The 270,993-nt window shown below is 47.6% G+C and overlaps 3 protein-coding genes and 2 long non-coding RNA genes across 11 annotated transcripts; 2 read left to right on the forward strand and 3 right to left on the reverse strand.

Annotated features, from left to right (window-relative positions):
* Nucleotides 1–5,561: 5,561 nt before the first annotated feature.
* On the reverse strand, nt 5,562–9,469 carry ZBTB43 (zinc finger and BTB domain containing 43). Its single transcript, XM_064727809.1, has 2 exons — nt 9,344–9,469; nt 5,562–7,109 (listed from the first exon to the last, which is right to left on the reverse strand). Exon 2 carries the CDS (start codon nt 7,084–7,086, stop codon nt 5,692–5,694), a length of 1,395 nt encoding a protein of 464 aa, XP_064583879.1. The 5' UTR covers nt 7,087–7,109; nt 9,344–9,469; the 3' UTR covers nt 5,562–5,691.
* Nucleotides 9,470–27,024: 17,555 nt separating this feature from the next.
* LOC135454887 (uncharacterized) lies at nt 27,025–38,435 on the forward strand. Of its 2 annotated transcripts, XR_010442216.1 has the most exons (6): nt 27,025–27,173; nt 28,752–28,863; nt 30,337–30,485; nt 30,584–31,596; nt 37,595–37,744; nt 37,897–38,435. It is a non-coding gene; the product is annotated as an uncharacterized LOC135454887 (long non-coding RNA). The 2 variants fall into 2 exon arrangements; XR_010442215.1 differs by having other exon boundaries at nt 37,595–38,435.
* Nucleotides 38,436–80,975: 42,540 nt separating this feature from the next.
* Nucleotides 80,976–204,120, reverse strand: LMX1B (LIM homeobox transcription factor 1 beta). Of its 2 annotated transcripts, XM_064727481.1 has the most exons (9): nt 204,056–204,120; nt 167,506–167,752; nt 166,991–167,177; nt 93,355–93,587; nt 90,118–90,296; nt 89,682–89,759; nt 89,220–89,286; nt 88,241–88,402; nt 80,976–86,545 (listed from the first exon to the last, which is right to left on the reverse strand). In XM_064727481.1, the coding sequence occupies exons 2-9, from the start codon at nt 167,642–167,644 to the stop codon at nt 86,388–86,390; spliced, it is 1,203 nt and encodes a 400-aa protein (XP_064583551.1). In that variant the 5' UTR covers nt 167,645–167,752; nt 204,056–204,120; the 3' UTR covers nt 80,976–86,387. The 2 variants fall into 2 exon arrangements, with proteins under 2 accessions (XP_064583551.1, XP_064583552.1); XM_064727482.1 differs by lacking the exons at nt 88,241–88,402; nt 204,056–204,120 and having other exon boundaries at nt 167,506–167,970.
* Nucleotides 169,491–171,363, forward strand: LOC135455145 (uncharacterized). Its single transcript, XR_010442267.1, has 2 exons — nt 169,491–169,719; nt 170,845–171,363. It is a non-coding gene; the product is annotated as an uncharacterized LOC135455145 (long non-coding RNA).
* Nucleotides 204,121–210,473: 6,353 nt separating the features above from the next.
* MVB12B (multivesicular body subunit 12B) lies at nt 210,474–265,249 on the reverse strand. 5 transcript variants are annotated; one of them, XM_064727413.1, is made up of 11 exons: nt 265,108–265,126; nt 260,356–260,440; nt 259,183–259,305; nt 254,061–254,168; nt 250,986–251,082; nt 248,095–248,224; nt 247,688–247,810; nt 237,886–237,983; nt 220,163–220,218; nt 218,447–218,506; nt 210,474–214,901 (listed from the first exon to the last, which is right to left on the reverse strand). In XM_064727413.1, the coding sequence occupies exons 3-11, from the start codon at nt 259,294–259,296 to the stop codon at nt 214,815–214,817; spliced, it is 873 nt and encodes a 290-aa protein (XP_064583483.1). In that variant the 5' UTR covers nt 259,297–259,305; nt 260,356–260,440; nt 265,108–265,126; the 3' UTR covers nt 210,474–214,814. The 5 variants fall into 5 exon arrangements, with proteins under 5 accessions (XP_064583483.1, XP_064583481.1, XP_064583482.1 ...); XM_064727411.1 differs by lacking the exon at nt 265,108–265,126 and adding an exon at nt 264,757–264,893; XM_064727412.1 differs by lacking the exon at nt 265,108–265,126 and adding an exon at nt 264,757–264,886 and having other exon boundaries at nt 260,356–260,472.
* Between the last annotated feature and the right edge of the window lie 5,744 nt (nt 265,250–270,993).

A 270,993-nucleotide genomic window follows, 5' to 3' on the forward strand; every position in this document is an offset into this window, starting at 1 on the left:
TGCAAAAAAACAGTTACAGCAAAACCTGTTTCACAAATTTGAACTAGCATGGAAGCCAATTACATAAAGCAGCAAAAAAATGGGTTTAATTCCACAAATTCATCAAACTTACTGTGTCATAAAAATCAGGTTTCAGTTTAATGTTTTCTTAGACTAGGCTGACGTTATCATTATTTCAAGAAGACACATTACTAGATACACTTTTTAATATATTTAATAAAGTTATGTATCAACAACTTTTGGAATTTGTACTTTTGAGCACTTATTTTGGCAAAGTGAAATATTAAATACTAGTACTAGACATGCATTCCTTTCATTCAAGCTTAAGAAAACATTTACAAAGTTGACAGATAACATTTATTAAAACATGTTATAGAAAAAAAGGGGCATGGGACTCTTCTATAAGAAGAAAATATTGAACAGTAAAATTAAATTAAAATCATGCTGTACAATTAGGACAGCAATATTTATAGACAAAACTATCCAACCTCTGCAATACAGGCATAACATCTCACAAAATATCAAGATATGCAAAGTTACTATTATAAATGACTTGTTTAGAATAAAAACTTATAACTCATTAAGGAAGATTCACTTGACTTGCATAAACAGTTACATTTCTGAAAGAAATATGGAATCCCATGAATCAAAAAAAGGAGCAGCAATCGACAGACACAGGCTTCAAGCAAAAATCAGAACTTGCAATTTAAACACATTAAAAATACACCATCTTTTCCAGCATCTTCCCCTAGGCCACTGACAGTTTACAGCTAATAGCTAAATAAGCCAAGCTACCCAATGAAGCATTTAAAAGACAAAAAAAACCTAGCTTTCCTTTGTTGCTTTGAGAAAGGTCCTAATTCTGTTATAGCAAAACACACAACGTACTGCTGTGCGCCCTCATAGTTCAGAGACAGTCATCTTGCTGGCACCCAGGCAAAAGTATTGAGATTACAAACCCTGATATGCTTACATTCTTTCACGATCAATCAATTATACTGGAACACTCAACACATCAGCCTTTGATCATCTGCCTTGCTTATGACACAGGACAGTTTCTCAAGCTTAGACACACCTCAGATGAAAAAAGCTGACCAAAAACTGTACTGACAATATCTCCTAGGGTCTATCTCCTCACCCATAAAACTAACAAGGAAAGTTTAAAAAATGAAACAACAAAAAAGCACTCTGCAAACCAACACTGGTGTGTGAAATAGGAACTTTCTCTCTCAAAAGGGTCCGGTATACACCTAAGGAGATTTTAACCCTGCCAACAGTTGAATTTTTCAGAATGGCAGTTACACAGATTCCATGGTAATTAACATCATAGTTACAAAATGGAATGAAAAGGAGCTTAGCTGTAGTATCATTAAGTCTTCTTACCACTACTAGGACAATGGCTTTGAAGCAGCAGGAAAGTCTGAAAGCCACCTGGGTATACAAAATTTCTGGTTTTCAGAAGCACTCATTTTACTACAGCCAACAGCCACATCATCAAAGGTAATGAAGCATATGGGAAGATTAATGAAATTCATCATATACATATGCAGTCATATTATATATATACATATATATATATATATATATATGGATTGCTTCCCTCCTCCCCACAAATAAGAAATAATTTTCCATACCTTGAACAAGACCACTCCATTAGCAAAGATCAGAAGCTTGACAGAAGCTGTATCTGTATATCTTGGCTTGCTATGTTCAACTGCACTGGCCACCAGCGGCAGGGACTGCAGGGGTGACACATGGCTAGCGTTTGCAGGCTGCCCTGCACTAGTCAAAAAAGTTCATCGTGCACAAAAAATGGATGCAAGCAAAAATCTCAACCAGAGGTGCACATAATGATTCTGCTTAAATATATTTAAGGAAGAGTGGCAGCTGCTAGCAAGAGGTGCAGGGAGACACATGGAGAAGATACTCCTGGGTACAGGTGGAGAAACTGAAGAGCTGCTCTTGGGAAAACACCTGAAGAAGTCACTGAGAACATGTATAGACACACTCACAGAAGGGCACGCTCCCTGCCTCAGGAGATTCACTTCTAAGATGACTTTGGCCTACAGCTGAGCCCTGCCAGAGCAGGTACACCTCTGAAATAACTGAGTTCCACAGAAGAACCAAGCTGGAACAGACACATCCCTCAAGGGACTGTGGCCCAGTGTCACCATGCATAGTGACACTGACCAGGCCAAAGCACCAGAGGGACCCCCACTGAGAAATGCAAAACATCAGACAAGGAAGTGTGCATATGACCCCAACCTCCTCTGTGACCTGCCACCTTACTAAAGGAAATGGCAGGAACTGAATACAACTCTTGGTGAAAGCAAGGGAAACTGAGAATACAAAGGCAGGGAGAAGAGGTGTTAGACTTAAGCTGAGCCTGAGAAAGATGGTTTAAGTGACTTTTTATCTCCCCCCCCCCTCCCCCCGCCCAATACCTGAATTGGTGATTAGAAGTTGGACAAAGGGCAATAAACTGAGTTCAAGAAAAACACCACAAGACAACTGTTTCACCTGTGACATGCAAAAGTAAGGATTTTAGACATGTGTCTCAAGCTGTCTTTGAATCATCAATCCTCTCAACCTGATCTCAGGACAGTCAGATCACTATTTTCCTGCAATCAACTGGTTTCATGTAAATTAACAGCAGAAAGCCAAGTGCTACAAAAATCAGTGGAGCAACATTTGCTGGATTTTCAAGACAATGCCATAATATGGGGTAAAACAGCAAGAGGCAAATACTAAAAAGTTACTATTCATGCTAAGTCATTAAAAAAGGACATGGTTCTATAATATGATCTACCGAACCTATTATAAAATCTTTAAAGTGTCTCTCGCAGTACATTTAATTTTAAAGCTTTATTTCAAAGTAATCTAACTGCAAATAGAAGTAACATTAAACCTTGAAATATCCCATATAAAAGTCATTCCAAGCTGGTAAAAGAAACAGTTTTGCTGGCAGCTCTGTAGTATGGTCTGCGTTCAACATTTTTGGTTTTTTCTGACCACAGTTTTCAGACTGGTGTTTCTGTCCAGCCTTTTTTATGGTTAAATGGGAAGAGGCACCCTTAACCTTTTATGCAAAACTAAAGTGACAATTGGAAAGGGGCTGAGAACCAATGTAATATACAAGATCATTCTTGAAATGAGTACGAGAATAAACACACTGGACATGTTCAAGGCCAGGTTGGATGGGGCTCTGAGCAACCTGGCCTAGCTGAAGGTGTCCATGCCTATGGCAGGAGGGTTGGAAGTAGGTGACCTTCAAAGTCTCCTTCCAACCCAAACCATTCTATGATTCTAATGCCTTCCTTCAAATGTGATGATGGTACTTGCAGAAATGACACCATGTATGTGGTAAGGCCTTGGAGAATGGAAAAATAGGGCCACCGAGTGCAAGAACCCTTTCCTCTACCCTCATGTAAACAGGCAAGCATTATAGTATTTTTTAGTATTAAAAAGGACAGTGTTAACAGTGTGTAAACAAACCATAGAGGGAATATAATTTCTAAGTTTAAAAAAAATACTTATTAAGTATTATGGTTTGGTTTTTTAGTTGTTTTTGTTTTTGGGGGGTTTTTTGTTTTTTTTTGGGGGGGGTTTTTTGTGGTTTTCTTTTTTTTTTTGGTTTTGTTTTGTTTAAATACAAAGTGCTATACATTAAGCAGGTTACAGTGTTAGTGAGCAAAATCCCTGTTTCAGTACCTTGATCACAAAGGTTAAACATGGCCACCATGGTATTTGTAGAGTTCAATTAAGTGCTAAGAACAGGAACTCTGTGGTGCTGATTATTAATGCCCATTGCCAGCAATGGGTTCATTGTACTTGGGAACATCTGTTTTAACAAAATTCCATATGAAAAAATATTTGAATCACTAGAAGATTAATAATTAAGAGCCTCTTAAAAAAAAGTTTTTAAGTAGAATGCCAGTAAAGAAATTACAGTAATTACAGCTCACTGAGTAGAAAACCCTCAGCTTGCAGCAGACATTCAGGATACAGTTCAGTTGTATCTTAAGACAATTTGTAACTGGGAGTTCAAAAAAGAATCTGAAGTGTAATAATCTTGGTGTGGTTTTGCTTCACCATACAGGGTCATCTGTTCAGTACATTATCCTGCACACAGCAGTGCTTAATACAGAAATTGGGGTCAGACAGGCTTAGGCTTTTAACGCTGGTTAACTTTTTCCCCATGTGGACAGCACTGTACTTGGTTATCACCTCTTCCTATTGTATTCTATGTATGTTCTTTCCTTGTCATATTTCAGTAAGCTACAAAGAAGCTTTTGCTTACCAAGAAGCAATTGCTTTTGCATTGGACTGCATTAAGCTTTCAACCCCAAAATCCTGTTGTCACCTTTTCAACTGATGCCTTTACTCAATCTGCAGAGCTGGCAGCATCCCTTAGAACTATACACATTCCTCCATCTATCTCCATGAAAGAGAGCCCCGCACACAGATCCTCATCTTAACATAGAACAAGTGTCACTCCCAGCAAAAATACCAGCTTCAGACATAAGCATGGTACCATGTTCTGCAGTACTATTAGAAGATCCAAATCACACACTTCCTACTTTTTTCCACAAGCAACTTTAAGGAAGCAAACAACTCTGCTTGTGATCATTAGTCACAGTAGTTCAGTACCAAGAATCAGTATTATATACTATTCAAATAGTAAAGAATTAAAAGTATAAATACCTATCAATGACTACGTAATTTTCCTAAAGCAAGTTTCTAAAACTAGATAAAAGTTCTCACAGAAGTTTTTGTACCAATAACAAGTCAGTTTATGAATCCAGAGTTTGGTACTTGCTACTGTAGTAAGCCACAAATTTTGAACAGAAATTTACACTTTAAATATTTGATTATTTTGACTAAGTTCCAAATGTTACATTTTACTTTAGTTGGTGTCTTATTTTTTAATAAGACATACTTATTACACACACTTCTAGAAGCTCTCACAACATAGTAATTAAAATCTAATGAAGTCAAGTACAGCATTAGACCCTAGAAGAGCAAATAGAAAGTATACTTCAGTATACATTAAGTTTATGTAGTGAAATCTCTAAGTGCATTACATACTCTAAACAGAAATCAGCACAAAATTAGACACTTATTTTACTGAAGATAAATTTAAAAAAAGAAGATGTATAACTGAAATCTAAACCACCTTTACCACTGCCTTTCATAAAGCAATACAACAAAGGCTACTGAATGATGCACACTACCTAATGATGCTTCAGCTTGAGGTGGAATTCTCTTCATTTTTTCTTCATTTAAATGTGAATCATGTTAGCCAGTTTGGTCATCTTAGTTTTCTTTTCCATTAAGGAGTACTACCTGAATTTCTCGTTCATCTAAGTATTTCCAGGATTTTTGTCAATTTAGAGCTGAGTTTTACTGTGAATTTAGAGGTCTTGGAAATACAAGATGGCTTCTAAATACTGCTGTGATCACAATCCATCTCAGACCTCATTCTGCAGGCACATTTCAGATTAACCACATACACTTCGCACAATAAACACCTGAAGTAATATTGCAGGAAGCAAAATACATTTCATGTGTTTATACCAGCATACTTATTAAAACTTTTGTTTTGAGAACATACAATAGCAAGTACCAGACATTATTTGCATAATTAGTTTATTTTTCTTACTCTACTAAACAAACGCAAGCACTAATGTCTTAGTTCATCTCAGTAGTACTCTGCTCAGCTTTAGAAGCCTGATAGGACTTGGTACAAGAGGTCACATGCCGATGAAAACTGTCCCGCCACATAAATCTTTTCCCACAGATGTTACACTCATACGGTTTTATGCCTGTATGAATTTTCATATGGCCTACAAGATGGTGTTTCATTTTGAATTTCTTACCACAGACACCACAGCCATAAGGTCGAAGACCAAGGTGCATACTCATATGCCGATCTCTCTGACTTTTGTGTGTAAAGCTTTTTCCACACTGACAAGGATAGAGCTTATCAGCGTGGGAGAATCCAGTGAGAGACGTTTCTTCTTTAATCCCAGCAGCCATATCAATGCTTTCACCATAGCCTGCTGCCATCATAAGATCCTGTCTGTGAGCACTTAAATTTCCATCTGCCCTTTCACCGGAAAATTCTTCCATAGATGAGCCATAGAAGTCAACTTGTTCATCATAATTACTTTCATCTGCCTGTTCATCAAATTCTGCTTCCATCTTTTTGTCAGCTATGTGAAAATCTTCAACACCTGAAGACTGGATGGAGTGATCTGCCTGGATGGTATTCATGGATTCAGAAACTTGGTGTTCATCATAAGGGTTATCAACGCCTTCACAGTCTTGTTCAAACCTTTCTGGTTTCACATGGATCCACCGCTTGTGAGACATGATACTGGGTTTGCTATACATTGGTCTGCTATACTGGTACTCTGCACTGTCACTAGTTCCCTCTTCCCCATCCTGACTGGTCATTCCAGTGCTAAGTCTATCATGTTCTGTTGAAGAATTACTGGGAAGGTACTCATGTTCTGTCAGCTGACATGACAGTTCATCTTTAGAGCTCTCTTCTTCGTTTTCACCGTCTCTTAGTTCCTGCACTTTGTGGAATTCTGTCTGTCCTCCAGAGCCAAGTTCAAAGGTTTCAACAAGGCCATTGTAGCTACTACTGCTTGGGGACTGATGGTCACTGCCATGATTCATCTTCTGACACAGAACTGTTGGGTTTCCCTCAAGCACTTCTGTGCACTTATCCACTACGTGCCACATCTGAAGGAAACTTGCTGCTGTCAGATAACTAACAATTTCTGGTGCAGGCATTACCAGCCGGCCTGTATAGGTAGACAGAAGAATGTTTTCAAATACTCTGGGATTCATCACATCAGGCAGGACTATTCGCCTGCTGTTTTTCAGGAGAACCTGATCACAGAAATAAGGTGAGCTAGCTGCAAGAACAGCTTTATGGGCTCTGAACAGATGGCCCTGAACCACAATGGACACATCACATAACTGTCCTTGCTGGCGCTGTTGGTTTAACTTCTGCAAAATGGTGCTAGAAAAATCTGGAAATTCCACTCGAAAGGAGCTTGACCCAGACTCCATTTCATTACAAATTTAGTGTTGTGCTGTAAGAAGAAAATATAAAATAAAAATAAGAAATAAAATTAGAAATTCTCCTTGGTCAAGTATTGACCTTTCCATTTTCTTCTACATTTTTATTCTTTTTTCTTAACAGACTCACATGGAACTCAACCTTTCGCCACTGATTTATTCTCTCAAGTCATCTCACTTCTCTCTTCTGAAAGCTGTACTAAGGCCATAAATTGCTATGCTAGAATATTTTGCTCTGTTTCTCCTCTTCAAGAGGACTCACCAACTACACCAGGAGCTACAAACAGCAAACTATCCAGCTGGGATAGACTAAGCATTTCAAACATGAGTTTAGGCTAATGAAACCGTTATATACAGCAGAGTTCTAACTCCAGGATGTCTCACAGCATATGAAAGGTTTTATATTTCAAATGCCAACAAAATCATCTCATTTGTCACCCAACAAACACTGATTTTACACATGAAATATTTCATTTAATTTTTCAAAAGCAACCGTATCAACTCACAGGATGACACTGGAAGCACAGGCAGAACCTCACTAAGAGTAAGGTTTATGACCCTTCTCATGTATTTCCCCATTGTTTCACTAACTGAAAGGTGGAACAGCAACAGCTTGTACAGTTTTTAATTCCAAGCTTATTGAGATATTTGGGTTAGGGGTAGGATTATAATGTTCCTTTTAGAGAAATCATACAGAATTTAAAAGGTCAATCAAGAAATTGATACCTTTGCCACACAGAACTTTTCCTGCTTGTTCCTTGTGTATTTGTAACAACATAGTAATTACATGACAGAATCTCAGCTAAGAGCTCCCAGATTTTCACATGTGTATTCTCACATAACCCAGATATCTTACAAAAAGATTAACAGCCCTTTTAGCAGTAATACAACTTTTTCAAATGCATGCTTGAAATTTTAAATTGAACTTGAGATAAATTTGCACATTATTGTAATTTGAAATGGCAGAAGTTTAAATGCCACTATGAAAAACCAATGCTAACTGCTTGAGTAAGTTAAACTTGTGCAATTTTTCTATTTGATAATGTGTAAATTGAGTGCTATGGGATTGAAGAGCCATGGAGCAGCAAGTGGTTTCAGCGGTCAAGGTCCATGAAGTTGCCACCTACATAATTTCAGAAGACCACCTTTTAATTTACAGTCTTCAGTACTCCTCAAGCTCTTTTCCTCAAACCACCAATCCTCTTCAGAACTGAATCAGCTACCAATACTTTTCCAGTGAGCAATGGAATACTGCACCTGCCAGTTCAATTGTTAATTTTTCTTACCACTTTGTTTTAAAATAATTTGACATAATTATTTAAATATTTCAAATTATGTTATACCTTGTGTATATTAAATCCATTTTTTGAAACAATCCAATTTTCTTATACAGATGCAGTTCCTTACCCCCCTTCAGAATATTCTCAGATTTAAGATTCTATTTTTCAATATTTGCCTGTAAAAAAATAAGCCTTCAGAAAATGTTCAACTTAAGTTTAAAAACAGATGCCTGCAGAATTCATATACCACTACTGATAATCTAAACTGCCATCATTCAGCAGGGAGTCAGCATGTGACCACAAAAACATTTCCAGATGACAGCAGACTTTTTTGTATTTTAAGTTGTCATGCAGACAAAATGTAAGCGAAATATTTTCAATTAGAAAAGCCATACAAGTCAAGCAAACTGGTTTTCAAAAGGAGTTTCACTCCCTCCTTCTACAATCTGTTTTGTTTTGCAGTTTTACTCCAAACTCATACAGAACAAAGTCTTTCTACTTCAATTAATAACAATTTAAAAAACAATCTCCATGTTGGAGCATTGAGTAGAACATACAAGTCATATTTAATTTGCTTTAGGATCCCATTAGTCCTAACAAGTGCCAGCAGCGAGCTCCTTGCCCTCTCCACGCGCAGGCCCGCAGACCTTGATCTCTCACCCTCCCAGCGGCCCCGCGATGCTGCCGCGGCCGCGCCGCAGGGGCCCGGGGGGAGCCGCTCCGGCCGCGGGACCAGACAGGCCGCAGCGCCTCCCGCGGCCGCGCGGACCCGCCAGTAGGCTCCGGCAGGAGCGGATCCCGGTCCCGGTCGCACCGGGGACACCGACCCGGCCCGAGAGAGCGCGGGACCTGCGGCCGCGGGGCGCGGGAAGGCCTCGCGCGCCGCGCCGCCCCGCCCCAGCGCAGACCCGCGGACCGGGGCCAGCGGCAGCACGGCCACCCGGGGTCCACGAGCAGCAGCGTCTCACCTGCGGGTCGCGGCGTCTCTCTCATAGCGGGGCGCCGTCGGTGTGGCCCCGGCCCGGCCCTACCCGCGCCCACCCCGGCCCGCACCGGAAGCAGCTGCCCCCCTTCCTGCAGGCACTTCCGCGTCCCGGTCACGTGATGCTAGCCCAGCCCTTCCGCTCCCCACCCGCAGGGGCTCTTACCCGGGGCGGTGGGGGCGCCCCCTGCTGGCTCCGTTTGGGAGCGGATGGATTTGACCGGAGCGCTCAGTAGGAATGGTTCGCACCCCAAAACTCCCTGGGCTGAGCTGTGCTGTCCCGTCCTGTCCCTTTGTGGCGCAGCTGCTCCCCAGGGCAATACTCTCAGCGCTGCTGTGAGCACTGCCAGGAGGGGACCACAGACAGTACAAGTGAAGCCCGCCGTCCTCGCCGGGCGCTGGCGCGGCCCGCGTGTTCCGCACAGATCCCTGGTGTGCTGGGGCGCGGGATTTGTCCCAGCGCCAAGCCGTTCCAATGGGCACGCAGCCAACCCACCCGTGTCGGAACCCTTGCACCGCTCGGGCTCGGTCCTGCCCCGCTGCGGCCCACAGAGGGCGCCGCTCCCCACAGAGGCCGGCCCTGCCTGCCGGGCCCGAAATCCGCCCCTTTCTGCGGGAAAATGTCCCAAATAAACTGATTAAAAATTAGTATTAATTAGGCTTCATCCTTAATATTTTTTAAAAAAACGGACGACAATATCTCAGTTTTTAAATGCATCACAAAGACTTCAGCTGGATCGTCCTTCCCGGTTGGTTGGCAGCCGTCGATGCAGCCTGGGCTGGCTCCGTGCGCGCCGGCTCCGCGCACACCTGGGCAGAGCCCCGCGCACACCTGGACAGCGGCCCCTCGCACACCTGGGCAGCGGCCCCGCGCACACCTGGACAGCAGCCCCTCGCACACCTGGGCAGAGCCCCGCGCACACCTGGGCAGCAGCCCCGCGCACACCTGGGCAGAGCCCCGCGCACACCTGGGCAGCGCCCCCCACACCTGGGCAGCGGCTCCGCCACACCTGGGCAGGCTCCCGCACACCTGGGCAGAGCCCCGCGCACACCTGGGCAGAGCTCCGCCACACCTGGGCAGAGCTCCGCGCACACCTGGGCACGCAGCAGTCTCGACAAAGCCTCAACGAGCAGAGTCTGTGGGCAGAGCCGTCCCAGCTCTCAGCTCGTGCCCCTGAAATCTCACTTGAGTGAAAGCATAGAGCTCTTGTGCTGAACTGGAGCAGGACCCTGCTAAACCTGGGTAGAAGGCAGCAAGCCGTTCAGGGCTTAAGGAGTTCTCCTTGACAGAAGCCATCCCCACTTTAGCAAGTACTATATCTGAACAGAATTTGGTGTATTTTCAACTCTGGTAGTGCGCATTCACATATTAAGTACATATCCTTCCTACATTAATAGGACTGGAATTCTAATAAAAATTGTAATACAGAAGAAAGAAAAGAGAGGGAAGATGTTTAACATAACACAATTATGTAGTTGTCTCTTACAGGCATTATGAGAGTACATGACCAAATAAACCACTACATAAGAATGATAAGCAGTAGGGCAAGGAAGTTTTGAGAGATGAAATAGCACACAGCAAACCAAAGCATTAAACATGAGTGTGGCATGAAAAACACTTTGGATTTCCTTCATGTGATCAGTTCTGGAGTCTTCATGTGATAACACTGACTGCAGGAGCAGGGCTGCAGGGTCAAGGCTAGTTTGTTAAATCAAAATTTATGTTTTACAAAGGAAGCAAATGGAAACAGCATTAACTGATGTTTGTATGCTTTACTTTTTCCTGAGGTTATGGAAGTTTGGATCAAATTCATGAATGATCATTCAGCTAAGCTTAGAGACTATATTTTTTCTCCCTTGAATGCTTTTCTTATTATAACATGTTTTTTAACTCCTCTGTTAATTCCCTGCTGTGATTAATTTAAATAATTTATTTTTTTAAGGCAGTGGGTTTTATACCTTTTCTGTTATAGCAAGAAATACAGTGTTCTAATAAGTGAACTGAAAGGGAATTTTTTTCTTGAGATTTGATAGGCTGACACGGGTGTATCTCCAAAGCATACTTGTTTGGATTTTGAGATGGAGATAGTCTGCATCACCTTGTCTTTGTTAACAAAAGGTCTCTATAATTCTTGCATGATAAAATTCTACAATTTTGAGGATAACAGCTCTGTAGCTTCACTCTGATGGTGAAAAAAATGTCTTTAGGTCTGTCCTATAATGTTCATGTATTCTGAAAGTTTGTATTCTTGGTATGTCTAGTAAGATGACACTGGTTATACTTTGCTGTACGAGTCAGATTTTAACTACCAGACTACTCAGAAGGGCAAACCAGTACTTGTGGATTCTGTGTAGTTATACAGAAAAGTTTCCTTCTCCAGAAGACTTGAGTCTCAATGCCACAGACCCTGCTCAGATGAACCTTTTGCTGATTTTCAGTGCTGGAGAACTTGTCTCAGAGACAAATAGGAAGGGTATTTTTTCTTTAATGGGCTTCTTCAGAGTTTTAAAATTTCTTTATCTAAGTGAGAAGAAAAAATTGATACAGCTGTAATTATGTAGGATGGGTCATTTGCATGTTGTTAGTTTTGGTTTTATATTTGTATAAAATTTTATATTTCAACAGACACTGTCTCTAAATGCATTGTAGCACTACTGCTCAGAAATACAACAATATATTGATCTCCCCATTATATTATTGAAGAATTAAAAAACCAGTGAGCATTAATGGAAGCCTAGGAAATAATGATGTGTGTATCAAATATTTATTGTTTGCTCATAAAAAAGGCAATGCCACAATGATAAGACAGATACACTTTAAAATGTAAGAAAAAGAATTGTAAAATTTTATAGCACTCATCAAGAACAGGAAAGTATTCAGTTCCACAACACCTTTAAATTTTAAACAGACACACATTGCAAAGTCCCTTGAGCAAAGCTTAAATAAAACATTATAAAAATATAAATTTCATTCTGCTTCTCCCCAAAAAGGGACGGCTGTGTGCTGAGAAGACCATCCTGTGTTGAAAATAGACCCCAACATTGATGCGTGCAGAAAACAAACCAACCAAACAAACCTCCATTTATGATCCAGCTATAGGCTTGTTTTTATTGTACTTATAAAATATACATAGCCTTTTATTGAATTGCCTGCTGTCGAAATCTGCAAGAATTTTATTGCTTTTTACTGTCCGGGAGAGGAATAAAGCAGCAGCCTCTGTGTAATTTCATAAGAAGCAAGGACACTAAATCTAATTTTGCTGGATATTGGCTCGATCATAAAAAAACAAGCAATGATCAAAATTTAGAATTTTGGAATACAGAGTATCTGTATATTTCTCCTCATTTTTATTTTTAAAAAAATCTATTATATTTATATCTGAACATAGACCACATTACAGTGCACTGTGTGCACTATTGTAAGCTTTGCATTTATATATCTCTCATGATAGGTGCATGAGTTTGTTCCAGTATTAAATCAGAGTCTGCGCACTTTTAAGCAGCATCTCCTTTCTTCCACTTTGAAATGGAGTTGAGTAGACTCTGAAATACAATGGGAATAAGGTAGACTTGGCTGTTGAATAAAATGCTTTCTTTGCCTTTTATCGCCTTTCCTCTGAACTTACTGAGGGATCAAAGCATGACATGCCCAGACTATCTCCAGAGAAGCCACTGTCCTTGAACCTGAAAATTGGGATGTAATTTTCAAGTAAAATGTGTATCTTAGGAACTTCTCAACAAGATTGACAGTATGCTTCTGTGGGCTGTGTTTCCAGTCTTGGGATCCACTGTGTCTTTCCCAAATTTCCCAGGTATCTGAGAGAATATTGGATCAATATATGCCTAGTTTTTTGTCACATCTTTTCAGGGGTGAAATGAAACGCCTGAAAAATTATTTGACCTCCTATTTGCCAAACACTGATGTTGAGCAACAAGGTCAGTTTAACAGTTCAAGAAAAAAGTAGGAAGAAAAAGTACTTTTCTATTATAAGTTTAGTAGTTTTACATGAGGCAAGGACATGCAGGATCTGATACTACCAGGCATGGTCCATCTGCTCTTATTCTGGACGGTCCCAAAGCACTTCACAGTTAAAAGTTCTGATGCAGCTTTGACCCAACTCTTTGAAACTTTGATCACTGGAAACTGAAGATGTTCAGAATCAAACTGTTAAATTAATAACATTCCAGGACAGACAGTCAAGAAGAAATAATAATCTTACTGAAAGTTTTGAATGCAAGGGGATATGAAAGGAGAAAATTTAAAGAAGCAGTATTGCACACAGATGGCTGAGAAAAAAAAAATCATCTTCTCATCACAGGATATATGAGTAAGGGACTGTTTCTGTTGCTACCAGAAGACTACAGCATCTCAGTCACAATAAAGTATGGAACAGCCTGGAAGCAGGATTTTCTTTTACCAGAACATGAAAAGCCCCTCAGTCATAATAAGACCTGCCTGTAAGTCTTAAACTTGTTCCTATCTTGAGTGTTGAAAATCTTTATTGATCTTTTAATCCAAATTTTGATTGTAAAGGCCATTGAACTTTAAATTAATTATGTTTTCATGTAAAAATAGTTAATTTCATCCCAGGGAGAAACCTGCAGAAAGCTCCCAGGGGAAACAGTCAGGCTTCATTTGAGCAAACAGAATAAACACTCCTTAGGATGAATTTGAGTATCATCACAAAATTCTGTAAAAAGAAGTTAGTGCCTGTATGGGAAAATTCATTGAGAAAAATCTATAAAGTAGAAATACATTTTAGCTCAGCTTTAATAGAGCAGCTAGGGGGAAGATGCATCTCTGATGCTGAGGTGGGTGCTTTGGCCAGTGCAAGGTTGGCCTGCCCATCACTGGTGATGGACAGAGCCTGTTTAAGGCAGGTAGCAGAGCCAGCACTGAGCAGGCCCGTGGGACAGGCACGTTCAGTGCCTGTCCTATCCCACCCTGTTCGAGGCACTGCATGTAAAGGGCAGATGTAGCTGGAAGCGCTACTTCAAAATTTACTACTAAATTGTGGTGGTTGTTATAGAGGTTTTCTGAGAGGTAAAAAGAAAATTCTGTGTCATGTGTCTCAGAAAAAATGCCTTATTCTCACATATTTCTTTACACAATGTGTTTGCATTCCATCTGAATTTCTTTTGGTCCTGGTTTTTTTTTTTTTTGTTTTGTTTTGTTTTAACTGCACAGGCACTTATGAGGAGATATCTCTCTGGAAGCACCTTGGACAAAAAAAAGGTAAAAAATTATTTGGCGTCATAGGCTAGATCCTGGTATTTTCAAGAAGCAGCTTGATGCCAATGACTGCAAGTAGACACCTATTTTGGAATAAACTGAAACCAGACTCCTGCAGGAATCATTTGTTATCAGAAGCTGGCTCTTTAAAGCTCTTAGATACTGGATACCTGCAAAAATTCAATTCATTCTTTCTTGTGAAGCAATCTGATTTGAAGTGTCTTACTGTCAAAAATCTGTCACAAGGCCAGGAACAAGACATAGGGCTCTGTGTATGTACTGGTCCTATCTATTATTTCAGCAACCTCAATGAAAAGGAACTCAAATGGAGCTTGAATGTGTGGTTACTGAGGAAAAGAAGCCATGCTAACCTTTCCTCACATGTACAGGTATGAGAGTTATCCAAAAATGAAGGGCTACAACTTTGATCATGTCACTGGTATAAGGTCAAAAAGGGCCAGAAAGGGTCAGCCCTGCAAAAACTGACTCTGTGAATGGATCCTCTTAAACATCTGCTCTATTCCTAAAAGCATATCTCTGGAGAACTGCTCACACTGGGGGTATGCTGTGACCTGCTCATGCAGGGCAGGTTCTGTATGGCTGTGTGAATGAACTAATGGGCAGGGCAAGGAGCCAGCTGGGCACCCTAGCAAAGGGCGTGTGGGTCCAAAACCTGCAGCAACCCCAGGACTGGTGCTGGGGAAAACAGATCATCCCCCAAGGCTAAATACTTTCAGAGGCCAAAGTGAGTGTTGCCAGCCAGTTTGACACTGAAATTGCATATTTTTAGTTTTTTGTTTTTGTTTTTTTTTTTCTGGAATGTGAACTACTGCCTTTAAAATCAGTCTGTTTGGGGATTGGTGGTGGTGTCAGTCTTGCTTTTGTGAGGCCACAACTCTACTGCACATAAAGAGTTTTTGTTGACATGTGGCCGAGTCTCAGGCAGGACAGCACACAGCCAGGGCTTTCTGCTGTGACTCAGCTGATTAACTCCATAGATCACCCTTGCTGTGATGGAATCAATGGTTGTGGTTAAAGGTCTCTTAAAAGGTTTTTCCAGTAATGAGTTTGTAATAAAGCTCCCACCAAATAGTTTAGTGCCATGTGATTTCTCCTTTATTGATTTCAATGAAAAGGCTAATTTGGAGATATGCTGGATTGTCATTTCTGGGTGGAGGATGGTTAATATAACCAATGGCATTGCTATGGCACAATGGAGACATTGACCCTGACACACAGAGAACAGAGAGAATTTAGCAGGCAAAGAAAGATGTTCCAAGTGCATATCCTGGTCTTGACAAGATGTGGCAGCTACCCAGCTGCATGCTGGTGGAAGTGCATGTGAAAAGCACAGCCAGATTGGCCAGGTTCTCGCTTGTTCTTGCGAACCAGAACCTGTGTCCAGGCCTCGTTGGTGTCCGGCCAGCCCATGGCCATGGCGTGGCTGCCGGCCCACTGAGGCTCTCAAGGGACAAGGCCATCCTGGACAGAGCCAGCTCGGCCCACCAGGGTCTCAGCCCATGGTGGAGCAGAGTGGAGGCCAGTGCCCCATGGTGGGAGCCAGCTCTGCCAAAAGGGGGACCACAGGTGCTGTGGACGTGGTGCTGGCCTGGCCCAGGCCCTGGCTGTGACCAGGCTGAACCTCCAGAACCACAGTGACATTCGGACCAAAGCTGCTCCCCTCTGTGCTCCCAGACCACGTTCATGTTTGCAGGGTCAGGCAATCTCTGTGCAAGGAGTTGCCTAATCCTCTGAGCCAGGAGATCATGGAGGGCCCCTGAGCACAGCCAGGGAGGTTCCTTCACCTCTGCATGCTGCTAGAATTCACAGAGATTTTTTCTTCTGGGCTAGTATTTCCTTGGGTTTAGATCCTAATCTGTTCACTGCATTCTCTCATAAGTGTTGGGATTATAAATTCTAATGCTTTTCAGAGTGCCAGGACTATGCACAGAAGAAGGCTGCTGTGAGGGAAAGTGATGCAAGATTTGCCACAATTGTTTAAGAACTTGCCTAGAAAAAAAAAACACTTCAGTGTCAGACTCTGAAGTACATGGCTCTGAGCCATTTGAGAGTGTGCCCATAGCTTTTTAAAGAATTCTGGCTTTGGAAATATTAGCTTAAGTAGTTCTGAGCATTTCTTCAGGAAAGTATTATATTGGCTTTAGCTACTGTAAGTCCAGCATTAGTAACAAAACTCTGGTTAAATACTTGATGAAAAAAAACATTCTCAAAAAACTGGATCTGTTTAAAAGCAGTATCCACTTTGGATATATTAAAAGTTCCCTTATTTCAAAAGAAAAGGATTAAACAGATTTTTAAAAACCCACCAAAGTAAACATAGTTTGACAATGAAGAAAGATGCTTAGCTGTGATCTCTTCTAAATACTAACCTCCATTCAATGCAATAATGGGAGCCTGCAGCTGCCTGCTGACTCTGTGGTTTGCATCTTCTCTAAATGTCTTGATGGAAGGTGAGTTAGTCCCAGTACCAGCTGCTCGAGCACCAGTTCCTTACAGCCCCAGACCTAGCACAATGCAGGCAGTGGAAGGACTCACACCCATTTCCAGAGTGATGGAGCTAAGCCTGTGGTGACAAGGGCCTGTTCTCATTTCCTTTCCAGACTTAAAGCAGAGAATGCAAGTGAGGGAGAGGTCAGTGAAACATCATATCCACTATCTGCTCTGTCTTGCTAGTCCTCTCATCAACCTTGGATCTTCATCTTCCTTCTCCCATACCTCCCAGTCCCTCCTCTTTTAGGGAAGTGCTGGTAACTCCTGAGACTATGTGGTACTAAAAGTAACTTGGTAGTCTTATTTCCAAGCAAGAGTGTATCCAGTTGCTCTAGTCTGTAGTTTCTGCCTGTGTTTTAGCTTGCTGTGACCATAAAATGATGTTATGATGTATTTTCTGCATATTTAGCTTTTGCATGTTTTTTACTCAAGGAAAAGTTAACTGCTTGGAAGCCGGTATGCGTATGACGTGTGCATGTGCAAATCTGTGCACGCACGAGGCTGCACCACGCGAGTGTAAAGACGAATAGCATGTGGAGACCTGCTTTCCCGTTTTGCCTCCTTTTACTTTCACATGAGTGCACACATCACCCAAGTGTGCATCTCTAGCTTCTGTGATCTGATAGGGGAGTTCTTCAGTTTTCATCTCTGCTTATAAGTTAAATTGGTCAAATCGCTGTGGTTTAAGATAGAAAAACACAACAGAAGCTGCTCAGCTGGATGATTTTTAGCACAATATGAAGAAAAAAAATGGGTTCTGGCTTCTCTTTCAAATAAGTGCTGTGCTCTGCAGAGCAAAGATCAAGCCAAAGTTCACCTTATCAGCTCCTGTACCTCACCTGGGGCTCTGTTATTGATAGGTCTGTCATCCTCCCTAATATTGGAGGGGTAATAGCAGCCGATGATTAGGCCACTCTCAAGCTATTAACTACATTTCTTATCCCTTTTATAAGAGCTTCTTAGTCAGCTGGGAAACAAAGGCTGCCTTCAATGAACAAGAGCCCAAATTGTGGGTCTGCATCCTGCAACCTGAAAGACACAACTGTTGCACTTAGAGGAGCCTCTGATGACAGCGAGGGGGTGGATGTCAAAGGTTACCCCGTGGTGTTATCTGAAATGAGCAGGCTCTGGCTGCCTCTTGTGCTGACAGAAGCTTGCAGAGAAATTACAGAAAATTGCCTGTTTTGTCAACATTTTCTGGTGAGGTTTAGAAAAAAAAAAGGACTCTAGTTTCAGCAAGTCAAAGGGGCTCAGTCAGCCTAGAAGTGACTGACAAACACTCTATTATTCATCTATGTAAAAAAGTGATATTTTATATCATTTCTTTGAGTGATTGTTAAGTGACTGGATAGTGACACTGACATGCAAGCTAATCCCAGTAATATTTCCAGTTATTGTTTGAAGGCAGACTTACGTATTTGTCAGCACTGACAGTAGGTATATTCAGAAAGAAGTGGTGATGAAGAACCTGTGCCTAGTACAATCCCAAAGCACTGGGAGGACGTGTACCCTCAGATCTCAGTTCAGAATGCACAGGCAATGGACAGGACTGTGGTAGAAAAGGCGGTCATATAGTCCCTTTAACAAGCCTTCCACCTAGGATAAAACTACAGAGATAGGACTCTATAGTCCTACCTAGTAGTACAATAGGACTTCTGCCACAGTGTAGCTAGAAAAATGTTTTACTGTCTGGCCTTTGTTTTAGCCATACAGCAGAACTTTTTTTCTGTACAGACTGTTACTGAATTGGAAATGTTTTTACAGGAATGAATCATCCAGTAAGCTTGAAAAAAAGTGTCCTTATTAAATCTTGCTTAAGGATGGTGGATGGAGACAGTGAAAGGATCGGATCTGTACCTCTCCTTGCTTTCTCACAGAACATGGAGTCTGGTCACTGCTGCCTGTTGTGAGGCGACTGCCCTGTGTAATTTCCCTTTGGAGGCTCATTGCTGGTGTCACAGGGAAGAAAGGCATGTTTAGCAGAATACAATTCTAGCTAGCCTGCCTTATCATAAGCCTGAAGAGTGGTCATGTTACAGTTTATTGCTGATCCCTAGCATTCTACTGAAATGGCCCTGTTGTGTCCTCCAGCATTTGTTCAGCACTCAGGGTAGCTGTTGTCATAGGTACATGCTAGCTGTCACATTGCAGTCATCACCAGCTGGTACCCCAGCCCTGTGCTGTGACAGTGGATTGGAACTGTGATGTTTCCCTCAGCTGTCTGCACTGGGCAGAGCAGATGCTAGAGGTGACTTTATGAGGCTGGTAAAGGCTATTTACATCTTAGATGAACTGATGGCTCTTAGCTACAATTCATAAAACCGTTAATGACTTATTGCTGTGTTCCTGCTGGTCAGTGGGTGTTGCCAGATTGCCAGAGAAAACACGACAGAGCAACTGATCTAAAAAGACAATTTGGAACAAACACACGTGAATATACTATGAGACATTATCTAGGATCAAGTATGAATTTTAAAATAAACGTAGCTTAGTAGTATATCTGGGATCAAGCATGACTTTTACAGTAAGTGTAGCTTTGAAGTACTCTACTGACATGTTTTGAGAAAAGATTACTTTGGTGATAAGGTGCCTTTGGCATTGGTGCTGCTGGTGACAGAAGGCTTACAGTGAAGGAAAGAGATGTAAAAGCACAGCAAAGTCTAGTGGTGTTCAAACTGGGATTGCATTCTTGGAATGCTCACCAGGAGTTGCTGGCATTCACATGCGGAGTCACTGCAAAGTAAAATCTATGGAAGGGCAGACATTGTGAATGTAGGATGTTTGGGTGCCCTCTGTCTTAGAGAGGAGTGAAAACATATTTTAGCAAGGAGAAAAAACGGTTTGGGAGAGCAAATTCTGCAGACAAACTGCAACCTTTAGTCAAAGAAAAGTAGTTCATAAAAACTGGACAAACTTACTACAAATTGTTAGAATTGCATTACTGAAATCTAAGCTCTAGGGCTACTCTCATTCTTAAAATGATGCAATGAAAATATCAGTGAGTCCATAGGCAGGCAACAAAAAGTGTTCAATTTTACTGTAAATAACTTGGTTTTGTTGAGAGAAGAGATGAATAAGAGAGAATGTAATAATGAGAAATAAAAAAAAGTCCACAGAAAATCACACTCACATTTTTTCCTTGCTCATAATGCAAGAACAAATGCAGCTGAGGACAGGAAAGGCTCTTCTGCCTTGGCTTTAGAACTCTTTGTAGCCTTACTATATACAACACCAATGTCCCAATTGTACAAAGGTGTGACAAATTTTGTGCAACAAGAAACACCAAACTCTTATCTTATGAAACCATAGAAGCCCAGGATTCAGCATGCTTCTTGTCAGCAATATTCTGTGATGTGTTGATATAATTATCTTTTCTCCCTTAGCTTATACTTTCCAATTGGAATATTCATAACTGTAAATGAATCTGTATTCTACCTTCTTCTTAGTGAATTGAATCGGGGAGTGCTGCCTTAGAACTTTTCATGCACAAGAAGAATTGATATGTAGAAATAGTGTAAACATGACTGTTGACACTGTTCATTCGCAATGGTATTTTATTCTTTAATGCTACTTTGGAGAGCCTAGTAGTATTTCCAGCAGCCATAAAGTTGAATCTCTTGAAATCTTGGTGTCCCTTCTTTTACTTCTCAGCAGTGACAGTTCTGATCTACCTGCTACAGTGCACTGGGGTGTTTCTTGCAAGTAATTTTTTTAAATAGACCCTTTAATATGCTCTAAAAATGCCTTTCCAACCTGAGTTTTCTCTCAGTGTTATTAATTTTTTTATTACAGATCTTGTTATTTTCAAGGTTCCCAAAGGACCTATTTACAGCAGACATTTATGGAAAAGAAGCATGGTTAAACTGGTGAAAATAACTGCAGAAGTCATAAGTAAGTAATATAAGCTGTAGCAAGGACAGCGGGTGTGTTGCTTTAACTTCCAAAATAGCAACAGTTCAGACATTTAATTGCATTTTTATGACTTTTTTTTTTTCATAGATGTCTGGTGTAAAATAAGTTGCCAGCAATATGTAACTACTAATAACTTTAAGTTTCCTAAGCTGGCATTAGATTTCTTATCCTATTGGAGAGGAAGGTCACTTAATATACTCTTCCTCCTTATGAGGAAAAAGATGTGGATGGTGGATATATATCTGCGTTTTTACACTTGCATTACTTGAAATCTTTTCTTCAGTAAGAAAGATACAGGACAATTAATTATTTATGTCCTCTCATAGTCTTAGGTGTGTAAAGGGAGCTTTTCTACCCAAGGGATGTTTTGAGAAGCTGGCTTAGCTTAATTTTGCAATAACTGACTCCTAGGGTCTATCCTACTGTGCCTACCAGCTCTTATTGTGTAGGGACACAGGCTGTTGCAGTGCTCAGCTTGGGCCTTAATATTGAACTAAACAAATATTAATACCAATAGTAACTTATGAGGGTGGGAAAACGTAGCAGACAAAGACACAATCCTGCTCTGTCTATAGGTCATTTCTATGTTGTTCATGGTTACTGTCCTTTGGGAAAGAGCATATCTATCCATACCTGCAGAAGCTGGTCATGTTTTCCTTGCATTGCCATGTACTCCCAAAACACTGAATTGCAATTTCTGTAGTAATTGAAGGTGTGGGGGGGCTAGATTATTTTTAAAACATTGCATAGAGGATGAATGTTCTGTGCTTTGTGGCATGGCACAAAGGTGTATTGAATGCTTTTGAGGTAGTACTCAGGGCCTGTCCTGGACAGAGGCAGAGTAATTTGTCTCTCATGCAAATTATGCATTTCTCATGCAAAATTTCTTCCTGGAGTATCTCTTATGTGAATTAGTCAGCTAGGTCTAGCTTTGCTTAGGTTACTTTAAGGATGGAATTAACTGCAACTAGGAAGGGACTCAAGTATTGTAACTGAAGTTTGGGTTATGCAGACACCACGGTCTACATTAAATAAGGAGCAAGTTAGATTGGTAGGTTAGCCACAGGGAGGACTAAATCACATGTCAAGAACGAATATGACCATTTATGTAACTTCTTTCCTTCTCTGCTTCATATCTTTAATCTTGATGCCAAAAAAGAGATACACAAATTCTCTAAACTCATAACAAGGCATTATTCGCATCATGCTCTCTCTCTTGACCTCTTCTTCCTCCATCCACTGACTTCCTTCTAAATCCCTGACAGTATGCTGAGGAGTCACTGTATTTATTAGGATCCAGTAATGCATTACATACAATGCATTCTTCCAAGTGATGCACTTCTAATTATTCCCTTGGGGATTATTCAAGCAAAACTGATGTTGGGAATATACATTGTGACTGTTCAGGTTAATGGCCCAGCGATTCATTAGACATTCTTAGGAAGTAATTGATTGTATTAACTGTTCACTGAGTAGTGGGAACCCCAGCTGCTGCACTGCCCTCCCAGCACTGGCCCGGAGCTTCTGCCACGGCAGCATCAATGGGGCGAATTGCCGCCAGCTGTTGTGCTATGGCTTTTGGATCTCCGTGTTTTACTTTGCCCAAAGCTGGGATCTGCTGCCATTGTCACTCTGACTCTAAATGCTTCAGGAGAGCTGTGATAGCATCTCAGAGTGGAGTTGGTGCTGAGTCAGGGAGAGTGATGTTGAGCTGGCAGTGAGGAAGGTTACCTGCTCTTTGGCACTGGCCAACATTAGGTTACTCAGTAGTCTCATCCAGTGCAGTTGAAAACAGGGCATTTTGCAAACCTCTATTACAGTCAAAACAGCAAATGCCTTGGTGAAAGTCATATTGCTCAGAGAGAATGCAGCTGTGATTTGAAGACTCTTACAAGACTAAATAGCCTGCAATAGTGAGAGATAAAGCTGAACTACAGGGCATAACATGACCAGTTCTTACGTCATGTACTCTATTTTTCATCTGGTAGCGTTCCCCTTGCCTTTGCTCCAATGACCTAAGGAAGACAAATAGTTAACAATGCAGCTCCTATTACATCATTAACATAGGATCAGCGTGAGCTCATGTCTCTGCTGAAGTCGCTGTTGGTTCAGTGCACGGCCATGTGAGAGGAATGGCCAGAAAAGCCACATTTGGTCTGCCTGAGAGGCCTCTCCTGAGGTCGTGACAAGGACCTTCGCAGAGAGCAGCGCTGTGTGGGCATCAGTCCCTTGGTGTTTCCAAACCACTGCTGGATCTGAATTTTCCAACATCTGCCCAGCCAAAAAAGTTTCCCTCTGAAAAATCCATTCTTGCCTACATCATGTCATTTTCCCAGCAGCTTCTGAGACCCTCCACAGATGTGTTGAGATTTCTGAGGAAACGTGGGTCACAGAAGGCTGCAGGAGGAGTGAGCCTCTGGAGCCAGTGCCCAGCAAGTGGAGCTGAGGAATTTACAGCCCTCCTAGTGCTCACACTTTATTTCTCCCCACAGGCATGTGAGCCTTCCCTCTGTGTTGTGTCAGCAGAGATCTCAAACACGGCGCAGGGCGCGTTCCCGTGCCTTGCTCGCTGCTGTTTTTCCAGGTTTCCCATCTCTGAGCGCTTCCCTCCTGTCAGGGTGTGCGGATGCTGTGGGCTGCAGTGGGGCAGGGACGTCCCTGCGGAGCCCTGGCCTGAAGGGAAGGACAAACCCACTCCCACCCCGGTTACCACTGACCCCGCAACAGGGGACTGATGGCCTCCAGACCCTCCCAGGACAATCTGCACTTCTGCATTGCTCATAAACAAATGTATCTAAACCACCACACTTTACATCCACTTAAAATTCTGAATACCTTTTCATTTATCTAAAGCTTGCTGAGGTGAGTTCCTATAAGGGAAGACTTATTTCATTTCCATGAAATGTTTATATTTTCTGGGAAGTTTCTCTCTCACCTCTTTAAATTTTACTGCAGTTGGCGTGCAGCCTGTAGTAGGGTCCTCCCAAGGAAGCTGGTGAGGCAGAAAGGTTCAAGAGGGACTATAAATTTCCAACTTTCTGGGTTAGAATAATTTAAGTGCACTGAGTTCTTAACCTTAAAGGATCAATAGTGAGGGTTTTTTTCCTTGTAGTGCTGTAAAATTCAAGTTAAAAAAAAACAAACCCAAAAACCAAAAAAATACCAAAAAAACCCAAATCAAAACCGATTCCCCCCAAACCCAGCTTTAAAATAAATAAAGGATGTATATGAACAAGGGATTGATCCTGAACTGTTTCTGGAGTTTCAAATTCCATTGTCTGAAGGATGTCTGCTTTGGCTGTTCAGGAGAATAACCATCACAAGAAAGTTTTTTACAAAAAGCTATAAATACCCATAGCCTAGTACTCATCTTTGCAAAATGGATGTAGTTTTCTTTCTGCAATTAATTTCTTTGTTCTAAGTCTAGAAGGGACCTGGCCATTTCAGCACTGATTTTTGGAGTGGAATAAGGCTGGCTGATCTGATATGTGCCCATGGATGAGTCTGCAGCGGTACAGACCTCTTCTCTGAATTACATCCTGCTGTAATTACATTTTCTTGCCTACATCTTGCTTGCTGACCAGCTTGCTGAGGTTCTGCCTTAATATCAAGCATATATATGCCATTTTTAAGTTTTATATCCTCTCATATGGCATTTGTATTAAAGGCATTGACCAACCTGTTACCTTCTCAGAATATTAATGCATGGCCACAGTGAATATCTTGCAGTATATTCAGGCATCCATGTTTGATTTGGGAAAAACCCCAATACCTTCAAATGAGGTTCACAAACTTTTACCAAAAAACACACAACTAATTCCAGTGCAATACAAAAATCTCAGCTGTTGTTTCTCCAGCAGGAATGTAAGGTAAATGTTACTCAAAAGAAATATGAATATGCCATATCTAGCAGAATAGATACCACATTTAGCAGAATATATGAGATCATCAATCTAATGTGGGAAACATAGGACCCTGAGGTCAGCATTTGACAAGTAGTGCGGGAGAAACTGTTTTATAAAAAACAAATTCCCATTTAGCCTCTAACCCTTCACACAGTCTCTAACAATAATTTTCAGTCTGAAATCTCTGTCCTCAGTGGGAGGATGATGCTGAGTGCCCCTTCTACAGAGGCAGACTGACAGGGGATGAAAAGGGTCAGTACAGGCCACATTCAAGATGTTTAAAACACTTGTTCCTAACAGCCTGGCCCAAAATAAAAATGGGAGACCTAAACAATCAGAGCAAACTGGGGTCTCTGGGTCTGTTTTGGAGCTCTCCAAGAGCAGCCCTAGAGAGAAAATTCCTAGATTAATCTTCTGGATGCCCTTCCTTGATCCAGGATTAAGAGATGAAGTTCATTTTGACATCTTATGGAGAAACTCCATCTGTAGATGCTAAGAACTGCTCAGAAGAAATAAAAAACACCTTGTGCGTCAGTGGCAAGGCTTTCTACAATGAAAGTATCATCTTTGCAAGCCAGATGTGTAGCACAGAAGCACCCCATGTGCACGGTCTGGGCATTGCACACAGCCTGCGGATCCACCTGCCTGTCTGCGGCTGCTCCTGGCAGCCCTGGTGCCTGGAGAGGGTGATGGCCACACCCTGTGCCCACCTGCGGGCAGGAGTGCAGGTGTGCAGTGATGGCAGCAGGTGACAGCGCTGCCGCTGCTGCCCAATCTGCAGGCTCAGTCCCTCCAGAGACACCATCCTGGTCAGGCACCTTTTTCTGCAGTGACCCTAGCTTTGCTAGGGTTTAGGAAACATAACTGAATGCAACTGAATCTATATAAAAGTTTGAGAAGAAATTGTACTAACACCTTAGAAGACCTTCTAAGGACTTGTGATACATGGTACGAGTGGCAGGGTTTCTCCTGATGGAAACATTTAAATTGCGAACATTCCGCCAGTGATTGAAAAAGGACTAAAGAAAGCAGTGTCTTAGATTTAGCTACTATCTAGTAATCCTATTCTGTATGTTTCCTGACGGCTTTTTTCTGGCATAGTTTGTAACTCCCAAAATCATCTCTGGGCAGTGGCACAAACTGTGAATTCATACTCAGAAATCCTACCTTGACCCATCAGTGGACCTTCTGAGAAGCCAAAAAATAGCAGAGGTTGAGCAAAGCTCATGGTGCTTTTAGTGATATCAGCTTCAGGTGAGACTGGTCTTATCAGTCATCAGCCAACTGGAACCCACAGGGACCACTTACCAGCAAAAAGGTCCACCCTTGGCTCTACAGTGTGCATGCAGCCATTGTCTGCATTTTATCCAGAAAAAAATACCCAAACATATTCTAGATGAGCATCTTCAAGCCAGCCACAGCCTTTCCAACAGGTGACAGCACTGCAGGGCAGAGGTTTATGAAGCTGCACTGTGGCAGGAGCCGAGGCAGAGTCCCATGCTAACATACTCTGTCCTCCCATAGGATAACAAGATAAGGGAAACGTGGTATTGATTTACCTAGTGAAAGTGACAGCTCCCAACATGTGGAACACATCCCTGCTTGTCACTCAGCCATGCTTGGTCTTTTTGGACAAGGCTACTTGAATCTATGAAGTTATTAAGGAGGAACAGCCTATCAGAGCAGGCAGGTACTGCAGCAGTTCCAAGAGCCTGGGAACTACCAAATAGCATTCAGAAATCTGCACATCCAGCTGTAGGAATGTGTACAGATACCTGATTCTAAAGAGACACATTTCTCTTCCTGGACTTAAATGACTCATGAGCCTAGTTCAATTAATAATTAACTCAAGCAACTTTTAATTAATATTTTTTTAATCCAGCAAAGCTAAGGAGTGATACACTTATGAGTTACACTGTTGAGAATAACATACAGAAGGAAAAGGCTAGAAAATGTATCCACATTTAGTCACTGGCTTTTGCTTTATAAATGTCCCAGTAGCCAGGTGCATCTAGTAAATAATTAAGTCTGAGAGTGGCCAGCTGGTAAGAAGCTCCTCCCAGGGCCTGGGGACTTCTGTTAATTAAGGTCTGAGCAAAGCAGAACAGATATTTGCCCTTTGTTCATATCAAAAAGTGCTGAGAGCTGGAACTGTGTCTGAGAGTAATGTTAACTGAGGTTGTCTGTTTTGGAAGATCAATCATGGTCCTGCTCATCCTTCTTCTCTCTTCATCCTGATTGTCTTCATCAAGCTGGTAAGGTGCAATACCTGTCTCTGACCTTCTTAGGAAGTAAAGGAGTCTTGCTATTCCTAGACTTAGTGTTTTTAGTACTTAGATGAACAGTAGCTTTAAAGTTCTTGCACACAACTTATTCTAATAAGAAAAAATTCCTTTGTCATGGCAAATAACATGAGCTCTAGTACAAGCTGCAGAGCACTCTGCAGTTCTCCCTGCCATGTGATCCAGCATCACAGAAAATGAGCAATGGCAACAATAAATAATGACAGAATCAAAAACCATGGAACCCCTTTTCCTGTAACAATATATGTCTTTCAGTGAAACACTGATCTCACAGCAGTAATGCACCATTATGCCCCTGAGGCCACTCCTCTGATTCCACATTTTATAGACCAGCTCTTTATTCCTAAATTCAGCAGATGCATGGCTTATAGCTGGTCCCAGCATGGAATGCATCACAAGCAGCTTGTCTATTATAAGTGACCTGCTAAAGAGAAGAAATAGTGTTTGTATCCTCTGCAGCATTTTTAAAGCTGAAAAAGGATATGTAAAAGATTTCTTTTTTCTGGATCCCATGTATTGCTCAATATTAAGTATTTGGAATACAAAAAACCCCGAAGACCAATCATTCATACATTTTTCTTTTGGAAACAGAGGATGAGTAGTAGAAATTCTTGGGGAAAACTCTGCTTGAACAGTAAGACAACTAGAAATTATCTACAAGTGATCTCTGGGATTTTGACTGAATAATCCTTCTCATATGGACTTTTAAAGGCTTTACTAATACTGTTATTTTTTGAAAGAATCTTTTTAAACTGTTGTGGAAAGTTTTATAGGGTTTTTAAACTTATTTTGAAGATTTCTGTTCAAAGGATCCTTATGCTTTTCCTTTAATGTTGTATTTGCTATTATAGCACAGTGTATAATAAGAAGTCACAGAAGTCTTCTTATGCCCTTAAAAATGGTGTATTGTACAGCTGTCCTTCCAGACCACAGACTCCTCTCTCTAGCGCCTGCTTTTGGGGTGCAGAGGTGGGCTGTGTGCCAGGTTTGAAGTGGTACACAGCCTATTATTCTGGTAAACATCCATCCAAATTCCTGAGATAACGCCAGACAAATCTATGTGTGTGTCTGTTCACCTGTACTCATACACACACGCGTATGTGCATCAAATCAATGGAAAAATATATTTTGGGGACACAGTGCGCAGGAGCCTTGGAAGCACAGGCATTCTGGAGCAGTGATGAGTGGAGGCTCCAGCTTCCACTGCCTGACAGCTGGGGCTGTTCCTGCCCTGACTGATGGGTGCCTGTCTCCTGTGGAGGTGATTGCAGTTTGGGGTGTGCTTCTGGTTGTGACCATGAGCGACAAGGCCCGGCTCCTCGGTGCCAGGTCATGATTCTTTTTGGCTAGTATTGCTGGACTGGCCATTGTCAGGAGCATAAAGAGGAATTACTTCAGGATCTGTTTATTTCCAATATTTTTCATGTTGTTCCAATACTGGGATTCTGCAAATAAGTCATTGCAATATAGGTTGCTTTAGTTGCCTTCTGCAGATTTTCTCCCTCACGCCCTTGTCCATTCCATTCCCAGAGCTTATTTATGGGTCAGCTTTCTCTGTGGTTTTGGCAAAGTGCTTCAAACAGATATTCTAGAGCAGCTCACAGCAGACACTGACCTGTGAAGGGGATGCAGAATGAAAGAGGTCAGTATATGCATATGCCCTGGTTAAACACCACCTGCACACTGTGTCAGGTCTCAGTTGTGGCATTGTATGGGGAATCAAATTGTCACTGTAGACTGACTATTCTGTAACCAGACACCAAAGCATACGGCACAAAGCAGAGGAAATATTTTCTTTCTCTCTTGTTTTCCTTCTACTAGCTTCAGCAGTTCTCCCTACCCTGCCTGCAAAAACCAGCTTTGTGTGTGAAGACACACCAGGCCTGTGCTTTACCTCTACAACTCCAGCATGGAAATAAAATGAAGGGAAAAACAACTGGGAGCTGTGAATTAAGGAAAATATTACACTGTTGTATATTGACTGAATGAACATGCACACCCTGAAAAGTGTAGAGAACTGATAGTTTAGATTCCTCCATGGAAAAGGTTGGAGTGGTGTTCTGCAGCAAAGAGGTGCTGATGATACAGGGCATATTTAAAGAATGGGCTTGTATTTTCTCAAGCTAAGATCTTCAACTCGTAATGAGGAAATCTTCATTTCCTCATTACAAGCCAATCTAAAAACCTTTGTGTTACCTGATCACCCAACTTGCTCAGCATACCGCTTGTGTCAGAGGTTGAAATTGCCTCTTTACCAATGGTTTATTTTTCAGAATGCGTACTGCCATTTACAAAGCAAAAAAGATAACATACTGGGGAAAGGTGAAGGCAGTGGAAGAATTAGCTCCCATGTTATGGAAAAATCTAATCTTACCTGAAACCATTTGGGCATCCAAACACAACATGACTGCAGCAGGAAAAGAGAGGGAGTGGTCATTTCTTCCCTGGAATGGAATGAAATGTCTCAAACTAATATTTGGCCAAGAAGCTTTATTATTGTTGCTTTGATTTCAGAATTATAAGGAAAAAGATCTGAGTACTGATGGGGAGAACTTGCGCTCTTCCTTCATGCTTAAAATTTTAAAATAATCCCTTGAAAGATGAGCACAATTGAAATCATAGTTGAATGTGTTGATTCTTTTCCCTGCAAAGTCCACAGAGAGCCCTAAAAAAAAGGGGTAAAAATCATCGGTGTGGCCTTGAAACCTTATATAATGTTTCAGTGTTGGGCCAATAAAAAATATCCTAACTGTTATTTTGTCTGAGCTCAAGTCCTGAAGGAAATGTCAGACCGAGTAGGAAAAAAGTTCTACAGTTACAGGTCTTATAATTCTCAGAGCTTTCCCCCAAATACCCCCTATTTCCAAGCCCTGTCTCCAAACACTCCAGCTATGGAAGTGATAACCTGCAGACTTGGCAGTGTACATGACATTTTACTAAGGGAGCTAATACAAATATTATCTCAAGTGAAATGAGGGTTTAATTCTATTATCTGTGGCTTTTCTTTCCCGGGGGTCAAAAGTACAGAAAGTGGTCATGTTGTCTTTATAGTCCAAGAAACAAAAGACCTGTTTTTAAACCAAATAATTAGTCATCCAGAACTAATGTCCCACAGCACTAACCACCAAGGGGGCTTTGGAGTGATCTGAACCAGCATGCAGCTCTCCAGACACATCATTTCAGAGGTGCTAGTATGGAGCACAGCAGAGGATTCTCTTGGGTGGCTGACACCATGGCCAGGGAACGGGAACAGGGACGCTGCAGGTACTGTACAGCAACCCTGCAATTGCCTATTTCTCCAAGAGTCCTGCTTCTTGTTTTACACTGAGAATTCCATTTGCTGTTGCTTTGTCTTTGTGCAGGTTTCAGGTGTGTGGCTGTGCATGACAAAGCCTTGTGACAGCCAGCAGTGCCCTGCAGAGAGCAGAAGGCAGATCAAGGAGGGTGCTGGTAGAGTTCAAATGTGAATAGTGTGGTATGGCATCCTAAAAGGCATGTTAAATTCTGCAGCTGTGATCAGAGCTACTCAGAAGGAGGAATCAGCATCAGCACAGATCTGCTCTCTGGTTTTGACTAATCACTCACTTCTAGCAGCTCTTGTGCAAAACTAAAGGGGTCTAGCTTCAGTTTTCTGCCTTTTAAACTGTTTGTGTCCCAGATTTGGGAATTCTGAAATTTACAAGGGACTGAAAAGCACCAAAGCAATTTTTTTTAGAACTAATGGAACTAAAATCTGAGTAACTCCAATGTCTGAGTCTAGTCTCCTCTGCTTCTACTGAGGGTATAGGCTCCAAGGAGCTCACAGTCTAGACAAAAGACTCATGGAAAAGGCCCAAAGTGCTGGAGCAATGTCTGCTATACATGCTGGGTGAGCTACTCCTGCAGAGTTGTCTCTGTAGGTGATGAGTACTGTAAGGAAAAACAAAACAAGCTCCTCTGACCAGGATTTTGGCAGTGGATCAGGTCAGAGGTTGTGCAATGGACTTGTGGAAGTGGCTTGACCTGAAAGAGTGCATTGGGCAGGATACCTGTGCCAGTGATGCACACATCCATGAGCTCTGCCTTCTCTGGCAAGTGGCGCTGCAAATAGAGCTGGATGAGCCTGACTCCTAACAGAATGGAAACCCTCAAGTGCTCATAGTAGTCATGACATTGGCTCAGGGGCTTACAGAATTAATAAGTGGCTGCAGTTCATGTTCCAAGCCAAATCCTCTCGCTGGTCATTAATTTACAACCAGTGCCCACAGCACTGATTATAGTTCCCTGGAAGAAATCTTCAAATCCAGCCAAAGATTTTTTAATGCTTCCCTCTCAGATGCCCATTGTAAGGCTGAAAGCTGGATCTTCTTGTTCACTGCAGGTTCTCAAAAAGGAGGTTAGTTAATTTCAGAATGCTTTTTCTTTTCTCTTACAAATCCTTTTTTTCTCCTAGAATTCACTATGACTACGTATGGTTGGCCAACAAATTTCATAGGTGGTACTTCATTTTACTGGTTTTGACTGGGATAACCTTGCTTTTCTTCCAAGTATCTGGTGTGGTGCAGTGATCCGAGTGTGTGGCCAAAGCAGTGTGCAGTTGTTGGTGAGCACGGTTAGCTCCAACCCAGCCACAAGGGGCTGGGGTCCCCAGAGGTGGGCAGAGGACACAGCCAGGACAGCTGGCCCGTGATGGGTGTCCCTCATCATGGCACATCATGCACAGCAACAGAAGCTTGGGGAAGAGAGAGGAAGGAGAGGATGTGGGGGTGGTGGTGCTTGTCTTCCCGAGCCACTGTGGCACGTGCCCTCCCGTCCTGGCCGTGGCTGAACGCGGCCTCCCCGCAGGAGTCCTGAATTAACTTCTTGTTTTGCTTTGCTTGCACACAAAGCTTTTGCTTTACTGTTAAAGTGTCTCCATCTCAACTCACAAGTCTTCTTACTTTTGCCCTCTCAATTCTCTTATGTTCCCCATCCCACTGGGGGAGAGGTGTGAGTGAATGTCTGAGTTGCTGCCAGGGTGAACCTACAACATGACACAGCAGCTGACACTTCCAGCTCACCCTAGGGATCCTCTCAGGTAAAAAATTCAGCACTTTCTCAGGATTCAAGAGATACTCTCCACTTTCTCTGCTCCCTGAGTTATCTCAGACTGTTCTCTCATGGTTTTTTTTTCCTCAGAGTGCATTGTGATAACAGAATAAATGCAAAAATGGTTGTTTTAATCAAGAAGGAACTAAAAAATATGTTTTGTTGACAGCGTGTGCTAGAGTAATAAGATCCAATGCTGCTGCTGTAGTAATTACAAGTTAAATAGTCCTTCACTCTAAAAGATACTCTGCAGGCTCTGTTTGTTCAGATGGCATAGTGTCCTTTTGGTTTAAAGCAATTACTTACATTTTCTACATAACAACTTCCCAAAGATGCCTTTGAAAATTTCTAAAGACAACATGTATTTAATACTTTAATATAAGCAGGTTTGATTCAATACAGATTGTTCAGAAGCACCAAATATCTGTGGATGTATCTTAGGTTGTATCTAAATCTGTACTTCCGTGCATAGTTTTGTGTCTGAAAGCAATCCCAAGCCACATGGTCTGTGAAACAGCACAGGGAGCTTAGTAGAAATATAAACCATGTGAACTGTGATGCCACTAAATCACAGATCTTCCTTTTGTCTGTTTTGATAGCCCTTGATCCTCCAAGGACGTGGAAGTATTTTGCAGTCCAGCAACTGAAAAATAAGGCCACTTTGGATTCTGGAAAGAAAAACATTCTATTTAAATCCATCCCTCTTTAATTTTGTTTTCAGACACTGTCTGTCAGTCTAGCCTTTGAAATTAGCACAAATACCCATGAGAAATTTAATCCTGCTCAAGGCTCTGAATTAAATACATTGCAGCCGATAAATAGTTGCCCTTTGACTTCTAAATGATGTTTAATCTTTGAAGCAGGTACAGTAACCTTGGGTAATCTGCTCATCAGTTTTCTAGGTTAAATAAATGAATATATTAGTTTCCTCTAGATTTCAATGTTTTATAATAGCAATGGGAACATAAAATCAGCGCCACAAAAAAGAACCCATAACTGTCTGCTATGCTTTGTGGAGTCCATTAACAAGCCTCAGAAGTAAGGACCATTATTGCCCACGAATTGACTTTGTGCTGCCCAGGGAGACAGTCAGTGTTTCTGGGCTGGGGAAACTCTACCTCAGGCGTGTTAGGTCGCCTTACCCAGGTGCAAGTGCCCAGCAGAGCTGTTGGCTCTGGGACTGAAAGGACCTGTCCTTTGTTCTGGGCCACTGGGGACACTGAGGCTGGCACCCTCATTCTGCTTTAGGTGGAAATCATGTCACTAAGCTTTTCTTTTCATGCTTTGCCCATTCCTTGTCTATACGTCAATATCCCTGGCCTTGCAGTTACTTGTTGGAGAGAAATTTACTTGGAATAAAGCACAGAAAAAGAACATGACCACTTTAAAAGGTTAAAGGACCAATATAAGGAAGATTAGTTAAAAGATACTGTTACATATTATTAGGTATGCTGGGGAAAATCTTCATAGGAAGTCAAAATAAGGTTCGTATATTTAGATGTAAATACTTTTAAAATTGAGGTTCAGTTCTCTTAAGTAGCAGGCATAACCCATTGTATAGTCCATAGAAGTCAGGCAGTTCATGATTTTAAGATTCTCCTTTTATTTCAAAGCAAATTGGGAAATAAAAATGAAGCTTATGTAGAACAAAGTGTCACAAATTAACCTGGCCACAGCAATCTCAAAGTCTGGGAGCCTCTGTGTTCATGAGATGGTGTCCTACCATCTGTATTATCTTTGGGTAGGATATTGTTACACATTTTCCTCAATGTGAGTGAATGTACTCAGCTTGGCTTCCTTATTACGCAAATCATCAAAATTATTGGAGCATATACAATTACCTGCCTCAAATTCATACTCATGCGGGACTGACAGGCAATGAAGAAACTGTAAAATTCATTGTTTAATGGAAGTTATTGATTATTTGCAGAGATGATTTATGGAATTACAAGGGTCTGACATTCATTGACCACCAAATTACCCTTTGAATTATTCAGCGCATTACAGATTATTTACTGACCTGCTGTGACCTAACCTGAGCTGATTCCTGCAGCAGTGCAGAGCATTGCCTGCTGCTGCTGTGGTGCATGTAGGACACATGAAGATTTTACATCCTGTTGGCAGTGAAAACAATTAATTATGTCCAAACTGAATTTGTGATATAAAGCTATAAAAAAAGCACTACAGTGAAGGTCATATCAGTCAGGACTCCTCATATCCTTTTACAAAAAGAGAGGAAGTTGCCCACATCGTTACTTTCCTAAGGCTAAAATCAGGTTAGGTCCCTGTTTGCCAAATCTGACAAACAAAGCCAGGCAATTTTCAAAAGGTAGAAGAGATACACTGTACTTTCATCAGCTTGGGTGGTAATCATCTTCATCTGGCTACTAAGGAGGTTTTGTGACAAAGCAAGCAGCTCGGACACGCTTAGTGGCAGTATTTCTGGCACTAGCTCCATAATCCAGAAGCCCTTGCTTGCTGGAATAATTGTGGCTTTTTTATTCTTTTGGTTGACAAGTAGATCTCTGAAAACAAAGAAGAAAGGCACAGAAACTTCCCACCTTTTTATGTAATACTCAGAAGTTAAATAGTATTAGTCATATTTATAAGAAAAATGAAATGAAAAGTTTTGTTATGAATTTCAGACTATGTTAAAATGAAAGTGCTTCCTTAGCATATCATGCTAAATAAGTGAGATTGATGGGGGGGATTGCTTTTTAGAAAGCCACTGAAATTTTTAGAAAATGACCAAACTTTCAGAGAGACTCATGCAGGAGTTAGTGATCCTGACAGAAGCTGTCCACAACTCAAGTTAATTGGAGAATGATGACTATGCAAAGATGATAAGCTGAAGCATGTCTAGGCACGTGGATGGCAAAAGACTGTTGTGTAAGAAGCATTTTGGTACAGGTGAAGAATTCCCCCCAGCTTAACAGGTGGCATTTACACAAGTTCAAAGTTTGCCTGGAGTTAGACTTGCCCTATTAGCATAAGGAGAAGGGGTGTTACTTTTTAAAAGGTTTTATGACTTATTGTGAGAAATTATTCAGAGAGCATGTTCCTTCCCAAGTCCCAAAGTGTGTCCCAAAGTCTTTCATGGTGCCCTTTTTGTCATGTAATTTTACTGATGTGATTGTTAGGTTAGTTGCATAAGTTTCCCCGTAGTTCCTAAAAGGCACTTTAAATTGGGACAAACTTTCCTGTATAGGTGTGTATAGCAAGCTGGCAAACCTGCAAGAATTGAATTGTGCCTTGCCAATGTCCATAGAAAATGAGTAATCTCTGAATTTCCCATGAGCATGCTGTAAACCAGCGGTTTATCTAAAGCTGAAGGGAAGAGCGCGTGCCGCTGAAGGGTGTTTCAGGTGCCCAACCACAAAAGCAAAAGGGCTGAAAGCGTTCAGGATGGAGAGCTATCGGACCTGGGGAATGCTGCTCTGGAGCTGCTGTGCCAGCCCAGCCCTCAGAGCCAGAGCTGTCCCTGCTTTGTGCCAGGTGCCACCAGGGCCTCGCCACCAGGGAGGCTTTATTTTCTTTCTGAAGATCAGCTGTGCGTGCAGGCTGAGAGCTGTGGGTGTGCGCGTATGTGGAACGTAAGGGGCCCTGATCAGTCCTGCCGGTTTTCAGGACTGGTAATTGGTAACTCGGCTGAACAGTTGGATTTCCTCTCTGCTAGCTGCAGTTTCAGTGGGGAGGCCTTGCCAGCTGCAGGGAAGCCAAGCCGGGATCCAATGGCCGTTAGGTGGTGCCCCTGTCTTGAGTAAAAAAATAACCCACAAAAGACTGTCCTGTCCTCGTTGTAGTTATGCAAATAGGAACAGCTCTAAGAAGGAAACTGTAGTGGAAGATTAAGTTCTAATGTGGGAATACATTAAGTGTATATATGTGTGTATACACACACACAGACACACACAAATGCTCTTTGAATCTCAAGAGATTTTGGCAACTGAAACACTTGGTAGAGGAGAGCAGTTTCTTCCAGTTCGGTTGGGTCTGTTATCTACCTTCACTGCAGCCTTTGTCCCGTGGGTGCCATCTCACCCCTAACCATTCTCCCTGCAGTTTGTGCCAGTTGTAGGGGCCCAGAGGTACCTCTGATACGCAGAGAGACACTTTACACACCACAGCATGCTTCTTTCTGCATCACTGCCTACACTTATCTATTTCTCTCTGCATTATTTTGGGTTTGTTATTTTTTCTGATCTGTTTTAAATTCTGAAGTGCCTTGCCTTGTAACCTGCTGATAGAAATGCAACACTATAAAATTACTTATTTGCCTGTATTTTTTATTGATTACTTTTAATTATCTTGTTGTCTGCCCCTTGCCCAGTGGTGAAATGACATGGCTATTATTCAGTAGAGCGAATCCAGCTCATGACATAATCTGTCTAGCTGTGACTCACAGAATTCAATGTGATGTCTTTTTGCATGCCATGTACAGTCCCCTGTCACTGTTTGCTGTGTCCTGAGCTATGGCACAAGGCAAGGGAGCCACATCCTGAACCTTTCCTAGTGACCATCAGCGAAGGAGGTTCGGAGCTGCTGACTACCTGCCTGAGTGCTCATTTATTCCTGGCTCCACAACAGCATGTGAACATCTTGTTCCACTGAAAGAATTTTGCCCGCAAACAGGAAGATTTTAGGAAAACAAATGTTCCCTGACTTGGATATTTTCATTTCAGCTATTTCCGAGATAAGCTCCACAGTATAGCTTAGAAGAACAGCAGGTGAGGTGGGGGTCCTGCTTAGGTTGATTGTAGTTGCCTTGCTTTAGAACATATTTTACTTTTTTAAAAAAAAACCAAGCATCCGTATTTCCTGTCCATGGGTCCAGGACATTCTGATCTGCTGAACAAAACCAGCTGGTAAGAGCAAGGACCTGGGGAGGTACCTAGTGCTGCTGGGTTCCAGCAATTGGGGGAAAATCAACAGGCTCATTTCTCTACACCTGCTTTTCCATTAGCATAATTGAGAATAATGAACTGAACCAACAACCTTAAGGCTGACTAATAACTACAGCTTCTCTGGTGATGAAAAGCATTCCATATCCTATTATTAGCAGATCAATGCAAATAGTTTGCAGACAGTCCACAAAAGCTACCCATTGCAGCAATTTCATTATAGTGTTTAAAGTAAAATTTAAGCAACTCCATTTTCATTATTTAAATTTTATGGCTTTGATTTCATTTCTCGAAACATTCAAAATTGCTACTATTTTTATAAGTTGCTTACTTACAATTACAGAAACCAGAACCTCGTCCTAACCCCCTTGTTTCTTACCTTACATCACTCTCTCTACCCCTAAGATTGCTCCTGTAAAATGTGCATCAGCAGTGTGAGTCTCAGCTTGGGACAAGCAGAAGCAGCAGCTGCTGCTGCCGCTGCCATGCACGCCCCCTCTCAGCGAATTACCCGCCGTGCTGGCTCCCCTCTTCTGAAGCTGGTCAGTCTTAACGGTGAGCTGCTTGGGAGGAGAGAGTTTCTGTAGTTCTTCTGGTTTGCTGTCATGGAAAATTATCTTCCCTTCTGCACATCTGCTGAGCATAAAGCTGCAATATTCAGCAAGAGTGAAGGATGAAAACAGCTGTAATTTCTTTTTGAAATACAGATCAAATCACCTGCCAACTCCAATGAGCTGGCATTGGACCTGGGTGCTTTCTCCACTGAGCAGGTTATTGGAGAAGGTATCTGGCTGGATGGGCAGCTCCTGTGCTTGACCTCACCCCTCCTCAGTCAGCAGACGCAGGAGCTTTGCCTGGGCTCTGTCAGGGGGCTGCACAGGGGCTGCTCCTGTTTTTGCACAAGTGATGCTGCAGATGCTCTGTGTCGGGGTAGCCCAGAGACTGAGAGGGTTTGTCCGGGGCTGGTCAGCCATGTGCCCAGCAGGCTCAGCACTGCACTCAGCTACAGCACTGTGTGAGGTCCTTGTGCTGCAAGAGAGACATTTTATCTCCCTCCAGCTCTGGAAAAGGTGGTGCCTACAGGGCACAGGTGAGGAGAAGTGGGAAGAAGGATTCTCTCTGCGATGCCATCATTATACTCATCCCTCCAAGATTTGCAAGATCTGACCACCCCCTCAGCATTTTACACACAGTTTATGCCAGCCATTCTCCTGGCCTCCACCCTGACTGGGGAGGGGGATGAAGATTGAGTGCAGGATGGTCACCATATGTTTTGTTTATTCTTTATTATTTATTTATTTACGCTGCATTTAATTTTTTTAAATAAACCTGTTCATTTTGGGGGTGATTTTCCTGCCCTTTTTAGTTTCTTAAAATTAATGTAACTAACATGGAAAGTATCTTGTACTAGGAAATTTGCAGAGGCAGATGAAAGCATGTCTCTGGCGCTAGTTACCTGCACTGGACCTGACCCTGACCTGTGGATTGACTTTGTGTCTTGGCCCGGAACCTCCCTCACTGCCCCAGACTTGCTGGATGACCTGGGCTCTTTGCTGATGTCGGCTGCCCTCCCTGGGCTTGTCCTGCTGTGCCCACCCTGTCCAGACACTCCAGGACAGGCTATAGCTAAAGAGGCCCCTTTACTGCCAGTCATGCTGTCACATTGTCCCCACCCCTTGCAGGCAGTTGGCCTTTGCTACTTCTCGCCACTTGCCACATTTCTAACTTAAATCACGTTTTCTCAAAAATACATTCACTGCTGATGCTATATGACTTCTAAGTCTACAGGGATATTTTAATAAGCCACTATGAACTTACAAAAACTAAATGTCATGTTCCTGTGTGCCACTTGTTCCATCTATTTCAGGGTTTCCTGGAATTCCTAATACACCTTTTCTTGCAGTAAGTTCACTGTGAATCCACCCTGATGCTAGGTGAGAGAAGAAGTGTTCTGGGGACATTAGGGCTCTGAATTTGCTGTCAGTATTACTCTCAGCTGTTCAGCTTCAGATCTAACTGGAGCCACAGTTCCTCACTGTGGATGGGGAGAAATTCAACTCAACAGATATTTTCCTTGCCTAGAATACCAGGTTTCTACTAACTGAGGGCACAGGGGACAACTGAAAGGAAAATTGAAAATAAGCATGGTGCAATTAACAGCCAGTTTGTGTTCTCTTAAGTTCATTGTTTTCCTATGCTAAAACCAATTCTAATCCAAGATAAGTTCTGAATTTGTAAGCTGAAGTTGCTCTTGGCTTCTGTTAAGATGAGCATTTGTTTCTCTTGTCCCTCTTGACCTTGTTTTCAAACTTCCTTTCTCATTAACATTTTTTTGACCTGAATGAAAAGCTGTCCATGTACAGATTGTCTTTCCATCTTAATTTCATCTGGCATTGCAGGCTTCTTGTGGAGCTATTCTTACAGGAGCCAGTGTGCACCACAGGCTCCTACCAGCTGTGTGCTCTGGGCAGCAGGGAGAGGGAAGCACTGCAGAAGGCTGACACACTGCCCACAGATTCACCTGCGAGTTGGTTTAACACCTGTGTGTCAGTGTAACTCTGTCTTACCTAGACTTGGTGTCTGGCGCTTCCTGTGGAGCAGCACCCAGGTATTAGGTTATTAAAATCTAACATGAAGCTGTCAGACCAAATGCATCTACTGGTGTGTGGAATCTGCTTCTAAAGCCACATCGGCAATCAGTTTGCACCTGTAAATCAGCCAAGCCAGGTGTTTCCTCAGTGTTTTCAACTTTTTCACAATTCAAAAAGCCTCCATAAGCTGCTGTCTTTGACTTATGAGCAACTCCATCCTGGTGGGTTGGAGGTGGACCCCAGCCCAGGACACGGCCCAGGGGATCTCAGCAGCATCACTGAAGGGCTCTGTCCCTGTGGCAGACAAGTCCCATGTCTGTGGCCACTCAACCCTCTGGCTGGGATTCTGCCTTCTCAGCTAGGCAGCATAAAGCCTTGACTTTCTGTAGGCTGACTGCACTGCAGGTGATGAAACAGGAAAAGTCCACCTCTTGTGGACATTTTTAAGGTTCAGACATAATATATCGAAATGTAAAATGCATTCAAATTAGAGACTAGGTGTAACAGCGTTAGTGGCTTGCCGCAGCTGGAATTCAGTGCTGAGCTAAGAACCCAGTGCAGACCAGCTTTAATTTGGATCAGATGGCATGCCAGAACGTGTGCTCTGAATCTGGAAGGATTTCTGTGGGTATGGCAGGGGGTAGCCAGCACCACAACAGCGGCACAGATCTGAGCAGTCAGCCCAGCTCTGCTCCACGAAACCAAGCACTGAACAGACACCCCATCCCAGTAAAGGAGAGATTGATCTCAGCAGGACGGCCCAGTCAAATAATTGTGTCAATAAGAAGTGAGAGTAAAATATCTTCTCACTTTTCTGAAAACCCCTGGGTTCTCCCAAAGCAGGACCAGCACAGGGTAGTGGGGCTGTGCAGGAAACGAGGACTTGAGCAGCTCCTGGGGAAGGGCCTGCACTCTCCAGCCTCAGAAAGGTGCAGGGAGGCACGTGCTGCCCCTCGGTGTAGAGAGCAACTACTCATAAAAAGCATTGAGTGAAAAATTATTTTGAACCCCCTAACAGTGCTTTGACCCAATTACTGAGCTTGGTTGGACAATACGGCTTTATTGCTCTCTGTAGATTTTCTCAAGAGGCTGAGAACTACCCTGATACCGTGGCAGTAAAAAGACTCATCTGACTAAATTTCATATAGTGCTCCACAAACTGGCCAAGTGCAGAAATATCAAGCCAAGAGCTACAAGTATGTGTGAAATGGGAAAACTCTGCCTACTGTTGCTACCCACAATGCAATAAAGCTCTCCCACTAACAGAGCATAAGACTCTCATGCTTTATTAGCTAATTACAGACAGGAGATTCATTCAGCGCTATTGATAACAGAGAGCTGCCTCCACTTGATACTTGTCAAGAAAATATTGAATCTCCAAAATATTGGAAAGGAATTTCACCACCTCTGCTTGGAATGGGAGAGTTGTGAAGTATCCCAATAGTAAATCAACATCAGAACCTGAACTAAACATTTTCATTTACCTTTTGCATCCTATGCTTGGTGTCTTTAGCTAGTTATAAGGACTTTAGAGAATAATGTCCAGCAAATATTCTCATTTTCTGCCTGTGAAATACCAGAAATATGTTGTGATTTTATTTAATAACTCAAATACTTTTTTATCTTTTGGACTAATGATTATAAGGAAAGTATTGATAAAACAGTAAGCAAACAGTATGTCTGTCAGTCTAGTATGTGGCTACATGTTGGAGAAGAAAGAATAAAAATCACTGAGCTTTCAGCAGAATGGCTTTCTTTCACTTTAACATCTCCTTTCCTTGGTTTGGGATTCCTCCTAGTACAACCAGAGCTGATGCTTGTGGTAGACTCACTGACACTGCCTTCTTGGTCTCAAGCATCCCCTGTATCACCTTTACTCTGCTAAATAATACAGCCCATTGTCTGCAGTTTCCCTTAAGACATTTCAAGGAGTTCTTAGTGTCAGCTGTAATTCTTTCAGTTACTCAATCCAGGATGGGTTCTCACTGTTTTGTAATGCTCTTGAACTCTGTTGCTCCTTGGAAGCAGTTGATAAATTAATGTAAACAATGCCCTTGGGATAATAGATGATACCTCTTTTTTATTTTTTATCTGTAAACAAAATGAGAGCCATTTCCACTGGGAATGCAACTAGCCTGGTAATGGGATCCCAGGCTGTGCTAGCTTCAAAGTCCACATATCTTTATCAAAAGAGGAAATTGTCCTGAATATTAACATAATCTGGGTCTCACACTTGGAAAGAACAGCAGACGGGATAAAACATGGAAATAAAAATATGAGACAAGATGTCTTCTTTTCTTGAGAGCCCAAGTGCTACCAATAGATGGTTGCAAGAAAATAAAGCATGTGCAAAGATACCAGCACTTCTGTGTCAGCTGCTGAGCATTACTCCTCCTCCTCACCTAATTGCTGACAGATTAAAATAGCTTGGATCAGCAGCTGTAGAAGAACTCTCTTGGCAGCTCCTGCTCCAGAGATGAGTTGCTTTTTCCTTGCTAGCCTTTGTCAGGCTGGGAAAGAAAGGGATGCATCTGAAGCGAGATTGGAGAGCTGTAGACCACTGGAAAATGGCATGAGCCTGGTGCTGCTCTGGGTCGTCACTGAGCTCTAGCAGTTCAGGAGAGGCTGGGATTGACAGGTAAGCATGGGAAGGAGAGATACAGTCCTGCCCTTACCTCATCTTCCCAATATTTAGCCTCTTCCCAAACTTTGGGTGACATATGCCCCTTAACAGCAGATATGTAGCTATAGACAAACTGCAGTTGCCTGGGCCACTGTGTTACGTAGCACAGCAATAATTCAATGCCAAGATGAAGGTAGCAGTCCTTTGGATATATCTACATGCCCAGATATTTCTATATTCCTTCAGGATATGTCTGTGCTGCTGCTGAAATCATACCTGTAGTCATAGCTCTGCCTGAAGACAACATATAATCCCTATGGAAAAGATACATCTTCCTTTAACCTAAGCAAAACTATATTAATGCTATTTGCTTTAGTGAATTACTCTGGAGCAGCACAGTTTTGTGTAAGAGCAATTATTTGGGCTGGTAGGCATAAAACATGGGTGGGAGGGTACTGGCTTCCACCAGCATGTCTTAAAGTGCTTTGCAATACTGAGAACAAGACGAGGTACATTTCTCCAGTCTTGTACCATCTGAATAATACATACGAATTTATTTTTTTAATTTTTTTTAGAGTGGAATATGTGTGCTTTTGCAGAGTCTCACACCCAGGATGCTTTGGTATGTGCGGGCATTCTTTCTGTCGTCCTGACAAGAGTCTCACCAATTTGGCTCAGTCTAATCCCTCTCTTCACTCTCACTGCAAAAGAAAATGAGGGGGGCTATACCTGTCACACAAATGTTTATCTAAAATATCTTCTTTCTCTTTTAAGTTTATTCTGCAGCTCAACAATGGGACACCTGGAACTATCATCTGAAATGGATAGGCAGGTTCTTCAAAATAATTCTTCTGTTTTTAGGGTACAGAAATCTCTTCCATGGCAAGGAGGGGAGAATTTGGAGGGATATAGCTGTCAGGATGTTTTTATAGGATGTTTTATCTTTGGCAAAAGTACTTGTGTTATGGTGAATAATGCCATGAAACCTCTCCCCTGCATCCTGTTTCTCAAATGCTGGAGAACCTGATATCTCAGCATGCTCAGTACGGTTTGTACACACCTACTGAAAGCAGATTAGAAAGATTTTTTTATATCTTCCTGAAATATTGCTCTCTCTTTCAGTAAGTTTTTACATGTGTCTTGGATGGAATTTTTAGAGGTTTTCAAGGTTCTTGAGACTGTTAATAATGCTGCTTAGGGCCTCAGGGAATGAACAAGATGGTCTAACAGGTTGTTTCCATCTCTTATTTCTGTGTCTCTTTGATTTAAGGATTTTCTGCATTTATTGGCTGTTGCTTCTCTTGGCCACTTTATACACTGTGTAGTGATTTTAACAATCATAGGGAATGGCAGAGGCTACTTGAAACCCCCCCGTTGCCATAGAAACACAATAGCATCTAGCTGGCTCTGCCCTCGCTCTCCCATACCAGCCCCCATGGGAAGCAGAAATTCAGGCCTTAAAATTGAATCAATTTGATGTTAAGTTTTAGACGCGATTTTCTTTTTGTTGCTTGGTCTCCTGATGGACGTTTTCATGCAGATTTAATTATTTACACTACTTATATTTTATTTAAATTACAGCAACTAATTATTAGCACCAGTAGCACTGTAGATTCCAGAGCCATCATAACTCCTATTGTTTGGGTGCTCTAAAGACTCACAGCGTTTGTGTTTCAGTCAGCTACTGATGCAGCCACAGGGGAAAACTTCCAGCATGACATGAGGGATGTAAAGGCAGAGAGACTGGGAGAGATGTCTGGGGGTGTGTGGGGCTGGTGTGTCCCGTGCTGGGCTGTGTCCCCAGGCAGGCCCTGCCGCAGCACTGCTGCTCCCCTTGCTCTGGATGAGGTTTCTCTGTCTGCAGCCGTGGGCACTTCCCACTCCCCTGCAAACCCTGCCGAGTGCGGGGTGCTGCGGCCTCATACTTGGAGGCATCTCGCTCAAAACTGATTTTCCTCTTTTACTGATGATTTTCAGATTTCTGTACCTTTTATGGGAAAGTGCTGGCTATCCCATGGGCTGCAGCTTGACACGGGCCCCGTATAAGTCCCCTGACACAATTCCATGATCACTTTAGCCTTTAGAACTCTGTTGCCTTCTCCTCTTACTCCTATTTAAGCATGACAATATCTTCAGGTCTCAAGATAGGAAAGCCCCTTTGTAGCACAAGTTCTGGGGTGGGATGTTCCTGTGCTGCTTTCCTCGAGTAGGATGACTTTATCTTTGGGTGCATAGAGAACAATAATTTCAGGTAATCTTTAATAATTTGCAGCTTCCAGGAGTCCCTGTGAACCAGAACTTTTTGCTGTGTTCAGTCAATGTGAGTTGTGAGCTTGGGTTGCTTTACTGTCATTGCACATCCTAATGAGCATGTACTCTGGCACCAAAGGGTAAGGCTGGAGCTGGGATACTTGAAACAGGGTGGAGAGAAACCATACAACTACTGTTTTAAATTGCCATTACTGATTAAAAAGTGATAGCAAAGGTTTTTGCTGAGTGAGCCCTGCATCATGAAGACTGAGCAGAGTCAGGCCCATGGCAGATAGTGTGCTGGAAAAGGCAAGTTACTGGAATCACCTACTTCTCCCATTTGCTTTTCTCCAGCGACTGATGTAACAGAAATTTACATGTTTTTCTTTTGTAAAACAGCAAAAACATTGATGTCCTTGGTGTTGTTAAACTGAGTTTGCCCCTGTAAAATCCTATGCCATTTTGGGGCTTGCAGTTCATTTTCCCACTTGATATTTTAATGTTTCTTGGAGAGCTCCCATAACTTTACTCTTCCCTTCCCTCTCCTGGCTGACACGCTTCTGATCTGTACCAGCCCAAAGGAAAGCCTAGAGAGGAGAAATAGTTTCTGCTCTCTTTCCATAAACTGGTAAACCTCTTCCTAAGCCTTCACAACCCTTTGGAAGCACACAAAGTACATTTCATAATTTCCAGGTACAGTGCATGAAAATTCTGTTAAGTAAACACTATAAAGTAGGTTTTGAGAAAATATTAGTCACCATAATGCAATTCCAAAACCAAAACCACAAAGAGAGTGCCAGTATATTTTGTTTTATTGGTTGTGACTGCAAATACTATGCACACAAAGGAAACCTTTGAAAACCAACCAGCCTATGTTTGTATGCATATTACTCTTACAAGGTAATTTGTCTAGTAATCTCAGTGTTAATATTTTTCATCTGGTACCCACTGCTGATACACCAGACAATTTTCTGTAACACATCTGAAAATTCCCACGTAGAGTGGGAATTTTTCTATTTTGCTTATCTTATTTGTAATTTTTCTAAAAATAAATTTACCTGCTCTTCTTTTCTGCCTTGCTAGTAAATGTAGCGAAGATAATATTTTCATACAGTTTCTTTTAACTTCAAAGTTTTCAAAGTAAATAGAAGCAATGTGCACTCTATTAGAAAAAAAATGCACAAAGTACCTAAATCCTAATTTTTCAGGCCTGCCAGAGCTGCATCTGTTTAAACATGTTACTTATATGCATGTGTACAGTACAGGAAGCTGGACTGCTTTCCAGAATTGCCTGGAGTTGTATCTTTTTTTATTCTTCTCTTTCTCAAAACAATTTTAAATCTACAAAAAAGGTCAGGGGAGGTCATGATTCCTGACCCAAGGCTGAACCGCGCCTGCCTGTACCGCCTGTTTGATGATCCGACCAGGGTCACTGAACTGGGGGTTATTGCTGGCTCCCTGCGTCTATGAGGCACAGCCTATCCCAAACAATTTTTAAATTACCACTGGCATGAGACTGTCAGGAAGGATAGTAGCTGGGAATGTCTAGACGCTGCCGCCAAGACGAGCTCCCCCATAGGGGAGCCACTGTGTGCCGAGGGTCAGCAAGAGGGGCCCGGAGCTGCCCCGGAGCCCCGGGCTGAAAGACAAAACTCCATCACGTGCCCTGCAATTTGCTCCAGGGGCTTAGCCAAAGAATTTCAGATAAGGAAATCTATAGGCATTGCAACTGGGAGAATTTTTAACTGCTTTATTGCTTTCCATAGATTCTAAAGCCAGTTGTCTGCTTTTATGAGCTCTTTAAATCACACATCAGTTTCTCTTGGCTTCAGTCACACTAAAGTGCCTCTGAATTTATACTGGTTCTTCTTGACTTTATTCTTCAGAAATTAGCATTGAGCTATGACTTTAAGGTTGTATCAATGAATTCTCATCCTTCTGAAAAGCTGCAGCACCTTCCAGTGCTGGCCAACGGTCCTTTACGGCGTGTAAGGCACAGACAAGGCCATGAGGGTCTTTAAATTGTGACTTTTTCTGATTCATCTCTCTGCTTAAGCAGAACTGTGAGGGAAAAGAGAGATTCAATACACCTTCTGCTCTTTCCATCTCAGTTCATTGCATTTTTTAGGAAATATCGTTTAGAATGTGCTGGCAAATTATTTAATGATTATATATATCAAAATTTATTAGTATCATCATTCACTCATTAATAAACACCCTGTTATTTACAATAACAACACAGTTATTTTGAACTTTCAGTTCAGGATATTTTTAATGGAGAAGTGCCCTGGTCAGTTAGGTTAGATTGGTGGTGGGCACAGCAGAGCTGGAGGCCAGCTGCACGCTGGGCACCATGTGGGCACCACGGCTGCTGCCCCTGAGCAGGGCCAGGGAGCCAGGGGTGCCTGGGCTGTGGGAGGGGGCACCCCCTGCTTTGCATCCTGACGGCTGAACATTAAAGCACCTCACCAAATCCCACGTATTTCTCTAAAAGCAGCTGAATGGTGATTATTTCCCTAAGAAATAATGTCGTGCTTTTCCTTACATCCCTTGTTAAGGTCCACCATTCTCCAAAGGGGCAGCTTTCCTGCTTTTCCCCTTGGCCACACTATCATGCTCTTTCACAGTATTTTTGGGCTAATCTGAATGTCAGTGGGAAAAGCTTTGCCTAAGCCCACGGTTCTGTTTGTGCAGTGAAAGCTGTGCTGTGTCACAGAGCAGAGCTCCATCTCCCCAGGGCAGGGACAGCACAGGCTGGCACACAGCAGGGACGCTGCCTGGGTCCCTCGGTGTGCACACCTGACCTGTCAGAGAGTGCACTGAGTGAAACATCACTGCTTTCCCTCTCTCTGAGCAGAAAACAGGCTCCTACAGTTCCCTGTCATGCTGGTACTCCAAAGCCAAATTTGCAGCATAAATTAATTTATATTTCAGTTGTTAGCTCATGCGCAATTGAATAACAAAACAAAAAAACTCCAAAGAGATGATGCTATGCTTGCTATATATAAACTCTTCTAAAAGGCAGTGGCATTTGGGAAATGACAGTCCTTACCTTGCTCCCAGAAATCTTTCAATGAAGCTGTTATCACACCTGTGTCTCAGCCTCAGACTGAGGGTTGCAGATGGACTTAGGGAAAGAAAGGAGAGATTCCTTTGCTCATGCACTGCAGCCTGTTAGCCCGTCCAGAGTGGCACTGGGGCACGCTGCTGGGAGGCAGAGCACAGGTGCTGAGCTTGTCATAACCCTCAGAGGTCACAGGCAAACCTCTGCTTTTGAGGCTGCATCTCTGCAGGCAGGGCTGGGATGGGAGTACTCCCGCTGCTCTCTGGCTCTTCCTGCTGCTGCCTGCGCTTGGGGCAGCACCAGCCCAAGGGATCCAGCCTACTCAGCCTGCTGATGGCCTGGCAGAGTTGCCACACTAAGTTTGAGGACAATTTTTACCTCTTCCTTTTGCTAAATTACATTGGAAAATTAATGCACAAAAAGTAATGCACTTCACATTCCCCACATAAGAGGAGCTCCTTCTAAGGACACTTTTCCCCCACCATGTTTCTCCATTAGCTTAGTCCATTTTTTTTTTTTTTTTACTGCCTGCTAGTTGAGTAGGAAAAGGATGCCTTTGTGCCTTCAAATGGGAGTTAATCAAGAACAGTTGAGGCAAGTTATTTTACACTAGCTGCTTTGAGGAGCTGGCCTTCATCTGCTGAGATCTTCAACCCAAGTACGACTACAGGTCAGTGCACTTTGCATTACTTTTTCTTACATCCTGTAGTAATTGTGTAAACCAACAATTTTTCTAAAGTTGGATCTGCCTGTTAATAATCCCATTTTAAACTAAGCCTCTTCCTCCCAAGCTCAAATACAGTTTTGTGGAGCAATAGATCCTGTTTCTGAGGATGCAAGAAAAATCAGTCTCTTCTCCTTAAGGCAAACCTTTGCAAAGAAATTTATTGCTCATCTATAACCTGTCTATTACTGCTTCAGTCTGTTAAGCTTGGGGTGTAAGTGCAAACGGGAACTCTTGCATGGCTGCCTTCCCTGCCCATCCTGGCAGCCCCTCTCTGGTGCCCTCACCTGTGCGGGCCCAGGTGCGTTGGCAGCTCGCTCTGCTCGCCCAGCGCCGTCCCAGCACCCTGAGCTGCACGGGCAAACAAGCGACACCCTGCAGCTGGACAAACTGCCCCAAAGGCTTTAGAGACTGAGGGTGAGCCGCTGGGCATGGGCAGGGCAGGACTGAACCTGGCTGAGGTAGAGGAGAATTCAGTGAGCAGAGAATGAAGTGGGACAAGAACCCAGCCAAGAACAAGGACTCAGCTGTGAGTGATATGAGTTTTGTAATCTGGGGCAGTACTAGTTTTGCTGAACGTGATATCTGCACATGGCATAAAAATGCATTTCTACAGAAGACATCAACATTTGTGAGCAGAAAAGAGGGTCTCTGATTTAAGGCATGTGATAGAGTTTTGGTGCCTGTTTTTTAAGAATGTTTCTATGAATACTCCAACTTGAAAAATGCTGTTGAATGTTAAAATGCAGAAGCTGAATGTCTAATTCCAAAGAGAAAATTTAGAATGAGAAAAAAGGAACCCTATTAGTCACCATGAAACACAAAAGGAAAACACACACAAATAGAGTGCTGTCCAGAAATCAGTCAGTGAAATATCCCAGTATCACTGTATCATTGTGGGTCTCCTTCCTCCTTGCGCTATCTACTAACTGATACACACCTTTCTAGCTCTTACATATTTAAAAATATGTTTTAAAGAAAAATTGGTAGCACTTATCAACTAAAAAAATTGAAACAAATAGTTCAAACCATTTATCTCCCAGTGTACATAGGAGTTAAGAAGCCCAAGAAATAAAATTATTGCTGCTACACTCATGATTTCATGTAATTGATGAAAAGAGGAGGGGGCACAGCCCCCCTCCAGGACCCCCCTGAGCTGTTCTCTGGGCTGGGGAGGCAGCCCAGGAACAGGAGCCACCGTGGTCCTGCTTGACCTGGCCATTTTTATTTACCTACGGCAAACAGCTCAAAACTCCGGAGTAAGGCAAATTATTTGTGGAGCTAATTTAAGATTCACGTTAGCTGTCTTCTTCATTTGCAAAGCACCCTATCCCTGTGCAGTAGGTGATCTATAATGACACTTGTGATGGCCCATCCCAGAGCCCTGCCCTGCCTGGGAAGCAGTGGCATTGCCTTTCTGCCTTTCCTGCTGGCTCTTGCACTCTCTTTTGGTTTTTTTATTTTTTATCTCCTTGGTTCTCCACGCTCTTGTTTATACAGAGGCTTCCTGTGTCTGTGGATGCATGCATAATACACTTGATGGGATGTATGTGTGCATGTTCTCTCTCCTCAGAGGTACTGTCTTGCCCTGATTTGTGTCATCTCCTGGGCAAATATTTCAGGGTTATGTACAGTTTAGAAATTCATTTTGGAAGCTTCAAAATTATTGTAGCAAGTAGGGAAAATATAGCAAGTAGAAAAAAAGAGAATTTCCCTATAGGTTTCTCAGTCACAGGAGCACCATAGTTTTAGTGATGAAATAATAGTCCAGAAGAAGCAGGAAGTTGCAGGTTTAGTCTTAACAGAATTTTTAAGATAAAAGAAAGTCCTTACAAGGAGCCCACAGAATAAAATTATAATATTCAATTGGATAAGAACAATTTTCTTTTAAAATATAAATTTGAAAGGATTTTTACAATTATGTCTTATATTTTGTACATAAAGTCACTTGTGTGCATAACTACAGGGCAAGCCTTTAAATAAAAAAAATATTGGTTTATGTAGTCTGAAAATGTTTACTGAAAAGGATTAAAAAATAAACACACTATGTTTGTGCCAAATTGTTCCAGTCTAAGCCAACTGATTGCACACTGCAGCATTTTATCTATTGTTGTCATGTTTTTCTTCTAATTTTCCAATGTGTTGATTACTCTAAGCTCACAGCAAACCCAAGCTGGATGTGAGCATGTTTATAACATCTCTCTCTACATGTGCTACAAAATAAATAATTTTTTTGACTAATCATATCAACTGCAAACCATTTTCAGAGCAGTGATCATTCAAAAATAAGGTATTTTCATGTAAGCAAGGCACTGTACCTTACAGCACTGACATAGTGTCATTTCACACATTTTTGTGTGAACTTCTGTATTCTGTTTTTGACCTTTTAAAGTATTGCAGTGTATAATTATAGTTATCTTTTATGAAAAAAAACCCTTCAATTAACCAGTTTTCATTCTTGAAATCATTAGAGCAATTTCTGTTTTATACAGATCATTAAGAAAGGCTGACAGTTACGAATCTGCTGCAAATACTCTGTATTGAGCCTGATTTAAGGAACACAAGTTTATTAATCATATGTTTAATGAAAAGAGCCTCTTGGTTCTTCCTGTGCATGGCTCTCAAATCTGTTGGTACTTAGGATGATGAGACGTGGTTCCAAGTATCACACCCATTTCAAAAGAATTTGTGATTACCAACCTCCATAGCAAGCTGCACTAGTTTTTAAGTGTAAATTGTGTGACACACTTTAAAACAAGAAGGTGAAAAGAATCTTGTTAGATCACATGCAGGCTAAATGCTTTGAAATTAGAAAATTCCCCTAAATTCTGAGGGATGGTAAGCATCAGACTCTTGCCCTGTTAACTTCCTCCAAACTTTGATGACAGAGACTGATTTCAGCATCTAACAGGAAAGTAACTCAGTCAAAAAGTCCACAAAACTGGATGTGCAATTTTGATACTGAGTTGTTCAAGGCCAAGAATTCTTTATATAACATGAGGGCAGTAAATCAAGGAATTTTGTCACAGTTCCTTGTCATGCTGATACTCCAAACAGGATCACCCACACTGCCCACTACAGAAAAATGTTTTTTAAAAGACTTATTTCTTTTAATTTTCCATCATTAATAAGCTGTGATTATGGAGTTCTACCTGTAAAACTCATCCTAAATTACACTACATTTATCAGACAACATTTTAATCTAATTTGTGTTTTCTTAATTATGATACAATCCAAACACTTTGAGAAGATCCATGACATTTACAACAAGAAATGATGGAACAAAGTGGGATATTCTTCCCTTTAAAACAGTATTTTTCTCTTTTTACTCATCTGTTTAGGATACATCAAAATGTAATTTGAATTACAGCAGTTTCTGTGGAGGATTACTTCCCATTAGCTAATAAAGAGTAAAACTGCAGCAAATAATATTTTTTAAACCTCTGTCTCTCATCAGTGCTGTAGTTTAGCAGATAAATTGGCATACTGATTGAAGAGTTTTCAGAGCATTCAGCTCCTAAATCTCAGCCCACTAACACATCTAAATAGCATATTTAATTTTAAAAAATAAAATTAATCTCATATATTAATTTTTTGGGGTGGTGAAGCAGCAATAATAATACAGACACAGTTTCAGACCTAAAGAGTATTATAGCTTTGTTTTACATTAGATTTTTGAATCCAAACAAGCATCTATTTTATTTCAGTGTTCAATAAGAATTTAATATTTATTCTTATTGAATCAGATTCTTCAAAGTCTGTAATAAGCCAATTCTTTGTTGGTAATTTTAACATGAGTGAACCCAATTTTTCTGTGTGTAAAGGAGCTTAGGATGAGTAGTTTTGAAGTTAAATAGAAAACCCAGGGAGCAATATTTAGGAAGCAATGTGGCCAAATGCATTTAAAATGCAGAATCTTTGTGACTTTGGTAACCAGCAAATCCTTTTCTACTCTCTGCTTAGCTACAGCAGCTGGTGATTTTTCAGTTTCCAGGTACATATCAGCAGCATAGCCGTTCTTTTGTGACAAAGGAATATAAGTTGCCTTGGAGATTTTTAATTAACTCTTCTCCTGTAGCTCTGCCTGCTTATCATTTCAGCAGTTATTTAGGCTTCATATCAGATTTTGGATATTGTTCTTCAGAAATGTCTTCTTAATCTACACAAATTAGCATTTCAGCAAAACAATGTTTCCATAATGGACCATTCACTACACTTTTTTTAAAGGTGTAGTTAGTATTTACACCCATTAATTCAGCCTTGAGAAACAGATGAATCCTAAAGAGAGGAACATGTGTGGAATCTGCAACTAAAAGAAACTACTCTGCACAAAAGAAGTGATGGTGGTACCTTAATCAGACTAAGATACTCCTTAATTACTTTTTATGATTTGTTCTTACCAATAAATAAAGGTGAATAGACTATTTTTGGATAAATTGGGATTCTTCTGACTAATTTGTTATTTAATTCACTTTTATTCATTTAACAAATAAATTTACCTAGCAAAATGTCCCTAGCTTTCTCACTGCCATTTTAAAATGGCTAGTTGTCTCACCCAAGCGGATGAAGATATATATGTATATTTCTATGTGTGAAAATAAAAGAGAATAAAGTTGGAAGAGGCAGAAAGGTGCTTATGACAATCGCATCCCCCCACATCACAAATTTTTTCTCCATACTGCTTTTTTAAAAACTCTGGAATTTACAGTCATCATTGTTGTTAATGCCATTCAGCTAGCAGCTCAGCTTTAGGGGCTTTTTTGTTTTTTTCAGACGAATTATAAATGTCATAAATGCTTCCAAGAATACAGAATCAGAAGCCTTTTCTACCCTGAAAATGGAGGTAGGAGTTTGAGCAAATATGATTTACAGACACGGGGTTAATGCTATAAGCTAGAGGGAGCTCCTCCACAACGAAATGCAGAGGTTCCGTTTCATTTATCAATGTGCTTCCCCGGCTTTGTCTGCTCGTGAACATAAAAGACACGGTTTTATTGCAGATATTATCTACACCATTCTATGATATGAATGTTATTGTCTAAACTGTTGCTGAGACATAAAACAGCTGAAACCCTCTACCAACACCATATTTATGCCAAACCTTTTGATAAATATACAGGTCTTTTTGTTCACCTTCACTGTCTTTGTCTCCATCTTACCACTCAGCCATTTTTAATGAAAACGCGTCTTCTATAAATCCTGAGCACAGAAATGCACCAAGAGCCAATCTTGTGTCCATAATTGTGCAAGATAATGTCCAGCAGTTGGAATTCTGGGCCAGCCCCAGGCCCGCGGTGTGCAGATAAAAATATCTCCCCAGTTATTTCACAGTGCTCTTTCCAAGGTAATCTACACCACAAATTCATCCCAGTAATAACCTGCTTTATTCCACAACTAGGCCTAAAGAGATATCAGTGAAGGGAAGTTGGAGTGACCTGCTTGGAAAGGACGTAGTCATTATAACTGGAACATTAATAATCTTTAATAATTGCTTCTATGGAGCATCTAAGAGACACAGTGATCTATCCACAGTTCCAATAATTCTCTAGGAATCCTGTTACACCTTCTGGAGCATTGTCTAAAGGACACTATTTGTCCACTATTATTTTTAGATGCCTTTTCAGTGTAAGAATAATTTTTACTTAATTTGCATCCCTGCCTCGCCTTTGTGCACTGAAATTCTGGAGCCTACATTTGGGGTTCTTCTTTCTTACCTCTTGGTCCTCTATCTCAGCAGATTATATTGCACTGGTCATAGAGATAATAAGAAAGCAACTAATATCTTCTTATTGATTTTTGTTAATAAAATGCCACTTCAAAGAGAAAGCAACAGCTGAAACCATGAAGGCTGAGTCATGACTGTGTTAATGAACTTTATTTTTGTCTATATTTGGTGTCTAATTCATGGTGAATCTTTTATTAAGTAAATGTGTCCTCTTTCCTGTTTGTAGAATACCCACAAGCAAAATTATGACCTTATTCCACTTTCTAGAAACAATATTATTGTTTTCTTCTATCAACTTTAAAAACTTTCAAACATAATTGACAACCCAAAAACTTTAAATGTAATTGATCAAGTCTCCTTCAGCACAATTGGCTGCATCTGTAGGGCACGGTGTTCTCAGAGCAGAGAATGGGTACCAGCTTTCCAAGCAACCTTACTGCTAATGTTCTCCCAGCATAAATTTAAAATGGGATTTCCAAATATGCTGCGAAGAATACTTCAACATTTGTTGTGTAACAGCATTGCTGAGCATGAAACCTCGTAGGCTGGACCTCACTTGCAGGAAAAGGCCAGAACAGGGCTTAGAACTGGGTCTGGGGTTGGTCATCCGAGACTCAAGAGGAGGATTTGACCCTTTGTTTCCACCCAGACTGAGAGCCTTGCATTCCCACAGCTCATGAGCTAGCTAGAAACAAAGCACCCACATCCTTAAACCACCTGCAGAGATTAATCTTACATATGATGCATTTTGTACATTTAATGCTTCTTTTCTAACTTCTGAAGAGTTATTTTTTGAATGAGACAAACAGAATGTCTTTTTCTCCCATATTTATGGGAGACATGGACTTATTTCTGCTACTTTTATAAGTTATGGCACATTTACTGAGTTATTCATCTATTTGTGCAGTATTTTTAAGTCCCCGTGCTTTAAAAGAGAAGTCTGAATGTTCTGGGCTTTCCAGGATGCTGAGAGGGGCAGTTTTGCTTCTGGTCCAGGGGAGGGAATAGAAGTTTTAGTGGATATGTTTGCAATTTAGGACTCATTTTTAGGGCTGTCTGCACACAGGACAGACCTCACCTCATGGGGCTTTAGGGGAAGGCTGCTGTCTGCTTCATCAGTCTCTGGAGTGGACCCTGGGCGAACGGCAGATCAGCCTCAGTAAGTGCCAGAAATGTTTATCACTGAGAACTCTACCTGCAGAACTGGCATTCACTTACAGGTCAGGATGTTTTTTTCCAGCAAAATGCCTGAATTTACTTCTTGAAGGATTTTAATTTCTGTAACACAAAACATAAAATACTTCATAATCTCAAAACTTAATAATCTGTAAATATCCTCAGACATCACAAAAGAAAAAGGATCTCTTTTGAAAAAGACCTTTTCTCTTTCCCTTTCTCAACCTGGAATAAACTTTTCAATGCAGATGTTCTAAGAAAAATATGCTTTGGTCAGAAGTGGTGAAACAAAACTGGTGCTTTCCTGACAAGTCTGGGCTGCCAGCAGAAATGTTTACCAACATCTGTCTTTAGACCATGCAATCATTCTGTATTTCCTTAAAAATAGAATAAAAAGGCAGAATGTGATTTCTCATTTCCGAGCCTCTGGTACCACTAAAGCTTTTTATCTGAGAAGTTCTCTCTTGAAAAGTTTTTAGGTTTTTTTTTTGCTTAATTTGCTATTTTATATTAAATAATGCAACATTAACAAGTTCTTAGTAGTCTTACAAATATGCAAGCAGCAATTCTTGGACTTGCTCCAAAGCCCAGCTGCCAGCCATCACCCCTGTGTCACAGCAGCGAGGGGCTGGGGGAGTGACATGGTCAGAAAGGATTTCCAAATGGTAATTTTACAGGCAGCTGTTTGTCAACCCTCAGTTTGCTGAGAAGTCCTGCTCAACATCTTTCTGAAGAAGTTAAGCAGTGTTTGCTTCTTTGCCATATGGGATCGCCCTCAGCCACGAGCAGGGGATGCAGCCCCAGCGCAGGTTCTGCTGCACCACACTGCACAGGTTGCCATAGTGACAGACAGGACAGACTTCACTTCAGAAATGTTGCTTTATTGAGCTAAAGTGTATTTTGAAGCAGGATCACATTTCAAGTCACTCCCTCTGTTTCATATAGGAACAAGCAGAATTATTGGCTTCTAGAAATAAGAATTAGTTTGAACCTGCCCATTCCCCAGCAGACCCTCAGAGGTCCATCGTGATGTGCTGCAGGTGCTTTCCATTCCTTCTGGGAAAAAGAAGCCTGAACACCCTTCCTCTCTCTCTCACTGTATGCACAAACACACTTTGCCTCTCTGCTGCCTTCAGAACGGCCCCTGCTTCCAAACGGGCCCACAAATACCATGCCACTCTGATGTGGCATGCCTTTTATTAACAAAGAGTATCTTACTTTGGATTCCATAAATTTTGTTCACATTAATGCAGAAGAGACATCAGGTGATATTTCTGAAGGATTCCTGATTGTGTTATGTCCTGACAAATGAACCAAATAAAGGGCATTGTGCAAGAACAGCACTGCCTGGCCAGCCTGAGCTGAGATGTCTCAGATCTGAGATGGGCTTCCCCATGGGACCACCAGCCCATGGAGATTCAAGGTGCAAAAATCATCAGCCATCCTCCCCCAGCAGTGCCAGCTCCATCCCACAGCTGGGGCAGGCCCAGGGCTACCAGCATCCCACTTCACCATGGATTAAACCATCCTCACCATTTTCCATAACAAATAGGATGAGGGGCGCTGGTGAGGAGAGGAGCTTGGGCCCAGCTTCAAAAGAGGTGAGTTGGTGGTTTGCAGGAGGAATGTTCAGCCCTGAGAGCCACAGGCTCTCCTTCCCACAAACAGGGGTCACTGGAACCTTTATAGGTGCACGGCTGGCACCAGGGCAGTGCCAACTGCATTCTTAACATAGGCGCAATGCAGGACACAAAGATATTGCTGCTTTTTGGAATGGAGTTTTGATCTATGCCTTGGATTTTATAGCTTGTTCTTTTACATCCTTTCCATTTCTGTAACTTATACACAGGAATTATATATTTTCTGCAGTAGATAGCTACAAAAGACAGAGATTTGATTCAAATCCTGTGCTCTTGTGCATCTACTTATAGTTGTGCTCACACCATATACTAACAGTATAGTCACAAAGTAAAATGTTGATTTCAAACCTGTCCAGCACACTCCTTCCAAAACACACAGCCCGAGTCAGATTTCTTCATAAGAGAATAAGCAACCTACTGTTCCACCAGCTCCCTCCTTCCTGGCCCTTTGTTTTCTGGGCTGAGAACAATTAGGAAGATTACACTTATTTTACTTCTTGCTCATTCTTTGTCTTTCTGCCTAAGCAGACATGACTGTATTTCCAATTATTTTGCACAGATTTCAACTACCAAGACAAGTAACAAGCACTGGCATTGGATGAATTCTTGTCTTGAATAATTTTATTTTATTGTCCATCTGTCAACAGCTGAACAAAGAAATGGATTAAAGTCTAATGCTCCAGGTTTGTTATGATGCTAAAAACCAGCAGGAATAATTAATATGGGGAAAACATCCCTATTTTCTCATCTGGAAAAAACTGAATCTCTCTTCTATTGAAACTTCAAAAATAAGAGTCGACCCCTGGCACGGAGAACTGAAGACATCAGCTTCAGTTTGCCACAGGAATAGTGGTCGCAATGGGATGTGCCTACAGGTGGAAAACTTGGGGTCCTGTGAAGGGGATCCATGATGTGAACCATTCTGTGGATGAGGAGGACACAGAACCAATGGCAGAGTCTGCCGCAGCTCACAGCAAAGCCTGTGGAGGAAAATCCGTGTCAGGAGCTACAGCACTGGCCTGCCACAGAGCGCAAGGGCTCGGCATCAGGAGAGGTGAGCCCAGCTGAGGCTCTGGCTACTGAGCTGGATTCAAACTGTGTTCTGCCTTCTCCCAGGTGCAGGAAACGGGCTAAGAGGAGGCAAAATGTGACAGACTTTACGTCTGGCTCTTTTGTACACCCTCATGCAAACACTGTCTTTTTCTTTCTTATATTGCTGCATGAAACCACACACTTGTGGTTTGCTTTGTAATTAGCTTTGGCGCTGAGAGAAGACAAGAGAAGTTCTTGTTAGATGGATTAAAGGGATCTGTGCTCGACACCACTTGAGTGACAAGAACCATGTCAGACCAGTCTGCTGTCAAGTGAGTAACAGTGACAGTGCAGTCTGAGCGAGACGAGCTCTCCCGCTCCCCGAGTGGCGAGAGGCAGGCACCAACTCGCCCTGCCAGAGAGCAGCCACAGGTGACTGGGTCAGGACAGCCGGGACACAGATGGAAACACCGCCACAGCGATTCCTCCCTGACTTAGCCCAGGCTCTCCTGCCGAGACTTGTGTCTCCCCACCAGGGGAACCAGAAAATGCCTCCAGGTCAAGGAGTGGGAAGGGGAGGAGCCTGGAGCCGGCTCTGCACAAGTATTTCCTAGGTTGCAGCCAGCATTTTTTAATGGTGTTTGCTTGCAATGTGCAGTAACAATGACTCTTGTTGAGTAAAAGAGGATGGAAAGTAAAACAGAACTCTCTGTGCCTGTGTCAGTGTGGCTGAAATCCAGCCTTCAAGTCAGGAGAGGGAGGGAGAGATTCCCGTTTTGTTCCCGTGCCCAGGAGCTCTGCTGGCATCAAACATCAGTGCAGTGGGCCCAGGGTGCTGTGCAGGGACTTGTGCTGCCCAGTCTCTCCCCTGGCTGGACTGCTCAGTGCTGCTCTGCTGCTCATTGCATCAGGATCATTCTCAGCTTCACAGGCTCCAACATCATGCCAGAAATATCATAAATATTCAAGATTCAAACGCTTCAGGAGCTGTAGAAGTAAGCTAGTATGGAGTGAATTCTCCAAATGTGAATTTGTAGAATAAGTCCATGCTGGAAAAAGAACCGTTCCTCCCCTCTGAAACTCTGCCTTAGTTCTGATTTCTGACATTCTGAAACCCACAAACAAATCAAATGTGCCTTTTCTGCCTCTAACCTGTATAAACACATAGTTTAATGCAAATTTTGCCAAGCATGACTATCAGTACCTTGAAATTTTATGACAGAAAACAGCCCATGAGACCATGAGCTTTGTTTAACTGTTTCCAAGGGATTGGAAAAGGGACACTGCAGGTCTCATCTAGCCACCTGAACTTGCTCGTGAAAAGCAGATGCTCAGAGCAGAGTGTCCTTTCCCTTGTGGGAACGGTGCCCGGCCTTCTCTGTGGCTCAGGAAGGGTGCTCAGCTCTGCAGGGCGGTCCCTTGCCCTCTCCTCGGGCACCCTGTCCTTGCAGGCAGGTCCCTTGCCCTCTCTGTGCACCCTGTCCTTGCAGGCAGGTCCCTTGCCCTCTCCTTGTGCACCCTGTCCTTGCAGGCAGGTCCCTTGCCCTCTCTGTGCACCCTGTCCTTGCAGGCAGGTCCCTTGCCCTCTCCTCAGGCACCCTGTCATTGCAGGCAGGTCCCTTTTCCTCTCTGTGCACCCTGTCATTGCAGGCAGGTCCCTTGCCCTCTCCTCGGGCACCCTGTCATTGCAGGCAGGTCCCTTTTCCTCTCTGTGCACCCTGTCATTGCAGGCAGGTCCCTTGCCCTCTCCTCGGGCACCCTGTCCTTGCAGGCAGGTCCCTTTTCCTCTCTGTGCACCCTGTCCTTGCAGGCAGGTCCCTTGCCCTCTCCTCGGCACCCTGTCATGGCAAACACGCACCTGTAGCTGTCAGAGCATCAGCAGTGCTTCAGCTGTAGATGTGTTGGGACTGCTCTGACTATGTGGACCAACATCACCTGATTGATACCTGATGTTCTGCAGATCTTTGTGATCTTTACCTATCGTGAATCATCTTATATCAGGACTGCCAGCATACCAGGCAGATATAATAATGCTGGCATCAGTATAACTGCAGCTTAGAGGGCTTCATGTGTGGCTGAGAGATGTGTGGCCAGCTGTGGTGGAACTGCCATGAAATGTGTGAAGAGTAACAGGGCAGGAAGGACAAAATGATCCAAATGCTTTAAAGAAGAATGAACAATTCTGTAATAATGATGCAGGAGATGAGGAAATAAATAATTTTGTGATGATCAGAAAAATAATGGCATGAAAATAACTAGTGAGGTGACAACAAAACCGGTAATGAGCAGAGTGCAAGGCTCAGCATTGCAGCTATTGGATCAATGGCAAGTGTTGAATTTGAGAATTGTATGCAATGCTGTCAGGGCACATATAAACCATAAAATCTACTGATTTTAATCTAAGTGTTTGATTACAAAATGACAACTGTTTTAGTTTGTTGTTGTTTTTTGGGGTTTTTTTTGTTTTATTCCTTAGTCTATGACTCCCAAATGTGGACAAGTTAGGACAAGAACATCAGAGGAAACAGAAATCATTAATCAACAATACCTCCAAGCTATTATGCTTATAATTGCCAAGACAAAGATTATGAGTAATGATTTTCTGCAATACATTTTCACAAATTGTTTGTAAAAAAGTGCTTTGAAAATATCAGCTTTTCTGGACAGCATCTTTTTACCTGGCTAAAAGGAATTAATACCAAATTATATTTTAATGGAGAGATAAAAATACATAAAAAGGGCAGAAGATCTAGGAAGAGCTTTTCTATCATCACTAGGAGCTCAACAGCAGCAAGAAGGCCTTATGGCGCATTGAGAATTACTGTGATAATTTGGTTAGCAAGCAGAAAAGTGCTTCTGCAGAGACTTGCTGTCTTCTAAAGTAGCGTAAAAATAAAAATCAGACTTTTCTATCTGTCCTGCCTCTCACAGAAGCCTTGGAAAAACTGAAATTCATGATGGACAACAGTGACTAGAACTAGTTATTTTCCTCAAATTTCTGGTGCAATGAGTTGTCTCCAATTAAAGAACATCTCTCAGCTTTTTGGACCAGGAACTTTAACTGACCGCATGCAGGCATCTGATATTTCCCTGTAGCCTAGGGTATCTGCAATATGATGGTTGAACATTCAATGCTTTGCATACATCCTGCTCTGTTACCTCCTTTTTATAGTCTGAAAATACAACTTCTTATTAAAAGTTTTCACACCAGGAATTTTTTCATTGCATTTGAGATGAACAAACACCTCAAGAGAAATAGTATCAGCAGGAAAGGTCACAGTGGTTGCTCTGTAAAACATTTTAAAAAGGTCTTAAAAACAATATTGGGGTAGGTCTGACAAAGTTTTCAAAAGTCAAATAACTGGGAAATTGTCAGTCCACTTCAATTAAATGATCTTACATTTGTACTGTCAGGTGCAATAACGCTCAGTTATTAGTCTCTGTGAATTTTAAAGCCTGCATTTTAACTCCCAAAGCAAAGCACTAGGAAGGGAAGATGAGAGCCAAGGCGCTGCGTGTGGGTGCAGCCTTTCCTCCTGACTGCCCAGGAGCAGGGTGGGCAGCACCGACCCCTGGCTGAGCCCCAGCCCCAAGGGGCTGCCGTGGCTGGGGGCCAGCAAGGGGATCCTGCTGCTCTCCTCAGCCTGCTGAGGCACACCTGGAGTGCTGTGCCCAGTTCTGGGCTCCTCGGTACGAGGGAAACAGGGAGCTCCCAGAGCAGAGACAGCGCAGGGCCACAGGTTTGGTTAGGGACAGAAGTGTCTCTCTTATTGAGGAATGGCTGAGGGAGTTGGCCTGTTCAGCCTTGAGAAGAAATGACTGAGAGGGAACTCATCAATGTCTGAAAGGAGGATGCCAAAAAGATGGATTCAGGCTCTTCTTGGTGGTGCTGAGCAGTGACAGGAGGCAATGGACAGAAACTGATGCACAGGAAGTTCCACCTGAACACGAGAAAGAACTTCTCTCCTACAGGGGTGACTGAACACTGGAACAGAGCTCAGAGGGGTTATGGGGTCTCCTTCTCTGGAGATATTCCAGAACCATCTGGACACGATCCTGTACCAAGCGCTCCAGGATGGCACGGGCTGAGCAGGGAGGCTGGAGCAGGTGACCTGATGTGGTCCCTTGTGCGACTCTGTGATTCTCAGGCAGTGTGCAGCACCCAGGGCTGTGCCCTTGGGGAGCAGCTGGGGTCCCTCCCCAGGAAAGCCCCTTGCCAGTCACACCCAACGTCTCCTTTTCACATGTTCCCCTCTAGGAGATTCCACTTCCTCATTCTGTACTGCAGTCACAGACCCCATGTTCTTATCTTGACATTAAAGAAATAGATTTAATTGTCAGTCCTCTTAAACAAGCGTTTAATTCCATTCTGTGGGGACTAAAGACAGTCTTAAATAATTGAGCGGCCAAGAGATTGGTTATTTCTGTTTTCATTGCCCATATTGATTTAAGCGCAGTTAATCCTTTCAAATACCCATGTCACACTGGGCCTGATGGCTCTCTTTAGGGCAATATTGTTCCTCTGGCTAGATTATTTGACATCAAGCATTGTAATGTCACAATAAATCCTTCATGTAGGCTCCTCTTTTCAGAGAAGTAGCAGATGGGGACTTCAGCTCTTACATTAAGCTCTTGGTTTTACTAGTCAGAAGTTGGGCTTGTGAATAATTTTCATTAAATTTTCTTTTGTGCTTCATAAAAACTACCTCTTCAGCAGTGACATTAAATAATCAGAAGCCCAATTAAACAGGCATGTTGACATAAAACAAACCAAGGTGTCCCCCTCACTGCAAATTAAACATAGCTGTGTGTAAAATAATCTCATTTGGAGTATTCTCCAATACAGAACTTGTGGAATAGATTTTACAAACAAAAGTGGGGATGGCTGAAGCCAAGATCCAGCAGACATGTTTTACAAGTCATTGCAGGGTTTCTTACTTCTGGTTAAGTCCTAAATTTGTCTGTCTACCTTGAGCTTCATCCAATTAGTTGAATGGTTCTCCACTTGCTGTTCATCAATGCATCCAAGTGAACACAATAAATATGTATTCTCCTTACCTGTGGTCACACAGGTTGCTGGTGCACTCTGAAAGGTGTTCTTGGACTATCAACCTTCCGAATAAAAGTATTATCTGCTTCTGCAGCAGGAGCAATCTTCGTGGCGTGTGAATTAAATGATGTTAAAATCTGTTCCTTGTGGACTCCCTGTCTGTCAGGGCTGCCCTTCCTCCTAAGCAGAAAGATGATGTCCAAGAACAAGAGGGTACTAGAAAACCAGGCAGATAAGTGAGTTCTGCAAACCCAAAGAGGTGTGTGTTTTAGGCTCTGGTTTTCTGGACAAGGATACAGATACTCCTTGTGCTTGTGGGTTGTTCCAAAGCAGCTTCACTTCCATTCACTCAGCAGATTCTATAAAGAGCTTATGGCTGTTACCTGTCTGCTTGGGGTATTTACAGCATAGCAGCACACTTGTTTTTACTATTGATTGCCATTCTTCTGTTCTCTTGCCACAGACCTGCCCTAAACTCATTCTGGGTGGCCTCAACTGCTTTGGGATCAGCAGCAAGGCACAGATAAGTGCATGGATCACTTCTGCTGTCCATTTGGTCACTTTTTCCAGTTAATTTTAGGTACATGTTACTGTCAAATCTCATCCTGATTGAGTAAGAGTTTACATATTTGATGCATTTTTAAATGACATTTTAAAGAAGTTTTCTTAAGATCATAATGGAGACAGTCTGTCAAGAATGCAGCTCAGAGCAGCGTGAGAGCATTCCAACGGCATTACCGGCTCAAGAGCCACACACCCAACGTGGCTCTGCCTCGTTATGCCCAGAGGTGTAAGAATAGCTGTGAACAGCTAATAAGAATCAATGCTATTGGAGACATCTGGTTCAGTTTTCATTTTTCAGTGTTATTAGTGCTTATTGGTACAAGGCTCAGGAATGCAGCCAATCCCTTTGAAGTGGAGTGTATTGTAAGGCTGGAGGCATTGTGAGCCTTGTTGATGACCCTGTGTGTAACCTTTCATTTAAACATCCGTAATGCACGGAATGAGAAAGGCCTCCTTAAAAAAGACTGGTATACTGGAAATCTTGTTGCTGACATTTTAGTATTCATTTTGAATTTTATAATCTCCAACAAAAACCAAATTCTTTAATCTTTCGAGATTCTTTAATTTTTTTTAAATCTTTTACTTTGGTCATGTGAAGATATCACTGTTCTTTTAGTTATTAATCGGTAATAAAGGTCCTTAATCTGTGCGCAATACAAGCAACCAGGGAAGTTACAGCTCTTTGACCTCAACCTAGAAAATAGCACAGAGACCAAGCAGAGCTGAAGTCAGCTGCTACCTGTGTCTTGTTCCCTTCAAAATCTCACCACGTGCATCTACAGCAGCCTGGAACAGGAGCACAATTTGACTTGTGAATAAATTGATCTGCATAAACCCTGAAGTCTAGAGTGAGGTTTTCAGAGGCGTTTTGTGGAGCACAGGGAGGTCAGCACAGCCTTAGGAAGCTCCTGTCACAGGTCAGGCTCAGAACAGCAGCGTGGTGAGGTTGGAGGGTTCTGTGTGTGCCACGCTCTCCGGAGAGTACAGAGACTGCCACAAATGCAGCAGTGGCCTGCAGAAAGCTGGGGGATCGTTTGTGTGACAACCATCGCTACTCTGAAGACAGTGCTAGTGTACTTTGATCTGTACACAGGAAAACTCTTTTGAGCTCCCTTGGACAGTCTGATTAAATCAGCTCCTGCCACCTGTGAAAGGCACTTTTGTCAAGACACAGAGAAGCTCCCCCAGCTGCTGAGTACTGAATGGTAGCTGGCTGCTGCTCGTTCATGGAGGACAGCACAAAGCTTTGCAAATCCTCTGCACAGATGTGGCAAATCTATCCGTGTTTGCCTTACCATGGATGATGCAAGTGCTCCCCCCCGGTTGCCTTGAGGGGAAGCAAGCTGCAGCGTCTGCTCTCTTTTTCCAACTGGTGTATTGGTATGAAGCTGGTGCTCAAGCAGCAAGACGTAACTCCAGTACTTAGCATGTGTTAGTAAAAGACACCTGGTGCTCTCTGACTTCAGCACGGACAAGAAGAGGCAGATGAACAGAAGTGGAACCAACCATACAGCATGGAACAAAGCAGTACGGTGGGTGAGTGGTGGCAGAGGAACACCCCCCAGTGTTCTCTGCTTCTCATGAGCAGTGGGGAGTTTTCAGCTTGGATTTTTCAACTATTAGTTTGAAGACTGCACTCATTAACTTGTGGGTTTTTTATCGAGTCATTTAATACCATTACTTACTTGTACTTAAATGGAAATAGTCACAAATATTAGCAAGAATCAAAATATTTTTAAAAATAGGCCAATAGAGAGATGAAAAAACCGGCAGAAATTGATTGGCTCAAAAGGTAAGATGTTATAGCAGACTTATAAGTGGGAGAGGAGTTACTCAGGATCATAAATGGAATGATTCTATCATTCTATCATTCTATCAAGAATGAGTAATGGCAGTGAGATCTGCAGGGCTGTGAGAAAGTTTCATGAGCGAAGAGTCAAGTATATGACTAAGGACATTTAAATCTACTAGAACAAGGTAGAGCAGAAAATGTCTTCTGAATAAAGTACTTTAGTCCTTTGGGGTGAGATACAGGATGCTACAGAGCCAGCAAGCTCTGTCTATTTGGAGTGGCCACCAACATTGCTGCTGGGACATAGCTTGGCATCGTGCGAAGAGGACAGAAAGTGTGGCAGTGATCATTCTGAATGGTGTGGACACAACAGGATGTAGATTTAGTTACAGATGTACACCAGCACAGAAAGTATATCTTTTCTGCAGCAGAAATATACACTTGGTCAAAGATTGTCCCTTTCAATTCCTGTTTGCAGGAACCCTGAGTAGCAACTGAAGCAAGAAATCAAGTAAAGCTACCAAGAGAATTTTTGTTTCCCATGGAAAGAGTGATCAATGATGTTTTTAAAAAATTCTAGACACTTCAGAATTGTTGTTTCCCAGTACAGGTAGCAAGGATATGTTTTAAACCAGGAAAACTCCTTAACTGTTAATCTATGTAAGAATGAACTAATATGTTCTTCACCTGATGAGAAAGAAACAAGGTGGCACATTGGGGCAGTGTGCAAAAATATAGAACAAAGAAAACTAGCCCACCATGACAGTGGAAATAAGAAAACTGCACATTCCTCTGCCTGGGGCTTCTTCGCACCTCAGTATCCTTAATTATGTTCCAGGGTATTTTGGCATTCCTTCTATTTGCATTTAGATCTTTCATCAGGAAGTTAATGTTCTCAGAGCAAGTAAAATCTCAAACCCCATAAATCCTAATGTTTAATACGTTAACGATATAGAGATAAGTATTTAATTTTGCTTTATGCATGACAGAGAAGCCAATGACAAATAGCACTGAGTAATATTTATGAGTTCCATGCCTGAAGGAATAATAAGCACCTTAAATTATTGTAAATTCCAACAAGGCACATACATTGAAGGCTTTATAAAACTTTATACTTTATGCATGTTAACTACCACATTGTTCTGCCTACCATAGTTCAGCTTTTGGTGTTTCCAGCTGCTGTTATTACAAAGCAGCATCTTCCCATGCTGAAAACATCTTTCTAATGAATGTATCTAACTATCCTTATTGATACTGGCCTCCAGGTTCCAGCTGTGTCCTGAGAAGTGCCATGAAAAGGGCAATAACAAAATTTAATGCAGTGCTCAGCAAGTAGCATATACTAAATGTCTATCATGGCTAGAACAAAATAGGGTTCATCTTTCCTTCTTCTCTTTCATTATTTGAATAGTACCTTTACATGCCAGCTTTGCTGACCAGCATTTCCTGGGCTTACTGAAGGGAAACTGGAGAAAGGAACCTCACACACCCAGGGGCACAGCAGCAATTTCTACATTAATCTTACACCAGCTCAACAATGAAGAATGGAAAGCTGTGGGAACAGAAGATGGACTTTAGCAAAGGAAACCTACAGGAAGCCACTTCATTTCTTGGATTTTCAAGTGCACCTTACAACTGGACTCGGAAGAAGTCACAAGTGTACATGGAGGTATCAATTCCTCTGGCTGAGTTTGGGTCTGATAATGGTGGCAAAAATGAAGATGCCTTGGTAGGTAAGGGAATATTTACAGACATTTGTGCGAGAAGACATTTGTGGCAGCCTGGTGTAAAATGATGCAGTTGCCAATTCTCATCATCACCCCTAACTATACGCTGCAAGACTTCAAAGATAGCAGGCATGCGGGCAGATGCCCACAGCAGCTCAGCGCCAGAGGAGCGTGCTGAGAACAATCCACAGCAGTGGCTCAGTCAAGCCGACAATTTGCTCTACCTTCAGACGTGTAACTCACCAGGTGTGGGTCACTGGGGCGCTTGCAAGGGGCCCAGGCCGCTCAGATTCCCTGCCCTTGGGGAGAGTCGCTGAAACACGTCCTTCTCCTTTGAAGAGCCACGGGTGGGAGCTGCGGGCTGCGCTGCTCAGGGTCCAGAGACACCTCAGAGAATGCCAAGTCTCCTGGTGTTTTCTGAGGCTGAGCACGGGACTCCCTGGCAGGGTCTGGGAACACAGGGGTTGATATCAGGGCAATAAAAGGGCAATAAATCCACTTTTAGGGCCCTTCTCTACCACAGTGGAAGATCAGCTTCATGGCTTGGACAGTTTTTGCTAGCATTCATATAGGAAAAATTAATAACAAAACATAAACCATTTGGTTTGCTGAAAGTGTTGCAATGAGATTTTTGAAAATGTATTTCAGAACTTTGCTTCACATGGATATGGGGCACTCTTGACTTTCTGCACTGTTTTACCAGGATGTTGTGAGGACCCTACCCCCTCCAGCCTCTGCTAGAATGACCGAGTCTCCTGAACGAGGAGGAGGGGCAGGCTGGTGACCAAGCAAGGCTCAAATCCTCTGAGTACTTCTCTACTCCTCAAATTAGCAAAGGCATTTCTCTGCAAGGAGAATTTTCCTGCACTTCCAAACAAGTATTGCAAGAGATTATTTAAAACATAGCTATCAATGCCCTCTAGCACTAAGCCTGATAAAGTTTCTCTTGTGTCTTGGAGGACCACTTGCTTTCAGAATGTGCTTGCTTTCAGGAAGATGGCAAAGCACAGGCCCTGCCAGGAGATCCATGTCAATGTGTGAGGTACCTCTGCAGTAAAAATGACAGCCAGAAATTGGTAGCCGGTGCTTATAATTTAGACCCCAGAAGCTAAGATTGACATTTGCTGGCAGCAGGTTTGTTGTGGTTAAATATCTTTTTTCTTTAGCCCATGAAAAATACTCACACAAGAATTACTTGATCCACAGCAGAAGAATAGGATTAGCATCAGGAAGAGGTGTCTGGTGGCAGCCTCAATAGTCCGAGCTTCCCTCCCTGAATGGGATTCATTCTTCCCCAGCCGAGCCGGTGGGAAGTCCTTGCTCCTACAGGAAAGTGCACGGAGGGCTGCTGCAGTGTTGTTTTTTGCTCTCATGTTATGCCCTTTTCCAGGGGTCAAGAGTTCTTCCATAACACTCACTCCAAGCTAGAGGTCTCAGCATAAGGAGCCTACTTGGCATGTCCTCTCAGAAAGGATTTTATACATGGGGTGATGGAGCCCTCATGAAATGCTTGTCAGCCCGGCACTGTTTGCTTATTCCAGGTTCACTGGAAGGAGACCTCACTTCACTCTTCAGCCTGGCCTGGCAGTGTTTTTCATACATTTTCTCCAGCACAGCCGTATCTCAGCGAGATCTCTGTGCCACAGCCTCCTCCAGGCTGACAGTCTGGCACAGGCACACAAAGCTGACTGAGCCATTCACAAAACCAAGGTGCTGCCCATTATTTGGGCATGCTGGAGTGGACAACTGCTGGGAGATCTCGAGTGCCAGACAATGAACGAATCCTCTGCGGTTAATTGTCATCCCTGCCAATGAGAGGAGCTTCGTCGCTCTCGCAATCAAGGACAAAAGTCTTTTCTTCAGCCCTTTATTGCCTGTCACAAAGCTGGTTGGTGCAGCTGGGATCAGGCCCACAGCTGATCCTTCTCTCCCCCGCCCTGGGCCATTCCTGCCAGCTCAGCTGGGGTCACCCGGACAATGGGGACGCTGCGTCTGCTGTGTCACACCACGTTGGGTGTAGAGCCCCGACAGCCCGAGAATATGTGTGTAGTCTCCCCCTTGATAGCTCTTTGTTTGCTTTGCTTTATTGTAAGGTAAAATGGAAGAAGGGAAAATGCTCCTGCCCAGAAATACAGATGCATTGTGACATAAAAGGGATGAGAAAGGCACATTTCAGCTGTGAGCCTCACATCCCACCTCAGCACAGGGGTGTGTAGCAGGAGGCTGTCACAGCAGTCGTGCTGCCTCACTGCAAGGTTCTGCAGATGGGACCCTCCCCACAAAGCAAAGCCTGTTTCATGTGCAGGTAACAGGCTGCCTACTGTAAGGTGTCAGGATAATTTGGCAGTTCCTCTGGCAGATCACTCTCCATGCAGGAGTGAACAGGCAAGTCTGACTAACCTGCAAGCAGACAAGCCATCAGAAAATAGTGATTAGAAAGTAGTGCTGCTCTCTGTTTTCCCGTGCTGGAACTTTACTTCCCCAATGTGTTTGATGTAGGTGCCCTAAAAGCATAGGATAATTTTTTCCACTCTCTGTGTTTTTGTGGTTACCTTTCTCCCAGCTTGGGAGCCAGCAAGCAGATCCCAGCATGTCCATTTGCTACTACCCACTTGTGCCTCAGCAAGACGTAGCACAACCTGCACGATCTATGCTTGTCTCATTAGGACCTAACCTGGTTACCTGTTTCCCAGAATTTACCTAGTGGGCCTTACAGAAAATCACTGCCTTGTGTCCCCCTTTCCGTAAAGCTACTGCTACCAAGAGTGCCACAGCGGCTGGCTGCTTTTCCCACAGTTTATCGTACGTGATGACTAAACTGCATTTATTCTGCATATCCATCTAACCAGCTGCCTGTGCTCACATCTGAACTAAACACCAAAGGAACAATGAAGAGTGGTGTGGGTTAAATAAAAATATGTCCTTGCCAGATCACCGCCGAGGAGCTGGAGAAAGGTCAAAACTGCAGTGGTGTCCATGCCCTTGCCCCTGCTGTTATGACTGTTATTACACCTTTAGTGCAAAGAGCAGCAGAGGTTGATAAGCATCCTGAAAGAGATTATTTAACTTGTATTTGCCTATGCATATGAACCAGGCTTGAGACAACATAGGCATCTAATATTAAAGAAATGAACGGCTCTTAGTTCATCTGCTGTTATGGAATAATGTATTCCCTGATTTTTCAGGTGTCATTGGATTACTGATAGTTATTGTGCTCTATCTGCATATCAGTGCTTGTACTCTCTCTGCAAAAGACGCTCACCTGGAAGCCTGTGGAAATCGAATACATATTCAGGACTCAAAACAATTCCTGCCTGATGTATTCAAACACAGCAGCAGAATTTCATCACCTACCTCACCACCAAATTCTTTTCAGATCTTATCTTTTCCAGTCATAAGCTAAAAAAGATGCATGATACAATATCCTAGCAGTGCTGCAGGGGATGTGACTCCACCAGTAATTTGTGAGATAGATGTTGGGAGTGCCCCTAACTAAAATTGTTTGAGGATAAAATTACTGAGCGCAGTGCTGAAATGGTGCATCACCCACTGGCCTGGTCCAGGATTTCCAGAGGGCTTCTAGGACATACCTGCCAAAATGCTACTGAATATCAATGGGAATTTTGTTTCTAATTCAGTTGTCTGAAACCAAACTAATCCTTCCCATAATGTTTCTTTCAGGTTTTGGATAGTGATTACATTAGAAATCCTATGGACTTTGATCATAACAGACAATATTTGCTTTGATGTGGTAGAGCTTTGATAGCCGCATCAACATGAAATCAAAATAAAAGAAAAATTTAGAGATCTGTATCAGTTTACGATGGCAGCTATTCATAAAATTCTCTGATAGAACTGGTGCAAATGTGATATTTATGTACAGTCTGAGAAGTGCAAGCTGGGAGACCAAGGTCTGGTGCAAAATCAAAGTGTTGTTAATGACAAAAAACTTAAACACTCCCACAGTAGAAATTATGACACCTGTGAACCCCTGTTCCAGATCAGACTGGGGGTCTAGGAGTTGCTATGTCCTTCACTTGACACCACAGGTGACAACATGAGTATTTTTAACAGAGACAAGAAGCATCAGTTGCTTTCTGACAGAGCATCACCAACATGGGTTGTGAACTGGGACTTGAGCTCTGGCTGCTGGCTCCTTAGAGAAGGACAAGATCTCTGGCACAGGTTTTCTTCCTGAGAGTATGAGTAGGGACAAAGTGCTGAGAGACCCTGGCGCTGAGGAACATAGTCCTGCTTTCCATCAGCACCCATGGGACTGCCACAGGAGCACTGAAGGCATTTTGAATGATTCGAGGGCAGGATTTTCCCTTTGCTGGCCACAGTGTTTGTACAAGAAAGACCTGCATGATTGATTGGAAGAAAAGAATATTTGTACCTTATATATTGGAGAAATTGTTCAGGAACAGCTAATCCTTGTGAAAGTCCTGCTCTGAAGTGCTGCCAAGAGCAGTGGCTGTGTTGGTATTTGCCATGTCAAAGCCAGTCTGTGAGGAGCAGCTCCTCGCCATGCAGCGTGTGGCTCTGGCAAATAGAATGGGACATTCTTCTCCCAGCAGGACGCAGGTTCTGTCCTTAGTTCTGCCTGGGCTCCAGGAGTGCCAGCTTTTCCTCCCCCGTGGGCATTTCCTGGTCCTGGCTGGTGGCAGTGGCCAGGCCATTGTGCTACAGGTGGAGCACGTGGGGCCCCTTGTCCAGGCCAGGCCATTGTGCTACAGGTGGAGCACGTGGGGCCCCTTGTCCAGGCCAGGCCATTGTGCTACAGGTGGAGCACGTGGGGCCCCTTGTCCAGGCGTGCCTCACCTGGAGAGCCTCTTCGCACACATGGACACAAGTGTGAAAATGCTGAGCAGCTATTTCATCTCGCTGGTTTTTGTTGACAGTAGCAGGTATCCTCGACTCACGATGCTCTGCACTCTGTGCCATTCAAAATCAGGTTCTCCTCAGCCTGCTGCTGTCACACAGGATATATCTGTGAAATCTGCCCACCTCAGGGATGGTGCTCATCATTTAACATAATCTTGTGCTTTCCTTCATGCTTCATTTTTCATGCTCTTAGCAGCTATAACAAGTCTGAAAGGTAAATGATGGGAAGCCTGAAGTATGCAAGGAATGACTATTTGATTCTCATGCAACACTGGGAAAGAAAAGCCACAAACACCTTTGAATTTTCACATATAAGATCTTGTTCATGCCACACCCATTCTGGGATCAGAAACATAAAACATGCCAACCTATATTTATAGGAAAATCAGAACAGGTACCTGGAACATAATGAAGTTTTGCAAGAGCACTTTGGAGAAAAAAGAGGTCTTATTCAGATATTCTTAATTCTAATTCACAAATACAAATAATATTTGCATAGAAATGCCATGTCAAGTAAACTTTTTATTTACTTTTCAGTTGTATTGAAACAGTAATGTTACCATTGTATTTTCATTTATAAAAGCTTCAATCACTTATATATGCATTTGGTTCAAAACCAATAATTTCAGACTTTTTTTTCCCAGTGGTCAGAAAGTTAGCTTTCTATTCCAGTCTGTTAGATTTTTCACTACAATAAAAAAGTCCTTTTTTCTCCAATTTTATCAATTTTGACAAAGCAAAATGATGATGATTAATAAAATACTACCTTTGCTTTGACTAAACCTGATGATTGCCTTATACTGCAGAGGTTTGTTTTTCTTGTTGTGGTATAATTGTTACTTTTGGTACAGAAACACAAATATTCCAGGCTTGCAGACACCACCTCCAGTTCTTCAAGACTCACTCTCCTCTGACAGCTGATTGAGGCATTGCTTCATCGGCAGTGTGAGCAGGAGCTGCGCTGCCCTCCTTGCCCCGTGGCCTGGCTCCTTTGCGAGTGGGTGAGGAGAATAATGCAGGGAGAGGCAGCACTGGGACAAAGCAAGGACTAGCAAGGCTGGCTGGGTTTGTCATGGGGCAGGACAGCTCTGAGCTGTGAAGCCCTGGCCATCTGGAGCAAGGTTGCGGTGTCTTGGCTCTTCAGGGTACTCCTTCTAACAGCTGAATGCTGCTACGTGTTTTTAGAGGATTAGAAAGGAATGGTACAGTGTTCTTTATTAGAAGCTGAAAATTGCTAAGTGCAGTAATAGATCTGGTGTGGAAGTTTGAATAACAGTTTGAACATGTGAATTAAGGTTCAGAAATTTACTGTGATGCCCTCAGGGGCATGTCTTTGCAGTACCTCTATGTAGAGATAAGCGAGGTACCATGAGAATCAATTCCTGCTTTTTGTAGCTATGGTAATTTGGGCTAATTAGGGCAGGCTGAGCACCACCCTGGTGCTGAACAGAGAGCTGTATATAAACTCAAAATAACTAAGCTGTCAGCTTCAGTGAGTTCCTCATCCAAAAGACCGCACTTGCAATCACCTGTGGAGAAAAGCTACTTGCACAGACAGGCCATCCTGAGAGCATCCCAAGCCACGAAAAACCGTTTCAGTTCTGAAGAAGATGCAATGCTTAGAGCTCCCTGCCAAGGCTCCCTGGCGCTGTCTGCAGGGTGCCAGGCTGCCAAGCCTTTGGGAGACTCAGTGCCCGGGCACAGCTGTGTGCTTTGCCAGCTCCCGTGCCTGACCTGGCTCAGAGGGGCAGAGAGAAACCGAGTGCGCTTCCCATCTGCTCTGCCCAGCACCAAGGCCGGGGCAGCCTGGCCACGCTCCCAGCAGCACCCACAAGGTGGAAGGCTGAGGTCTGCCAGTGGTGCCACCTTCCTCCTCCAGCCCAAGCTCGGAGTGCCCGCGGCTGCCGAATCACCGCGGCACCGGCAGTTTGCTGTGCCAGCATCAGCTCCTGAGCGCCTGCCTCTGCCCCAGCTCCCCCTTGGCTGAAATGATGAAACCTGCACTATATCAGTCTGACACAGCTGCTTTCTCCTGGGGAGGATTCCTTTGCTGCATTGACAAAGCTGCCAGGTATGTGGAAGGGGAAGGGCTAGGCTCACATGTTCCAAAAGCAGTTAAGAAACCTGAAAACACAGCACAATCTGATGTAAACAAACAAGTTCTGCATATTCTCCCTTCCCAAATATTCAGAAGTCTTAAAAGAATTGGGTGTGTAATTGAAAGTAGCCGAAGGCAGCTCTATCCTGTGCTACCAGCGCTTACGCAGCCGATCACCCCAAGTTTCACTTGGCAGCTTGACAGGGTTACGTGTTTTCACATGGATGAACACTTCTCTGACAAAGCACTGCAGCTTGAACAACACTGAAAACCACATTGTCTTGTTACATGGACTCTGATTTCAACAGGCTGGAAGAGAAATTTTCCTTTCTTTGCTCCAGCCTTGCCACTGAGTCCCTTGCCTGAAGAAGCAGCCTTCCAGCACCAGGAATATATTTCCTTTGACCTCTCAAATCTCACTTGCATTTTCACTAAGAGATAGCATCCCTTGTGCTCTGCCCCATGTCCTCACCAAGCTCCTCTGGAGACACAGTTCCTAATGTCAAGGGATCCTGCTGTCTGGAAAAGATCTGAACCTGCTGCATTTTGGATTTTGGAAGACCATTGATCAGAAAATTTGACACTTGCAAGGGATGCAACTGTTCTGAGAAATGAGAAGCATTTAGCTGCAAACCCAAGCAGGCCAGAGGAAGGAGCTACAGGGAACAGCGCTGGCTCCAGAATGCCAGGTTGGCTTCCTTGCGTGCCATGACCTGCACTTTTTTCTCTTATGGACCAGGGAGGAAAATCATTACAGGGAGAGAAAATTCAGTATGTAAACAAGTTGATGAACAAACCATGAAGTGTGGGCCAAGATGAGCCTCTTACAGTTCTGCATTAAAAAACAACGAAGCTTGTCCTTTCTACCATGGGAGCTCAATAGGACTCTTAAAAATATTGGATTTCCCATCTTCTGAGAAGAAGTCCCACTTTTGATGACTTTGTTCTATGCTAAAAATAACTTTTTAATTTCCTATTGAAATATGACAAGATAAACAGAAGACTCCACAACATGGGTAGACTCTACACAATACTAAAATCTATGTTTTTCTAGTATCACTGTTTTCATTCATGTATATGCTATTTCCTTCCTACACGCATAACTTGAAAACATGTGAAAGCCTTAGAGTGCTTCTGAGAGCTCCATCCTAGGGAAAAAGTTTGAGGTGCTGAGCTGAGCCAGCAAGAGCGATTCTCTTGACTAAATCAATAAGGAGCCATCATAAAAAAAAAAAAAAAAAAAAAAAAAAAGAGTAGCAGTCCCTTCACATAGATTTCTGTCGTTCTAGGGGATAAAAGTTGCTTTTTTCACTCACCGCTCTTGTGAGGGACATAAAAGTCCATCTACAATACAAATTGTGTTGTTTATCAAAAACACAACCAAGAGCATTTCTGGTTCCTTCTGCAGCAAGCTTTGATGCCAAAAAGCTTTTGACATCATCTCCATGCGTTCCCAGCATGGAGACAAATTTATTTATTCATTAATTTAATATATTCAATAAGCCAACCAGCACACAGACTTATTCTTTACAAGTAATTAGAATGTATTACAAGCATACAAATGTGCCTAAGATTGAGAACTTGGGTTATAATCTAATGAAAATATTGTCACTGAATTAATTTCCTATGTGGTGCCAGACTCACAGAATAAAACCTATATTGAAAGTCTTCAGAGACCTACTGTCAACAGCCCAGCACTACCTCTATTTTAAGCAGGAGAAGATTAGATTTCAAAAGCCTGTTCTTTTTCATGCATGTTCTAGTTGTCTTACAGGAATCTTCTGTATTTGAAAGGCCTCATGAAAGTTTCAGAAATAAAGTGAAGAAACTGGCATTTTTTGCTACAACTATAATTAAAATTAGTACTTAATTATTCATAACTTATGTCTTAATTGAAAACTAATTATTTATCAGTTTTTTTAGGGCGCTATTGATTTATTATCAGCCATTAAAAGTGCGTTAGTCTGGCAGAGGTGGGGTTCGGCTGTCCGCTTACCGGGCTCGAGGCAGTTGTTCCTCGCTGCGAGGAGCGGCCGTCCCGGCGCTGCGGGCGAGGAGCGGCCGCGATCGGCGCTCGGGGCGGGTCTGGCTCCTGCGGGCCGGCTGCGCACGGACCCGCACGGCACTCGGTCCTTGTCAGAACCACCCATTCCACACTCGCCTAAGACCTGAATGGATCAGAGTTTTGCGAGCTGGCTGTTAGTGTGGCAGTGAGGAGAGCAATCGCGTTAAGAACGGAGTGTGATCTCAGTAACGCTCAGAGCCCTGCGCGGCAAGCCGGGACAGACGCGGGCGCTTGGCTGGCGCTGCCGGAGCCGCTGCAAGGCGGGCAGGTGAACCAAACCGGGATATCGCTGCCAACTTTTGTGCTGATCAGCTGATACAGAAACCAGGCAGAAGCAGCCGCGTCTGGGTGCAGAGCTTCAGACACAGGCTGCAGCCCCATGTGAAGCTGCACCCCTGCAGCATCCCAGGAGCTGCCGGCCTGATAGCAATCTGCCTTCCAACACACTTTTGTTTCTTTCTGCCTAGTGCACAGCCTGGGGGCTTCTCCCTCTTTATACAAGTGAAAAAAAGAATTTAAGTTATCCAGGACCACGTAATTAATTGTTTTTAGTCAGATGTATTTTGCCTGCCTCGGTATGCAGCAGGCTTCCACTGCTGTGTCCTGCACGAAAGATGGTTGCCGCTGGGAGTATAATTACATGTTTTCTCTTCTCAGTCCTAAAACAAAAGGTTTCCGCATAGTGCTGAAGTGTAAAGAAAGATCAAGGAATGCTGAGGGTTCCCGGAGAGCCCTTCAGTGCAAGGCTTATCAGAGGCTCCTTATCGCCACTAATCTGACAACACAGGTGTGAGGGGATGCCCCAGATGGGACGGATCTCTGGTAATCTGATCAGGAGTAACTCATTGTGTGCTGCTGGGCACCGGTTTACTCGTTACCCGTTGAACAAAGGAACAAGTTAAGCCTACCTGAGAGGCGCTGGTACCTTGGCTGTGTGCGCGTGTGCAGCTCCCGACCATTGACCACCACCCCTGACGGCTCCCCGGGGATGGGGAGAGGAGCAGGAAATTACAGAAGGGGTCTTCAGAAGGAAAAGGCATTTCACATCCCATATTCCTCATTTCAGTAATACAGATGACTCACTGTGAAGCATCTTCCCAAAAAAAAAAAAAAAAAAACCCAACCCAAAACTCTGTGACCCACATGGCTGCAGAAGGGGCAGAGCCAGAGCAGCAGCCTGTATCCTCCCACTGCTCTGGGGAAAGAGGGACAGGACTTGTCCCCACAGCTGGGTCAGAGGAGTTCATGGCTGAAAGGGTCGGTGTCTGGTTACAGCCAGGGTCACAAAGCAGGGAGATGCTCTCCCCAGCCTCAGCCCAAAATGTCGTGAGCAGGGGTGGCCATCAGTGCATGATCAGTTCTGCTCCTCTGTGGACCAGGTCTCCCTCACCTTCATTTCCAACTCCCTGCTTGTGTTCCCTGGGCCCCATCACCTGAGGGGAGGAGGCAGTAAGCCAAAGCATTGTCTTGAACACTGAACTGAAGGAGCAAAAGAGCTACAAATAATTTGGAGAAGAACTGTGTTGAGCTCCAAATGAGATTGATTTTTTATTCAGGAAGTAGTATTTCAGGTAGAAAGCTATAAGGAACCCTTCAGTGCTCTACTCTTTTCCACAGTAATTTGAATGGGAAAATGGCTCAACTCTGACAAAACCAGATGAATTCTGCCTAAGCTTGTTTAAAAGTAAAATATCACAGCATATGGAAAGATTTGTTTGGAAGGGAAGGAACACACAAGCACATGACAATGACAAAAATTTCTGTCACAGATGGATGACAAGAGAGATTTCAGCCAGGCTCCTGTGCTTTATGTATAGCTCCAGCCTGTCCCTCCTGTCAGCTGCTAAAGGTTTGCCACAAAACATTGCTCCTATCTGCCTGTCTTACAGACTCTTTTTTGCTTTGGACATCATCTGACTCTGCCAGGGTCTGATCAAACCCTCATTACCTGCTGCTTCTAGGAACTGGATCTGCCCTCTCTGCCAGTCAGTCAGTACCAGGGATGGCAAGAAGATTTTGGGGTGAGCAGATGTTGTGTTAGACCCCTGCACGATTCCCTGTGGATGCACCATCCCAAAGGCACACAAAAATATCACTTCACTTCCACATTTTGGCTAAAGATGAGAGAATGTGATGCCCTCTTGCTTACTAAAGGTCAAGACAGTGTAAGTCCACATGGCAGAGCAAAGACTCTATCATCATTCAGTGCAGTGAAATGTGCATTGCTCTAGTTCATATCGTGCTTTATGTAATTCTCCACTTTTATTTTCTTTGTAGTTTGGGGTGCAGCTTTGGCCATGTCCGATACTGAGCCTGGCTCACCAGGTGATGCTGCAAAAGCCGTGCTGAGCTTTCTGTGATAAAAGCATCCAGCCCTGGCCATGGCTGGTGGGAGCCATCAGACCTGTGCAAGGAGCTGCAGGCCAAGGAGATGGATGTGCAGATCAGTTCTGAATTTAAGGTCTTCACACACACAACTGATGCCATGCCATCAGTTTATCCAAGCAATTCATATTTAGTTCCTGAAGTATGAGAAAAACCAGCTGAAGACTGCAAATGGTGGCTGTGGCTTTGGCAAATACTGCAGGCCAAATTCATTAGCAAGCTTTCAGAGAGAATTGTTTCATTTTCCCATCAAAAGTAAACAAAGAAATAGCATTTCTATCACCTCATTTCAGAATGTACCTGCTAGTTCTCGGGCTAATTATCATGTTCCTTCTGTGATGGAAAATAGCCCTACAGCATCTTAACTGCAAAATTTGGTTTTCAGGAAAGAACGGTTTTCTGAGGACATAAAAATGTGTTTCATTCTTACTGAATAATTGGTTTATGTTTGAATATATATAAATGAGAAGCAAGTATGCCATCTATTTCATAGCATTTGATGTACAATCATTTATACAGTGGGGCCATATTCATAATAGTTCTTTTATGTTATTAAAATTACTAATAAAACACTAGACATTCATTTGTTACACCACTTCCAAGTGCACGGGAGGATGAACAAATGTGTTTTCATTATAAGAGGTAATAATAATTAAGAGTGACAGAACCTTATCCTCAGGATCTGCCTCCCAGCAGCATTTTGGCTGATAAAAAACCAGAAGTTAAGATAAGGCAGCAATTATTAAGACAAATCTTTTGAAGGGCTGTTTGAACTCCTGTGTCCAGCAGATAATCTGATTTTACAAGGTGCTGCGAGGCGGGGGAGGCTGCACGGGGAGCAGTACCCAGGTGCAGGCCTTTAGCCCCTTGCACCGGCATTTTTACCTCTAGCCATTTCCCTGGTCTCTTCTTCTTTTGTTTGCTACAGCTGTGGCACATAAATCAGTCTCCATTCTGTCTCACTGACACCAAAGAGAAACAGAACACAAACAATGCACAACACCAAGCCCCAAATGTATTAATCTTTTTTTTTCCTCCCTTTTTTTTGTGATCCCTTTCACCTATTTTTGGGGGAAGATTCAAAAATGGCTACAGGCAACTCTAATTCTTCCTTCATGAATATTAGATACGCACAGAGCATGAATATTTGAGTAGCTAATTCTGGCTTAGGTGAATCCAATTGCTAATGGCAATTCATTTTTCCTCAGTGACATTCCACCAATAACCAGCATGAGTGGGACAGGATGAGCTGGAAAGCAAGAGGCAATGACACTAGGAGCAGAAATGCTTTATTGATCCAGTCCTCGTGTGGGACTCGGGGCTTGCCTCCTCCCTTCCCCTGGGGAGAGCTCGAGCAGGGAGATCTGTGCTCAGCACTTACATTGTGGTGCTTTAAGACCAGAACAGGGGGAAAAGCCTTTAAACTGATTTTTATTATGTCGCTGAGATAGCACCTCCTGACGCGTTGCGCCCTGTGTGATGTCACCTGTGTGATGTGCAAACTGCAGAGGGACAGACCCGGCGCCAGCAGCCTGGCCCTGGGATGCACCGCTGGGCAGGGCCTGCTGGGGCTGGGGAACAGCCTGTTCCTCCAGGGCAACCCACCTGGCTGCACCAGGGCTACAGGGATGTGCTGAAGGGGCGTGGGAGACTGGAAATGGGGCTGTCCCATTTAGTGATACTAGCTTATCTGTAAAACTGCATGCTTTGATTTTTTATTAAACAATAGAAATTGTGATTTGATGTCCAAGACATAGAAAGGAAATGGCATGTTTCTGGACCTAAGGAATAGCAGTGAGTAACCAGACATGACCAGATCAAACCTCAGCTGAGGTTCCATGTTTTTGTTTACATGGTCCAAGAGACACCAGCAAGTATCTATAATTTTGAAAAATTTGTCATTACTAGATGGATTCTTTATAACCCATAGCTAATGCTTACACACTTTGTCTGCTTTGGCATGAGGCTGCCCTTGCATGTGCTGGGTCTCTGAAATCACCACGGAGCAGCTCCTCTGCCGGGGCTCGGCTGGGCTGGCTCCCCAGAGCCGGAGGAGCCAGGATGTGTGAAATTCTGTCACCATCCCTGCAGAATGGCTCTCAACCTTCAGAGGCCAAAAACCAGTGCAAAAGGGGCTCTGCCATCACCCTTGCGTGCCCCTCCACCAGGCAGCCTGGGCTCCAGCTGCACCACACTAAAGCCACCGAGGAGTGCCCAGCCACCCTGGGTTCCCCAGAGCACTGGGGCCAGCCCCAGGACACAGAGAGCACACTCTCAGTCTGCAAAAGCAAAGAAAGAACTGCACGCTGAGAGAAAGTCCTGCTTAGTTTACAGGTTGCTTTTATTTACAAATATACTGAAGTGTAATCTCTCTCTTATTTTTCTTTTTTTGTTTTTGTTTATACTCTGTGTGTGTGTGTGTGTGTGTGTGCGTGTACGTGCACATGCACGTGGGAAGGAACGTGATGCATGAGAAACATGGATCTTGGCTGCCAGCAATGGTGGCAGGAAAAAAATTGAAGTGAAATGAAAATTAAAAACACTAATAAATAATTTAATAATGACAAATAATTAAATAAAGAAAAAATTCCAATCTACATACATTATGGTGGTTTGTTTCCGACACGGAGGGAAAGGAGCAGCGAATCTACAGTGAAAGGAGCTGGTTAAGTATGAGAGAGCACAGTCATATTTTTTACAAGTTAAACAAATTGTAACAGACAGCTACAAAATACTACATTTCGATAACATAAATACAGAATATATAAATATACAAGTAATACAGCCATACACAGCTAAAAAATAGGGTGTTCACCTAAAAACAGAGTTCCCAATGCAAAGTATCTGGCAGCCCCTTCACAGCTGCTGCTGAACAGAGCCAGAGTGCACCAAGCCAAGGTGATGCAGGTGCAGCCAGCAGGAGGGAAGCAGCCGTCAGCGCAGTCGGATCGGCCTCAGAGAGGCAAGACTGTGTTGAAAGCCCACCAAAGCCAAAAGGCTTCGGGCGAGCAAATGCCCAAGCACGTCCCTAAGCAAGGAGCGCCGGTGCCTGGAGCGCTGGCCCTGGGGCTGCCCTGCGCCCCAGGCCGTGGCAGCGGCTCGGGAGGGACCTGCATGCTGGGGAGCAGCACTGGTCACACATTGGTGGGGTGGGCCGGGCGTGGGGCTGTGTGAAGCAGATCCGAAGCACTGAGACTCTGGGCACTGTGGCTCCAGCTCCCACGGCCGTGTTGGGCTTCAGCTGCCTCTGTCCTTTCACTGCTGTGACCCAGCTCCAGCCTGTGAGAATCCTTCCCTTCCTCGTGATTCTGCTGCTCATTTCTAGTGACTTTCAGAGAGAACCAGAGTTCTTATGACACGGTTCATAGACGTGCTCTTGTAAAGCCCAGCCTGCAGCATCCCAGCAGTGTCCCAGAGCTGGGTTCACTGGAGTGCCTGGGGCAGTGGCTTGGGATATACCTCTGGCCCTTAAGGAAAATGGAAGGGAGTCCTGAGCACAGTAGGAAGAGGGAAGTGGGTTCACATCATCTCTGGAAGGTTTGCTGGCAATGACCCTTCAAAGGACCTGGCAATGATCATCCGAGTTCTGCAGGGTGGATTAGAAAAATCCACTCAGCAGCAACTCTACGACTAACATGAGCCACATCTCAGGCATGCTTAGCTGCGACTGAGCCAAGTGATTGGATGGTTTTGATGACAGAGTTTAAAGAAGAAAAGGAGATCAAAATACCCAGGATGATGTTTCAATATAAGTGAGTGTAACCACCACCATTTATTTACAGCAACACAATTATCTTCAGTGCTGTGAGTGTGAAATGTCTCCGGCAGCCCCAGGGCTGCTGCTCAGGGCAGTGAAGAGCAGGGTCTGGAACAGCAGCACAGCCCGAGCCGTGCCCTGGCAGCCAGCCCCCCAAGGGAAGGTGCACCCAGCGCCCAGCTGGCACCCACACCAAAGGTGCTGCTGCACCCAGCGCCCAGCTGGCACCCACACCAGCAGCTCAGTCACTGCTCAGGGCGCTGGAACCCTCTGCCACCCTCACAGACCTGCAGCTGCACGAGAAGGACCTCTGAGCTCATAGCCAGCATATTCATTCTGATCTCACAATCATCTTTTTTATACATTATTAAGCACACTGAAACCTAATCAATCATCTTTTACTTAATTGCATCTTGTCACCACTTTAGCTGCACACTTATTCCTTGATTAGCCAAAACAATACGATGGAAATACTGTGAAGAGCTCACTTGATGCGTTTCTGTTAGAGAGGGGTTAATTTCCTAGGGAAAATGATCACTGTAAGGTGCATGTAATAAACTGCTGTCATGACCTCTGGCCTTTGAGCTCCCATATGTGCAATCATTGTTTGTGGTTTCCGTGGAAGTGCCAGATGCTAAGAATTTTTGGCAAGAGTTTATCAATTTGACTCAATGAAAGGTATTACTGTGATATGGCCCATTACACATTTTACTTTCACCTGATCAGGGACATTCCCTTGACAACAGAAGAGTAAAGCAGAAATCAAAGAGGTCAGAGGTTGCTGTATAATCTTTTACTGCAAGGTCCCAGGTTAAAACCACAATGATCACACTCCAGTAGGATAATTTATTCCACAAAAAGAAAGTGACATTTATTTTGCTTTAATGAACTTTGGCCTTTGCCAGCTATTGCAGGCCCACTGGAAATCCTTGCCTATGCATTCCTTCCCTGGACCAGCAGTGGCCCACCATGGCATGGAAAATGTTACACGTGCCAAGGGCCTGGATGTGTGCGTGTGTGTGGCTCCAAGGGTGGCAGAACGTGGGGCAACAAACAGCTAAGGCATCATCATACGACACACCAAGGGAGAGGAGAGAGTATGTACAAGCACGAAAAAAAAAAAGGTGGCAAACAGTCATCCAAAAAATCAGCAAAGAATTATATATACTTCAGCTATAAAATGGGATGTCTGATTTTTTCCTTGGAGATGGATTATTTTTCAACATCCATCCCAGATGCAGAGGTAGAGTTGGGACAAGGCAGTTCTCCAAACTGTAGGTTATATTATAGTTCTCATTTAAGTCCCTGTAAACACCAAAAATGCCATTTTGATCCTGCCAGTAATGAGATGTGAAGCAAGGCTGTGCTTGTGTGAGGAGTCTACAAACTGGTGCATCTGAGAGGCTTTTCTATGACTGTAAAGTAGCACAGCAGAGGGGAGAAGAGGGAAACGATGACTCCATTGAGGTTGGTGGTGACAAATGACATGTTTACATGTGCCATATGAAACCCGCTTGCTTCTGCCCTGCAAGCAGCGAGGATCACCTGAGTTCTTTATAGATGTTTGCTATCATGCAGAGAGAAAGGAAATTGTTATTTTGATACACAAAGAAGGGTAAAATACTTGAACAGGATGGGTAAGAAAAGAAAATCCTTTCCATTTCAAAATATATCCAGGGGCTCACAATGCTCAGTTGAAACCACATCCTTGCCAGAAAGCAGGGAACGGTCACTAGGCAAAGCATCTGGACACAACAAACCCACCTTCCTGGGGATGGCAGCAGTCAGGGACAGGGACAGGGACAGGGACAGGGACAGGGACAGGGACAGGGACAGGGACAGGAAGGACCCCTGGAACCCTTGCAGAGCCACCAGTCCCTTTCCCGACCGAGGCTGTGTGCGGGACACAGGGGCTCCGCACCTCAAGCAGTGGGAGGACGGTCCTTGGTCTGAGCTCTGCCCCCCTGCATGACATGCACACACTCAGGGGCACACACACAGACACACAGACACACAGACACAGACATACACATGGACACAGACACATGGACACACACAGACATACACATATACACACACGGGCACACGCGCACAGACACACACACACACACACACACAGAGCCTCATCCACGGTGCTCTCATCCTCTCCAGAGTGAGAACCTATGCACTTACACTGCAGATAACACCTGGCTTTCTCAAGAAACGTCCAACGTGCTCAGGGCACACTTCCATGCTGGGGGAATGGTATTTGTTCCCTTGCCCCATCCTGCTGCCCTTCCCAGGCGTGCCCCGAGCACCAGGAGGGTCTGTCTGCACCAGCTGCGCCCAGTGGGGCTCCCGCAGCCCTCCCCGAGGCTGCCGGGCCCGCAGCAGTGGGGCTGCTCCCTCCCTGCCTGCTGAGGCTGCGGGGGTCCTGCTCTGGCCCCCCTCCATGGCAGACCCACGCTCCCACAGAAGATGCCAAGCCCCACAGGGACACTGCCACGCTGGCCTGGTACCAGTCCTCAGCCTGGAGGAGTTAGATTAACGAAAGCTTTGGACTTGTTTTTCAGCTATTACGGTCAATATATTAAAGGTATTTATTTAAGAAAGTGCCTATCCTGCCAATCTTTCCCCATGAGCTCTATTTTGAACACACCCTATAATTACTGATATTACCCTGGCAAATATTCCCCATGAAGTTTTCTCTACTGAGAGCCATGACTGTACTTGTCTGCTTCTCCACATTATAATTATCACCAGGCAATATTTATAGCTATACTATTATTATTTATGATATTTTATGCCCTACAAAAATTTATATGACAAATGCTCAAACTTCAGCATCAGAGACAGACGCCAGCTGGGCCACCCCTTTGTCCTTGCGGAGCTCGCACTGCTCACTCAGCTGGCACCGCAGCCAGGGGTCCTGGCAGGCCCTGCCAAAATTTCAGCTCAACCTACCTGAACTTTCCATTGTCATTTCTTTCACAGTTTGCTGTTCCTGGCTGGTGCACATTTCAGGACTTCTGGTGTTTCAGGCTAGAACTGTGTATCCTTGATTCTTGCTGAGGCAAGGTAACTAAAGCAGTGCTTAATTATTCCAGATGAACAATAAAGAACAGCACATTTATGCCTCATGCAAAAGAAATAAACAGAACAGAATGAAAAACACTTCTTTGCCAGTCATGGTCTAGTCTTGAAATTTGGCACTGCAATACTTACAAACAAATGTAAATATTTTAATCTCACACTTCAGAAAAAAATTAAATAGATCTGTCTTGTAAGCACCTTTAGTTTTAATTATTTAAGATCAATACTAACCTAAATGCCTCTGCCCCTAACATGCATCTCCTCTCCAGGGTCATAGACCTTTCTTACTCTGAAATCACCGGCTTTTTCCACAAATACTGCTAACCAGTTTCCTCAGTATCATACGCATAAGGGCTATAAACTAATGAGCAGATCTAGGTTATGTAGAAAAAGTGTAGAAAGGAAACAAATGTTGAACGTCACATTTACATTAACTTCTCACAGTTCAAATGGAAATTTATCCACAACATAGTATGAATCATGCAGTAAGAAAAGGAGGAATCTCCAGTTTCTTTGATTTATTTGTCATATGGTTGACTGATGTCAGTATCAGTGGCTAAAAAAAAAGTTTAGACATCCAAAAGAAAGGAGAAGAGAGAGGAGGAAAAGGTCTAGCTTTCCACAAAATCCATTTCTTTTAAGATGATGAGCTCAAACCAAACCAGATCAAAGGCTGAGGACGAGCAGGTTCTTCTGTTCCTTCCGTGCTTGTCTCGTGGTCTGGCGCCAGCTGGGAATCAAGGGTATGGGACGGGTGGATGTGTTTTGTCTCTCTATATATGTATGTATGTAGGTATTAAAATATATGTACATACATACACATATATGCAAACAGAGACAGTCTTCCTAAAAAAATGCTCTTTGCAGTCCAGAGGCAGCAGAGTCACTGTGAAGGAAGAGCTGGGCAACATATGGCTGTAGAGTCTGCACTGGAAAAGTCACTGGCTACACGCACGCCGGCTGTTAGTTCTCGTTACTTTCATGAGGCGAAATAGGAGCTCTGCATAGAGTACAGCCTGTCAATGGGGTTTCCTACTCTAGCCTGCATGGAGTTAACTTCGGAAGAGGCAAGAAAACAGTCGCTCAAGCTAGTTAAAGAGGTATCACTGTCGATATCATGAAAAATGGAGTCGTTTCCTGCAAATGAAACGCACACGTTAGGCGGGACGCTGCGCAGCCGGGAGGACACAGCACGCACGGATGCTCGCGTGCTGCAGCGAGCGGAACACTCCTGCTCCCGTGCTCACATGCTAACACGCTCTGGCCACGAGGCTCTGACCCACAAGGAGGAGGGCTTGAAATCAACCCGCAGGGGTCGGCCGGCAGCAGTGCGCCCAAACCTGCCAGGGTTTAATTTCAATCTCAGTCAGCAGCACAAAACAGAGCCTTGGCTGACAGCAGGAGCAGACGGTGCTGGGGAGGAGCAGGTCCCCAGCTTCTCCACGGGCTCCAGCACTCATGGGAGCACCAGGACTGTCAAGAAAGGTGGAACCAGGGTGCCCATGACAGGGAGGCATGGTCTAAGAGCCATAATCATACTGGTCTTCATATACACACAAGGCAAAAGTTCTACCAGTGTGACAGGACCCAGGAAGAGACCTAGTTTCCCTGGCCTCAAGTGAGCTACAGCTGTAAAAATGCTCTCCTTCAGAAAATTCCACTCTTTTAGGGCTGGTCTGGAACAGCACCTTGTATTTCCCTTAGCAACTAAGTTTGGAGCTTACTTCAACACTGAAGGTACCAGAAAAAGCTCTAGCTCAAGTCCTAGGGGCTCTGCAAAAGTGTTAGTCTGGTTCTTTTTCCTCACACACTCATTTGAAAGGGCTTTGTGCAATCCCCTGCACCCCTTTTGGAGCACAGAACCTACTTCCCAAGGAGTTTCACTCAGAAAGCCAAGCAAATCAACAAAATCACAAGCCATCTAATGCTCGAGGGCACTTCGTATCTCCTCAGCTCCTTACAGGACCTCCCCAACTTCCTGGTGTGCACCATGGACTTGTCTCAGTGGCCAAAGTAATGACACAGACCCCAAGCAGATTCCTGTTGGCCTGTGCACGCTGTGCTGGGGCAGTGATGCGCATTGAGCCTCTACAGTGAAGTGCTCCTGGTCAGCAGAAGGGAGTCTGAAACAGGCCCCTGTGGGCTACCGCAAGGCCGAGGATCACAGTCTGAAAAATCCTCTGGCATTCTCTTTAAATGCCACACTGCAATTGTCCAGAGCCAATAATTGAGCTTTTAGTGCTTGTAATGCGTTTGATGTGGGGTCAAGCAATCGTGAAAGCAAACCGTCATCTTGATTTGGGACAGAGAATAAAACTATGCAGGAGAAATGTCCTGTGGTAACCCATCTCTTAGTAGCTCAAGAACTGTTCTTTAACAAATCCACGCATCCAATCTGAGTGGTCTTACAGGGCTGCTTATTCATTTTGTAATGAATAGATTACTTCTCTTTATTGAAGGCACTTTTTCCTCAAAGCTTCTAAGAAAAAAGGAAAAATTTGTGAGGGAGCTAGAATTTGGTACTGTTTATTTTTCAGTGTCTTGGACAGTGGTTTGAAAAAGTGGAACTTGGAGAGCTGATGTTACTTGCTTATTGTTTATCAAAATTATACTATGAAATAGTTCTGAAAGGCATTCAGAGCTTGAGATGAGCTCTGTTCTACCCCCTTATGTGTACAAGAAAATACACTCATAAAACTGACTGGTACAAATTCCCTGGTACAAATCCCAGAAAAAATATTCTAAAAGCGAGTAAAGCTGCTGCCCCTATGCAGTGTGATCCAGCACACGGACCCAGCTACTTGGGATGTGGCAGAATGAGGCATGCCTTACCATAGGGGTTCATGTGGTCGCCTGGCATTTGTGGAGGGGTAAGACCCTGCTGAAATGGGTCTGTGCCATAACTGCTTTGCTCCATTGCTACAATCTGCTGCTGTGGTGGTGCAAGTGGTGTGTAAGATGTCATCATCCCTTCCATTCGGTTGGACATTACTTCTGCAAAGCAAAGAGGAGGAACAGTTACTGCTGGGGAACAGGGCAGAATCAGTGGCAGCAATGAACCCTAGCAAATGCAGTCAGGGGTATCCTGTCAGTCAGAGAAACTTTCCAGATTTTGTCTGAGCGTAGAGCCCTGAGCAATGAGCTGAAAGACTTGCAATTTCTACATAATTTCTGGAGCTCCTAGGTCCTGGTCCTTATCCTCCCAAAGCCCACATACTCTGTCTGACAGAGCCCAGTTATTCTCTAACTCCTGCTGGTCCCAGTTTTTCTGCTCTGGGTAAAGTCGAGGATTGGAAGCTGCAGGGTCTCCACAGGAGCTGGAGACACTCAAGGGTACCCCGAGAGCAGCAGAGCAAGTTCCAGTTCCTGGGTGCAGCGCCTGCCCCAGGAAGGCACTCTGTGGATGGGCTCTCTGTGCCTTGGCTGGGGCAGTAACGCTGATGCCTGTGCAGATTGCCAGCTGAGCACTGTGCCCCTTTCTGCAGAAGAAAACAAACTGAGGGATCTGTCTGGAGCAAGCCTCCTGGAGATTTCCTCCAGTGCAGACACCTGCACGCGGCACATTCCTACTAGAAACGAGGTTACAGCTCCTGCATGAGCACCTCTGGGGTCTGATCCCACCAGGAGAACTCGGAGTAACCTGTCATGGGCACTCGGGCACACCTTTGTGTCCTTCCCCTGCTGATGGCACAGCTCGCCCACAGCCCTGCGTGCGCCCTGCGTGGCTGCACTGAAGCGTCATGTGGGAATGGCACTGACAGACAGCTGCAGATTCCTTCTCTCTCACTTTGCTTTCCCACAAATCCCCTACCTTGCCCTAGTCGCTGCGAGTTCTGCTGCTCCTGCTGCTGTTGGTGCCTTCGTGCTAGCTTTTTCATCTGAAAACGAGCAGAAGAACAGAACATTCTTGTAGCTCCAAATGCAACAATTTTGTTTCCTTACAAAACCCTCTGCAAACATCTTATCAGTTAACACAGACCATTTATGCTTATGCACACACTGTTGTGGGTTCAGTTTCAATTCTAAGCTTAAACACTTCAGTTTCCAGTTCAGATTTGCATGCAAAATTTACTCCCAACCCTGAATTGCTTTGAGCATATTAATTTAATGTCTGTGTTTGGAAGTTGCCTTTCCAGTGGATGTAGAGAGCAGAGCAGGCAGAACATGCAGAGCTCAGCTGTGGGATTTGTGCAGTGTGAGCAGCAGCCAGGGCAAGAGCCCATGTTGAGGCACAGCCTGCATTTGACTTTTGAGGATGGGACAAACAGCCTACCTTTGCTCTTTGGTTTTGAAACCAGACTTGGACGACTCGCACACTGAGCCCTGTTTCAGCTGCCAATGTTTCTCTGACCTGCAGGAGGAAATGTTTAATGATGCAATTTTTCATAAGTTAAAAAAAAAAAGCAACCTAAAAACCACTAATCAGTTTTGTTAAGAGGAATGTTTGTACTTAGAACAAAAATTGCATGTATGGAATTACTTTTAAAAATTCGTCATATTTTTGCATGGTGTTGTCAAGTTCTGCCCCAATGGCGCTACCAGTTCTGTAACTACTGAGCAGAGAGTGTGAGCTGAGGAAAATGACACCAAATTTACCCATAAAAGACTTGTGTGCAGAAAGAGTGCCCTGCTTTCCCCCGGGAAGGGGCAGGGCTGTCTGTGGCTGTGGCCTGGTGTCAGGGCTGGCCGGGCCCTGCTGGAGCTCCTACCTTTCTGCAGGGCTTAGAAGACACTTCAAAGGATGCCTTGAATGCTCGTCTCTGCTGTGTGGTAAGTATTGTCCTTGGTCGTTTAGGTCTTCTTGGGTCCTTCCCATCATCGCTTCCTTTTCCTTGGGTTACTTGGCCTTTGGTGGGCTTAACATCTCCGTCTTCATCATCACTTTTGACTGGTGAAAAAAGGATATATAATTGCACTTGTTCCACCAAGAAAACAGGATGTTTGAGAACTGCTCTTCAGTCAACAGGTTCAACTATTGTCCCATGGTTATTTGAATGCCTAAAGCAGCTGTGGGCAGGAAGAGACTCTCTCAGATCTGTGTGCTCTGCCTAAATCACATGCCACAAAAGCAAAAAAAGGTTTTCAATTTTTAATTGAGGTCCTGATCAGGGGATGGAAACTCGGAAAATGCTTCAGTATTTCCAGGAATTGGGCACAGGGACACTTTGTGCCTTTCCAGCACCTCTTGGTCCCATGTGTTCACCTGTCCCAATCTCAGCACCAGATAAACACCTTCACCTTCACAGCTGAACTTCAGCTTCTCCTGAAGCATTATCTGCCCGCACAGCTACAGCAGCAAAACAGCATAAAGCAAGTATCACACAAGTATCTCAAAGCCCATCTAACTCAATATAGCACAGATTCCAGTTATTGAATACTGTTTTGAATGTTTTGAAGCTCCAGCAATAATATTAAATATAATCTTTCCCATCTCATTTCTACTTTCCACAGAAAACATCAGTAATCTTCCTCTGTGCATTAAAATGTGTCTGTATGTACAAGCACAAACTTCTCTTTTTCAGTAAATGCATACAAGTATCTATGTGCTTGTGTAGACCAAAGAGATTATTTGTATTTTCTATAATTAAATTCTGAATACTCATACAATCTGGTGATATTACATGTGTTAGTATATTGTCCTGGGAAATCTCAAGCACAGTGGCAAAGGTTGATGGGTAAATACACATTTTGTTGAGAAAATCAACCTTTCAAGTGAGCATATTTTATTTGACCAGACTACTGATTTTTCTTCCAGAAAACACTATCACATTATTATAGGGACTTCAATATGAAGAAACACATGGAATTTTTTATATACTGAAAGACTGCATTTGGGGAATCAACAAATTAGACTTTAATTCATTTTAGGGTCTGATTATTATGCACCTAGCAGTCTAATTACCTTTTACTTTAATAAGCATCTTTGGCCTAATGATTAAAGGGAAGTTCAGTCATTTTAATAACCATGACATTATTAACTTTCCAGCATGCCATTTCTAAGGAAAGGTTTGTGAGGATTAATACTGCTCATTGGAGAGTTACTCTTGTGTCCAGTGGATAAATATTTGATTGAAGCAGGACACATTCTCAGCCAGGGCTTTGCAGATTGTGTGCTCTCACGCAGACCCCTGGGAGATCAGTGTTTTCACTGTGTTAGACAATGGGAGACAAACAACTTGTTTAATTTGTCAGCTTGTTTTTCAGGTTTGGGTTGGACTAACAGAGAATAATGAGGGAGAAAAAGCATCTCCAGGACTAAGAAACTCCCCTTTGTGCCGAAGGGAAATGAAATTGAAACCAAGACTGGTTTGTGCTACCGCGGTGGCAGATCACGAGTCAGCCTGGTCCCGAAGAGGAGCCCACCCTGCTCCAGGCTGGTGCCAAATGCAGCTGCCAGGAGCAGCTGTGTGAGTGAGGACAGCAGTGGGGACAGGAGCTGCTCAGGGGGCGAGGTGGGCACAGGCAGGGGCACAGGGGTGAGGTGGGCACAGGCAGGGGCACAGGGGCGAGGTGGGCACAGGCAGGGGCACAGGGGCGAGGTGGGCACAGGCAGGGGCACAGGGGGTGAGCTGGGCACAGGCAGGGGCACAGGGGGTCACTGCAGCTCAGGGGCGGTAGCTGATGGTCAAGGAGCTGTAGCACAGGCCCACATGCCTCAGGCCCTCTGAGGTGATTACAGCAGGCACTCAGGTCCTGCAAATGCAGATGCAAAAGCAGCCAAGGGGCCCTGGTCCAGCAGACCGCGGGTAGGTGGGAACAGCATGGGGAACCAGGAGACAGGATTTGTCAGTTGAGACAATTTGCAAAACAAGGCAAAACATGTCAGGTGGTAACTGGCTGGCAACAGGGTATGTGGCACAGGCCAGGGCGTGTGCAGTGGGCACAGGCATGGTTTGGCAGGGTGGTGGGCACAGGCGAGGTGGGCACAGCAGGCACAGGGTGAGGTGGGCACAGGCAGGGGCACAGGGGCGAGGTGGGCACAGGCAGGGGCACAGGGGGCGAGGTGGGCACAGGCAGGGGCACAGGGGGTCACTGCAGCTGCTGGGGCGCGGTATGCTGATGGTCAAGGAGCTGTCAGCACAGGCCCCACATGCCTCAGGCCCTCTGAGTTGTGATTTACTGAGCAGAGCACTCAAGGTCCTGCAAATGCAGCATGACAATAACCAAAGCACTGCTCCAAGAGTGGCCCTGGTCCCATGCAGACACCTTTGTCTTGGGGTATTCCTGGTGTGGAAATACAAATTTTAGCAATGTGGAGAATATGACTTTCAAATTAGAGATCAAGGATAATTTCTGATACCAGTTAAAATAGAGTAACACATTTTCCCATAAACCAGAGGCGAATATATCATTTGTACATGTAATGGAATGGTAACTGTTGATTTTCTTGGAAAACAACAGTGTGATTATAATGGCACAAACCCACATCTCAGTTACTTTCAGATTCTCTTCAGTAAGTCTGTGTTGCACTTGCAATCTTTTTTAAAGGTACTATTTGTAATTGGCAGAGAGATTCCTCTTGAAAATCATATTACTGCTCTGCCCATTTTCCTAGTTTAGTGCTGAAATTGTATGTGAAGAAGATCCTGTGAAAATTTTGTTAAGTGGATGGAAGAATGCCTACAGAGAACAGCATACTGATATCTTACTTGAGTGAGACCTTGGGTAGCTAGAGTCAGTCTGATTCATGCTTTATGATCTTACAGAAAAACACATTGATGAAAGCAAAAAAGATTTTGTCTTTTAGTAAGCAGGAGGTTAAGGAAGAGAGTCAGGTTAGGGAAAGCAGACTGCCAGTAGGAATGTTTTCAGCTGTGCCTGCAAATTTGCATAGGTGGCACATGCATACAGATGAAGTGGATGTGAAAATGGATGCACTTTTCTATACAAAAGCTCTACAGACCCATGCAGCTTTTCCAGTCAGAGCAGGTGTGGGAAAAGCTCACCTGAGTCTGAGTCGTCTGGGCTGACCGAGCTCAACAAGTCTTTCTCTTTCTCATAGTCACTTTTGCAGAGCAGCTGCCCTTCCTTGAGGACAAACTCGTCCCCCTTCCTCAGCTGGCGCTCGCAGACGCAGCAGCAGAAGCAGCTCAGGTGGTACACGCACTCCAGCGCGCGCATCACGAACTCCGTCGGCGCGATCTTCTCCATGCAGCCGCTGCACTTGGCAGCAAACAGCCTGCAAGGAGAGCAGCACGGTCAGGGGCAGCAGCAGATCACACCCTGCGCGGGTCTAAACCCAGCAATGTCCGCACGCATCGGCCTGGCTCACCCTTCTGCACACGGCAAGACCCGCGTCCTTAGGCTTGGAAATAGCATAGACATGCAATTTTTCCAAATCTCAATTCCTTTGGTCTTGAGATTCCCTAAATCACCTTTCCTGGACAAAGCCCACCAAGATCTGTCCTTATCTCAGTGGGTTTTTCCTTTTCAAAATGAGAAACAAAAGGGAGCTCCCAAAGTCAGATAATTGCTTAAACACAAGTGTATTTCAATTCACCTTTTAGAGGAAGGACCAGCTCATGCTTTGTTTTATGCAGGGTCTCTTGTTTCAGCACTTAAGCCCTGTTCTGAACAGACTTTCCATTTTTGGTATTCCCTGTCTCTAAGGAGGCTGATAAACACAGAAATGAGCATGAAAACTTTGTGCTTTTGCTGAGGCAAAGTCAGCACGTGTGCATACACACATGATTGTACACATGCAATCAATAAAGAGAGGAGTGAAATAACACAGCTTTCCTTTGGATGTTGAGTTATTCCAGAACAACCTGTCTCTGAAGGAAGTACTGTGCATTTTAAATGGTGTGAAACATCCTTTGGCAGAGATAGGCAGTGATACAATCTGTCAAATTACCAGTATAATCACAGACCCTAGAACACACACCGCATCCAGACTAGTTCTTATTAATGCTCTGTAAACCCTGTCTTTCATCCATCATTAATTTTCTAGGTTTAAGTTAGAATTATTTAGATTAATTTTATTTTGCTTTCCTAATGGCAACTGGGAATCTCCCTAAGTGAGATTTCAGAAACGGGCTGCCTCAAATAAAGACGGATTGCTGTTACATCCCTGTGTCACATGGTGCGCTGGTGATTTGAAATTCAGTGTCTTTTATGGCAATACATCACAGTGCAAGGTGCATGAACATTTACATTTCAGCAAGGAAATGAACACCACTGCACCAGTGTGCTCACAGAAAAAAAAAAAAATTAGATTCTGCCTTTTAGCGTGGGCTATGCTGACTTTTTTCTGTCATCAAAATTATAATTTTTCCCAAAAAAGGCAATTCTCTCTGATTTTAGAAGGCTAAGGCTGTGGTAGTTATTCATTCCTGCAGAGCCTCCATTTTGTCTGAGCTGGGAAGTGCAGGAAAATGGCAGTACAAGCCCTCGGCAAAGGGCTGGAGCCAGAGTGGGCAGGAGGGAAAAGCAAATGTCAGTATGGCTGCACACAGCATCCAGAAAATGGCCCAGAGACGGCAACTGGGGTGCTCCTGGCTGTCCCTGGAGTGACCCAGCGGGAGCCTGGCCAGCTCAGTGCACACCTTTGCACCACCAGAGCCGCCAGGGAACAGCCGTGCAAGGTGGACTGAGCCGCTCTTCTTCAGGCGTGTAATGAATTGAATTGATCCAAAGGAAACTGATGCCACCCAGGACCCTGGGCACTGCCATCAACAGGATGGCTTATTCCATACCCTCCGGTTGCTTTGCCTCCAAGGTTTTCCTTACAATGCTTTAGCCAGCAAATTCCTAACCAGAAAATATTTTTATCTCTGCACAATTTTACATCTGAAAGGATTAACACACAAAGAGGGGAGAAAAAAAAAAAAAAAAGGTGCACTACAATAGTTGTTTCTGTTCGACTGCTTAAACCCATTTGACTCATTTAACCAAGCCTGGCCTCTGTGTCCGAGGGGATGCCCTCAGGACGGGCACGCCTGGGAGAGACCTCAGCTGGTGCGAAGGCTCTGTCCCTGCATGTACCTGCACTCTGCAGGCACCGTCCCCGTTCCCTCCGGCCGCGGGGAGGGACGGGCTGGCCCCGGGGCGCCGCTCCCCGCAGCACCGGGAGGGACGGGCTGGTGCCGCTCCCCGCAGCACCGGGAGGGACGGGCTGTGCCGCTCCCCGCAGCACCGGGAAGGACGGCTGGTGCCGCTCCCCGGCCGCGGAGAGGGACGGGCTGGCCCCGGGGCGCCGCTCCCCGCAGCACCGGGGAGGGACGGGCTGGTGCCGCTCCCCGCAGCACCGGGGAAGGACGGGCTGGCCCCGGGGTGCCGCTCCCCGGCCCCGGGGAGGGACGGGCTGGTGCCGCTCCCCGCAGCACCGGAGCCCGGCCGGCCCGGGGAGCGCTCGCACACGGCCCCGGGGAGCCCGGCTGTCCTGGGCAGGTGCCCGCTCCCCTCTCCGGCCGGGCCGAACGCGGAGCCTCCCCCGGGGCTCTGGGGCAGGGCTGGCCCCGCTCGGGACGGGCTGCCGCTGCCTCCGGCTGTCCCCCAGCAAACCGCACAATGCGCCGCGTCCAGCCGCAGGGAAAACACAAATGCAACGCAGCTTACAGACAATTTCAAGAAGAAAAGCTGAGGAAAGCATAAATCCTCGGCGCCTCCCCTCGAACAGGGACACAGAGATAACCTCCTCGTGCCGTGGAGCCCGTTGTTTCCCTGACCCGCACCTTTGCTGTCACACTGCCTTAGTGTTTGTGTTTTTTCGTTCTCTTCAAAATAAATATATCTAATGGGAACAGAAAATACTTCGTGCTATTTACTGGCAACCGACTATTCCCGTAAAGATGGTGCTTTTGCAACAGCGCTTCCCAAGGCAGCCTTTTAGCTATAACGAATTACACTGTCATCAGTGTAGATTAACTCATTCAAATGAACATTAAATTGCCCTGACAATACTGCACGGACTTCATATCCTGAATTTAACTCTTGTCAAGAAAATTCCCTCCCCTGTACACTGGTACTCTGTATTATAACATGTATTCACACAAATACACTCACACACACACACACAGAGCAGCGTGTTGGGTTGAATTCTGAGATTATAAAATTTTCATTAAACCTATCTTATAGGGTGTTTATAGGTATTTTTTCAGCTTCCCAAGAGGAACACAAGGTTATGCACTCTTTTTGCACAAGGCAATCTCACAACAGGAAACTAATCTTGACAAATGACCAGACTTTGATAGCTGTGATCTAAACCACTGCTCGTTAGACTGTTCATTTTATAAACGAATGGTAATAAACCTGTTGGGAAGTGTAGGATAGCAGGAATACTTTACAGATCACCCCTTTACAGGTTTCAATCACAGCCATAAATTTCAAGGGGAGCACACAGATATTCTGTGCTGAGACAAAGACTCTGTCCCATACCAACCACATTTAAGGGAATTTTTATTTTTTGCTTTCTATACCTTTTAGAAATAATTTGTGTAACTCTGGCTTTTTACTCCCATGGCTGATTATCTCCAGCTCTCTTAAGCTAATGTCAAACCTCAAAATCCTTGGATGTGTTAAAGTATGTGGAGAGTGGAAATCAAATGCCTTTATTAGAAGCCGCAGGAAATCTCCGACTCCTAAGCACAACGAAAACATTCCAGAGAAAATCGTTCAAAGAGGACAAAGAAGAAAAGCAGAACAAGAAAACCTTGTTTTGAATCAATGATTGTGGAGTTTTATAAATAAATTCTGTTGCCTGGACAATTTTGAAAGACAACTCAATAGGTTTAGGAGTTTTTAAGTGTGTTTGCCTGTATGCCTGGAACACTTGGGGGACTCAGCCAAGCTAAAGCTCAGAACAATGGCCTGTCTGTCCATCAGAGTATTTACAATAAATGCTCTGAAGCAACTTTACAGTACTAGATAATCAAAAAGTCTTTACCAGCCAAAACTGTGTGAACTTACATTAATTTTGCATATGTATCGGGGCAATGCAAATGCTAAGACATGTCCTGACTTTAACCAGTAGATGAAAATGTTCACCAGCGGAAGAGGCCGTAAAGATTTTATTTGTTAGGATATCCCTGTGAAGGCAGGCCGAATCAGTAATCCTTAGAAACAACCACAGTTACATGATCCACTGTGCCTTCCTGCATGGCACAGCCATCTGGAGTGCAATACGGAGCCTGATTTATTATATCCCACACGGTTATCTCACAGTAAGTTTGACCCTGCTTTGCTCCTGAGAATCTCAGCTCTGCTGTTTACTCTCCTGGTGCCCTGACAACCCACCCTTTACCTTTCTGTGCCTCAGCCAGGTCCTTCATTTCCTCCTCTCTGTGGGCAAATAGATTTTAATTGTTTTATTATAACTAATTTAATCTGTGCTGAGAGATGTCCGTGTGCAGTGTGAAATTTGCCGTTCACATTAAGCGTGGTTCAAGAGGTTTGTTATACAGGACAAAGGTAGAAAAATCGACTAATTCAGTCAGGTTGTTTATTTACTGGGCCTCTGCCATGAAGCAGTAAATAGGAAGTTATTAAGCTGTGTTTGATGTATGCAAGAGGACAGATGCTGCTTCCTACCTATCAGAGACCTTCAGTCATTTCCCTTTCCATGTTATTCTGACTTTGTGTGTTGCAGCAACCGCAGCAGATACCTGGCTTTTCTTTATTTAATAAATATGCAAAGGTAGGGGTCACGGCTTTTGTAACTACTCTTGATGCAGTCTCTGTGTGTGACATTTTTCCTCTGCTGGGACATCCCTGCTGGCCTGCTCTGATGCTGGAAGTTTGCTCCACACTCCTGTGCTATGAAACAGGGTACAGCCAGAGTAAAATACAGCATGTTTTTCGCACAAGTGAGTCTTATTAAGAGAAGAAATTAAATTACTAATGAAAGATAGCTGTTCCTTGCTCTTTGGGATAAATTTTGATATTCTTTCTTTAGACGACGTAGGATTGGAAAAACAGTATGCATAGGGTTTTTCTAGCAGAGGACTTGAATATTTTTTGTAGTGTCTTACAGTTCACGGGTGCTTATAAAGTGGAAAAACGGTTGTTTGGTTGCACTCAGTTCAGAATACACAAAACATCCTGAGTGCAGTAAAGCAGAACAGGAATATTATAAATTTATTATTTTAAACCCCTCACCCCCTGAAAAATGAAATAATCCATTTAACATATTTTCCCTGCAGATGAAATAATTACATAGTTTATTAAAGCCAATTTCATAGCTGAAACTTCAGTATAAGAAAGATAATTCCCTTTCATCAAGTAGTAATAAAATGTGCAAAATTTTTAAATTTCTAGAAAAAAATCTGTAATATCTAGAGAGAAACTAAAACAAAGAAACCTTTTTATTCTTCAGTGAGAACTGAAGAAAATATTTATTAACCCTCTATCCACAGGTGCTGTAGTGTGAACACCAGCCACTGGCGAAAGCTTGTGTTAAATCTGCATTTCACAATGTGGATTTAGACTCACAAAGTACATATTGCCTATCTTGGTAATGAATGACTTTTTCTTCATGTAAATATTTTACCTGCATTTCTGTGAGGAGTGCTGTACTCCCCTGCCAAGACAAGCTGACGGCTAAAACAGCTATAAGGGACCACATATTGTGCCATGCCAAACCTTGCTGTGAAGATTTGGGGCTTTGACCACGGACAAGGTGAGAGCCACCAGCACCCACTGTCACTGTGCCCACCAGCAGCTCTGGGGTGGAACTGGGATGCTTAGACAAAAGCACAAAGACACACAGAATTTAAAGCTCACAGCCTAATGCAACTTGCTCAAGTGGGACCAGAATGACCTAAATAGTTACATCTCCCCTAACTATAAAGTACAACATAAAATGCAAAGTGCAGAGCAGTTCCTCGCTTTGAGCAGAATGTGACACAATGAATTCTTCTCTTTGCTTAATTTTCATCCCCTAATTGACCACTTTGTTCAACTGTCTTCCATCACTGCCATGCTGTTCTATTTTATAGCATTCTTCCATACAACACTTTGATGGAAAAATTTATGAAGAATAGAATTATTGCTGTTAGAAGGGAATTAAAACAATTTTTCATTTACAAAGTCACTGATATTGCTCTACTGTGCTCCACCTTTGGGAATCCAATTGCTCTTCTCAGCTACTCCCATTCCTCTTTATAGCACAGCAATTGCACTGTACAGATTATGGCTGCAATTTTCTCCTAATCTTTTCTGTAGAACAGAAACTGTTATAAAAGTTAAGGGCACCAATTGAGTTGATAAAGCTAGGGCTGCAATTAAGAAGACTTAATGAATTAACAAAATATGTGATTTTGTTAGAGTTATATTTCTAGGCAGTGCAAACATTTGTGAGATAACATTATTTTTGTCCATAAGTTTCAAAGAGGCTAAATGGGCTTCTGCTGCTGTGCTTTTTGCATTCTCCAAATCACACTGATGGGCTGTAAAACCATCGTATTTCTCAGGGCATTTGTGCTTCTGCCACAGCTCTACCTAGCTGGGGGGCGGTGGTCGCCAAAACAAAATGGGCAGTCCTTTTTTTCCCCTTTGGATTCTTACTCAGATATTTACACAAATTAAATTAAATCCAGCTCGATCTCCCTTTGTGCCCTCGCCAGGATCCAGTGGGTGAAGTGGCCTCTGGAGGGGCCCTGAGGAACAGGCTGGGATGCTGCTCCAGTCTCTGCTCTGCTTGTTCACTAAATGGCACACTGAATTTACATCACCAACAACACAGGGAAAATCTTCTAATGCAATTTTTATATGAGATTTCACCCTAAAGGCCCCATAAGCAGGGAAATTGTGCTGTTGTGATTCACTGGCCTGGTCTTCACTTTTACAGAAAAAAATAATCATGTCAAAGCAATTCAAATGTAATTTCTAAGTTATTTCTTGGCTGGCAAGAATGACTTAGAGAAAGAATTTACTCAAGGCTTTCCTCACAACTAAGAGCTTTGAAAGGAAGAAACGTTATTTGCCTGCATAAAACAAAATCACTTCCTGTGCCTGCTGCAGTGACGCTGGTGGAGAGCTTGTGCCCAAACTCATCAGCACAGCCAATTTAGCAACTGATTTGCAAGGGAAAGATACCTTAGTCCTGTGGTGTTAATGTCTTTGCAGTGGGGGGTCTATTGCCAGCTTCTCCAAACTCATCAACACAATCTATTATTAATACCCAGAAAGGCTTTATAGTATCTTTATAGCACAAGGCAATGAAAGCTCTGTGGTGTAATCTGTTATCTATATTGCAAAAACATGTGAAATAAAACAAAACATAGACACTTCATAAACAAAATGTTTCATCTATTATATCTCTCTGCCTCCCCTGTATATAAAGCAGTGGGGTGCAGGAAAGGCATTCAGAGAGATTTGCTGTTAGATGTAGCACAGGCTCCTTTTAAAATTCTATTTGTATTGTGACAAATTTTACACTGAATGAAGATTTCTGCTTCCTGCACTGAGACAGAAATGTTCGGCCATTTGCAAAATGGCTGTGCTCTGTCAGTGGAGCAAAGGGGGTGAGGTGTAAAATCCAGCTTCCACATGGTACAGGAAAACTCTTTGGCAGAGGGGTGGGCTGGCGGAGCCGCAGTGAGGGTCCAGGGCCAGGTGGAGCTGTGGGGGCATTGCCATGGCACCAGATAAGGAATTGGTCTCCAGTAAGCAGCACCAAAACCAAGTGCCCGCTGGAGGCAGTTATTTCTCTGGAAAGTGCTCAAGAACAGAATTTGAGCAAAGTTGGGTCTTTTCTTCTACTATTGATATGCATGACAAGATTTCACATGAAAAGCCCAGAATTACCCTACCTTTAGTCCCTAGGAACAGACACAGTTAGAGAGACCATTTAGCAGCAAATAAATAAACACAGTTTAAAACTCAAGAAGGTTTTGTTTCAAATAAACAGATTGTGGCAAAGGTGGAACTGAGAGGGAAGCATGAAGCAGTTTTGTATACTTGGTGCCTGTATGTTTACAATACAGTAAGAACAAAAAATGTCCTCAACATAGGGCTGTGTCTTATTTCCCAGATGCCTTTTTATGTTCTTTGCCGGTTGAAAATAAATTGTTCTTTTGTAGCGTTTGTCTTTTCAGTCCAACTGTCAGCTATTATTTTTCTATTTCCTCTTTTTGTCACTTTGCATTATTTTTGGTGCTGTAATTCCCATTTGTTCCCACTCCTATCTTCCTGTCTCCCATTGTTCCATTTTTTAATCCCCAGTTTTACTCTTCTCTGGCTCTTTTTTGGCCCATTCTCAGTAGGGTTTGAGAGAATACCCAGGCGTGACTCCCTGCTATAGCAACCACACCTCCCCAGGAAAGCCACAACAATCTCTTCGGGAGGAGGAAAGTCTTTCACAAGCTGGCAGCAAAAGTAAATCCTTCTTCAAGGAACAAGAAGGATTAGCAGGGAGCAGTGGGCTGCAGACTTAACCCTACCCTTCATTTCTTTAAAGCACCAGTCACTCAGAACCCTGCTGTGATGTACAATTAAACAGAACCCAAAAAAATCCTGAATGACACAAGAGCAGGATTGTGTAAAGGTTTAATTCCACTTTAATACCTTTCCAAGTTCAGAACTCAAAGATAGCAATTTAACCCAAGAATCCCCATCCGAGCATGAAAAGTTGCTGCTTGTCTTACAAAAGTTCCAGCTATATTCTGCTCTAAATCGTGCTCTTTTAGGCTGACCCTTAATGGATGAAATTTTTCTCCCCCAATCATCTCACATGAATCTCTTTATAGTCCTCCTTTCACAAACTTTGCCCTTCTGATAAAAACAAGAGACTCTTACTAGAAGCTCTAAAAAGGACCACTGAAAAAGGAAAAGGAACACTATAAAACCACAACACAAACCCCCAAAACTCAGGTAACTAAAGGTGTCTGCTGCCATGCCTAAGAATGGTAAGTTATTCTTGTAACATGAAGTGACTCTTATTTAGCTTATGTCAACTACTTACTATTAATATTAGCATGGAAAATAAATACTCCTCTTAATACAGTGTTTTTTGAAGACTTGAAGCATCTGAATCATCTTTTTTAAATTAAAGAACAGACGAGCCTGGTTGTTCTAGTATGGATGACTACTAAAGTTGCTCTATAAACTGAATTTTTAAGATTAGACATAGAACTATGAAGACCTCCTGGCTTCTGTAAGGCCAAATATGGTTGACAGACTAAGTCAGACTGAGTCCTAAGACTCAGCTATCAGCATCTGTGTTTGTATTTAGGCTTTAGTAAACTAGATGCTCTAAAGCCATACAAAGAGATTTATCAGCAAGCAGGGCCCTACAGCACGCCCAGGTCCTCCTCCTGCCTCGAACGTCTGCACAGGTTTTAAGTTATTCCAGCAGTCAAACATTTATAACACAGGACACTTCCACATGTGTGAAAATGAAATCCCATTAGACACCAACAACATTATTAGGCATGCAAAGAGGATTATTCCTTTAAGCTCACAAGACTGAAAGGTTTGTCTAAACATTTTATTAACTTTTTCAGATTTTTTTTAATTAAATGAAAAGTTGTAAGTAGGTCAAAGCTGAAATACTTAAATACTACTTAACTTTTGGTTAAGTATATGTATATATGCTATACACACACACACAGAGAAAAAATAAAGATGCCTGCTAGAGAAAAAGTGTACAAAATCCTCTCATATCTTATCAGCACATTCCTTTCTTTCAGCAAGAAAATTTGTATGGCTTAGAATTGTTCTAGAAAAGCACCAAAATGTTACATGGTGTTGCTTGGGGTTCCACATACGTTTTCAAAGATGAGATGCCTTGTTGAATATCTGGTTGAAAAGAAATTCTGCTCTGATTGTACTGTCCTTTTTACAGATCTGACAAAGCCCTTTTTCTCAAAACACAGTATTTGCCGAAATGCATTGAAATTTGCTCATCAAGAGCTCTGATGTTCTTAAGATCATCTGTTAAAGAAGAACAAGGGAGTAGAAGCTGTGTCAGCTTTTTCTTCAAGTAGGTGAGATGCAAAACTCCTTGGGGAGCATCAGGAACAGGACTGGGTCCCCATTCACGGGGAAGATGACTTTAGAACCGACCAGCTCCATCGGCAGCTTGGTCCTGCGTTTCGGCAGGTGAGGGCAGTTCCCAGTATCTCAGTTTGTCACTGCGAGGAAGGCAATTCTCTCTTTGGATCTCACACTCGTGCCAAGGCCAGAGCAGAGGGCAGCGCACGCCTGTCCGCGCTGGGCACAGCCCGGTGTGGCGCTCACAGCCAGGGCTGACCCGCGCACTGCTCTTGTCACCTCACTGACAATAGGCGTTAAAATATTTCAGATTTGCTTCTAGCACTGCGTGGAGCAGGCAGGAAATGTAGAAGCTTGGGTGTACAAGTTAATGAAATATGGTTGGGTGAACATAAGCTCTTAATTTAGACAATAACAGTTACCGCCACAGTGTCTTTGTGTCCGCTTTATGAAAGTCATAAACTCTGCAAAGAAAAGCAGGAGCTATTTCACCCTGATGGTCTTTGACTCCCTCTCACTACCTGCTGGCACAGTTAGAAAGTATCAACTGTCTTTGAACAGATTAGGACCAAGTTAAAGTGTGACAACATCTTAAGCTTTCTCCGCATGTTGCCAATGATTTCCAACTAAAGATGTTACCCTCATCACTTCTGCCACAATGATAAGAATCTATAGCCGGCTCGCTTGAGGAGATAAAGGCAGTTTAGCAGGAAGTATAAAGTACTCCAACTTGCTACGCTAAGTGGCTGGCTGTCCCAAGCTAGCTGAATTTTTCCTCTACAAAGCACAAAATCCTTATCATTAGGGACTTAAGCTGCTTTTTATTTTGAGACAAAAAGAATACTGTTTATTGGCATCCAACTCAAACCAGCTGTAAACAGTTGCTTTGATGAAGAAGCAGCTACAACTTCGGCGTGCCCGAAGGCACAAACCCACCGAATGCCAATCATTAAAGGAAGAATGTAAGGTGTATATAGGGTCAAAAGAAGGCCAAGGGACATTTGCAACCTCAGGGGTCTCGGATAGCTGGCTTTGCCTTTAGAACCAGTGGAGGAATTGAAGCTGTTGTGCTGTGTGACCTCTATCTCCAGAGGCAGCTCTGGGCTCTCGGAGCAGCAGCACACCTGCAGTTAACCCTAACCCTAACCCTTTTCTCCCCAGCACGACCGGGGGAGCCACGCCGTGAGCTTTGGTTTGGCAGAGCTGAGCGGCTCCAGGATGCTGCTCCTCATGGCACCCATGCAGGAGGCTCTGGTAGCAGCAGTCCTGCCAGGGTCCATAGACATTTGAATCACTGATGTACAGGTAATTTTAATTCTTCTTGTGACTTCTTTCATCTAGAAACACTTTACTGGTTGCAACATCTATTTAAATTAATATGCCCCACCAACAATTTTGGTCACAGCCAAACCAATGTGGACCCTTACAAAGTTAAGTGCCAGCTGCTCCAGGCAGCCCAGGGGATGGGCTGGCATCTGCTGCTGGCCCTCCTGCCATTCTTCTTCCTCCTCGCCCCTCTGCCTCGTAGACACTGATGCCTCTCAGTTGTTCCAGGCTCCCTCCCACTCCCCACCCCTAGCACAGCATCAAATCTTCCCCAGAAAGAGCAGCAGCACAGAGGGTTCCAGCATGGAAGGGCGGTGCTGGCTGGTGGGCATGGGGTTCCTGGTCCTTTATAAGATCAGAGTGGCTTTCCAGTGGGAATTCAAATGAGTGAACTCAGCTACCAGGCTGCACATGCAAACCAGCTCTCACTTGTGCCACATGAGCTGGGATGTTTTATAGGAGCATGTTGCTCCTGTACAAGGCTCTGGTGCCACCAGAGATGGGGCTCCTCCAGGCACAGGCTCAGCAGCTCCTCCTCCTCCCAGTGCGGAGAGGATTCACACCAGCATTACCAGTTCCTCTGGCAGAAACAGGGTGCATCTCCCTGCCCTCATCCTCACCCACACCACAGACAGATACCTTGGGATCCTGACGACTTGGATACCAGGCTCCTGACGGCTTGGCAGCCTCTCCCTGGCCAAATCTGTGCCCAGCACCCCGCACACCTGCTGCCCCCTGGCACAGCCAGGCTGTCCCTGCTGCCCCCTGGCACAGCCAGGCTGTCCCTGCTGCCCCCTGGCACAGCCAGGCTGTCCCTGCTGCCCCCTGGGTGTGCCAGGCTGTCCCTGCTGCCCCCTGGCACAGCCAGGCTGTCCCTGCTGCCCCCTGGGTGTGCCAGGCTGTCCCTGCTGCCCCTGGCACAGCCAGGCTGTCCCTGCTCACCCACCACATCTGGGTGACATCTCCAGCCCGTGCTGGTCCCTGCCTGGCATCAGCTCCCACCATCCATGCAATGCAGCAGCTCCTCCCAAGTACTCCAACGTAACTGGAATTGCAGGTATTATTTTGGGCTCACATGACAGGAAAAAGGCAGTAGAAGGTTTGCAGTGCTGTTAGATTATACAACATTACAAACGTAATACGAAAAGAATAACTCTTTCTAATTTATTCTGTTAAGAAATTTTCCTATATAAAACCCCGGATTTTTTTTTTTTTTTTTTTAAGAGACAGTGGTTCATCTTTATTGTCACATTGATATCTTTATAAACTTACTCTAGTGATCTACAGGAAAAGCAAACCAGACAGTTCTGTATTTATGGGCATATTTTAAAAGCCTCTTATATTTAACAACTGCATTTAGCTGTGTTAACTGTGAGTTGCAGTAATAAAGGCTCTGCACACTTCGATGCTAAATTAAAAAAAGTTCTGCTGTTCAATAATACATAGATGCTGTTTTTTTTCATTACTCTTTAATATCATTTCCATTTAGTTTATAAATAATTGTAGCTAGCTAATGAAACGAAATAAAACCTGCCTCCAACCCATTCCCTAGAGCAAACTAAACTCCTCTTTTTAAAGCTTCTTAATCACCGCCCAGTTCTTACAAAATTAGCATAGTAATGGGCTTTAAATTGAGCCTCTTTGTTTTTTAATTAAGCTCCCAGCAGGTAAAAATAAAACAGATTATTGAAGAATATGCCAACCCTAATAGCCTGCAACTCTTTTGACAATTAAAAAGATCCCATGTTAACCCTTTTGAGGAACCCTGCATGCTAATTAGTCACTCTGAGGCCCAAATCCATCAACATTCCATCCAGACACCTTGTAAAGTTGAGATGGCTGGTCCGTGTCCATCCCTGCCCCATTGCCACAGAGGTGAGGAGCCCTCGGCGGTGCCAGAGCCCACGGGCAGCCCTGTGCCAGGGCAGGCTGGCATTTGAGCTGCTGTCCCTGGGGCTGGAGCTTTTGAGATGCCACATCCCGCGGGCAGCAGTGTGCCAGGACAGGATGGCATCTGAGCTGCCACCCCTTGATGCTGGAGCCCTTTGAGATGCCACCCTCACAGGCAGCCGTGTGCCAGGACAGGATGGCATCTGAGCTGCCACCCCTCGATGCTGGGCAGTGCCACTGAGCTCCCAGCCCCGGGCAGGGCTCCCGGCTGCCCACAGCTCACCCTGTGCCCACAGTGCCCTTCCCTCTGCCAGCCCCAGCAGGGTTGGCAGTGCCCCCTTGGAGCCTCTGCCCCATTTTGCGCAGCACAAGGAATGGGGGGCCAGCAGAGCAGCCCCCAGCCCAGCCCCAGGGCTGGTTTGGAGTGTGCTCAGCAGCACCAGGGCCCCAAACATGCCAGACACACAACGACAGAGTTTTGCCTAGCAACGTGGAGCTGCCTCAGAGGCAAAGGTAAATCCTGAGCAGAACAAGGGGGTTAAGAAAGTGCAGTGTTGGAGCCATGTCATGGACAGCAGAGAGTCTCTGGGAAAATTTACTAGACACTGCTGGCAGCCTAGAAATAGGAATAGCACTGCTCTTGCCTGGCAGTTCTGTGTCAAATATTTGGAAAGCTCTGTCAGAGTCCCACGTTTTATCTTCAATGTCTGCTCTGAGCATCAGTGCAAAGTGCTGGCTGCCCTCCACTTGCATCCAGCCAGGATGATGAATCACCACGGTTGGAAGTGTTGTGTCCATCCAGAAATGAAATCATCAGCATGAAAAGCCCATTCATTTCCACAGACACTGATCACTCTGCATCCTTCAGAGACTCCCAGCAAATGGGGCTGAATGCCCTTGTGTACCCAGTAAGGCCCTGCCTCGTCCCAGCAGCTGCAGGAACTACTGTCAGCTCCTGCTTTATATTCTACCTTACAGCGCAAGGGTCACCGTGATGGAGTTAGGGGCCCACAGAGAACCAGATTTAAGGGCAGACTCCAGCCATGAATATATGCTGCCTTCCTTCACTGAAGCATTTGGGAGCCTCTACATTGTGTTTTCAAATATAAATGACATTTCTTGTGTCTCTCAACTGATATCAGAAAATTCAGAGAAAGAAGGATGCGCCTCGCTCACAATGAATACAAATTCATTAGGCAAAGACTTTCGTTTACCCTCTGCACAAGGACAGGACTTACGTACTTTAGAGGGCACCTCTGGACCATGCCCTGATACAAATAAAAATTGCCAGCAGAGTCATTCAACCAATGTAGATCCATCACAAAGAATTCCCTTTCCCTGAGCTGTGCTGGAGGAGATCACAGACAATGTACATCAGAACTGCAGAGGCCACTGTGAGATGGTGGTGATAACCTGAATTTCCAGGTGGGATCCTCAGTCCCCCCCACTCACTGCTCCCCCTGGGCCCGGCAGACAGACAGCTGATATGTACAAAAACGCTAATTCCTCCTGAGACCATTTCAATTACGAGAACCTCTCCAGGAATATATTTAGTTCAAAGCAAAAAGCTACAAATGTTCAGAATAACCTTGCTATATTCCCATCACAACTTGCTGAGAGCAGCTGGAGAGGCAGTATTGGGTACAAGCTTCTCCATCCCTGAGGTTTGTCAGCTGTTGGTGGGGCTGCAAAGTGGCTGCAGAGGAGCAGCAACTTGGGAGGGATGCATTTCCTGAATTCTGGAAAGCTGACTTTAGAGAATGCAGCATCCCCTGCACCAAACAATTGCACTCCCACCATTTCGTGCTGAAAGCTTCCCAGCCAGCTGAGGACAAAAATTCCTTATGCATACAAGATTTATAAGACAGATTTCAAGCTGAAAAGTGTGTTTTTACATTGCACATTATACACCTAGTACCATGTCACATGAAACAATATTCTATGAAACTCTGCTGCCAAAACCACTTTGGAAACATGCATTCACCCCAATGCACCTTGAGAATACAGAATGGTGCATTTAAAAATCCTTAAATCCCTCTGCCAGTTTTTAGGATTTTTACCAAGCCCAAAGACATCCTTTACTGCATGAGGAACTCCTTCTCTACCACAGCATCAGTCAAAACAGAAGAAATTTTTTCCATGTCTGATCCTGACTGGTTTTCAGCTGTGACTGTAGATGGAGCTAAAATGAGCCCAGCACCTTCTGCTCTGTGTGCACAGGCTGTTATCTCCACCGGCTCTGACCTTTTGCAAATGTGATCCAAAGTGACCTTTTAGTATTATTGCAGCACTAAATGCAGTTTTTCAAGTAATCCTCGCTGGAGCAGGTTCTACGTCAGTAGCTGTTGTGCATTGGAGAATCCAGCCTTTCTGCTGTCTCGGGTTTATTGTCATGGCCATGTCTATGGGGCTGCACAATTTTATATGAACCTTATATGAACCTGGCATTCCTACTGCCAAGCCATTGGCCAGCAACACCTTTAAATGGGCAGTGCAGCTGTCCAAACAGTGCCTGGTGTACCTGGACAGCATAGAGGTGCTTGTTTACTCTCCTCCAGAATACACAGAGGTAATTATTCTGGATTTCATCACTGTCCATTGTTTAATGCTTTATATTCAACCTCTCAGGAAATCAGAGGAAGATATTATTTCCTAACAAAAATATCTGTCATCTGATTCCAGCTGGCAGCCTCAGCCTCCCTCTGCACCCCAAATGTGGGCTTTGGTTTAATGTCTCCTTGTCAGGAGTGTGTTTTATACTGGCACCGTGCGATATGATTTCTTTTGCATAAAGCAAGCGCCAGTGACAAAACTGCTCTCAGCCACCCTTGTGGGTGAGGACAATCACACTTCCAGGGGCCTGGGGGCTTTGAGAAGCAGTTTCCAGTTATGTGCCTGCTGCAGCCATTAGCACTATTCAGATGAGAGCAATTCTGCACCATTAGCAGCTCCACTTCATGTTTTGTTACCAAAAAATAAATGTAACTTGACAGCAGCAAGGAAAGTTACAGGTCAGGAGTCAATTCTTTTGGTCAGGAAGGCACCATCTCACAGCTGTATACTATGAAAACCTGTGTTTGCTAATGTTAATGTGATTAAATTTTACCATTGACTAAATTTATAAGCCTAATTGAAATCTGATGCTTTCACGTGAGTAAATCAATACAAACAAAATCATTTGGCACAAAAATGCTAAGAACAAATGCAATCAGGTCCCCTTGCACACTCTTTAAGACACACATCTAAGCGTGATGACCGGTGGGTTGAACCACTGGAGTTGCAATCTCATTTGGAAAATATATACTAATATATATTAGTATATATACTAATATATATTAATAATATAATATTAATATTATAATAATAATATATTATTAATATTATAATAATATTAATAATATATATATACTAAGGGGGAGCTCTGGCTCTGGTCATTTCAACTGAACCCAACTCTGAGAAAACCAACTACCTCTCAAGCTGTCATTTCTCATGGTGTGACCACTTCTGCCAGCCCATGGAGCACACACGCCACATCCTCCATCTTCCACCTGACCCTGGAATCCCAGCAGTTTTTGGGATTCCCATTAAAAAGATCAAACTCAGCACAGTTCTGTGCATAAGGCAGAATTCTATCTGGTAATAACTCTGCAAACAATTCTGTAACTCTGAAAAATACCATTAAATTAAAAGCAGGAAAATATTTGAAGACACTGTCTTCAAATTTTTTCTCCTATTTTTAAGCAGTATTTTCCAACTTAATTTTTGCTATCTTAAATTGCCTGAAAGTGAGAGAAGCTACCATTAATATTTTATTAGGCTTGGTATTACGCAAATTAGAGAATTTTGGACTTAACCGTAAATTACCTCTCAGCCCCTAGAGGACTGTTTCCATGATTTCCCACCTATTAAACACTGACCCTCCGCATTCTTCTGCTCTGGAGAAGCTCAGTGCAATTCCTGATTTGACCCTGTATGGATAGAGAGAGTGAGGTATGTTGGGGCTTTAGGAGCCCGCCTGGAGAGCAGAGCTCCTGTGGCTGCTAATAGAAGTGCAATTGTTTTTAAAAACCTTCCAAAGTAAGTGACAAACAGCAAAGAGGTAGAAACACTCTTTGTACAAATCCCTCACTCTGAAGCAGTGCTTTTAATTGGGTTCATAGCACTGCAGTGGTTACTTCAGCAATTCTCACCACTCATCTCACAAATAGCAGGGAAACCCATAATCAACTGAAACTGAAATGCTGAATTCCAAGTTTTCTGACTTGCCTGTTCCTCCCTGCAATGTAGGAACATGAATGCAGCAGCACCTATGTGCAAGCACAGCCCCAGAGTAATCATCAGCCTCCTGATGCAAAAAGGGGAAGGAAACAGAGAGGAATTTCTTAGGAAAATGATCATTACCTATAATACACAATTTATCTGCAACTACCAAACACTGTAGGCTGGATGAATCTCCAAGCTCTTCTTTTTGTAATCCCCCCCAGAACCAGAAGTATGATATGCTTAATTTAAACCATATTTCTGCAACCTCTAAGTGCTTTAACAGAGCTAGAAAGTTCATCTTCCTGTAGAAAATAATTTTATGTTGTTTTTCCATCAAAAATTCACAAGCACTAATAAGTAAACTGAAAAACTAGGTTACAAATACATTTGTACCAATGCATATATTCTTCCTTTCACCCACATTTTCCTGAGCTCATAGCAGACTTTCTAACAGCACATTGCAGCATAGCAAGATGCATTTGCTACAGGTATGTAACTTAAAACTGTTTGTAAGAAACATCCTAAACATGTCCCTTGCTGTAAATGTGACATCTTTACAGCATATGCTTAGTAAATGAAAGCCCTGGGAAAAGGAGGAAAGTCAGGATACCTCCCATATAACTGATTGTAAATTCTTGGGCACCAGGTTTATATTCTTAATAACCTACTAGTTAGACTTAGTGTGTCTGTTCCATCTAAGTCAATTTAAATGAGGTGTACCAGATACAGTACATAAAGTGTTTCATACTTGTGGAGATATGTTTAAGTATTGTTTCTTTAGGAAAATCTAATAGCTAGCTCCAGTTAATCACTGTCAGATGTTCTACATGCTGCAAGTGGTAACTTCCTTGACACAAACTGCTTTTAATCAGGAATCTCCAGCATATCTTGCACACATCTCAGACTGACTTTTGCGATACATTAAAAAGTCTTTAGAGTGTTTAGTTTTTGTTCGTGTTACCCTCGTCTACTCTTTGCTTTACTGTGTAGGAAAAGCCCTACATATAACTCCTTCTTTCCCTGGAAAAGGAGAATTCCACAGGGTTTCATAAAAACGGGGCCACAGAGGCAGCCCCCGTGCCTCCCCCGGCAGTGGCCCGTCAGGGCTGTGCAGCCAGCTCAGGGAAAGCAGTGCCAAGCCCAGCCATGGCCAGGGCAGCGCTCCTGCTCCCACCCCTTCCCAAGCCTTGTTTGTAAACACGTCCTGGCTGAGAGCACGCGGGTGCAGCGCCCATAACAGCAGCCCCCAAACTCTGTTCTTTAACTTCTCTGACTCTGAAAAGGCAATCAAAGCCACCCCATAATGTGTGATTAAATATACGCAGGGGATAATCTCTCCTCCGAAAAGCTGGAGAAAAGGTGGTGTTGAGACTGGTTTGAAGTGGTCTCCTTAATAGAAAAGGACGGTCCCTTTCTGTGTACATCATGATTTGCTTTGGGATTTCTGTTGTGCCCCGTAAGCCTACAGGATATTACAGCAGCTTTTGTGTCGCTGGTGACCCAGCTGTTCATTATTGAAAAATTCCACTGCTTGATGCTAAGGGCAGGAAGGCTGACCCCTCATCTTATGGACGTTACTATCTTTCAAAAGATACAGGATTAAAGGGCCGAGCAAAATCTGGAGGAAAGCTATGTCTGGTTTTCTGTGTTTTCATTGTCTTTTGCTATATTGGCCCGGAGAGGGATGTTTGTACAGGATTTAATTAGTTGGAATCAGGCTGAGATTATTGTTGAGACTATTTACTCAGCAAATCTCCAGTCTGAGCTGGAGCTTGAAATGAGTCTGAATAAGAAAATCGAGGAGTGCTCAGCCTTACTGCTCATATTCTGTAAGGAGCAGCAAGACAGACGTGAAGGGTCTGCTTATGTGAGGTGCTGAATGCCCTTCATTCCCACTGGGATCAATAAACTGTGGGGGGAGCTATCATTATATCACATGATTGAGCCCTAATCAGCTATAAATAGCAAGTGAGAAGATCACAGAAGCCACCAGGGTTGAAGAACTTTTCCTACATTCTCTTGGGGAGCTACAGCATCAGTGCATGATGCAGCACAGGAAGCAAAAGAAGGCACGTTGCTATCACTACTGCAGTTGTGGGGTTCCATAATTTCATACAGATCAAATTTTGTAATTAGTTTTAGAAATCGATTTATTTTTTATAACATACTTTTTTTTTTGAATTAAATCATCAAGATTTGGACATAAGACTTGACCCATCACCTTCAGTGGAAAAGAAGACATCACATCTGATAGATACAAGTAAGGTAGCTAGAAGAGCCATCAATAAGGGACAAAGCAAGGAACGCTGTTCTGTGGCAGGATGTGACATCTCTAGGAACGCAACACATTCCCTGCCTCGCCTAGATCAGGGGAAAGAAAATCTGGCAGGAGCTTCCCTGGGATTCCTATCCCAAGCTCCTCAGCAATTCCAAGCCCTTTACTCTCTGCATTTCAGGGGGTAGGTGCTAATTCTTAGGGAAGATTTGTACAGGTGAGTAAGCTGCTGTTCATACTTGGCACAATTAAGGCTGGTGCTTCAGGCCCTTGTGCAAAAGCAGCAGTACTGACCAGGCTGCTCCTGGAGCTCTAGAGGGAGCAGAGCTGGCTTGTCCATCTACTCTTCCAGTAGTGCTCTTCTGTGCAGTGCTCAGGTGGGAGCCACGGTGACACAAAGCCTCCTGTCTCCCTTCCCTTTGGAAGACCTCCACCAAAATCAAGAATAGCTGCATGCAGACACAAGTAGTCACTGTGCAGTGATTAGAGGAGGCATTGAGGTTGCTGAGAGAAGAAAAATGTGTGGGGTCAGCTCCCCTTAGGCACAATACTCATCAAAAACCTGCCCCCTCTGGTTTGTTATGCTCGGAAATTTCATGAAGAAATTTTCACCCAGAGCTGGTCACCAGGAGCTGGCCCTAAAAGCTAAAGCAGCCCAAGAGTATTGCTGCAGCAGCATGCCAAGGCTAGCTGGGAGGGCGCAGGCAGCAGAGGGCTCAGGCTGGGCAGGTTTCAGGTGGGGTGGTGGCTGGGCTGCTCTGGTTGCTGTGGCTCGGGGCTGGTGCTCTGCAGGCAGGGCTGGGGCTCTGCAGCCTGTTGGCTGCAGATGTTGCCGTTCACAAAGCTGCCCTCTGCAGAGGGGAGAAGCCCTTCCTGCAGCCTGCAGGTCCCTTGTTGCCTGGCTGCACGATTTCAGCCCAAATAATCTTGCTTTAAACTTTCTAAATTGAAGAGTAAGGGATACAGAGAGAGCAAACATAGAACCATGGTGGATTCTCACCACATCAGACACCAGTGATCGCCTGCTCCAAGGGGCAAAAGCAGGTTCTTACTCAGCCCCAGAGCAGGAGGCATACTGAACACCTCCTCAGCCCCAGAAAATTAAGATCAAACAAGGAAGTAGAATTCAGTGCTGCTCTTAGGTCCCAGCTGTGACTTTTTACCAGGTTTGAGCAAATTCTTGGCACTGGCTCAAAAGGCTTTTTGTGAGCAAGCATGTTGTCAGCATTTTTCCTTTAAAGACATATAACCTAAGGTAAAAGAATAAAGCTAGACTGAGATTTATGCTTCAGCTTTCTTCCCCCCTGCCCCCCACTTTGGTAAATTACTGATGTTGCTGCATCAGTCAGCTCTGGAGCTGTGGGCATATGGCTTCAAAGGCAGAGGTTTTCCCTTCCAGGAAAGAGGATGGGATGAACCTTTCCAGCGCCAGGGCTGTGGATCCTGCAGCTGACCAAGGCAGAAAGGCATCCTATCCATAGCTGCTGTGCAGCAGTGGGAACCTCCCAGACCCTTGCCAACTGCTCTTAACATGCCTGATGGATCACAGGGCCTAAGGAAATCATTGCCGTGTTTATATTACATGGTTATATTATCTGCTTGCAGAAACCACAGCCCCTTTGTGCACTCAGACTCTTCCCCCTAAAGAAAGGAAGAAAATTTGAATAGAATAGAGCCTGAATAGCAGGGAGATGCAGCAGACAATGAACACGAAACCCTCTTTCAAATATTTTGCTGTACAAAACAGCAAGTTTGCATTCCTCCTTGAAATACACTGTGAGCTTTCATAAACAAGGATTTTTCTGAAAGTTCAGATTTTATAAAATTCAGAGTAAGGAAGAAGAGCTCCCAACCAGCGCTTGGGGAAACTGATGCAGCTCTGCAGATGTGGGCATCAGGCTGCAGGAAAGAGATGGCGGGGCTGAGCTTTGCAAGTGTTAAACAGGGAACCCATCTTGTACAAGTGGGAAAACTTAATCTTCTCCAAGAGGCAAATCATATCCACTCACAGAATTATCGAGAAATTAACTAGGAAGGTCTCTTTGGTTTTTTAAGTAGTGGAAAAAAAGATAATTTTAAACAAGCAGAGGCCCTGCCTTTAAAGCAGCCATGCCCCAGAGGCTTGCCTAGGTGTGAGCTGCAGGGAAACTCAAACCCTTTTGTTTCAAACCTCTGAAGCACAGAGGGTGCAGGAACTGCATGGCCTGTGAGCTTGCCTGCAGTCTGTGGCATGCACTGCCAGCACAGGCCCTGGCTGGACACAGCACCACTGGACAATTACCCAGAGGAGGTGTGGGGATGGAATACCTGGGGCACCTGGGGGTTTAACGTGCTTGGCGACACACAGGTGGATCATGGGCTCACAGCAGTACCTCAAGGGCAAACCATTTGAATCCTTTACTGGTGATGCGAACAGAGACACCACCAAGCACTCTCGGAGCAGCACAGCTCCAGCACAGCAGCTGGAGCAGCACAGCACAGCTCTATCTGCAGCCCAGGCTAAGGGGCATCAGACCTTCGGAGTCCTTTGGACAGCCACAGCGCCCCACAGCACCAGCAGCATCAGGATACCTGGCAGCTTTGGGACCCCCTTCCCCGGACAGCCGGGGGCTCTGTGCACATTCCAGGGCTGGGGGGCATGGAGGAGCCACAGTGTGGGCAGCTGAAGGACGAGGGGTCCCAGCATGGCAGCAGGCCCTGGTTCAGCAGAGCTCCCACAGCACTTCAGCAACGAGGCTGCAGCAGCTCGGCTGCAGAGGGAATCCCGTGCAGGAGGCGGGTTCAGCACTGCTGTGTCTGCCCAGCAGAGCACAAGAAAAGCACTGCGGCTGATGTTTGCTTGCTGGGCTCTACAGCCACACTCCTTTGTTGAGCCCCTGGCACAGGAACAGCTCTGGCCGACCCCGGGGCAGTGCCTGGCACAGTGGCTGATGCCAGGGGCAGTGCCTGGCACAGGAACAGCTCTGGCTGACCCAGGGGCAGTGCCTGGCACAGTGGGTGAGCAGGCAGTGCCTGCACAGGACACTCTGGCTGACCCCGGGGCAGTGCCTGGCACAGTGGCTGATGCCAGGGGCAGTGCCTGGCACAGGAACAGCTCTGGCTGACCCCGGGGCAGTGCCTGGCACAGTGGCTGACCCCGGGGCAGTGCTGCACAGAACAGCTCTGGCTGACCGGGCAGTGCTGCACAGTGGCTGACCCGGGCATGCCTGGCACAGGAACAGCAGTGCCTGATTCCCGGGCAGCCTGCACAGAACAGCTTGGCGACCCGGGCAGTGCCACGCTCTGTCCCTCGCAGGCTGGTGCCCTGCACAGCCAGACAGAGCACACAGAGCGCCACCAAGCAGATCTGGGAAAGCCCTTCCCCCTCTCCCCCCTGCGCCCTTCTCTTCACAAAGGGCGAGTGCATGGTTAAAAAGCCCTGATCTGATAGCTCTGTCCAGGCTGCATCTTGAGAGAATGGGCATCCAAGCTGCTGACAGCCCTATCAACTCATCCTCCCATGGACAGCAATCAGGGCCAGCACTTTTGGTGATTTATAAAGAAAACTGTTTTCACAGACACAACGTGAAAGACACAAGCTCTAGATTACCACCAAGATTAGCATGCAAAAATGTATTTGAATTTCTGATCAGCAGGAGGCTTCAAAGGGCCCAGGCTCAGATTAGCAGGTGTTACGTGAAAAAGGAGAGAGAGCTTTTGTGCTACAAAGTTGCGCCAGCAAAACAAATATGTCTTTCACTTTGAAGAGCTGGGGAGGAATTTGTGGCCATTGCCATGGAAACTCAACAGGCCTTACACTGCAAAGCCAGATTTTGGAGACAGAACTGCTCTTATGTCTGTATGCTGCTGAATACAACACGTCTTTATCAGAAGCTGCTGAGGAAAATGAAATGACAATGTGACACCATTATAACACCTTTGTTTGCTTCAGCTGAATTTCCATTGTTTGGAAAAGGGAAGAGCACAGCAGGCACTTACTTTCAACAGTGGATCCCGTGAAACTACATTATTTAAAGAAAAAAAATAGAATTCAGAGGACCTTGATTATCACTAACATCTAAGTAAATTTTCTGGGCCAATATAGTCCCACCTAAAACCAGTGTGGGGAAATCTTTAGCTGTATGTTTTAAAATTCTTTTTCCACTTCTTTTTTCATTCATCCTGTCTCTGTATCCTAACTGAATGGCCTTCCCGTGAAGCACAAGACCCTGACTAGGTACCAGTGACTTTCCACCAAGCCAAAACAGGCTGGGAGGATGCTGCTGCTGCTGTCAGCAGCCCCAGCGCCCTCACTGGAGCTGCGACAAGGCCAGCTCCTCCCCAGCCCTCCAAACGGGGCTGTGCTCCACAGCTGGCTCTGTGCTCCACAGCTGGCTCTGTGCTCCACAGCTGGCTCTGTGCACAGGGGAGCTCACAGGGCCCTGGGGGCCGCGAGCAGCTGAAATGTCCCCAAAAGGACATTTGGGGAGACAGGTCCTCCTCAGGGAGCATAAGGAGTGTAACAAAGAAACTGGGAGTACTTGAAACCCAGTATACTTGCTAGAACATGTATTCATCTGTCTTAGATCTCATTTTTAGCTTCCACAACTCCTTGCATAAGAATACCAACTTCCTCTCCAGCCTGCCCCACCTTCTCAGGCTTCATTCACATTTGCAAGAATGCATTTTGCCTCGAGAAATCTGGCAGAAAATGGAACTCCTGTCCTTCTCTCCTTGCTGGCTACTTATGAAAAGACTTACAGTATTAAAAGCTAAAGAACTGGTTCCACAGAATTCCACAGAGATAAACACGCAATTTGGTGCAGATACTGCCTGAGTTTCAGAGCCATTTGCATTCAGCTAAGAGGGAGCGAAGACTTCTGCTTTTCATCACTAACCGGTCGCATCCCTGGATGCACAAAGTAAAAGGCAAATAACACTTGCATGCAAAAAAAGAAGAATGCTTTAAAATATTCATCCTTGGAGCATACTTCATGCAGGCCAAGCACTTCCAAACTAATTAGGTACATCCAGGTATTTTTTTAAAGCTGGTAAAGCAATATTTAGATCTTCCTCCATACCATGGTTTTAGGAAAAAGTATTCCTTCAAGTGAAGCATACAAGAAATATGCAAACAGATATTTTATCTAAATGAAATAAAAAAAATGCAGTCCTTACATTTATAGCCTATTTACATTTCTAGTTAAAAATATTTAAATTAATATTTAAGTCCAAGAAATATATGACACAACGAATATAATCAAACCAAACCAAATTAAAATAATTTCAATGTATGAGTTGGAAATACTCAAAGATTATTCTGAATGAAGGAAGAAAGAAATTTTATGATAGAGATCTAGAAGTTGAGGGAATAACTTCCAGTCAAATGCCAAGGTTTTACACTGTCAGTTATGTAAAACAGCATAAGACAAGGCAGCTGAATTTGTAACTCACAAAACCCTGACAAGTGTGGTCAACCTCCTGAAAGCAGTAATTTATTATCAGAAATGTCACGCCTACACAATAGCCTTATTGTTGATTCATTAGGTAATTTCCCTTGAAGACCAGCTGTTTCTAGTGTGGTGGGATGAATAATGAGAAAGATATTTAATGTTCAGGGTACAAATGACAGACATAAGGAGGTTCCAACACCACCAGCGTCTCAGTGCCTAGGGCACCAGCTCTGTTCCAGGGGGTAAAGGTCCTACACCTCCCACTCGCACAGAAAACCTCCCAGGTGTCAGAAATGCTCAGAGGCAGGTTGCTGTGCAATACCTTCAATAGAATCAGGAGACCCATGTGATATGGCCAAGCAGGCCTTGGGCTCATTGTCACCTTCTATTTCCATTGACATGCCCCAGGGGTAGATACTTTCCCCTCCCTGCAGAGTCAATTTATTCCCAGGTGCATCCCCGAATGTCTGCCACCAGTGCAGCTTGCAAAAGACGGTCCCCGCGGCTGTGCTCCAGGCAAGCTTTCATCCTGTTTTCCAGAAGTGCCTCTTTTTTAACCTTAAGCCAAGTACTATCTGGATAATAATTATTAAACTATAATTTACTACAGCTAGTAGTACTATCTTCTAGTTGTTTGGTTTATTTTTTTTAATTTTACACAAATACATTATTTGTCCCTCAAATGATCCCTCTGAGGGCTACTTCTCCATCATGTTAAGTAACACTGCAATTAAAGTGAGTTAAATTCACCAATAAGCAGACAAGCACCATGTGCTGTATGGCTGGTGTTCATTATGCTCAGTACATTAATGCCAACAGTTTGTCACTGCTTCTCCTGTTACAGCCACCTCAACTGCAAGAACCAGAAACAAAAAAGGGGATTTTGTCTAAAGGCTGTGACTGATCAGCTCTCTGATGTGCTCCTGGGGTACAAAGATCAGGTGGAACCATTTCTTTGCCTTCCAGGATGCATTTGTTTGTAACTCCAGCTGCCTGCGGAGCCGCTGCGGCTGTGCTGGATGGAGCCCGGACACTGACACGCTGGCAGCCGCCTCGCAGCCCAGCCAGGAGCACAACACAGTGCTGACACACGGCCCAAAACCGCCGCCGACAGTTCCATAGAAATGAGGAAAATAGTCGCTCCCTACCTGGTCTAGTGATAGCTTACGCTTTGACATGACGGAAGGACAATTCAAGTTCTAAGGGCCTGTCACTTGCAAGTGTCCCTATTCCTCCTACATTTTGCCTAAGTTGCAATTATATCAACACTTTCAATTAGATGAGGCTTTAGGAAAATGAACAGAAGCCCCAAAGAGCAAGCACACCTTCAGTATTTCTTTCTGAGGGCAGCTGCACCGACATGGCACTTCAAACATGATTGTTTTTTCAGTGACAGCGCTATATGAGGTAAATAATTTAGTAAATATCTTCCTCTCAGATCTTACTTGGCTGCAGCTGAGATCAAAATCAAGTTATTGTCCTTCTCTACCTGTGGGGGGAGTGTAATAAAAACCAGGATTTACAGTTAATCAGATCTGCTGACTTTGTGACTTCTGTCTGCATTTTAGTGCTGCACCACTTCTGAGTAGCTCCATATCCTCTGACACCAGAGGAGGTGTTCTCTGTCATCTCAGCCACACTGTAGTAATTCTGTTGCTTTTAGAAGTGTTCCCCTAAATCATATTCTATATTCTTATTATCAGAAGAAAAGATCTCTGAAGACCTTTTTCCCCTCACACATGGGAACCCTCACCCTAGGTACAAGCTCCCCACACTGAAGCTCCATGTCTTATCCCTCTTATCCCTCAGAAAGGTGACAATGATTTGGGTTTTGGGGCCTCCATTGGCACGCTTTAAACCTTCCTCCATGTTTGAAATCTAATTTTCAGAGGGGTTCCTGCGACCCACCCCAGGGAGGATGGGAGTGTGGTGCTCCAGAAGCACCGTGCGGTCAGTGCTGTGCTCACTGGCCATGCTCATATCAACATAATCTTATTGCAATTAGCATTTAATCATGTACTTCTCTCCATCAAACATTTGTGATCGCCACAAACCCAACCCGAGGAACCTGTCTGCCCTCCTGAGAAGCCTCCCACGGCAGAAGCATCCCTTCTGCCCACGGACGGTGGGGCACACTGCGTTGGCATCTGCACTCATCAGGAACCAGCAGGAGCTGAAGAACCTCTCCCTTGGCTCAGCAGTCCTACAGAGACACGAGCCACAACATCAACTGCTGAGACCTCACCGTGTTTGAGGGAGGGGACAAGACCCCTTTTGCTATTTTTTGGCCTATTAGACTTCCAAGCCCAAACATGGAGATGTGCTCAGTGCAATTTCTCCATAAGGAAATTTATAAATTGCGCCCCATGACAGAGTTCTGCCAGCAGAAGAGGTTTCACAATTAGCAAAACCTTGTTCTCTGCTCTGTTTTAGAATCTGATTATTGTTCTACATTTATCTTAAGCAAAGTGGCTGACAAATAACTGCAAAATAATGTGATAAAAACCATTTATAATGCCAGGTTATTCCAGGTCTTTCTCCCTAACTATTTATGACAAGGTAATAATGCTGGTTATGCATTTGTCTGACTTTAAATTGGTTACTAACAGCCATGATGGATGAGGGGAAGGATCGCCTTATTCGGAAAAGCAGCTCCTGATTTCTGATCTCATTCTTGCAGGTAATGAATTATATCTAATTAGTAGGTTCAAAATCTAATCAAGAGGTTGTGATGTTGACCCAGAGCAGCAAAAGAGGGTGAGGAGGCCTCCTTTTATGTTTTTGCTTATCTTAAGTAAAGAATAGTTCATAAATACAGTCTTCTGGAGAGCACTGACTACACTGGCTAAAGATGGAATCAATTCTAAAAGTCACTGTTTCAGTTAACAGTGTAATGAAACTCATCTCCACAGATGTATTCTTTCTATTGGGAATGTAAACTCCTTATTCCCCATTATGGTCTATTTATTCTATTATTTAGGAAAAGTATGAGAAATTGTTGTTGTAAGTAAATCAAGCTCCAAGTGAAAGAAATTATTTTTCATACTCTGAAATATTCTGTGAGTTAAGAAAAACTTCCATCAGAATTCTTGAGAAATAAACAATAATTAAAAAAAATAAAGGAGCTGGAGTGGAAACAATAGTGCAAGGAATGGAGAGATTAAAAAATGTTTTTCAGTTTTACATCATAATAGCTGCAAAGCAAACAGAGCTCCACTTCAAATTGCATTTTGTTCCTATAAGCACAATCTTCCCCACCAGAGACAGCAAAGGGAATATGGGAGAACAAAACCCACCCTGCAATTCAGTCAACGAGTCATGTTTGTTACTCTTGGCTTTCACACTTGACCTAAGCCCACTATTTAACACTTAAACCAGTTCAAAGGTACATGTGCAATGTTAATACCTATGCAGCAATTAATCACCTGCCCAGCCCTGCTTCTGCCAGTGATGAGCCTGCAGGAGGATCCATGGCCACAGCATTGAGCCCAAAGTGCAGAAGGACTTTTCACAGCTTCTCTTATTTTCCTTTTATGATTATTTTTATATTCTCTCTTAAAATCTTTTAAGAAGTCTCAGTTATGAAAATAAAATGAGCATTTAAAAGACAAATATCTTCTGAATTAGTAATCCAGATGTATGCCGTATGGTTTACGTTCGTAAAAAAAGGCAATATATTAGACAAGTTCTTAAGATGCTATAGCTAAAGCTAAAATAAATCTCTGTTTTAACTGAAGTCCTAAGCAGGCCTACAATTTTCCTAAATATTGATCCAGTCTTTCTACCTTAAACTTACACGAGTCCTCAGTCTAGCAATAAACCTTGGTCTAAAAAGGACCAAATCCCAACCCCTTATTTATAATTAGTGGGTTTATCCCTGGCCACAGCAAGCTGCAGCTGAATGCGACCCCAGGAGCTCCAAGCCCTCGTGACAGGGTCCCAGCCAGCCAGCGCAGCAGCAAGCCCTTGCAAGCCCCGGAAGGCTGCAAGGCCAGTAACATGCTGAGGACCGAAGCCCCGGGCAGGCCCTGGCCAGCAGCCATGGCAGACACCTGCCATGGTGTGGCAGGCCAGGGTGGAAAGCAGTGTCTGGAAAGGAGAGCAGGAGGAAATAAATGCCCCTGGTGCCCAGCTGAGCCCGGCTCTGCTGTGGAGCCACAACCTGCCTGGTGTGGGGCAGGGGACCCCCGGAGCCAGCCCAGGCACCAGGCACTGGGCACGGCAGCCCAGCCTCGGCCTGGGCAGGGACAGCTCCTCCCGTGGGGCAGGGAGCAGGGCGAGCTTTGGGTCCTTCCCAGGAACACGCAGAACTCGATGTGACCTACTGCAAGTGAAATAATCAGAAGTCTCCCACCAGAGCTGCTATATAACTCTGATTTCTTGTTCTGATCATAATTTGAGAATCTCTTCAGTGCTCATGGTGTTCAGATCACTGCTCTTTCAAGGATGCCGTGCCAAGCCACAGACCAGCTTTGTGCAGTCAAACAACACAATGAGACGCTTAAAAACCCCTAATGATTGCAAAGGAAGAGCTGAACAAGAGCCATCCAGGACTTGCATTTAACACTGCTAAGACAATGCTACATCTTGATTAGCACGTCACCAAGAGGAGCAGGATTTTATGATTTTATTGTTTTGTACTGTAGCACACAGGCTCCCAGGTATTGCCTGCCCAGCTCACCTTGTTCAGAGCACTGAAAACAGGTATTATTTGGGAAGAGAAGCACTTGCTTGCCAAGCAGACTAGTAAAATTATGGATTTATAGAGCTCTGTCTTTCATGTAATGAGGTTAAGTGACCAATTCCAACTACGCCTGTTTCTCAGGCAATACCAGTTTTAAAACCTCATTTTTAAAGCCAGACAACTCTACTTTGTGTATTTACTTATTTATTTATGCATTTCCGAAGATCACCACAATATTTACTCTGTTATTAAACTCTGTGTCAGGCACTAATGGCCTGTAATTATCTTTGAAATTGGATTTGATGTTGCAAAGTTACACGGTACAGACAAGTGTCCTACTGATGTCAGAGTTTCATCATGAGAAACTGTTCTGATGCTGCAATTTACTTAGAAAACACACCTGCCGTGCAGAGCACATGAAAACAGATCAACAATGAGTCTGACTTAAAAACTAAACCAGAGCCCAAATATCCAAAGTATGTATCTCAATCCACTTCCAAAATGGCCAGAAAAAACTAGTTACCCATGCCCATATTCTGCTACTTGTACTTCCCTGCACAAGCCTACATGAACATATTACTACTTTTTCTTATTTAACAAAATGGTTCACAACATAATTCCACAAAATTAGCATAAAAACAAATGTTTGTGAGTGGTATTTTCTTTGTTCCCTTGAGCCTGGCCGAACTAGCATATTATATGTCATCCTTCCTTGTGAACAAATGGCTGAGAGCTATCGCCTCCAATTCCCCATTAAAGCCCTCGCCCTCACTCATTCTGTCTGCAGAGAGACCAGAGCCCCCCCAGCAGCAGAACCCGCTGCCATTAATTCAGTTACCCAGGGAATTTCACACCTTTGCCAGGCCCTTTACGGTTCTCATTTTAGTGCAACCTAATCTCCAATGGATGCGGGAAGCTGTGAAGAAGGGCAGCTCAAGCTGAAGGCAGCAATTAAATGATAATTAGGGCTTTACTTCATCTTGTGATTGATAGAGGTTCACTGGACCCAAACTGCATCTTGTCATGTGCTAATAGGCCTGGCAAGATACTCCACTGCATCTGAAGGATTTTGCCTTATCTCAAGAGAGATAATCTACTCAACAAGTAATCTCCTGCCTGTGGTAAAGTGCCACTGTATATTTACCAGGCCAGTATTCTTCATGGTTGAGCTCTGAACAAGCCCAGGACTTCCTTAGGAGCAGGGAAGCCAAGGCTTTCCTTTCCTGTTTTCAGGCTTCTGGGTACCCAGTTCTTGGGTCTCCCAGTGCAGCTGCTTCGTCTCCCTTGAGCTCAGCCCTCGCCAGCACAGACCCTCACGGGAGCCACCACCTTGGAATCTCAGCCATGGGGAACTTCTGAAGCGTTTTTAGCCAGTTTCCTGCTCCTGAGGACGCGAGCTGTCCCGCAGGCCTGAGCCGGGCCCTGCGTCCAGGGCTGCAGCTCCCACACTCCTCCGTGTCTTTTGGGCCTTTGTCAGCCCAATTACTTATTATAAACAATACAGTTTATCTTTATCAGAATCATTATCTAAATTGGCTACATGACACATGCTGTTCTCCTAACTGCACTCCCGGGAAAATGTGCTATAAAATCTGTGATTTTGTACTTTGTAATTATCCCTCCATGGGCTATAAAGCATTACTCTGGTGTTTAAAATAGGTATAGCTAGCATTTTCCACTCCTCAGAGTGGAACATTTATTCTACCTCAGAAAATAAAATGCAGCACAATATTGGTGCAATCAAGCAGAGGATTACTGCAGCCATGTCCTGGCTGCTGAGCTGACTCCACACACAAAGGAGTTTCTCATGACGTGCTCCATTTTTATTATGGAGTTTCTTTTTCTCTGAGCAAGAAAAAGATGGCCCAAGATAGTGTGAAGTGAAACGTGGCCTTAGCTGGCATTTTAGTCTGGAAATGATGAGGTGTCAACAATAACGGTTAACAGGATCATACTCCCAGTGCCATTAATTTTCTCTTTTCAGTATCCTCCACATTTCCTGTTGTAAAAATGCTGGCCAATTCTCCCCCGTTGCTGACTTTTGTTTTCCTTACTGTTTTGAGAAATTCCTCCTTCCTCAGGATTTCTAAATCTATTTCACACAGTGCCAAGCCAGCAGCTCTCCCCATGATTAAAACAAAACACTTTAGTTCTAAAGAGCAAAGACCTCACCTCCCATCTTGCACAACATGAGGTGTCCCTGGCCTCCCTTTTTAGCTGATTCTGCTTGCTTGATGCACTTTCAGAAGTTCAGTAACTAGCAGTGGAGGGGTCATGTTTGCCCTCAAGTTGCTGCTTTTCATGCTTGACATGTTTTTCTACTGTCCAGTCCCTTAGCTGCAACAGGGTCAAGAGGATGGAGGGAAGGGTGGGGGTTACAGAAAGGGTATTGTATTACACAAACCCCAAAAGGTTTCGGTTACAGAACGTATATTGTCCATGTCTGTTGGGCTTGTGAAGAAGTATCAAGTTCACCACATTCTCATTTAGGGACTTTGATCCTTTCAGTTAAAAAGAAGCTGCTGAGAATTACTCTGCAGAGCAAAGAAATGAATCAGTTGTACTCTCTCACCCAGCACTGAGGAATGCCAATATTTCTGTTAGCCAGCCCAATCCTAGGGAGATTTACCCAGCTGCAGAGAGGCTGGAAGGGGCTTAAGTCTATCAACACAAGCACAGGCTCCCCCTCCTTTCAGAAGGGCTCAAGCACCTCTTATGCTGCCTGACTTTCAGTGATGTGCAGCCCTTTACATGTCTCTGGGTTTGAGTATTTTTATGCTCCTTCTGCAGCTAAGGCAGCCATGGGAACAGCAGCCACGACTCGTGTCTCCTGCCCCCATCTCTCCTTCTCTAGGTTATCCATGATTGCAAAGGTATTCCTGCCCAGGTAATTCATTGGCCAGATAAAAATATATCTGGAATCACCACTGCAGGTTTTTCTGCTGCTCTTTCCCGTTGCCCTAAGAAAGGCTGACATATCTCAAAGTCTTTTCATTCTCCCATAATGTATGAAATTCTATAATTATCTTTTCCCATAGGAGTCCCTGGTTTTTTTGGTTTTTGTTTTTTGGGTTTTTTTGCCTGGAATATATTTTTACATATACTGACGATGTTTGGGGTTTTTTTTCCCACTTGCATTTACATTGGTAATCTTTGTTAATCTAATTTTTATGGCCTGGCAAGCTGTGATGTCCACGCTGGCACTGCTAAATCAGGGAGACCTTATTTATATATGGGGTTTTTGTCTGCATGTACTAAAATAAGGGAGGCTCAGAGCCACCAGGTGTTTCAGGGTCTGTGCCTGAGCATTATCCCGAAGGCAGAACCTAGTGACAGCCTAGACAGGGACTGAGAAACTGCCATAACACAGAGCAGGGGAGTGTCAGAAACTGGCTTTGCTTTTGCAGTGAAACAGTCTCTTTCCTCTGGGCTCCCCCTGCCCAGGACACAGCTCTGAGCTTTGCTGGGGAGTTGGACTGAGTTTTAGAGATAATTTCAGTATTCCGGGATGCCAGGGAGCAGCCACATGGAGATCAACTCTTCTGTGTGAAGTTCCTGTGAATGGGGTCAGCAAGGACCCAGAACGGCATCATGAGGCGTTAGCTGATTTTTCAAGGGGCTCTGCTTTGTTGCATTAGCAATTTTCTACAGCATTAAGCAGTTTCATGGTACATTGTACTGCTCTGCCTGAGATGGGACACAGACTATTTTCAGCCCAGAGAGGTGACAGATTTTAGACATCAAACATCAGTCATGCTGGACTGGAGACCAGCACAGAGCAGCAGCCATCTGCCATGAGCTTTCCAGTTCACCAGACCTGGTCTCCCTTCTCAGACCTGCAGTCCCATCAGAGCCCTGCTCCAGCTTTTGGCAAGCTGCTGCCTTAGTGCCTGGGAAAGTCCACATCTTCATCAATCACTACCTGGGCCTGTCTAACCTGTTCTCTCATCCTGCTCCTTTCCTTCATCCTTTCCTTTCTTTCTTCCTTCCTACCTTTTTTCTTGAAACATTCTTTATCTTCTTTTTCTCAGGGAAGTTATCCAGAGATACTAACAACAAGTAGAATAGCTTAGACAATTGTATGGTCAAGAGCTTCCCTTTTATATGACAAATATACACATTTCAATCACTATTTCCAGTTAAATTTAGGTTTCCACTTGTCTCTCGAGTCCTGTCACTGGTCACAAGAGCAAAGTCATTTGTACCTGCCCCTGTGCTTCCCCTCTGAGGATGCTAAAGCCCACAGCAAGGTCTGATGTCACTTTCCTCAGCTCCAAACAAAGTGCCCTGGTCTGTTCCTCATAAGAGTTCCCCTCCTGATTTGCTGGGATGTGTCTGCAGGCCCTCTCTGCCCTCAAGGGAGTTGGCTGTTTCTCCCAGTTTGGTGTCATTGGCAAACTTAATATTGAGTCCTGTGTCCAGGTCATTAATGGAGATGTTGAAGAGGCAAGGATGGACCCCAGAGCCCCTCCAGTGACCATGGCAGCCAGATGTCACCCCAGCCACTGGGACTCTTTGCACTTCATCCGTGAGCCAGTTGCTCACCCATCACTGGTTATCCCACCCATCAGTGGTTATCCACCGTGAGATGGACTGTTTGTCCAGAAGGATAACATGAGAGTACCAAAAGCTTTGCTAAAGTCCCAACAGATTACATCTACTGGCTTCCCTTGGTCATCCCATGGGCTATCCTGTCATAGAAGGAAACCAAGTTTGACAAGCAGGACCTTCCCCATATGAAGCTGAGCTAGCTGTGACTGATGACTGCCTTGTACTCCATGTGTTCAATACTTTCCATAATAATCTTTGCTATGGTTTTACCATATACCAAAATGCTATATTTCTTGCTGCCTTCTAGAAAGCAACTTGACTAAATAGAACTCGCCAAACCTGAACTTCCCTCACAGAGCAATAGAAGGTTGCCTTTTTTGTTAATCTACAAAAATTTTCAAAATTGTCAAAGGACATAGCAGGCAGCCCTCCCTTTTCCACCAGATTAAATCTGAATAAAAGAACACATTAAAAATCATAGAAAAGTATACGTGTGAAGGAAGAGCTGTTCACTGGAAAGGGACACAGATAAAAAAATCCCTGGAAATGTCATCATGCCCTGTTTGTAGATACAGCTGTACCCATATCTCTAAATTACAAGTGATAATGAGGTGTAAAGATTTTATCAGATACCTGGCCGGCTCAAAAGACCTTTAAGTGTTGGCTGGTGTAGTCTCATATTAGGTGGTAGGAATTCTGTTTTCTTTTCTAAGTGGAACATCAGATTACACAGGTCTTATTTCACTGCTGATTGCAGTCATCCACTTAACATCTTGACAGATATTCAAGAATGGAGCAAAGCTGGTGGTGCTGCTGAGTGAGGTGCACATCCATCCATCATCTGCTAGCAGATCACTTGGAGGGCCAGGCCTCATGTCATTAGCCTGCAGCACACCACAATTTGGTGGCTTTTTTTTTTTTTTTTTAACTCCTGCTAACTAGGTTTCTCAACAATTTTGAGAGGGCCTGTTAGCTGTCATTCCTACAAACAAAAACATCAGCTGGAACATCCTAGGCCTGAGCTTGAGTCACACAGCGGGGGTTTGATATATTTTCTGGAGATTACACAGCTGTGTGATGTTTTAGCCCGTTGCCACTGCTCAGTCTGTGTATCACTGCGTGTTCTCCAAATGCTTTGCTCCCTTTTTACAGCAGCACCACTCCTGCCCTGCCCTCTCTGCGCTCCCAGCCCACTCCGCAGCTCCTGAGGAAGAAGATGGGCTCCCAGCTGAGCCCACGGCTGTCACCCGTGGGCGCAGCAGAGAAGGGCAGGGCAGGACAGTGCTCCCAGCAGCCACAGTGCCCAGCACCCTGCGCAGGTCATGCCCCTGCTCCCATCCGCGCTCCAGCAAAGAGCCACTGCCTGTGATGTGATCCCCCCGATCCCTGAGCGGCCTTCCTGCAAAGCAGCTCTCCAGAAGGGTCTGGCCAAGGATATCTCTGACTCCAGGTGACATCCATGCCATCTCTCCTGCGCCAGCAAACCAAGTGCCAGCAGTGCTGTGACCCAGCACTGCCTCAAACAAGTACAGGACAAAACAGGGACCTGGGAAGGACTTCTGCCCCATTGAAAGAAATAAGGCAATTGACTGTTTCTCCTCCAGAGGATCACCTGTGCTCTTGTCACTCAGTAAGCTCAGAGAAAAATCAAGGTTTTTTCAAGGAAAATCTATTTAGGGGAAAGATTTGAGATGAGTTACAGGTGTAATCAAGGTTTGCCAGCACTGCCGAGTGCAGCACAAGGGGCAGGAGCACCCCTGTCACCACGCGCTGAGAGGCACTGGAAACCTCTGCATCAGTGGAACCTCACCCAGACAGCAGACAGGTCGCTCAGCCCAACACTGAAGCGTTTTGTGAAACACAAAGCTGAATGTCCTGTATTCATTTCTTACGGCTTTTGGCACCTCATTCTCTCTCCTTTGTGACTCCTATTTTTCTGTCATCTTTTCTACTTGATTACACTGAAAGCAGAACTCTCTTCAACTTCTTTAATGTTCTTAAATCATAAACCACAGAGCATGTTCTAGTTCTGTCAGTCTGTAAGATGTATTACACAAACTGGACTTGTGTTCACCTCTGTTGAAAGACAGAAACAAATTCTTCAGCACTGAAGGAAAAGATTAAGTTCTTGTCAACATGCCACTGTGTAGTTTGACTTCATTGGACATCAGGGGAGAGCGACGTTCCTCTCTAACACTGCTCTCTGTGAAATAGTCTCTAACAACAAGGAATGAACTCATATGCTACCTGCCCAGGTGAAACTGTTATCGCCCTCTCTGCTTTCATCTAACAGTGCAAAAATGGGTTTGCTTCTATTTGGGAAACACTCAGTGAAATTATTAAAAGCCATGGATGAAACCATATAAAATAGATTTGTATTTTCTTGTCCCAGAATACTTGACATAACAAAGGGCATGTACTCCTTAATGTAAATAGATCACACTTGCACAACACTATTCTAAATAAATCTGGGGCTAATGTAGTTTATGAGATACACTGAGGAGGTTAAATTGTTTCTGAGTAGGTGGTTAATTAAAGGATTTATTTTGCAGTTGCAGAGGACCCATAACTCATGAGTTACTGCACAATAAAAGTGGTGTAGATGTGTAAAATAACACCATGATTAACTCCCCCAAGCCACTCAGCCCCACACAGTTTTGTGTGCCCCTTCATTCTGCCAATGGCCCCAACCCAAAACTCAACCACACTGTGGCTTGGGGTTGGGATTGTTGGTGGTGGTGGGCTTGGGTTTTGTTTTGGTTTTTTAGTGAAATAGATGCATCTGCTCAAGTGGTTGGCTCAGGACTTTGTGAGCTACAAAAGAGGAAAAAATATACATGGAGGATTAATTATCAGTCACAAGTGGTCTGGAACAGAAGAGAGAAACATGCAGGAAAGACTTTGTAATATAATAACTCTCATTCTGTTTCTCTCTCAAAAGGTTCCTGAGGAGTTGTGAGCTGTATGGTGAAGCTTCCATCATACAACACACTGCACTTGTGTTTTGTTTGGTAAGGTCAAGCATCTGTTTCACCATTTCCTCAAAGTAATCTTAATATTTAATATAAAGTGACAAAGAGGAAGCGTGAAAAAATACAACATGGTTTTCCTTTTAGTTAAAACTCTGTTCGTTTTGGTCCATATTAAAAAATTTACTTTCCTATATATTTAGCCCTCTAAAACCCATGCCATTCGGCTACCAGCATTAATGATGTTAGGATGAATTATACAGAGAAATCAAATTTTCCGTAGCATTTGAACGCCATTAAAATGCCAAACAATAAACTACCAGACTGCAAATTAGATCACTGGAAATATCAAACACATTGCGGTATAAAATCCATAATTGCATTTAGCGCTTTGGCTCCCAGGGGACAGGCTGCTAAAGATCATCACCGTGCCACATATGAGAAGCTATTGACAGAACGATAAAAATCGACAGGCTAACCAAATAAACACTGCAGGCTTCATTAAATATTCAGCAAGTGAAATTTGACTATCATGCGCCTTTTCCCCAGTAGATGTGTCGCGCTGCAGGCTCGGGGCTCGCCGTGGCAGCGGCGTGGGCGGCTGTGCCCCGCAGGGCTCGCGGCCGCGCAGGGCACGGGCAGCACCAGCAGCTCCTGGCGCCATCAATAAACACACTGCAGCCCAGACAGGGTGATTATTCTCCTGAATACGTTATTAGTCTTGGCCCCGGGAATACCTCCAAAGACTTTAATTAGACGAAGCATAATATCTGCACAAGTTTAACACTCCTGCTAGGAGAACAGGGACATTTGGTCCCTAATGAAGCCGAGCACTGAATGGCCTCCCCTCAGCCCTTCTGCAGGTGGGTGCCTCAGCAACTGCAGGACCCTGCACACCCCGAGGCAGGAGCACGCCCAGCAGCTCAGGCTGGCCAGGACTCCAGTGGGCACCTGTGTCTGAGGAGCACACAGCGTGTGCCACCCCACCAGCCTGACCCTGAGGCCAGGAGGCACCCATGGGCACACCTCTGGCATGCTCATCTCTGCCTGGCTCTGGCCTCAAGGAAGGTAATCTGCTTTGTGCAGCTCTGTCTTTTACACCATTAGAGACACACAAAAGAAATGAATGTCCCTGGCAGAAGACAAGATGGTACTAATTTTAAATTTTACTAACCACTTATTTTCTGTTGCTTTCTTTGATCATTCGCTGGCAGGAAGAGCACTTTTGTGGCTTAAACACCCATTCTTTCTGGTGACAGTGAAAGAAATAGAGCTACAGGAGAGTTGGTACAGGCAGGGGGCACAGAGCCATGCCATGGTGCTTGTGGAAGTAAAAGGAACCCAAGTATCCCAGTGTGCCCCAAGGAGTTCTAGAGCCCACCAGTCCTTGCTGCTTGTGGACCCTGTCTGGTCAAAATGGTGAGATACGGGAACAGAGCTTGGTACTACATTGTTTAAAATATATAAAATATACTGTTGTATTTCTTGAAATTACATTGAACATTTAAAATCCTGGAATTAGTTCCCACAACCCTGTCAAGACACATTCTTGCTTGCTTGCATGCTCATGCATGCAGAGTGGCACACTTACTGCTGCAAGAGAAAGAAAACAACAAAAAGGCTGCACGTTTCCTCACTCTGTTCCTACAGGCCTTGAGTCTGAAATTAGAACAAATAAAATGTATAATGCATGCTCTGGAAGCACCCAATAGGGTTATAAGCAGCCATTCCCTCTTCATGGAGAAAAAGTTTATGTAAATGACTGATGACAGTGTTATTGTGTGAGGAATATCAATGGAGTAATTACAGTTACATAGCTTGCTGCTGCACTGCTGCTCTAAGCCTGTGTTAATTTTTCACACCACTCCCCTGGGAAGGATCGCAGTGTGCTCCTAAGAGCAGAGCTAATAATCGGAGCTCTGAGCCACTGCCGCTGAAACTAGCCCCAAGGTCTTTCTGAGCAGACTGCTAAACACTGCCTGTCTCCCCAGAGAGAAGAGAACAGAGATAAAATGATTAAAAACTGCCAAATTGGACTGGCAATCACTTGGCTATACTGTCAGCCCAAGACAAGACAAATCTCAGTTATTTTTCCTTTTGTGAGCTGGAGAACAAGGCCAGCACAAAGCAGCACGACTGCTAGCAGAGCAGCAGGCTGACCACGTTCCAGGTCCTCACCACTTCTGTGTCAACATCTACAGACTCAAATGATACATTAGTGATTTTATTTAACTCCAGCACAAATCCAGAATCTGAGAAAACCAAGTTCTATTTAGGCCTACTGGGACACTTACTAGAAGTCAATTCCACTTGTTTGATCCCAAGAACTGAGCACATCACACGCCCAATAACTACATCTTCCTCCATATGAGCAGTTCTTTGAGGTTGGATACTGCTGATACCATTTGTCCTGAAGTTTTGGACAAATGACATACTCCTTCCACCTCTACAGGCTGAGAAGTAGCACGAGGATTAAGTGACATATGTTAAATGTGTAAATTAAAGTAAACACACTTTCAAAGACTCAGGTGAGGTATCTGAGCTCAGCTGTGTGAACACTGTGAGACAGCCTTAAGCCACAGCTGATGATCAGTAACACAAGGCATCACTTCCTACAGTCTTGGAAGAAATACTCCATACAAAAAAAAAGAAAACTAGCCACAATTAGCCCATCAACTAGAAACCAGCAGCCCACATAAAGCCAGCTTGCAGTCCTGACAAAAACCACCTCACAATGGTGCATATACCTTTCTTGGTGAGGGACAGGCAAGAACAACAGCGAGGATGGCTGTGGAGAACCCCATTGACCTTATGTATGGCTGGTCCATAAGCCCCGTGCAAGCTCAAGTTCCTGCGCAAAACCTGTGAAAATCGGTCAACATCGCTTCATCCCTGTAGCGGGGCGAAAGCATGGTGGCTAAGGATCTCTTCTATGGCCCATCACAATATTTTTAGCTTGACTTCACTGCATGAAATCATAACTGCAGGTGTCAGCATTTGTGTAACCACCTAGCCAGATCCTTTTCCAGAGCCGAATTGTCAAGTGTTATTATTGACAAGCATATTAATGACAAAAGTTACACCAGTCCAAATCTGGGGCTCCCCAGTCTCCTCCTATCTATCCACCGAGAGGGGAATGACACAGAGGCTTTTCTCCTATACCCCACAAATTCTCAAACATTTGTTTGTGATCAAACCATTTGTTTGTTATTAAAAATACTTTAGCTAATACCCTTTTGAAGCAAGAGGAAGAAATCTGGCAAGATTGAACACTAGCAGCTGGCTGGGATAAACGGGCTACAGGAGGCAACTTGCTCTGATAAATCCTGCAATTTTTCCAGTTTTCACTGAAACATCAATTGCCACGCCTGCTCCCCAAATATCTCATTTACAGGACAAGGTCTGGAGTTTCCCAGGGATTAAGATGACCTCTGGTCTCTGTTTCTGACAGGTCTGTGGCAAAGCCCCCGGGGCAGGGCTGCCAGGGCACCCAGCCCTGCTGCCCTGAGGGTGCCAGCCCTGCACCCGGGGCTCTGCCAGCCTCGAGACCTGCCCGCAGCTGTGCCCAAAAACAAGGGCACAGCAAACCAGGGTCTGGTCCTCCACGCCCCAGCAGAGATTTGGAAATAGGACATTTACAACATTGCAGGTGAAGGAGGGAGGGATGCAAAGCACCCACAGCCCGGGAATTATTTTACTCCATTTCCATTTCACAACAGTCCTGTTAAAATGTTGTTGCTTTCATCTCTCCAGCATATCTGGGGTGGGTAAAAGGGGATTGATGACAAGCCGAGGGGTTCACGAGGGGAATGAAGGCCTGCAGCAAGCCCTCCTTTCTCCATCGCAGCGAGGAGCAGGCAGGAGCTGTGCCCCAGGGCTGCCCCACCGGGGGGCACTCGGGGATGCGGGCAGAGCCGTGCCCCAGGGATGCGGGCAGAGCCGTGCCCCAGGGATGCGGGCAGAGCCTGCCCAGGGATGCCCCAGCTGGGGGCACTCGGGATGCGGGCAGAGCCGTGCCCCAGGGATGCGGGCAGAGCCGTGCCCCAGGGATGCCCCACCGGGGGGCACTCGGGGATGCAGGCAGAGCCACGCCCCAGGGATGCGGGCAGAGCCGTGCCCCAGGGATGCCCCACCTGGGGGCATGCAGGGATGCTCGGGCCGAGACCCCTCCCCAGCAGGGGCTGCTGACCTGGGCAGGGCAGCGTGCCCGGGGCTGGACTCGGCGATGCTCAGTCAAATCTGCCTCTGAGGAACGGTGTCCTCCAGTTATTAAACAGGTCAGAAACAATCAGCTAAAAATGAGCTATCAGTGAAATAAACAAAAACCTGTCTCAGTGTCTCATCTGACATGCCTTGTAGGTCTACCACAGCTCACTTTGGCTGTGTTGAAAAAGCCCCATCCCTCTGTACAGCTTTGGTTTTCATCAGATTAAGGTGAACTGAACCCTTTTCACCTATTCCAAAACTGATCTTGCGCAGAGACGAGACACCATGACACTGAGCTCTGCAAAATCACATTTATTACCTCCCAGTTATCTATTAGTTAAAGCAAACAGCTCCTCTGTAAAAGAAGCTGTTGGGGAAAGTCTCTAAAGTACAGTCAGGAATGATACAGCCACATCAACCCCTTTACCCTCAGCTGGACACACTGCTATTAAATTAAAGAGAAACTATTCCATTAAGAGAATCTAAAAAGGCATGTACTTGCAGCCTGGAAAAGTTTAAGCTGCTGGAGCTGTCTGCAGGGCATTTGTGCAGTGGAAATGCTTCAGGCTGCTGCAGCTCAAGGACAGCAAGGCCAGCCTTTGTGGATGTGACACAGCCCAGATGGACATCACTCACCTCCTCGTCTCAGTGTAACACAACCTTGCAGCCAGCTGACTGACATTTTCCAGTGTTAACAACTGAAAACAGTGTTTGTTTCCTCATTCCCCCCCACAGAAAAAGCCACTATAATCTTAACTTTGGTACACAAAAATACATCCTTTTCACACACTAAATACCTAGCCAATGCACACCAGAGACATTTCATTTAGTTATTGTGAGCAGAGTCATATTGTAAATAGAAAAACAACTTTCTACTTCAGCTGCTCTAGATCCAGATGCTTTCTCTGCTCTGCAACACTCCAGACACTTATGATTAAAAAGAACATACCAGGTATTACAACTATTAAACTGTTAGATACAATTTACAATGGCAATAACCCTCTTGTCGTTGGTCCTTCCTAAAGTTAACCAGAAGTTTGTCAGATATTTAACAGCTCATGGAGCAAACGGAGTTTGGGACTTGTTTCACAGAAGTTTGGTCAGTTATTTCTTAAAATCATTAGCTTTTGGTTTAACTCAGTTTGTTCAAGAAGGCAGCAGTCTGGCCTGAGTGAGGTGCTTCCCTGGCCTCCAGCTGCACCAGGAGATGCAGGGCTCAGCTTTGGCACAGAGCAAGGTGGGCAAGGGTGGTAGGACAGGCCAAAAGACAGCAGGAGAGCAACCATCCAGTGGTGCCGTCATTTTATAAGAAATTTAATAACTTTGCAAGAGAAGTACAAACCAGGAAAGCTGACAGTGCTCATTCACTGAAAGTAATGAGGTTTGACATATTTTTCTCAAGGATCACAGGTTATAGGCTCCCCTACACACCAAGCAAGATGTTGTCAGGGTGGGTGTCTATCTTTCCCAGAAAATACGAACAATTTAAACATGTGAGAGCATGTTGAAGTCATCATAAAGTTACTGTCATTTGTGTCCCTGCTAGGATGAGCACTGCAAATGCAAACCAGCCTGGCCTCAGGACACCCACCAGCATGATGTAGCCCTGGGAAGGATCAGCAAAAGCTGAAGATGAGAAAATGATCAGATTAACATTTTCTCACTACATGCCCCCAAGCTGAGTGTGTTGCCTGCCACCTCTGGCTAAATTCACCCAGAATTCAGCCCCAAGCTTCCCTGGATTTTTAGCAAAGGATCCCTGGGCTTAGTAATTCCAGCAGATGATAAGAGCAGTTTACAAAACGTCTTAGCTTTTCTATTTCTGGAGAGCTGGTAATTTAGGGCTTGACACCACGTGCAAGTCCTGCCCGAGCAGGAGCCCTGCGTGGTGCAATCGCTTCCTGCTGCGAGGGCACGGAGTCTGGATCAGGGCTCACAGCTGACACAGGCTCTCCGTGCCATCAGCTACCATTCCTCACCAGCTAACTCTCTCTTTCAGTGCCACGAGTGGTGTCAGTGTCTGAGCTGGAAATTTTGGAATGATCTGGGAGGTGCAGATTTTATTATGCTAATGAAATAAGAACACAATAGTCCTCTGAAGCATGCAAGCCAGAGGCCAGGGGCAGTGCTAAAAACTTCTCCCACAGGAAAAACAGATACAAGGCTGGCTTTGAGAGTGGGCGTCTTCTACACTAACCACTGCATTGTCAGAAACCACAGCTGTCCACCACATGAGCGAGCTGAGGCAGGCCTGGCGGGGCGTGCTGACAGGTCAGTGCCTGCAGCGGGTGCTCCCTGCAGCACAGGGCAGCCTGTGCTCTGAGCGGGGCCTGGCAGCCCTGGGGCACCGCGCTGTGCCACGGCTGCCCCGCCTGCCTCCCTGAAGGCAAGGGGCACCATGGCTCCCTGGCCGCTCAAACACCGCATTTACACACGCACACACACAGGCTTCTGCTCGGCGCTTCACACGTGGCAGTTTTTACTGGTGTATCCTGCAGCACAGCATCTGCCTGAGTCTGCAGAGCAAACCTCCAGCTGAGCACCTGCACAGTGCCCTGGCTGGCCCGGCTTTTGAGGTGCTGTGCATGATGATCCCTCTCCTGACCCGCTGTTTGCCCTGTCATGCTCTTACAGCACATGCAGAACAGCTTGGGTCTTCCAGGAGAAAATACACACAACAGGCCATTATTAAAATTAGTTTAGTAAACAATAATCAGAGGAATAGTTAATAAGCACAGCTTTGCTGTGTTAAGTAGGAAATTAGATCCACTGCCCCATTACTATTTTGAGTGAGAAAGCAATGATGCCTTTAATTATGCATAGTCTGCTTTATTTGAACTGTGTTGGCTGTTGTGAAGGAAATAATCAATGTAAACGCCTCCTGAGGTCGCTCCTGAGGCAGCCGTGAAATGAACTAAGTGAGCAGAGCAGTGCGTATAATCATATCAAGCAAATCCCCAGGTACCAGCCTGAGAAACACACACATATGATTTATACACTCTCCACAACTCAACACTGACACCCCGAGCCATTTCAACAGCAGAGCCTGCACATTGCTCTGAATTCTTACCTACACATGACAAGTCAAATTTTTGAAGCTGGAATTAATCCTGTGCATTTTAAAATTAACACAGCCTACCCTGAACTCTGTGGGAATCCTGCTTGATTAGAGATTGTGGAACTCAACTCCTGTTCAAAACCAGTTGGTGTTCTAGGGACCTTAAGCAAAACTCCCCAAATAATTTCTGCACACTAAAGAGGTGTGCAGAAATCTTCAGAAGAAGTTCAACATGAAGTAAAGTTCAGAACCAAACTCTACTGTAGTGAGAGGGGAAGGATTCAGGCAGGAGAAATTATCTTTTAATTTCTGTATTTATTTAATACAGAACTTTTATTTGAATTTGTTTGCAAAGCTAATCAAATTTTTGTTTGTTACTTTCCCCACTTTTGAGTTCAAGCAAACATTTTAATTACAAGTATCCATCTTTAGAGTTAATTGACAGAACCTGTGTTACACCATGACGGAGAGAACACAACAGCCAAACGAGACTGGCTGTGTAGGCTCCTTCACCAACCACCTTTTGGTGACTGAGGTGCCATGGCAGGGTCACAGCTCCCCCCAGCCCTCCCTACGCTTCCCTTGTGTGGAAGCTGCACCAAGAAACTTACTTTAAAACAAATAGACAATGGAAAAAAGGGAAATTGTGTTGTGCTTCAGAGGATCTCAGCTTGTAGGGACACCCTGTAAGAGTGGCCGGAGCGTGCTGCAGTGCTGCAGGAGCCCAGCCTGCCCGGAGAGCAGCACAGAGGGGTGGGCACTGCTCCCCTGCTCCACAGAGCTGCCCAGGGCCCCCCGCCCCCAGGTGCTTCCCTTGGGACACCTGCACCTCTCACACCCTCGCTCTCTGCTCGGCTTTCCCTCCGGGGCTGCCCCACGCAGAATGGAGCTCTCAGCTGCCTCATGCAAGGCCTCCTGCTCCAAACAGCCCGCAGGGGAGTTTTTGTCCTGCAGTTAAACTGCCAGGGAGTTCGTTCAGCACAGTTCCCCGTCATCCTGTCTCTGCCAGGGCAGGAACCTTGTCACAGCAGCACAGAGGGTCCCCAGCACACGCTGGAGTGGCCGTGCCTGGACATCTGCTCTGCACTCCACACACAGCATCTCTGCAGGTCACTCCCTTGTGCTAAAGGGAGTTTGATCTTTCACTGAGACATGCACCAGTGTGAACTTCACCCGAAGGAGTTAAATCAGCTTTTGCTATGGAAACTCACATGATAAAAATAGAGCCTCCTGCTCCACAGGATCTGCACTGTGTGTGATTTAAGGGCCCTCCCTGAACTACCCCGTGCAGCTTGTTTTGTTGCACAAAAATCATGTTTGTCAAAAATTCCTTTATTTCCCCAAGTTTCATTTGAATAGGTGATGCTGTATTGGCCACAGAGGGAAAATAGTGCCTCTTTTTCCCAAATGTAAAACAAAAGCTTATGCTTCTTAACATTTTGTCTAGACATAAAAGTTTTAAGGAGTAAGAGCATATGGTGGTTCATAATTTTTATACAACCCATCCCTAAGCATGCTACCATAAATCTTTTAACAGTAAGTAAGTCTGAATAGAGGTATCCAAGATCACAAAGTAGTGTGTGTTTAGTACTCTTGTGGCTTCAGACTTTTCAAGTCTGCAATCAAAACAGCTATGTCCAAAACATGTTAAAAATTTCCAACAGGAGACTAGGGGCTATTGTTTGCATTCTTTGATGGATTTGGCTATTCAAGGTTCTTAAAATTGAAATGCTGTAATGGTGATTCTAAAAAAATATATTCACCCTCATGCTTTCTGAAAGTTGGGTAGACACAGATTTGGGTACCAGGACCCTTTTTAAAGATTATTTGAAATATTGGTGATTGATTTTTTTTCAAAGGGTTTTTTTCAGAGGGCTGTTCTGGTCATCTGAAAAGGCACATCCAGTCACTGCGGGCAGGAAAAAAGGAACTGGCATGAGCTCTGAGTGAGGGTCAAGGCAATGACAGAGGGACTGTCACCTTACTACCTACAAGCAGCACTGTACATTGAGGACATGATCTTTTTGAATAAAAGGCAGAGCATTTCCCATCCCAGCCTCTTGCTCCCACCCCTCCATAACATGTACAAGACATGAAAGTCCTCACTCAGCAGTTTCTGAGCCCTGAGTGCCATGGGGGGGATGCTCTGGTCCCTTGGTGCCCATGCTGTGTGCCAGCAGCACTGGGCTCTGCCCGTGGGGCAGCCGCAGAGCCAGAGCTGCTTCAGGAGCTTTGGATGGGCTCCTGTCCCACACACAGAGCTGGAGCACCCTGGAACCACTGTCCCCTCTCTTGAAATCGCACGGGCAGACGGGAGCAAGGTGCGCAGGGTGGGGAGTGCTGGGGAGGCCAGTCTGCCTGCAGGAGCACTGTCACTGTCACAGGGAGGCCAGCCTGTGGGCAGGAGCACTGTCACTGTCACAGGGAGGCCAGTGTCCCTGCAGGAGCACTGCCACTGTCACAGGGAGGCCAGCCTGCGGGCAGGAGCACTGCCACTGTCACAGGGAGGCCAGTGTGCCTGCAGGAGCACTGTCACTGTCACAGGGAGGCCAGTCTGTGGGCAGGAGCACTGCCACTGTCACAGGGAGGCCAGCCTGCCTGCAGGAGCACTGCCACTGTCACAGGGAGGCCAGCCTGCGGGCAGGAGCACTGCCACTGTCACAGGGAGGCCAGTGTGCCTGCAGGAGCACTGTCACTGTCACAGGGAGGCCAGTCTGTGGGCAGGAGCACTGCCACTGTCACAGGGAGGCCAGCCTGCCTGCAGGAGCACTGTCACTGTCACGGGTAGGCCAGTGTCCCTGCAGGAGCACTGTCACTGTCATGGGTAGGCCAGCCTGCCTGCAGGAGCACTGTCACTGTCACGGGGCTGCCACCCCTCACCTGTGGGGCTGCACTGCCCAGGGACATGGGGGCAGTCCCACAGACTTCCCCTTCAGGCAGGACTTGAGCACATGTGCACACAAATACATCTGCACACACTCACATTTTCCAGCCCCCTAAAGAAAATAAATCGCATGAGCGTCGTGCATATTTTAAACTGATACCCTTGGGGATTTTCAGACCAAAAATGCCTTAACCAGAAAACTTCATGTTTTCCTTGCTCTCAAAAACTCAGAAGAATTCATATACAAACGATGACAAATACTTCATTCAAACAGACAGTTACTCCCAGAGCAGAGGGAATAGGGCCAGCTCAAGTAGTTCGGATGGCTGCATGCAGCTAGGCCCTTTGCTTCAAGACCACAGGAATTGTTTATCACTGAGACTCTCCCAAGCTAATTGAAACCAGCCCTGACTTTTGAACCTGCCAGCACTAAAGAAACTTTAAGTGTTTTCTCCTACTGAGATTTGGCCTATGGGGACTGCTCATTGCTCACTCCTCAGTCATTTTCAGTTCTCTTTATTTCCACCTTGAATGAATCCTTGAACTAAAAGATGCTTAAGCAATTCTCTGGTAAAACACTTCATTTATATGAAAATGAAATTTTGAGACCAGATTGCTTATTTTGCATCTTTAAGGACATTGAATGCAAGTTTGAATTAATCATAAAGGACTCCTATTATAAAACAGTTTCAATAGTTTGGGGTTTTTTGTGGTTTACAATTTACAAATGTAACTTACACAAATGGCATTTGCAGCATACAGCATGCTTTCACTTAGGATTTTCACAAGCTCTTGGTAGCAAAAATTTAAGTAAGGAGTTGGTAATACAGTCCAGTTAACCTGAAGCTTGTTTAACACTTTCTAAAAACAAGCTGAAAAACATTTCCGTCCAAGGGCAGACGAGCCTGGTATGTGCTGTACTGGACAGGCATGCCATCCTGCCCTATGCAAATGGGAAATTAATTTCATCCAGTACGTATCTTCGTCAGGATGCTGTTATAACAGGAACACCAGTGTCTAATGCTGCCCTCCAAAAAAACACTTTGGAAAACATTGCAACCATGATGTTCTACTGCTGACACACAATCCACAGCCTTATCATTGACTGAGAAACAGATACAGGTCACAGCACCAGATTCTGGCAGCCTGACATCCCAAGCTTGCTTCCAGCCTTCCTAATTCCCCCAGGACACTGTTTGGTGCATCACAGATTAAGTCAGGACAAGCAGGCAGGCAGCAGCACATTTATCTTCTCTGCAAACATCAGTTCCAAGTGAGATTCCACAGATAAGACAAGTTCATTCAAATTCATTCATCTGAGAATAGAAACCTAAGCCAAAACTAACACGCATTTTATGCTTATTTACAGACCACCAGAGACTAAAGGATTCACCAAGAAATTCACAGGTACCTTGTCTGCAGCAGCAGCAAAATGCCACAACTCATTCTCCTGGGAGGTTTCACCACACACCAGCCTGAAGTTCAGCCTTTTCCCACAGCTCTTCTCCTCCTGTGGTCCTGCTCCTGGTGCTGAGCTGACCTTGGTCCACGCAGCAACAAGGAGGGCTCTCTGTGCCTGGTGCTGTCTGGACAGATGATCCACCTTGGTACCACAGCAGTCAAACAGCTGCAAGCCCACAGGCCCTAAGAAACACTTGCAACGGCATCACATCAGTCAGTTCTCTGCACTCTCAGCCTTCAGCACATTTATCTGCCCAGAAACTCAGGGTGCCCCGAAGAGCAGCACCACCCTTGTGCCTGCAGCCAGTCCAGACCTGCAGCCCAGCCCAGCCCCCAGGAAACAGCCAGGGTGGAGTTGCCATTTTCAGACTTCTGGGGAAATTGGCAGCAGGTGAAGCCAGCAATAAGGAGCTACTGCCCTCAACTGCTCCTCTTGAAAGGAGAGGCACAGAGGCTCAGGGAAGAGTAATAAGATGGTCAGATGTTTGTCACCAGGATGGTTCTAAGATGCACTCATGATACTCTGCTGGATCCCTTGTTTAAAGTCCCTGCAAAGATCACCTCCATCCCTGACACTTTCTGTACATGGTGCATTCATTGCCTTGGTATATGGAATACAGCTGATGGCTTAGAAAAAAGAGGTGAATAAAGTTTAAGCTTTTGTGTAGGTTGTGTCCAGAGGAAGTCTGTGCCCATGTGTTGCCAGCTTATAAACAACCAGCAGCCAGGTCATGTCATAAGTGAATGAGGTAGTGATGATGTCAGTGAACAAGAGAGAATAAAGCATTTTCTCAGTGAACACATCATGACCTTCTGTAGAGAAAAGGACAAACACCGTGCTCTTTTTTTTGTTATCTATCTTTTTCCAAACTTGCCTCTTGAATGTGCAGCTGACAGTCTGAGGACCTCACCAAAAGAGGACACAGAGCAACAGAGGACATGCCTGTCCTCATGGGAAGGACAGAGTAAACAGCATATGGCAGACAGTAGTCATAGCGCTGACACACCGTGAGATAATGTTTGGGTCTGGAGACTCTAAACACCGAGACGTTTACCTGCTAACATCAGGGAGGTGAGAGGACTATGTGCCTTTGAGCTCCATATGCCCTGAGACTCAGCCACTGCAGCAGGCACTGCTGGAGCAGCAGCTGGGGACACAAAAGCATCCACAGGTGTAACGGGGCTCCAGTGAAAATGGGTGCATGGGCTGGAGCCTGTGGGTGCACAGATATGGCTGAACCAGCGCAGGCCCTGTGCTCACAGCCAGCGTCCTGTCCACTCTGCTCATGGACAGCAGACACAGGTTCAGACAAGGAGCCTCCTGGCTGTCCCCCTGCTCACCTCATGAGCACCTCTCCAACAGGCTGCTAGCAGCACTGGTGCACATCAGCAGGAGTTACAACTTCCAGGAGCTCTCCAGACCACAGAACCAGTATTTTCCACACATGCCAATACTTTCCAACTGTGGGTACTCCTTCTTGACAGGATTTGGGAATGCTTGGGGGCTTTGGATTCACTCCTGGAGCTGGAACAGCCGTGTCAGCACGGCACTGTGCCCAGGCTGAGAAACGTGGGGGTGTAAGAGTCAAGTTTATCTGGAAGTGGGACAGGGGGTACAACAGCTTGGGAAATGCTGACAGAGGCTGTTTGACACTCAACCTGTCCTGAGGAAGCTTCAGGAATCCGGCTCAGTATCACGCAGGCATCAGCCTGGCAGGCTCACACGTGCACACCAGTTATTTCCCCCAGGACCGAAGCAGCAGCAGCCTCCCATCAGCTTGTGTGTGGGAGCAGTCCTGGTGCCAGCGCTAATCCAAGTGGAGAGTCACCCCCAGCTGGCACCAGGCCAGCCTGTTCAATCGCCTCCTCACCCCACGCACCCTCAGCCTCTAGGAAGGGAAGAACTCTACACTGCACTCCTGCTCGGGCTCCACTGCGGGCACCTGTGCCAGCGCAGGGCTGCGTGTGCCACACCTCACAACGGGCAGCACACAGCCCTTCCCCTGCCAAGGGGATGGCACCTCCATACCACGTGTGAACAGTGCCACACAGACCTGAGAACAGTGCCAAGAGGCTGTTCATTCCTCCTTCGTGGGACACACATTAGTGTACGTTATCTTACAACACTGCAAACAGCACTTAGGGCTCAATCGCCTGGTCCTATGGAGTGGCCTTTGCCTGCAGCCGTGGCATTTGTGGGCTGCGAGTTTGTGGATTAGGGATGTGGGAGACATTAGCTCTCCCCTGCCCTTGAGAGGTGCGCACCTTCGCCAGCCTGGGTGGTGGAGCATCCTCACCTGTGAGCTGGGGGTGACAGGTCCCATCTGCACCCTGCGCCACACAGATGAGCACCGGGGGCCGGGGGGATCGGGGTGCCCGCAGCGAGGACGCTCATCGGCCCGCTCGAGGCTGCCGCCGCCGTGCCCAGGCTGCTGCCAGGGGAGCGGGGCGCCAGCGAGCGCTCCGGGGGCTGCAGGGGGCAGGGGAGGGGGTGCAGCCCCGGCTCCTCCTCCGGCAGCGCTGTAAGAGGAGGTTTTGGCTGCCGCTGCATTCTGTGCGAAACCTGATCTTGTCAGCGTGCGCGGTGAGCTCCTGCATGCCTACCGCGGCGTCGAGCCCCGCGGGCCCGGGCGCAGCAGCAGCGGCAGCGGCAGCTCCGCTTGGCGAGCGCTCAGCTGGGAGCGGGCCAGCTCCGGCACCGCGGCCGAGAGCACCCGCCGAGCGCCGGCCTGGCCCCCGGAGCGCTGCCCCGGAGCGCTGCCCCGGAGCTCTGTCCTGAGCCCTGACCCTGAGCTCTGTGCCCCAGCCCTGTCCTCAAGCCGTGTCCCCGAGCCCTGTCCCTGAGCTCTGCCTCTGGAACCAACTCGACATCTTTGGATCGGTGCTGATTTGGGCTGAACTGCTCACTGCCACCAAAACCTGTTTCTATTAATTTAAAACTATAACACATCTTAATTATAGCCATTAAAAGCTACTCTATATTTATACTTAATAACAGCACCTTTACTGGGGGCTTGAGAGTTCATGCTCATCTGACAGCGCTGCTCTGGGAGATCTGAGCTAGATGGAGTTGCAAAAACTTTGCACTAGTTTTGCTCGGCATCAGTCAAAGTATTGTAGACACTTTACACTATTGCCAGACAAAAATTTATATGTGAAAACAGGAAAATACAAATCCAACCTCTAAAAATCCCACCATAACACAATCTGAAATCAAATTCCTGGCACAAAATATTTTCTTTTAGAAATCCTTTCATTTTTAAGCAAGAATCCATTCCAGCCCACGTGACTCTCGCTGGCAGCCAGCTTAGCACTGCTCCCTACTGTCAGTCCCAAACCCAACAGGAATTTACAGCCTTTCTTCCACTCAACATTGTCACTGAGCAAATTGCAGAAAATGAACTGTGTCCCTCACCACAATTACTCTGTCTCTCTTTCGCACATTTTCCATGTTCTAACCCCAGTATTTGTACTCTGGTCATTATCCACCATAAACCACCGCACCCTGCATCCGTGTGTTGCTTTAGACAACCTCTGTTCCCAACTATTTCAACTATTAATCTCACAATGCACATTGTGAGATTAATTTTGAAGAATAAATAATAATTTATTTGTTTTGCTTTTCACAAACACGTGTACCAGTAAAGCTTAATGGCCAGCCCACTTCAGAAGCAGGATGCAGAAGCATATTGAAAACAACTGCTTTAAAATAAAAAGCCAAGGGAAATGTTTTCCCCGTTCCCCATTCAGAGGATGCCCTAACATTCCTCAGCAAGGGAGTCAGGATCATGCCCCTGCCTTTGGCCACTTTCTTCCTTACGGTGCAAGTCTGTGACCTGTCTGGAGGAGCAGAGATGGTAAGAAAAAGAGAGAAAACTGTACCCAAGGTGACAACAGAACAGCCAGATCCTCACGTCTGCCTGCTGAGCATCACTGACACAGAGGATGCACATGGATTCACTCCAAGGGGAGATTCAATTAGTTCCCAGCTCTTGGTGCAGCAATTGGCTGAATGTGGCTTCATCCTGCACCTACCTAAGTTCTGTGCATCAGCTAACAGGACAGTGTACCCTTTGGGCAGGAAGCATGGCATCAACATTTCCTTTTTTATTTTCCCCCTCTGCAGCACTGCAGTTTGGGTGTTTCAGCTGCATTCCAGTTCCTGTTCTGTACCCAGTCATCTTGTCAGGAATTCCTGCAGAGCTAAAACACAAGACAGCTAAAACACTAATCCTGAGCTGTGACTGACCCCAACTTGATAGTCCCATTTTTTTCACGGAGGATTAATTCATAAAAGATTCCACAGCTCCACCTAAAGCTCCTTCCTCTCTGAATTTCCTCATGATGCAACCCATTGAAGTTTCAGGATGGCCTTTATTGCAGCATATGCTGAGGCTTCAAATGTAAAGCAACATTTTGAAAAGGCAGCATCTGTCTGCAGGCAGGAAACCCCTTTTGTTGCCATATTGAACTCTTACACATAGAGAGGGACGCAGTGCAAGCAGTAAACTCTTGATCTTCTCTCGAAAGTCTCTACTTTCACTTATCAGCCTGACATCTCACAGTGGGGCCACCTGAGCAGACGATGGGGCTGGCTCCAGGGCTCGCAGACTGGAACCAGACCTCCGAGGGATGGAGGTGGCCAGCTCCCTGGGACCCTCCAGCACAGTTCAAAGTGACACGTTTCAAACAGCCCTCTGCTCATACCCCATGGCCTTCAAAGCACAAACAGCTTTATTGCCTGGAGCAGGGTGAGGATCCGCTCGGGGATGTGCGGCGGTGGCTGAGCCAGGGCGAGAGCGCTCGGCAGGGACCTCTGCATCCTGTGGCTGTTTGTAAACGAGTTTAAAGCGACTCCTCTCTTTGATTTCTGACATCCCATTTCTGCCAGATCTTTGCAGTTCTCTGTCAGAGCTCACACACAAAGAATTTTGAGCAGAAATACAGTAAACTCCCATTAAAAAAAAAAAAAAAGTTGAATAAATAGATAAATAAATAAAAGCTTCCCAGCAATTGGACTCCGAAGTTCAGGACGAAACTTCTCTGAAGTAGAAAATGAGTTAACACATAATTAGGGGTTTTCCCAAAGAGACTGAATAATTTATGGAAAGTTACTGACATGTTTCTGACATGTTTGGTCCAGTTACACCTTTGCAAAATATTAAGCTGTGACATCACAGCACCAAAAGACAGTGTTTTCAAAAAAATAATCAGTTATTGTCAAGCAAACAGAGCAGAAGCTACTGAAACTGCTAAACTGAGGCCATTTTCCTTAATCACTATTTTATAAGAGGAAAAGGAAAACATTCCTAGCTGTGTGCAATGTGTGCAGAAGTCACAGGATCCCACTTGTAACAACTTTCCTTCCTTGTCACAGCTCAAATTAATGGCACTTGGGAGGCAACGAGCAGAACTGGAGCGCTCTGCCCAGCTCCTCCAGCAATTTCTTACACAAACTGTTCCTAGAGCAGAGACCTACTCAGCACTGGCCAAAGAGTCACTCTGTAACCAGACAGATTTTCCAATACTGATAAATGGATTAGTGGACCTCATATTTTGCAGAGACCTGCAGGAAAACAAATGTCCTCAAACAATGTGAGGGTGCAGCTCTGTGTGAAGACACAGACACTGTTTATCTAATGGCTGGAAAGTTTACAAGAAAACAGCAAACTTCGTGCTGTGGTTGTTGAACTGAAGTAGTACTTTACTAGAACCAGGTTTTTTCGGTAATTTTGCGGTTGTAACAACTATTTTCTTTACATACTGCTATAGAAAAGGGACTCTTTTTAACTTAATTGAAGACACTATCAAGAATAAATATACTGGGGCTTTTAATAAAAACAGTATGAGGGGAACATTCAAAGCTAAATAATCAGAAGCAATTTGTGTTCATGAGCAGAATGATGTGTCATTTTTTTCCTTGCAATGCTCTGTACTGGATCAGTTTTGAGACTGTGGCAAACTTTAAACCTATCTTAAAATAATGAACAGCAGTGAGGGTTGAAGATAGTTTGAAAAATACACTGGAAAGAGAAAACATATGCCACAGAGTGTGGTGCAAAAGTCATATTTCATGCATGACTTTAGAGAATGTTAATAAGGATTAGAACCATACTTCAGCAGAATAACAATCAGTCAGAGAAGTGTAATTAATTTTTCTTTAGATCTCTGTTAGACAAAAATACAGGAGAGATAGTAAAGTTGCCGATAGAGTTTGATCCAGTGAAGAAATACAGCCCTTAAATACTTGTTGCAATTGTACACTGTAACTGCAGTGCAGTACATGACTCATTTGCTTTATAGTTGTTGATTTTATAATATTATGAATCCAAAAATATTTTAAAATTCAATTTTTTTTTGCTTTGGCCAATAAATATGATTAAGATAATACATCCAAAAACATATGTACGCTGTGTATGTGAGACATATGGAAAGCAGATGTGTTCTTCATTTACATATGACCTAAAAAAATCAGCTGATTACCAGAGATGGTACTTTGTGGAGCTGTTTTGGAGGCAGAAGCATTGTTGCTAGCTCAGCACCATTTTAAAGTAGGCAGATTGCTTCTCTTGTGCCTGAAACCCCAAAGTCAATGCAGCAGATTGCATCCCTGGAACAGTGATCATTTGGCTTCACACAGAACAGCCCAGAAATGGAAAACCAAGGTCGTTTGTTTCTAAACACGATTGTTATTGAAAGCCTCTTTTTAATATCTTAAGTGCATGTTCCAGCATATGCTTAGAGAACTCCAGTTCTGCCTGTGACAACGCTCCTTCAACCATAATGACAATAAAGGCCATGCTCGGATTCCATCGTAAGCCCAACGCAGAATGCCAAAGTCAAAAGGCAAAACTGTGTCTGTCCCACTGGTGGGGAGCCACACTGAGGTGGCAGCCACCTCTCCAAAATCACAAAGTAAATTTTATCACAATCACAGATCATGGACATGGCTTTTTAAAAAAAATCCTTGGGATAGAAGTTCTCTGGGAGTCAGGTTCTGGTTTCATTTTTTTAACTATAGCCAACAAGAAAACAATAACTTACCATCAGATACAAAAGGCCCAAAAAACTTGGCTCTCGATAGCAAACACAACCAAGAAGGCATGTTCCCATTCCAATTAGCATCAGAAGGCAGAGCTGGGCTGCAAAGGGGAGCACCAGAAACAAGCAGCTCCTAAAATTTTTAATGTTTTAAAACATTATCTATTCTTTTGCTCAGCAGAGGTGGTTCAAATGGCAGGGGGGGACTGCTGGAGCAATGAGACAGCTTTTCCAGAGCTCAGGCTAATTGAACGCACCACTGATAAATAAACAGACATTTTTTCAGGCAGGCGTTTGTCACAGTTAGGAAATTCTCACTGAGCCGCCAGGCTCCAGCTTGGCAGTGTCCAGGGGAATTGTTCAGCCAGAGTGGCCTCGGCAGCAGTGCCAGGATGCAAAGCTGCTGCTGCTGCCCAGCCCTGCCTGCTCGGGGCCCCAGCAGCTCTGCTGACTTCACCACCCCTGCTCCATCCCTCCTGCTCTGGGCGCAGGGCACACCCTGCTCCCAGACAGGAAAATGTCAGGGAGACCTTGAGGAGCCTCTGCACTCCCCCAAGCCAACAGGCAGCTGTCTATTTCTTGTGAAGCAACCAACCAAAAAAACAAACAAACACCCAGTATTTTAAATTCTGTATCCTATTTTCTCACTGCAGATGTATTTCGAGATTTGCTGCTGCAGCAGCGGCTGCAGCACACCCAGTGAGGTGAGCCCAACCCCAGCCCCATTGCTCAGGACCCTGGCAGCAGCTCAGGATGGGGCTTTCCTCCACGGCACCAGCAAAAGGTGCCCACTGGCACTTCCAGCTGTGACAGCGTGAGGTGCTTGCGCCCACGCCTACCTTGGTGCTCAGGGTGGTCTCTCAGGCATCTCACTGTGATTCCTGCCTGGGAATAAAGCCATCCCCAAGCCCTGTGAGGGCTCTGGTACCTAAGCCCTGCACTGGGTGGTCAGGGCTGGCAGCACACACAGCCCAGCCCAGCACCGCTGCCCTGGGTGCCCCTGCCCCTGCACCACCCATGGGGCAGAGCAGTAACTCACTTCCCAGAGGGAAATTAAAATCCCACCCTGCTCATCAGAATTACCTAATGCAATAAGCACCAAGATTCTTCCATTATAGACCCCTAAAAATGCAATCCTGTGAGATGTGATAACATTACACCAAGGAAAAAGGGCAGAGAAGACCCCAGCCCAGAGGCTGTTAGGGGCATTTTCTCATCTTCCTAAAAGACCTCATGATCTGAAACATCTGCATTGTCTTACACTGGTCATCAAGACCCACTGTCCCTCTGAACTCCAAATGTTTCCCTTCTCTGCTGCTTGATGCCTCCCTGGGTCACAGGACCTGGCTCACAAATCATTTCAGCCTTCAGAGGGGGCTGAGAGTAAGGCAGGGAGTCTCTGAAATTCAATCCCCAAAGGGGGTTTTTGTTGGCTTTTTTTTTTTTTTGGTCCAAACAAACGTTATTTTTCTTTAAATGAGAATGCTGTAGCATCAAGTGCTGCTAATTCAGGAACACCAGTGCAAACTCACTGTGGGTGAATGTTTTTTCCCGGTTTACTGATCCTCTTGCTCAGAGAAGGACAGGACACGTCAAGGAAAGCAAGAGGAGCTGTTCTGTGTAGTGTCAGGGCACACAGTGAGGCTTGGTTCCCTCTGGAAGATGCAGAACATGTTTATTTCCTATACCTTTCTGCAACAGATGTGTTCAGTGTTAGGGCAAGACGCCCCAAACTGGCACCACAGCTGGCAGAGCCCCGAGGGCAGTGGTGAACAGCCCTCACAGTCAAACCTGGGATACTAACAGCACCTCAGAAGCCTTCTGAAGTCCCCTTTTCTGACATGCACACATCTTCACACCACATCACTTGTGCTTGCACTTAACACTTCATATCTGTTAAACATTCTGGGATTTCAGCAAGGCTTTTCCCAATGTTTTGATTCCCTTTGGGGTTTTACTGAACCTTCTCCCCAAGCTCACCCTGCCATCACACAGTGTGCTCAATTCACCTATCAGTTAATTGACCTGAGAAGTTTACAGACGCTGATGGACTGTACCAGCCTCGCAGTTTCCAGGGTACATCAGGCTCTGTTCAGCAGAGCAGCTCCAGCCCTGTCCATGCTGCGGGGCCACAGCAAACTGACACCAGCTTGCACTCCCGAGATCCCAGCAGAGCTGGCTGCTCAAAGCAAACATGCTCTGCTGCAGGAAAGCCGCAGCCTTGCAGGTTCCTTTGCTTTTTAAAAATGAGATTCTGTGTATGCTCCCTTTCACACTTCACACTGGCAGCTGCTGGTGCTCACAGTGGAAAAACAAACAGAGGCAAAGCAGCAGCGAACGGCTCTGCACACCCCAGACATGGGAACGTTCCCATCCCGGCTCCCGGGGCAGCCTGGCCCTCAGGAGACTTGGGAAGAAATTGTGTGTCGCAGGGATAAGCGTGCCTGGGACAGGCCCCAGCCTGCAGGAGCCCCAGACAGGTCGTTCTGCAAAGGACTTTGATATCTGCTGGAGCAAAGTGCCACGAGAGAGGAAGCATCTGCCCGCATGGGATGTGAGCACCCACCGGGGAGCACGAGGTCGCCAGGAGCCGGGGCGGGGGACAGGGAGGAGAAAGGGGAATTCCTGGAGGATGATTTCTTAAAACATTTAATTAGCACTGACTTTTTACATCTAAAATTACTTTTAAAATGTGCATAGAGATGAAAAAATACAGAGGAGCTGGGCACGCCTTCCCAAATGAGGACTGGTGAGTATTGCTGACAGAACCAGCTTGTAGCAGATGAGTTGGAGGAAGTTTGATGCAGTTTCTCTGCCAGTGGTGCCAGGCTGGATGAAAAGAAAAATATCTTAAAATTTTCCCATTCCATTGCTTTTGATTACAACTTGAAAAAATACTTCATGCAAGGAAAGAAGTAATTAATTGGACTATGCCCCAGAATGAAGCATTCTTTCAAAATTTCCCAGACTTTTCTTTCAAGAATTACAGCAACCAGTATAAACTTCACAAATCCACTGAGGAGGCAACTCTTCAAATACCTGTGGTTTCCCACATTTTCCAAGGAAAACAAAAAGATTTATAGTTTCTCATGTTAAATCTGAGGGGCTAAACTTTGAAAGATGTACTTGCCCACCTGCTGCACATGTATTAGTTCTAGCTGAAAAGAAGTCAATAAAAATGGAGAAAGAAGAATTTGCAGAGCTGGTTAAGGTAATAAGATTTGTTTCAGAGCATCTGATCTTTAGACTAACAGACTTCCAAACAGTTGGACAAGTAAATAAAGCACCACAGGGAACCGCTATTTGCAATAGGTTACCGCAGGGATACGCACAAAGGAATTCCTGCAACTAAGAAAGAGCTGGAGCTATGAAACTTATAATACCAGCACGGGGATCGATTGCTGACTTCCACAACATTGATCCTGTGCATCTGAAAAGATAGGGGGTTTAGTTCCACTTACTCTTTTGCCTGGGTGCAAAGTTTGAAGAAGCTCAGGGAGACATTTCACTACACGGTCTTACAACACAAAAGGAAGTACTTCCTTCAAAGGTCATGCGTTCTTCAGAGAAATAAAAGCAGAATATAAACAGAATCAGCCAGCTTGCAATGGTGCTGCCATGTCTCTGGGACGCTCGTGCCCTGCAGACACACACGGTTGGCCCTGGCAGCAGCGCGGGCAGGGTGCAGGACAGCGCTGGGCAGGAGCGCGGCACACCGCCAACAAAGCGGCCCATGTCCCATGTCCACCCAGCACCAAGGGGGTGGAGGTGACACTGTTGTAAGATGCCATCTGATCAGAACTTCTTTTCTGTGCCTGACATGAATAAGGGGATTAGGACGGAGAGTTTCCGTGAGCTCACTCTATCGGACAAAAGGCCCCGAGGTTTAGTGTCACACTGCCTGATAAAAGTACAGGAGGCTGTCAATCACAGGCTCCTAGGTACTTGTGTCGGTGACATAATCTTATTAGAAGATAAACCAGCAAAATCCTTTTCATGATGAAACGTTACATTTAATTGCTCCTTGGCTTTTCTGCTTTTTCTCTTATTCATTTGTCCATTTAACTTTTTTAATGTTTGCTATTTCAAGAATATAACAACATGCAGATGCCAGCCATCCCCACCAGAGCCACGCTTCGAATACATGAACAACCAAGGGGGCTGAGGGATGGTGTTGTCTGGGCAGGAACAGCACAGGTTGTGATCGTTTAAACAGAAGGTCAAAAGAGTTACTGAATTAATTAGCACAAGTGCTCATGCACAGGGATAAAGTTAAATGTTTTGTCACTTGGTTTAATACCAAAGAAAGCTGACAAAAAGAATAAAACATGGTAAAGCTCAGTCTCTGTACAACAAAGGGACCTTTAACATCCCCTTACAAGAGCAAATCCATATTAGCCTCAGTAATGTGACGGTTTTGCTTTCCGATTGCTTCTTTTCAGTTTCACAAACAGGCAGCTGATGCTGAGAGCATGAATCACCTGAGAATGAATCAGGAGAACCTCCCCGGAGCCAGAGGGGCAGGTCAGGGAGCGTTGGTGTCTGCACCCCCTGTGTGCCCTCCCAGGCCCCCCGCGCTGGGCCGAGGGCTCGGCCAGGGGCAGCTCGGGGTCAGCCTGCACCCCCCAGGCCAGGGCGGCCAGAGGAGCCCTGGCACCACAGCACCCCCAGCCTGAGGGGGGCTTGGGAGGGCACCCACAAGGTGTGCACGGGACTCGCTTCTCGGAGAGAGGAGGAGAACAGGACAGACGGGACAGGAGCGGGCAGGACAGACCCTGAGGGCCGGTGCAGAGGAGAGGCTGCGCTGCTGCTGTCCCTGGCCGCAGCAGCTGGGTCACCTGTGCAGCCACTGCGTGAGCCTACATAGGTGTCTCTGCCCTGAACAACAGGCAGGAGCCAATGGGTGTGAAATTCCACCTGAACGAGAGAAGAGCTCCCTTCCTGCACGGGTGAGCATGCACTGGAACAGATTGTGCAGGCAGAGCGTGGGGTGTCCCTCCCTGAAGCTGTTCCAGAGCTCCCTGGATGCAATCCTGAACCATGTGCGCTGGGATGGCCCTGCTGGAGCGGGGAGGCTGGACCAGGTGAGCCCCCATGGTCCCCTCCTGCCTTACCCATCCTGTGAGCAGCCAAAGCCTCGCCAGTAAGGTTGCTGTGCCCCAGACTGCCCCAGAAAATGCCCTGGGAAGTCAGTGATCACCTACCCGGCACCCAGTTCTTCAACCAGTTGTGTGTGTAACTTTTCCTTGTAAATTGCGCTCGAGGAGATTGAGCAAAATTAGCCAACTACAAAATGTGGGAGCACAGCCCAAGCCAGAAGCTTTGATTCTCAAAATATAGATTTTTAAAGCATCATATAATTGTTACAATTAATACACAATAAACATATTGTCAGCAAACAACTAGTGCCATTTAGTACTATGGAGTTCCACTAAAATAAGCTTTATACAAAGCACCTGAGTGCCCATGTTATCCAAAAGATTTAGCTCCACAAATGTGAAATGTTAAAAGAAAAAAATGAATTCCATTCATTTTATACATACTGTTCTTTATTTTATCCAAGTGCCTGTTGAACTGAAAACAAACAAGCACTGGGATCTGAACTGCTTTGAGAAATTAAATGTGTAACTCTCTGCCACAACTGAGATGATTATAAAGGAAATAAGTCCTCCAGAGTTCTAGAAAACCACATTTTCATTTAAGGACTAACAAAAAAATATCTGACAAATGCCGTAATACTTTGCTTGTTTAGTGAAAGTTCACATGAAAAATTGTATGAGAAGGATCAGAGTGGCTGATGGCAGAACAGAAACAGCTTAAAAATATGACTTAACATTGGTTAAATCAGTGGTAGTTGATGATATAGTGAAGAGACAATTGTTGCCTTGCTGTGGTACTGGTCACATGTCACTGGCATTCCACAAACACTCTGCCAGCAGAAATCCAACTCCAGCTTTTGGCAGGGCAATTTCAAAACAGTGCAACATATTATAAATTAATTATCTTGCTTGCTGTTTTCTCCCAAAACAACAGTTTCTATATTACGGATATTTACAAAACCCTCTGTTACATTTTTGAACATTTAATCGCATTTCATATCTGTCAGTTCTATGTTCGACTCCGGAGACTCCCATTAGTACACCCAAAAGCCTATCAACAGCATCTGCATGCAGGTTATTTGCTCGGCACCCAAACTCCTCTGACGTTTTTCCTGAAATCAACAGGAGATGCAGAACGAGTTCAGCCCCTCAGCCCCAGTGCTGGTGACCCCCATTTCATGGCTGCAGGGTGACCCATGCAATCAAACTCCTACAAATGAGCGGTTCAAAGGGTTTGAAGCGGCAGCGAGGGAAGAACCATGGGTGAGCTCAGTGCAGAAATTTATTTTTACTGATTGAACTTAAGCAAATCCAAGGAACAATTAGGAAGTGCTGTCAACTAAAGCCTGAAATCTAAGCAAGTCGCCATTCAAAGCACAGTAGGCCCTTATAAACAGTTAATCCACGCAGCTGCAGTAGTTAAAGCAAACACACTGCCCTTCACTGCGCCATCAATTACACCTTCCCAGAAAAAATTACACAAACTTTGTAGGATTTTTCAGAGAGAAGATGGATTCTTTTGGAGACTTGAGGTCAAGGCTGGACTGTTTAAAGTATATTATTAACAAATAAACATTTATTGCAAAAAAACCCTATAGGCCTTTGGGGAGGAAAACAATGTTATTTTTGGCATCAAATGACACAAGCCATTTATGACATGAATGGCTATCACCAACAGACTGATGAAATGGCAAATGTCTCCCACTTAACTTCCCTTGGCTTCCTGAATAAACTTTTTCAAACACTTTTTTCCTTCTGAAATGGCAATAAACTCCATGTAATTTTGGTTTTCTCTCTGTTATAGCTGTTTCAAGATCTGTAGGTGGAAAGGGCTGAAGGTACTTCCAGATGGAAGCTGAAGACTCCCCAAAGACTGGTAAGGTGATGAAAATCACATTGTTGAGATCCGGGGCGGTGGATTGCCATTGTTTGTGTGTATTCCTGCCTGAGTGACAATGTCCAATTAGCTTTTGGATGGTTGGGTGAAAAACCTGAGGTTTAATTGTGGCATCCAACAAATTGAACATTACAAAATTGAATGTTTCCGCTACACACTCAGACAAAACCCTGCCAAACATGAGCTGATTTTTTCAAGAAAAAAGCCACAAATGGGACAGCCTTCAATTACTCAAGACAAGCAGTGTTCAAGGGACATGAATGAAGCCAAGATGGTGCCCTTGCCTTGGGCCTGTTTTCCAGCCTTTCTGTAGGACACGTTGGCCAAGCGAGCCCCACTGCTGCTGGCACTCTGTGCCGGCACCCCGGGCCGGCCTGGCGGGCAGTGGGACCACAGAGCACCCACACTGGCTTTGCCAGAGGGTGCTGCCAGCCCTGCCTCGCCCAGCCCGCCCGTCCCCTCTGAGGGGAGCGGCAGCAGGATGGGGAGGACGCTGCACGGGGCAAGACTGCGCTCCCTGTAATTGCTCTGCAACCCCTGGGGATTCTCCCACATAAAATTAATGCAGGCGCCATCACGACTAATTTATTCTACACCCAGAGAGCCATGCTGGGAACCAGCCCCAGCACAGGCTGTGAGATCCAGGGGCTGGGGGAGCAGGACACCCCAGAGAGCCGCTCCCTGCAGCCAGGACACCCCACAGACCCTCGGCCACCCCACACAGGCCGTGCGTGCCCCTGCAGCCCCGGCGCGAGTCATGAACAAACGCTGCTGCTGAAATACAAACTCTGCCTCCTCCGTGGAACTTTTTTCCACAGCAGCTCCGGCCAGGAGCAGCCAGGGCTCAGCGGGAATCCCTGGTAGTAGGATCCGCCTGCTCCTCCATTACCAGAGGAGCTGTCAGTGCTATTAACACTTTCTGCTCCCATCAGCTAAATCACTTGTTTTCTTGCAGCTCCAAGCAGTGAGCCTGGCAGGTTCAAATGAATAATGCCATGCAGAGATAGCATTGCTGCAAGATTACACTGCCATTTCTTCCCTCAAATTGTTTTACTCCGTTTGTATTTTTGCGCTGTTTGCACACTTAACAATAACCAGCCTCACTGCTGGCGCTAACGTTCATGCAGGATCCCACCACACTTTCCATATCGACTCCAGCGTGAGTGGGACCTGACTCCACAGGTCCAACCCATAGGGGAAACTTCTCTTATTGCCAGATGAAGCCCATGCCAAGATCCAACTGTGAAGACATCTCATGATGTTAAACTGCAACTTCTGCTTAGGGTGGGTGAGAAGCTTAGGCCTGTGAAAAGCCCCAGAAACTGCGGTGAGCAGCTCCACTGAGCCCTCGCTAGCCACTTGCTGCCAGGTAAACTGACCTTGCATGACACTGCAAGCTGCTGCACGCCGGGGCAATTGGCTGCACTGGCACTGCTGGGAGCAGGGATTTGCTGGCCCAAGCCCCTGCCCGGGGCCTGTCCAGTGGCAGTGCCAGACCCCGTGCAGGGAATGTCCCCGGCTGCTGGGGAACGCGCTGCCAGCCCCAGAGCACTCGGGGAGATGGCAGGACTGACTCGAGCCTGCATGTACACACAAACGTGCACAGAACAGATATTTAGTCTGCAAACCATGATTATTAACAGTGGGGTGGAGGGGGGAGGAGGATCAGCTCTTCCTCTTCTGGAAGGTCAGAAATGCGGGAAGAGCAGCAGACCCACCTGCCCAGGTAACCTGCATGACCCTCCCCACCCAGCCAGGGAGCACCAGTGCCAGCTCCCCCGTGCCAGCTGCCATCCAGCCACCACAGCCCGTGGCTCTGGACCCTTGTGAGCTGCCAGCCGCACCACCACAGCTCCATATCTGAACTCCTCATCCTGCCAGGACCTCACAGGTCAGATACCATTGTTCTGGGGGCTCGGTGTTCGAGGAGAACTTGGCCTTTCTCAGTGAGGATCTTTGGCAGGTATGGTGCCACCCCCAAGGGCCCCGTCCCACAGAGCTGCCCGACCTCGGCTGCAGCTGCACGAGCAGAGCCAGCACCCTGTGAGCTCCTCTGCTGGGGACTGCAGGGCTGTGCCCATCAAAGGTCCCCATGCACAGGCTGCAACAAGCTGTGCCCATCAAATGTCCCCATTCTCAGGGTGCAACAAGCTGTGCCCATCAAAGGTCCCCATCCTCAGGGTGCAACAAGCTGTGCCCATCGAACGTCCCCATGCACAGGCTGCAACAAGCTGTGCCCATCAAACGTCCCCATGCACAGGCTGCACCACACGTGCTCCCTCACTGACACACAAGGAATGCACCAGAGCCAGCCTCTAAGAGCAGGGGTGCCTCTCTCTATCTGAGTAATCCCAGGCTGTAACTAAAAATGCTTTAAAACTATATTCGTAGTTTCTTCTGCAAATTCCAGCTTGCCTGCTCCCTATCATAATACTAACATGATGAAAGCAACAACTGCAAAAAAAAATACTGATGTAGACAATTATTCTTTGTTTGGTTTTGTTTTGTTTTTGTCACCAGTGAATGGTGATTCAGGTTACACCAAGGAACGAGCATGTGAAAGTAAACTTCCTGACAGCTACCAGGAGGATTTGGTCCTCAGCATGTGCACATAAATCCCATCAGCTCTTACTGGGAGAGTGCACGTGCACTCTTGTACATTATAAATAAAACACTGATTGCAGTAAAATCAAGAGCCAAATTCCCTCCTTTGATGAGCGAGGATGGCTCTCACTGAAGCCAATAGGAATTGCATGTTCACAAGTTCATGTCAATGTTTGCAGGGAAAATTTTGTGCATATTAAAGAAAATATTATGTTTTGGAAGCAAAGAAATGACCTCCATAACAAGTGTTCTATTTGCCTGTTACAGAAGAATCAGAGCACAAACACCTAACAAGTCACAAAGAAATCTGCTATATCTTATTTAGCTGATATCAATTTGTGCTGCAGCAGTTCTGCTGTGTCTGTGAGGAAGATCACTGTAAAATTTCAAACCCAGGAAAATAATGAACTGAAATTAGTCATATTAACAATCCCTTTACTGTAATACAATCTCAGAAAAGTCTACTTGTTGGCTGCCCACAGGCAAATAGTTTTTGAAAGGCAAAACTCCCTCCCATTCAGTGGGAGCGAGGTGCTGAGCAGGTGGGCCAGGCTGGGCTGCCGATGCACCCAGACCCCGTGTGCCTGCTGACCCCAGCACTGCACCCTCCGGAGACTGCAGACACTTGGTGCTCACTGCAAATATTTCATTTTAAGGGTTTTCCTTCAAAGTGATCTGCACCAGAGGTGCCCAACATACGGCACATGGTGTTTGTGTTTCTGAGGCACGTTCAGCGCACGAACAAGGCCGTGGCAGCACACGCTTATCTGGGGTAGTGCTGGTCGCGTAAGAGGAGACAACAGTCACCAGTGATTTGTTTTTGAGCAAGCAGAGCCTATTTTGCAAAATGGCTGTTTGGGAGCAGCCTGCTGGGCCCAGGGGCAGAGCCCTCTCCCCCCAGCCTGCTGCTGGGGCTCAGCAGCCGCGGCCAGAGACTCTGCAGGTACGCCGAGCAGCAAGGCACGGGCAGGGCTCCATTGCTTCTAAGAAGTGCAAGTCTAGCTAAAGCAAGTCCAGGAATGTAAAGCAAACGTAAGTTGATATGTAAAAATAATTTTTTTAAAAAAAAGGAAAAAAGTTGAGTATCTGTCTCAATTTTGTATTGAATTTAAAGAGGCTTCTAAAACAAGTGAATAATTTGCCTGAACAAGACACTGAAGATTCAGATCTATATTAGCATGCATGTTAGAAACACTAACACTGCATTTCAAACAAAAATTCAGGCTCATTTTACCTTATGTGTATTTTCATCTTTTTTCTCTTTTATACATTCTCCCCTCAGACTCAGAAGTCTAGCTTGACTTTCACCATTTATTTTAAGTTAGATGTGAAGCTGTTAATGTATTTTTTTTACTTAGCTACTAATGGAGAAAAGTGATGTCTCTTTCCCAAATGTAAACAGTGCTGTTAATGCTCCACTGCTGCAAAATGAGGTTATCTCCCTTTTACATTTTATAAAATACCATAACTCAGAAAACACCTCTGCTTTCTAAATAAATTCTAATACTATTTTATCAAAAAGATCGGTTTTCATTCATAGCTTTGGCTATACCAAACCACAACTACACAGTCCGCAAGGTGGATATTCAGTAAAAACTTCCTGCCTACTTCATTTAGTTATTTCAATTCACCTGGAGAAAGGAAATTTCTGTTCCTAACTGTACCTATTTATCTCGAGACTCTTCTAGTTCCCTTGTTTGGCTGCTGCAGACTCAGCTGTTGGGGCTCACAACACATGGTTACTTATAACTAATCTTGTCCTTTGTTTTAAAACGAATGTGGAAATTTTATGTTCTGCAATGAACAAGAAACTGTCATTTCTTTATGAGTCAATCTGTGCCCTGTGAGTAATGTAATCATCCCAAATCATGCCAAAACCCCTTCCTACCACACCAAACCATCCCAGAGCAATACCTGGTTTGTTTACCTTTACTGCAGATTGCTGATCAAGTCACTTCACCGTTTTATTTATTTATTTGCTTGTTCATTACCTCACTTGAGCATTAACACGACTTATCGTGTGCGGAAAAAAACTGTAGGCAAAGAGAAGAATTTTCCTGTTTTTTGTGAGCCTGTCCCTCGCCTTGTACACCTTCTGCAGAGGACACAGCAACGGCCTTTCCCCAGCTTGCTGGGGTTTGAAATCCACAGCCTTTCTCTGACTCTGCATTTTATGCAGCCTGGTCCAGGCTGGCCCAAGCCGTGTAAAATCCGTTTCTAACTCTGCCCTGGAGCGTTGCTGCTGCGTTTACCCTCGGCACGTCCCGGGCCCCGCAGGAGCTGCGCGCACACCGAGGACGCGGCTCCGCTCTCGGCCGGGCAGTGACGGCCGGCACGGAACGGCCCCGGGCCCCTCCGGCCCCGAACCGCCCCTGGGTGCCCGGCCCCGCTCCCTTCCAGCCGGGAGGGCCCCGCTCGTCCCCGAGCGCCGCAGCCTCGCAAACTCCCAAAGCTCCAAACCCCAAAGCTCCCAAAGCTCCAAAGCTCCCAAACTCCCACTCCAAGCCGCTCCACCAACTCCAAGCCCGGCTAAGGCGGGGCTCAGCTCTCCTCCAACCAACCCCTTTATCTGCTGCACTCGCCATTCCAGAAGAAAGAGATATTGAATAAAATTGAATCAGTTCCTGTTCCAAGCAAGAAAAAGCAGATTTAGCCTAAATCCAAATTTTATCTGGAATTTAAAAAAAAAATAAAAATCACAGCTGTATTAGGAAAAGCATACTCCATTTTCTCTCGAATATTTCTGCCCAGATATCTGACCAAATGAAGCAGCCGCTGGCTAAATCTGCCCCCCCCGCCCCCCCTTTCATGTTCACCGGAGCAGTGAGCACTTTAGGAGATACCAGGCTTTACAGCCTGCTCCAAAACGGAGGGAAGTGACAGGGGTGTGTATTTACCACTGAAACACACTAATAGCATAATTAGTTTAAAAAGAGACATTATAAACCAGCTGTTTCATCATGATATATTATTGATAGTTGGAAAGGGGATGTATGCCTTTGAACTACCTCAAAAATTTAGACCCAAAAATAACAGACTCAGTTTCTAAACAGAATGCAAAGTATTTCTGTTTGTTATAATAAGTGAAAAAAAATTTTCAATGTATTTCACATCTATGATTTTTTTTTCATGCTAGAAGTAAAGCATTATAAATTATACTACTGTTAATTTAATTGCATATGGCCTATACTGCACAGAGATCTTCCCTATCGTTTTCTGTCACGGATCAGCGCAAATCGCGTCCTTGCGCTGCAGTTATTTTGTCCAGTGTTACGGTGCTTGCAGCAGCACACCAAAATGTCTCCCCAAATCCTGAACACATTCCGTCCCAGATCCGGGGCAGCGCTCGCAGCCCAGCCCCGGCCCGGTGCGGGCTCAGCGCTGCCGGGGTGCGGCGGGGCCGGTGCCCAGGGGACCCGCGGGGGCCCAGCCCCGGCCCGGTGCGGGCTCAGCGCTGCCGGGGCCAGGCCGGGCCGGGCCGGTGCCACCCGGGGGCCGAGCCCGGGGGACCCTCGGGGGCCCGGCCCCAGCACGGCCACCGCGCTGACGTCAGCGGTGCAATAACAGCCCCGCTTCCTCCGTGCTCCCGCCCGGGGCTGCTCCGAGATCCGCAAAACTCCGATCCTGCCGAGGACTCTTTATGGGGCCGATGAGAGCGGTGGTGCAGGGCCGGTGGGGTTTTCAGAGAAAATGCCAGAGTATTCCAGTGACTTGGAAAAGCATTTTTAGTGGATGACATAACTTTAATCATTACTCCATGTCCTGGGCATGTGCTTAGGCTACTCCTGTCTCTAAGTTTCACCTGGTTTCCGTGCTGTTTCCTAGTGACCCGCACGCAAGGACCAGCGCCCGGCCAGCACGGGGCGAAGGCAGCCGGAGGGATCCCCGATCCGCACGGTTCTGCCGAGCTCACAGTGCTGCACGGCTGCACCCACGAGCCGAACAGATCCTCCGTTAAAAATAAAACAGCAACACTGGAAACACATCAAATCCTGCCGTTCGCGGATTGCTATTGTCCACTGAGCACGCAGCAGAATCCGGGAGCTTTGGTTCCCCCCGCACCGGGCTCCCACCACATTCCACAGCCCGCGCTCTGCGAGAAATAACAGGCACAAAACCGAGAGACGCTCACTGACGGGAAGCTTTTGTTATATTTTGAATCTAAAACGCAACTGAAGTGAGAAACATCGGCCCCAGCGTTCCGCTCGCCTGAAAGCATTCCCAAAATCTGGAGGGGCCAAGGCTCCCCCAGCTCCGAGGCTTCAGGGGCTCCTTTCCTCCTGCGAGGGACGTGTTGCTCCGTGCTGACTGCACGGCAACACCGAGCCCAGCCACCGACAGGAAAGGGCTCAGAGATGAAGAGCAGAAATACATGGCGGGTCTTTTTAATAGCATCCAAAAGTGATGCTAAAACCATACCTGACACGTGGAAAAGAACAAAAGCCTGAATATTTCTCTTTCTCACTCTAAGCAAAACTTAGAATGCATTAATGAAAAATATTGACACAGCGACTGTGGGTGTTTGCTATCTGGTCCCCTGAATAAAAAGCTCTTTCAGAGCCTTTATTTCCAAAACTTAAACAGGAATAGAGATCTTTCCATAAATTATATGCGCTGCTTAGATATGAAATACATATCCTGGAACAGTTATTTTTCATAACATATATTTTTTTACTATCAGCAAGAGCTAGGGCAAATCGCTATATAACACTGGGCAGTGAGAGAAAAACAAACCTGAAAGCCACAATCACAAAAAAAAAAAAATTAAATCACAAATGGAAAATAAATGTATCATTTATAAATGCTAACATTTTGTAGTAGAAAGCACTGTCATGAGTGATACAATAAGTAAATTCATTTAAGCAAAGAACCAAAATGCAACTCCCACAAGCCTCCTATTTAAAAAACAAAAACAAAAACAAAAAACAAAAGCAAAAAAAAAAAAAGCCACCCAAAACCATTAATTCTGAAGGTTTCAATTTCTCAGAAAGCAAACTTCTTTTAAAAAAAAAAAAAAAACAAAACGCCAAAACAAAAACCCACAGTGTAAGGTTCCAAAAGTGGAGCAATTTGGCAAAGTTCTAATTAAAATCAAAGACATTCTGCTTGACTGGGGCTTGTGAAAGCCAGCCTTCCCTGGTGACACTGCTCTGGGGTTTTTATTCTTAAAAACCTTGCCATCAAATGCACCTGACCCTCAAAATCCTAAATTTTAGCAAAATAAGTACTTTGCATTAACTTAAAACATCAGTACGTACTCATGCAAGTTGAATTCCTTCTTTAAAAAGAGACCAAAATACATGCCCAGCTTATCCCACTGACATACTGATGATATTTTTGTGATAAATTACATTTATCAGGCACCTCTGACTACTTCAAACTGGGCTTGGGCTACTAATCCACCTCCCCCAGGATTTGCTGTAACATTCCAAGCATAAGGGTAGCTTCCCATAACCAACATTTTTCTTAAAAAAATGAAAAGAAAAAAGAAAAAGAAAAACTGTTTTCACCCTTCCCCCTAATGTGAAATGCCCTCATCCAAGGATGGGCAGCAATCATTCCTGACCCAGGGAAAGGTGTAAGGTCTGATATCTGACCCATCAGAAGCTTGCTTTCATTAGAAAGATGAGACACCATTTTCCCAAAGATATATACACAGCACTTGATTATAGTCCTGGGAGTTCTGGAGAAATCTGACCTTTTAAATTACATTACTACGTACAGAAAAATCTATTTAAGGCAAATTTCAGGAACTGAGATATTTAAGTGAACTTTATTCTATTTTTTTTTTAATTTTTTCCCAGATATTTGCAAATAGGACTCAGGATAACAAAAAGCATCTGATGTTACTGATCCCTGTCTTGCTCCGCACGGGTTCCATTCCATCTCACTAGCCCAAGGCATTCTCTCTGAGCACACAGGCATTCCCACCCCGGTGTTCCACCATCGGCCGTGTCCTCTCGCTGTGGCTGCCTCTCTCAGCTCGCTCACGGCTTCACTGCCCGGCCTGAGGGATGGAACTGACCCTCTGCACTGCACAGCCCAGGGCCACTCGCACGGACACACAGCTATTTTTATCCTCTGCTACCATAAACGAATATTTCTCCGGCTCTGAAAGGGCACACAATCCGTGTCAGCACAGTTTCACATGTTTGCTCTTTTGGGCTAATAAAATCTCAGAGAAAACAAATTTTGATTTACCGTGTCTCCCCTCCCCTTCCCGCGAGCCGCTGCCGCTGTCAGTCCTCGGGGGCACACGCAGCAGGGCACCATGTCATGTCACACTAGGTGCTGGGATTCAACAAAGGCCAACATGTTGATATCTTTTTATTGCTCGGCAGCCTGGTTACCCCATTTTCCCCCTCTACAATTGGACACTTTTGGTAATACGGGAAGTTCTGAAGCAGCAACAATTCTGTTTTCAGTCAGAAAAGTGTTTTTGTTTTACACAGCAATAGTCTCTGATCTTGCTTTTTAGGTCACTAAGTACAATTCTTTATTTTACAGAAACTAAAGTTGGGAACTTTAGAGAGTACATTTATTTGCAATTAATGTAAATATTTACATTGCCAAATAATGCTTTTTTTGGTAGCCTAAAGACTATTCGACATTCTTTACTAATTAAAAAAAGTATCTAAGGTGTTACTACCTATAGAAAAAGAAGCTTCACCGATCTCCAACTACAGCTACCACAGGGTGGTTTATTTTGCGTAGAAATGCAAGGCAAAGCCTGTGGACGGGGTCCCTAAATCGGGCACGAGAAAACCCTGAAGGTGCCGCAGCCGCAGCCCCACAAGGGCGGGATGGATGGCGGCAGCCCGCGGGCAAGCCTGGAGTTATTCCCATGCACGGTGCCCGGGCTGTGGAGGACTCTCTGGGAGCTAGGGAGGGCTGCAGCATGAAATAACATGTTTTGTTGTAATTCCTAAACAGGGGGACATTTATCTGGGCCATTTATACAAGAGTTATAACCCTCACAATATTTATACTCAGCATGTCATGTTAGCATTTACTACCCGTTTCCATGGAGATGGATTTTCATGCTGTAGCTATGAAATGCACATTGTTGCCACTAAGCCACTTCAGGCCTTTCTGGATGCCTGCTGAATGCCTGACAAAAGTTGATGCAAACCAATAGTTGTTGTTCTTTGTTTGTTGCCAGACTTCTAGCAGAGCCATATTATGTCCTAGTGATTGAAATGCCCATGTTCGCCCCCCTCCCGGCACAAAAAGGATCCTCAATTTAGGTGACAAGCATGAAGTGGGCTTCTGCAGGGGAGGGCGGCCCGGCGCGGGGCCGGGCTCCGTCCCTGCGCGGGGCCGCGCCGCGGCGGGGGCCGCTCCCGACAGCGCCTGACATTTGGGGATAAAGCCGCAATAAGAGAGAGCGCGGGCAGCGCCGGGGCCGGGGCCAGGCTCAGCGCCGGGCTCCTCCCGCCGCCGCTCCGCTCCCTGGGCCGGGCCCCGCCGCGCCCGACGGCCGTTCCGCCGGGCCGGCCCGCGGCAGCGTAGCGACGGCCCCGCCGAGCCCCCGGCCCCGCCGCCGGGCAGCGGCACCGGCCTTTCTGCGGGCCTCCGCCTCTCGGAGCGGCCCCGGGGCGGCGGGCGGGACGGGACTCGCGGCGGGCGGGAGAGAGCCGCAGGACGGCTCCGAGCGCGGCGCTGCCCGCGCAGCCCAAACCGGGCCGGGCCGCCCCATCGCCGTCCCGTCCGACGGCACCGCGCGGTACCGGACCGCGGCGGGCCCGGGGCGGGAGGCGGCCCTGCCCGGGTCGGACGCCACGGCTCGGTGTCTTCGGTCCCATTCGTGCCCGCCGCGCAGCCCACGCCGGGGTCCCCGCTGGCCGTGGCCGCCACCCGTAGCCGTGAGCCCGGTGCCGGGCTGCCCGCTCCGCCGGGCACGGGGCGCGGCCCGATCGGGAACACGCCCCGGGCCCGCCGCGCGCCTCGGGCCGGGCCGGGCTGGGCCGGGCCGCCCCGGCGGGACCCCCGCCGCCCCCCGCGCCCTTACTGTTGGTAGTCCTGCTTGCAGTAGAGCTTGCGGTCCCGGAAGTAGCAGCTGGTGGTGAGCGCCTGCTGGCACGCGGCGCACTGTAGGCACTCCTCATGCCAGGAGGACTCGTTCACCCGCATCAGGAACCGGTCCGAGATGGGCCGCTGGCAGCCCTCGCAGACGGCCTGGTGCTGGCACTCCGACCCTGCAACGGCAGACGGCGGCGTCAGGCGCCGGCCCTGGCCCCACCTGGCCCCGCTCCCAGCCCCGACACAACCCGGCCCCGCTCCGCAGTCCCCGTCCCGGGCAGCGCAGTCCGCCCGGCCCAGCCGGTCGGTAACACCGAGCTCGACGGCTGCCGCCGGTCCTGCGCCCCGCACATGCCGGCGAGACAGTCCCGCGCCCCGCACCGCTCAGGGGCTGGCCGGCCACGGTCGGCATCAGGCCGGCCGGGCCCCTCGGAGCGCAGCCCCGGGCACCGAGCGGTGCGCGGGACCGCTCTCGGCGTAGTGAAGAAGCGACCGGCAACTCACCCAGCAGCACTCCCAGCGTGGCCGGCCCCGAGCGCAGGGGGTGGTCTTCCATTTTAATGCCGTCCAGCATCTTGGCGCAGTCCGGTGGGCCCCGCGGGAAGCACCTCTCCAAGGACTCGGGACCCGTCGCGATGTCCATGAGCGGCGGCGAGAGGCGCTGCCGGGCGGCGGGGCCGGCTCAGCCCCGCGTCGGGCCGGGCGCGGGGACACTCTGCGGCCGGGAGGAAGGAGTCGCTTTTATTTTTATCTGGAAGACATGAGGAGCGTTTCCTGCCCGGGCTTCCAGAGACGGGGGGCAGAGGCAGGAGCCGGCGCCGCCGCCCATGGGGCCGCCCCGCTACACGGGCGCGCACATGCCGCGCACACGGCGCCGGGCAGCCGCGGTGTCACCTGCTCGCCGGCAGCGCCGGACCCACGCCCTGCTTGGCGCGGAGGGCCCTCCCGGGGCGGGCCGTGCCGGGCGGAGCGCGGGCGCGGCGGGCCGGGCGGGGCACGGGGCTCCCGGCGCTCCCAGCCCCTGAGCCGTGCGGCGGCCCGAGGAGCCGCGCCGTTTAGAGCAGGGGCCGCGGCGGAGGAACACACCCCCCGGCGCCTCACCCCTCCTCAAACTTGCTGACATTTGAACTCCATTGGTGCGCGGCGTATCGCTGCGCCGCGGTGATCCGTCTCCTCGACGTCAAATAGTGCCCTGGCCCCGCCGGGCCCCCGCGGCCCCTGAAGCGCGGCGGCGCCCGGGGCGGCCGGCTCCGTGCGCCCCGGGGCGGCCGAGCGGCGCGGGCAACGCGGGCCCGGGTCGCGCCCCCGCGGGCCGCGGAGGGGGAGAGCGATCTCGGCTGCCGAGGGTGGCGGATGAGCGGGTCCGCGGCCGCTCCGCTGCCCGCTCCGCGCCCCGCGCCGCTCCTGGCCCGACGGCGGCTCTCGGCTCCTGCCCTGTCCGGGGTAGGTAGCAGCGCGCGTCCAGCGCCGGGCCGCGGGCAGGTGGCGGCAGGCCCGTCCCTCGGGGCCCCGGGACCGGCGGGGACGCGGCTCTGTCCCGCGGACGGCAGCGGCGCGACCGGCCCCGGCGGGCACGCGGGACCGGGGATCGCGCCGCGCACGCCCTTCCTCGAAGGGCGGCTCCGAACCGTCCCGCCGGGGCTGCCAGCGGGAAAGCTCGGGCGGAGCAGCGGCCCGAGGGCTGCGGGTGCTTCTGCGGCGGCGGAGCCCGTGCCCGCTCCCGCGGCAGCGCTGCCCGCTCGGCTTGGCCGCCAACGCTTCTGAACGGCGGGGCTCGGTGCGGTGCGCGGCGCGCGCGTGTGCGGGACAGCCCGCGCTGCCCGCGCCGGGATTCCCTCTGAGGAGAAACCCGACGGGAAAGGGACCCTGCATGGAGCGCCGCACCCCGCGCTGACGGCTCCCCTTTCGTTGTTTTTTGGTTTTTTGTTCGTTCGTTTTTGTTTGTATCTTTGTTTGCTTTTTTTTCCCCCGATACCGTTAAAAATCTAAATATGAGGAAATTAAAATCCAGAAAGGATTCTATGTGGAGATTCTTAATGTGACCTGTGATATGCCATGACCCTGTCAAGAGAAGGAGTATATTTTGTAATGCTCCTAAAATATTGATACTTAATAAGCAGGACGAGTGTTTACTTAAATTACTTAATGCTTTTGTTTTGTGGTTCTTAAGATAAAACTTCTTTTTATGCCGTTTTCGCAGGGAAAAAATCTTTTATAGAAATTCGTCACTGTGTTTTAGTAAATTTGTTTCGAAAAGGTTTTCAGTAATAGAGCCTATTTGTTTTTGTTCTAGACGGTAGAAATCGGTAAATCTTTGTCGTTAATGCTGAAAAAATAATATATGATTATTTAATTCTGAGATCAAGATAAAGGCTGCTAAGATTTCACAGTTCAATCAGTGGCGCAAAAGCTGATCGTTCACATTAATTTTTTATGTCCCCTTCCTATTTTTGCGTAAGGATTCGGAGTTCTCCATCACACAGGTCTTCCATCAAATTATCTTCTACAACTGCGTGGAAAATTAAAGCCCCTGTTCCGCAGGAATTTTCATAAATTCTGACTATATAAGAACAAGAAAAAAAAACCTCCTCAAAACCCAACGAAAAGGCATCGCTGAGCAGCGGGACCGGGAAGCAGAGTGAAAGCCCCCAGCCCTGCACCCGCAGCAATAATTCCAGCTTTGTTCGTGGGCTTTTACTCGCAAATATCACGTTAAAGGTTTGTTGCTTCTCTCCGTGTGTGTATACGAGCACTGCGCCGGGTAATTGTTATCCCCGCTCCTGCCCCGAGAACAATTCGATGAGGTGTTATATAGGTTTATATAATGTTTTTAACGAAAAACGAAATGCAATTAAAACACCCACGCGCAAAACCATCACAGAAATAAACCCTAACCAGACTAAGTAGCCCCACCTCCCCGCGGCTTCCTTCGAATTGTCCTTTTATTTGCAAGGCAAATCTCTTTGTTTTGAGTTAAATTTGAGAGTCGAACAAGTAGCGCAGTCGGTCCCAATCCTTCCCAAACGAGGCAGGAGGAAGGAACCATCGGGATAACTAACAACGGCCGAGCCCTGTGCACCCACTGCCCCACCGGCCGCCGGACGCGCCGCCCCGTCCCGGCTGCCGGCCCGTCGGTCCCGCCCGGTGCACGCGCTGGCGGTACCGGCGCTGCGGGGAGCGCCGCGGGACCCCGGGCGGGAGCGGGACCGCGGGAGGGCCACGGGCGTCTCCGCACCAGGGAAGGGGGCGCCGGGCTTTCTCCGCAGAAGCGTGCGGTGCCGGCGGATGCGTGGGCGTCTGTGCAGTCTGTCTGTGCACATTCCCGGCTGCCTGGACGCGCGTTCTCCCCAGTAGCGACGGGCACCGCCCGCTCCCCTGCTGAGGCGGCCACGACCAGTGGGGTGCCGGGCGCTCCGCAGGCTGCGGTTCGGTGCGGGCCGTGCGGTCCGGTGGCAAGGCCGGGGCAGCCCCGGGCGGTGCCGGTGCCGGTGCCGGGGCCGGTCCGGGCTGAGCGGGGCTGGGCCGGGCCCGGTGCCGCCGCGGCAGGGCTCGGGCGATGCTGCCCCCTGGCGGCGCGCGGTGGCACGGCAGGAGCTCGGCGGGCGCGGGGTCAGCCGGGGCGAGCGGGGCTGACCGGAGCGGGAGCGGGGCTGACCGGAGCGGGAGCTGCGCAGCGCCGGGACGGCGGCGCTTTGCCCACCTGGACGGGCCGGACAGGCCTCCAGCCTAGAGGTGCGCGGCCGCCGGGTCCAGCCCTGCGGCACCGCGGCAGCGGGGCGGGGGGAAGGCCCTGGGCAGCCGCGTGCCAACGGCTCACCGTGTCCTGTTCTTCTCCACCCACAGCCGGACTCCGCAACTCGCTCCCCTGCCGAGCCCCGGCCTTCCCCGCTCGCCAGCGGCCGACGCCGGCCCACAGAAAAACGCCCGTGGCGTTCGGGGAGCCGGGGCACCAGGCTGCCGGCACGGAGGACAGCTGCCTAGCTTCGGCAGCGGCACGGAGACCGGCCCTCGGGCGGCCTCACTGCCGGTTGTCCGCGGAGCCTCCCACAACAGGGCGCTCCCCAAGCTGGCTCTGCAAGTCCGCGGCTCCGACCGTGCCCCCGGTGGCGGCGCCCGCCGCCCGGTGCTTCCACGTCGCCGGGCTCTCCCCCGGGCGCCGACGAGCGGGCAGTCCCAGGACCGGGCCGATTTGGCACGGTAGCCCTAGCGGAACGCCCCCGGCCCGGGACGAGCCGCCGCCGCCGGCGCACGACGGTGACTGATCCAGCCCGCGCTCCCCCCTCGGAAGGATGGATGTGAACGAGCTACTAAGTGTAGTTACTAATAACAATAACAATAAATTATCGGACTGTTGCTCAGTAATGCAAACAAATGTTCCGTGAACCGCGCGGAGTCTCCCCGTGCCTCGCAGCAGCCCCACAGGGACCGGCCCGTCTGACGAGCGGCTGCTCCACGGCCCGGAGAGACGACCCTGTTCGCCCGGCGGCCTCACGGAGCAGGTGACAGGGCCAGCGATCAGGGACGGGGCCAGCCAGGGTGGCCGATAGGGAAGGTTGTGCCGGCAGTATCAGGCAGAATGCGGTCGGAGGCCGCGCCGCGTGAAAAGCGGCGAGCACGGAGCCGGTATTTTAATTAAGCAGGACCTCTTTGATATAGGCCTCTTGATGCTATCTATCTCTGCTCTCTGTTCCCGTCACGACAGCATTTGGGTAGGAAAATTGCTGAGCGAGGCGGGTCAGGCAGGGCGTCGGTGCCGCGCCGAGGAGCCGGAAAGCCCCAGGGAGCGGCGGGCGCTGCGCAGCGCTGAGCCCCAACCCCACCGCGGTGCGGTGCCGCCGAGTGCCTTTTCGGGGGGCCTGGAGGAACGGGAGCCAATTTACCATGATTAAAGGCACAGGCGAGGAGGCGCCACGCATTTGCATGCGCCTTCATCTTCCCTAAGTGGATTTTTGAGGGCAGCGCTGCAGACAAGCTCGGGCTCCGCATTCCCTCCGCCCGTGGAGCGCCCGTCCTGATGGCCTCGTGGCGTGGAGGGCTCGAGCCCCCCGTCAGCCCCAAGGAGCCGCAGGACCGGGCTCGGCTCCAAGGCCCGGCGCGGAGCAGCTCCGCCCGCGGCCCCTCCTGCGGCTCCGCGCTGTGTCCGCGACTAACCCGGCGCCGGGCACGGCCCGCAAGGGCTGCGCCCGAGGCCGAGGCTGCTCCTCAGCCTCAGCAGGCTCCCGGCTCTCGCTGCCCGCTCGCATAGCTGTAGCGCGGGCCGTGTTACTGGCTCAGCCCTGTCCCTCACCCGCCCTGAGCCGCAGCGACCCAACGGGCCGGGCCGGGCCGAGGGCGGCCCCGGGACAGCAGCGGCGGCCGCCGGGCTCGGGTCCGGCTCGCACCGAACGCAAGGGCTCTCTCCGGCCGCTCGCCGGGGGCAGGGACCCGATGGGGCGGGCGCGACGAGCCCGGCTGGCAGCAGCGTGTCGCGCACATGTGCCCCCGCGGCGACCGATGCCAGGTGCGAGGCTGGGGGCAGAGTTTACCGCCGGTCTCTGACGGCTCTGCGGGTTTCCCAGCCCAGGGGATGTGGGAGGGGTCCTTTCCCAGTTCAGGGCAAATACCTTCGTTTCACTGGGAAATTCAACCTCTCCTTGGAGCTGGATCCATTATACGGGTTTAATATCCGCTCTTTTACAGCTCAGTGTTGTAAAAGGCAGCAGCCAGGTCTGTGAACTCTGACATGTGCACCCGGGGGGGCTGGGGGGGAACGACAGGACCTGACGGTGCGGGGAACGCCTGCGAGCGCAGCCTTTCATCTGCCGAGCCTCTGCACCGGCCCCGCCGGCCGGAGCGGGGCGGGGGCGGCGGCGCCCCCCACCCGCGCTGCCCGCCGGGCCCTCGGGGTCCCTGCGCGGCCGCGGGGCTCGGCAGCCTCCGAGGCGCGTCCGGGGGTCTGGCGGGGCCCCGCCGCTGCCGGGGAGCGGGCAGAGGCCGTGCCCGCACCGGTGGCGCTCCCCGCACAGGCACTCGGCAGGTGCCCCAGAGAGCGGGCCAGGGCCGAGACAACCAGCGAGCCGGTCCGGGCGCTCCTGTCCCGGCGCTGTCCCCGTCGGCGGGACGCGCTCCCGCAGGGACGCGCTCGGCAGAGCCGCGTCTCCCGAGCTGGCGTGAGCGGGGCAGTGGGACGGGAAAGGACGAGAACGCCCCAATCTTCTGCTTTTTCTCCCGAGAGTTGCCAGGTGCGTGGAGAAGCCCGGGCGGGGGCACCGGGCCAGGGCTGTCCGCGGGGCACGGCGAGCGCTCGGCGCCGGCCGGGCGGCGTCGGGAACGGGGCGGGAGCCCGCTCCGCCGGTTCGGCAGCTGCGCGGGCTGTCCGGCAGGATCCCGGCACCGCGGGACCTGCCGCCCCCCGACCTCTATCTGGGGCTGCCGGGGCAGGAGGGCTGCCCGGGCCGGGGGGCGCTGGGAGCCGTCGGGCCGGGGCGGCGGGGCCGCTCGGGGCTCTCGTCAGAGGCTCGGCTCCTCAGAGCAGGAGGGAGCTGGCCGCCCCTCTGCTTTTCCGAGGCGCTGCGGGATCGTTTCTGTAGGTTTAATCGAGGAACCTAAATACAGCTCGATTTTCAGGGGGACAGAAAAATAACAACAAGGAGAAATCGTTTCCTTTTTGTTCTGGGAGGCCTGTCCGTTATAACTAATGTTTCCCCGCGCCGTGCCGAGGGGAGCGCGGGCCGCGACAGCCCCGAGCCGCTCTCCTTCTCCCACCGGGGCCGCCCCGAGCTCCGCGTAGGGCCAATGAAGCGCCTGGGCCAGGCAGGAGCGCGCAGACACCGCGCCCTCTGCGCGCCCACGCAGCGCCGCTGCCCCGGCTCTTCTTGAAAAGAGACAGGAAAAAACGCGTTGGGGAGGAAGAGGAGAAGAGAAGAGAGGAGTGGACTCTGCCTGCAGACGACGTCGCTTTTACGTAAAGAAATGAGCAGCAGGAGCTGCCGTCAGGGGTGACGGCGCTGCAGCGGCTGCTGAGGCTCTCCGGAGCTGCCTTTGTCAATAGAAAACGATCACTTACAACGGGAAATATCAGAAGCCTCGCGAGTAAACAGCGCTGTTCCGAGCGGAGCGCTCCGCTCTGGTTTGTATTAGCGATTATTGTGCTGTCATTAAGGAATGCAGGGGTGGAAGGATTTGCTTCGGGACTCGAAACACACACGGTTCAAGAGAGAAGCAAACCGCTGCAGCCTGCGTGCCGCACAGAAAGCGGAGATAACGCTGAGCAAACCCCGAGAGAGGCTAAGGGGGAGTCGGGGAGGCCGTCCCTGCTGCCCCCCAGGTCGGGCCCAGCCCGCTCCCCTCAGACCCTCCTGCTCTCCAGCACCTCGCGCCTGGCAGCTCGTCGCGCCGAGCGCTGCGTGGTGCAATTCCCAGCGTGGGATTCCTCACCTGCTGCCAGCTGATCGCTCGGAAGACGCACGTGAGGCTGCAGGCTCTTCTGGCAGCGTTCCCTTGTCCTCTCTCTCCTTTTCTTGCATATCCGAGTTACCTGACTACCTACCGTGCTAGGTGCTGGCACGGTTGAGCCTGGAGCGGCTCTTGGAGCGCTCCGGGACCCAGGGCTGCCATCGCCCCTGCCGCGGCCGCTGCCCGCGCTCCTGTCCGCGGCCATGGCGGAACACGGCTAATTTTCCATCCTGTTATCAATAAGCCCAGCTTATTGCTTACTATTTCTATTTATCTCTAGTAAATTTATGTAAACTCAGCTGCGGCATCGAATTGTTGAGGAATCCCTTTCCCAAGGTCTTTTCCTTTAGGATCACCTCTGATCCTACGGCTAAAAAGTTATCATGGACAATAAGCACTTTAACCGTCAGCCTCAGGTAGCCAAGGACACGGGTCCACATGACACCCTTCCACAACACAGACATGCTCATCTCAAAACGAGGGACCAGCATATTTTTCGTTGGAGTCGCGGTGATCGATTCTGCCTTAATCGAGACGTTTTGGTGTCTCGGGGCTCCACGTGTGGAAAAGGGAATAAAGAGTCAGAGGGCGATGGAGCAGGGTCCCCGTTCCTAGACCAGTTTTGGCTTTGCCCTTTCCGCAGGGATTCCCTGGGTATTCCTGAAGTTCAGTAATGGACGGGGAAAGATGTTCCCCAGGAACAGACAGTTTATGGGACACACGCGTGCCCGCACAGTCACATTTACTGCAGATTGGAGCATCCTTCCAACCTGGGTGAAAGGGACTGCAAAGAGGGAACTAAAAGACCGTATTGAGAACTTTAAAGTGTGATTTTCGATGTGGTCCCTGTGGATATGAACACATTCGCGTTTTCTGTCGCGGTCACCTGAAAGCTCTGTCGGGGACAGCCTACCACCCTCGCGGGAATGATCTTATGCTCTGGACGAAGCGAGTTCCGTTGCAAAAAGTGATTTGTTCAATCTCTTGCCCACACAGAACGAGTTCCGTGCGTGCTCAACTCCTCATCTTTGCTTAAATCCGATTTAGAAAACAAAAAATTCCCAACCCCTCAATCCCAAGCAGCCCATCATATAAACTGATGGATAAATGCATTTACAGTCCTGATTCTGGCCGCGGCAGAGGGGCACCACAGCCGAGCACGGGCTGCGCTCCGCGGCCGCGCACAGCCCCGCGGCGGAACCGGCCCCGCTCCGCAGCTCTGCAGGACAATGAGCAGCGGGACAGGCAGGGGAGAGCCGGCCTGCGCCTCTGCCGCCGCGGCTCCGCACCTTGCCCCGTGCAGGCTCCGCAGCCCCGCCAGCCGTGCGGGACCTCCGCTCCTCCCGGCCACAGAGCCCGCATCTGCTGGGACACACCGAGCTCAGAGGCTCCGGTATCAGCAGCACATGAGCTCCCGGGTCCTGATCTTCACAAGTGCCAAGGAACAAACGCATCGCTCATAAGCGCCGGGCACACCGAGTCTGTCGATGCTTTAGCGCATGAGGGATGCGAGATCGCTGCGGGGCCAATGCGAGCCGCTCGAGCGGCGCCCCAGCCCCGCTGCCCTCGCCGTGGAAGCCGAGCGGTCACCGGGCCGGGCTCCCTCCCTCTCCCGCGGCTCTCTCCCCGCAGAGCGCGCCCGGGGCAGGGTTCCTCCCTGCTGCTCCCCAGCCCCGGCGCGCAGCCTGCAGCGCCTTCACAATTCCGTTTCTGACACCTTTTACGATGGAGAATCCTGTCCCTGCCTTTGTGTGGGAAGCAGGAGTTGCAGTCAAAATCGTTAAGAAAAATTGTGGTTAATTAGTAAAATAATACATTTAAACAAGACATTAATGAGATATACTGTTATTAATAAGATATTAAGACGCTACTGTTAAATGGGAAAAAAACAGGGGTGAAGTTTGCAAGATTTTGAATTTTCAATTCTCAATTCTACAAAGAAAATAGAGAAACGTTGAAGGTTTTCATTTTGTTGGGGAGTCCTAACGCATCTCTTCTGCCAAACCAAGAGGTATAGAGGGCAAAACAGGGCACGGATGAAGAGGAATTTTCAGGGTAACATTTTGTTTCCCTGTGGCAGGTGAAAGACAGACAGAACAGTTGCTATTGGTGGTCAAACAGAGTTTTCAGCATTGTGAGATATAGAGCTGAAAATATCGTATTCTAAGCAAGAATGTGTGCTTCTAAAATATAATTATGTAGGAAAAAATAGAATTTTAATTTCAATTACAGTTGTTCTATGAGAGACAGATGTGAGCTGCTAAAATGTTTAAAATGTAGCTCAACAATGAAAAAAGAGATATTAAAGAAATATGTGCCACTGATGGGATTTGATTGGCAGGTTGTATTAATTACAAGACTTTCACCTCTGAGACTGCTGTTCCAATCCAGACAATGTCCAGGGAAAACAATTTAAAGTTTGTTTATATATTCTAAAATTATATAAAATCAAGTAGGCATCTTAAAAAAATAAAAAGGAAAATAAAAAAGAAAATTTTAAAAAGAAAACAAAAGGATGAATTTCACTACAGTGAAATACATAAAAAGAAGCATCTGCTAGCACATACATTTTGGTCACCATCCTACAATTCCGGAATGTTTACAGTTGCTACTACATGCAAATTGTATCTGTTGGATCCATAATTTGGAATGAAGTGAAAGATGTTACCCAAATTTCTCTCACAGGGCACACCGAGACCTGCACTTCTCCAGCAGGTGGAGGTAGGAATGCTGCTCATTGTTAGTGAATTAATAGAAATAAAATAATCAGCGAGGGGAAGGCAGTTCTGGTAGCGCTAAGCCAAGGTGCTCAAAATTCATCACTTAGCTTTAGAGAGCTTACAAGAGCAGTTTAAAAGCACAGGATCTTAAACCAGCCTTTATTTTCATTCCTAGTGGCTAAAACACAGGGTCCTTTCTGGTCACATTTGTAAGTTTTCTTTGCATGCAGAGAAAGCATTTTCTTAACCTTACAGCGCTGCTCGGGATGTGCCTGCATGCAGGAGAAGCCAAACTTCTCTCTGCCGAGCATCCCAAGCGGATTCTGCCCAGACTGAGCGGAGACATCCCTGCCCACGGAGCCAGAACCAACAGTGACACCTGCCAGTGACACAGGGCCCCATCCCATCCCATCCCATCCCATCCCATCCCATCCCATGCCATGCCATGCCATGCCATGCCATCCCATCCCATCCCATCCCATCCCATCCCATCCCATCCCATCCCATCCCATCCCATCCCATCCCATCCCACCCCCTCCCAGCAGAGCCAGGGGACACCAGGGCTCTCTCCCTTCGGTGCCGGGAGGGGCTCACGGGCTCTGCCAGGCTCCGAGGGCACCACGGGCAGCGGAGAGCAGAGCTGAGCGCTCAGCTCAGGGAACGGCATTCCAACCCTTTCCATAAGAAAAGGGTGGGAACAAAGAGAGGATAAGCCATTTATTTAGAGCCTGAAGATTGAGAGAGAGAAGCTCCTTGGCCTGCAGCTTGCCCCAGGCGTTAGGGCACCCTCCCGCACGGCAGCGCAGCAGAAGCAGCGGCAGTTCCAGCCAGAAGGGCCGGCGCAGGACGGCAGAGCAGGGCAGCCCCAGCCTGCAGCCACCCCTCCCCGGGGCCTCAGCCTCTCCCGCTGGGGCTGCACCCTGTCACCAGCACCGTGACAGCCACAGCACCCTGTCACCAATATCGTGACAGTCACAGCACCCTGCCACCAATATCGCGACAGTCACAGCAGCTGCCTGCGGAGGGATCCCGAGCGACATCTCGAGGGATCTGCATCCTGTGCCTGATTTAGGTAAATGAAGGCAACCGGTTTGCAAAGAACAAAGGTGTGTTTGCAGCAGAAACACCAACTGCTGAAGCACCATCTCGATGTAAGAAACAGCCTCCATGTCAAAATGGGAGTGGGAATAAATAAATCTGCACTAGGGCAATATTTTGAACCGTAACCCCCATTTCAGTCTGTTCTACATGTTCTATGGCTGGGCATTTTATGTGATTTGGATACAACTCCACTGGTACATTAAAGTTTATTGGCCTTGAAAACAATGGCTGCATCACTACTGATAGAAGACTTGGTGTTACACTGTCAGTGCATATTTTATTTGATCTCAGTCTTAAATAAAACTCAGACCTTTGGACTCCATACTGAGTTGGACTTTAGCCTTTTCCTGTAATTATCTCGTGTCTTGTTAACATTTTATGAGCACATCTGCTTAAATAAACTTACTTGATGCGCATTTGTTTTGGCTGTAGCCTTCTTCATAGGATGGACGTGATTTTCTCTTTGTCTTGTAAAAGAAATCAAAATAAATCTGAACAATGGGACTGTAAGAGGAATAAATTTAAATATAGGGTTTGTATCATTTAACAACTGTACAATACAGTTGAAATCAAATATATCTAACAACATTATTAATGAGGATTTAATATTTATGTGCTAAGTGTAGAACATTCAGGTAATTACAACTCTAAGGCATTTTTTGTTTGCCAGTTGCATTGACTGATTGACACTGGAGCAGCACGGGCACAACGTGTTTGTAGAAATGGACTGTAGAAAAGGCCGGAGTTTTAAATCTTTTTAAATCTATGATTTTTATTCACCTTCTGAGTACTTCCAGAGGAATATAGTATTTCCATATATTTTCCCTGCTTGCATATATGTTACTCATTTGTTTCTGTCTCTGCGTGGTCACAGCACAGGGAGAAGTGGCACGGAAGGAGGAGGCCTGGCCAGCCCTGCCCAGGCACCTGCCCAGGGTCTGTGAAGGCAGAGCCCACTCCAGGCCTCCTGCAGCCACTTCTCCTCCCCCAGATCTCCTGCAGCCAAGGGACCCCACAAACACCCCCCTAAACAAATCGTGCTTCAAGCATTTATTAAACTGTACAGACTGAGTGCTCTCTGCGCCTCTTTAAAACATCTGATTCATCTCCTTTGGGTCTGTTGGCACCTTTGGACCTGTACTAAAAGCGTTGTGTGAGAACCCAGAGCTGCCTGCAGAGCGATGCTGGCCCTGCCATGCCCAGGGCAGCCCCTTCCCAGGGAAGGGACACAGACAGGCAAGGGCAGAGGAAGAAGGGAACAATGTTAGATGATTTGTCTTTCTCAGTTCTTCCCATACAAAGTACTCCTGGCAAGGATTTAAACCTCAGATACTGAAAATAAAACAAATGCAGAAACAGATAGAACTGGACTAGATTACATCTCGTCTTTCTCCATCACCTTTCTGCATGTGATGTTTAATAGAACTTGGAGCACACAGAGGTGTATTCATTGACCACTAGAATGCAGCAACTTCCAAGTAAACAGCATCTTCATACAGCAACATTCAGCATGAGTTAAACCCAATTAAAAACATTAAACAAGGGAATGGTTTATGAAAGTTGCAGGGAGGGTTCAATACGGTCTCATTCATATTTTCCTGTTTCAGCCCCAGTTACTGCCCCTTACACAACCTGCTTGAACTGCTCGAGGCATGCAGGTGCCAACTGCCCCTGCCCTGCTCTGCCCAGCCATCCGCTGCTCCAGGGCCAAGCCAAGTTCCACCTGGCACAGGGGCACTGGGACATTGGGTAAATGCTCTGCTGGGCTCTCACCTGGGCATTCACCCACCCCCAGAGCAGCCAGGGCGAGAAGGGGCAGCCCTGGGCGGGGCAGCTCTGGGTGGGGCAGCTCTGGGCGGGGCCAGCCCTGGGTGGGGCCAGCCCTGGGCGGGGCAGCTCTGCCCCCAAGGCAGGCCCATCCCAAGCAGCACAATTCTGAGCAGCCATCAGGTCAGTGTGTAACTCTCCTGCACTAAAACCAGAGGCTGTTGTGAGCACTTGTGGTTATTTCCATTTCTCCTGGTTAGCAAAGTGTTTTCCCCCAAAACACAGGTATTAACTATATCTTACACCAAGCCAGCACGTGTTCTAGAGTGTGCCTTGGGCAAAACGTTATTGTTCCATATCCATTGCAGCAAGGTTTGCTGAGCACACAGCACCTCCACAGCTCGGGGGAGTGCGTGGCCCACGGTTAGAGGAGGCAGCCTCCGGTGCACCAGCCACACCTGCTCAGAGCAGAGGGCCTCAGAGCAAGCGTGTGCCAGCCCAGCAGAGAGCACGAATGCCACCTTCCCTGCACCTCCTGCCACTGCCGGCAGGAAGGCAGTGTCTCTGGCAAGGCCTGGGCATGCTGATGGCAGCAGGGCTGCGCCCTCCTCAGCCTGCTGCCCCACAACAACACCCCAGGGCAGCCCTGGGCACGCTGGGGATAGCTCTGCCCCGCTGAGGCCCTTTGCAGGACTCACAGAAGAGGAAGGAATATTTCAGTGCCCAAAGCCCGATTGCCACCTCCCCAGATTACTCTCCTCATCTCTCAACTTCCCAAAAAATAACACAACTATCCTCTCTCCCTTCCACTATATACTTCATCCCTCAAGATAAACTGCCTCCAACTTGTTACTTTTCCAAAAGTTACTGTTTTCCACTGGGTATTGTGCTGGCAGAGCTACACATAATTATTCCCTGTATTACCTTCAAAGCATCAGGAACTAAACGAAATTTTTTTTCTTAATCGAGTTAAGTCAAGCGCTAAAGCTGCACCGTGGGAGAAATGCCGCAATCCTCAAACCTTTCCTTTCTCGCTTGGCTCCATCTACCGCTGCCGCCGCAGATTGCACACGGCCGAGGCCACCAAGAACCGTTTAAAGGCTAATTCTTCAAGAGATTAGGAAAAAAGCTGCTATGAAGGAAAAGACAAGTGCTTGTGCGTGTTTACCCCGCGGGGTTTTTACATCAGAAGTGTGAAGCAGGATAATCCAGTGGAAAGTGAGCTGCTTCTCGCTGAAAAGCATTTTGGAGCCAGTTTAATAACCCACTATGAGACCACACATCAGAATTGTATTTATTTAGGGAGCTAATTGAAACGGAGCCGGAGGAGGAGCCGGCATCGGAAGGGAGCGCAGCGCAGCTCGGAGCGGGGCGGGTCCGCGGGCACCGGGGCCGGCACCGGGGCTGGCACCGGGGCTGGCAGTGCCCGCGGGCGCGGCGGTGCCACAGGGGCGGTTTGCCAGGGCATGGATTGTTTGCTCAAGCTCTGGGTGATTCCCCTGGGCAGCGATTTGGGGCCGCTCCCACCAGCGCTGGCACTGCCTGCCCCCTGCACCCTCTGCTGTGCCAAGGGCTGGCCACGGAGCCGTGCTGTGCCCCCTCCCAGCACCACCGGGCACAGGGAGGGTGGCATTTCGCATTTGGCTCGGCTGAGCAAATCATTGGCACTGTTTGGTTGGTATTTTTTGGTCTGTGCTGGAGGACACTGTAAGATTGCTTCTACCAAAGGAAAAAAAAAGTGATGCCAGATTGTAAAAGCCTGTCGTCACATAAACTTCAACAAGCATTTTTGGGCAAAGTGCTGAAATTCTTACTCAGCAAAAAGCTCCAAACCAGGTTCTTAAAATCCACTCAGGTGCCTTAAAACCATTAATGTCAATAAATAAAGTTTGAGTTCCTCGTGCCTTCGGAGCAGCACGGGGGGCACTGCCAGCTCTGGCAGTGAGAGCAAGGACTGGGATCTCAGTGCAGGGAATCTCACTGAGGCTCCTGGGACGGCAGCTCTAAAGGCTAGCTGGAATGCCACGATGGCTGTGATGAAACCCCAGCACCGTATACAGGCAGGTCATAGCCACATCTAAGAAAATACTGAGTACGAGTGCCATGAGACAAACAGCTGCATTTTGCCTTTAATTTTCACTTTGGAACAGCATTTTGAGGCTCATATTTTGGAGAATTTAGTTAAGACCTTTGAGATGAAGCAGCCAGTGTCAACCAGTTCCCTCCACTACGGGGCAGATACTCCAGGGTAAGGCTTGCTCTACTCACATTAAGCTGATAGTGCAAGTAGAGAAGTCTTTTCCCTTTTGGTTTAAATGAATCCTTGCCACTTAAGTTCATGTTTATTTTTATAATATGGGCTCTCTGTCATTTATTGCTCCCAAAGCGACTCCAAATACCATGCTGGTTATGAGGGAACCTGGGAATATACTTCTGAATTGCTTGTGATTTATCCTGGTTCTGATGCACGTAATAATACAGCTCTTCTGAAGCCTCTTCAAGGCTATTAATTATTAATTTCTGTACTTTGTGTTGCACCACGTGACAGTTATTGTGGCTGTGGGTAGGAATTACTGGGTCTGTGCTCCCCAGTAACAGCATTATCATTGGGAATTTCATATTTCAGGCTAACTGCTGAATGGCTTTGGAAGAGCTTTAACCTGTCCCCAGCAAGGGGACACACGCCATGTAAAACAAGATCCGTGGCAAGATCAGGATGCTGGGGAATGCAGAGCCCAGGGGGAAGGTGAGAGCAGCAGCAGCTGTGAGGACACGGGGCAGGGGCAGAGGGAGATTTGCTCTGCAAACGTGCAGCGCCTTCCACCCTGCCCGGGCCTCAGACCTCGCTGTGCCTCTGACTAAAGGTAACACAAGAAGAGAATGACCCCACATAGAAGCAGCTTTTCATTCCTCAGTGCCAGGTGCCAACAGCTTTAACCTCATGTAACTCCTTGGAGAAGTCAACGGATCCAAACAGGCAACAGCCCGAGGGTGGCCGTGTGCCCACCTGTGCCCACCCGTGCCCCCCTGGGCTGGCGGGAGCTCGCACAGCCCAGCACACGCGGTGCCTCCAGCCAGCCCCGGTGCTGCCCGGCAGCACAGAGCCCTTGCTGTGCAGCCTGCATTGCCCCACGAGCTGAAATGGGTCTGTGCCTCTGTCCTGCTCTGCGCTTGTGCAGCCAGGTTCCCTCGGCAGAGTCAGGGATTCTCCCACCCTGGATGTGCATCCTGCCAGGGCTGTGGGGGCCAGACCCTGCACCAAGGGTGCTGCAGGAGTGGGTGCTGCAGAGGTGGGTGCATGCACAGGACCCTCAGCAGCGACCAAGCAGAGCCTTCCCTCCCCCTTCCTCCTCAGTTACTAAATCTGTTTAAACTAGGGGAGAGGGGTGAGGAAGTGAGACCTTTTGGAGAAGTCACATAGAGTTTGTTTTCCTTGGGGGTTTATATCAACACTGGTCTTGACATTTTGCCTCTTATTATGTGTGGCTCTTTAAAAGGTGAAATAATATTTTCTTTTGCTTGAGAAAAGGACAAAGTTCAGACAAGGCGCTCAACCCCAAATCATTTTCTTCTTTCCCAACAGTTTACACATTGTCTATGCTATGCTTCTGCATAAAGCAAACAGGAGAGTGGCAGGGAGACCCAGCTGCCCCAGGCCCACCATGCCCACCTGTGCCTGGCACCCTGCACTGCTCCACGGGCACGGGGAACACCACCAGCCTGCCCAAGAGTGCAGGTTCTGACTGGCTGACCCCAGCAGGGCTCAGAGTACTGCCCTCTGCAGTATTTTTACATATATTTAATGAAAGATGATAGAATTTGGGATTGATTGCATTCAGTAGAAAGTAAATATAATGCTAATTTCTGTAGACACAGATCATGGGGTTATAAGCACAGTAAATCACTCATTTGCAGAATTATTTTACCCCAATATTTAATTGCAACCTAATAAATCCACATCATGTAAAATCAAGTGAAAACAGACCTAAATAATAATCTGCAAACTTCTGATAGTAAAATGGGATTTTTCTGTAACACATGCATTTCTGTTTTAGGCAGGTTTTTTTTCAGTGTTTTCTTTAGAAATCCATTTCACAGACAGACAGTCTTCAAGCAATATTAGCCCATAAAGCACGTATCCACAAAAAGTTAGCAAGTGTGTTCTATAACCACATAACTGTTGGTGATAAGGAGGGAGCACTGAGGCACGCTGAGCTCCGAGGCGGGATGGGGAGGTCGCCCACAGTGCTGTAACCTGCTCACAGCACTGACGCACCAGCATTACCTCAAACCAGCTGTTCAAATGCTGTAGGACATGCCACAGACCTCTGACCCACAGGTGAAGAGGGAATGAACGCAAATCACAATTTCCCAATTATTTGGAGGTGAAATGTGACACTGCAGTTAGTGCTCACCAATCAGGTTAACAAGTTAGCTGAAACTTTATCTTTCTGTACTTAAATTACTGGGAAATCATCTCGCAGCCCTGATGGAAGAGATACCAGTGCTGCCCTGCTTACCCGAGGGCTGAGGGTCACTGCTGTGCAGGAGGAGCAGAAACTGCAGCTGTGGCTGCCTTGGGCAGGGTCCCGGGCACAGCTCGGGGCTCCCTGCAGCCCTGCTGGGGCTGGCACAGAGGGTGGGTGGCACCTGAACACTGCCCATGTCCCCCTGCAGCCCTGCTGGGGCTGGCACAGAGGGTGGGTGGCACCTGAGCACTGCCCACGTCCCCCTGCAGCCCTGCTGGGGCTGGCACAGAGGGTGGGTGGCACCTGAGCGCTGCCCATGTCCCCCTGCAGCCCTGCTGGGGCTGGCACAGAGGGTGGGTGGCACCTGAGCGCTGCCCATGTCCCCCTGCAGCCCTGCTGGGGCTGGCACAGAGCCTGCCCACCCTGGCACAGCCCAGCCTGGGCACAGCTGGCACCCGCGACTGCCCCAGCAGCTGCCCAGGAGCTCAGGGGCCCTGCTGGAGCAGTGATGGTGCTCTGGTGGAAGGCTGGTGCTTCTCTGAGTTTAACAGCTTATGATAAATATGGTGCATGTTGTCAGGGTAAGATTTATCCTTTCCTTTCATTCTACCAGCTGTCAAACATGTTTGATTTTTCTCAGGCTTTGAGTGTTGCAGGAATTTAGCCAATAAATACAACTGATGATGATTTTCACTCTAGTTTCAAGCATCTGCCATTCATAATGAATCCTGAGTGAAAATGTAAGAAGAATATTTTTAGTTTTAAAATGTGTCAGAGCCTTGCTGCAAAAGATGGTGTAAGGCATGAGTAATTAACTTATTTAAAAAATCAAGGTGTATCAAACTCCATAAAGCAAACGTGGCACTCCTCCCCAGAGCTCTGCCTTGGCTGTACCCGGTGTGCAGAGCACGGTGCCTCAGCTGAGCTGCCCGTGGGACAGCCAAGCCTTTGGCTCTCGCTGAACTCCTGTGCTTTCATTGTGTCTCACTGGCAGTGAGCGGCTCCCTGCCCTGAGAATGACTCCAGCACAGGGTCAGAACTCACACATCCTTCAGAAAGCAATGGGGAAAGTGCAGGAGCAGCTCTCCAGGTGGTGGCAGGAGTAGACAGGACTGCTGAAATTCAGTGTTCTCTCTGTCCACGAGGCTCAGTGGCTGTGTGTGCAGTGGCTGCTGTGCTGCTCAGCTGGGACTGTGGGCACGCAGCTTTTGCACGGCACAGCACCTGCGGCCCCACAGGCACACACAGCCAGTGTGCCCAGGGAACCTCCCTGAGCCCTGCTGACATCGCCCCAAGCAGGGCTGGGTGCTTGGAGCTGTCCCTCAGCTCCATGGGCACAGGGGGTGTTGAAAAGGGCTTTTCCCAGACACTGAGGCACGCAGGAAGCTGTGCCATGGAGCAGGGACCGACTCTAACTCTCCATCTGTGCCACTGGGCAATCCTGGGCTGGGCATCCCCTCAGAGGACACAGGAGATGCTGGGGCAGGACCGAGGAGGTGACAGAACTGCAGGCCTGAAGCTGCTGCTGGCTGCTCTTGTGCCTGTCTTAACTCCTGAGTGTTTAGTGCATGGAGATACAGACAAGGAGGATCAGCGGCTTTAGGAATTCACTTGCTTTTACCCACATTAACCACCTCTAATCTCTTGGAGAGAATTGACATTGACAGGACCGAATTGTCTGATAATAAATTTATCAAGATATTAATGATCATCAGCTTCTCTGTGTACTACTTGGCAAAATCACTACAGGTCTTCCTATTAGTTGGAACTGCTATCCATTTAGGGCTTGCTTTGAAATTTTATCTTTCCATCTTGTTTTCTGTTTCCTCCTTTTTTTTTTCTCCCTTTTTTTCAGAGACCTCATCTGTTTGCCAGCATTCTCTGATCAACATCTCTCATGTGTTTCCCATTAGGGCTATGATGTGTCTAGCCATTTTACTTCTCCTGCCCTTTTAAGTGGTGTCAGTCTTTATGCTTTGCTACTAGTTGCCTTTTATCTCTGCAGTCTCCAATTCTCAGCGCACATCATTACCTAACTCTTGAACTATCTTTTCCTTGCTTGCTATGACAAACCTCGGGGGCCTGTGGCAGGCCCTTGCAGGATGTGGATAACGATGCCTGCCTGCCCGTCAGGAGAGGTGGCTTTCCATGGAAAAACAAAGTTCTTGTTTTTGTGGCCTCCTGGACAGGGCTGCAGTTGTGCCTCCCACACACCTGCGCTGCCACTGCCATTCCCAAGGGAACTGCAAATGGTCCCCCTATTCAAGGGACCCAGGAAACCTCCTCTGCAAGCCCCTGGAACACCACAGGTGCCACCTCTCCTCCCTGCTGCCCAGGGCTCGCCAGGCTCAGGCCTCAGGAGCCACAAACACTAAAGTGGGAACTGCAGCGAAGGCACAGAGCTGCTCCTTTTCTGGCTGAGAGAAAATCTAGTCATTACTCCTCGACAAAAGCCAAAGCTTTCTATTTTTGTAAGAACAAGAGTAAGTGAAGCAGAAGGCAGCAGACAGGTTCTTTGCATGGCTGTTTTTAGTGGGCAAGTGCTCCTGAGTGTGCCATGCCTCTGGCATTCCTCACAAAATACCACGGGAAGGGCTGCACAGTGACACCAACAACACGAGAAATCACAAGACAGTCCTCATTTTTCGAGTGCAAAGTGAGTGATAAGTGTTTAAGAATTCAGGCCCGTATGCTGAACCAGAAAGGTGTTCCAGCTCAGTTTTCCAGGGGGTATGAAAAGGATTTCCTGCAGTGTGGTTCGTTCAACTCACTTTTCATAAGCTAGTTTTCAACAACATCATCCAAAAGCCATTAGTTTCATTGTATGTATCATGCAGGGTTATTTAGTAGGTCAGGAGGAAAATTTAAATGGACAGGTGCTTTAAATTACAAGATGGTGGAGGTGGTTAATAAAAAAATACTAGAAAACATTGGTAACCTTATTTCGGGCTTGAAGTGGGTTCTGTAAGTGATGGGAAAATGGCTTGTAGAAACACTGAGACCTGTCAGAAGTGGTAGTTTCAAAATGCGTTCAGGAAATCAAGCTGCTCCCCAGAGATCAGCGCACGCTTCCCAGACATTATGCACCTTTAAAACTATTTATTTCCTCTTGGATATTTGCACTGTGGGTGCAATTAATTACATCGTGCAAATGTCCTGTATGTGTGACAGAGAGAGACCTCAGGACACTTGTATTTCTTGTCACAGCCTCAAAGGTGTGAGAGCCACGAGGGGCTGCCCCAGGTACGGCACAGCCGACCTGGGGAGAGGCTGAGCTGCTCTGTGCTCGGGCTGCGGGGACAGGAGGAGGGAGCAGGAGACTGTCTGGAGCTCGGGGTGCTTGGCCAGAGCCTGCAGCCCAGCTGTGCCCTGCTTGGAGTGCCCACTGGTACCAGGCTGTGTTACAGCCCACCCTGTGCAGAGCCAGCAAAGGCGTCTGGCAGCTGAGCCTCAGAGCCCTGTGCTGGCTATGAGAGCTCTGTGCTGGCCATCAGTGCTGTGCGCTGGCCATCAGAGCCCTGTGCTGGCTATGAGAGCTGTGTGCTGGCCATGAGTACCATGTGCTGGCTATGAGAGCTGTGTGCTGGCCATCAGAGCTCTGTGCTGGCTATGAGAGCTCTGTGCTGGCCATCAGAGCCCTGTGCTGGCCATCAATACCCTGTGCTGGCCATCAGAGCCCTGAGCTAGCTATGAGAGCCGTGTGCCGGCCATCAATACCCTGCGCTGGCCATCAGCACTGTGTGCTGGCCATCAGAGCCCTGTGCTGCCCATCAGTATCATGTGCTGGCCATCAGCACCACCCAGACCTGGCAAAGAGCCCCAGCAGTGGCTGAACAAGCTGCTGCCACCCCTCAGCTCCGTGGGCAGGCACAGCAAGGGGATACAGCCCCCAGAGTGCAGACACAACACTCAGAGCACGATCCTGGGGTCTTTCAGGACCCTGGGAGCCCTGGGGCCACAGCCTGTACTCTGTCCTGCACAGGACAGCAGGAGATGGTCACACCCAGTCCCACCACTCACACCAAGGGCTGGGATCACCCACAGGTCCTGCTGGTGCCAGCAAGACAGCTCAGAAGGAAAGGAACAGCACAATGGAGAAAAAACACAAGGAAGATTTAACAGGGAGATGAGGAGGATTTAATTATTTTATACATTAGAGGCTATTTATTGAGATGTCTGCTGAAAGATGAGTGCTGTAATGGATTCATGTATGCAGCATGTGAGAAGAGTGAGTCTGGTTTGTATAAACATTCCCCAACATCACCACATCTTATCTGATTTCTTTGACTTGGAGATCAGGCAGGAAATCTAACGGGAGTCAACTGCTTTCCAAGATGCTTGATACTTCTTAATTATTCCAGGTTGGAACCATGTCAGCAGCCAGAGCAGAGAAGCTTTGCTATCTATTAGTCCCTGGCCAAGATCAGACTCTTCCTCTGTTCCTGAAGCTCAGGGAGAAAGCAGGAAGGCAATTAAGCTGCTGGAAAAAGCTGCTCGGTGCAGCGGGCAGCAGCAAGGAACAGGCAAAGCACTGGGGGCATGGCTGGAGCCAGAACAGCAAAGGCTCCGGCTCCTCTCCTCCTCCCCACCCTGCCCACAGAGCAGCGCTGTGCTGGGGCAGGAGCCGGCCTCACACACACCAGGATGGTCCCAGGCCTCCCTCCTGAGCCTTGAAAAGAAGCTTGTTCTGTTTGCCTAAAGTCTGCTTTACCACAGCACAGAGAGGGGAGCATTTGGAAGGGGTTTGATTGTGCTGCTCCAGCACAACTGAATCTGGCCACCTGAGACCTGACAGGACCCAAACCTGACACTAGGGAAAGACAAAATGCACAGGGTCACCCAGAGGGGAACGACAGGAAATAGAAGGAGCAAACCCTCCAAGTTTTTCTGCCTCAGACACCCTGCTGATGCAGCCTCAGATGATGCTGTGCAGCCAACATTTGGGCAAGAGGATGGGGTGAGTGTGCGAGCCCCAGAAAAGGTTGCTTGCTCTGTGCTTCATTAGACCACTTATCTTCTGAGACTGCTTTGGGCAACATGACTTGCAGCCAGTGGAAATTCCAAGATGTTTCTTTTTCCTCAGCATCTTTCCCCATGTGCATAGTTTGCATGCCAGGGGATGAGCTGCTCTACCCAGATGCTTTCCTGATGGTTTGGCTCCCAGACAGGAAAAGATTGAACAGCGTGTACCAATGCACAGTGAAATCCCAGGAATGGGCTGCTGCAGGAGCAGGTGATGCTCTGGACTTTGGTCTGCAAACCATGCACGTATATCTGTTTGCTCTGGTACAGCTGGTGTGCTTTCCTTTCCAGCAAGGAAGGAGGGAAGAGTCTGTGGGATACCTCTGCTCCCTGCAGTGCAGTAACATGCTGTGATGCAGCAGCACCTAAGTTGGAAACTGATTTTACACACTATCAAAATAGTGTCTAAAATACACCTTTTGTACCCAGGGAAGAATTTTAGTCAATTATGGTGGGCCAGATCCCTCTATTGCCTGGTAATTGGAGTCCTGGGGGCATTGGGAATCTGTTTGAAACCTGAACATACAGCCAAGTTTGAGAAGTGCTGTGATAGGATGAGTGGGAGATAATTGCTATTGAGGGTTGTATGATTTGTGTGGTAAAACACACTTTAGAAACCAAATTGTGCCTATTTTATAGACAATAGAAACCTATTGAAAAAGCAGGGATATTAAATATTTGAGACTGGCAGAGTTTGGGGTTGAACCTGGATTTTGGGTCAGAGGTTTTTAAGACTGGAGGCACAGCTGCAATTCCAGACGTACCCCAGCACTGTTAACAAGCCCTGGGTGCCGTGGGCAGGGCAGTGTGCCCCCAGCCTGGCACCACCCAGCCCCTGGGCTGTGTGAGAACAACAGGGGGTGAAACCCACTCGGGCACAGCAGCTCAAAGCTCCCTTGAGGCCGAGTGAAACCAGGGCAGGCTCCACGAGGGCACGGCCTGAGCACACCCTGAGGGGCTTCCAGTGAGCCTGAGCCAGCCTGGGATCACACATGGGCTCTGGATGGTCCTGGCATTTCTTTAGCATGCTTACAGTGCTTGTACTACTAAACCACAGCTTCCTTCTCCGAGGAAAATAAGAGTATCAGATATTTCTCTGACTGAAAACAAGCATGAAAAAGTTCCCCCTCTCCACTCTAGTAAAGTAGCCTTAAATAGGAGGAAATACGTGAAATAGTAGCTGCTATTTCCCTGATTGGTAAAAGCAAACAATCAACAGAAAATTATGTTTTCACCATAGAGTTTTCCTCATGAAAACAGGAAAGACATGAGAGAGTCCTTCCATTTTTCTCTTCTCTTTCTCCCCAGAGCCCCTTGACCTGGGAAAGGTTTTTCTGCACAAGGTGCAGGGCAGGTGAAAAATGAGAAGGAAGGTCGGCAGGCACACAAGGGGAACACGCACCTGCTGAGCTGACAGGACTTTGTTACCCATAAAGCAGCTTTTGTACAAGACACCACCTTGTCTCTCTCATTCCACGAGTTAAAATCATGCCTGTGAAATGTTATATTGAATGGATTAGGAGGAATTCACTTCAGTAAAACTCGATGAGAGCAAATCTTGCAGAGTTATGGTGTTTAGGTGTGAATTTCCTGTTCTCTTGGCGCCTCTCTTGTTTGCACCCAGAGCTGAGGCTGTGCTGGGCTGGCCCAGGAAGTGCCACCTGCCTGGTGTGACAGGGTGAGAGCCAGCAGAGAGCATCACGCATCCTCGGGGACCAACGGCCCAATCACCCAATCTGCTTCTCAACCCACCTTGCTCAAGAACGCCCCAGACAGAGAACCTCAGGGCACTCAGGTTTGGGTTTGTGTTTCAATAAAGAAAACTCCAAAATTACAAAGAAGGATCAGGTGAAATCAATGAATTTTGCCTGGTTCTCATCCAAAACCTCCCAGCCACCTGAGTCATACCAAACCTCACACAAGTTCACCAAGAGCTCACCTGGTTTCCAGTTTCATTGGCAATGTTCTGCATAGCTTTGCAGCAATCCCAATTAAATCCAAGGGGAATCCCTTGTGAAGCCCAAGGTATAATACTTCTGCCTTTTTTTATGCCTGTACCCAAACAACTGCCAAATCGAGGCATCTATGAGTATTGGAAACACTTCAATTATTTCAGGGTACACACACAGTGGAGAGTCAATTAAAATCACTGACATGCTTTTTTTTTTTTGGAGCTGTGTTTCCATTTGGAAACAATTCGGCCCAAATTCTAGCAAAGCCCTTCAGAGCATATTGAACTGATTTAAGGAGTTTGCATCCAAAAAAATTGAAATTTAAACAAAGAAAAAAGGAGGTTAAAAGGTTCATTAAGGGTTGTTTATAAATCACGCCCTCAAATGTTAAGCAAACATGGTGCCTTCCCTGTTGGCAGGAGGGGAGGGAAGGGCCAGCAGGGGAGCGTGGCTGTGGCAGGGACCAGGTGAGGTGTCCCAGGTGCTGTGGGCACAGACCAGGTGAGGTGTCCCAGGTGAGGTGTCCCTGACAGACCAGGTGAGGTGTCCCAGGTGCTGTGGGCACAGACCAGGTGAGGTGTCCCTGACAGACCAGGTGAGGTGTCCCAGGTGAGGTGTCCCTGACAGACCAGGTGAGGTGTCCCAGGTGAGGTGTCCCTGGTGCTGGGCAAGAGGCCCAGGGCAGAGCTGCTGCTCTGGAGGGACAGTGAGGGGCTGGGAGCTCAGCACTGGGCAGCATGTGAGGCAGTCACTGCCCATCAGAGGGGACAGTGCCATGGTGTGTCCCCACGTGTGACCTCAACCTGCTGGGACCCATTTGCAGGGGATACTTTACAAACAAAACGCTGCTGCTCCTCTTTAGCATTTAATTTCCAGGCTAGCTCCAAGCCAGCTCTACGGGGACCCAGCCTGGACCCAAGGGACAACACCAGCACACCTGAGCAGCGCTCTGCTCCTTGCGTGCACTAACGAAAAATTAAAGGGATCTGCTTTCATCTGTCTGAAAGCAACAATTTCCTATGAAACATCTTTAGCCCTGAGGGTGCTGTGTGTGTCTATGCCCCTCCCCATCAATATTCTTTTGCCTGCACAAATGGAAAAAATTGGGGCAGCCCCTAGGCAAGTAATACTTCTCCAAAGGTTTCTCTCAAAATAAAACAAAAAACAAAACTATAAAAAAGTCCCTAGTGGCGGCTGCAGACTATGCAAAATCCATAGACTTCCCAGAATCACTTCAGATTCAGAATTCCCTGGGGAAATGGGCCTTGTTTTATAACAAGCACAGGAGCCAGTGACTCCAAAGGGGTGGAGGCATGGAAGGGAGCTGGGGCTGGGGTAACTCACCCCAGGCTGGCATGGGGGCAGGAGAGCTGTAACAGACCTGCTCTAGAGCCTGTGCCCATGTCCACACTGCTCTCCTTGACACAGACACCACCCTGCAGCTGGCAGGGCTGTGCCAGCCTGGGGACAGAGGCCTGGGCCAGCCTGGGGACAGAGGCCTGGGCAGCCCTGGGGACAGAGGCTGGGCCAGCCTGGGGACAGAGGCTGGGCCAGCCTGGGGACAGAGGCCTGGGCCAGCCTGGGGACAGAGGCCCCTCTGAAGGATGCTCCTCATTTTGTGGCCAATTTCCAGGGACAAGGCCACACTGCTGGAGCACAAGATGCTGGAGCCAAGCCCCAGAGCCCTGTGCTCTGGCCTGGAAACAGCCATGACCATGGAGCCCGTGGTGTGCCAGTGCTGGGCATGCTTGTGCCCAGGGCTGTGTGTGAGCTGCCTGTCCTGCTCCAACCCATCACAGAGCTCCAGCCCGCTCTTTAATCTGCTCCCTCACTCCCCTCCATTATTTACAGCTGCTTAAAGCACCTACTGAGCCCTGCCTGTAAAAGCCTGGGTGCTTTTTGATCATGCCATGAATCTTTTCCTCGCAGACCCCTCCTGGACCCACCCAGCTTTCCTGAGGAGCCGCACACACTCCCGCTCCTTTCAGAGGAGGAATGGGGATTACGGAGCTATAAAAGCGGAAGGAGGCTGCTGGCAGAGCATTCCTTGAGATTTGCCAGCCTAGGCGCACAGATGTTTCTCAGATGGGTGAATTTGGAGATGAAGATCTACGTGGCATCTGTCAAAGGGCTGTTGTTTCTGATCTGTGACAAACACTGTGCAGGATCCTGCCTGTTCTGCCAGGCGAAGGCTGCACACAGCAGATCTACCCATCACTGATGCTAATCCCCAGTAATTTATGAACCTTCTTGTGCACACTCGTTTGTACCTCATAATTCTCTTGTCCATAATGAAAAATTGTCTCTGGTTGCAGTTGTCCTTCCAGAGCCAAGGAGAGCTGGAACCGCACCCAAATGCTTTTTGGATGAAGGACCTCTCTTTAACTGCATTTACCTAGCAGCCCTCAGACACACCAACAAACCCTGTGCACAGAGGCGTTCCTGGAGCTGCAAGAGCTTTCTTTCACATTATTTTCTTTCAGGAGCTGATGGGAGCAGCAGTGAGCAGCTGCTCTATGTGACACCAGCATGAGGCAGGATGCTGGCAGCATGCCCTGGCGCAGCTGCTGCAGAGGAGGGAGATTTTAGTCTCCACCAATCCCAAAATGCATTCCTCATGAGGCTTTTACCTCAGCGCACACTGGGGCTCACACCCAGCCCTGCTCGGGGCTGCCTGGGCACTCAGGATCTTCATGCCATCACTGCCAAGAGATCAGAGTTGTTCAGGTTGGAAAAGCCCTCTAAAACCACGGGGACCAATCGTGCCCCCTGCACCGCCAAGGCCACCACTGACCCTGTCCCCAAGTGCCACATTTGGGTGACTCTTAAATCCATCCAGGGATGGGGATTCCACCACTGCCCTGGGCACCTTGTGCCTGAAGATCCACCCTTTCTGTGAGGACATTTTTCCTATTATCTGATCCAAGTTTAGGGTCAGCAAGCCCAGCTGCCAGCCTGGTGTGATGTGCAGGGCTCTCACTGTGCCCAGGTGCCTGGGGGACGGCTGTACCCATCACTGGCCCCACACTCAGCCCAGCACAGCTGCTGTGCACTCAGGAGCCTCCTGCTCCGAGCAGGGCCAGCCTGGGGACACACCACATGAAAAGGGTCCACAAACACCAGAACGCTTTCTCATTGGGAATCCCAAACCATAATTCTTCACTTCGGAGTTTCTAATAAAAATCCGACTGCAAAGTGCTTGCAATTGGTGTAAAAATCTGTAAATCACAAAAGAAAGAGAAAAGAACTAGGCTAGGTTTCTGAGGAGTCATGAGTAATGGATTGTCAACCTCAGTTCAGACCAGTGCTAAAAATCTTTTTAACTAATGCATTAACTCTTTCACTGCTCCTGCAGATAAAAGCATTGGGGTCACAAGATGTTACAATTTCAACATCCTGTTCCAATTCATCCAGAAATATTGTAGGTGCTTGTAGGACCCCTTCTGCAGAGCGAGATTTTACATTCAGAGTTGCTGAGAACATTAATTAACTGTTAGAGTATTGCTGAAGACACAGGGAACTCACGTGCCTATGTAAAAAAATCAGCCAAAAGACATCAAATGAAGAAGACATGATAAAGGGAAAGGAATTACTGGCATTTTCTCATAACAAGACTCACAGCCTACAAAATGCAGTTTTTGCACAGAGGCTGAAAAAATAAACATCTTGGCCAGGATTCAATGCTTCTTGCTCAAACAGTGCTGTCACAGGACTCCTCGAACTCCTGCAGTACTCTCCAAGTTGTCTTTTTATGTTCTACTGAGATAAACACCCACAAGGGAGAGAATTCCATGCCCAAGTCCTGCCCAGCGCCCCACAGCCTGCTGGACCAAGCACTAACGTGGCCCCCAAACGGGGCTGGGCCACAGCCCGAGCAGAGCTCACCCCGAGAGCTCCGTGTGCGGACAGAGAGCCCTGCTGAACGCCCCCAGAGCGCTCCTGTGCCCCGCTGCTCACCCAGATTCGCATCGCGGGGCTTTGATGGGGGTTTGAGTTGTGCATCTGTCCCTAGCGCTAATTATTTCATCATTTGTAGTTCTGAAGAGCACTGGTGCTGCCCTTGTCCATACAGGTGCAGAGGGGCAGCTGCCCAGGCTGCCACCAAGACCACGGGCAGGGCAACTTCACACCTCCCACCTGCAGCCTCGAGCATCACAGCCCTGGCACAACGCACAGGGATCGGAAAGGGAACAGAATCACCCCGTGCACCCCACTGCAGACAGGCACCCAGCACGGGCTGGGCCGGTACCGGTGACTCTGCCATCGCAGCATGGGCCGGTACCGGTACCGGTGACTCTGCCATCGCAGCACGGGCTGGGCCGGTACCGGTGACTCTGCCATCGCAGCACGGGCCGGGCCGGTACCGGTACCGGTGACTCTGCCATCGCAGCACGGGCTGGGCCGGTACCGGTGACCCTGCCATCGCAGCACGAGCCAGTACCGGTGACTCTGCCATCGCAGCACGGGCTGGGCCGGTACCGGTACCGGTGACCCTGCCATCGCAGCACGGGCCGGTACCGGTACCGGTGACTCTGCCATCGCAGCACGGGCTGGGCCGGTACCGGTGACTCTGCCATCGCAGCACGGGCCGGTACCGGTACCGGTGACTCTGCCATCGCAGCACGGGCCGGGCCGGTACCGGTGACTGCCTTCGCAGCACGGGCCGGTACCGGTACCGGTGACTCTGCCATCGCAGCACGGGCCGGGCCGGTACCGGTGACTCTGCCACCGCAGCACGGGCTGGGCCGGTACCGGTACCGGTGACTCCGCCATCGCAGCGCGGGCCGGGCCGGTACCGGTGACTCCGCCATCGCAGCACGGGCCGGTACCGGTACCGGTGACTCTGCCACCGCAGCACGGGCCGGGCCGGTACCGGTGACTGCCTTCGCAGCACGGACCGGTACCGGTACCGGTGACTCCGCCATCGCAGCACGGGTCGGGCCGGTACCGGTGACTGCCTTCGCAGCACGGGCCGGTACCGGTACCGGTGACTCTGCCATCGCAGCACGGGCTGGGCCGGTACCGGTACCGGTACCGGTGACTGCCTTCGCAGCACGGGCTGGGCCGGTACCGGTACCGGTGACTCTGCCATCGCAGCACGGGCCGGTACCGGTACCGGTGACTCTGCCATCGCAGCACGGGCCGGTACCGGTGACTCTGCCATCGCAGCACGGGCCGGTACCGGTACCGGTGACTCCGCCATCGCAGCGCGGCCGCGCCTCGGGCTCCGCACAGAGCCCCTGCCCGCCCCCTAGCGGCCGCGCCGGGACACGGCAGGGAAGGGACGGAGCAGGGAGTGGCACGGCACGGCACGGCAGAGAGATCAATGGGCAACGGAGATTGTGACGACGATGATGATAATTAATGCACGGTTATCGCTTTAAAGATCAGTAAGAGGAAACACCTTGACGCAGCAGTCTGCGAGTGTAGAGCCTGCAGCGAGAATTCCTACAGCTTGTGCAGAAGTGAAAATGTTATACCTGCAGCATCACTGCCATCCTACTGAAGTTGTGCTACTTATCTCTAGGTGAAGGTACAGAAGTGTTCTGAGCTGTTATTTCCTACAAATCCGTCTGTGAGGAAGCACCAACGGACACTCATTCCTGTGCTCGCTGGAGTTAGTGGCACTGTGATCCTGAGGTCTGGCCAGGATCACCATGGGCTGCCCAGGACCGGCTGGTCCGGTATCTCTTGATGGCCAAGACCACCCCCACGGTTTGTACAAGTTTATCAGAGGTGATATTTCACACTGGAAGCCAACAGCTAACACAGGACTCCCAGAAACATCAGACATGCATACCCAAACTGATTCAGTATCCCAAAATAAACTCTGCAAGTGTCAGGAGCTGCTGGTGCAGAGTCTGACCCACCCTGGATTTTCCTCTCCCAGTGATGCATTGGCCATTCTGATTTGTTGTGATGTTCATTAGTACCTGGGGAATTCATTACTAAACACACACAGGTCACCTCCACTGCAGCTACTGGAGGAAACAGGCACTTCTGTACACAGTCACACATTTTACAGCTATAATGACATCAGTAAGAGGCACATTTGGGTCAGACTTACAACCGAAAAGTCCAGGCAAGCTCAGATGCTGCAGTTGTGAGGAACTTCCACAAATACCTTTGGCAGAGCTGGATATTAAAACCTGTGAGCTTGTTTGGTCAGAGTCAAGTCATAAAGCACAGTGTTCAATCACATTGGAATGCGAGGGCTGCAGCAATGCCTCTGTGCTGCCGTGCCCTTCCAGCAGCTGCTGCACACCAACCTGCGGCAAAAACTCTGCAGAAAATGTAAATTCTGGTCACAGAAAACACAAAACAATATTGCAAAGGGCGGCAATGACTAAAAACTAATCATCGTGACACTTCAGCCTGCATGACTGAAGAACAAGGGACCTGTTGCTGAGAGGCAAAGGGCAGCTGGGCTAAATTAGCCAAGCAAGTTTGAGTCTGGATAGTGTCATTAGGAGAAAAGCAGAACTATGCCATAAACTCTAATGAATGCATTAATGGATGGCTTGTGCCTCTCAAAAGGGGAAAAAACGGTTTAAATAAAGTTATTAACACAGCCCACCTGTGTTTGGCTCTTGGACTATGTTGCTTAAATAGGCCATTAACTCTTGGAGTAACTAATCTTGAAAGTGAATATGGCCTTTCTGAAGTAGACATTTAACTACATTCATATAATTCAATTAGATGGAGCATTCTCAGTCCAAAGCAGTGCTCCTGCTTTCATCTCTAATAATGGTAAAGAGCAAACTTCATTAATATGGTGCTAAAAAAAAGAATGGCAACCAAAAATAAATTCCTGGGACTAAACCCTAAAATATAACATGAAATTTCAGTAATATGAGTTAGCATTGTTATAACACAGAATTTTAATATTGCATTTAATTCTAAAATCAGCATTACAAGAATGATCTGAGTATTAGGGCCCTGCCTTTAAACCTAAAGAGGAAAATAATTGCTTTAAAAAAAAAGTTATTGATCTAAAATTTCTTTTTAGAGCACCAGAGCTCACATCAGTTCATAGACAATGCCTTCTGCTTGTGTTTTGGGAGAGGATGAGGAAGAAAAAACCCAAACTGCAGCCTGTATAAGTTCATCCAGTTAATAAATAGTTAAAACAAATTCATTAGGAAACAGGAATTTTATAGATTTAGTTAAAGGTTTCTTCCTATTTATGTCACTGAGAAATGATAAAATTCCTTTTATCACTCTACAACTTGTTAATGTTTTACCCCAGGACCACTTCATCTGTAATAAACATCTTAACAAAATATGCATCCCTAGGGAGGAACCGTTAATTTCCTTAAGGCCTCACACATGTAATAGGGTTTTATTGCATGCAGGTGCTTTGTGAAATTGCATCGACTTGTAATAAACGTCCAGTAAAGAGCAGGTAGCACCTCAAAGGGGGAAGTGTTTGTGCACCTGTCTGAGGAGAGGCCGAGCACACCCAGCGCTGCGCGGCACCGGAGCGCGGCGAGGTGAACAAGCGCCTGTCCTCGTGTCCTGGGGCTCCGACCCAGGAACGGGAGGTGAATTTCAGATATGTGCTCAAACAGACTCATGGCTGCTTTGGCTAAAGCTGCAGCGCAAATTGCCATGAATGAACAGCAGGAGAAAGGACAGGGAACGGAGCATGGCACCTCCTTTTCCTCAGTAGGGAGATATCTGGGTAAGACCTTTCATGGAATTAATGTATGCTGTTAATGTATGTTATTAATCTGTTTAGAATTAAGTAAAAACAAAGTTTAATTTAATTCTTGCCAGTAATAACATACCTTAGGTTTTTCAATGAGGATAGCTTTGAAAATTATTTTTTAAAGCCATCTGAACAGAGCTGTATCTGTGGTTTCCCAAGGATGCTGGTTGCAGAGGACTATTCTGCTCATCACAGTAATTACCACGAGTGAAACCTCCACATCCAGCAGCAGCATGGGGTGTGCTGTTTGTTGCTCAAGCAGCTGCTTTTGCCAGTTCCCTGTGTCCACTCAGGAGCTGCGAGTTCATGCTCTGTGTTGCTATTCATGGTGGTACAAAAGAGCTTTTCTTTGAGGAATTTCTGAGTTTAGTTTCAAAATCCAGAACTTACACAAGTTCTTCAGTAAAATCTCTTTGTATTTCCTTCCTCTCCCACATCCTTTTTTTTTTTTTTTTTTTTTTTTTCCTTTCTAAATGTGGTTTTTCAGTAAAGGGGTATCAGGGCAAAACTGCAGCCAGAAGCCAAATAAACAGCTCTGGATACCTCAAGCAGCTCAGAACAGAAATCTCCAGGATGAGATTGGATCAAATTTGTCTGAAACCCCTCAGTGTCTCTTCTGCAGGCATCAGGAGCAGCTGCCAAGGGCAGCACCTCAATGAGCCCCTGGTTGAAACACCGGGTAAACTGTTCCAAAAGCTCCTGTGACATTTTAAAGTTCAAGTTAAGTTAAAATTTTTACCCAAGTGCAGAGGAGACCTCTTGATCTTTAGCAAGCCTATCACTAAAACACCGAAGATGCCTTTTCATTTCAAATTTGGGCATTGTAAAAAGACCCTGTAATTTTATGCGCAACTAAGAACTTAAATGTCGTGCCCAGCCCAGACTGAAGGAAATGCACCCAGTCCAGAGCATCACCTGAAATATTTATTAATGGCTGTTGGAATCTGAGATGTATTTTAGTGCATGTTTAGCTAAAAAAACCTCACCTTTTCCCCAACACTTTTCTGTGCTGGGTACATAATGAAAAAAACTCAGCTGTGATGTTAATGAAGTCAAGAATTATAACAAACTAAATACTGAAATGAATACTGACTTCTGGAGTGCTAGGGAGGTGAGTAATATTACTGAGGAAAAAAACTATTCCTATCCAAGTGTGTGAAAGACAGAAATTTAGAATCCTATGTGGATATATAATAAATACCAGGGGGAAAAATTAACAAAACACCAATTTAAGAGTAAAGACTGAAATAGTGAATTCTAAAGAAAATCTCCCGTAATTTTAAAAGCAGATGGGAAAAAAACCACAATAAGTAACCTCACACCTGAGCTAAGATGGCAAAGAAATAAATAGCCGCGCAAAGTCGGGAAAGCATTTAAGGACATCAGTCACCATTAGGCTCCGGGGCGGAGGGATGGCGCAGCATCCGCGGATCGCCGGGGGTGCGGGGGCTCCATGGGGAGCTGTGCAGAGCCCTGGGGGTGCCGGGGCTCCATGGGGATGCCGGGGCTCATTGGGAGCTGCGCAGAGCCCTGGGGATGCCGGGGCTCATTGGGAGCTGCGCAGAGCCCTGGGGGCGCCGGGGCTCATTGGGAGCTGCGCAGAGCCCAGGAAAGCGCGGGGGCGCAGCTCCATCCCCAGCCTGTCCTGTCCCCCGGGCCGAGAGGGGGACGGGGGGCTCGGCAGGGGCGGCTCGGGGGCTGCAGCCGGGGGGGAGCTCATCCCCATCCGGGTTCAGGAGCGGGGCCGGGGCTGCGCGGCTCTGCTGCGGACCCCGCTGTCCCGGCCCGTGCAGACCGAGCGCACGAAGGCCCCAGGGCCGCAGCCACGCTCGGAGCGCGCTCGCTCCGGGCACGAGTGCCGATTCCCTGGCACGGACCGGGGCCCTGTCCCGCTCGGGCGCGGGTGGGACGCACGGCACACAGAGCCCGCTGCCCTCCTCTTCCTCACGGGCTGCGAGGGCCTGCTCAGCCCAGGGTCCGCAACCACAGCCGGGAAACAGCTCATCTTGTCAGCATGTGAGCAGCTCCCCCAAAGAGCCGCGGGGCGTTTGTGGGTGCCGCTGGGTGCCAGGCAGGGCTCAGTGCGGGCAGCACAGCCTTCGCCCGGTACCGCCACACTCCCTGTGCCCCTGCCAGCACCGAGGGCTCAGTGCGGGCAGCACCGCCTTCGCCCGGTACCGCCACACTCCCTGTGCCCCTGCCAGCACCGAACCGCAGCCTCGCCATTGCAAACACCCCCTCGGAACAGCCTGATGCTCTGTGCGCTGATTTCTCAAAGGAAAGAAACAAACACAAACCAAGACAAACACTCGGCCGCTCTGCGCTGAGGGAAATGCAGACAGGAGTCAGAGAGGCAAATGTAATTAGGAAACATATGAGAAGATTCAAAAAAGTTCAAAAGAATATGAGAAATGAAATGCATAAAAAGTAAATAAAACACATTGTTTAAAAATGTTTCATATTAGACTTCCCCTATAAACATTTTACTTTTTATTTTATAGATTTCATGCTATTCTAATCAACTTTATTTTTGTAACTTTGCAACTGAAACTGCAAAACTTACAGCCTGTTTTCACATTTCTGGGGTGTCCTGTCAGTTTTTTATATCTCTCTAGATGGGGGAAAAATAAAGCCAATGAAGTGTGCCAAGAAATTCTAATTTCAAAACTTTTATAGAAAATTCTGCTGAAGAAACTCAGGCACCACATCACGGAAAGACCATAAAGGTTTGGCGAAAACAGTTCCAACTCCCAGACAAATCAAAGCCTAAATAGTTTACTGTTGCTTACCAAGAGTTTGTAAACTTGTAAAGGATATTAATGAAGGTGTAAACCCTTACTGCGGAAAACCAAATCTTTGCTGTAGAGGACTGGGGTATTAAAATCAAGCAAACACAACACCTCATCTATCCTAAACCACACCAGAACCTCAGAACTGAAGCAGTCATGTAATCTGAAAAACAATTTTGAGATGCAAGGCTTTGCTGGCCCCAGTCATCTGGAGGAAGGTCCCATCTCATCTTTACAATCAAAGAGTTAACTCTGATGTCCCAGCACACAAATAAGTAAATGTGGGATAATTAGGAAACAAATTCTGCAAACATCTTGAAAGGGGCTGGAGACCTTTGATCTTTATAGAAAAGAAAACATTACAATACAGTCCAGCTTTTGGGGTCTGCACACATTTTATACCAAGGCAGAGGATGGTATCTTTCTTAAAAATCAAGTAACACCTAATTCCATCATACCCTAATTATCTTAACTGATTTCATATGTCTAAAGGTATTTCACCAAAAGATTAGAGTAGAAAGAGGGACTGACAAAATAATTAAATATGCAATTTGCCAAGCTTGGACAATATGGCTTTGAAATCACCTTTTCAGGAAGTTTTACAGCTTGTTCATTGACATATATATTGCAGCCTTCAGATTCTTATTTAAGCTCTTTTGATTACTTTAATGGATTAATACCCGAGTACCATCCATGTAAAGTGTAATACTCAAGCCTGTTTCTAATTTGTCCAAAGCTGCACTACTTTCCTTTTGGTGCTATGCTATGAAAAAATACTCTGTCTTGATTTTTTAAAAAATAATAACTTTTTTTTTTCCCCAAAACAGTTCTGTAAGCACAGAAATAAGCCTGAGTCTAGTATCCTCTTGGTTACATGAAGTGCTTTCATGTTTTCTAAAGTTTCGGTGACTCAACAAACAAACCTGCATCCCACCAGCATCACCTTAGGCTGGGCTTTACCAGAAGAGCGCACAATGACTGCTTTAACCCTTTCCGACTTTTTTTGGTGAAAACGCTTGTACTGCATTGATGGGCAGGGCAGGCAGGGTGGGGGCTCCCAGCCCCGACCCAGCCCCAGCTCCCTCCTTGTGCCCCTGGAGCTGCAGAGGCACTGGGGCAGCTGTAAGGACAGGCCCGGGACAGGCCCGGGACAGGCCCGAGAACAGGCCTGGGACAGCCATGGCCTCTCCACGCTCCCAGGGCTGCTGTCCAGCCAGATGTGGAAGGGTATTTCTCTACTTGCAGCAACAACAAATCTTCCTACTCGTCTCTCCTGCTCTTGCCTCTTCAGTGATGCAGAGTTTGCAGGAAAGATTTCCACCTAAAATCTATTACCTGTTCATAGAACCCATGAAAAGAGCCACCAGAAGTGAAAGCAGGGCTGCTTGCTTTCTCAGACCTGAGCTCAGGCCTGGGGCGAGCGATTTCTCCCATGGGTGAGCTGACGAAATGCAGGGGGAACATTTTACAAAATAAAGGTAAAATACACAGCTGAATGGGTAACTTTTGCCACAGACACCAGAGTGTCAAACACAACTCGGGCCCAGGCGCACAGACAATGGCACAGCACAGAAAGGGCAGCCAGCTCCTCGCCCACGAGGCAGAGGAGCCCAGTTCACTCAATGCACCCACTGAGTGTCTTGCTCTGCCCTGTGCAGAGACAGCCAGCCACTCAAAACTCCTCAGAACATGAACTTCCACTTCCCAACAGTTTTAACGGCCCCTCCTGGGCTGCGCGGCCCTGCCACAGCCACGGCCAGTTCAAACTGCACCGGCCCAGCTTCTGCTCCCACAGCCTGGGGCACCCCTCCAGCTCAGGTCAGGTTTTGTGGAAACAACAGCAAAAACAAGCTTTGAATATTTAAATAGAAAAGAAACTCAAGTTTAGAACTGCACGAGACTCTGAATACTAGAGAGGGGAAGGTCTCATCCATCCTTTAGAAACACATTCCTTAACAAAGAACAGTTTTTCTCAAAATTTAACAAAACAATCTAACCCAAACCAGCATGGCCTTTGCCTCTGCCTGAAGAATTCCAGCCTAATTATAAACTTCCTCTGAAAAATGAAAAAAATATAGCTGATACTCACAGTTTGGGAGACGAGGCAGGCAGCAGCTCAACGTCAGACTGATGGGCCCCAAATCTGAGGGAAATTATGAAAAACCGCTACTGCACAGGTGTCTCCTTTCTCATCAGCTGCGACCTGATCAAGCAGCCTAACGAGCTGCACCTGGTCGCGCTGACTCCAGCGCAACTCCCAGACACGCTGGGTGTCAGTGCCCTTCATCCTCCTCCACAGCAGACCAGTTCTGACTGCTGTCTGAACCAGTGGGAGTTGTTTCCCAGTGACTCTTTTCAAGTTTATTATTTCTCTGCTCCACGTTACCATTTGAAGTGAGCAGAAATGACCCAGGATTGTGAAAGGGCCCTTGCAAACCAGACTGGTGCTGGTCAGAAAGGCTGTGGGTGCCCTGGATCCCTGCGCAGGGTGTGCAGAAGTGCTGGTGGCCCCTGGGCTCGGCTGCCCCGGGATGCTGCTCTCCCTGCGGGTGCCAGAGCATCAGTGGGTGCTGACCCGATGTCTCCCCTTCCAGGGCACAGCCCTGCCCTCACTGGCCACGGCAGGAGCAGAACAGTCCCGCTCTGATGCTGAGATGTCGTTCAGGGCCTTTTTGTTTATTAGTGCTCGGAAAGTTTTGCCAAGTGACGCACGTTAGGGTTACAAATATCGGTAATGCTGGAAAATGTTCCCTGGAAGCCACAGTTCAGCAGACTTCTTTAAAAATAACTAATTGAACCACAGCAGAGAGACACCAAACTGACCCAATCCTCCCAGTCTGTAAAACTATGCACACGCACCATATTTCAGGGTCAATTTATCACAACATGCCCCTTCCTCACTGGTGCATAGCAAAAGGAGAGCATGGACATATTTATAGCAGGCACTGCTTATCAGATGGTATAAATATGTCCATGCTGGAATAAATCACGGCATGGGTGTGAGCTCAGTGATCCATGGTGAGGAGGAAGTGCTGCTGAGCACCTGGGAATGCCCTGGGCGTGGGGCAGGCTGCCACAACCACACAAGGCCATCCCCAGAGGGACAGCAGGACACGGGACATGGCCCCACCTTTGTGTTCTCCTTCCCGCTTGCACCAGGAGCAGATGGAGAGAATTACAGGGGCCTTCTCTGTATTCTCCTTCTCTGATCATCCCCTGGCAGCTGTTTACCTGCTGCCAGTTTGGATATAACGAAGCTCCCCAAGACAAGGGTTCTTCAGCTTGTTCTTGGACCTATCTCAGGTGAGTGACGGTGGTGGCAAGGCACCATTAAGGCAAGTCATGCTCCTCTGCTCCTGTAGAACTAATAGATGTTTTCTTTCAAACTTTTAGCTGTTACCAATTTACTCTAATATCAATATCACTGGTGTCCAAATTCTAAACATCCCTGCAGGTGGAAAACCCCAAGTAGGCTTCGAGACAGCATGGGATTAAGGGAAGAGCCAACAAAGTGGGTTCCCCATGAGCCACTGCTACTGGAACAGAATCCAGAGGGTCTGCAGTACAGGGACAGGCTGAGAGCGAGGGAGGACACAGAGACAGCAGGGAGGTGTTGAATTCAGGATATTTATGGCTGACTTTTCTAACTGGTGTCTCCTGCAGCCTCGAGAAACTGGGATTTAAGAATTGCAAAGCCACAAATACAAATATATTGATAGGAAAATCGGTTTAATTTTCAAACAGTAAAACCCAATAATTCACAGATCATCAGGAGTCTTGGAGCAGAGCTGTGGGTCATGATGCACAGAATGTTCACAGAAGAATTGCAGAAGGTGCCCGGAAAAGGCCAGCTAAGGAGACTAAGGGAGCAAAATGCCAGCAAACCCCACCAAGACAGAGCGGCTGTGTTCTTGTGGGATCATTTAAGATAATGCCCACTCCTGTTCACGGGCAGTTAGGGCCTTCTAAGAATAAACTGATTAAAGAACATTTTGCAACCTATAAACTTGGTGCAGTTTAAATGAAGTCTTTTAACCTTGGAGGTCTTATTTTCCTTATTAAGAAGTAGGGAAAGCCCTTGCATTCCCCAGTTTGATCAGCTCATTAACAGACTGACAATATCTCGGGAGCTGCTGATGCTCAATGCTTTAATAATAACATCTGCTGACTTCCTCAGGGCCCGTTTCAGAAGAAATTAGGTACAGGTTTGCATGCCAAAGCGAGCAGGGATGTCATGAATCTGCATCCAGCTGGGAGAAGCAGACAGGCTGCGGAATCGCTGCTGCCAGCGCCGCTGCCCATAGAGCACAGCCCCGGCTGGAGCAGGCAGGGTCTGCCACCAGCCCCCTCCCCATGGAGCACAGCCCCGGCTCCTGCACCAGCCCCCTCCCCAAAGAGCACAGCCCTGGTTCCTGCACCAGCCCCCTCCCCATAGAGCACAGCCCCGGCTGGAGCAGGCAGGGTCTGCCACCAGCCCCCTCCCCATGGAGCACAGCCCCGGCTGCAGCAGGCAGGGTCTGCCACCAGCCCCCTCCCCAAAGAGCACAGCCCCGGCTCCTGCACCAGCCCCCTCCCCATAGAGCACAGCCCCGGCTGGAGCAGGCAGGGTCTGCCACCAGCCCCCTCCCCAAAGAGCACAGCCCCAGCTCCTGTGCCCCAGCACCCCCCGGCCATTGCCTGCACAGGACCGAGGCAGCCGTGCACAGCCGTGCCACCAAAGGGGCTGGTAACTGCTGTGGGATTTTTTTAATCTAGTTTCCTATGAAAACAAGGTTCCTGTGATCCCTGTGTGCTTGTCTGTCTGCCTGTCCTGCCCAATAACTTTGAACTCTTTTCTTTGCTGATTTAAACCAGATTTCACGGAGAGGTAGAAGTCTCAAGGATAATTAAGTTCCTAAAAGGTTCATATGAGTAGGAATTTGGACAGAAAAAGGAATTTAGAGTTAGAACAGGGAAAACGCTTGCATTAAGGGCTTTTGAGTCCATTGACTGGCTTCTGCCACCCATGACAGGTCATTGCTGGGGACTGTGGGAACAGGGCTGTGTGCTGGTGGGAAAAGCAGGAAGTCTTTGTGTAATTCAGAGGAGTCAGCCACAGGAAGCCACCTCTGCGGCCTCCGGAGCTCGTGAAACCGATCCTCACATTTCCCCAGGTTGGCACTCCTTGGCTTCTGCCAGCCCTTGGCCCAGCCCACGGGCATGACAGCTTTCCCCTGGCCAGTGGGGAACTGTTTGTCACTGCAGAACAGTCACCGGCACCAGCCCCATCTCTGGCACAGCGCTATCCTGTCACTGCCGCTCTCCCTCTCTCCCCACTCTGCTCACCCCATGCTCACCAGAGAGCAGACCTACCTGCTTGGCACAGCTGTAAAAACTGCCCCAAGAGACGAGCACAGCCCTCTCCTATCTCTGCCAATAAGTGGGTGAGAAACAACCAGCTCACTCATTTTTTCAGTGATAGAACGCATTGCCTTTCCCTCCCCAGGGGAGTACCTGCCCTGCTCTGCAGCACCTGGAGCTCTGGCCTTCAGGTGAGGACATCTGCTACTGGATTTCAGGTTTCTTCACTCAGAGGAACCTCCAAGGATCTGCTTTGATCCTGTTGGACAACGGACATTAAATTTGGGCCTCAGAATCAGTAACTGGAGCCAGCCTTTTCACGCGACACCCAGTGGAGCAGATGGCAGTGACCCCCATTGCCACTACAGGCCCTCGGAGAGATGCCTGGGGTGCCTGGGCTGTGCTGCTGCAGCAGAGGAGCAATCCTTCTCCCCCACAGGTACAGCTCAGCAAGCTGCAGCACAGGGCACTCTCCAACGCAGGAGCTGCTGGGAAGGTCGTGAAATAAATCCTGGCAGAGCAGCTGCATGAATACTCCGTTTAATTTCAGATCGAACACTCGCAAGTCCAACTACAAAGTGGTCTCACTTGGGGCATTCTTGTAGCTTTTTGCTTTAATCGAGTAAAATTCTAGAGGTCAAATTTCACCCTCAGTAGAAGGATGTCTCAAGGTTTCCAGCATTTCTAGTGGAAAAACCCCAGAGCAGAGCCCACTTGCTCTGAGAATCGCATGATGGTTCATCAGGGCTTTTTCTCCTCGACGTGTTGCCCATTTTATTAACTTCTGCTTTGCTTTAAAAAGAGGCATCTACCATTTTGCTTCCCTAAAGAAGCTCATGTTATAATTCAAGTGTCAGGACAGATTAAGTTAAATGTGCTGCGTGATTCCCAAAGGAAAACAAACTTCCAAACATCCTCTGTTTGCCTTGTTCCATGTCATGGATTGCATTAGAGCCGAACATGTAATTCTGTCGCCTAATGTGTTAAAGTTGGCAGCAATTTTACTCTCTGTGCAAGGTGAGAAATTACTGAGCTAACAAAACATTTCGTTTCCCCCTCCTTGCGTTCCTTCTTTATGAGATTCTGAATGTGACATTTTCACAAAAAATCCCTACACTTATTTGTGAAAAATGTATATTAAAACCAAAACACATCAAATGGAAAGAAATCACAGATGGTTTTATTCACAAGCAGCAGAATTAATGGCCTTCCCTACTCTTTATAAATATTGGAAGCAGATGAGTTCATTACTATTTCACTCTAATAAAGAAAACCTGCTTGATTTTGACAAGACATCTACTTATCTAGTGTTTTCTACTGAATAATAAATCTATTTTCTTTGAAAAATAAAAGTTATCAATAAACAAAAACCTGCCTGGAAAATTTGCCAATCAAAAAAACCCCAAACATCTTCATTTCTGATAGCGCCGAAATGGAATTTGAGGGATTTTGAAAATGTCACTAATTTTCAGACTAGAAAGTTTTGAAATGTTTACTTTGTGGTTGTCTTAAATTTTTACATCTTTCAACAAAGCAAGCAGAAAAGTGAAAACATCTGAAAAGGCTTTTGAAAAGAAAAGAGTCAGCACAAGCTGGATGAAGCTGTGGGCTCCTTTATCTTCCAGAAATCCGCACACATGGAGCAGAGTTTATGAGGGTTTTTTTAACCCGGCATTCAAACACTTCCCAGTTCACAATCCTGGCTCCATCATGTTTGCCAGAGCTTCAAAGTGCTGCTGGCAGCTTTTCCTGCGCTGGGATAAAACATCTTACCCAGGGGAAGCAAAAGCTGAGTCATTTTTAACTCCAAACAACATTCACTGATGTGGTCATCTTGTTAGTCATGGAAATCCCGTGTTAGCTCTGTTTGTGCTTCTTTCAACACTTATTAACCAAGGAGCGAGGAGGTTTTATTTTAAACTGCAGAAGATGTTTATCCTCCCTAGGGCCATGACAATCAGTTACATGGCTTATCCATCATTCCAGAGAAAGGAAAGGATTTTGAGAAACTCCCCAGGCAAGTTAATTTTTAAAGCTGTAGGAGGGAGAGGAGAAAAGAAAACAAAACGCCACCAAAGCCAGCGGCTCACAAAGCCCAAAGAGCCTCTGATGACACAGGGACTGCGCCAGCCGCCCCCAGCCCCTGCTGCTCCCCTCAGGCACTGGGAGCATTTCCCTGGGCAGCAATGGCCACAGGAGCCCCAGAGAAACCACTGCTCCCACGTCTCACAGCACTGAGCAGAGCACAGTTAGGCATTTTCCTCAGAAACCAAATTCCGTGAATGATGGATGTGAGCCAGCTCCAGTGCCAGTGCTGGGGTGAGGGCTCCCAGGCCGGGGTGTGCTGTGCCACCGACTGAGCCCACAGCCCGGGCAGCAGTGAAGAGACGCTGGCAGCCATGGGCTGGCACGGGATGGGCCCACTCTGCTTTGTGTCCTCCCCACACCCCTCCTCCCCAGCCAGGACATTCTATCAGGTGCCACTGACAGCTCCCACGGCAGCCACAAGATGCTGCTTCTGAGTTTTTTGTGGAACAAGTGGTACTGCTTTCAAAAGGTTATAAAAACATATGCCTGAAGAGAATGTCGGGAACTTGGGTATTAATCTCCCTTAATTCAAAGAGCACTCAAAATAAGCGAGACAGAAATACTGTCTGGGGTGAGAAGATGCCAGAGGTCAGATTGTGCACCACTAGCTTGGGTCAAGTTCAGAAGAATAATAACTCAGCACAAAGAAAAACAATTTTCAGTGTAGTGCAGTATTAGCCTCCCCTGGCTGAGCAGCCCATTTCCCTCAGGGTTTGCTGCCCCAGCCATGCAGGTACCAGCCTGCACTGGTGCCAGAGTGGTCACTGCAGCCCAGGGTGCCAGTGCTGCCCTCAGTGCTGCCAGCCCCACCGCTGGGCCGAGGATTGCTCCAGCCAGGCTTCACCCAATCCTGCCCCATAAAACACGTCACTTGAGTTTGTTTTCATTTTGCAGCATACCTGTAGAGCAAGACATTTTGGACAATTTTTTCAAGGCTTTTTACATCCAATTTCCAAGGAAAAAAGCCCACAAACAAGAGCACATTCCCTGTAGGGGATCATGTTGCCACCTCTGTAGTTCACTCTTCCAATCCAGGTAGTTGTTTCAGTCAGAAAATTAAAACACAAAAGCACACAGAATTATCTGATTAAAACCAGTTTCATTTAACAAATTATATTAAGAATACAGACGGAGTTATCACACAATGAAACTTCCCTTTGTAAAATACAGGAGGGTCATCTAAAATAAATATAAAACATAGTAACATTCATAAGATTAATGCACAGTAAAATCACTTTCAGTAACCCAACCATCTTAGAAAACCACCTTACAACTGCATAAAAGGTTTCTCTCTGCCATTTGTACGATGACATTTAAATCTGTTGCTGTTAGGAAACAATTTCACAACAAACGACCAGAACAGCCCAAGTGTTTGGTTTCCCTGCGGTGAATGAAGGGAGCAGCACCTCGCAGAGCTTGTTTGTGAGCAGAGGAGCGGCTCTGCCCCCCATGTGCCCCTCTGCTGGGGATTCCGGCAAGGCTCCAAGGCTGAGGTAACCATTGGTGGGTGCAGTGAGGCTCCTGCCCTCGGGAGGAGCAGGAGCAGCTCTGGGGCACAGCTGGCACACAGACCGAGCCACCCGGGGAGCAGCGGGGCGGTGAGGCCAGCCCGGCACTGCCAGCTCCGTCCCGGCCCCTCTGCCAGGAGACCCCAGGCCCTGCAGAAGAGGAGGTGCCAAGGCCCGGGAGGCATGCCCTGGCCGCCAGCACCTACCTGGCACTGCAGCGCCCATGACAGGAATTGTCCAGGCTCGGCAGCACGCGGGCTCGGTCCGGAGAGCTCAGGACACTGAGGGAGCAGTGGTGGGTGTGAAACCAAACAAGCCCAATGCTACAGACTACCAACAACCTCCCACAGCACAGGAGGCTCCCAGCCAGGAAACCTCCAACTAACACCGTGGGGACACGCAGGGACAGTCACAGGAAAAGTCTGACACAGTTTACTCCTATGGAACTACAGATATGAGGTGCTCCCGAAAGGGAAGACACCTACTACAACTATTCACACTTGAATTTTATCACGAAGCTCACATTCTACATCACTTTCTGGACTAACTTCTTGCCTTCCCATGATCAACACAGCAGAAAGCACAGCCTGGCCTGGGTGGCCACAAGTCACCTTGGCACATGACCAGCTTCTTACCGTGAGGAATCCAGGAGGCAGCGTGTCACTAGGAATTCACATCAGAAGGCATATTTTACAGTAAGCAAACCCCTCACTGCTGCTTTTCTGTCTCTGTTGCAGATGTATAACAATTTGGCAAACTAACTTCTCCATCAGCCACAAGATTAAACTACCTAGAGACCAGTTTTGTTCTACAAATTCAGGCAAGATAGCCAAGAACATCTGGTAAAGCTCTGCAAATTCGCTTCTGTTGCTTTCCACTGACTCCTCCCCTCCCCTTGTGCTGCAGAAGGCTTCTCCTCAGCCAGACAACATCCACATCAGACGCCCTGGACGTTTATTGCCTGGGCCAATTCTTCCACAGTCACCTCTCGGACAGGGAGGGAGATGCAGGTACTGGCCATGGCACATGCCAGCATGGAGCACTCACTGTAAGGATGCAAGGACCAGCCTTGCAATGAGCTGCCGTGAGTACTAAAGTCATGGAGCAGCCAATAAAACCTTCCAGTGGAAATGCTGACCTGACAGCCCTGGTCTCAGGAATTCAGCAGTGCAATAAAAAAAGCTTCCTCTGATCAGTGGACTGAGAAGTTGACACAGTCAACCACCCTGCACGGTGTCTCGCTGTGCTTCCAAGCACTGGCTCTGAGCCCCTCTCCCTTTTGGAACTGCCTAGTTTTGGAGCCTGAGAGCTCAGCTGGCTCTCAGCAGGTGCAGCTTTTTGTTCAGAACAGCTTCATTGTGTTTGCCCCACAGGAACTGCATCTGTCCTGTCTGTGCATTTGAACCAGGCTGTCCCCGCAGCGCCGTGGTGCAGGACCACACCATGGAGAGCAAGTGCATCTCTCAAGGCTCTTTGCAGGTGAATCCTGAAGGAGCTTTGCTGGCCCAGTGTTAGACAGGGAGAAGTAAGTATACAAATATATCCTGAAGATGTAGATGCCTGTCCCAGCCACGTATCCTGCCAGTGTTTCGAGCATCCAGTGTTTCCTGTAGGTCACTGCAGAGCAAGCTGAGCAAACCTAGCAGTTGGTATAAGTTCTAAAGCACTGATTTTCTCTTACAAAAGGGACTTGGAGCTCTGCACCCATTTTCCCAGATGTACCCAGGGAGCGTGGCACCGAGTGTGGGGCTCGTGGCTCTCAGAACCTGCTCCTTGCTGAGCCCCCAGTTCGCTATGCAGGCAGCCCTGCCCTCCTGGGAAGAGGTGGCTCCAGGACGGGCTCCTGGCAGCTGCCTCTCAATCTCCCAGTGGCAGGCACTGCCCTGGAGCTCTGCAGACTGTGCTGTGCCCTGTGCAGCCCTTGTTCCTCCACCAGGAGCAGGGAAGGTCAGCTCTCATCCCAGAGCTATGGGGAACGCACTGCTGCAGATGGCTCCTGCCTACCTGCCGTGACCACTGAGCCACAGGAGAAGCTATAAACGGATGTCACAGAAAACTACAGAACAAATTACAAGCAGAAAAATAGAAAGACAAAAGATGGATGAGATGGGCACAGCACTACGGCACAGAGTGGATTTGAACTTGAAGTGAACCTGAGCCGAATGACCAAGCTGCCATGGTATGTTCATTTGTCGACGTCGGCATCATCAATCTGGCCTTTGTGAAGCCTGGCAGTGAGGTCTGGCTTTTCTTTACTGCAGGATAAATAACAACTAAAAATGGTGGTGCAAGCTCCAAGTAAATGAGCACTTCCAGGGGGTCACCCGAGGGCTCCAGAGCTGGTGCACAGCTTTAACTCTTTTGCCCAGGAACAATGTACATGCAACCAAATCGGCCTCTGCTCTCCAACCACATGGCCACTCTACAGACACAGCTCCAGAAAATTATTTACCTGATCGGAAGAAGCTGAAGCAAAGATCTGGACTCAGTTTGTCCCAAATGTATTTTGTGCTCTTCATCCCAGCAGTACAGTGTGGTGCCTTAAAACCAGAAATGAATCTTTGGACAAGAATTATTTTACTTATGTACAAATAAAAAATATTAGCTGACAGTACAAATACTGCTGTTAGTTACCACTCTGTGCAACTAGCAAATGCCAGATCAATCCAAGGGAGTGCAAAGTAGGTTGGGGCACATGTACGACCCAGGCTGAGAGCAACAGCACTGTTACTGTTACCATGGCAATTGCATTTCAGTGGGGTCAGGGAATCAGTATTTTACAATACAAAAAATTGTACATTTTAACTCTTACTCCAAAATTGCCATTTTGCTGCCATGATGTATGTTTGTTCTACAGCAGAGACTTGAAAGAGCAGCACAGAGTCAGATGGGCACTTGTAAATAACTTATTACAGCAATGGACTTCTCCAAGACATGCGTTTGGCTTGGGAGCAAGCCCGGTCAGCGATCACAGGGAGGCAGAGGTCAGGGTTTAATGCATCCCGCTCTCATCCTGTGCCATGTCAGTCTTCAGTGCTTCCCCATGAGTGCCCAGGAAACAGGCACATCTCTTTTGTTTTAGCAGCTAGCAGGGAACACGTTAGAGAACTGTCTCAGTGATGGGCAGGTGATGGCATCCCAGCTGTCAGCAGGTCCACAGGCAGCTTGGCTGGGGTCTGCCAGGGTGTCGCTGCCAGCATCCATCCATCCATCCAGAAACACAGGAGGCTTGCTGCCCTAGATCCGTATGGACAGACGGACACCCTGTGCAAAGCGAAGGTGCTTCATCTCAGGACCTGCAGTGCACCTTGGGCACCCTGCCTGCCTGGCCAGTGCCCAGGGAGAGCCAGGGGCCCTGGCTCCCCCAGCCTAGGCAAATCCAGTGATCACAGTGGATCTGAGACTGATCCCAGCCACAGCAGAACTTCTGTGCCCAGACCGTGGCAGAGGGATTGGCATTCACTGCAGCTGGGTTCTGCACTGGCCTGGGTGCCACAGGAGCCTCCTGCTGCAACGTGTGGAGAGCCAAGCAGCTCCACAGCAGCTTGTGTGGCAGTACCCAGCCATGCCTTCCACTGCTCCTTTCAGGGGTAAGATCTCTCCATGCTCCGCAAGCTCCCGGCTGTGTTCGCAGAGGTTTACAGCTCTGGATTCTGTGACTGTCCAGCAGCAGGGTTACAAGGTGGGGATGAGCAAGGGGCTGCCTCAGGCTCCCAGTCCTCAGTCCTGTACTCACGTGGAGAGGGGTCTGCGGCGGGGTGGGGGCAGCTGCCCAGGTGTCCGCGGTGGAGCGGTGTGTGCAGGGCGGTGCAGCGCGGCGTGGCCGGACACGGGGAGGCGCGGGGTGGTTCCGTGGCTGTGTCCCGTGTCCTGCTCAGTAGTATGCACGCACACACGCTCCAGCCGCGGCCCTCAGGACGGCGGCACCGGCGGGCAGCGGGTGGGGCTGGGCGGCAGGCGGGCTGCCGCGCTCTGCTCCGTCCGGAAGCTGTAGTCGTACTGTGGGGCAAAGCAGAGAGAGGGAACTGCAGCACTGACCACACAACACTGCCCACACCTGTGCTGGGACAGTGTGAGAAGCTGAAAAATGAGAGAAAAACCTGGGCTGACAACAGCTGGCCCAGGTAGGGCCATGCCAGGTGAACCTGCTGGTACCACCTGAGCCCACATCAGTGACCTCCCCAGGCAGGGCTCACCCCCTCCCCAAAACCCGGCATGAACACAAATGTGACCACACTCATCCTGTCCATAAAGCAGCTAGTCAGAAACATTCCCCCTGGCAAGTCTACTCAAGCTGCTACCATCAGAATTAACGTTTTTGGTTGGCAAGAGGGTGAAAGTCCCTACATTCACACCCCCTGGGCCCACGGTGTCACTGCAGACAGGGGACATCCCTCGCAGGCCGGCGTGCACTGTAGCAGTGCCATCTCGTGGCACGCTGTGAGCCGCACCCGCCGGCCCGCGGCCACCCCGCCGCTGCCAGGGCACCCCGGGACAGGCCGGGGTAGCGGTGGCTGTCCCCTGGCAGGCGGGTGGCCAAAGCAACACCATGTGTTGGGGCTGCCTGCGACCGTGGCACAGGCACTGCAACGGCCCCGTACATGGACTCTCCTCCATGCATCTCCCAGTGCCGCATTTGTGGCCTTTGGAATCTTACAAACACGTCCCCCTGTGCACTCCTCACAGCCGGACCAGAACAAGGGATGTGCTGCCAGCAGGGCGTTCGGGCAGCCATCAGCCATGCCGGTACCCTGGCCCAGCGCCGAGCCAGCTGTACCAGGGCCGTGCCACTTCCACCCGACGCCGACCTCCTTTTGGTGCCGGCTCGGGAGGACACCGGCGCGACGCTGAGCTACGGGAGCCCGGCTCCTGCCGAGCGCACAGGGCCGGCCATGGCGATGGATCCCCGGCGAGCGGGCCCCGGCGAGGCGGCCAGGGACCGGCAGGGGGCGCCGCGGCTTCGTGTCGGGCCGGGCGGGAACGGGGCACCCCGGGCTGTGCCCGGCCTGTACCGGGACTGTGCCCGGGGCCTGTGCCCGGTCTGTACCGGGACTGTATCTGAGTCTGTGCCTGGCCTGTACCGGGACTGTGCCCGGGGCCTGTGCCCGGCCTGTACCGGGACTGTGCCTGGCCTGTACCGGGGCTGTACGGAACTGTACCAGGGCTGTAGCCCAGGCTGTACAGGGCTGTACCGGAGCTGTACCGGGTACTGTGAGCTGTACCAGGAGCCCGTGCCAGGTTAACCAGGGGCTGTACAGAGCCTGTACCTGGCTGACCAGGCCTGTATCAGGCTGTACCGGGGCTGTGCCCAGCTACACCAGGCTGTACTGGGCTGCTACCAGGCCTGTCCAGGTTATACCAGGGGCTGTATCAGAGCCTGTACCCAGGCTGTACCCGGCCTGTACTGGAGCTGTACCAGGGGCTGTGCCCAGGTTACAGAGTCTGTACCTGGGCTGCACCAGAGCCTGTATCCAGGCTGTACTGGGGGCTGTACCGGGGCCTGTACCACAGCCTGTACCCAGGCTGTACCAGGGCTGTACTGGGGCTGTATCAAAGCCTGCACCCAGGCTGTACTGGAGCTGTACCAGGGGCTGTGCCCAGGTTATACCAGGGGCTATATCAGAGCCTGTACCCAGGCTGTACCGGGCCTTTACTCCCGGGGCCGCACCTCCCTGTCGCGATGCTGCAGCCGCTGGCATGCAATAGGCCTCATTTTTCAACACCCAAACGCATAAAGATGTCAGCTCAAACTGTTTACTAATTAACACTTAAAAAGACACAAATTAGATATGCGTGGCTAAGAGCAATTATAATCAAGACGAATCTCTCCAGTCATTGGGGAACTGAGGAAACTCCTAATTGCTGGAACCAATGTTTTAAAATCTGAAATCATGCCAGTTAGCAAATATGTTCATTTAAAGAACATTTCATGTGACTGCACTCAGGAGAATTGACTACAAACATGCAAACAAGGAAAAATATTTCTGTGTAAAATTAAAATTTTAAGCTCTTCTAGATTTACAACTTCTTCATTAAATATATTTGCAAAAAGGAGCCCATGAAAACTTGTAGCAATTCAGTGGTTAAATGAACTGCCTTCCTTATCACTTTAAAAGGAATGATGAATATTGGATGCTCCCTTTACTAATTAGACTCTCTCTAGACTTTTTACACCACGCCAAGCGCAAATGAAGACAGGGTGCACCCTGCCAGCGGCCAGACCGCTGCCCTCACTGCACAGCATCCACCACAGAGCTGGAACAGGGACAGTGCCACCACCCTGGCTGCCACCTGCACCTGCCCAGGCGCCTGCTCAGTGGCTCTACCCTACCCAGGGCAGGCAGGGGTAAAGGACAAACCCACAGAGCCCTGCTGGGAGGCTGGCTGCAGCACTGTCTGTCCTACACCCACCAAATTAGCCATGAAGTGATGGCACGTGCTGCTTACAACTGCACCTCACCACCTCTTCATAGCCCAGCTCTCTGAGCACTCCCCCGGGCACAGCTGTGCCATCCTGGGGCAACACGAGCAGTTCAGGTGCAGTCCAGGATTTGCATCTATTTCCATCATTTTCCTGACAGGGTAGAGTCCTGAAAGTCAGCTGCCTGCAGCTTGGAGGATGGGTGCATACATCTGCAAATGTGGTGACAGAGAACAGTAATTCTTAGAATTCTTTGGGAATATTTTTTGCAAGGCATCTTGCTCCAGGGAGAATGTTCTGGCTGCTTTGGATATCCAGAAGATTTGCTGTAATAGTGCTATTGCTTGCAAGGGAAATAAAGCCATGCCGAAATTCACAATATTTATATGTGTAGCTCTCTATGTGCAGACAAGATGCTTCATCAAGGAATATGGGCTGCATAATCATACTTTTCATTACGCTGGAACGCACACAGCCTGCTACAGAGCAGGAGCTGTGGGAGAGCAGGCAGGTCTTGGCCTCTCCTCGCTGCCCACAGAAATGATTGCAGTGCTGATGTCCCCACTCTCCACAGGCCTGCGAGGGCACAAGCAGGGCTGTGCAGCCCAGGCTGCCAGACCTCTCCCACACCAGGCAACGCACAGAGATGATGCAGAAGCAAATTCAGCACTACACGGATTCCCCATGGCCAAAGGGACCATCTGCTCCCTGGCCAGCTCAGCGCAGGAACGGGACAGCAGCCAGGCACGGGGAAGGGCTGCCAGCCCTGAGCACCCCCTGCTCCGAGGGTCCCTCCTGACAGACACTGCCAGTCCCAAACAGAGGGGTGGCATGTGTGCCACGTGGCAGACTGCAGTGCCTGAGGCAGTGGGTGCATCTGTCAGCCACTGGCCCTGTCAGGCAGCATCCTCAGATCCACCACTGCAGCCACTGCAGCCCCACGGGGCGCCTGCAAAACCCCTGCCAACTGGGCCTGACCATCTTCTTGTGCTCGGACAAAACTTTCAGGCACAAGAGGGTGGATCTGGGAGAGACAAGAAAAGTATTTTCCATAAGGGAAGGCTTCTTAAAAACAAGTGAACACAGCCCTCATGATTTGCTCAGTGCCTGGCTGGCTACTTACCTCCTTTTCAATTTCTGCAAGGGTTTTGATTGTGATACCCAAGAGATCAACCGGCTGCATCTGGCAAGAAAGAAACAAAAATGTCAGATTCAGGGTCAGGGAGGGGGTGTCTGTTTGTTTGTTTGTTGTTTTGTTGTGTTTCAAGTCAGCAAACACTCCATCACTAGAGATTTAGAGGCACCATCTGTAAACACAGGCACGATCCTGTTCCTCGTTCCAGCAGGAGAGTGAACAGCAGACGGTGGGCTGGGGCTCCCAGCTCCAGCCCTGCTCTCCCTCAGCACGACAGCTGACACTCACCCTGGTGCTGCTCCGTGCAGGCAGGCTGGGTCTGTGGCACGGGATGGGTTCTGTGGCTGCAGCACGAGGCGTGAGCAGCACCAGCTGCAGGAAGCCCTGACCAAACTGACCATATGGTGGCAATGGTGTCTAAAGGATCTGCAGGGAGGATTAGCACAACCTAATCTCTCTGCATTTGTCCTCACAGCAGGGACTTCAGATTTCTGGGAATAATGGCCCATAAACAACCCTCTCAGAAAGCAAGGGATGTGAAAAACCGCTGTCAGCAGGAAGAAGAAAGCAAAAAGCTGGAGCACTACTGAAAAATCAGACACAGCTGATGGCCCAGTGTTTGCCTTAACAGCTTCCTGTAATTGATTTTTAAAAAGATGCTGCTTTAGGATCAGATGGATTTGGGAACTGATTTGGATGCTGAATCTTTGAGCTCTGGATCATGAACCTTACCAAGTACAGGCCCAGTGACACCCAGAGGTCACTCTGGACCAGGAGCAGTGTTTCTGTTTGGTGAGGCAGACGTGCCCTGCCGTGCTGGCAGCAGCACCCGCTGCGGAGCAGGCACCACCCAGTGCCCTCCCCAGCTCACCCGCAGCCAGGCAGGACCCTGGGGCAGCTGGTGGCACTGGAGTGCACTGTGCCATTACCACTGCCCCGAACTGTTGGGAATTTAGCTGCTAGAAAAATGGAAAAGTACAAAACCATGGCTAATTCCAAGTCCTGCACCTGCACAGATAGCAGTGACCTTGGGCCTAGCTGTGGTATAATAACAAACAGTGAAAGAGACATGAGAGAAGAGAGTGTAACCCCTAAGGAATGAGGATGAGTTAATGCTATAGTTTAACCAATAGATTGTTTGGCTTACAGAATATTCATAAGCTTATTATTTGCTGTATAAGTGTTTGATACTTGCTTTAATAAATTGGACCAGAAAGACCTGAGGGACCAGGACCGGACCGGGACCGGACCTGAAGGGCCTGTGATGAACCAACTGGTGTCCTGGTCCCCTTCCTTTGACACCGAACTTCTGCAGTGACAACAGGAACTCGTAATGCTGCTGGCACTATGCCATCCTCACAGCAGGTAAATGCAGGAGAGCTCCACCTCTGTAGCTTTCTTTACAATCTATGCTGAGAAATTAGAAATGCTTTCAGCACCAGGGAGTCCCATTGCCATTCCTATTTTTGATGGTAATAAACCTTGAAATCCCAGGACAATTCAGTTTTAGAAGCAATCTGGCAAAAGCCTTTCCCATCTAACGGGCAGCTATTGTGACATGCAAACCTTGGCCCATCTCAAGCACTGGGTATGTATTTGGCCCCACAACAGAATAGCTCCCAGAAGCAGCTAATTTGTCTTGATGTTTTGTGATCGCTCCCCATGAAACAATGGATTTCAGACACTGGAGAACAACAAACTCACCCCTTCAGGAGCACAGGCAAACTTCTCCGAAATCATGAAAGGCACTCCATCCATTGCTGAAAAGGACAAGACATCACATGTGACGTTTCCAGCTGCCTTCTGACATGCAACTTCACACATTCCCAGTGACAGATCAAGTGTTCACAGCACTGACACATGACTGATTGCTCCCAAACGTTACTGCCAGCCTTTTTCTCCCTCTAAACTGCCAGTGGTTTCTTTACATTTAAGACATAGCTGGGTCAGTCCCTACCAAGCCAGGAATCCAACAAATTCTCCTTGCTCTATCTATATACAATTTCATGGCCTCAATTTTGCATTTCCAGTTTTGTGCAGCTGGCAAAGCAGGACAGTATTTGAAACTAGAAGGACACAACTTGTATTAATCGCCTCCTCACCAAACCAGTTCAGCAGGCGGTGGTGTCTGAGCAAGAGGATAAGGGTCAGCTGGTTCAGGGGACTTGCAGCCCTCAAAGCAGTCAACACCACCACCCGTGTACCAAGCAGGTAAGTTGCCAGCGTCTGGGTAGGATGATGACAAACACCCGGGGCTAAGCACCCTGGCCTGGCTGTTGCTAGTGTAAACTCAACAGTGAGCAGCAGCTCAAACTCTTGCAAACCACATCTGGAGGATGTAAACCAGTGGAATATGAAGACAGACATGAGGACACGACACCACAGTCTCATGTCACATGGCCCAGCTTTTTCTGTAGCATAACCTTAATGGTACTCAGAGCACTGTTTGCCTTTATACCATCTTGTATATTCGTCCTAGTGCAATGATGTTCACTGTTTGTGTCTTGCTATCACCATGTCGCAGGAAGCCTCCCACAAGATGTGGCAGTACAAGGGAGACATTTTTAAAACATGTAACTCAGCAATTTGCATGGAAGACTGAAAAGGGCATGTTTCAAAGGCAGCTCACACCCCAGATACACCCCCTTAATTGCACTTACACCTTTAACATCTGAAGTCTTTAAATTTCAACTCTGAAAGAAATAAAACTTCAAATCAGAGCAAATTTAAGCCCTGAGAGGCCCTCCACTGATCCTCAAATAGGGTTTTCTTTCTGAAAGCATCTGCACCCACAAACCCAGTGCTCCTCTGCTGTTTCTAACTTCTACAGCCCCACTGAGTTACCATGTCAGTGATTAAACAAGGGTCATTTAAGAAGACTCAGCCTTTTACATTGGCTTTGTCTATTTTCAATACAAAACCCCCCTCCACTGGAGTAATTTTGTTATCAAAGGTGCTGCGTGGCAGCCACAGCGCAAAGGAAAACAAAAGGAAACAGATGAAAAGCAGCATCACCAAACCCAGGAAGTTTTAAACCTGAAAGACCATCTGCACTTGTTATCCGACAGGAACCCCCTTTGATCAGCCACACGCCAGCCTCTGTAAAGCAATCTAAAGCCTGAGCTAGGGAGAGTGTGCATCCCCAGAGCCCCCGTCCCTGGGCACGCGCCCCGGCCCACCCGGAGCTCAGCGCACACAGCAAAGCAGCAGATAAAAGCAGGGTGAGCCAAAGGCTCTGCAGCGCAATTAGCGCTCTCCTAAACAAACGAGCTTCAACAGAGCTGTAATTAAGCAGGCCTGTAATTAAGTATATGCCCTTTATCATAACGATCATGCTTAAAAATGGCACGATGCATGGAAGTGTGTTATTAATGCTGCGCTCCCCAAGCGCGGGAGCGTGTGCGGAGCTGCCGTGTCAGGCCCGTCACCAGCCTGCTGCTAAAATGCATTAAAGGCAGAAAGCAGAAAACAAGGTGCTCATTCAGCGTCTCCTTTCTCAGCCAGGCACTGGTGTCACGAGGGTTTAAATACCACCAGTTCTGGAACCTTTACAGAAAGGAAGCCCTGGGCGGCCACAGCCACTGCCTGCCCCAGCACCAGGAGGGCAGCAGCCCCTCAGCCCGTGGCTCAGCCGGGCTCCAGGAGCCCTTTGGCCACCCCGGGGCTGCAGGCAGGCAGGGGTCACCCCAGACAAGATGCATGGGGAGCAGCGCTCCCCCCTTGCATCTGCTCTCCTGGCTGAGCAAGTGCCCTGCACAAAGCAGATGCTCTGGGGGCAGGAGCCTCCTGTGCCCCCACTGCACCTGTGGGGTGCTCTGCTCGCAGGATGAGACACCCACTGCTGCTGCTGCTGCCCAAGATGGGCTTTTTCACGCTCACGAGGACTGCAAGGGTGTGCTCTTCTCCCTCAAAACGGAACAAAATAAAATCGGGTTTCAGGAGGAAAACTGTTTCCAATGGCTGTTTGCTGCCTCCCAGGACCAGCTCCTTCCTGAGGGTCACAGCTAATTAACTCAGGCACTGCAATTAGTTACAAGAGTTGAGAGGAGCCAGCAGCCAAAACCAACCTCGCAGAGTGCAGCCCCAAAGGACAGTGTTCCCGTGCATCCCTGACAGCAGAAGGGGATGGATGCCTCGGTGAGGTGCAGTGGACGTGTCCCTTCATGGGTGCAGGACCACTGAACACACAACCACTTCCAGCTGCTGGCCACTCCTGCACTGTGATTGACCAAGACCTGCCCTCAGGCCCTAGTGGGGAGGACACCAAAGCATGCTCTATAATTCAACTTGCTAGCTCGCTTAGAAATCCTCTCTTTAATCTGTGAAAGCATTGCCACCCTTCTCTAAGCACTCGAGAGATGCTGCCTTCTGTGCTGCAGACTCCAACTAAATCTCAGTTGTCAAATTAGTAATTCATCTTCCTTGAATAACTATATTTTTAGCCAAGCTACCAGATTTAAATAATCAGACCTGCCAATGCTACCCTAATTTAAACATGCTGACGAACTTTCACAGGCAGCATCAGCTAACATAATGAGTTTCTGGATGACAAAGAACTTCAGACGGTAGTTCTCTACACTACCCAGCGTAATAAGCACTTGTTCTTTTCTACAATGTGCACATAAAAGAGAAATCTAAATAATAGTTGCTGTAATTATCTTGAAAAATATGTGGTGATTAATGGTGATTATGAAAATCTGTATAATTGTTCGCTAACGCTCCAAAGATCAGATGTTCTCTTGAAGCAACCATCAGTGAAGAACTTGGAAACACAAAAGCTTCCAAGCTGTGTCCATGAGAGCAGGATGACCCATGTGCCAGCTCAGCCTTCACCCTGCCGTGACCTCTGCCACAGGTTCCAGGATGTCCACCATGTGACACATGTGTCATTGTGGCTGAAAGCACCAAGTTCAACCTGTTATTTATGCAAATAATTAATTACTCTTGTATCCAACTCACAGTTTGTCATGACACATTAATGACTTGATAGACTTCTATGAACTAGTGAGCACAGGACAGCAGAGCGCTTTTATCGTCATTTAATTTAAAAACGATCCTGTGTGAAATTATCTAGTTGTGAGTGATGGAAGCATAAAGAACAGACTCAGCAAAGCTTCTTTTGGATCATTGCTTTATTAATGGTAACGTCAGGGAAATGAAAAATGCTAACATTGTCATATTTAACTCCTGGGTACAGATGAATCGCTGCCTCAGAGCCTGGCAGGCTCGGTTTGCACACTGCAGTGAGCGCTAATTCCTCACACCACGATTGTGGGGATACACAGCCACACAACAGTTTATACACCTTAACTCCCAAGGAAATAACAGCTGTTTCTGCATTAAATTCTCACCATAAGCTTTTATAGCTTTGGATTTCTATATTACTGTTTTTGCATCGCCTGTTACACTAGAATTTTCAATTTCTGATATTAAAAATATTTAAATAAATAAATAAATCCCTTGCAAAATGTTTTCCTGCATGACTGAAAATGAAGAACTGCTAATCCAAACCAACAAAAAACCCAACACTGAGTGCACTACTACCACCTTTAAAATTTAAATGACCTTAGATTTTAGAAAGGGCTTCCTCTAATGCTGCAGAACTGTTCCAATTTTCCCCAGACCTGAATGCTAACAGAGTGTTTATCCTTTACCAGGAAGAGTATTTCATAAACCAGCCTACAGCAACACCATAAAACCAGCAGAGCTCTCCTGCTTAGAGAAAACTTGATTTTCAGCTAAATGGCACCAGAGGAATCTGAAAGCAGATTGAGAATCAGGGGCTGGCACAGAGATTTAAACAGCAACCTGAACAGTAAATGTGTGTGTTCTTTGTGCTACAGTGCACCGAGGCCCATATGGAACCACACCAAATCACGGATGGCGAAACCTCGGGGCCAAAACCAAAAGCAGCCTTTCCTGACAGCTCCTGCCAAGCCAGCTGCAACAGGGAACCTGCAGCTGTCCCAGCTGTGCTCCCCAGCTGCAGACACCAACCCCAACACGCACACAGCCTCGTTGTGTCGTACAAGGCAGTGCGGAGGCGCAGGCAGGGGCACAGGCAGGGGCACAGAGGGGCGCAGGGCTCAGCCCTGCTGGCCCAAGGTAAGCGTGAGCACGAGCCCAAGCTCATGAAAGGCCCAGAGCACTTCATGTGGCTCCTGGGCAGCAGGAGCTGTCCCCAGCCAGCAGGGAATGCCCAGCGCGGTGCCCGGTGCCCAGGCCTGGCCAGGCAGCAGGATGGCAGCAGCACCAAAGCACCCAATGCCTGGTGCAGCGAGGGGGACAGCAGGGGCCTCCTGGGCTGGGAAGGAACCTCTGCTTTGGGAAAGGTTTACAGCTTTCCTGTTCCTCTTGAAATGACTTTGATTAAAAAAACAGACCTGGACTAAATTTTCATTTTTGCTAATTTGATTGTCAGCCTTGATTTTCTTCGTTTCCTGCATAGCCCATGACATGGCACAATTAGTTCTTTACTGCTAAGATCAAGCCATGAAAACACTTGAAAAAGCACCCCTGGATTTGATTATTTTCTTTTTTAAATAAAGTGAAGGTTAAGTACTGCATGGTGACGCCTAAGGAGCACCTCAGCACTGTGACTCTATCAGCACCAGAGAACATGGAGAGACTTCAAACAAGCTCTTCAAATTGCAAGTGTTTAGGAGCTCTTGATTTTATTATTTTTTAATAAAATGTCCCCTTTGAAGTCTCTGCACCACACTAAACTTCAAAGATCACACCTTAGCATGTGCTGTTTCCAAGCCACAGCCCCTAATTAATTAGAGCAGAGCAGATACAAACCAGGGCACTCGCGTGGGGCTGAGGCAGAGCTGGGACAGGGCCCGCTTAGTGATGGGGAGGCAAAGGAAAGGCAAAGGCAAAGGAAGGGCAAAGGCAAAGGCAAAGGAAAGGCAAAGAAAAAGGCAAAGGCAAAGGCAAAGGCAAAGGCAAAGGCAAAGGCAAAGGAAAGGCAAAGAAAAAGGCAAAGGCAAAGGCAAAGGAAAGGCAAAGGCAAAGGAAAGGCAAAGGCAAAGGCAAAGGCAAAGGCAAAGGCAAGGCAAAGGAAAGGCAAAGGCAAAGGCAAAGGCAAAGGCAAAGGCAAAGGCAAAGGAAAAGGCAAAGGAAAAGGCAAAGGAAAGGCAAAGGGTAAAGGCAGGGACTCCTCCAGCGTCCGCTCACGGCTGTGTGCTGAGGAGAAACCCAGACTCTTTTCCATTCCCTTCAGCTCTGGCTGTAAGGACAGACTCCTTGGAAGTCATTAAACGTGTAATGTCTGTCTGCACGGCCGGGCAGCGCAGGCTGCAGCAGCAGTTGCAAAAAGCATCTCGGGCAGCCCCACAATGGCCGCAGTGTTCCCTGGCCGGCAGCTGTAAATTCCTGCTGCTTGATGAGAGAAACATCCACACGGCTTCCAGGGCTGCGGGGTAGGGGCAGGGGGTATTAAATCCACAGGCTGCACATTGTTACAGTGTCTGGCCCCGGAAGCCTTTTCCTTAGCTGAGCCACCTACGGTGTGCGGTGGATTTCGCTGTGACAGTCCCAGGCTCCCCAGACTCTCTGGGCAGCAGCCAGGTCACTGCCAGGGGCAGATGCTCACACTTGCAACGATGCTGTGATCCTGCCCAGCAGCACCCCACACTCTCCAGCAGTGCAGTGAGTGACCAACATCTGTCCCACAGGGCCCCCAGGGCAGACAAAGGTGCATGGTCCTCTCTTTACATGGTTTTGGTCTAAGAGACTCAAGTTATTTTTAACACACAGCGGCTTTGTGTTTCCAATAAAAGCAGGAGAAAGAAGCTAGATCAGCTGCCCTGACAGCACCGTGCTCTCCATTCTGCAAGCATGCCTACAAGTTAGTGGAATGGCTAGGAAGGATGTGGGGATGGATAGCCATCTTCTGCCCTGGAGCTCACTGACACCCACAACACGCTCCCACCCTCCCATGGAGCACCCACCCAGCCAGAAGAGCCTCGACACAGACCCAGAGCTGGGTCTGCAGAGGATGGCACAGGGCACAGGCACGCAGCACTGCCCTGATGCAGGGCAGGTCCCTGTGCCCAGGCTGGGTGGTGACGGCCAGGGGAGGTGCCCTGCTGCCAACAGCCAGGCACAGGGCCACAGCCCTGCCGAGCCAAAAGCCCTTCTGCAGGAGGAGATCCACTGTGCCACGCAGCATCCACATCCTCTAACGGGACTTCATTTTTAAGTGCTCAAAAACATTACTGGAACCACATATTTCTATCAGGTAAATTTCATTTGCATATGCAAATGATATACAAATACACTGCACCATTAATATGATCAGTAATTACATAATAATAGTCACCAATCTCCACACACATCAAACTTACAGTTTTGTAGCTATTAAGGAAACTGTGCTTTGTAATTAAGATAATCCTCATTTCCAGATGCTAATTAACTATATAATAATTAGCTTCTTTTGCTAATGCAAATGAAGTATTTTCATCCTTATTGGTAAAAGAGTTGCTTATCACTTAAAAAAGAGACAACCTAGAAATAATCCCTCCTCCGCCTTAAAGGTGAAAAGGTAACTCCATTTTTATCAGTCTCATTTGTGAATGTAAATTAGCCCTGATTAATCAAATCACAGATTAATGTGCCCATGCTGTAGCACGGCCAGTGCCTGGCGTGGCCCCCAGCCCTCTGCCCATGGCCCAGAGCAGCCCCCGGCTCCTTTCTGCTGGTGCTGGCACCGCAGAGCCCCCAGCCCGGGCACCGGCCCCCGCAGGGACACACGGTGCCCCCCAGCCAGCCGAGAGCGCCAGGAGCTGTGCCAGCCTGTGGCTGTGCCACCACCCTGGGCGGGGGCAGCGCTGCCAGCCTGTGGCTGTGCCACCAGCCTGGCCGGGGGCAGCGCTGCCAGCCTGTGCCAGCGCCACCAGCCTGGGCAGGGGCAGCGCTGCCAGCCTGTGCCAGCGCCACCAGCCTGGGCAGGGGCAGCGGTGGCAGGTGCCAGTGCCAGCGCCACCAGCCTGGGCAGGGGCAGCGGTGGCAGGTGCCAGTGGCAGCGCTGCCACACCACCGCAGCATGGCCCGGCCCTGGCGCAGCGCATTCATCATCTGCTAAACCAATCCACCCACTCTGCACCACCATTTGTCATTAATTATGCTAATCAGCACACCATTACTCTCCGATGACACCACGGCACTTATTAGCCAGTTATGGTTTTTCAAAAGCACAGCTCATTGTGTATGTGAGTGCTGCGCCTGCATTAGCCTACAGGGAAGAAATGTCCAATTATGAAAAGAAAAAATTTGCTATTATCTCCCTCTAACAAACCAATTTAGTAATTATAAAAGTCTCTGAACTCAGAAGGATTTGTTAAGAAGAGCTGAGTGATGAAACCAGAGAATTTTCTTTGCAATAACTTTCTGAGTTGGAATTGAAGTGACAACAGAGAATGAGCAGTTTTTATTATCTTAATTACAACTCTTGCATCTTCACTTTAGATGATCAAAAAGCAGAATTTATCTAAACACAGGCCCATATTTGGCTCTTCCATTAACCCATCTGATTTGTTTATTTTAACTGATATGCACCAAACGTGTGTAACGTGTCACAGACCCCGAGAGGGGCCTGGCCAGTTCCCAACGCACAGCTCTGAAGCGCTGGATGTTGGATGCAGCAGCCGCCCACGCAGAGGCACCCACGCAGAGGCACCCACGCAGAGGCACCCACGCAGAGGCACCCACGCAGAGGCACCCACACAGAGGCACCCACGCAAAGGCACCCACGCAGAGGCACCCACGCAGAGGCACCCACGCAGAGGCACCCACCAGGGTGGGGACACCACCCCATGCTGACACAGCTAAAGGGATGGAGCCAGGCCCTGGAGAGCCCCTGGCAAACTGGCTTTGTTGGAACACCCAATTCCTCCACAGCTCCTACGTTGATCTGCTCACTGCAAGGAGACACCACTGGTTTTAGAAGCTTAATATGTGTTAAGAGCTCATTAATATCATCAGAGTAAATGGGCCTATTAAAACATCTTTAAGCAATATCTGAACATACATCTCCCTAAACTATATTTAATGACTGTACTTAAGATACATTATATGAAAGTCTTAATGAGACATTAGATAGCATTTTGAAGATTAAAATTAGAGAATCCATATAAAGTCTGTCCACTTAATTTAGCCTTAAGCTACACTGATGAAATACATTACCACCAAATTATTACTTCATTAGAACAAATATTTTCTAATAATTTATGATTTATGCCATTAGTTGTCTCCATATATATTATATATTCGTATCTATATGTACATATAAAACTATACACACAACAATTTTCTAGTTCAAGAGGAGATGGGAGAAATCTGAGCTTTCTAACAGCTGAGCTAATTACTTGTCTTTTTTTTTTCTATTGAGTTAAAGATATGGAGTATTCACAACAGTCCATTTGTGGTGCCCCCACTTATCCATGAACCACAAGGTCATTTTTTAAACATTTGCTGTTTTGCTTTTCAAGGATCAGTAAGATGCCTTGGGCCTGGCATGCAGCAATGCTGCGATGCTGCCTGTGTGCCCTCTGCAGAGGGGGAGGCTGGTGGCAGTGCAGCCCCCGGCGGGTGCCAGCTCGGGGCTGAGCAGGACCCCTGTCCTTGTGGCCCAGAGGGGGCTGGCACCCACCAGAATGATCCAGGGCCTGGCAGGACCCCTGTCCTTGTGGCCCAGAGGGGGCTGGCACCCACCAGAATGATCCAGGGCCTGGCAGGACCCCTGTCCTTGTGGCCCAGAGGGGGCTGGCACCCACCAGAATGATCCAGGGCCTGGCAGGACCCCTGTCCTTGTGGCCCAGAGGGGGCTGGCACCCACCAGAATGATCCAGGGCCTGGCAGGACCCCTGTCCTTGTGGCCCAGAGAGGGCTGGCACCCACCAGAATGATCCAGGGCCTGGCAGGACCCCTGTCCTTGTGGCCCAGAGGGGCTGGCACCCACCAGAATGATCCAGGGCCTGGCAGGACCCCTGTCCTTGTGGCCCAGAGGGGGCTGGCACCCACCAGAATGATCCAGGGCCTGGCAGGACCCGTGGGCACACCTGCAGCACTGCCCATGGCACCATCCCTGCTGCTCTGCCCAGGGACGGGCACCCACCCTGGGCCTGCCCTACGACAGCCAGGCCGTGGGACACCTCCAACAAACAACTGAGGCACTGCCAAAACAAACGGCAATAAACTTATTAGCAAGAGGGTTTCATGTGTGGCTTATTTTGTATAAACAGCTTTTCATTAGATAAATGAAGCCCAACAACCTTTACAAATGTTTTCAATTATGAAATGGTGCCATTGAGATATCTGGATGGTGATAATCAGGGAAAACACCAGTGACATCTCCTGCTCGGAGCTGGAACGTGCTGCCTGCATGGCTGCTCCTCCCAGCGCCATCCCACCCGGCCACACCAGGCAGTTACTGACTCCTGCTTCATTTGATGCAATCTGTAGCAACAAGACTATTTACATTTATTCTGCCCAAGCCTTCTATCCAAAAGAGCAAACATCTCATTGTAACAATTTTGCATTTTTAACTGCGCGAATTAAGCATTCTTCATAAATAACAGCCTGGTTTGCTGCACTGCAACTCCTTTTTATTAGCAGCACAGAAATGCACAATGAGCAACGTGTTCTATTATTCTTTGTCAAATCACAGAATGCTACATTAGAATAACTGTGCTGGTCAATGTAATATAGTAGATTAAATTCAACTTCTGTGCAAAACCCACTGTAAAACAGCATGATAAGAAGGCTATAAAAAATTTAATTTTACTCCAAACTCCATCAGAAAAAAAAAATGGTGTGAAAAGTAATTTTGCATAATCAGTACACGCCATCTGGAACAATTAACTGATTTCTATAGAACTATGAGGATCAGTCATATCTGCTTATTAAAGATCAGAAATTATACAAGTAATAAATCCTTGAAAAAACTAAGCGTACTCCTGCCTGTCAATGCTATTTTAACTTCAAATACTGAAGAACGCCTGATAAGGCTGAAAAGAAGAGATTAATATATGCAAATTACATCCAGCATTTAAAATCCCCAACAACTGTCTCTGGTTTTCTGTCCCTTATTGCTGCCTTTATGTTTTATTCATACACCAACTCACCTGTCACTTCATAAGCTATAATATTATGGGGGGTATTATTAAACAGCATAAAGCCAAGCTTTAATTGGAAAGCTTCATTGCATTTTCCAATTATTTGGAGTAAATTAAAAGCAGATGCACATAGTTTAATAAGGAGTCTAATATCAGTTCCGGGAAATCAAAATTCATTGTCATTACTATGCTGTGATAGTTTTGCAAACTGTACTCAATTTTGGAGGTTTTGAAAAGAAAATCTGTCTCTGCAATCTGTTAATTGTCATTCGGTTAATAACTGTTTAAATATCCAAACCTCTGAGCGGCTCCCTATTTAAAAAAAAATTAAACTCTGGCACTCGGCAAAGCAAAACAAACACAGTGCAGGCCACCCCGAGGTTGTGCTCCATGGGAACGGCACCAGTCCCACAAGCTCATCCTCTTCCATCCGCCACTGGCGCTGTGGGGTGAGGGCACCCCTGTCCCGGGATCCATGTCAGCTCAAAGGGACCACCCTGCCCTCCATCAGCCCCCGGCCTTCACCCAGGGCTGCTGTGGGGCATGCAGGGCAAGGACAAACCTGGCACCCCTGCCCTCCATCAGCCCCCGGCCTTCACCCAGTGCTGCTGTGGGGCATGCAGGGCAAGGACAAACCTGGGACCCCTGCCCTCCATCAGCCCCCGGCCTTCACCCAGTGCTGCTGTGGGGCATGCAGGGCAAGGACAAACCTGGGACCCCTGCCCTCCATCAGCCCCCGGCCTTCACCCAGCGCTGCTGTGGGGCATGCAGGGCAAGGACAAACCTGGGACCCCTGCCCTCCATCAGCCCCCGGCCTTCACCCAGTGCTGCTGTGGGGCATGCAGGGCAAGGACAAACCTGGGACCCCTGCCCTCCATCAGCCCCCGGCCTTCACCCAGGGCTGCTGTGGGGCATGCAGGGCAAGGACAAACCTGGGACCCCTGCCCTCCACCAGCCCCTGGCCTTCATGCAGTGCTGCTGTGGGGCACGCAGGGCAAGGACAAACCTGGGACCCCTGCCCTCCATCAGCCCCCGGCCTTCACCCAGTGCTGCTGTGGGGCATGCAGGGCAAGGACAAACCTGGGACCCCTGCCCTCCATCAGCACCCGGCCTTACCCAGTGCTGCTGTGGGGCACACAGGGCAAGGACAAACCTGGGACCCCTGCCCTCCATCAGCCCCCAGCCTTACCCAGTGCTGCTGTGGGGCATGCAGGGCAAGGACAAACCTGGCACCCCTGCCCTCCATCAGCCCCCAGCCTTACCCAGCGCTGCTGTGGGGCACACAGGGCAAGGACAAACCTGGGACCCCTGCCCTCCATCAGCCCCCGGCCTTCACCCAGTGCTGCTGTGGGGCATGCGGGGCAAGGACAAACCTGGGACCCCTGCCCTCCATCAGCCCCCGGCCTTACCCAGCGCTGCTGTGGGGCATGCGGGGCAAGGACAAACCTGGGACCCCTGCCCTCCTTCACCCCGCTGCGGACGCACCGCCGGCCTGTGCCCGGTACCCCTGCTCATCCGTGATTTACGGATCTGGGCTTAGGGCAGATAACCCTCTCAGCAGAGAGCAGCAGCCTCTGGAAGGTGACGTGTGAGCTGGGGGTGAAGCCCACGTGCCCCAGCAGAGGACAGGGCTCCCACGCCCGTGCCAGGGAGCCAGACCATAGGAGGGCAGGGCAGCAGCCAGCCAGGGCTCCACCTCCCTGCCAGCACACGGCAGGAGCAGAGGAAAACAGCAAACAGCACTTTGGGCAACAGCAGGTTCATCAAAAAACTGCCTGCCTTAAAAATGTCACCGGGGAGAGAACTCATGGCTCCATCATCCCCATTTGGGGCTGGGGCCCCAGCACAGCCTGGGTAACGCGGGGCACGCTGACACAGCACACCAAAAGGGTCTGCACACCATGGATGGCATAATTTCATAGGAAACACACTTTTTGTATCTCATTAAGTATAGTATTAAGTAACACACTTCCCTTTCTGAAATATGCAGCTGCAGCATTTTACATGAGACTCCAGCCTCCCTGAACTGCTGGATATTAATAGAGTCTTTCATAGCTGGAAGATTATCCAGGTCTCCTAGTCCAAAGACTGGAAATTGCAATAGGGTAAAGAACAGGCTGACTTTAATCTCAGCTTCAGGAAAGAGGTTTCAATGCAGAATAAAGCTTGTGTCACAACTTGTCTGGCTTTTGGACCATCCTGATTAAAATTCAGTGTCACAAAATATATATTTAGTTACGCTTCTACTCTTAAAAAGCACGAAGAGCTTAAGGGAAAGGATGGGGACGTACAGTAGGATGCAGCACAGGACCTCCCCTTCCAAGACTGGGGGTCTCAAAACCCTTGAACATTAGAGGTAATTGCAGAACCACCAGGAACTGTGCTAGAAGATGAATATAAAAGCAATCCTTGTGCTGATACACTGAATAGAATCTCTGATACAAAGAATAGAATCTCCCTTTTTGTTTCAGAATTACCTGTTTTAGTGAAGTAAACACACTGTGACAAGTGCATAATTTAATTATCTACAAAAATAATGAGGCAAAACAATAGTTTGCAGAAATAAATTACTAACCTCTGATTAAAACACCTGTCCTTTTATACATAGAAGAGAGCTACTGTATCTTTTAAAAGGAAACAGACAAGTAAGGAAGTGGCACATGTGGCCAGATAACCTGGCATTTTGCAACAAGAAGGAAGTTGACATACGGGCACTGAAATATAACAACATCTGAATTTAGAAAGAGCTCTGAAAGAGACTTTTGTCACTACCAAAGTACAAAAGGAAAAACAATGAGGGGGATGGGGGAGCGGGTACCCGAAGGCATTTCCACGTTAGCCCTCCCGGACAGGAGGAATCGGCAGCGAAGCAGCGCTGTCTCAGGAGCAGTGTGAGAAGCAAACGCTTCCCACGCCCCTGCCCAGGGCGGCGGCACCTGCCCCCGCAGGGAGCCCCAGCCTGCAGCCGGAAAAGCAGCTCGCTTTCCTTCCCAGGAACCCACTGGCTTTGATATTTTTCCAGACCATTAGCATCAGTTTCCAGCCTCTCTGCTGCCTCCAGAGAGCGGGACTAGAAACCTGCCAAACGCCGCCGCAGCGCCTGCAGGAGCAGCCCATCCTGGTGCAGAGCAGCCCAGCTCAGCCCCACTCGTGCCACAGCCAGGGCCTGGCTCACCTGGCCCACCTGGCCCACCTGGCCCACCTGGCCCCGGCTGGGCTGCCCAGGCTGAGACCCTCTGCCCCTGCCCTGGGGCTCTGCCCTGCGCTTCCTGTGGGAACGCTCACCTCTGAGAGCCAGCTGTGGAACCTGCACCGGAGCCTCTGCTCACTAATGCTCCCCTCTCCAAACTCTCAGACCACACTTTGCTCTGACCTTTCACACAAAGTGCCTGAAAGAGGGCAATAAATATTTAAATATCATAAAAAACTACTTCTATATAAATATAATAAATACCCATTTAAGTAAATATTTACCTCCCTAAGGTAATAAATACTGGTGTGTGACTCCAAAATAAACAAGCCAGAGCTGTGGAGAAACTGGCACTGTAAGAGCTGCCCAGGGAAACCTCCTCCTTCGCGGCATGCTGGCACACACACTGCAGCCAACACTGCGCTGGCAGCCGGCCGCGCTTCCCTTCCCTGCTCAGCACGGCTTCTCACAGGAAAACACCTCACACAGTAACTTGAGATGTATCAATGAACGGTTTAAAGACCACAAAACAGCACCTTTAAGGTAGCAAATACACGCAAAGGCATCTCAGCCTCAAATGACTGCTGGAAAACCCATGGCTCCTCAGCAAAACAAACAGCCAGTGCTGCGGTCTCGGTCACAGCACGGGCGCTCCTTTATCGGAAGATAAAGCGTGCTGTCTTTTTTGGGATCTGACATCTAAGCTCCAACCCATGGCTTACACACGGCTTCTCTCCTCTTAAAGAGAATGAAAACCTTCACCTGCAGCTCAGCAAGGTCCTGAACTGAACTGAGAATGCTCCGGGTAGTGAGAGATGCTGCACTTCTGGATCCTGCTTTATTTCTAAGGATTAACATGACTTGAGCATGGATGCCCAAACTTATGGATGACATATTAGTACATCCAGGTAACATAATTTCTTAAGGTACTTACACAATTTTGACAACACAATTTCTATCCTAATCAGAGAACAGGCCGAGAGAGGGGGCGAGATTGTTCTGGAGTCAAATTACACAAACTTGTCTGCTGCTGCCCCAAAACACATCTATCTGTAATACAATGCTGAAGATGGCTACAGGGAAATTTCAGGGGAAAAGAAAAGACAACCCTGTTCAGCAGAATGCACAGATCACCGGCAGCAAGGGCTGGAATTCACTGCTTGGTAACTTCAGAGTGCTGCTGTGGTGTTAGACCCCATCCAATTAAGTGAGGCCTGCAGAATATTTACATTCCTACATCTCTTGGTTCCTGAAAGGGTTAAAGCTTATTATTAGCATATAATTTACAGGTCCCTTCTCCCAGGAAAGAAATAATGCACGGTAAATGCCACATTCGTTTTAATAATACATGTTACAGTCTGTGCCCAACATCTGCACAAAGGTAGAGCAGACAGATTTTTTTGACATGTCCCACTCTGCCATTGAAACACAGGCTTTTTGTTTTGTAAGTGATGGAAGGTTTAATCAAGAAAGCAGGCAATTCATCAATCGAAACAAGGCTGCTCACACTGCCCTGACAGCACACACATGGTTTTATACAGAAGAAACCTGGCCACCTGTCAGCAGCACCTTTTACATCAGGATATACAAATACACTGGGTGATCAATCCTCCAGCTCTTCCCATTCATTTCTTCATTTTCTTATTGTATTTTTCTTTATGCTAGATGTTGCCCTCATTCTCTGCAGGAATAGATGGGAGACAAGGCAGGCTATGGCTGTTTATACACTATCATAAAAATTTATATACCCTTAGAGTGACTTATTTCCCTTCTATTTGAGTACCATTATTATAAATAATTTTTCACTTCATTGAGGAATTTTCCCTGTATGTTATTATCTGTGCCTGCCTGCGAGGGCTGCCTCTCCCTCACTGTGCTTGTGCCTCTGATAAGCCAAAGCAATATGCTGGCAGAAGATGCTCAAGTCTGAAATGAAGGCAGTATGTAGTCACAACAACATCTTAATTAAACTGAAGGCCATGAGGAAAGACTGTGCTGTGAAATACTGAGCCATGTCTGTCAACAGGTCTGTCTGCAGCAAGGCATTCCTCTTCCAGCAGCTGCCTGCCCCAGCATGCACATTAAACCTGGCAGCTCCTCAGCATCCTGCTCCCAGCAGCACCCACAGACGTTCTGCACATCACAAACCCTAATTCTGCCTTTGGTCTGGGTGCATGGCACGGGGAGGGACGAGGGAGGCTGCTGGGCACGAGGATGGTGCCAGCAGTGCCAGTGCTGCACTGCCGTGGGTCGTGACAGGCTCTGGGCACTGCTTCCCTATCTGCACCCTGCCAGGGACTCACTTAGGAGTATATGCCAAGAGAAGTCTCCTTAACCTTCAGGTCACCAGTGTGTCATGGCCAAGACTGGCAAGGACAAAAGAATGGTTAAAAATTGTAATTACTGCTTTCAGGACCATTTCTTCATTGAGTCCAGTTTTGTGCAAACAACAATTGCATTACACAGCCCAAGGGGTAATGGGCAGTTCCAGTGAGGATACAGTCATCCTGCCAAAATATATTTGAGATACAAAGTAGAATCGACAGCCAAAATTCATTTTATCTTCCCCAAACATGCTGAACCACAGCTGGAAGTGTTGTTTTCATCAAGTACTGAGGAAATCTTGGATGTCTATAGAGAGCAAAGAGAGACCAAGCTGCAGCTCTTCATCCTACCCCCATGCCAGCCCTCCCTTCGCAAGCAGCCCCTCCTGTGCCCACGGCACACTGAGGCCATACTGAAAGGGGAAGAGACTGCTCCTAATGGTTTTTGCTTTCCTCAGCAGCCCCAAGAGCCCCTCTTCTGAGCCGGGAGCCCAGAGAGTGAGCTGTGCCCACAGGGCTGTGCCCAGGCAGAGGCAGCCTGTGTGTGCTGGGGCCCAGCTCCACTCACCCAGCACACACCCTGCAGCACCAGCTCGGCGCGGGGAGCCCTGGCAGCAGCCCAGGCGTGGCAGCCGGCTCCTAAATCTCCTGTTGCCATGGCACTGCAGCAGCACTGCAGAGAGCCCAGACGGAACAGGAAACTCGGGAATGGCTTCCAGAGCATGTCTGGGGACCAGTCCGCCCCGCGAGGTTTGAGCACACAAAGAGAGCTGTCGCGGCACCTCGCTGCAGCTGCTGACAAGGCAGCCGTGGGCAGGAGCCGTGCACCAAAATCCTGTCAGAGCACAGCATGTGTCAAATGACAAGACCCTTTCTCTGGAAAGAACTCACAGCTGTAATAGCCATTACAACACACGCACAACTCATAACAGTGTTTCTGGAGGAGAATGTGCCATTGGAGGAAAAATAAAGAGTTATACTTGAAAATGTGCTCAAGTAAACATGAAGAACTAATGCTCTGTCCAGTTCTACAAGGCCTTGTTTTGTGCTTTGCCTGTAAGGATCTGGTAAAGTGTTCAGGCTCTCCGTACAGCAGGCACCTCCTCAGGCTGCCCCACGAGCAGAGGCCACACATCCTGCAGCAAGGGCAGCCCCACCAACACCACACAGAGCTGCTGCAGTTGGTGCTTTCCCAGAGAGAAAGCACAGCTTCCCATCCCCATGCAGAACTGCCTCCTGTGAACACAGGAATACACCTTCCCTCACATTTCCAAATGTATTAGGGCAGGAGAGTAACAAGAAAAACGAGGACTGACAAGGATTATGCAATTCTTACATTCTATCTCTTTGGGAACCTGAAGCTGCGGTTTCAGGCAGAGATTACCTTTTAAATAACCCTTTGATTATGGTACATGAATTAATGCCATGTTCCCATGTTGCAAGTGTCACTCACTATTAATCGGAGGGACCTGTGAATGGTACATTTTTGCCATCTTCTCTTCCCTGATTATGCACAAGGAGCTTCAACTGCACAGCCCACTGAACCAACTGCTGAATTTCCAAACTGTCCTAAAATCTCCTTCAGCCAGATGATGGGACTAGACTTTCATCAGGCTTTGACAGAGTCAGGTTTAAATCCAGTATCTTTCTCCTCTTGCAAAAACAACATAACAGAGCAAACCCTGTGCTAAGTGTGATTCCACCATGGCTATGACAATATTTGCTCAGGTGCAATAGCGCTACAGCAAGCCCTCCGAGAGCCCTGCAGGGGCCCGGCAGGGCGGGCGAGCTCACCTGAGATGGCGTACAGGTTGGAGTGCTGGTGCTCCAGGTCCAGGCGGCTGCTGTGGCTCTTGCCCCGAAAGCTGGCCGGCAGCGTCAGCGAGATGTGCCTGGGGGAGGGAGGACAGGCGGACACGGTTACACAGAGCAAGGGAGGACAGGCAAACGCGGTTACACAGAGCAAGGGAGGACAGGCAAACGCGGTTACACACAGCACAGGACGCTGCTCCTGTCAGCTCCAGCCCCACAGCTCCAGGCAGGCGAAGCAGCAAACATCAGTTTTAATACTGCTTCCAAAACTGCCTGCCAACTGTTCAGTGTCAGCCCCTCCAGCCCTTGGGCCCTGCGCTCGGCCAACAACCCAGGGCTGCAGCAGTGTCCATCCCTCCCCTGCAGGGCATTGAGCCCAGGGCAGGCAGAGCCAGCACCCACAAACAGCCAGCACAGCTCTGCCCCTTCACCTTAACCTGCATTCCTCCAATGCAGAGCCCCAGTCTGTGACAATTCTAATTAAATGTTATCATTAACCTTCCGGACCGCACTGCCACACGTAAAAAAGTCACTCCCTCTTCACAGAGGGCTCAGTGCAGCCCGAGGCAGAGGGAGCAGCTCCTGCCTCAGCTGAGCGAGAGCTCCTGCCCTGGGCAGACAGCGAGCACTGCCAGCAGAGCCAGGCAGCCCTTGTGTCCCCTTGTGTCCCCTGGGTGTGCGAGACAGGGCCCCTGCATTCTCCAGCAGCGCACCAAACCCACGTCCTCAGCCAGCAGATTTTATCTACCACACCAGCCATCTGGAACTTATCTGCCTTCAAAAACAGGACATGTTTTGGGAAGAACAATGTATTTTTAGCCCTTGATGCAGATGATGGTGAACAGTACAGATAAAATAAGAAAAAGCAAGCATCAGTCTGAGTTTGCTTGTGCTTTCCAAAGCTATTTTTAACCAAAAAAAGATGGTGTGAAAATATATTTGAATTTGGCTATCAGTTTGCTGTTTAAAACACAATCCACATGAGAGTCTCTGGAGCAGAGGCATGTGTGTTATGAACACACTTTAAAACAGGAGACCACTGCCTGTGGGCATGACATGCTTCTCATTCAATTTATAATAGAAGTATTCAAAAATATTTTCCAAGGCACCAAAGGCAGCCAGTAGAAAGACTCAGTTTCTCTGTCCTCTATGGAGAACTGCTTTCTTCTCAGCAGAAACAGTTCTAGAGCTAAATAAACCAGATAACTTAAAAAGCCCATTTCTAAGGAGAGTATTTTTTAGAAGTTTGTGCCAACTTGTGCTGTAGGAGAGGCTGACCCTGCAGGGTGGGCACGTGCCAGGTGTGCCATGAGGATGGATGGCTCCCCCACGAGGCACACACCAGCACCGGGCAGCGCTCCCACCCTGCCTGTGGTGTCTGGAAATGACGGCCTGCCTGCCTGCCCTGGGGCCATCTGCTATCCCTGAGCTAGGACAACTGGGCATTCCATTACTCTGCTGCCCCAGACAGCCACAGAGATGTCTCCAAAAAGAACATTAGCTGCACAAGGCAGGGCAGTGACTGCTGGACGGAAATCAGCTCTCCCCTTCTCTCTTTCTTTTTATAAAAGATGACATTGTAGGGAGGAATGGGAAACAAAGCCTAATTTATTTTAAATTATTGTAAACTTTGGCCAGGATCAATATAGCTTATACCTACCAACTTGATTGCATAATGCATTTTCCTTATGTGTTGTGAGAGCCAAATCATTTTGCATTGTAGAAGACAAAAAAAAAGAGGCTGCCATAGAAAAGCAAGAAAATCCCAATTACAAAGTCCCCAAGTTCCTAAACACATATCGTGAAAGTATGTGCAGTTCTGTGGCATATGGCAAATCAATTACTAGTTTAAATTTTAAAACAAAAACATGGTAAATGTGTTGCACAAATAATCAAGAACAACGGTTTGGTTTAGATTACAGCGGCCACTAGAGTTTTGAATACAATTAATCATCATTCCAGGCACCAGGAAGCCATATTGACACTTATTCCTAATTTGAATATTTAATTAGGGTGAAGTTCTTCATCAAATTATCACAGAACTGGGAGGAAAGCCTAAAAGATTTAAACAATTACTACTTTAACCCTTGCCCAACTGCACACCTGTGAGCACAACAATCTCTTTCTGTTCTGCAAAGCTGGAATATGATCAGGCAACGTGACATGTAAAATGGACTACAAATATCCTGGGAAAGGGGAACAGACACCCAGCACCCAAAGGGCCTCTCTGGAGAGGCCAGGCTGGCACAGGCTCGTGCTTCTGACTGCTTGTGCTCCTTGACCTTTACCAGGGCAAAGCTTTTGGGCTGTATCTCTATTTCAGCATCAAGTGTGCTCCTTCCAGGGCTTTTTTGGTTTGGGGCTTGTTGCTGGTTTGGCTATTTTTAAATGAAAAGCCTGTCCAGAACCATCCAGCAGGTCTTGCTGCCCACAGCTGACCTGGCACAGGCACCTGCTCCTGCCTGGGAGGTTTCACCTGCACCAGGAGCTCCTGGGCTGGGGCTGGACCCCAGGGCTGCTCCGGACCTGCTGTACCTCCCTCTGCACAGCCCTGCCTCCAATCGCTCACACACCCCTTTGTGTGCTGCATTAATCCATATAAGAAAATCCCTTTTAATGAGGAGTGATATACTTATGAACTCTCTAGAGTCATAATTAGAGCAAACTAATTGAAGTTGTGTTTTGACACACTTTCCAAATTCACGGGTACTGCATGACATATTCACAGCACCAGTGCTGCACACCGTGGTGACAGCAAAATCATTAGGCTAATAACACTTATTTGCATTCCGATCATGCCAGCAGCGGCCGTTAAATGCTGCCTCAACCAGCACTCGTTTACTCAGAAAGTTTCCACTGAAAGATATTAACAGTAATTATTAGTACTTTAGTGGATCTCTGATGTGAAGGAATGGCAACTCACAGAGACTATCCCCGTGCCAATTATCTGCCTTGTGAAGAGTCACCAGAGCAGCTTTGCTGCTCCCAAAGATGAGCAGCGCCGCGGGTTGGTGTTTGCTGCAGTGGGAGCATGGATGGTCCTGCCAAGGCCAGGCCAGGGCTCCAGCCAAACCCTGCTGCTCCAGCACTGCTCCAATACCAAACACATTTCTCCCCAGCATACCATAATTTCAAGACCATTTGGAGCAAGTTTAATCACCCTCTTCAGTTGATCTTTTATTCAGCAAATCCACAGAACAAGTCAGCATGTGATGAGGAGATCCCTCACGTGCAGGCTAAGGGGATTTGAGGTCTGTGCACATTATGGCCACTTTTTGAACATTTTTGGAGAAAAACTCACATAAAACAGGCCCAGGAATGCCTGACAGTTCCAAACCTAGTATTAAGAACTGTCTGCAGGAAGGTGATGAACTGCTTTTGAAGCGAGGGGGCAAGTACTCATAAAACAGAACAGAGGATCACAAGGGGAAGTGCCAGATATCAAAGGATGCTTCATAATTCATATAAAAATATCAACAATGTACAGCAAAAGCCCAATGGAAAGTTGGGCTCTGGACCCAGCAGTGACAGACTGGGTGGTACAAGTGTGACACCCAGAGCAGCATCTGAAATCAGGCAGCAAAGTTTGATTTTTTCACAACAACCTTCAGAACGGTGCTGCAAGACTTCATGGGAATACCTTTCAAAAAAACCCAGAAAGACTACCTTACTTTCCATAAACAATGATCAAGCAAAGATCATTTCCCATGAAAAATAGAGAATGGAACAATTAAATTTCAAGCTGTAGAAAGCTGAAAACACAGCTAACATGAGTTAATATCAGGCTGCAGCTCTCAAGAAATGCAATCCAACATGGAAGCTTTGCTTATGGAGACTGGAGAAGGCACATTTCTGAGAAAGAAGCTGCTGGGGTTCTGTGAACTGGCACCAGGGGCCTTGGCAATGAGCTCCTCTAGCAGGAGGCATCTGCAGCCTGTACCTGTGCCTGAAACACAGCAGGTACCTGTGCTTCCAGCAGCGGCTACATCCCAGCTACAGCCTTTCTTCACAGCCCTTCACTGTGACTGTGCTGGGGCACTGAGATGCCAGAACACCTACCTCATACTCCAAAGAACTGCAATGAAAACCTAAACTGCGAGGCAAGAATCACCTCGGGTAATGGACTTCATTCCAGACAATCTATTCTAATCGTGTAAACCAAATATTTAAATACTTTTTAAAACCTTCCTGACCCTTTCCCTAAAACAAGCAACATATGGGCTTTGCAAGCATTTCATCTCATTCCAAGCTACTAAAATATCCTGTTTCCTAAGAGTCAATGAGAACTGGGGTGCCAGATTCAGATTTTATAAAAGCCCAATGGCAGGAGAGAATGAAAAAGAGAGTGAGCGATTCTTTCCACATTGAGCTCTCCCCGCTCAGCTTTCCCAGCTGCACAGGGGAGGAGGGCCCAGCCCTGGCAGCCCCTCCCCAGGTGCCTGCGCCCCCCGGGACGGGCGCTGAGCCCCCTGCCCACAGGAGCTGCCTGAGCGCACAGCGATGCTCCCCAGGGCACGCGCTCTGCTCACACCAGCAACCCAAAACCAAAGGCCTAAGCAGAATGAAGCTCCTGCAGCCTCCTCTACATGGGGATTAATTCAGATCAGAGGAATTGAGTAACTAGGACAGAGCAGCTGCCAAACAATAGAAAAAACCCCAACAAGTTTAATTTACTCCGCTTGGAAGTGTGAGCTGCAGCCCATTAAATCCTTGCAGGCAGAGGCTGCATCACAGAGCTGAGCCCTGGCGGTGCAGCGTGAAGTGCTTATGGAGTGGCTGTCTCAGCCGAGCAGCGCCGTGTCTCGGGAGGCTGCGGCGGCTTCCACATCCTTCACGAGCCGCTCTCCAGAGCCACGAGTTTTCATAATGAAGCAGTAGGGAAAAATTGCCAAACAGCAGAAATACTCCAGAAAGATAAATTACACACGGTGTAAGCTTCCTGGGTTAGGATTTTAAATGCTGCCCAATTAATCAGCGCAGCCCAGGCTCCCAGGCCAGATGCAGAGCCCCTCTGAGGACGAGCCCCTGGCTGGAGCACGGAGGCTGCCCAGGCAGACCCCAATGCCCGGCAGGGCTGCAGGCACAGCCCGGCCTCAGGGACATCCACAGCTCCCCTGCAAAACCTGTTAAACAAATATGCCACATAAAGACTCATTTGGGAAGAGCACATTGTCAGCACTTTGCCAGTAATAAATAATGACAGTCCAAACACTTTACTAAAAGCAATAAACTCAAGAAGTGTTTTGGAAAATGGTGAAAGTGATTGATTTAAAGGAAATATCTGAACACAACCACATGCATTTCAGGGTGAAAGCACAGATTACAAATCAGCAGTGGCAGAGATCATATTAAATAGCAGACAACACACAAGTTTTAGGGGAAAAAAGCTCAGTTTCCCTGCAGGGCTTATTTAACAACCCAGAGCACAGCTTCTCCAAATGGATACCTCCGGTTTGGACTTAACAGCCCGATGCTATGCCCCAAAGAAAACATGCCTCCAGAAATACTGCTATAGCAGGAAGAGGGCTCTCTATAAAGAAAAATGACTAAGATTGAAGCCTCTTCACTCAGAGCACTCCACAAATTTTTCAATGCATTCTCAAAATCGGCCAAATCCATCAGGCTCCTTCTAATTACAGTTCATGGCTTTCCTTCTCAGCTGCTGCAAGGGACTCTTGTGCCTGGAAACCAACTGAACTGTTTAAACATTTTTTCCTAATCATCATTTTCTACCACTAAAACATACTGGCCTGTGACCAATTTTTGCACGTCTTCATCCAGCTGAGCTGGACACAAGCCACACGGTCAGTGCTGTTTCATAACAAACCCTTTATGGGAACCAGACTCTGGAGAAACACGTGCCAGCCCCCTCACCCACCCAAACCATCATGTTCAGATCTGCACAGCCTATACACAGCACGGGCATTTCACCCTTACACTTTGTTCCTCACCATCCTCACCATGGGGGATCCATGGAAACACCCCCTCCAGGCTCCAGGTTGCTGTTTGAGACTCACAGCATTGTCAATCCATCGCTGCTGAGATGTGACCTCAGCCCTTATGACATCCTCGGCTTCTGGTGAGTACGTAATTTAAAAACCAGGAATATTGCACTGTGTTTCATGACACAAGTGATTTGAGCATTCAAGCCACATAATATTTTCAAAATATAATAATGAATAACTACTTTTTTTATTTGATCTTATAGGTATTTTGCAATGCAAATGATTTTACAATTAGTTGCTAGTCAGGAGGTGGTTTTAAGGGGATTTAAGGCAGACCCCCACTGCTCTGTGGAGGCATTCTGGCCCTCACATCACCAGCAGTGGCTGCCCCTGTGCAATGGCAGCTTTCTCAGGATTTGGCCTTTCTCTACAACAGAGCAGAACAGCACTGAAGCCCTGGAACCTTTTCCCTTACAGATGCTTCATAAAAATCTGTTTTAAATGACTTAAATAAATTATTATAGCTATTTCTAAATAATAGGGTAGCTACTAAAAATAGGAAAGGCAGAAGGCTTCCCTTCCATTACCACACTGCAGAGTCAGGCTGGTGCATCCCAGCCCCAGCTTGGGTCTCCACACTGCCTTGTTGGTGCTGCTTTATGACCTGCCTCGATTGCACATCATCAGCCTGCAGCAGAAAGCCACAGACTGATCCCTTCCCAAGCTTACACCACCAATTTCAAACCCTGCTAATAAATCAATTTGAAGAATCAGACTTCTCTGCCTAGCAAAGAAATTCCTGCATTCCTCAACATGAAACTCCACTGGGAGCAGAGAACAGGAACAAATTGTTTCCTTTTCCTAAGGAGGGGCCAGCTTAACTAGTGAAAAGGTAACTGAGAGCTCTGAAGGAGAATTCAGACATCTTGCTCTTATTCCGGGTGTTAAGGCAGAGCAATTGCTATCTGTGTACCAAAGCCAGTGAAGCAGCTTGGTGACCTGCACAATGGCATGGCCACCCTCACCAGGACTGCCAGGGCTGCTGTTGGAGGCCACCCAGCCAGATGCCTGTAGAAGAAAACACGAAGGAGAAGAAATGGCTGAAAAACCCCATGTGAAGGCCAGCACTACTATCAAACAAAGCCTCCCCTTGTGCAGCCCTGACTGTGAGCCATAAGCCTGTGACATGCAGAAGCAGCACTGCTGTGTGCACCACGCTGTGGAGCTCACACCTCTGGTACATGACAACTCTGTGACGGCCACATCCACTGCCATCAGCACCTTACACCACAGAGCAGAGGGGCTAGTGCAGAAAAAGTATACCCCAAAGGAAAAAGTCCTTCCATTTGAGGTTTAGCTGTACATAGGGGTTTAGTTTATATCCAGCGTTAGCAACTGTTCTGAAGCCCCCTCTTGATTCAGAATTATTCTAAATGCAGGCACAACTGAAGAGAGCAGCTGAGATACCTGCCCAGCCCAACAGCAGACTCTCCACAGTGCTCCATGCAGCACTGCTCACCAATCCTTCCTCACTACTGAGGCAGCTTCGGAACAACCCACTGCTATTCCTGTCAGGATATATCCACATGGAATAAAACAGCAAACTGACTGCCACTGTAATCTCCTCTCTCTGTGGTGACATGAAAATAAGAGATCACTTGTGACTTCAATCTTTCACAAACACTGTATGAGTAACTCACCACATCGCTGACAGTGTTAGAAAAGGCCTTCAAGTTGTCTGTGTTCCCTGTAATAATTAAATATTTGCAGGATGCACCTTTATATACATTTCTATTTCTTAAAAAATATATTGGATAATAAATAACCAAAGTAAAAAAACAGACATGAAAGATGCTTTGAATGATCAGGCTGGTGGTGTAAAAGTTACCTGTAAATCACACATGGGGTGTGAGAGTGGAGCTGGCTACAGACAGGTGGGTTTTACTACAAGGCATTAATGTAACATTCAATTATTCCACTGCATACTGGCTGGTTTAACTCAGCCAAATTAGAATACATTTTATATTGACTATTTTGACATTTGCTTTATTTGGCAAGTAAAACAAAACTGATCCAATTTCCTTGCAGCCATTGTAAACCATAAACTGCACAACAAGAGGTTATAAAATATATAAGCCTTGTAAACACTTCTTTTCAGACTGTCACTGATGCTTTGAGCTCTAATTTTGGCCCTGTTCCCAACAGCTCTGACACTGCTCTGCAGCCTTCCCTGGTCAGCTATAAAGTGACCCTTCCACATTCATTGATTAAGCACTGCCATTGACATTCTCTTGCTATGGTAATTTTTTTTTCTTTATTGTGGAAATTTGCCCAGACAGAAGTTCTTGCATAAGGAAAATGAAGATCTGTGCTCTAAAATCAAGACATCTTTCTCTCTGATCTCCCATGGCCTGGGCTGGCATCTAGCCTATGTCCAGCAGAGCTTCACAATAACATCTCAGGTCCTAGTGGGACAGGCTGGAATCTCCAGAAAACTGCTGGCTTTTCATCTCTTTTGCCTCATCTCTGAGAAGCATGACAGCACGTCTGCCTGCAGCACACCTGAGAGTACGCGACAGCAAGCTCTGTGCCAGGGCATGGCAGCTTACCAAGCAAAACTCCCTGTGAAAGGAACACCCAAATGCTTTGGAGAGCTCAAAGAGCCACCAAAGGACGTGGATTTCAGTCTGGGTCATGGATGAATGTACACACCTCAAACGTACACGCCTTAAGGAGGTACCTGATAGCTTTCTGGGGAACACGTTGCAGCAGTTTAAAAGTGTACCTCTGAAATGACCTGTAAATCAAGGCTCTAAAGGACACAAGCAATTTCCACCCATGTGATATAATGACCTTTGTACACAAACTGGGCCTTGGAACTCCCCTCTGCTGTCTCCTTCGAAATTCCAGCTCTCACTAGTTACTGTAATACTGTAAAGGTATCCGCAGTGTAGAAAATGCCTGTACACATAATAGGCAAAAGCACACAGGGACCCAAGGAGAGTGTGCTGTCCCCTGGCAACAGCCTGGCCCAGGCTATGAGCCTCAGCAGCAGGAGCACAGCTCACACTGGGCGCTGTGCTTTTGGAGTGAATGCCACGAGTGCAAAGTTCTCAGTTTCGTCACTGTCTGGGCTGCTTTGCTGCTTAACAACGCCTCTCTGTCCTGAGAAACCCAGCAAGTAAGCTGTCAGCACAGCACTACTGGTATATGAAAGTCTGCACACTAGCACATCTCTTGATACACACACAGAAATATTGCCTGTAACACAGGGAGAACAGCCTGGACAGACACACTGCCCAGCACTGCTGCTCCCATCAGTCACCACGAGATGAGCAGGCTGCTGTGCACACTCATGGCAGCTGCATAACTGGAGCTCAGCAACTGGGTTCAAGAAAATAAAAAACCAAGAACCAGTACTTCAAACCATGAACAGACTGATCCTGGAGGTGAGCAAAACCTGGTTCCCTTCTGAAGTCTGTAGAGACACTTCTCCTTCCCTCCGGTTAAGGAGAACAATCAGCCTGGCTGCAGCTCTGGCTCACCCTTTCAACATGTATGTGTTGGAAGCCACAACATCCTGCATAGTTTAAAGCAAAGGAAAGGTACAGTTTGCTACTTCCCTTCCTTCGCAGGCATTTCCTTTCTTCTGGCTTCTTCACCCATTTTTCTTTACACAACAACAGGCAAATACTTCAACCAACAGCACGTTCCCTTATCAGATTGTGACACAACCATTCCGTGCCGGTGCAGCAGCCCGGTCCTGGTTTCCCAGGCAAGGTGAGTAACCACAAGACATGCAGCATCACGCAGGAGGAGCTGGAATGCAGCAGACCTACCTTGGCAGGTTGGGAGCGGGCGCTGGGGCGGGCGCTTGGGCGGGAGGAGCCGCAGGCTGCGCCGAGTCGTGGTTGCGCGGCACTCTGCCCATGCGGTACCAGATACCCATGCTGTTCAGCTCCCTGGGAAACCAACACAGCGCCTGTGCTGATGCTGCACGCACGCACCAGCACCAGGCACTGGCGTGCCTCACCAACGCCTTGGTCAGTGAGAACAAGGGTAATTAAAAAAAGGGAGGGGTGAGTTAACTCCTACATCAAACTCAGTAACGCTTGTACTTACTTGGACTTTTCTAATGATAAGCTTCACCTCTTAGAAGCTACTACTTGCTAATTACAGGAGCACAAGGCCCTTGCTTTGGTATAACTGCACTCCTGACAACAGCTTTGGAGTGAGGGGTACTCACCCAATGAACGTGTACTGAGGAGGGGCTTGCTTGGACCTCCCCAGGATGCGGATATCGCAGATCGCTGCCTCTGTAGAATCTCGAGGGATGAATTTAATGCACAGCCTCTTCTTTCTGAAAGCTACTTCTTCTGCAAAAATAACCCAGGATACAGGGTGGTTTTATGCAAGATTAGAGTATAAATGTTATTTATAGTCTCTCCAGGTATTAGGCAGGTAATTACAGCAGAACTGGTGCCAAAGAACAGACATATGTCAACAAACCAGTCAGTGCAGTGCCATTCAGAGGGGAATGTTCTATCAGATGTGCTCTTGGCACTGCAATAACCAGATCTCCTGCCTGCTGCAGAGATCAGCTCCCACGTGTGCCTGGTGCTGCCCCACAGCACAGACCAGCAGGTGACTCTGCCAGTTCCGCATGCCTCTCGCACTCCCTTGCTCTTTCCCAGGTAATGTTTGCCTCACTGGCCTGGACAGCCATATCTAAACATTCCTGCCGCAAGCACTGCCTCTAGAATGTACCTGGAAGCTTCTGATTCAACCAGGCAGCTCATTCTGCTACGTGCTTCCAACCAGCCACTTCCACCCCGCTCTGAGGAGGAGCAGGCAGAGCCTGCCGTGCACAGAGCTGCCTGTCCAAATCTCACACATCCCAAGCGTTAGTGACATCTCCTGATCACTCAGCAGGCACAGAAATGATACTCCCACATGTTTGCCCTGGTTCTTTGCAAGGACAGACCAGATTCACAAAGCACTAAGTGCCAGAACCTCCCACGAGGCAGCTGTGCTGCTCTGGCCTGTGTCTGAGGGTGGATGAATGCACTGCACAGCCCTTTCTGCTACGTGTCACAGAGCAATTGTTTCCATGTTATCCATCACGGAAAACTCGAGCCCATCAGAGTTAGGGCTTATCTGTGTCATGAATTCACAGCTCTTCAGGCTGTTTAGCAGCACGCAGACACAATCCACAGCCCGAGCTGGTGCTGTCTGTGACCACGGCTGGCACTGGCACACAGACACAGATCTGCAGAGCCTGGAAAACAGTGCTCCATCTCACCCTAAGGAGTCTCGGGGTGAGCAAGGTGAGGTTCCTGTTTGGATGCAGGCACTTGGAAAGTAGGACAGAAGTTTACTGATATACTGAAAATCTAAAGAGCAGACGCTGAATGAAAATCTGGAAAAAAACAGCAACTACAAACAAGTGCCTGTAAAATAAAAACCCTTCATCTTAATGTGAACAAATATCTCCCAACTTAAAGTATGCTGTCACTTCAACAGATGGCAAGCAGCCCTGTCTCCATAGGCTCCTCCTGTTTCGTAATCCACACCTTGGGAACCAGCAATCCATTCCAGCCTCTGAAATGTGCTGCTGCACTAGCACAAATAAGCATACAGTGTGAGGTGTGCCAATAGAGCATCTGTGCATGCAGCTTGCAGTTACAGTGGCGCTTTTAGAGATGGTAAATACCTGCATCCCTAAAGTCTAGTCTTCCCCTGCTTTGAAAAAGTAGAGCTTCTGTTAGAAGTGCCTAAAACTCATTTTAGGAGTCTAGGATTTAAGGCTTCCTGAAAATCTGCTCAAGATCTAACAAAGAGTAATGTATTAAATGTATTAACTGCAAGTCAGCTTGGCCATTTTGAGAGGAGCACAGAGACACCTGTAACCATAAATCTAACTCTGAACAAAATCAGTGCCTCTTATTTGACTCTCTCTGCAGGTACCAAGCTGACTACTTGCTTCTGTCTGTGTTCTCTTTCACACACTTCCTTAGTACAGGCAGTGCCTCTGCTTTAAAGACTGTCACAGTCACAACACAATGCATTTCAAATTAATGGCAAAGCCCCCTTCCTCCTTTCCAGCAGGACTTTCACAGAAGTTGAGGCAGCACACAGTAAGGTTCAGCACTCCCAGGGGTCAGCAGGATAAGCAACAATTCTACCTCACACCACACATGCTCAAGAATTTTCCAGGAGCAGAGGGTGACCTGGGAGAATAATCTTCAGAGTCTTTCACTTCCAGGCCACAGGTTCCAATCAGAACCAGACCACAGTGACTGAAAACCATCCTCATGCGCTGCAGCCCCAGATGCATGATTCCCTGCAAAGTATGCAACTCCTTTCTGCTCACTGCCGGGCTGGACTCCATCGCCGAGGCGCACTGGGACCAGCCCTCCTGTGAGGAGCAGCTGTGCACCAGCACCAGCAGCACTCCCGCCATGCTCTCACGCTGCACTCCCGCGGGGCTGGTCCCCTGCCAGCCCAAGCCCTCGGTGCCTGCTGCACAGCACAGGCCTGCCACCAGACGTGCTCCAGCTGCTGCTGCCACAAGCCCCAGGGGAGCTGAACACACTGCTTGGGAACTGCTCGCTTACATGTGACAGCGAAGCAATGCTACCTTGCAGAAATGAGGATGATATTCCCCCTGGACACTGCACTTGTGCCTTGTGTCAGCCAGCACAAACACACCTGACACCCCTCAGCACTTGCAGGCAGGACAGGAGCCCTTGCTCTCCCACAGCAGGAGATGTACAGTGGGAGGGCACAAACCCACACCCCCTTCCTTTCAGTGCATTTCTGAACACTCCTTGACAGCAGCTCTGCTCCTGCTCGGCCCAGTCCACTCTTCAAACTGAAAAAAGAAATTCTGCCTTCCTGCCCCAGAGACATGGGACTCCAGCAGGTGAGTGAAGACAGACAGGCAGCCCCATTAAACAGCCTGAGGAGGACGAGAAAACCAGAGGCTGTTTCATTGCAGCCCAGAGCTGCCCCTCAATGTGCACATGCCACATGAGAGCAGGGGTGCTGGGAGCACCCCCCTGCCTGGGAACACTCTCCTCTGCCTGAGCACACAAGCACTGGCAGAGCGGGACTGAGGAACAGATGCCAACTCACGTGTATCAATGGTCTCCTGGATGGGCATGAAGCCTACGGGTAAGGTGTCCTTGATATCAATGAGCTTCATGTCGACCAAGACGTTGCCTAAATGACTCTTTGGAGAGAGAAAAGAAACAATTGATTATGACAATGTCACCAAATTAAACCCCAGATCTTCCCACCTGCTGAAGCCTGAGATGCCTTGTCATTGTATCTGACCACAGCTTTAGAAATGGTAGGAACATTCCAAGGCAACCCTTGCACGTGTCCTCTTGGCAGGAACCAAACAATGACTGACTAGGAAATACCAGACAACTTTCAGCATTCAAAATTCTAACACCTCATCCACTGCCACACTTCCAGATCTTTGGAAGCACAGCCAAATTCTTCCTTTTGCAGGCACAGCAGCTTGAAGTGCTACTTTCACCAAGCCATCCACTGAGCAGGTCGCCTCTGTTCTTACACACTCTACATTTACAAGAGCAACATGACATTTCCATGACAGTAACTGTGAAAAGCATTACAGGATGATGGCTTATGCACACAGAGCCAAAGTTATTACATGCATTAGCTAATTAGTACTGAATAGACAGGGTTCTAGCTCCAAATGCAGCGCACTCCAGAAGCACAGGCCATTTGGAACAACACACTTCATTTAGAGTCCATATGAATTCTGAACTCATGCCTTGTCCTATTAATCAAGGCTGGAAGAGCTCAGAGCCCAATTCAGAGTGACAGCCTCCACAATGGTTTAGAGACCAGATTTTCTTTGCGGTTTTTGATAAAACCAGCACTGCTGCCAATAATCTGGGGTCACATATGAAAGAACACATTTCAGGTACTGCACAGCCTTTATAAACAGAAACATAACACAGCAGAATTAAAATTTAATCCCAAGTTATCAAACTGTGTCATTGAGTTTTACTGTTACTGGTTGCAAAGTACCTCCTTTAGTTTTTACCTGGTAAGAATTTTTCAGACAAAACTGTACTGATTATTTCACTGAAATTCTTACAAAATACTTAAATTTGCAGGCTCTGAAATAAGGGGAGGTCAGGTGTGAGTTCATTTTTGGGCGGTCCTGCATTATATGGTCAGCTCCTGACCAGAAGGGTAGGCAGACCTGCAGCCCTGTCCACCAGACACAAGTGTGGCACACATCCTCTGCCAGGAGCCCCCACCATGCCCAGGGCATCCTGGAGCAAGCGCTGCTGGATGCTGCCAAGCCTGGATGTGTCACTTAACATGGTCCTGGCACAGCAAACAGCAGACGAAGCAGTTGCTGCTGATTCATCTTTCATGTTTTATTTATTTAAGCTGTCTGTGTTACATCAGCGGCAACTTTCTGCTGAAGCACCAAGCCCTCTTCAATCAGCAGCAGGCAGGTAGAGGCGTCTCCAATGAGCTCATTGGCTGCTGGAGCCCCGGCAGTCAGCTCTGCCAGGCGCACAGCAGAAAAGGGGACACAGCCCCCAGCTCTGAGAGCCACCATCCAGGGCCTGCCCACACTCTGAGGCAGCAATGTCAGATGCTGTAGACTGTTGAGAAGGACGGTTCTGCTAAACAGGCACTGCAGACTGACTCTGCTCTAACCCAGATACCTGAAGTGCATTAACTCTACTAATTACAACATTGTTCTTCAGGAGAAAAGAGTTCCCAGCGTTTTGATAAGCACAAAAGGAACCCCTGAATGGTAAAACTTCCAACCCAAAGAGCAGCACATCAGAGGGAGAGAAGCCTCTCACCTCCCTTCCTCCCAGATGAGGGAACTGAGGCCCCTTAGCCCCCAGATGCCCCCAGCACGGAAGCACATCATTTATCCCATGTGGTCAAGAGGACTGAGGGAAGGGGAAGCTTTTGCTTGAATTTATGCCTCATCAATACAAAGAAAGGACTCCCAAACCACGGTGATCCCAGGGTTCCTGCCAGAAGTCCAACAGGCACCACCTGAGTGTATTCACACCATCTCTGCAGCCAGCAGCTACTCCTGTCCTGCAATTATTTCTGACAACTTCAAATTTTAGGTAGCGACTGATAAACCTAATACTCAAATCAGCACAAACCTATTTAATAGCCTTCCTGCCTACTCCAGGGCTGCTATTCCTGCAGCTGCACATACTTCAGGATGAAAAGCACAATTATTGTCCATCCGTCCCAGGAAGCGATATTTCCCATAGCTCTGGAGCTTTACTTTAATCAGGATGCAGGCAGGGAAGCAGATGGAGTAAAGGTCAAATGGTGGGAACTGGCAACCCCCAGCTCTACTGCCAGGACCCGTGAGCAGCCCCTGAAGCTGCCATCACTTTTCTGTTTCTGTCACAATGAAAGCACAAGTACGAAATGGTACTTCCAGACCCTGCCAGCTGAGCGGCCGAGAATATCCAAAGCGCGACCAAAAGCAGGATTACCCACTAGATGGAGTGCATTCATTGCAGAAGTCAACAGTTCCTCCAGAAAAAAAGAAAGTTTTCACAGTAGCCTCAACCAAAAACACAGCAGAATGCATGAAGCTCTTGCTGCACACGGTCTCCTCTCCTCCACAGAAAGTGTGGGCAGACAACTGCTGCTAATCACGAAGTAACTCGTACTTAATAGTCAGACCAGATTACAAGAATGTGGTAGCATATGCACAACGTGGGCACATTTTCAAGAATCAGCACCAAAACCAACAAAGCAAGCAAGCTAAGCCTGCAATAAAATATCTGTGATGTCCCTGGATTCAGAAACCAACATTTTCTTCACCACCACTACCTACATTGTCTGTTTCTTGAGGAATTTGGGTTACACATCAATCAGGACCATGAGTGTGCAGCACTCATTGCTGCAGCAGGTAATGAGGGTGAGAGGCTGCTAAAATGCAAACGTTCCCTTCTGTGCTTCTTTTATTGCAGAAGATTTTGTCAGCAATTTCTTTCCACGAGAAACACACACAAAATGCAAATATTCTGCCATTGCACTTTGCCTCCTTACTCACCCGAACTCAGCAGAACGCCTGCTTGAATTATAATTGGCTCCATAAAATGAATCATCATGTGGGTAAGCACATACCAGGCACAGATGCAAATCACACAGACACTCAACAAATGGACTTACATTCTCTTTCGAAAATGATCTGGTGAAGCACAGGTACCGTGTGACCTTGGATTTAAACAAGCCATCTTTCCACAGGTCAGCATCCAAGCCATCTGCTGTTTGTGCAACCTGCAAAGAAGAGACAGAGGGAGAGAGGAGACATGTGAGCCAAGATAAAGTTAATACATGTGCAGTACTTCTTCCTCAGACCTCTCCTAATTAACAGCAGCCCAAACTTTCACAGCATCTCATTAGTTTCTTCACAAGGTGCAGTGCAAAGAACTTTCAAGAGGAGGTATAAAAAGAAGTTCTAAAAATGCTGTCTCTCAGGAGACCCTTGATTAAAGATGCTCTGACAAAGGCTACTCTAATGAGGAAACTGCAACTTCAGTTACAGTCTCCAAACAATAGTTTGGAAAAGTCAGCACATTGAGGCATTCATTACCACTCTACACACAAGGGCACACCGGGCGAGCTGCGAGGGTCCGTGGAGACAGAGCACAGAAACTGACCCATCCCAGGACTATTTTCATGGAAAGCCAAGGAATTCTGGCTCCCAGGTCAAAAGCTGCTTCCAAGCAGGTTGGGGAATCCCTGGTTGCTGGTGGGTTTTAGCAGCAGGGCTGCATGTGAGGCCAGACCCTGCAAATGTCCCTCTGCAATGCAACCCCACACCCAGCCAAACTGATATCGCACGATGGTGCTGGGTAAGGAAACAGACCCTGGACCCTCCACAGGAGAGACAGCACGATGTGCAGGAGAAAATCTCACTGCTAGCTGAATCAAGGAGTGGGCAGGAGGCAGCACCATGCAGGGAAGGGCTCTACTCAGCAGCTGGGCACTCACCACACACAGAGCAAGCTGGTAAGAGCCCTGGCCCCAAAATGCTTGTTGTAAGAGAGGAGGCAAGAAGGCAAACACAAGCAGAAGAGTAGAAGACACAAGATTACCCCATCAGACTAACACCCAACTGGCACCTCCAACAGGAGACTCCAGCATGTTCTGAAGCTCCACAGAAGCTGAACTTCTGCCTAATGCCTCTCAGAGGGGGCAAACTGCTCCACAGCAGCTCTTGCAATCACACCGAGCCAGCCCTCGGCCCCAGAGTGGCCTGGAAACAAAGAGCTGACACTTGTCACCTTTGCACCCGTGTTCAGCTGAGCAGGGGCTGCGCCGGGCACGGGAAGCCAGAGCTGTGTGCTGACACGGCCTCCATTACCCCGAGGGCAGCAGATAGGCAAGAGACAGTCTGAACAAAGCAGCAAAGTGCACTGACTGCTCCCTGAAGTTTGGCAATGCTGCTCACAAGGGGCCCAGCTCAGGCCAAGCCATTGTACAGCACACACAGCTTTTGTGTTCAGGCTCTGCAAAGAAACGCGCCTGATTTTTAAACAGCTACATTTTAAAATAGGATTTCAGCAAAATTTTTTGGTTATTTGAATTCTTTGAATTCAAATCTTTCCTAAACTGATAGTTTAGGAATATGTAAAATCTACAGGCATCTTCCTCTGTGATGATAAGTCAGTCCTAGTGAAAAGATATTCAGGAAACAGTCAGTTTGGGAAAACTGCTGGCATACAGGGATGGTTAGCTTGAACTCCAAGCCAGGAGAATGTAAGCATGAATGAACTTGTCAGAAAACTCACGGGGAAAGAAAACAGAGCCATATAAACAGGAAACTTCTTGCATCACCTGCTGGGCTCCTGCAAGCAAGGAGAAGCCCCAGCAAATCTCAAAGCAGAGCTGTGCCTGGTCAGCATGCCCTCAGGACAGGAGCCAAGTGGGAAAGGCCCCAGCAGACCAGGCCAGCAGGACAGGCACTCCACAGCCCCAGCCTTTCCTTGGCTGAGAGGCAAGGAACGTGCGAGACAGAGGATCTGTCCCAGCTGGCACTGGGCACAAGGAATGGTCCTTCTCCTCATGAGGCTGGGGAGACACTCCTCACTGTGTGCTGCAAACAGATGGACTTGACAGAGCGACACCCGGCAAGGTGTGAGCCCCCAGTACGTGCAGGGTGATCTACCTGCTGCACACACTCAGGATGGGGTTACTGCACCAGCCAGGTCTTTGGCAAGCGGGTCCTTTAAACCTGGTCTGCCCCTCTGGCAAAGTCAGGGCTGCTCCTGCTGGGTCTGCAGCTTGCTCAGGCACTGCCCCAGAGCAAACCCCACCGTGGGGCTGGTGCTCAGCCTGCAGCAAAGAACACAGCTGCACAGGAACCACACCTCCCTCCTGCCCCAGGCTCCTGCCTCCCACCTCTCCTCCCCACCCAGACACTCAGTCTTGCCAGTTTGGTTGGATTTTCAGGAATCTAAGTTCAGACACTCTGCATATTTTGGCAAAATCAAGTCTTTGGTGCTTTAGCTGTGAAAAGGCCTGGCCAGTTATTCCAAGCGCCAGTAGTGCATTTGTTTTCTAAGCAGACACAAAGGCAATAGAGATTATGGAGTAACTAAAGCACTACAGAGGAAAAAAGGCCTCTGTCCCTTTTGCCAGGACATCCCCCCAGGCACTGCTGCCTGCCATCTCCAGCTGGGCAGTAGGCTGAGCCCTGGGGCTCCATGTGAACCTGGGAAATTGTTGGGAATTTAGCTGCTAAGGACTGGAAAAGTACAAAACTGTGGCTAATTCCAAGTCCGGCACCTGCAAGATAACAGTGTCCTTGGGACTAGCTGTGGTAGGATAACAAACAGTGAAAGAGACATGAGAAAAGAGAGATGTAATTTCTAAGGAATGAGAAGAGTTGATGGTATAGTTTAACCAATAGATTGCTTAGCTTACAGAATATTCATAAGCTTATTACTCGCTGTATAAGTGTCTGATGCTCTCTTCAATAAACGGAACTTGCTTATCACTCATATTGAGTGTCTGAGTTCCCCTCACCGACAATTGGCTCGACCCCGACAAAGGCCCACATTTTTTTCTCTGTGACAGGAAATGGACCTGGACACCTATAGGCATTTAATTTACACCTGGGATGAAGAACCCATGCTCCTGGAGACTTCTTTAAAAGAGAACAAAAGGGAAAATGAAGTTGTTAGTTGGAGAAGGATAAAAATGAAAGGGAAACTGGTAAAGCCTATAAATAACAAAGGTGAATCAAAAAGACCTGGTTACTTCATTGCAAAACTTGAAACCATCAGTGAAACTACATGAGAAAATACTTCCCCAGTGGTAAAGCCACTGGATCCCTAAGGGGACTACAATACCCCAGGAAACACTGCTGTAAATGCTTCCCAAAAGATGAGTGTGGCTCTCCTTTCCAGGATGCAGAGTGCACCTCTTACCATGAGGGCTCTAGGGAGCACACCTCTGGGACGCTGCCACAGCTGCCTTCCTCAAGGCTTCACAGCAAGCAGCCGCCAGTGCCTCATTAAGGAAATTGCATACCTGCAGAAACACAGATCCCCAGACCACCCAGCTCTGCACACTGCCCATGTCTCAGAACACCATTTCTCTGCTGTGCTGAGCACTGCACTTGTGTACCTTCAGCTTCACACTTTTGGGGGGCCAGACCAGGTTCCAGAGAAGTCATGGAGAAGTGGCAAAGCAGCACACCACACAATGCTCCAGCGCACTGACTCACAGACCAGCCACCTTCACAAACGCCCAGGCAAGAGCAGCACACTCGTGCATGCCACTGTCCCTTCACATCAGTGTGGCACCCAGCATGGCCCCTTGACAGCAGGTGCTGCACAGGGGCCAGGACACCAAGGGTGGCTGCAGCACCCAGGCACACTGCTGGGGTGGCAAACTGGCGTGTAAAGCGGCGTGGCAGCCGTGCTGGGGGAAGGACAGCACACAGCAGGCTCTGCCCCACGCCCGCTCCAAGGGCAGACAGAGCTCCTTGCGAGCAGACAGGGAGGCAGCAGAGCCAGAGCAAAGGCAGCTCCTCACTGTGCCCTGAGGAGACGGCGACCCACATTCACCAGCATTACACCACCACTATAATTGGATTACGCCACAGGAAGACTCTTTTATCTTGTTTAGTTTAAACTGCGTTAGCGCTGCAACTCCCCATTAAGCCACAGGCAGGCTATCTGGGGTGAGCGTGCTCTCTGCCCAGCCATTTAGGCAAAATGCAATTCTGTTATCACAAGTCTCACACTGTCCCGTGCTTCTTTATCAGGGCAAGCAGCTAATTACACAGCCTGGCTCACACAGGTAATGAGCACTTGGAAAAACACAGTAAATGTAAAAACCTCCCAGGTCTTTAAGGAGCTTTTCCACAATGCTCCCCTTGTGTCCTTACTTCAGCCTGATCCATTTTGTTTCTTCAGACTGAACAAGGTATGAAATCATCCAGAGCTGAAGAGGTGTGAGCAAAGCTCAGGTCAGCTGGCTTCCACTCCTACCATACAAGCTGTGAGGCTCTGGAAACCCAAGGTGTGATATAACACAGTTGGAGCACAACACATAGAAAGGCGAGCAGATGAACTACAGACCAAATCTTTCTCTATAGATCTCTGCAAAGTCAGTATTTTATATTCCACAGTTTGGGACACTGATCTATGAGTAGAAACATCCTGCTGTTGGTTACACAGCAACTAATCCGAGGAACAAGCAGCTGTTGAACAGCAACCTCCCTTTATCTGTTCACACATTCATCTACCCTGTACCCAGCTGCCTTTTCCTGCTGCCATTCTCCTGCCAAACCTTAGTTTAGAGGTTTGCATTCCGCCTGTCAAAATCATCCTTGCCATTTCAGCTGGATGCAAAACTCTTTGATTCCCTTTCTGGAGTTTCTCATCATCATTGTGCAATGCTGATATGTGGGATTAAACAGCTGACGCGGGATCCATTTATTTAGAGATAGAATTTGTACAATACTTAGGACTCCTTCAGGATGAATGTTAGTAGGATTATTAAATTTGCTTGCCATTGTGGCCAGCTGTTTCAGTAAACCCCTCCTCCAGGAAATTCAGCTTCTCTGGAGTGGCAAAGATGAAGAGGCAAATTTACACCCACAACCCTCTGCTGAAGGCAAGCACTAAGTGCTGTGGGCTGAAAGGTGGGCAGCTGACTACCAAATGACTGCTCGCAGCCCAGTTCAAAGGCATGTTCTCTCTGTGCTCCCACCACAGTAAAGGCTCAGCAGCGCAGCACCAAAGCATTGAGAGCAGCAGCTCAGAGCTGTACTTACAACGTCATATCCAGTGGGTGCTCGGCTGCGGGACGCCAGCACGCCCACGCCGGTGATGGGATCCATCGGCAGCTCGGGCAAGGCATCCGAGAGGTCTCGCACCTCAGGCATCATGGACTGCTCCTGCAAGAAAGCAGCAGGATTAAAGGGCTGCCTGCTGGGCACCACACCCCAGCAGGAGCCAGAGAACCAAGAGCACACATGCATGCCACAGTGCCTGTGCTGACACACCACAGACGGCCAAGGTAAACACAGGATTAGGCCAGACACACCTTCTGCACTTTCATTTGCTTTTGATAAGAGAGTATACTTGTGGGCATTACTCTGCAATGCCAAATAGGTTTGAAATTTGGGCTGGCAGCCTCTGAGACTCATTTTGTTGCTTCCGTGGGCTGGTCTCCATCTAGCAATGACAGGAAAACCAAAGCTCAATCCCTTCTCTTCCAAAAAGAGAACAAATTTCATCCCCAAGCCAGGCTGGTTGAAGCAGCTCTGTTGTTTTAAACAGCAAGAAATCTGCTCCTAATGGCTTTAGAGGGAGGTTCCCCATCCACTATGGGTGTTAGGACATGCTGGGGGTTCCCCTTGAGTCCTCAGTCCCATCACACGCCCGTCAGCCAGGCTGATTTCAAGGAGCAGCACAGATGTCTCTGGCGCTGGATGCAGAACCGCACTGGCTGCAGGGAGCCCCAACACCAGGAACACAGAGGAAGCACAGGGTGGGCTGGCACAAAGCAGAGAGGCCTTGAGGAGGCCCGAGCATCTTCCAGAAGAGACACATCACCGAGAACGTCACGGGAGGGAGATATGCAAAAAGGACAGAAGCGGGTAAGACCAACTAATTTCGGAGGGATGCTGCTGCAGGAAGCAGGAGGAGAGGACAAGAAAGGGGCTGAAACAACCGAGGTGAAGGATGGGGAAAGGTGCCACTGCCTCAGCGCGTGGCCTCCTGCAGAGGCAGCCAGTTAAAGCAAGTCTTCTCTGGCTTTCAGGCAGGAATGCCCCAGGAAACCGCCCCCCAGGCACCCCAAGACAAAGGGCAGTGCTTTGTGGAAACAAGCATCGCTGCTGCACAGCCAGACAAGCCGTGAACCAGAGCTGCCTAATTCAATTCCCTCCTCAGAGCAATCAAACCCCAGCATTTCTAGGCCATTCAGATGGCTGGTTACTTACTGCTTCTAGAAAAGGCAGAGGTGAGTACTGGTGCCAGTGGAATTGGGTTTACACTTCACAATGCCCAGTCTGAACAAACATCGTGCTGCAGGCAATAAAAAAGAGCAAGTCTGGGCCCTAAGTAAATAATAATAATGTTACATGAACAGCCAGACTACTTGAGGAGTCCAAAACAGGCGCTAGTCACCAGCAGTGGTGCAAATACTATTGCTGAAGAACCAAACAGGAGAGAGCTCTGCTTTAGCACCAGCGTGCTGGACACGCATCCAGCACACAGAGCAAAGCAAACCCTCTTCACTCCCAAAGCAGCTCAAACCTTCGAGCATGATGCAGCCTGAGCCCCAGGGGCTCCCCCTCCTCTCCCAGCAGGCTCCCTGTCCTCAGGGTGGGCGAGGAGCACAGGACCCTGCTGCAGGAATGCTGGGGGCACTGGCACAGCCATGGCAGGCCCTGTGCCACCGCACAGCTCATCCAGAGACCTCGCAAATCACACTGAACCTCAAACACACAGCGTGTAAGAAACATAATGTGAATTTAACAAAGAGCTTACAATCTGCTCTTCACGAATGTTTTCTGAAACTTCAAGTCACTCAATAGTCTGGTGACTTCTTACTACACATTGGGAGGAGCTGGGAGGTAATGAATGCTGACGTAAGCTTCTCTTGGGCCATTTTGCACTGCAATCCAGGTAAGTGATGATATTCCCCAGCGTGTTAGGAGCACCACACGGCAGGCTCCCACCCAGCTGCAGCGGCACTGCAGGGAAGCAGCTCTGCTCACACTGCAGTACCCCCAAACACAGCCTGACCAAGCGCGTGCTGCTGAGCGCTGCCCGGCCGTGTCCCCCCGTGCTGGGGCCTGGGCAGGGAGGCGCAGCTGCCCCAGCCAGCAGGGGCCCGAGCAGCTGCCAGCTGAGCCTGGGCAAGGCTGAGCACGAGGGGCTCCCGGCACCAGCACAGGAGGGGTGGGCGCCCCGACCGCAGCGCGGTGCCTGCCTCAGCCCGCTGGCACCCTGGCCTCAGCCAGGCAAGAAGGGCACCTTTGTGGGAGCCGTTTGCAGCCCTGCTCCAGGGCAGGGGGAGGGGAAACGCCATCAATCCTCACTTTGTGCCGGCTCACACAAAGCCCCTCTATGGCGGCAGCAGAGCTGGGCGTGGGGCTGCCTGCCTGGCCATGGGGGACACCACGGGGTAACACGGCACAGCACCAGCACAGGGCCCCGAGCAGCACCTGCAGCTGCAGCAAGGGCACCAAGCTGCCCCTGCCCACAAAGCCCAGCACCTTGCTGTGCCCCGTGCCTGCAGCCGACAGGGATGGCAGGCACAGCTCCTGCCCAGCAGGCAAACCCGCTGTGGCCACTGCAGCACGGCCAGGCTCTGCCCCACCAGGCCGTCACTGGGCAGAATGACTGAGGATGCATCTGGAACAGATATGGAGCAGCAGAAGTCAGTTGCACACTGGGATAAATGTTTTTGTGAACTCTGCACTGGTCAGAGGGGAGTCTCTGGCTGGGCAATCACACAGATCATTAGTTACACTGCACTTTTCCGTGAGAGCATCAAGAAGGTTTGGTTTCTCTTCTATCGAACCTTCTAATTTAAAAATGGAAAAATAAACAGTCAAAGAGGAGATTAAATTAAGGAGCAGGATTCTATAAATACCTCTGTTATGCAGCTTGTTACTTCAATTCTCTTTAGCGATGTGAGTTTGACCAGCATGCCCAGCTACCACCACAGCGAGCACTCAGCCCAGGATATGGCTCTCAGCATCCTGCAGTAAGCTGCCTGTGCCCACCCGCTCACTGCAGGGCTATTCCGGGACCAGGCCAAAACAATGACAAGAACATTTTTCCCGTTAGCTGGGAGCATGCTCCCTGGAAGTTTTCTCAGCTGTGGGGCCACATCCTGTCCCCAGCACAGCCCAGCAGCCAAAGGAAGCCGGATGTGAGCTCTGGGGCAGAAAAAGCTTCAGAACACTGTGGGGCTGCCCAGACAAAGCCAGTGGGGAAAGAAAGTGTCTCTAAGGAGAAAGTCCCTGTGCATCCTGGCAGCACCAGCCCCAAGCAGCACGCAGCAGAGAGGGTGGGATGGCTGCAGGACAAGATGGACAGGATGCACTCTTGGACAAGCAGCCACCATGCTGCTGGCTCTACCCCGAATGCTTCCCAGCCCTCGAACCAGATGTGCCTCAAGGCAGGAGGCACAGTGCCCCTGGGATCCTGATGCCCAGCTGTAGCAGAGGCCTTCTGGGACTCCACTGGCTTCTGGCACAGCCTTCTTCCCACAACCCATGCCCACAGTCACACGCACCTCCCTGTCTGCCAGCACGGCCAAGTTTGGCTGTTTATAGCCTTTTTGCTTGTTCTCTCCCATTTCCTTGTTATGTCATCCGCCTTTATTAGTTTATCCTAGGCATACTTTTCTGCTGGCTCCACTGACGTGACTGACCACACAGACTGCTGGGCTCTGGCTGGGACACATATACAGCAGAAGAACCCGCTTTCAGAAATGAATGTGTTATTGTGAGTTTCTAGACCATTTTCTGCGCTCAGTGTTCCTTTTCAACAAGTTCAGCAAGTTCAAGAGCTGGTGGGTACATGACCAGATCAGGCCTTTCGATGTGTTTGCTACAGAAACATCATGCTGCCAACAAAGCGGGTCAAGCTCTGGAGTTAAATAGCCAGGGACTTAGATGGAGAATGGTGTTATTGTTTCTTCCTCCAACTACAAGCCCTGCACTTTGACACCGGCTTGCTCTTCCCACAGGCAGAAAAGTATGAGCTAAGGCAAAACTGGAAAAAAAAACAGCTACCTCACTGCATCCCTGCAGTCTGTGGGAAATGGTCCCACAAACCAAGCAGCCTTCTCTCAAAGGCTGTCCTCCATCCCTGCAGGAAGGCACGGCTGCCACAGCTCACCCACACCGCACACAGCCCCAGCCAGCCTTCTATTTCTGCTCATGGAACATGGTGTCGTCTCCATCGGAAAAACAGGAACACAGCATCGTATCCATCGGAAAAACAGGAACCCGCAGTGGCCATCAGCAGCGGGCCCTGGAGGCCACCATCACAAACAGGAAGGATTTCAGTTTCACATTTCACTGCCATCGAAGGCATGCCTGGAATCACCTCTGCACACAGGCTCCCTTAGGAGACAGTTGCCCTGCACCAGCTGCAAAATCTACACTTTGTGACTGAATGGGATGGAAACAGGAACTTCAGTGACAGAATGAGCAAAATCGAGACCCTGTATTGCTTCACAGCACTTCTAACTATGGACACACATTTCTGAAGTGTCCTGTTTCGAATCAAAATAGGTTTCCATACGCGGATGACCTTGCACCAGGGCAGCAAAACTGAAATGACATTCGGTTCAGTTATTTCTCTCTTGGCAGAGGTATGAACATGTCTCTGGGGGCTACTAGCACCCTTAAGCCTGGGATTCGCTTTGTCAGAGATGCACGTGGTACAAAAGTGAGATGTTGTCTGTTTCATCTCACACATGCAGAAGTCAAGTTATGCCTTCGTCTAGAAGGCGTCCATCTCAGCTAAAAATTATATATATATATTAATTATATATACACTGCCAACCTGCTGCACAACACACAGGCTCCCTTAAAGAATAGATGAGCATGTTCTCACTCAGTTAAAATAAAATACAAAATGGAGAAACCCAAGCTTTAGCCTGAGCAGCTACACACCTGCATATACCCGGCCTGTCTGGTTTGTTACTGTGACCAAGCTGAGAATGACCCAGCTCTGGGAATCTGCAGACAACACTGAAGAGTGGTGGACCTTTGAAAATAGCTCCAGAAACCTCAGAGAAAGCTTGCAAGCCTCCGTGATGCAAGGCACGAGTACTTAAGGCACAGGCAGCTCTGTGTCGCTGCTCCAGGCAGGCTGTAAGCAGTCAGCCAGTGCCACATCTCCAGCCATGCACTGAGCACAGGTAAGATACGGGCAGTCAGGTAGGCCCGTGCTACAAACGCAGCAAAAGACCACATAAAACAGAGAGGGGTTCGTTATTTGCTCTACCCGTCATCAAGAAGAAATTACAGTAAATTCCGGAGCAGGTCAAGGTCACCGGGGCTGTACCCCACGGCTGGTACCCGAGGCCGCTCCTGCAGCTAGCCCAGCCGCGGAGGAGCCGCCGGGTCTCACGGAGGCCCCAGGGCGCTCCAGCCCCGGCCCAGGCGCGAGGTCCCCGCGACAGCCGGCCCCGACAGCCGGCCCCGAGAGCCCCCGGCAGGCCCCGGCCCGGGGCTCAGCCCGCCCGCCCCGCCCGGCGCCGCGGCCGTGCGAGCGCCCCCGCCTCCTCCCGCCGGGCCGGGCTGGCTCCGCCGGGCCGATCCGCAGGGACCGCGGGGCCCGGCCCGGCCGCGGCGGCCGCGGGGACACTTAACTGTTGCCCGTGCGGCGGGCGGCGGGTCGCGGCTCCCCCGGCGCAGGCAGAAGCAGCTCCTCATCGCCCGGCGGAGCCGGCGCGGCGCGGCCCGGCGGGAGGAGCGGCGGCGGGGGAGCGGCCTGCGGGCCCGGGCGGAGCGGCGCGGGGCGGGGAGCGGAGCGGAGCGGACGCCGGGCAGGCCCAGGCCCGGGCTCGGGCTCCGCCGCCGCCGCTCCGCGCCCACCGCGGCCGGACCGCGGCGCGCAGGGCCCGGATCCCGCCCCGCCCGGCCCGGCCCCCGCGCCGCCCCGCGCCCCCCGCCCGAGCCCCGCGGCCCGGCCCGGCCCGGCCCGTCCCTCGGGACACTCACCGCGGCTGCCGCGCTGCTGCCGCCGCCGCTCCGCCCGGCCCGGCCCCGCCCGGGCACCGGGCTCGGCCCCGGCACGGCCCCGCGGGGCCCGGGGCCACACCTCGCCAGAACGCCGCTTCCTCGGGAGCAGGGCAGTGCCCGGCGTGCTCCGGACAGCCTCCCTGACCCGACCCCTACCTCGGGAACGGGGCACTGCCCGGCGTGCTCCGAGCAGCCTTCCCGACCCGAGCAGACCGGAGGTGCCAGGTGGAAATGGCTGAATAGTTGTGATTTGGACAGTGTAACCTCCTTGTTCCTTCTGAAACGGGCTGCATCCAGGAGATGGCCAGCAGCTGCCGTGGGCTGAGGAAGGGAAAATGGTGTCAAAGAAGCTGGTTATCTTCTCAAGAAGTCCCCGGGGTTGGGAGGAATGAGCGGTTTCAGCACCTACCTTCAATTCATTAAGATATTTGATGCTGTCTCACCGTGGCCTGGAAAGCAAAGATATGGTCCAAAGTAGTCAGGGTTTGCCCGGCCGGCTGGGTGTCCAGCCTTCGGGTCCGCTCACAGCACAGAAAACATCCTGAACAGGGGGTCTGCAAAGGTCTGCGTCTGCTCAACCTTCACACGTGCCAGGGTTGAAACTGACAGCACACTCATTGAGCTAGCAGATGATGTGAATTGCAGCATGTCGTGGCACAGCAGCATGGTCCATAGCCATCGCTACGTGAACCAGTCCTGCAGCTGTCCTGCAGTGCCTTTTGAGCACCTTACCTGGGGCAAGGTCAGCAACAATCGTCTGCAGAGCAGCACGATGGGTGTGGGGGCTGACATCAGCGGCCTCCGGTGCAAGACAAAGAGTAGGAGCTGATAATCTAAGGCAAAAGAAAAAATCCTGAGCGAAGAACAAAATAAGGGAGGAAAGGAAACACGTTAATGTGTATGTGAATTTAAAAGAAGGGCAAAACCCTGTTCCCCTTTGTGAGAAGCTGAGAAGTGATATGTGTGAAGTGCAGCAAGAGATTCTGTAAAGATAACAGAATACAATACAATACCACAGAGTTAAGAACAGCTTGGAGAATTTTTGTTAATGGTCAAGTCGAAAGGCATCCCGAAAGCTCTTATCAGACACTATTCAGTCATTCCCTCGGAGCAGATGGTCTCCCCCGTCCTTTGTAGAGCTGGTTTACTCTATTTCCCATGACGCCAGAGTTTTCTTTGTGTGGGGAACCTGTCTTTGTGAGAGAAGAGGAGAAGGATCCTTTTTTTTCTCTCCTCCATTGTCCTTTTGCTTGGTTTGGCCATCTTTTGGGGAGTTCTGTCCAGCCTGTTCTTTTCTGACCTAGATAATGGTTTGTGCCTCCATCCTGTTTGGGCCGTCGCTAGGTTGCTTTGGCCGGTGTGAGCCGAGCCGGGCAGGAGCGGCTGATCCAGCAGCCCTTGTCTCTGCTCCGTGGGTTGGCTTTGCCCCTGTCTGGCTCTCTCTGAGGTGGGCAGGAGCTCGGCTGCCCAGGCTGTCACAAACTTCCCAGCCCTGGCTGGGCTGTAGGTGCTGCGGTGCCTGCAGGGCCGAGGAGCAGGGCAGCTCTGGCTCTGAGCCTCAGGCCTGCTTCAGCTCCTTGCTCTTCATCCTGCTGTGGTCAGACTTCCTACCAAGCAAAACACTGTGAGCTGTGATTAGCCAGTGTTTGAGAGGTTTGTCTGGAAGGCAACGTACGCATTAGTGGTTTTGTGTTCCTGTCCATAAAGCAAACAACAGAAACTGGAGTCCTGCTTCACCCTGGACACAGCCCTGGGCTGGGACCAAGCCTTCCTCCTGTCCTGCCTGCTGCTTCTGTCCAGTAAAGCATTTTAGACTGGTGCTTGCTGAACCATGGCAATAGGTGTTTCGAATGGTGACTCCATTCCCTCCCTGTTTGACCAAGGCTCTCTGGCTCTTACTGATACAGCCCTGATGGCTGTTAGTGGCTCCTGCAACCAAAGATTAAAATATATATTTTTTTTTTGAGCGATAAGGAATACAATGCATTTTTTTGATTTGGAGAGTAATTTAGAGAGAAGAAAAGATGATGCCTGGTGGAAATGAGAAATATATGTCCCATACATAATATATGCCCCAAATGTCCTATTACAAATACAAGAAGATTTCCTGAACTGGAGAAGTTGTTACACATTACAGTGTGCTAATGCTCCCCCGTGGAGATGCTGATACTGAGAGAGTCTTTAGTGTAATAATATTAAAAATCCGAGAGTTTCAATAAGATCCTCCCTGCTACCATGGTGGTAGGAAATGAATTGATTCCAAAGGAAGACTCTAATTGCTGCTTAGTATGCACAAAATATTCAAAGATTCACTGCAAGCGTATATCCCAATGTGTCTGTGGCATGATCTGCAATAACATGTTTTCCAGAGAGAGTCACTTCCAGCAGGGTTTGGCTGCACACAGCCCCGGGCAGTGCTGGCACCTCTGCCCGCGGGCACCTCTGAACCTGGGCAGGGAAAAGCCCCATTGTTCTCTTCCACGGGGCACTGCACGGGCTCTGAATCAGCAAATGCTGCGTGTTGGGTGCATGAATCATAGCTACACTGGAGTTGGTTAATCTATCTGTGTAAAGTTACTCAAAAGCATAAATATTTGCAAGTATAATGCTTTCCTATGAATATTTTACATCCATCTTTTTCAAGATCCATTTATTTACTCCTCTTTATTTCAGAACATGTCTTTTCTCACGAGTTCTGCAGTCCTGTGTGTGCTGTCCAGCTCACACCAGTGTTGTCTTTTCAGGACACCCAATAGGGGGAATTTTGGTCAGTCCTGGCGCCGGTACCGTTGCTGTGGCTGAGCAAACACGGCTTGCTTATCCCTGGGTGGATGGCTGCCAGAGCTCAGATCTTGCAGAGCACTGTTGCACAGAGTGGTGTCTGCAAGCTGGCTCTGCCAGCCGTGTGGGACGTGCTCCGTTGGTGCCACCCTGCTCGGTGTGGCTGGAAGGGTGATACTGGTGCCACTCCTCAGGGCTCAGTGCTGGCCACAGCACAGCTCTGCCCCTCACAGTGGCTTGCTGCCCGCGTTTGTGGGGTGCAGAAGGTGCCTGGGAGCCAGTCACACAGCCATTCCAGAGACTGGAATGAGCTGAGGCCAGAGATTGCTGTCACTTCTGGCTGGGTGCTGCCCAGCAGCCTGCAGCTCGCTCTGTCCATGGGGAAAGCCAGCGAGGAAGGGGCTGTGCCTGGCCGTGCAGGAGGGCAGGGCCCTGTCCTGGCATCTCCAGCCCCAGAGCACCTCGGCTGAGCAGACCATCTGCTCCTCACTCAGAAGCTGCACAAAATAGGAGACAGTGGTCGATCCCCACCACCCTCTTAACGTTTTGTAAAGATTTAAAGCATTTTATAACAGCAAAATCTGTCCGTGCCCAGACACTGCCTCTAACGAATAACAGTGCACAGGTTTCTGCACCTTCAGCTGAGAACAGACAATACACAGAGTCCTGTGGCTAGCACAAGGACACTGGCCAGTGCTTCTGCACATGCTTCTCCCAAGGGCAAGCCCTGGTCAGACCTCACCATCAAAAAGGATCCCAGTTTTTAGGGGGAAACAAGCTTTAAAGGATCCTACATCTGCATCTCCTGCCTGTAAGCTAAAGTTCTTTAAAATCCTTTGTGTTGTAGGAATTAATCTCTCCATAGCCACATTTAGCATAGTAGTGCAATAGTGCTGCACATTCCATGTTTTCCATGCTTGTCTTTGGAGGAAAATCAGCCCGGAGTTTCATTTCATGCTGGAGTTGCTGCAGGTCACAGCTCAGCTGCTGCCTGGTTTTAAGGTTTTTTAAAGGTAGGCTTAACCTGCTGCCTCTAATTTGGTGCACCAAAATATCTCTCTGCAGTCAGAACTTCCCTTCCATATTTCTAGTTTACAGCTTGATTATTCTAAAAAAAGTGAGGAGGTCCTAATCTCCTTTAACTCAGACACCCACTCTGAAACAGATGAAGCAATTTTGAAAAAGCAGTTTCTTGATTCATTTCCCATTAACTTTCCTATCCCATGGTTGTTATTAAGCACTAGATTAGTTGTCACAAATGTATTTCAGTTATGATGTACAGGACACCAATGTGCAGCAATCCTACCAGAGATAACTGATTTGTGTAGCACCCAGTGGTGGCTTTGGCCAGGACAGAGATTCAGCCCCTAAAGAGGTTCAGGGCATCCCTCACCTGGAGGGATGGTCCAGGAGGAGAGACTGTCACCAGCTGCCCCACAACAAGGGAAGCAGGGCCCAAAGCATCCCGTGGGCTGCCAGGGTCACAGGGAGCCTCTGGCCCGGGTGCACAGGCACTGCACTGTTCAGGGCTACAGGGATGCAGTCTGGCCTCGTGAGTCCTGTTTCCAGGCCCCTGTTTGTTCTGTGGGACACCCTGGGACCAAAGCACAACTGCTGTTCCACCAAATGGAGGGCAGAGAGAACACTGTGCAGCTAATTACCAAGGAGAGCCACGCATCCAGATCCTCAGATTATGAGTAATGGCCACAGCACGATGGAAACCTTTGCTTGAACAATTTTGAATGATGAACACATTTGAGGAAATAATGTTTTCTTTGCAGGCCTCCTCTGCTGAAATGCTGCTGCCTGCTTTGCTTTGTCCCTCGGTGGGTGCTGCCCCCACCGTGCCCAGCCACCCGTGCTTCCTGCCTGTCCATGGCCTGCCCATGGTACGTGCAGGGGAGCCCTGGACAGAACCCTGCAGAGCTGCTGACCCACGGGCAGGCTGGCAGCAGACAGCATTCCAGCGCTGGGTGTTGCACAAAGGAATCCAGGGACTCGGTTAATAGGTGACCATTTGGCTGTGGTCCTGGGGAGTTTGTCACAGGTCAGCTGCCTCTGTAAGATTTTGTTTGGTGCAGCCCCTTCTCCATTTAGCTGTGCAGGACCTCAGCTCTGGTTTTCCAGCTCCCGAAAGCAGGGCCACAGGCAGCACCCCTTGTTCCTCTTAAACAGAAAGAAAGAATTCACACTGGTTAAACTGCAGCAGCCAGGGATTTTGCACCCCTATCTAGCCCCAGCTGTCCCCCTGTGCAGCAGCACCAGGGAATGCCAGGGGCCCCATCCCCTCCTTCAAGAGCACACTGGCTCCCTCCATGGCAATTCCCAGGCCAGCTGGCATCTTCAGACACTGCTGTTTGGCTCCTTGGCTACTGCAGCTTGTGCACATTAGCACCCCAGCAAGCTTCCCATCCACCTGACAGGACCTGGTGTGGATAACGATGCCAAAGTCGGTCATAACTGAACAATTACTGTATCACTGGGAGACCAGAAAAACTGCAATCCCAGCATCCTTAAGGAAGGGTCCTCAGGAGCAGCAAGATGTTCCCCATTCTCACCTGGCTGTCCCCAGACAGAAGGCCACTGACCCAAGGGCATCACAGCACCCTTGGGCAAGGGCAGAAACCAGCCCGATCAATCCTGCAGCTGAAAAATACAATTTCTTCTGGCAAGAGATGGGGGTACGAGCTCACAAATGGGGTCTTCATGGGAAAACCTAAATCCACCACAGCCAACTGTTCACGCAGAAGCCCCAGCTGCTGAGCAGCTCTGAGTGTGAGGTTGGCACAGCCATTAGGACAGGCATTGCCTTCAGTTCTGGCTGGAGCATCCCAGAAACTCTGCATGTGCCACAGGTGTGACGATGTGCCCGTGCTCAGCAGGACAGAGGCCATGGCTGTGGCAGTTCACTGAAGGAGAAATGCCTTGTCCCATCCAGCCCCACCTATTGCTCTCCTCATCTCCTCAGTGACAGTAAACACCATCCATATCACAAAGCTCCGTGGGCTTGCCTCCTGCTTGGTGCTTTTCAGGCAGAGGCCAGCAGCAAGAGATCAAAGCTGTTTTTCTGTTGCTTCGGAGCCG

This window comes from Zonotrichia leucophrys, chromosome 17 (genome assembly GCF_028769735.1).
Source record: "Zonotrichia leucophrys gambelii isolate GWCS_2022_RI chromosome 17, RI_Zleu_2.0, whole genome shotgun sequence".
Taxonomy (NCBI): Eukaryota; Metazoa; Chordata; class Aves; order Passeriformes; family Passerellidae; genus Zonotrichia; species Zonotrichia leucophrys.

Excerpts from the sequence above, each read along its gene's own strand:
- MVB12B (XM_064727410.1), bottom strand. The coding sequence starts at position 264,819 with ATGAGGAGCTGCTTCTGCCTGCGCCGGGGGAGCCGCGACCCGCCGCCC. Across the intron at positions 251,083-254,060 it reads GATCATTTTCGAAAGAGAAT|AGTCATTTAGGCAACGTCTT; the intron begins GTAAGTCCATTT and ends CTCTCTCCAAAG. Across the intron at positions 214,902-218,446 it reads TTGCAGAAATTGAAAAGGAG|TACGACTACAGCTTCCGGAC; the intron begins GTAAGTAGCCAG and ends TTTGCCCCACAG.
- LMX1B (XM_064727481.1), bottom strand. The coding sequence starts at position 167,644 with ATGGACATCGCGACGGGTCCCGAGTCCTTGGAGAGGTGCTTCCCGCGG. Across the intron at positions 93,588-166,990 it reads TGCAAGCAGGACTACCAACA|GCTGTTTGCTGCCAAGTGCA; the intron begins GTAAGGGCGCGG and ends CTCTCCTTGCAG. Across the intron at positions 89,760-90,117 it reads CTTCTAAGCCCTGCAGAAAG|GTCAGAGAAACATTGGCAGC; the intron begins GTAGGAGCTCCA and ends TTCCTCCTGCAG.
- ZBTB43 (XM_064727809.1), bottom strand. The coding sequence starts at position 7,086 with ATGGAGTCTGGGTCAAGCTCCTTTCGAGTGGAATTTCCAGATTTTTCT.